General features: G+C 51.3%; 2 protein-coding genes across 5 annotated transcripts; one reads left to right on the plus strand and one right to left on the minus strand.

The window, feature by feature from the left end:
* The first annotated feature begins 48,275 nt into the window (after positions 1–48,275).
* ZNF618 (zinc finger protein 618) lies at positions 48,276–231,724 on the plus strand. Of its 4 annotated transcripts, none has more exons than XM_051842734.2 (15): positions 48,276–48,432; positions 145,275–145,318; positions 162,943–163,202; positions 171,901–171,996; positions 174,273–174,350; positions 174,739–174,777; positions 179,674–179,763; positions 180,626–180,661; positions 180,761–180,838; positions 189,209–189,298; positions 202,055–202,294; positions 205,688–205,771; positions 208,449–208,526; positions 223,060–223,161; positions 224,097–231,724. In XM_051842734.2, the coding sequence occupies exons 1-15, from the start codon at positions 48,400–48,402 to the stop codon at positions 225,611–225,613; spliced, it is 2,865 nt and encodes a 954-aa protein (XP_051698694.2). In that variant the 5' UTR covers positions 48,276–48,399; the 3' UTR covers positions 225,614–231,724. The 4 variants fall into 4 exon arrangements, with proteins under 4 accessions (XP_051698694.2, XP_051698701.2, XP_051698709.2 ...); XM_051842741.2 differs by having other exon boundaries at positions 205,691–205,771; XM_051842749.2 differs by lacking the exon at positions 171,901–171,996.
* A 2,887-nt stretch (positions 231,725–234,611) lies between these two features.
* AMBP (alpha-1-microglobulin/bikunin precursor) lies at positions 234,612–242,627 on the minus strand. The gene is made up of 10 exons (XM_002720486.5): positions 242,411–242,627; positions 241,170–241,312; positions 239,816–239,892; positions 239,020–239,136; positions 238,524–238,625; positions 238,015–238,061; positions 237,046–237,127; positions 235,856–236,023; positions 235,435–235,608; positions 234,612–234,746 (listed from the first exon to the last, which is right to left on the minus strand). The coding sequence occupies exons 1-10, from the start codon at positions 242,528–242,530 to the stop codon at positions 234,718–234,720; spliced, it is 1,059 nt and encodes a 352-aa protein (XP_002720532.3). The 5' UTR covers positions 242,531–242,627; the 3' UTR covers positions 234,612–234,717.
* Between the last annotated feature and the right edge of the window lie 1,166 nt (positions 242,628–243,793).

Raw genomic sequence — 243,793 nt, forward strand, 5'->3', positions numbered from 1 at the left:
GTGCGCCGGCCGCAGCGGCCATTGGAGGGTGAACCAACGGCAAAAAAAAGGAAGACCTTTCTCTCTGTCTCTCTCACCGTCCACTCTGACTGTCAAAAAAAAAAAAAAATTAACAGGGCATCAATGAGCTGCGGGAAAACTTCAAGCAAATGAAACAGGTGTAACTTGAATCCAGGAAAGCGTCAGGACACAGGAATCAAGTTTACATATATAATGGCAGAGAGTTTCCCAAATGAGGTGAAATCAAAAACATGACAAACAGTTAAAATGAAAAGAAAAAGGACTATGCCAAAGCACATACAAACCTAATTGTTTAAAAACAATGATAAAGAGAAATTCTCCAAAGCAAACAGAAAAGAAAGACCCATTATATACAGAACAAAGATAAGAATAATGTCAAAATTCTCATTAAAAATTGTCCAAGCTAGAAGATACTGCAGCCACATCTTTACAGTACCAAAAGAACTTCAAAGAACTTCTCAAAACAGATTTCTGTCTCTAATACAAATACATTTCAAAAACAAGGGCAAAAATATTTCTCAGATAAACAAAGCTGAAACAATTCTCCTGCAGTCTAGTACTATGAGAAGTGTTAAAGGAACACCTGCAAAAAAATAAAAGACAAAATTATATTAGATAAAAGTGTAAATCTACACTAATCTCTTCAAAAGATAAGTAGCTGAAACTAAAATAATGAAATGGATTATAGAAAAAAAAAGATTCCCAAAATTTGGGAATGTAAAAATGGAAGTATATATATTAATGAAGTGTTACAATATCACATGATGGTAGACTTGATGAATTTATGTATATCACAAACTCTAAATTTATCACTTAGGTAAAAGAGCTGTAACTAATAAGCCCACAAAAAGATAAAGTAGAATAATTTTTTAAAAAGAAAGTTTGGTTAATTCAAATGACAGTAGAAATACAGAAAAGATTTTTTTAAAGAAATAAAAAATAGAGCAAATAAAAAGCACATAGAAGGTTGATAGATTTAAACCTAAACATAGAAATAATAGCATTAAATGTAAATGGACAAAGCTTCCCAATTAAAAGTAAGAGACTATAAAATTGGATTGAACAAAAAGAACAAGACCCAACTGTCAGTTGTCTAAAGAAAACCACACTAAATACAAAGGTACAAATACTTTTAAAGTATGGAAAGCAATATACTATGATAATATTAATCAAAAGAATGCTGAAATGCATTAACTGGTATCAGACAAAGCAGTTTTTAAAATAAAGAACATGACTGGGGATAAAGAGGATCAATTCCTAATGATGAAAGGTTCAGTTAAACAGGATGCAACCATCATAAAGGCTCATGTGCCTTAAAAACAGCTGAACTATATGAAGCAAAATTTGATTCAACTAGGAGTCATACACATACAACAACTAAAACAAATCATTCTATCAAATGATAGAAAAATCAATTTTTAAAAAATTACTAAGAATGTAGGAGATCCAAAGGGTGCTATCAACTAAGTTGGCCTGTCATTTACAAACATTCTACCCAACAACAAGAGAACACACATTCTCTTTTATCCATGAAACACTTGCCAAAACAGACCATAGTCTGGGTCATAAAATACATCTCTTACAAGATTAAGTCATGCAAAATACAACTCTCTGATGTACTGTAAATAAATTAGGAACAAGTAACCAAATTTTTTTTAAAACTTCCAAATATTTGGAAGGTAGCCTATTTCTAAATAGCCCATCAGTCAAAAATAAATCCTCCCAAAATTGCAAAATGTTTTGAAATACATGAAAACAAATGCAGAACTAACTCTAAAATATTTAAAACATAATAAAATGTTAGGAGCTCTGCAGAACACAAGATCAATATACAAAAATTAATTGTATGGACTTCACTCTGGAAAGATGGAGTAAACATAGTTTTCTCTCTTCTTCTCATTTAAGAACAACAAAAATCTTGGATATTATAGCTTTTTTCTTTAAAAATAAAAAGGTTCAGAAAGATGCCAGACTGGTATGGAATCTTGGACTCAATGAAGAATACAGAAGTGAGGTCCTTTTTCATTTTGTCTGTTACATCCCAGGTCAAATGCTGGAACAGGTAGCAATATGGAAACACCAATAGACATGTTATTAAAATTTTTTTTTTTTTTGGCCAGCATTGTGGCTCACTTGGCTAATCCTCCTCTTGCAGCACTGGCACCCCGGGTTCTAGTCCCGGCTGGGGCGCCAGGTACTAGTCCCGGTTGCTCCTCTTCCAGTCCAGCTCTCTGTTCTGGCCTGGGAAGTTAGCAGAGGATGGCCCAAGTCCTTAGGTCCCTGCACCCGCATGGGAGACCAGGAAGAAGCACCCAGCTCCTGGCTTCAGATCGGCACAGCGCCGGCTGTAGTGGCCATTAGGGGAGTGAACCAATGGAAGGAAGACTTTTCTCTCTGTCTCTCTCTCACTGTCTGTAACTCTATCTGTCAGATAAAAAAAAATTTTTTTATTATCTGAAAGCCAGAGAGAGAGGCAGATAGAGATCTACCATCTGCTGGTTCAGTCCCCAGATGCCTGCAGAGCTGGGTCAGGCTGAAAGCAGGAGCCAAGAAGCAAATCTGGGTCTCCCAAGTGAGTGGCAAGAGCCCAACAACTTGGGCCAACACCTGCTGCAAGAGGGTGCATTAGCAGGAAGCTGGGATAGGGAGTGGAGCCCAGACTGGAACCCAGACATCCTGAAAGAGGACACAAGTATCCCAGGTGGTCTGTTAACTGCTGTGCCAAATGCCTGCCCTTGCTGGCTAATCTCCCATGTCAGCATCACAGGGCCATGGGATGCCCAGGCTGGCACTCATTATTTCTGTGTGTGCCTATGAAATGTCTTCAAAAGAGGTTAACATTTGTATTGGTGGACGGAGTAAAGCAGATGTCTTTACCCAGTGTGGTCAGGTTTCTGCCCATCTTCTGAGGCTGAATAGAGGAAGACGAAGGAGGAGGAGGGCAGACTTTGTTCTGTGCCTGATGCAGGAGCTGAGACAGTGATCTCCTACCCTGGGTATTTCTGCTTCTCAGGCCTTCAGACCCAGCCTAGAATCCATCATTGGCTCTCCTGGGTCTCCATCTTGCAGAAGATTATGGCATTCCTCAGCCTTTGTAATCCTAGGAGCCAACACCTGCCAATAAATCTCTTCCTACAGACTTCTGGGTTTGTTTGTCTCAGAAGCCTGGCTAATCCATGTGTAAATATTGGTAGTGAGGACTAGAATGTTCTATGCCTGTCCTACCATCTTCTTTTGGAAACATGACCTTGTTTGGCCTCGCAGGCTCATAGTTGAGGAGCAGCTTTGCTTCCAGATGACCCATACTTTAAAGCTCACCCATTTCTGATGTTTCAGTGAGACTTTGAATGCCAGACTTCAGAGTTGATGCTGAGCCAAGGTACAACGTCTGTGTTGCTGGGATGGAATAAACACGTTTGCACACAAGAAAGAATTAATTTTGGGGGGGCTGAGTGCCTCTATCCCTGCAAACTAATGATTTTCCCCCAGTATTGGGAAAAAGACAAGGTTGTTTGCTTCCTTGCCCTTATCCAACATAGTGCTAAAAGGTTTAGCCATTGCAATAAGACAAGAACATAAAATAGAAGGAGTATAGATCAGGACAGAAAAACTAAAACTCTCTGCAGCTGTAGATCCTACAATTGTTTATTTAGAAAATACCAATTAAGTCACAAAAAATTCAGAAACTTAGTGAATTCAGCAAGGTCACAGGATATAAAAGAGACATTTTGAAAATCAATTGTATCTCCATATATTTGCAATAAGACATTACCATCAACATTTACAATTGCTCAAAACAAATGAAAGACTTACATATAAATCTAACAAAAATATACAGAACTTGTGTGCTGAAAACTAAAATGCTGATGAAAGAAACAAAGAAGATCTAAGTAAATGGGAAGATGTGCCATGTTCATGTTTTTAGAAGATGCATCGTGGTAAAGATTCTCCCTAAATTGATATAAAACGCTTAATGCAAATTCTATCAAAATCCCTAAAAGATTTTTTGTAGATATAGATAAGTTTTTTAATGATATGAAAAGGCCAGGAAACTAAAATAATTAAAATAATGATGAAAACAAAAAATTCAGTCTCTTTCATTTTAAGACTAACACGGTTATGGTTAACAAGACCTGTCTCATACCAGGAGCTTGTATCAAGAATATATAATGAACTCTCACAACTAAAAAGGAAAACAATCTCATTTTTAAAATAGGCAAAGATTGAAACAGAGATCATATCATCACAAAATAAGCTATTCAACATGAAAGAAGCAAACATTCTCAGCCGTCAGAAATATAAAATGAAAGCACAATGGGATCCTCCACATATGCAGCTTAAAACACTAACGTCAGCGAGGACGTGAGCCACTGAAACCCCTAAGCTGCTGGTGATGATGCAAACTGTGCAGCCACCATGGAAAAAAGCTTGGTGGTTTCTTATGAAGTTAAAAATACACATACAACAGAGCCCGGAGAAATGAAACCATACATCACCCAAAGCCCGTACACAAATATCTATAGCAGTTTTAAGCATAATAGCTTGGACTGGAAAAAAGTCCAAGTGCCCATCAACAGGTGAGTGTATAAACGTTGTGGTATACCCACACAAAAACGAGGGATGAACTAGTGATAGTATCAGCTGCCCGGATGAATCTCAAAATGGTGTGCCCACCAAAGAAGGAGACACACAGAGCATAGTCTGTGTGAGTTCCTTTATCTGAAATTCTAAAGAGGCAAATATAGTTTATAAAGACAGGAAACAGAGGTGACGCCACCAGGGTTAGTACCAGGGCAAGGTGGTGGTTTGGAAAGTGCACGGAGGCTTTCTGACATGATGGAAATGTACTCCATCTTGATTGTGGCATGGATCACACACGTCAGAACGTCAATTTAAAGTTGGTACATTTACATGTATGTAATATGTACATACATTAATTTTGCTTTAATTAATAATAAAGCAGAGGTGAGAAAAATAATCTCGTTTTTGTTAGACCGAATAAGGAAACAGTGGAATTGAATAATATATTAAATTGTAATAGATGGATGAGAGAGGGAGAAATAAACAGGCTATCCTATGAATATATTATTCTCAGAAGTTCATAGGACTTTTTTTTAAATTAATGATCTCATAAGTTACAAAGAAAAAAATGGAATCCCAAAAAGACCGATTTCATTGACATATTCACACACTGCAATGCAATGAAATAAAGAATAGGCTTCAAAATAATAAATAAAAATTGCTTAGAAAATTAAAAATGCCCTCATAAATAAAGCTTAAGTCAAAAACCAAGTCACACTGCAACTACAGGCTAGAAAATAATTACAATAACACTGCGTATCAAGACGTACAAGACTCTAGGTAATTCTCAGAGGATAATTCATAATTCTAATGTTGTCTATTATGAAACATTGAAGAACCGAAACAAATAAACATCCAAGTAGCAAAAAATGGACAAGAAAATGGCCTTAACTAAAGAAAGAACAAGGAATTCATAAGATCAATGGGTTGAAAAAAATAGAAAATGATAGAATTAATGAATTCTGAGTCTGATTTATTTTTAATATTTTTAATCTGATATTTTAAAAATACCAGCAATAAGTCAAAGTTCTGGTAAAGCTAATCAAGAATGAAAGAGAGAAGGAAAAGGTAAATACACATTTGGTGAATGATGTCAGTGGAAATGGCAGAGATTTCCAAAAATTCTCTCCCCCATGAAAGCAATGAGAACACAGACAAAAACGGTCAGAATCCACGTTTTCAGCACTGTGGACATGAACCCAAGGCCTGTAGCAGTATGGAGAGTGATTATTCAATAAAAAAAAAAGATGAATCCTGGTAGAAACAGCATGCTTCGTGCAGTTTCAGTGGCCTTAATCGAATCTCCCATTCTCCAGTTCTCCAGTAGTCTTGAGAACCAACAGCCAGCATTTGTGGTGTTTAAAAAAAAAAGTGGTAGCTGCCAGTGGGAGCAGAGTAGGGCTATGGATCCCTCAGAGCCTTGCTTTCAGTGAGTCTTCATGATCTGACCTGTCTGGTGAGGCCCTGGAAGATTCCACGCTCAAGGCTATGTGCCACAGTGCTTGCCCAGTGCACAAAAGCCTTTTCCCCCAGGGCGCTGGTCAGGAACAGTTCCAGGCAATTGTCTGGCTTTTCGGCTTCCCCAGTGGTGCTTTATGGTGGGACTACACAGTAGATAACACAGAAAGTCTAACAGGGGAGCTGGAATATGAAATGTGCCTAGAGGCTCTGAAAATCTGTGATACAGCACTAACAATTCCAACTGCCTTTTCTTTCTATTTCTTCTTTTCCAGAAATTGGCTGGCTTATTAAAAAATTCACGTGGCAATTGATGAGACTAAAAATTTCCAAAACAAGCTAAAGAAAAAGAAAGTTGAAGAACTCACGCTTACCAATTTCAACACTTTGTTTACAAACTATAGTCAAGACAACGTGGAAGCCACGTAAGAAAAGACTTATAGATCAGTGGTAGAGGAGTGAGAGTCCAGGAATAAAGCCCTCCATCTGTGGTCAGTTGATTTTTTAAAAATATTTATTTTTATTCATTTGAAAGACATAGAGAGAGGCAGAGGCAGAGAGAGAGAGAGAGAGAGAGCTTCCATCTGCTGGTTCACTCTCCAAATGGCTGCAGCAGCGGGAGCTGTGCTGATCTGAAGTCAGAAGCTAGGAGCTTCTTCTGGGTCTCCCAGGTTCTTGCAGGGGTCCAAGGACTTGGGCCATCTTCTACTGCTTTCCCAGACCACTGCAGAGAGCTGGATCGGGAGAGGAGCAGCCAGGACTAGAACTGGTGCTCAAATGGGATGCCAGCACCTCAGGCTGGGGCTTTAACCCGCTGCCATACAGCACCAACCGCTCAATTGATGTTTAGTAAAGGTGCCAAGAAAATTCAATGGAGGACAAATCATCTTTTCAACAAATGGTGCAGGAATAACTGGCTATCCATGTGCAAAAAATGAAGCTGAATCCCTACCTCACACTCTGTACAAAAATTACTCAAAATGAATTCAAGAAAAATATAAAAACTAAAATTACAAAACTTTTAGAAGAAAACATATGTAAATCTTTGTCATGTTCAATTAAGCAATAGTTTTTTTTTTGTTTTTGTTTTTTTTTTTTTTTTGACAGGCAGAGTGGACAGTGAGAGAGAGAGAGACAGAGAGAAAGGTCTTCCTTTGCCATTGGTTCACCCTCCAATGGCCGCCGTGGCTGGCGCGCTACGGCCGGCGCACCGCGCTGATCCGATGGCAGGAGCCAGGTGCTTATCCTGGTCTCCCATGGGGTGCAGGGCCCAAGCACTTGGGCCATCCTCCACTGCACTCCCTGGCCACAGCAGAGAGCTGGCCTGGAAGAGGGGCAACCGGGACAGAATCCGGTGCTCCGACCAGGACTAGAACCTGGTGTGCAGGCACCGCAAGGCGGAGGATTAGCCCAGTGAGCCACGGCGCCGGCAAGCAATAGTTTCTTAAATATAGCACCTAACATTCAAGCAAGCAAAGAAAAAATTAGATAAATGGGATTGCATCAAAATTTTCAATATTTTTTGCTTCAAAAGGCACTATCAAGAAATTAAGAAGACAATTCACAGAATGTGAGAAAATATGTTTCAATTCATATGTTTATATGATACTTGTATATCAGATAAGCTATTTATACACAGAATATATATAGCATTGTTGCAAATCAGCAATAAAAGGATACATAACCCAATTTGGAACAAGCCAATGTGTGTAGGCATTCTCCAAAGATATACAAATTATGACTATGCATATAAAAGATACTCAACATTATTAGTCTTTCAAGCAATACAAATGAATACCACAATGAGATATTACTGCAGGCTCATTAGAGGACAGTGATAATTTAAAATATAGATAATAAAAAGTACTAGCAAGGAAGCAGAAACATCGGAACCTTCATATACTGCTGAAAGGAATGTACAATGGTGTAGCCACTTTGGAAAACAGTTTACTGGTTCTTCAGAAGATTAAACACCTAAACATAGACTGACAACGTGATGCGGCACAATCACGTCTAAGTACATGAGTTTACTTCAAGAAGTTCATGGAAAATGGAATTAAAAGATGTCTATTTTAGTGCAAAAAATTTCTGAATTCCATGCAAAATTTTTTTTGACAGGCAGAGTTAAACAGTGGGAGAGAGAGAGGCAGAGAGAAAGGTCTTCCTTCCATTGGGTCACTCCCCAAATGGCTGCTATGGCCGGCGTGCTGCACTGATCCGAAGCCAGTAGCCAGGTGCTTCCTCCTGGTCTCCCATGCGGGTACAGGGCCCAAGCACTTGGGCCATCCTCCACTGCCTTCCCGGGCCACAGCAGAGAGCTGGCCTGGAAGAGGGGCAACCGGGAAAGAATCCGGCGCCCCAACAGGGACTAGAACCCGGTGTGCCGGCGCCACAGGCAGAGGATTAGCCTAGTGAGCCGCGGCACCAGCCCCATGCATAGCTTTTAATCATGCAGTTTTCATGAACTTTTTGAAACTCATTTTATGCATGAATTTCAAATTTTTTTTGCACCAAAATAAACTTACCTTTTATTTCAATTTTTCTGAAAATATTTTGAGATATCCTTGAATATTAAAGAGAGTTGAAAATGTGTTCACACAAAAAACTTGTACATGAATGGTCAGCAGTGTTCCAAAAAAGTATCACTGTGCTCCTAAATCTGTATGTAGGAGATACACAAAATTTGTTCACCTTATATAAATTTTAAAAATTGTAAAATAGGAACTGGTGCTGTGGCATAGCTCACTAAGCTTCCTCCTGAGGTGCCAGCATCCCACATGGGCGCCGGTTCATGTTCCAGCTGCTCCTCTTCTGATCCAGCTCCCTGCTAATGGCCTGGGAAAGCAGTAGAAGATGGTCCAAGTCCTTGGGCCCCTGTACCCTTGTGGGAAACCTGGAAGAAGCTCGTGGCTCCAGATCGGTCCAGTTCCGGGGTGTTGTAGCCCTTTGGAGAGTGAACCATCAGATGGAAGACCTTTCTCTGTCTCTGCCTCTCTCTGTTTATAACTGTACCTCTCAAATAAAAAATAAAAATATTTTTTAAAAAATTATAAAATAAATAAATATTACAATAATATTTTTAAAAAATTAAGAGGGAACCACCCAAATGTTCGTTGAGGTTGAACAGCTAGAGAAGAATGTGGTATTTGTAGGCAGTGGAATATTACTGAGGCATCAAAACTGACTGAAGCGTTGCCACAGCTAAGTGAAGGAAGTCAGATACATAGGCCTTCTACTGGGTGATGTACCTTATATGCAGAATAAGCAAATCCAGAGAGACAGAGAGTGTATCTGTAGTTATGGAGGGCTGGAGGGTAGGGGGAAAATGAGGTGTGGCCGAGTAATGGGTACTAGATTTCCTTTAGGAATGATGAAAAGATTCTGTAATGAAATAGTGGTGATAGTTGGAAAACCTGTGAATATATCAAAAACCAGTGTGTTACACTCTTTAAAGAGTGAGTTTGATGGTGATGTGACTTAATCTCATTAAAAAAAAAAGTACACTCTTTATATTGATAAAGGAGTTTTAACCAAAGATTTAGAGAAAACTTATTTGTGAGTACATATTACATGGAAATGACAAAAATACTATGCTCAAAAATGGGAAATTCTCATGAACCAGATTGTTTTATAAGAACCTAACTCTGTAAGCTGGACTCAAAAAGAAATAGGAGCTGGGGGAAAAATAAAGACACATGTGATAGAAAGCAGCAATAAATAAATACATGGGATAAAAGGATTTGAACATCGCACCATGAACACATCACATGGTGCTCCCCAGATTTGTCTCACTTTCATGTATCAAAAACAGTATTAAAATTTGTTTTAAAACTTGATTTAGTTCAATGGATTCATTTCCTTGAAAACAGCAAAGAAAACCTGCAGAGACTAAAAACCATAGCTGAATTTGAAACATTTGTTAAAGAATCGTAGCTGGAAAAGGCATTGAGTCCATATTATTTCATCAGTGGATTTTTTAAACCCAAGTCTTATAACATTTATAGACATACATAGACAGGAATCTAGTAACCAGTGGTGCTTTGGGTTATGGCTATAAAATTCTTTAAAAAAAAATAGAAGGATGATTGAATGCAGCTGCACATTAGAAAATAATCCAGCTCCACCAAATAGAGCTCATTATGAGAATAGAAGGTCAATTCAATATTAAAAATCCACTATTACAGTTAACCACATTAATATGTCAAAGATGGAAACCCTGTTACACTCTTCATATACCAGAGATAATACTTGTGCAATTTGATTTTTTTAATTACACCAAATCAAATGTCAGCATTATACTTAATGGCAAAGCACTAAAAACACTATAATTAAATTCAGGAAGAAGAAAACAAAGCCCCCACCATCAGTGCTACTTAACGTCATCATATCAGTGCCTGCCCGTACAATTACGTGAGAACTGGAGTGAAAGCATGGGTGACATCCAAAATATTTATCCAGGAGTTCGGTAATATAAACCAATACAGACATTAAAAATACTAGAATTCCGTGCCTTTTACTCGCTAAGGGAACAAGGCTCTATGCATCACAGAATCACTTACCAATTAATAAAGCTTTTAGTTAAATTATTCTAATAATTTCCAAATGACTCGGTGATTTTTAAGAAGTGTTGATTCGGGATGAGCATCTGGCTGGGACGTTGGGACACCTGTGTCCCGTACGGGAGGGCTTGGCTTGGAGTCCCTGCTCTGCTCTCTCTTCTGGTTTCCTGCTAATGCCGACCTGGGGAGGCACCAGGTAATGGGTCCCTGCCACCCACATGGGAAACTCTGGTTAAATTTCTGGCCCCAGCTTCATCTCTGGCCTGAGACAACAGTGGACATTTGGGGTGCGTACCAGGAGACGGGAGTCTTCTCTGTCTCCACCTCTCTCTTTTCCCCTCTCTCAACTAAATTAAAAAAAAAATGTTAGAGACTGTTGATGCAATGTTTTGCAATTATCACTAAGTGATGGCTGTAATGTGACGCATTAAACCATGTCAGATTCTTACAGCTTATCATTAATTGGTAGCGGGTGACTTCGTCCATATGTGTCCTGTACGGTCAACAATACTGATGAACGTTCTGCCTCATTCTTCAGTCTCCAGTGGACTTAGAGCAACTAACCTAAAATTTTTCTGGACTTCAAAATACTCAAGTTTTTTTGTGTTTTTTAATCTCTATTGTCAAATAATCCACCAAATTGCTTACTATAATATTGCATTTAGTTATAAAAATTATTTCTTAATCTTAGAGCACCAAAGAATGACCAAAGCAATATTTATAAATGAAAGATAATTTGATTGGGAAGAATAAATTAAAATAAAAAATTTGCAATTCCTTTACTTTGTTATTAAAGCATAAATACATTTCAGATAATTTATCAATTGTATATAATTTCTTTTGGAATCATTATCTTATTTAAGAGGTTGTATTATACTTCTTCATCTATAAAATTCCCACTTTCCTTAACTTTATATGTTCAAACACTTTTATATCTTGTTGCATTAATCTTTTCACTATAATCAGCAAAACTTTCTATTAAGCTAAAGATGTTACTGGTGCTTTAATTTCAAAATTAACCTAAAGTGAAATCTCTTTTTACTCTAAGGGGTAATTTCCTAAATATTTTCAATTACAAGATTTTTGTTAAATAGATAAAATTGTTAGATTATTAAAAAGGATTTTGAAGCAATTTTAAAACTACTTTTGCAGTTCCAGCATTATAAGCTGCTCATAAATGCCCAAGTATAATATTCAAATTTTCATTGTTTTCCTTCCCAAGTCTTGAGATAAATGATTAAATTTTTCCTGATGCTGTGTGATGCATGATGATAAATAAGAAGCTCATTGAGAAAACAGTCATACTTACTTGCTTGCCTTCTCTATTTTATTGCATCATTCAGGGATAATTGAATTCAGTGTCTTAAATAGTGCCAAATTAAAACATCCCAAAATTTTCCTAAAATTTTGGCTGAAACTGAAGACTCTCTTGCTAGCTTTTCACAGGCACCGCTTAAACAAAATCTAATAAGCCTTCAAGGAAATATTTCTCATTGAAACCATTTTTCTCATGCGTCAACAATAAATTTTGATAAATTATTTCAGATGTTGCTCCTTCCTGCTTCATGAGATCAACAAAAGCCATTAAATTATCTTCAAAGCCTTGAATTTCACATTTTAAATAAATTATTAAAACTATTTTATATGAAACAGTTGCGACTTCATCAATAATGATTGAAATTTTACTGCCTTGATTTATACATTTTCCAAAAATTTGTTTTCTCATATCAGTAGATAAATATTTTTGCAACAAGCAAGTCCATAAATTTAGATTGCTATGGGAAGCCCATATTAATACTGCTCCTTTTTTTGAAGTTTATTAAATATTTTATGTCTGAGAAGGCTGTTATTTTTAAACATGCAGATGGTATATTCTAGGTGCTTTTCATTTGCTTTATCAATATCCTGATACATTTTTGAGAAGCTTTGATTCTTGCCAATACTTTTTATATAAAACTGACATCATTTTTCTATAATTTTTCTCATTGCTGAAAGACATTTTTCTGTATGTAAAGCATGATTTTTTAACAGGACATAATTGTCATTCTGGCAAAATGTGGGGACCTAGCACTTTCAACTTTTAATTATACAAGTTTTGAGCCTCTTTGATCATCTGAACAACGTTTACATACTAGTGAAACAAAGTCACTCTTCGTACTTTTATTGAAACAACCAAATTGTTTCTCATTCCATTTCTACAAATGACTTGTTTTATTTTGCACCACTTCTTCCATAGTTTCAAAAGACGTGCCAGGTTCTGTAGTCTGTACAATATCAGAAACTATTCCCAGCAGGATTCATTATTAATATCATTTCTTCTTTGTTCTTCCACAGTCACAAGATTCATGTTTATAATATTTAAAAAGAACATTAAGAAACTTATCCAAACTCTGCTACATCTTCAATCTGGGTTTTATTTTTAATATTTTATTATGAAGTCTTGAATTTATAAACATCAAAAACACTGCACAATTAACTACTTACACAAAGCAGTACAGCACAGCAACAATGAAACCAAAGCACAAGCTAACTACGGAGAAGCAGGAGCAGTCCCACAACGTGGGCATCGCACAGAGCTGTGGCTTCTCCTGTAGCTGTGGCCCTCAAACCTTTTGGACTCAGAACCCTTTCACAGTGTCAAAATTATTCAAGACATTTTCAGAGCTTTGTGGGTGTGTGAATTATAGCTGTCAACATTTACCATGTTAGAAACGAAAAAAAGGACGTCAACATTTTTTATTAAAAATAACAAGTTAGGGGTGAGTGTTTGACATACCAGTGAAGATGTGAGAGAACGTGCCCCGTCCCACATTGGAGGGCCGGGGTTCAATTCCCGGCTCCAGCTCCTGACTCCAGCTTCCTGTCAGTGCAGGCTAAGGAAGGCAACAGTGAAACTCAAGTAATTGGGTTCTTGCCACTCTGGGAAGCCTGGATTGTATTCACGGCATCCAGCTTTAGCCTGGCACCAGTGTGGCCTGGCTATTGCAAACATTTGAGGAGTGAATCCGTAGATAGGAATGCTATCTCTTTCTGACAGTTTCTCTTTCTCTTTGTCTTTCTGCCTCTCAAAAAAAAAAAAAAAAAAATCTATCTTTAAAAGAAACTGTAATAACAATAATAAACATTTTCATCAGAGTGACTATTTCTCTAAAATGAAAAAGAGTGGTGAGAAAAGTATATTGCACTTTTGCAAATCTCTTTCAAGTCTGACTTAATAGAAGTCAGCTGGATTCTCAGCTCTGCTTCTGATTCGATCTATCGTGAGAGTCCACGTCATGTGGCCTCTAGAAAGCTCCATGTGCACTCACGAGAGAATAAGGACAGACAGGCCACTCTGAGTGGGGGTCTTGGTGCTAGTGTAAACGTAGTTCTGTCCTTACACACCCCTGAAAGGGGTCAAACTGGCAGAGAAGATTCCCAAAGCTGCTCAGATGTCACGGTGATGGGAGGCCATTTTTCAGCAGTTGTCACAGCCATTAGCTGGCACTAGCAAATCTCCATTAGAATGCATATCATTAGCTGATTTTTCTGTCCATTGTTGTCACTGGTACACTATTTACCGCCCGGTACAAAAGTATTTCAAAATTTAAAGACTGGTAAGATAATATAGGTAAGCAGCACGGACTATATCAACCCTGCCAAGAATTATAAATATTTGAAAAGCAGAGTTAGAATTGTTCTTTGCAGGTGATATATTGACATAATGAAAGCTGAGAAGATCAAATAAAAAAATGTTCAAAGTTATCAGGGCATTTAGTAAGAAAATCTATTGCAAAAAATGTGTCTGTGTGTGTCTGTGTGTCTATGTGTGAACACCTATATCAACATGCACATCTATAGCTTTTCTATATAGCAAGGGCAATTTAAACTTAATAAAAATATGCATGACATCTATGAAGAACAGAACTTGACTGGGGGACATAAAAGAAGACATACTATGATCCTAAATGGGAGAGTTCAATAGTATAATCTCCCTGTTAATCTATATGTTCACACCATCTCCATCAAAATAATGTTATTTTATCTTCCTCTTTTTCTCAAATAAAACAATAGTAATAAATTTTTGCTTTTAATCTTGCTTAAGCTGTCACCAATTAAGTTTGGTCCTTAATACCCGAGATGCGTGCTTGTCAGCTCCTTGTCGGGGGAAGGGAGGTAGCTGGTCTCAGAAGGACAAGCTCAGGGCTCCCACAAAGTGATGCTGTGGCCAAGACAAAGGCATGAATGCCCCTGAGAGAAGGCTGCCACGCTAGCCGGGTGTCTGGGGAGCTGGAGCCCAGGTGATCCTCCTCAGGCAGGAGGGAAAGCGCCCTTGGAAGCTCAGGCTCCTAGACGGTGAGGGAATGTTCTGTGTGTTCAGTTGTCCCACCTCCCATGCCTGTAGCTTCTGGTCCCTGCGACCAGAGGATCAGATGCCAGTCCCTAGAGAGTGTGGGCTCCACCCAGCCCGGTGAGCCCTCTGATTCTGGCATTCTCATTTCCTGTGATGAGCACCGTTCCAAACACCGCTCTCCTTTAGAGCCAACCACATCACCAAGAAGACTGGCTGCACCTGTGCGCAACTCAAGCGTGAAATCTCGACCCCACCAAGCCCCTTGTCCAAAACACAAGGAGTGTACCCCCGCACTATCACCTGCTCATGGGCTGTGTCTTTCAGCGGGATTTTAAAAAGGATTTATTAGGCCGGCGCTGTGGCTCACTAGGCTAATCCTCCACCTGTGGCACCGGCACCCCAGGTTCTAGTCCTGGTCGGGGCACCGGATTCTGTCCCGGTTGCTCCTCTTCCAGTCCAGCTCTCTGCTGTGGCCCGGGAGTGCAGTGGAGGATGGCCCAGGTCCTTGGGCCCTGCACCCGCATGGGAGATCAGGAGGAAGCACCTGGCTTCTGGCTTCGGATCAGCGTGGTGTGCCGGTCGCAGTGCGCCGGCTGCAGCGGCCATTGGGGGGGTGAACCAATGGAAAAAAGGAAGACCTTTCTCTCTGTCTCTGTCTCTCTCTCTCTCACTGCCCACTCTGCCTGTAAAAAAAAAAAAAAAAAAAAAAAGGATCTATTGATTTGTTTGAAAGGCAGAATGAGAGAGAGAGAAAGAGAGGATAAACTAACACCCACTGGTTCACTCCCCAAATGCCCACAACATCCAGGGCAGGGTCAGGCTGAAGCCAGGAGCCCGAAATTCCATCCAGGTCTCCCACATGACAGGCAGGTGTCCAAGCACTTGGGCCACTTTCCCCTGCTTACTCAGGTGCATCGGCAGGGAGCTGGATCAGAAGTGGAACACCTGGGACTCAAACCTGTGCTCAGGTGCAAAGCCTCATCACAGTCAATGGCTTAATCCACTGTGCCACAGCGCCAGCCCCTCTTCTATTAGATTTCGCTTCCCCTAGCTCGGGCACTCATTCAGCTTGTACCTGAGGTCTTGGCATTCAGGCAGCTGTAGTAAAGTTGTCAAAAATCCTCAGAAGTTTGGGATGAGATTTCATTTTGCTCACTGTTCTGTAATACCATTCATTCATTCATTCATTCGAGCAAGCGTTCATCGAGGAACAGCTGTGTTTAACACATACCCACTTTTCTGCCTAAACCGTGCCCACCAGCAGCTGGCAAAGGCCTCTTCAGCGACTAGCGACAAGGCCAGCGTGAGGGGGTTTTGGCATGGGCTGAGAGACAGTTGGCTGCCTGCCTCCGGCTCCTTCCACTTGGCTCCCTTGACGAGAAGGAAGAGCCAAGCATTTGGACAGAGACTTCCGAAAGCACGGTGTTTGGGAATCAAATGACTGCTCAGCCACTTTAGAAGCTGTGAGACCGTTGGCAACTGACTTCACCTCTCTGAGCCCATTTCTTCTCCCATGAACTCGGGGTTCAGAATAGCACATACCAAAGGGACTAGTTGGGATGAGCATGTTTATAAGGCTTAGAGACTCAGGCTCAATAAGCAATGCTGGAACTCTTGCTGTCATTTTCCTTGTGATTATGATTTTTACGGGGCACCCAACCCCTGCTGGCCACTTTCTTGGACTCAGGTCATGGTGAAGACCTGGGTCCTAGAGGAGGAGACGTGACTTGCCCACGGTCACCCAGCAAGCCTGTTGTCATTGTCATCAAGATCCAGGTCATCCGCCTCCCAGACCAGTGCCTTCCACCAAGCAGCAGGTTTCCACGGGGGAAGAGTTGAGCTTTTACAAAAAACAGCGGAAGTTCCAGCAGGCAGAAGGGGATTGCCCCATCCTTGGGTGTGGACTTGAGTCTCCCTGTCTCTGTCTTGGCACCCTGGGCGGGTGGCAAAGGCAGCCTGGTGTTTTGTGACATAGGATCGGCATTCGCTAATTCCATGACAGCTGCCACTGCACAGGGCGACACCCTGGATGGGCTCACTAAGAAGATCTGGCAACGCTGAGCGTCCCTTCCTCTCGGGATAACGATGCCCCAGGGCTGCAAGGCCACCCTCCCCTAGTATGGCTCAGGAGCCCAGAGCATGGCCCGCTGGGATATCAAAATGGCCAGAGTGTGCTCCCCACAAAACCACACCACCAGCTTGTGAGGGTCAGTGCACTTCCCGTCCCCTGGAGGTTGCCAGTGCAGTACCCTCCCCAGCCTGTGGGATGGAGAGTATGAGAAGTGGTGTCGACCACCTGCCCTCGTGGAGGTGCCCTTTGCAAACTGGCCTCATGAGACCCCTTGAAAGGGCCCGGGACAGGCTCTGTCATCTCATAGTTCCCAAATATTTGATCACGAAATACATCTCACACCCGAAGGGTAATGGTTCACATGGTTGTTTCCCTTGCTTCTCACGGGTCTCTGCTGAGTTGCCACCTCTTCCAAGACGGCCTCCCTGGCCCCCTGGGTAAAGGCAGCACTCTCAGCTCCTTGCCTCCTCACCCTTCCCTGCACTTCTTCATGGCCCCTAACGGGCGACACATCGCTCGCCTCCTTCCGTTTTATGGGTCTTTCTCTCTCTCTCACTCTCTCTCTCTCTCTCTCTCTCTCTCTCTCTCTCTCTCTCTCTCGGGCGTCAGTCAGCTCCATGGTAGGAAGTTCTGACTTCGTCACCGCTCTACATCCGGTCGCCGGTACACAGCAGGTGCTAAACAGATGCTGTTGAACAAATGAGAAAGAATTCAGCAGCGTGGGCGTCAGTTGCCTCACCTGGTGTGACTTTAACTTAATTGCACATAGGTTCGCATGAACTCGGTGAGATGGGAAATTAATGCCGGCTGACAGCATTTAGTAGGAAGAATCAAAGCTGTGTGAAAAATTCAAACAGAAATGCAGAGAACTACCTAAAATAACCCACGACTCCATTCCTCCCATTTTTCAAGCCCTACTCTGCAGCAGATGCTGCCATTGGACATATATTATCTCATTTAATCATCACAGCTAGTTTGTGGAGAATGGATCCTTGTGACCATTTTGCAAATGAGAGAAAAGGTTAAAAGGGTTTAAAGCAAAGCCCCCCCCCCCAAAAAAAAGAGAGTGTATTTATACCCCACTCTGGGGAGAATCACTATGTTGGCAATACTGAGTTTTCCAATCAATACATGCAGGAAGTCTCTCAGTTTCTTTAGATCTTTAAGCTCCCTCAACAATGTTTTGAGGTTGTTAGTACGTGTGTTTAGTGGCTCTTCTGTTAAGTTCAGCTGTTTGGTTCTTATTTAATTGTGAGTGGAATCACTTAATCGGATTGCTTGTGGTTAGTGTTTGGAAATACAATTCATTCTTGTATGTTCATCTCGCATCCTGTGACTTTAAAATTTCTTTGTCATTTTCATATTTATTTTTGTATTATTTATGATGCATATATTACTTTTACATTTTACTTATTTTAGAGGCAGATACACACACACACACACACACACATATATACGAGAGAGGGAGAGGCAGAGAAAGAAAAGAGAGAAAGAGGGAAACCATCAACAGTTTCATTTCCCAAATGCTCATGATAGTTGGGGCTGGGCCAGGGCTGAAGCCAGGAGCTTGGGACCGAATCACTTAAGCCAGGACCACTGCCTCATGAGGTCTGCCTTGGCAGGAATCTGGAGCCAGGAGCTGGGACCAAGAATCAAATCTGCTATGGGACAGGATCATCTCAACCTCTAAGCTAAAGGCTGCTCCTGCGGCCTTCCTATATGTGTTCATAGTTCTAGTTCTTTTGTGGATTCCTTAGGGGATTTTGTACACTCACATCATCTTTGACTAAGGATAATTTTACTTCTTGCTTTAATGTGTGTGCCTTTCTTTTGTTTGTTTGGCTTGTTTTTTGACTGACTGCACTGGTGGAATTTTCCTGAACAACGATGACTTAAAGTACTGAAAGGAGACATCCTACGCTTTTCCTGATCTTAATGGTATAGCATTCGGATTTCCATATTAATTATGATGGTAGCTGCAGCTATTTTGTAGATATTTCTCTCTTCCCCTGTTTCTCTGGGTTTTATCCACAACTCTAGTTTTAGGTTTTGTCCAGTGCCTTTTCTGACGTGGGGTTTTCCCTTTTATTGTGCTAACATGGTGTGTGCCATAATTTGAAATTTGCATGCTGAACCAATCTTGCACTCCTGGAATAAAATTCTCTTGGTCATGGCATAAAATCTTTTTAATATGCGGGATCCACTTTGCTAGCACCTTGTTAATTGTTGTATCTTCATTCATAAGGGAGAGCAGGCTGAACTAGCCTTTCTCTGTGATGTCTTTGTGTTTGGTTTCAGGGTAGTTAAGAAGTGTTCTCTTCTCTATTTGAATGAGTTTAGGGAGGATTGGTATTTTTTTATTATACACTATGAGTTTTCCTTTATGGGAAGAATTTTAATTTCTAATCAGATTTCTTTACTTTTGCCTATTCTGATTTTCTATTTCTTCTAGAGTCAGTTTTGACAATCTGGGTCTTTCTAGAAATTTTACCCATTTCACCTAACAATAAATGTATTATTTCAAATGTTCATAACATTCCTTTATAATCTTTCTCACTTTTGTAAAGTCTTCCTCTTTCATTCTTGATTTCAATAAATTGTGCCTTCTCTTGTTTGTTCTTGGGCATTGTAATTAAAGATTGTCAATTGCATCCATCTTTTTAAAGAATCAACTTTCAGCTTCATTTCTGTATTTTTCTGTATGTTTTATGATTTTTCCTCCATGGATTTTTGTCTTCTGATTTTGTTAGTCTCTGTTTTGTTTACTCTTACTTCTCTGGTTTCTCAGGGTCAACGTTTAGGTTATTGATGTAGTCACAAGACAAAGCCTCATGAGTACACTCTGGCCCCTTCAAATCCTGTATCTGACAGAAGGCATTTAAAGCTGTAAACTTCCCTCTAAGCGCTTCTTCGGCTGCTTCCCATAAATCTTGGGGTGTTCTGCTTTCATTTTCAATAAAGTAAAGAAATTTTCTAACCTCTCGTCATTTATTCTTTAACCAATCTGTTGTTTAAGAGTGTTGTTTGATTCCCTAATATTTGTTAAATTCCGCAAGTTTCTTCCATGTTGGACTCTAATTTAATTCCATTGTGATTGGAGGATATATTTTGTGTTATTTCAATGCTTCTAGTTTATTGAGATTCACCATATATCCTAACAAACTGTCTACTTTGGAAAATGCTCCATGTTTGCTCAGAAAGAGTATGACTTATGCTGTTGGTAGAACATTCTACGAATGTTAGTTATAAAATCTTTTTTTCTTAAGATTTATTTTATTTATTTGAAAGACAGAATTACAGAGAGAGGTAGAGCCAGTGAGAGAGAGAGTGAGAGAGGTCTTCCATCCAGCGTTCACTCCCCAGATGACCGCTATGGCTGGAGCTGAGCCGATCCAAAGTCAGGAGCCAGGAGTTTCTTCCAGGTCTCCCATGTGGTATAAGGGCCCAAGGACTTAGGCCATCTTCCACTGCCTTCCCAGGCTACAGCAGAGAGCTGGATCAGAAGTGGAGCAGTCAGGACTCGAACTGGTGCCCACATGGAATGCTGGTGCTGCAGGCTGGGGCCTTAACCTGCTGCACCACAGCACTGGCCCCCTTGGCATGTCTTTTTCCATCTTTTATCTTTTAATTTATCTGTCTCTTGGAATCTAAAATTTGTCTTTATAGAGATCATGCAGTTGGCTATGCTCTTTTATTGAGTCTTGAAAACTGTGTTAGACCCTCGGAGTGAGGATGCTAACACGTCGAGAGGCACACCCCAGAGACTCAGACTCCAGACCAGCTGATGCAAAAGCAAGAGGATTTATTCGGCGTCTGCACAGACAGGCCTCCTGAACTCGGGAGTCCGGAGAGCGCCCCCAGTACAAGCCACACGGTTTATATACCTGCAGCGACCAATCAAAAGCACTATAGAGTCCATGCACACAGCAGTCCAATCCGCGAGTTGTTCATGTGAAGGGCATGCGTCTTCTATCCAATCAGCTACGGGATCACATGGGAGGCATGCACCTCGTCGCCATTTTGTTGTTTACTTCTTTAGTAGTTCCTTTCCCTGCCAGCACCATCTTGTTCACCCTGAGGGGGGACGACGTCTCGCTCCCTTTGTTCCCCTGGTGGGAGAGCGGCATCCCGCTTCCCACGCTGTTATTTGAGTATTAGGAGGCATACAAACTGGGTTAGGTCTTAGCACAGCCAGGCACAAGTGTCGCAGCTAGCTAAACATAGGGTCCCTTATTTTATAGCTGCACCTAATTTTAGCTTTGGGGGGGAAAGTTTAGGGCTGTAATTTTAAACTTTAATTTTTATTTGGGGCAAAGGTGACTTCTTGTTTTTAATGGTATTGGCTTAGGTCACTCCATCTTGGTTTGATTTTTAAGGTTCTTCAACTGTTCTTTTTGATCGAAGTGATTAAATCATTCAGTTTTGATGCAATTATTGGTAGGTTGGATTTGCATTTGCCAACTTTTCCTATATATCTCATTCTATCTCTTCTTCTTCATTTTGTATTAAAATTATTTGTTTTTTAGTTCTCTTCTTATTGGTTGCTCTAGGAGTATAGTAGGCATGCTAACTCATCACTTTATACTTCAAATTAATACACACTTAATTCTGGTAAAATACAGAAACTTTGCTCCCCTCTTTCCTTTCTGTTACTCTATAAGCCTGAAGATACAATATTAGCATTATCACAGAATCCTTTATCTGTTTAAAAAGTTAAGAGAATTAAACAGAAAATAGAGAGAGCATGACTCTCTTACAATAATATATTTATTTGCTGTTGCTGGTGGTTTCCATTCTAGTAGATTCAGACTATCATCTGGTATCAATTCTTTTTGGTCCAAATGACTTTTGTAGTGTCTTTTTTTTTTTTTTTTTTTTTTTTTTGACAGGCAGAGTGGACAGTGAGAGAGAGACAGAGAGAAAGGTCTTCCTTTGCTGTTGGTTCACCCTCCAATGGCCGCCTCGGCCAGCGTGCTGCGGCCAGCGCACCGCGCTGATCCGAAGGCAGGAGCCAGGTGCTTCTCCTGGTCTCCCATGGGGTGCAGGGCCCAAGGACTTGGGCCATCCTCCACTGCCTTCCCTGGCCACAGCAGAGAGCTGACCTGGAAGAGAGGCAACCGGGACAGAATCTGGCGCCCCGAACGGGACTAGAACCCGGTGTGCTGGCGCAGCTAGGCGGAGGATTAGCCTAGTGAGCCGCGGCACTGGCCTGTAGTGTCTTCTAAGACAAGCCATCTAGTCGTGAATTCTGTAAGCCTTTGTATTTATTTATTTATTTTTATTCTTTATCTGGGGATGTCTCTATTTAGCGTCCATTTGAGGGATAGCTTCTGCTTCACATAGAATTTTTTGTGGACAAGTTTCCCTTCTCCAGTACTTGTGATATGCCCTTCTGATCCCAATTATTTTATATGAAAAATCAGGAAATAAAGATATTGTTATTTCTTATATATTCTGACTAATTTTTCTCTTGCTATTTTTAAAATTTTTCTCTTCCTCTGGATTTCAATAGTTAGGTGTGGATCTTTTGGTATTTATTCTTCTTTGGGCTGGTCAACTCTCTGGGATATCTAAGTTTTTTTTGCCCAAATTTGGGTTTTTCTAACATTGTTTCTTCAGAAAATTTTCTTCTCTCATTCTTAGGTTACCATTGAATGTGTGTTGGCATGCCTGGTGTTTTCCCACAGGTCTCTGAGGCTCTGTTCCTTATTCTCCCCCTTTTTTTCTGTGTCCTTCAAAAAGGATGATTTCTATTGATCTGTCTTTAAGTTTGTTTATTCTCTCTGCTGACATCCTGATTCTTCTGCTAATATCCTGTAGGTAAATTTCTATTTCAGTTATTATACTTTCTATTGCAGAATTTCTAGTTGATTCTTTTCAATAATTCCGATCTTGTTATTGGTATCTTTATTCATTGATTCATTGCTGTCATACTTTCCTTGAATTTCTGAACATGATTTGTTTTTAGGTCTTTGAACATATTTAAATAGCTGACTTGAAATCTCTGTCTGCCAAGCAGGGATAGGAGGCACTCAGAGGATGTTGCTATTGTTCAGGCTTCTTCCTGAGTGTAGATCACACACTTCTTTCCCTCTGCAGGTGGAAATTGTGTTGCTACTTTTGATGAGGTAGTCTCTATGACTTGGCTACAGTTTGCTTGTGCTCCCCAGAGGCCTTGTGTTGAAAGCTTGATCCTCAGTGTGGCAGTGGTAAGAAGTGGTGGGGCTTTTGAGAGGTGGGGTCCAGGGGGAAGTGCTTGGTGTCGCTGGGGGCGCCGCCATCAGAAGCAGTTGACCTGGCTCTCCTGGGACCCTGGTGAGTCCTCAAGACAGCTATAAGAAAGCGAGGCTGGCCCCTTCTCTTTGCTTTCCTGCCTCACCATGCCATCTCTTCCTTTCCCATGTGTTTGTGCCATGACATCACTCACCAGACGGCCACCATGCGTTAGGTCCTCCCCAGAGCACAACTCATACCAGCACCACGCCTTTGGACCTCCAGAATTTTAAGCTAGAGAAGTCTCTTTTCTTTATAAAGCTCAGACTTGGGTATTTTGTTATGGTAACAGAAAATGGAATAATACAGTATTGAAGCAATTCTGATTTCTGTATTTTCCCCCAAAGGTGTTTGTTGTTTTTTATTTATATATTTGTTTTTTGTTTGTTTGTTTAAGTACCCACCTGACCCAAATTTGTCCCCTCAGTGGGATACAGCTGCTGCTAGCTCTGCCCAGAGTTTTAAAAACTCTGGCTTTTCGGCCGGTGCCATGGCTCACTAGGCTAATCCTCCGCCTTGCGGCGCCGGCACACTGGGTCTAGTCCCGGTCGGGGCACTGGATTCTGTCCCGGTTGCCTCTCTTCCAGGCCAGCTCTCTGCTGTGGCCAGGGAGTGCAGTGGAGGATGGCCCAAGTCCTTGGGCCCTGCACCCCATGGGAGACCAGGATGAGTACCTGGCTCCTGCCATTGGATCAGCGCGGTACACCGGCTGCAGCGCGCTGGCCACTGCGGCCATTGGAGGGTGAACCAACAGCAAAGGAAGACCTTTCTCTCTGTCTCTCTCTCTTACTGTCCACTCTGCCTGTAAAAAAAAAAAAAAAAAAAAAAACAAAAAAACAAAAAAACAAAAAAACAACTCTGGCTTTTCTTTTTAAAACTGACATCAACGGGGCTGGCGCTGTGGCACAGTGGGTTAACGCCCTGGCCTGAGGCGCCGGCATTCCATGTGGGCACCGGTTCGAGACCCGGCTGCTCCACTTCCAATCCTGCTCTCTGTTGTGGCCTGGGAAAGCAGTGGAAGATGGCCCAAGTCCTTGGGCCCCTGCACCCACGTGAGAGACCCGGGGCAGGATCCTGGCTCCTGGCTTCAGATCTGCATAGCTCCAGCCGTTGCAGCCAATTAGGGAGTGAACTATCAAATGGAAGACCTCTCTCTCTGTCTCTCTGTCTCTCTCTCTCTTTCTCTCTGCCTCTCCTCTCTCTGTGTAACTCTGACTTTCAAATAAATAAATAAATCTTAAAAAAAAAAAAAGTCACCAACGATTAGACAGAGTTGTGCAGAAGCACCTCAAGCGAGCCCGGCTTCCAGCCTCTGCAGAAATTCGTGTGTCTATAAGGGAGCATCTTCAAAGTGCAGACCATTTTAAGTCTCTTCTGGCATTTCACTTTCCAAGAGGCCTTTCAGACTCCCATGCCCATGTATGCAGCCTCTGGTCAGCGGCAGTCATGTGACAACTTATGCCCTCTCTGGTCGCCACTACTTATCCAGGCAGCCTTGGCCGGGAATGCGTTTGCCCCAAACCAAAACACTTGTCTAAGACAGCCTTTGGCCCTGCCTGTGCGCCTCCTGCCAAGACAATCACTTTCACCAGTGCTGCTGGACATGAGAACCTATTGCTCCCAATCGAGTAGGTGCCCTTTGCTTTCAGCAGCCCAGCTGTCCTTATGCCTCCCGCCACGTCCTGGCAGAATCTCTGCACCCCCTAAGCAGAAGGGGAGGTGAGGATTAGAAGCAGCCTCCAGACAAGGACATCCCCCTGCCATTGTTCTAATCTAAGATCCAGTAGTTTCCCAAACACAAATGCTTCTCAGATTGTTATACGCCTTTCGTTGATTTCCAGCGGATTTAAGTGCTATTTTGTCCATTCTGGCCATCTGTAGAGTTGCTCTTCAAGGAGAATAATTGCTGGTCTCCTTATTTGACCAGAACCAGAAGTTTGAAATCTCACCCTGCAGTTTTAAACTCGGGATAGCAGAGCCTGAGCATGTGATCTTTTTTTTTTTAATTAAAAAAATTTTTTTATTTGACAGGTAGAATTATAGACAGTGAGAGAGAGAGAGAGAGACAGAGAGAAAGGTCTTCCTTCCATTGGTTCACTCCCCAGATGGCAGCTGCAACCAGCACTGTGCCGATCCAAAGCCAGCAGTCAGGTGCTTCTTCCTGGTCTCCCATGCGGGTGCAGGGCCCAAGCACTTGGGCCATCCTCCACTGTCCTCCTGGGCCACAGCAGAGAGCTGGCCTGGAAGAGGGGCAACCGGGACAGAACCTGGTGCCCATATGGGATGCTGGTGCCGCAGGTGGAAGATTAACCAAGTGAGCCACGGCGCCGGCCCCATGCGATCTTTTATGTGTTCTCCCCTAAGTTGCCTTAGCATCTGACAATATACAAAGTTTGTTTTTGTCCACAAATATTACTTTGTTTAGTGCTCAGGACAATCCTATAGAAATTTTGTAGGGGCCAGCACTGTGGCACAGTAGGCTAAGCCTCCACCTGCAGTGCCGGCTCCCATATGGGCACTGGTTTGTGTCCCAGGTGCTCCTCTTCCAATCCAGCTCCCTGCTAATGGGCTGGGAAAGCAGTGGAAGATGGCCCAAGTGCTGGGGCCCCTGCACCTGTGTAGGGGACCCAGAACAAGCTCCTGGTTCTTGGCTTCGGATCGTCCCAGCTCCAGCTGTGTGGCCATTTGGAGAATGAACTAGCGAATGGAAGACCCTTCTCTCTGTCTTCCCTTCTCTCTGTCTGTAACTCTGCCTCCCAAATAAACAAATTAAACCTTTAAAAAATAAATGTTGCATTTTTATCATTCTACTTTTTTAGGTGGGACCATTGAAATAAAAAAGGTACTAGAGTTGAATTTTAACAAATGAGAAAGCTGGAGTTCAAGGAGAACTGAGCCATTGACTGCCAGAACTGGAACCTGGTTTTCCATTTCCCAGCAGAGAGTCCACGTGTGCCACCCACCTGCTTTCTCTATGGGGAGGACTGTGGACAAGAGTGCCCCTCCACCCTACCACCATCTGTGTCTCACAGGTAGGGGCTGGCATTGTGGTGCAGTGGGTTACAGTACCGGTTAGTGCCCCCAGCTGCTCCACTTGTAATCTGACTGCCTGATGAGGTGCCTGAGAAGGAGTGCACGATGTCTTAAGTACCTGGGCCTCTGCCATTCACGTGGGAGACCCAGATAGAGTTGTGGGCTTCTGGCTTCAGCCTGGCCCAGCCCCGGCTGTTGTGGGCATTGGTGAAGAGAAATGATGGGTGGAAGCCCTCTTTCTCTCTGTGTGTCTCTGTCTCTCTGTCTCGCCCACTTTCTGTCCTTCTAACTTTCAAATAAATAAGTATATCTTAAGGGAAAAAAGCAAACAAGTGCAGAAGGGCAATAGATCATTGGTGTTCCCCATTCCCAGAGGGCGCTGTTCTTCCCACACTGTGAACACAGTTTGCCTGGAGAAGGTGATCAGGCTGATAACGCATTTTAGATTATGGTAATTGCAAACATTCTTTCAATCTAATTATAGCAGGATTGATCTGTTTTTAATAGATGGCTATTAATAATTTATACTATTATCTTAATATAATTCTGTTTAAAATGCCCATTTGCATTGCTTCTTCTCAGGGACAGCCCCTAAATTTGGGGTTTTAGTTGGAGCTTGTCGCAACCTGCTAAAACATCCATGAGTGAGGATTTAATCAGGAGACTTTTAGCGAAATAAAGATCAGTTTGCAAAGGAAGGAGATGCAAAACCACTGCGGTGTTAAAATAAGTGGGTATCTGTGCATCGCATCACAAATGAAACCTAGGGCTCTCTCTGCACTGCCCTGACAGCCTCTGGCCTCATGAAGGCAGGTTTCTACTCTGTTTTGCTGTGGCTCACATTGGCTGTGAAGCCTAATCCTTGTGTTTCAACACAAATGTCAAGTTCAATACGGAAAGTGTAGTTGGCACTTCCTGGCTGCCCCTCTAGATTCTTCACCCTTCTCTACCTTGCTCTGTGCCCAAAGAGGTTGAGCTTTAAGGAGTGCACCCATGAGCTCCCTCATCCTCTGGCTTCTGGTTGATCTGCCCAGTTTGAGCTAGCAGTAGGTAAACCGTGCAAAAGGGACCAGTGCTGTAGCACAGATAGCTAAGCCACTCATGTCAGACTGCTGGGTCAAGTCTTGGCTGCCCTGCTCTCAATCCAGCTTCCTGCTAACGTGCCTGGGAAGATGATAGAAGATGGTGCAAGAGCCTGGCCCAGCCCTAGCTGTGGTGGCTATTTGGGAAGTGAACCAGCTGATGGAAGTTCATTCTCTCTCTCTCTCTCTCTCTCTCTCTCCCCCCCCCTTCCCTTCCCCTTCCCCTCCCCTTCTCCCTCTCCCTCTCTCCCCCTGCCTTTCAAACAAACAACTCTTTCAAAAAGGAAGAAAACCGTGCAAGAGAAGAGAGAGGCCAGCGCATTTGCTTACCCAGCTCTCTCTTTGCTTGGGGAGGCTTGGCAATGGCCGTGTTCCCCTACTTCAGACACAGCTCCCCATTGGTGGGTTTCTCTTATAGCCCCCAGTCCCAAAGGGAGCTTTCCCTGCACTCCTTCAGGTCTGGGGCTGGAATGGCTCTGCCCTGATGCCAGTCCCTGGGTTTCCCCAGCCTGCCCTCGTTCCTGTAAAGACACACTGGGCGGGCTTTCCTCTCCTTGAGGGCTGGCACCTGCTAGGACTCTGACGAATGGAGAAAGCCAACATTGGTAAAGAAAAGGCAGCCAGTTAGGAGGGCCTGAGTCTAGTCTTGGTCCCAGCTCAGGTTCTATTTTGGCATTAAATCAGATTAAACGAATCCATTTTCTATTGCCATAATGAAGTATGTGAGGCTGAGGACTTTGTATGGGAAGGAGGTTTATTCTGCTCTCAGCTCTGGAGGTTCAAGGGTTCGGGGTCAGCTTCTGCTGGGCTCTGGTGAATGCCTCCTCGTGGATGGTGTCACAGCGGTGACAGCGAATGGGATGGGGAGGGTCCGCACGGCTACTCAGCGTGAGACAGGGAGTCAGTGCAACGCTCAGGGTGTCAGCCTTGCTTTTTCATAACAATCCCCTTACAAGAACTAACGGACTCCCAAGAGAACTGCAGAGGGCAGCGCTCCCATGACCTCACCAGCTCACCTTGGGCTCTTCTTCTTACAGGTTCAACACCGCCCCTGGCACCAACCCTTCAAGACACCAACACTTGGAGGAGGACAAACCGCAAGCAGACCGTAGCACTAGATGAGCTTGAGTAAATCCTTTCCAGTGTCTGAATTTCAAAAAAACAGTGGCTGGACGAAATCAGCGGCTTTGGTGTGGATTTGCTTACGTACCTGTGAAAGAATCCTGAAAAACTACACGATCGCATATTTAAAAATTTTCATCATGGTTTTAAATAGCTATAAAGATTGTAATATCCTGTCTATTATAAATATTAATATTTTAAAATATAACTGTTACATCACTCCTTTACATGTGCCCAGTGAAATTCAAATATCATGGTGATTTAATACCCACTATCACCCACTTAAAAAATAGATGAACAAACTTTTCTTTAACAGTCAGAACTTTTACAATGTTCTCCTTTCTCCTTTCAATCATTTTTTTCCATTTCACTTCCCCCCACAGAATTTTATAGGAATGTAATATATTTTACTGCTGTTACGTCTCACGCGGACCATCTTGCCATAGTATCTAAATCAAAAATATGTTTATGGATGGAAATGTAAAATTTTTGTATCCCTGGGATTCTAAGGCTCTAACAGTTACGCGATTTGCAGAATTGAGTCATCACCGTCATTAATTTTTTGGGTATAGTTGATCCAAATGTTGATACATTTTAAACAGAAAAATGGAATCTATAGAAATGCCTCTCGTAATGAGATTGAACGGTGTGGTGTTTCTGCTCCCCAAGTGTGAATCCACCCCCTGGTGGCCTCGCCCCTGCCCCTAACTCTCGGGTTTTGCTCCCGCAGTAGGATGGGGGATAGGTGAGGGCTACACCTGTATTGTGTCACTTGGAGAAGGGCAGTTAAGAAGGGAACGCAGGCTCACATCTACGTGTGGGAGTTCTCAGTAAGGTCAGTTTCAGGAAATCGTACACGTGGAAGCTGAGGGGCTAGAAACCGATTCCCTTAAAACGCTCGGTGTTGACTGCTCCTTGGAAGTTCTCTCCGCGTTTGAAGCCTCCTGGGTCTGGTGGTGCCCCGAGGGAGATTCCACCGAGTCCTCTCTAAGAGCACCGGTTCTGGAGACAGGCTAATGTGCTGTGTGAGCTGAGTGACTTCCTCCCCTGAGCTTCAGGCCTCAGCTTCCTCAACTGTAAAGTGGGGTGTTTCCAGCTCTACTTCCCCGGGGGTTCTTTAAGAAGGAATTCGGGAAATGTGTCTGATACGCTCAGCATATGGCAAATGCTCAAACAGAATTCAGAAGATTCTCCCAGCCGCTCCCAGCTGCACCACTCTGAGCAGGGCCCCCAGGCAGGACCTTCCCCACCCAGGAACCTGCTGGTCGTTAGCTGTTCCCCCACTGTAAGGCAATGAGCTGCTGGTGTGCATAGCCGATGTCCCTGAGACGGAAGCCAGAGTGTCTCTGGCTCTTTCGCTCATTTTCTTGCGTTTTCTTTGAGTTTTTGGTTTTCATAAATTGTATTGTCTTCTGAGGCTTTTCCAGTTTTTCAAGCAAAAAGCATGCATCAATATTTATCTGCTGACCTTGGCCTTGAACACCTAGGTGTGGGCATTGCCAGCGGCTGTCATGGTGGAAGACTTGGACCATGGATCTGTAGTTAGGGCAACCAGTTGGCTGCCTCCGGGGCCTCCCCCTCCCTCTTTCTCTAGGAAGGAATTACAGTCAGGCATGTGCAGGGGATGCGAGCCCAGACAATGACAGTGCCTGCTTTCTAGGAAAGGGAATGGAGTGTATATTCACTTATACCCTCCTGGAAACACTGGGGTTGCCTAGGGGCCAATTTTGAATCAGGCAATCCAATATCTGAGCCTTCTGCTGGAGAAACAAAATGAGACATTGATATGCTAAGAAGTTGCTAACTGAGTCAGTTTTGCTGTCTGCCTGCCTGATGTGACTTTTGTGCTAACATTTATTGCCCGCACAACGCCTATCCCGCTGGCTGCTGCTTCGCTCCCACATCCCGGGCCTCCCTGGCACGTCAGCAGGCTAAGTTCTGAGTTGTCAGTTTATTTCCTACAGACATGGAGGAGAGCTGTTCTTTTCCTCTTAGAAAGAAACCACTTGGGCTCAAACTCACTTGCTTGGCTTCCTTCTCTTCCATCTCTCAGAACAGTTTTAACTTACGGACATTTGGGAAGCTTTGTCTAAATTAATTTTTGATTTTGAAATTGAACTCTGCCTGCCAATTTTTTTTAAGATTTATTTATTTATTTGAAAGTCAGAGTTACACAGAGAGAAGGAGAGGCGGGGGTGGGAGAGGTTTTCCATCCGCTGGTTCACTCTCCAACTGGCCACAACAGCGAGAGCTGAGTCGATCCCAAGTCAGGAGCCAGGAGCTTCTTCTGGGTCTCCCATGTGGATGCAGGGGCCCAAGGACTTGGGGCATCTTCCACTACTTTCCCAGGCCATAGCAGAGAGCTGGATAGGAAGTAGAGCAGCCAGGACTCGAACTGGCTCCCATATGGGCTGCTGGCACTGCAGGTAGCAGCTTTACCTGTTATGCCACTGTGCCAGCCCCTCAGCCTGCCATTTTTTGGGAAAATGAAAATTGATGACAAGTGCTGCATCTTCCCGTTACCTGTAGAGTCTCCACCCAGTCTGACTCGGATCCAATTACGTGACTTGTGGTGGCCACTGGGTGCAAGCAGATGAGATTCAAAGGGAGGTTTAAAAATGCTTCCAGCTGAGCTAACCTGGTGCTTTCTCACCACTGCCAGGTAGATGTGCCCAGGCGAGTCTGCTAGAGGGTGAGACGCATGGACCAGAACCTAGTGGCTCTAATTGTCCCAGGCCACATAAATCAGCTAAAAGCCAGCCAACTCCAGATATATGAGCAAGTCCAGCCAAGACCGGAAGCACCTTGAACCTGACCTGTAGACTCAGTTGAATTCATGGTTATTCTTTGAAGTCTCTGAAGTTTGGGGTTGTTTGTTCTGTAGCATTGTCATGGTAATAGACAGTGGGTAGAGTAGGTGAGGGGGCAAACCCCCCTTCCAGGAATAGGACCCAAGGGAACACTGAGCCCCATGCAACACCTCCCAAAGACCCTGGCCAGACTGATAATTAGAGGAAGGAAAGAACCTTGCTAGGGCGATGCCAGTGCTTCCACCATGTTGGCAGGGGATCGTCATCAGTGAGATTCAGCAAAGTGAATACAAACACAGGCTCTAAAGTTGGACTCCTCGGTCCAAAACATAGACCTATTCTTGAGCCCTGTGTCCTTGGGCAAGCTGTCTTACTTCTCTGTGCCTCGGTTTCCTGACTGGTAGAACAAGGAGGGTAAGACGCGGCACCTACCTCATGAAGCTGTTGTGCGGGGTGATAGCTTTTAAAGTCCGTAACCTTTTGATACATTGACAAATAAAAGGTGCATATGTTGATGGCATACAACATGCTGTTTTGTAATACGTAGGCACCGTGGAATGAACAGATCAAGTTAATTAACGTAGAACACCTCACATACTTTTTTTGTGTGTTGAGAACACTTAAAATTATTCCCTTGGCACTTTCAAGTACAGAACATACCATCACTAACAAGACCAGCATTTTGTATTCTTTCACCAACATCTCTCCAGTTCCACCCCCGACAACCACCACCCCACTTTCCTCTACCGTGTGTTCTGTATTTTTTTCAGACTTCCCATGACTGAGATCCTGCAGTCTGTCACCTGTGCCTGTCTTATTTAACACCATCATGTCACCCATGTTTTTTTTGTTTTTTTTTGGTTTTTTTTTTTTTTTTTTTGACAGGCAGAGTGGACAGTGAGAGAGAGACAGAGAGAAAGGTCTTCCTTTTTGTCGTTGGTTCACCCTTCCAATGGCCGCTGGCACACCACACTGATCCAAAGGCAAGAGCCAGGTGCTTCTCCAGGTCTCCCATGCAGGTGCAGGCCCAAGCACTTGGGCCATCCTCCACTGCACTCCTGGGCCACAGCAGAGAGCTGGCCTGGAAGAGGGGCAACCAGGACAGAATCCAGTGCCCCGACCGGGACTAGAACCTGGTGTGTCGGCGCCGCAAGGCGGAGGATTAACCTAGTGAGCCACGGTGCCGGCCACCACCCATGTTGTCACAAAGGACAGGAGTGCCCCTTTGTAAGACTGAATAGCGTTTCATTGCATATCTACAGAACATTTTCTTTATCCACTCATCTATTGATGGACACTTCGGTTGATTCCACACTATGGCTATTGTGAGTAATACTAGAATGAACATGAGAGTACAGAGATGTCTTTGGCATATTGATTTCACTTCCTTTCCTTTGTTTCTATGAGTAAACCTGGTAGTGGGGTTACTGGGTAATTCTATTTCTAATCTTTGGAGGAACCTCCTTACCGTTCTCCATAGTGGCCACAGTAACGTACATCCCCGTTTAACAGGTACCTGAGTTCTCTCTCCTCTACCTTCTTGCCAATGCTTGTTATAGCTCATCTTTCTGACAAAAGCCAACTTAACAGGAATGAGCTCAGTGATGTGCGCTTTGTCAGATTCCTGTTGGCCATTTGTGTGTCTTGTATGTCTTCTTTTTTTAAAGATTTACTTATTTATTTGTGAGGCAGTTACACACACAGAGAGAAAGATTGTAAGGCAGTTACGGAAAGAGAGAATGAGAGAGAGAGAGAGAAGGAGAAAGAGAGAGAGAGAGAGATCATCCATTTGGCGGTTCAAGTGGTCACAGCAACTGAGACAGGGCCAGGCTGCAGCCAGGACTGGGAACTCTATCTAGGTATCCCACATGACTGAAAGAGAGCTAAGTGCTTGGGCCATCTTCCTCTGCCTTCCTAGGTGCATTTGCAGGGAGCTGGATTGGAAGCTGAGCCTGAACCAGCACTGTGATATGGTATGCTGGCACTGCAGGTGGCAGCTTAACCCACTGTTGGACAATGCCAGCCCCTATATGTCTTCCTTTACGATATGTCTGCTCAGGTCCTTTGCCCATTTTAAAATTAAGCTATTTGTTTTCTTGCTATTGAATTGCTTGAGCTACTGACTTTGGCGCTAACTTTTTATCAGAGGGACGGTTTATAAATATTGTAGGTTGTCTCTTCCCTCCGTGGATTGTTTGCTGTGCAGAAGCGTTTCAGTTTGGTGCAATCTCATTTGTCTATTTTTGCTTTTGCTGCCTGTGTTTCAGTGTTACATGCCCCAAAAGCACAGCCCAGGCCAGTGCCATGGAGCTTCCCCCACCCTGTGTTTTCTTCTAGTAGTTTTACAGTGTCAAGCCTACATTTAAGTGCTTAGTCCATTTTGGATTGATGTTTGTACATGGTGTAGGATAAGCATCCAATTTTACTTTTCCCAGCATCACCGAGTGAAGCCCTTTTTCATTCCCCACAATATGTCCTTGACATCTTTGTCAAAATTAATTGGCCTTGGTGCACTTGGCATATCTCATTGCAAGCCCCAGGTAAATATTTGTTAAATAAATAAATAAAGTGTGATCTCATTTCTACCCACAGGCTGGTGAGGTCTGGAGATATCTGGATTACATTTGTCTTTTGGTAGGAAGGGCAGATTTGCATCATGGAAGGACTGTTTCTCATTTCATAAAAGTCAAACATTGACTTCTGAAGAACTGAGTGCCTCCTCCACAGCTCTCGGAAACCTAGGGGGAAAAGATGTTTTCCCTTTGAAAAGTCACTCTATTGTGTGGATGTTCTGGGCTCAGTTAACTCATCTAAATAGGTTTGGGGTTATCTATTGTTTAAGAGTCGGGGCGGGTACATAGCATTTTAAAAACATTTCCATCCCAAATTTCTGAAATAAAAGTTTCAGTGCTTAGAGAAGGAATCCTCAACGACTTGAAAAACTTAGCTGAGGATGTTTCTTTCTCAGAATGGCTCTTCAAAACCTTGGCTTCTCTGTGTTAGTCTTGTAGTCATAGATGCGGGGCAAAATCGCGTGGTCCCGCTACAGTTGGGATGGCACAAGCAGGGCGTGTGTGTGTGAGTGCGGGTGTGCATGTGTGCATGCGGGTGCGTCGTGGGTGTGTGCATGTGTATGGGCACACACGTGTGCACACGTGTGTGCATGCAAGTGCACGAGCATGCTTGTGCAGAACGGTCTATTGCCCTGAATAAGAATCTCTCCTCTCCCAGGGAGAAAAATGAGAGTGTCGGGTTTGGGCAAGAGCTTTGCTTCATTCCCTCGATGAGCGCTCCAGTCACCCCCTCTCTTCCCTCCTGTCCTCACTCCTTCTCCTCTGCACACATAATCCTTAGCCGGAGCCCTTCAAGAACACAGAGAAGTCAGACGTGGACTGTGTCAAACAAAAGAAAGAACAAAAGCACCCCATCCACCAGCGATGGGCAGGGGGTGCCCCAACCCAACCAGGTCCTTAGAAGCGATCACAGCAAGGCTTTGCTTAGAGCTCTGTCCCGCAGTGGACTTGCCCGTGGGTGAAGAACTAGGGCAAGGCCACCCCCTTGGCTCAGGGGTTGAGAAGAGGTCAGTGGAAACTGTCCCCGGTGGGTGGCCTTCAGGCAGCGATGTTAGCAACAGGAGGCTGACGTCCACCATAGGTCACAGAAAATCATACGCACTGGCCTTAACCATCGGGATCCTCTGCGCCGCTCTTTATGACTAGGATAGGTTTTAACGGCCTAAGATGTAGTGGCTTTAAACAGCAATCATTTTATTATGCATCTGGGTTCTGTGGTCAAGGAATTTGGACGGGGCGAGGAAGAGATGCTTGTCTCTGCCCTACCGCAGCAGGGACCAGCCAGGCAGCACGAAAGGCTGGGAGCTGAGGCAGAAGCTGGGGGCTAGAAAGGTCTGGATGCTCTTCACTTGCTCGGCTGATTCCTGAGCAGCGACACTCACAGACTAGGAGTGTGCATTGGTCACCCACTCACCCACTGCCGAGCCGCGCACTCGCTGGTTGGAGACAACGCGTGCGTCTGGTCTCACAATTTCTGTGGGTTGGTAGCTGGTCCTGATGTTGAGTGCAAAGGGCTGGTGTTTCACCTGAGGCTCAGTTGGGGAGGGACTTGCTCTGGAAGCTCATTTACCTGACCCGATGGGGGTTGATTCCTTTTGTGGGTTCCCTGCTGGCTGTTGGCCAGAGGCTGAGCTCAGGCCCTCGCCAAGTGGAATTCCCCTACATGGCCATGTGCTTCATGGGAGGTGGCGAGGCAGATTCCGCTAGACAGACAGGGGTTCCAATCTCACGTGACACCATCACAGGAGGCCCGTCCATCACCTTTGCAGGAATCCACATGAGAACCGAGTCGTGGTCTCGCCCTCACTTCAGAGCACAGACACTGGGAGCAGGGGATGAGTTGGGCTCATGTTCTAGTCCATCTGGCACACGCTGCTTCCCAGAGTGGCGATGCGTGCCCCGTTCAGCTTCCTTACAACCCGGTGGCCTCAGGGAAGCTGGGCTTTTTGCAGGGTGCAAACCTCACTCGCCAAGAATGAACACTCTAATGAATAAAGGAGAAGCTTTGCTATCTTTTAGGTCTCTGTCTAGGAAGTCAGCCCACGTCACGTCCACCGTGGTCCATCGGTTTCTGCGATCACAGCCCACCCAAATTGGAGGGGAGAAGAACTCCAGCACCCAGCTTTCGAGGAAGAGAGCCAAGGTCACATCGCAGCAGAACCTGTGCGATGGGAGCTGCTCTTGCTGCCATCTTTGGACTCCACCACACCTGCTATGTGGTCAGATGCTCCAATCACCCAACCCTTCAGTAGAGTCGGAAGCTACTCTTCAGTTTGATGGTGGAGGGAGTTGTAAATAAAGGCGTGCTGAATAAAAGGAAGTGTGGTCTTCTAAGAGTGAGCATGCTCTTTATTATCCAAGCACTGACACTGTTGGCAGTGACAGGGAGTGCTGTTAGTAAGGACGCTGGCTCCTCCAGACTCAACCTATATCTCTTAGCAATCTCAGCGGAAAGGAAAACTTCACAGTGAATGTCGTTGGATCTGCATGTCGTTGGTTTGGCCTGTCACATGACCCTCCCTGAACCAATGTGTGGCCATAGGAATGCGATGCACTGATGGGCTAGGCCTGGGATCGTCTGCTGACGGGACTCAGGGAGACGTCAACTACATCCGGAGCACACAGACTGAGAACCAGGGGGGCTGCTCTCTAAGAAGCTGAGATGCTATCGCCAGAACAGGGGCAGTGAACAGATGCCCTCTATCGCCTTCTTTCCCAATCAACTAAAGGAGGGCACAGAGAAACTGGCCTTCAGGTTACAACTGTCAGATGCTAGACCCGGCCAGTGCTGCCCTTTCCCTCCCGTGACAGCTCTCTGAAGTCGGTGACACTGGTTGTCTCTCCAGCAGCTGTAGCAGCCTGGCAGAGAAGGAGGTAGACCATCTGTCATCTGTTGCTCCAATATTGCTGTGTAACGAGTGACCCCCAAACACAGCCAGGTGAAACAACACGCATTGATTTAGCTCATGAGTCTGTGGGTTGGGCATTGAATCTGAATGGATCTTCCAGGCATTTCGGTCCCCCGCTCCTTCCGAGGGTGACTGGCTGTAGGTCATTGGCTCACACACCTGGTGGCCTGCTGGTGGGACTGAGCTCTGTTTCACCTTTCTCTCCACCCAGCAGACTACCTTGTGGGCATCGTCATGATCAAGCCCAAGTGTAAGAGCAAGTGCAAGTTGGGTTGCACACAAGACCTTTCGAAGCCTCTGCTTACGTGAACTTGCTAACACTCCATTCGGCAAAGCAAATCACATGGCTAAACTCAGACTCGAGTAAGAGAATGGACTCCATCTAGTTAGAAAAAGAACTACAAAGTCACATGATAAAGAAGAAGAGATTCAAGGAAGTATATAGAATGAGATCAGCTTCCCACGGAACAAAAAGGGAAGTGTGACTTCCCATAATCCTTTGAGGTTGCTAAAAAGAGATGTATAGATTTTGTTTCTCAGTACATGTAGGATAAATGTCACAAAGGATCAATCATCTTTCTACCTTCGTTATAGCAACTTTCAAAAAATAAATTCTTGGGGTGTGTGTTTAGCTTAGCTGATAAGATACCTGTGTTCCATATTGGCCAGCTTCTTGCCTAAGTGCACCCTGGGAGGCAGCAGGTTCCTGCCACTCATGTGGGAGACCTCAATGGAATTCCTGACTCCTGGCTTTGACCTGGCCCAGCTATGGCTACTGCAGGCATTTGGGGAGTGAACCAGTGGACAGGAGCTCTCTCTATATATATCTGCCTCTCAGATAACTCAACATTTTTTTAAGGTTTCTAATTCAACTGCTGTAGAAACATATGGTGATTCCCCAAAAAATTAAAAATAAGGTTCCCAAATGATCCAATCATTTCACTTTTGGGTGTATACCCCAAAGAATTGAAAGCAAGCAGATAAACAGCTAACAGTATATGGCTATTTATAGCAGCTTATTCACAATAGCTAAAAGGTGGAAACAACCCAAATGTCCATCATTGGATGAGTTGGTAAACAACATGTGGTATAACCACATAACAGAATGTTATTCAGCCTTCCAAGGACTGACATTCTGACAAATGCTACAACATGGATGAATCTTGAGGACCTGATGCTAAATGAAATGAGTCAGATATAAAAGGACAACTGTGGTGTGATTCCACGATAGGAAGCACCCAGCATCGTCAAATCCATACAGACAGGAAGTAGAACAGCCGTTACTAGGGGCTGGCAGGCGGCACTGGGGAGCTAGTGTTTAATAGGTACTGAGTTTCAACTCGGTTGATGAAAACTTCTGAAGGTGAATAGTGTAATGGCTGCACAGCATTTTGAAGGCTCTTCATGTCATCGAACTATACATTTAAAGTGTATTTTAATTATATTTTACCATACATTTTTGTTGTTAAAGGTCTTCTTCTTGACACTGATATTCAAAGTTTTAGTTGAGCCAACAGTCAGTCAACCAGTATTTTCCCACCGTCTCACTTACCATATATAATGGGTTGTACTGGCTAATACTTTTAATTAGCTTGGTCCCTCTCCTCCAAGACTTGATGGTTAAGTTAGGGAAATATTATGCTAAAATGGCAAAGACCGGAAATCTTGGAGCATTTAAGATAACTGATAACAACACCAGTGAGGGGCCAGTGGCTGACCAACACTTGAAAGGCCCAGTGTTTGCTAAAAATGCAGACACCCAGGCCCCCCGGACAGATTCCTGGGAACGGGTAGAAGCTGGGAAACTCACACTTCTTAAAAGCTCTCAGCCATTTGGGTGCCCAGTCAGAAAAATCCCCTTAATTTACACACAACAAGATTTATTTTAGGGGCTGGTGCTGTGGCACAGCGGGTTAACACCCTGGCCTGAATGCCGGCATCCCATATGGGCATTGGTTCGAGACCCGGCTGCTCCTCTTCCCATCCAGCTCTCTGCTGTGGCCTGGGAAAGCAGTAGAAGATGGCCCAAGTCCTTGGACCCCTGCACCCGCATGGGAAACCTGGAAGAAACTCCTGGCTCCTGGCTTCGGATCAGTGCAGCTCCGGCAGTTGAGGTCAATTGGGGAGTGAACCAGCAGATGGAAGACCTCTCTCTCTCTCTCCTCTCCCTGTGTAACTCTAACTTTCAAATAAATAAATATTTTTTTAAAAAATTTTATTTCAGAGGGAGAAAATCTGCTTAAAGAATGACATTTTACTGGTAACATAGAAAATTAGAAAAAGTGAAAAAAATTTACTTGGTTGATATAAGTGACAGAAAATAAAACTGACAAAGACTAACACTACACACAGTCAATGTTGCTGATTTAAAACTGATGGAAGACCCAAAATCTTCATGGCAAAATTAAGATCACAAAAATTGCCTCAAAAAATTGGACTTGGTACAAAGAATAGCCACAAAGGATAATTCATGTTGTGAGAAAAAAATAATCAGCCGATAAATCCGTGATCAGTGAATCTGATTTTTTTCATTCTGATGAACACAATTTCAAGATAGGCTTCTAGATTTTTTTATGTTTCTGATAGTTATATTTCTTAACTTTACACTTAAAAAATAATTTCAAAATTATAAAAAAGTTACAAGAATATTATAAAGAAGTCACACATACTCAGTTAATATGCATTGGTGTGTGTTTTTTTTAAAGATTTATTTATTTGAAAGGCAGAGTTACAGAGAGGCAGAGGCAGAGAGAGAGAGAGAGAGAGAGAGAGGTCTTCCATCTGCTGGTTCACTTCCCAAATGACCTCAATGGCCGGAGCTGCACTGATCCGAAGCCAGGAGCCAGGTGCTTCTTCCAGGTCTCCCACATAGGTGCAGGGGCCCAAGCTCTTGGGCCATTTTCCATTGCTTTCCTGGGCTGTAGCAGAGAGCTGGATCAAGAAGAGGAGCAGCCGAATCTTGCACTGGTGCCCATATGGGATGCCGGCACTGCAGGCTACAGCTTTACTTGCTACACCACAGTGCCGGCCCCCATGTATTGTTTTACCTTATTTATAAGATATGTGGGCCGGCGCCATGGCTCAATAGGCTAATCCTCCGCCTAGCGGCGCCGGCACACCGGGTTCTAGTCCCGGTCGGGGCGCCGGATTCTGTCCCGGTTGCCCCTCTTCCAAGCCAGCTCTCTGCTGTGGCCCAGGAGTGCAGTGGAGGATGGCCCAGGTGCTTGGGCCCTGCACCCCATGGGAGACCAGGATAAGCACCTGGCTCCTGGCTCCTGCCATCGGATCAGCGCGGTGCGCTGGCCGCAGCGTGCCGCGGCCATTGGAGGGTGAACCAACGGCAAAAGGAAGACCTTTCTCTCTGTCTCTCTCTCTCACTGTCCACTCTGCCTGTCAAAAAAAAAAAAAAAAAAAAAAGATATGTGTAAATGGTGATACTTAAGTTTCTTTTCTTGCAAAATATTTTGAAACCAATGCATATGAGGGCATGTTCAAAAAGTTCATGAAAAACACATATTTATGAATACATCTGCTAATGGATTTCCATTTTTTGTTCCAAAAATAAATATATATTTTACTTTCATTACCATGAACTTTTCGAAGTATCTCTGTATATATAGGGGTGTATATATATATAAAATATTTTTTCTAAAAGATTTATTTATTTATTTGAAAGTCAGAGTTACAGAGAGGCAGAGGCAGAGGCAGAGAGAGGGGTCTTCCATCCGCTGGTTCACTCCCCAGATGGCCGCAATGACTGGAGCTAGGCCAATCTGAAGCCAGGAGCCAGGAGCTTCTTCCAGGTCCCTCGCCCGGGTGCAGGGGCCCAAGGACTTGGGCCATCTTCTACTGTTTTCCCAGGCCATAGCAGAGAGCTGGATCAGACGTGGTGCGGCTGCGACTCAAACTGGCACCCATATGGGACGCCAGCACTGCAGGCGGAGGCTTTACCAGCTACACCACAGTGTTGGCCATATATATATATATATATATATATATATATATGTAATCTTTACAACCACAAAACCAAGATCAATTCAGAAACCTAACAAAAATGAATAAAATTACCTAATGTGCTATCATATTCAAATTTTAACAATTGTCCCCAAAATGTCCTTTGTAGCCATTTATTTCTATTCTGATTCAGGATCCCCAAAAAGTGACCAGAATCACTTCCTGTGTTTAGTGGTCATTTACTTCTTTCATCTTTAACTTGAAACAGCGCTTCAGCCTCTCTTTGTCTCTCCTGACATGGACCTCTCTGAAGAATACAGAGCAGTTTTGTGTGTGTGTGTGTGTGTGTGTGGTTTTTTGTTTTTTGTTTTTTTTTTTTTGGCCAGGCAGAGTTAGACAGTGAGAGAGAGAGACAGAGAGAAAGGTCTTCCTTCCGTTGGTTCACCCCCCAAATGACTACCACGGCCGGCGCGCTGCGCCGATCCAAAGCCAGGAGCCAGGTGCTTCCTCCTGGTCTCCCATGGGGTGCAGGGCCCAAGCACTTGGGCCATCCTCCACTGCACTCCTGGGCCACAGCAGAGAGCTGGACTGGAAGAGGAGCAACTGGGACAGAATCCGGAGCCCCAACTGGGACTAGAACCCAGGGTGCCAGCGCCGCACGTGGAGGATTAGCCTAGTGAGCTGCGGTGCTGGCCAGAGCAGTTGTTTTGAGGTGGTCTCTCCATCTGGGGTTGTCTGATATTTCCTCGTAATTAGGTTTGGGTTATGCAGCTTTGGCAGGAATTCGGGCTAAGTGCCCATCGGGAGGCACCTATTGCCAGGTTGTCCAGTTCCTGGAAAAGGAAACTTTCCGAAACCTGGCCTTGGAGTGCCTTACTCTCCTCATCTGGTTCTGGAGATACTAGATGCGGGGGTCATGACAGAACAGCTTCCCTCCTGGGGCTGTCCCTGGGGACATTTTCACCCCCTGGGCAGTTTTGCGGAGAGAAGTCGTTGAGATCCTGGTCTCGATTAGAATCATCACCTCTAGTTCCTAAGTGCTCACATTCATTGTTTATCCCAACCTTCATATAAAACATGCAGCTTAGTATAAGTCATGATCCCCGTTTAGCAGTTAGGGAAACTGAGGCTCAGAGACAGCGACATAAAGCACTCAGGCTCGCACAAGCTGGAACAGGACGAGCTGGGACGGGAGCCCAGTCGGGTCTATGCCACGCCTCACTCTCAACTCATCCAACTCATGAGGCTACTTCATGCAGAAAGATGGACGGAAGCAAGGCCTCCCCAGAGCTGATGGGCCAGCGTCTGCCCTGCCTGGGCCCATCTCCATTCTGAAGCCCAGCAGAACTAAAAGCAGGTGTACTGCCCCAGAGGGCACAGCCGGCTGCACTTGGGGTGAAGACGTGCCCTTGACGCTGGTTTTGCCCCCTTTGCAAACGAGGTGACTTCGCTGTGGCCCCACCCCAGGACCACCTGAGCTTCCTCCTTTCCTATCTGTGAAAGTGGAAATGGCCTGGGGTTAGTGATCATAACTACCAGGTGCTGAGTGCAAACATGAGTCAAGCCTTTAAATAATCCCAGGATGGGCACCTTATTTTGTCCATTTTACCGATGAGGAATCCGAGGGTTGTACAGTGGCTAATGCCACAATCTAAGGCGCACGGGATGGGGGACTGTGACACAGGTCTAACTGCAGAGACTGGATGAACGCTTGACCATGATCTCCACTTTCTCCAGGCCCAGTGGGGTGGCAGCTTAACAGACTAGGCGGAGGAGATGTGCTGGACACAGCAGGCGCAGCAGAGGCACCTGCTGTTGAACCCGGGGACAGGCTGCTGAGCTTTGGCCTCCATTCTGATTCCCTACCTGGGCCACCAGCTTGACCTCTCTGCTTCTGTTTGTCGGTCCCGGGGCTGGGTTCTCTTTGGTTGAGGGATGGTTAAGGCCTCGGCTACTTGCGTCTCTGGTGGCTTCCCCACAAGATGCAAGGACTCGCTTGGTGCTGGTTGATCCCACCGCCTTCCTGGTTTCTCCCTGGTGGGGGCTGGGGAAGGAGATGATGGAAAGAAGAAAATTTCCGACCAAAAGTGTGATGACTTCAACAATCTGTGGGTTTTGATTCTAATCACCGGCAGTAGGGCATTGTGGGAAGAGCTGCACGTGAGAGCCGGCCTTGGCTGCCACTTGCTGGCTTGCTTGAGGAACTTGAACCTCAAATGCCTGACCCTTGAAGTGGGGTGCCTGGACCTCCTTTGCCCCTCTCAGGAGTTGATCACATGGGGACATGCTGTCTGCCTGCGGTGCACGATGCTAAGGAATGTCATAGATGGGATTGTGTGGTTCTTTCCACTGGGTAGTAACTCAGGCTGCTCACGTCTCCCTGGCTGGCTTGCTACGAAAGAGCTCTTCATTTTTTTTTTAAAGATTTATTTATTTATTTGAAAGGCAGAGGAGCTGGGCTGGTCCAGAACTAGGAGCTTCATCCGGGTCTCCCATGTGGGTGCAGGGGCCCAAGGACTTGGGCCATCTTTTGCTGCTTTCCCAGGCCATAGTAGAGAGCTGGATTTGAAGTGGAGCAGCAGGACTTGAACCGTCGCCCACATGGGATGCTGGCACTGCAGGCACTGGCTTTACCTGCTATGCCACAGCGTTGGCCATGAAGAACTCTTCATTTTTTAGGTTGAAGAGAAAGAAATCCAACTTGAGGAAAAGGCTTCATTCAGCCAAGTTCCTGCCTTCTTCCTGTGCAGGTGACAGACTAGTGTTTACCTTAAAGGGATCTTCTCCACCAAGCGCACCTGCCAGATTTTAGCCATGCCCCTAGTTTCTAGGTGGGCTTTTCTGGGGCATCCACAGTCTCCCAACCTCACCTGCCTGTGACACGAGCTTGACTCATGTACCCATTACTTCAGCATCCTTAACTCCTGGTTTCCCCAAATGTCACCAGACCATAGCAAGGGAAAACGGAGCTTTTATTGTTGTTTTAAATTTTTATTTTTAACTTCAAAGGTAAGCAGACAGAGAGCCTCCATACATTGGTTCACTCCCCAGATGCCCAGAACAGCTGGGATCAGGGCCAGCATCCAGAAATTCAATCCAGGTCACTCGCTTGGGTGGCAGGGACCCAAGGACTTGAGCCATCACTGCTGCCTCCCAGGGTGTGCATTGGCAGGAAGCTGGAGTCAGGATCTGGGTTAGGATTCCAAGTGAGGCACTCCCAGATGGGACACAGGTATGGTAAGCAGGGTCTTTACCACTAGGCCAAACGCCAGACTCAAGTGGATCTTTGGAGTGTGTTTCTCTACCAGGCCCTGGCTGAGGCACCATCACAGCCCTGGTCTCAGTAAACTGACACAGCCCACTGGGAGGAGCAACATTTGAGGGATGTGCCCAGGCTCCGCCCAGCAGCCCCTTTGGTTACAGATGATTGGCTCTGGGTGGCAGCTGAGCCAAGTTTGGCCAATCACATTCTCTGTCTTGAGACTTTGGATCAGAGCACAGAGACACCTGTGGACACTGGGAGAACTGCAGGGCCACCAACTTGACCATGCGTCCAGAGGAATGGAGACTCCAGGCTGGAGAGAAAGGGGTAGTGGGGGGGAGGAGGACCAATGAGGTGGAGACCTCAAGAGACCTGGGGTCCAGAGTGATGGGGGAACTTTTCTGGTCCCTGGCTCCAAATCCCTTGAGATTTCACTGCATTTCCTGCCCTTGGGAGCTGTGATCCACGCCCTAATTTAATATGTATTTTTTTAAATTTAGTGTGATGTCAATTCTGTTTATTACAATAAAAAGGGTATGGATAAGACTGGTAGGTCTTCCAGAGACAGAGCTAAGGCTCAGAGATTATGCCATGAGGTGGGGAATCACACGGCTAGCAAGGCCGGGGGCAGGCGTCCTGGCTCTCTGTGGCTCCTCGCGCTGACGTGCATGGAGGGCTCTCTCTGTAGCAGGCACTCCCTAAAGACTCGACGTGTGTTTCCTCATTTACTCCTAGGAGCACCCTGGGCGGCAGGTGGTATCACCAGGGCCAGTTTACAGATGAGGACATGGAGGCAAGGAGAAATGGGTCACCTGTCGGAGAGCTCAGGGAGCGAGGGACAGCCAAAGCCAGGGCCCAACCTGGGACTGGACTTCATGGTCTGAGATCTTGATAAGGATGCTCCTTAGCTTTCCTGGGGGGCAGTGGGCCGGGCACAGGAAGGCCACACGTTCTCAGAATTTTATAAAGCTGAGTAGGTCAAGTTGAACCGGAGACCCTACTGAATGCCATGACCACAAGGAGAGCTGCTGTTCACCTGCAGCTCTGACCCTGGCCCTTCGGCCAATGCTGTACTATGGAGTTGGTTGCATCACGGAGCAGGCCTGAGCTTGCCCCCTGGGCTCTCAGAGAATCCCAAGCCTCCTCTGCCTCTCCTCTTCATCTTGCATCCCCTCAACCACGCTGGTCTCAGCATCCTTCACTCTGCAAATGAGAGGCTTGGATAAGTACACAGTGCACCCGATGGGACCAGATCCCCCTCACTCCTGGGCAGGTTCTCAGGACACCCTAAAATTTGGCAAGTCCCCTGCGTCCTGAGTCTATACTCAGTGAACCCCCCTGGAACAGGGATGAACCAGCTCACACAGTGAGCTCCCACTAGGGTCTGAGAAATGTGTGAGTTCTTTTCCAAAGTAGATTTTGCCAGCAGCACATCAGCTCAGCCAATGTCCCCTTAGCATAGCCTCTGCCTCAGCTGGGACAGAGTGAAGACAGGCCACCCGCCAGGTCTGGGAACCCTGGGCAGCAGACGTTGCCCTTGGTGGTGTTGCGTTTTCTCGGGGCTCCTGTTTGGAGGTGCTGAGGGTGCTGACAAGACCAATCCCCGCTGGCCTGCAGGCAGTGAGGAAACAGAAGGGCTGCCAGCGACTCCAGAAAGACAAGACTAAGAAGGATGGGGAGATGTGTACGGGCCGGACAAGCCTACAGGCATTCCAGGCTGGGGTCACCGGCTTTTTTGGAACAATTGGTGAAAGCCAGAGATTTCTCTCCTCTTAAATGCACACACAGACATAATTTGCTTAAGGGAACTTATATAAGGACCACATCTTGGAATTTCTGCTCTAGTGAGACCCCGTTCTTTGATCAAGATCCAATGGGTCTTCAAGCCGGATCTTCCTAGGATCTTTCTCCTGCACCTGAGGCTCACTTTGCTGCTGGCATCATTTTGCAATGGTTTTTTAAAAAGGTGGATCTTTAGACCAGCAATGGAGTTTCTTGGAAATGCAAATTTTTCACTCTTCACAAAGACTAAATGAATTAGAAACTCCAGGGTGGGACCCAGTATTGGCACAAGCCCTCCCAGTGGCCATGGGATCACTTGAGTTTGAGAAGGGCTGTTGTAAGCCACTGTCCTTGTGCTGTGTCTGCCCTCATAGACACCATGCGGATGGCACACGGTAAGGGCTCACTGTCACTAGCGATGGCAGCAAGTTTCCCTGATTCCCCGGGTCAGTGTTTGCGAGACTCGGTTACTGAGACTCCATGGTACAAGTATCTTGAGGCTGGTTTCTACCTACACCAGGGCCTGAGATGAGGCTTAGCTCTGCTAGGCAGAGGAGAGGGCCTGGTCTTGAGACAAGTGTCCAGAAACCTTCAAACAGAGAGGGAGCCGGAGAAACATCAAACCTGGGGCACCTGTCCAGGCAACAAGGCCCTGGCCACATGGTGCATGAGAGACAGGTGGTAGGGAGTAGCGTGGCCAGCATGGATGCCCAGGGCTCGCAGAAGCCCACTTCCACCAGGCTCTGCAGGCTGCCCGCTCCTCTCTTTGCCTGATCCTCACCAGCCCTGGCAGAGTCTGTGGAAGCCTACCAGAGACTTCCTTGCTGGGCTGTTAGGGGAGAGGAACGGCCACTTTTAATTTTTAATGATTCTCCAACTTTTGGGAGGTTGGAAGAAGTTAGTTAGATTACTTCTTGTGTGTTGGGTGTTTGTGGCGGCGGCGGCGGCGGCGGTGGTGGTGGTGGGGAGATTTAATTCCATGCCACTCACCGAAGCCAAATTCCCACAGATTCACTCCTGAGGCACAGGAAGCATTAAAAAAAAAATAGTAATTATTTGGAAGGTTGCAGGGGGAGATTTTTCTGTAATTCCTCCTGTCTCATATTGATCAGTTTCTTAAACATTTAAACAAATTTGATTTTTTAAGGTGGGACAGAAAAGAGACACCTGTTTCATGCTTTTTTTTTTTTTTTTTTTTTTTTTTTTTTTTTTTTAAGTACCTGCTTTGTTTTCTGTTGGAGAGTGATGATGATCGCCATGCACCTTGCATCTGCTACAGGAGCAAGTTTTCAGGTTTTTCTTCCAAACCTCAGCCAGCCTGGGGGAATACAGAAACACCCAGTATCTCTCTTGTCATCATCCAGGGCAGGTCCTTCACACTTTTAATTTAAACTTTTTTGGGGGGGAATGTGAGAAAAAAGAAAAAACAAAAAACCCTTCCAAACTTTCTCAAGTCACAAGGAGGCAGCTTTCCAAATTTAAAAAAAAAATCTGATTTTTCAGGATATTGGAAAGAAGTATTCTCATTCACCTCTTGTTTCCACATAGAGGCAACTTTCTCAAGCAACTCTTTCAAAGTCAACTTGACTGGGGGATATAGGGGAACCACGTTAACCTTTGACCTGCTCTGGTTCTACAACAGGGCCAGTTTCTCAAACTTTTATTTTAAAAAACATACCTGATTTTTTTTTTTTTAATTGGGCAGGGGTAGTGCGAAAGAGTATGCATTTCTCCTAAAAGCAGATCCTCAAATCCGTGTTTTTAAAAATCGGTCTGGATGGGGGGCAAGGAAGGGTCCCCTTCACCCCTGCCGTCTGATACGGGGGCGGGTTCCCCAAACTTTGATCCCCTTGGGTGAGAGGTGGCAGGGCCAACAGCCACACTCCCGGTCCGCCTGCCAGGCTTCCACGAGGCCAGCTCTGCAGAACTTTTATGTAAAAATCCATCTCATTTTTGGGGGGGGTGTGGGAGGGGGTGCAGAGTTCCTATTAACCCCTTGCGCTCCGCCAGGAGCCGGCTCCCCAAACTTTTCTCCCACCGTGCACATGACATTTGCGAAGGGCTGGAGGCCGCGGGGCGCCGCGGGGCGGGCGTGGGGGGCGCGCACAGGGCAGGGCGCGGCGCGGGAAAGTTTGGGGGGCGGGCGTGCGGCGGCCCGGGGGGCTGGCGGACGGGCGCGCCCCGGGGCCGGCCGGCTTTGTGTGCGGCGCGGAGGCCGGCGGCGCCGAGGCCGAGGCCGAGGCCCGGAGCTCGCGGGCCGCGCGGCGAGGCCGGCCCGGGGGCGGGCAGGGCGGCGGGGGGCGGCGGCGGCCCCGCGAGGGGCGGCTCGGCGGCGGCGGCAGCGGCGGCGGCGCGGCCGGAGCGGGCCGGGGGTGGGGGCGAGGGCCGGCGCCCCCCCCGCGCGCCCCCCGCGCCCCCGCCCCCCCGGCCTGAGCGGGGCGGGCGGAGGAGGGAGCGGCGGCGGCGGCGGCGGCAGCGGCGGCGGCGGCGGCGGCGGCGGCGGCATTGTGCGCGCACCAGCAGCCCGGCCCGGGAGGAGCAGGACGCGCCGGGGCCGCCTCCTCCCGCACGGACCCATGAACCAGCCGGGCGGCGCGGCGGCTCCGCAGGTACGACGGGGGGCCGGGGGGCATGCACCGCGCGGGGGCCTCGGGGGGCCGGGGCCCGGGGCGCTGCGCCACTTCATTGCAAGATTTGCAGAATGCAAAGTGCCTGGGCGCGTTTGCGGGCTTTTTGTGGGCGCCAGCGCGGGGCTCGGGGTCCGGGGAGCACCCCCCCGGGGCGCTGCGGGCTGCGACGGGGGGCGGGGGTGGCGAGGGGGGCCGCGGCGGGCCCCCAGCCGGCGCCCCCGCCAGCCCCGGGCTCGGACCGGAGCCCAGAAAACAAAGCGACGAGAGGACAGAGCAGCCATTTCAGTTTGGACAATTCACATTTTGCAAAAATGCAGCCCCTTCCAGCTCTCCCCCCTCCCCCTCAAATTGGCAATTTCCCCCGACCCTGTCCGCGCTCGGGGTCCCCGACGACCCCCCAGGAGGGTTTTCCTTCGGGCCTCCCCCCGTCTTTGCTACAATCTTATTTTTTTTAAGGCCATATTTCCCTTTCTCAATTTTTTTTTCTAATTTTTCTTCAAACGGTAGTTTTTTCCCATTAAAACGACGCCACCTAGAGGATACTATTTTGTAAATAAAAAAAGAAATTAAAATTGAAAAGAAATATTTTTTATTTCTTATTTTTTCGAAAGTTTGCCCTGCAAAGCAGTGGAGGGCGAAGGGATTCTTTTTTTTTTCCTTTTTGGGGGGTGAAAATTTCCCCTTTGATCTTTCCAGGAACGCGGGGACAATTTTTATTTCTGAAGCCAAATCCAGATAATATGTAAATGAAAATTAAGCTGGAATTTGAATGAATTCAGTTCTTGAAGGGGAAAAAGGGAAAAACCTCCTAAAAGCAAAGTCAGCTGGACTGCCCAAGTCATTTTAGTTTGAGAAAAAAACTAATTGGAATGAGGAAAGGAGGGAGATCATTGAGTTTAGGGAAAACTGGGGGAATTGGCTTTATGAAGCAATTAGAAATTGTACTTCATTGTAATTTGGAACTTAGGTAGCTCAGCGGGCAAAAAAGACTAATTTCACCATTTGACAATATTTAAAGTTTTTCTATTCCCAAGAAGGAGGGATTTCAAAGAGAAAATAGACCCTAAAATGTTGCCATTGGACACACCCAAAAATTGTAGTTTTTTTTTTTAATTTTGCATTTACATTTTGCTGCCTTTAAATCTCAAGATTCTAAAGAAAAACAGAAACTGGAAAAGTTCGAGTGAAATTCTGCCTTTCTTTTTTCTGCATTTACTGGGTTTTGTGTGTGTGTGTATGTGTGTGTGTGTCTGTGTGTTTTGTTTTGATGGAATAATTAAGATTGTTTTCTGATTTTGTTTCCTGAAAGGTGTAGGCATTTCTTTCTTGTTGTTTTATCCAGAAAATGCCAGGAGCCCTTTTTTGAACAATATTCAGTGGAAAAAATGTAAATTCATCCAGTATACCAATTGAGTAGCCCACAGATTTGTAGGAGAGACCGCCATTAAAATAAGATATGCATAATTAACATTATTATGAAAAAACTAACAGTGGATTCACAGAAGCTCATTTTTTATGACGTGAACCGAATCAGTTGATGAAGACAAGGGTTGAGGAGTCCTTGGTGGGGAGGAAATTCTTCCTTCTCTGTCTTGTTCACTCTTCCAATTTGAAAAATTTGTTATTTTTTTTTTTAAATCCAGATTGGTTCCAGGCCTCTTTGATTGTGATGTGGAGGAGTTGGTAGTTCATTAACACTGAGTATTTGTAACAAATTTGATGACTTTGAAAGGGGGCAAAAATCCATTGGCCTACATCATTTTTTTTTTTTTTGGGGGGGGGAGGATTTTGTGATCACACACACATACAAAAAAACCAACAAATTTTACTGACTTAACAAGAAAGAAAGATAGAAGGGGGCAAGGCACAGAGAGAGATTCTCAATCGGAGCCCTCTTTCCTGGTGAAACATTTTGCTGAAGGAATGGGGTAAAACTCCCACTCAGCTGATTTTAGCAGCAAAATTTATTTTTTTAAGGGGAAAAAAAACCACTACAAACAAAAGCCAAAGGCAAGGGTACCTGTGTTTAGAATATGAAAGCATCTGTGACAGCAGGATTTGATGTGGAATTCTTGACTGTAAAATGAATCAAATGAAGGTAAAACAACAACAAGAAAAAAAATTTTTTTTCAGAAGGCCAATATTGACTGGGTTGAAATTTGACAGGTGAGAAAAAGGTGCTCACTGGAAGGTGAAGGGTTATTTGGGATAAATTAGTATCTGGTTGAACTTGCTGGAGATTTTGGGCCAAAAAAAAAAAAGTTGCAATTTTTCCGGCTCAGAAGGAGTCTATGGGTAATACATGCAGGGTGGGCTCCTATGGGTGGGAGGGTTCCCTTAGGCAAGGATACAAAACCCTGTGCTGTCTCAGAAGAATCAGTGGCCCCAGGTCATAGGTTCCTAACCCTGTTTTGCGGAAATTGGGAATTCTAAGGGGACAGGAACGCGATGACTCACATTCGACGGTGGCCAAGGTTCGACATTTCTCATCATCGCCATTGCATTTGGGGGGTTTTATTTTATTTTATTTTATTTTTAAGTAATGAAATCTTGCGGGGCTGACTGGCCACATTCTGACATATTTGGAATGAGCTTGCTTTTTTTTTTAAATAGCATAATTAAAAAAATTGTTTTTCTGTTGAATTATTTAGGCCGATTCCTAGGACGGTCAAGGAATTTCTAATTTCCAAGGGGCTCTGGAGACCTCCTGAGGTGGGAGGCCTGGCCAGGGCCGGGTGGCTCGAGGTAGGGGCCACTGAGCACAACTCAGGGTTGCAGATAACAGGTTATTTCTGGTGCCAGGAATAAAAATAATTGCAGCATATCCCTTTGTGTGGCCTGGATCTCCTGACACACAACTCAAGAGTCTTTCTCATCCATTTTGCAGAAATTTTGTTTTCTCGTCTGTGGTTTCTAGGGAACCCATGGGTAGAAATTGAAAAATCATTTCTGTTTTTCTAGATGTGCTTTTTTGTTTTTTAAATTGGTTATTCTGGTCATGTTTGTTGTAAAGGAAGCAGAGGTGCATGCTGGTCCGGCGGGGGCGGGGCCAGTCTCCTTTTGTTTCTATGGGTGTCCCCCTCTGGATGGAGGTCTGCCTGGGCCCCCTGTCTCGCACCTCCTGTTTGAGATGCCGGTGTGACCAGAACTGGGGACAGGAGCTAATTTTGATTTGTGTGTGTGCTCGCCACCCTCTCACAATATTGGGGGGAAGATGTGGCAAATTGGACTCGAGGGGTGGTAATTTGATGATGGGCTGAGTTAGTTTGGTGAAGGGTCATTTATATTTAGTTTCACAGTGGAGACTCTTATTACTTAATGTTTTGCTTTTCTGCCTAAGGAGTTTTTTTTTTTTTTTTTTTTTTCCCTTCTAATAAGGTTTGAAATTTCAAGGGCCTGCTTTATAGCTTGACGTGGGCCCAAGCTAGGATAAAGGGTTTGCTTCTATGTTCAGCCCTGCATGGAGGTGAACTTGAACAAGGGTTCTTGCTGGTGTAGAAGGGAAGCCACGGAAGATGGCTGGTCAGTGTGAGGCTGACCTCAGTCTGGTCCTCGAAAGTAAACAGCCAATGGCAGCTCTGACGCTGCTCCGGAGTCACGTACAGTTCTCACTTTGACTCAGCCCTTGGCACGCCGCCGTCTCTCAGCCCAGACTCCTTCCCTCTGGTTGGTGGGTTTGGGGAAGAACTTCCTGGCCGTGTTCCGCTGTGGTGTGCAAGCTGACTTGGCGTGGCCGTGAGCTCGGATGTTTCACGTCACTCGTGTCTCCTCCCTGGTGATGATGGGCAGAAGTGGCTGCGCGTGGGTCCTCCGGAGCCCCAGCTCACCCAGGGTCTTGCTGGGTGACCTTGGGCCAATCACTTTTTCCCTCGAAGCCTCCAGGGGTGCTGCTTTTAGGAAATGATCGCTTTGTAACCAGTGGGTTTCATTTGTGATTCATTTGTGGTTCATTTGTAGCTGCCCCCATCCCTGTGTTGAGAAGGACTCCGAGGCCACATCTGGACTCCCATAGGCTGGAGAGAGGGGTGCCATGGTCAGATAGCAGAGTGAATGTGATTGGGGCGTGTACCTCTTAATTACCATCCCCCAGCTAGACCTCAAATTACAGCCCATTAGTGGGTTGTGAAATCAACTTAGTGAGCCACAGTCAGCGTTTTTTTTTTTTTTTTTTTTTTTAAGAATAGAAGATAGAAGAACAAAAATAGCAGAGTTAGAGCACCGGGCGCAGGTAGGGATTGTCTCAGGGAACTTGTTTGTTTATATCTGCAGATGTGGGATGCAAGGACTCCTGCCAGGTGCGCCGCCCTGGTGGACCGCTGGGGGACTGCATTGTGTGTCGCAGAGACTTTATTTTCTCCTTCATTTCGCTGGTGAGGCAGGGATCTTGTGCCATGTGTTTGGTCCTCTGGTTGAGCTTGGCTCAGAGGCTGCCCTGGAAGAAGACTCCGTTGCATGGGTGCTTGGGCCCCACCCCCAGCCTGTGGGGCTCGGCTTAGGCTGGAAGGGCAGGTGCTGGTTGGAAGGCAGTGTTTTTGCTGCGTCTGTGTTACCTGGAGATTGGGAAGGTGCTGCGGCATCCCTGTTCCCATGACTTCTAGTCCCCACCTTGAGTTGAAATTGCTGGAGAGACTTTTCTGGACTTAGAGAGCTCCTCTCTGGGCTGAGTTTTCATCAGATTCTCTGTGTGTGTCTGCAGTTTTGTGTGCATACCTTTCCTTCAGAATTCCAAAATTGCCCTTTTTTTTAAAAAAAGAAAAATTATTTATTTGAAAGGCAGAGTTATAGAGAGGTGGGGACAGAAAGACATCTTCCACTGGTTCACTCCCCAGATGGCGGCAACAGCCAGGGCTGAGCCAGTTTGAAGCCAGGTGCATTAGCAGGGAGCCGGATTGGAATAGAATAGTCGGGACTTGAACCAGCACCCACATGGGACGCCTGCACCACAGACAGTGGCTACACTGCACCACAACGCCGGCCCCCAAATTGCTCTTAGTTCCCTCATGGTTTAAATGTATCAGGCCAGCACTATCCCACAGAAACAGAATTCAAGTGGCATAACACAAGCCATGTATGTAATTTTAAATTTCCTAGTAGTATATTAAAAAATGAAACAGGTGACATTGATTTTAATAATAGAGTTTATTTAATGCAGTGTGTCCACAATACTGACATTTCCACGTGCCATCCGTATGAAAAATTATTAATGTGGCATTTTGCATTCTTTTTGAGGGAGGGGTGAAGTCTAGTGATCTGATGTGTGTTTTCCTCCTCCAGCATATCTGAGTTCTGAGTGGCCACGGCTCCTGTGCTCAGGAGCCACGCGTGGCCGGTGGCTGCCGTCTCAGATGGTATCATGCCAGACCGATGTTCCGTCTGGTCCTTGTTACTGGTTAGCCTCCAGAGGTTCTCGGTGCCTCTTGGGTCTTTTGGTTTTGCTGGCGCGACTTCCTACCTGCGTCCCAACTGCTGCGAGGCATCTCAGCCTGCAGTGGTGGTAGGTTCCACCCACTCAGCTCCCCTTGGCTCCTGGGGTCCACCCCTCCCTCTTCACTTTCCCAAAGGGAATCTCCTGCCAGGACACCGTAGTTGACATTGCCAAACAATGGCCAGAAACTCCGAAAGGACACGGGGCAGCTTGTGTGCTGGTGAAGTGTGCGGCTGAGAGGAGGCTGCAGATTTCAGAGGGCAGAAGTTGCTAGGACGAGGATCAGGGTCCCAGGGAAAGGAGGGCCTCAGACGGGAAAAGTTCCATTTCGGAAGTGAAAACTTAGAAATCCTGGGAAATCTCCCCAGACACACAGGAATGGCCAAAGTCGTCCCCAGTTGGCAAAAGGGAAAGCTGAATTTGAGGTCAGCCAGGCCAGAGTTGGAAATCCAACCTCATGGCATGGTCAGCCTTGGGTTGCTTTGGGAAAGTCACTTCTGGCTTTTGGAACCGCAGCTTCTGCATCTGGAAAGAGGAGGGTAATGATCTTGACCTTGAAAGGTTGTCTGAGGACTGAATGAAGTGCAAGCACCCAGCCTGGCAGAGGTTTTTAGAAGAGGGCAGCATGTGCCACTGGGTGTGCATTTGGGGCGATTGGAGTCCTGCAGACAACACCTGATGGCAAGTGTTCACTTTTTTTGGTTGTTTTAAAACAGACTCAGGACGCAACTTTCTTGTCAAAGTGTTCTCCAGGCTTTCGTTCCAGGGTGCTCCAGCTCCTTTGAATATTTCTGGATTTGTTTCTGAGCCTATGGCAGAGTCTTTAAAAGGCATAAACCTTAATCACGGTGAACCGTGTACCTTTCAGCTGCTGCACACGCTGGGCGCCCCCCCACCTGTCTGCCCTCTCTGTCATTCATCTCTGCTCCACGAGGCCGTCCTTAGGATGAGTTGCACCTCCTCTTCTGTGAGCCCCTTCCCACCTCCCCGGGTGGGGTTAATCCCCCTGTGTCTGTTCCTGGTACTCCCCAAACTCTGTGGCTACCCAGAGAGTTGCTGGTCTGTGTCTCTGTTTCTCTGGCCAATTTGTGAATTCCCTGAAGGTGGAGATCATGGCTTCTTCATTTTAGGGTCTGGCACAGAGCGGCAGCTCAATGCATATTTGATGACTTAATTTGATTTTTGGAAATTGCTCAGATCAGTCGAATTTGAGTGACTCATTTGGGTTTGACCATTTGGCCAAAAGCAGCGTCTTGTTAAGGCCCCATGGTACCTTACCTTACCTTTTCTTTTCTTTTGAATGTTTATTTATTTATTTGAAAGGCAGAGTTACAGAGAGAGAGAGAGAGAGAGAGGTCCTCCATCCACTGGTTCACTCCCTAAATGGCTACAACGGCCAGAGCTGGGCTGATCCAAAGCCAGGAGCTTCTTCTAAGCCTCCCTTGCGGGTGTAGGGGCCCAAGGACTTGGACCGTCTTCTGCTGCTTTTCCAGGCCATCAGCAGAGAGCTGGATCGGAAGTGGAGCAGCTAGGACTAGAATTGGCACCCATATGGGATGCCGGCACTGCAGGAGGTGGCTTTACCTGCTATGCCACAGTGCGGCCCTGGCACCTTTTCTTTTCTTTTCTTTTCTTTTCTTTTCTTTTCTTTTCTTTTCTTTTCTTTTCTTTTCTTTTCTTTTCTTTTCTTTTCTTTTCTTTTCTTTCTAGATTTACTTATTTATTTGAAAGTCAGAGTTACACAGAGAGAGAAGGAGAGGCAGAGAGAGAGAAGTCTTCCATCTGCTGGTTTACTCTCCAGATGGCTGCAACGGCCGGAGCTGTGCTGATCCAAAGCCAGGAGCCAGGAGCTTCTTCTGGGTCTCCCATGCAGGTGCAAGGGTCCAAGGACTTGGGCCATCTTCTACTGCTTTCCCAGGCCACAGCAGAGAGCTGGTTTGGAAGGGAGCAGCCAGGGCTCGAACTGGTGCCCATATGGGATGCCGGCACTGCAGGAGGTGGCTTTACCTGCTATGCCACAGCTCCGGCCCCGGCACCTTTTCTTAACAGCTGGCTCTGAGGTCCGTGGCTCCTTGAAATGGTACATGCGCAGGGGTCCTCAGGCGGGAAGATGCTCCTTGACTTGATGTGTCTTGAGGAAGTTTTCATAAGTTCCTCTCACCACTTTGACCCCATCCTCCTCATCCATTAATGTAAAGTTTGTCTTTCTGATGATGGGGGTGGCATCTGGGGTCATCATTCCGATGGCTGATTGGCAGGGGTTGTGAGGCCGGCACTGCCTTCCTGGGGCTGGAGAAGGGCTCCCGCGGTGTCCAGGATTTGTGGGAGGGGCTGGTCCTCCTAGCCAAGTGCCCAGAAGTGGACATAGGGGCTCCTTGCAGAACCTTGGGCACACAGATATGATAACCTGAAGTGGCTGGGTGTGTGATTTGATGCTGCATCAGACCTCCTCTTTGGTTGGATTCTTGTTTGTAAGATGCCAAAGGCTCAAGGAAAATTTATGGCAGAAAACTCAGACCATTCTGTGTATCTGCTGAGTGGGTTTGTGTGTGTGTGTGTGTGTGTGTGTGTGAGTTTCCTACAACACCAGACTTTTTAACACTGCATGGCCTCACTCAACAGGTGAGCACAGAATTCCAGTGGAAGGTAGACCAGGTGTCCTCAGTGTTCATGTCCCCAAACGTCCATGTTTCTGAATTGTGGATGTGCCTGGTGGTAGATGGATTCCTTTAGGGAACTATTTCCCCTGCTTGTTATTAACAGATAACTGTCACAAACTTGCTGGTGCATCGCCCAGCCTCAGACATTGTGGTGTTGCGGGAGTGGGGTGTCGTTTGTGCTGGTGTTGTGGAGTGCCAGGGAATGCCAGACTCTGCTTTTTTTAAAAATTTATTTATTTATGTATTTATCTGACAGAGTTAGACAGAGAGAGACAGAAAGGTCTTCCTTCCATTGGTTCACCCCTCAAATGGCTGCTACGGCCAGCGCTAGGCTGATCCGAAGCCAGGAGCAAGGTGCTCCCTCCTGGTCTCCCATGTGGGTGCAGGGGCCCAAGCACCTGGCCATCCTCCACTGCCCTCCTGGGCCACAGCAGAGAGCTGGACTGGAAGAGGAGCAACCAGGACTAGAACCCGGAGCCCATATGGGATGCCAGCGCCGCAGGCGGAGGATTAGCCAAGTGAGCCATGGCACCAGCCCCAGACTCTGCTTTTTTTTTTTACCTCCCTTATCCGGGGGCTTGGCTTCTCTTCCTGTGCAGCGAGGGTGTGGCTTCACCCGGGGAAGACACCTGCAGCTCCTACCTAACGCCTCTTTCCAGGGCGGCTTTGTTGCGCTATGTGATTTTGCAGAGGGTGTCTCCTCTGAAAGGCGTAAGGAGCCAGTGGGAGGGAAGAGGGGGCCTGTGAATGGGTGGTCCCTCTGTACAGCCACCCGAGGGGCTCTCGCCAATGGCAGGAGCCCACTGTGACATTCCAAGGGCAGAGAGAACAGATCAAAGTTGGAGGGGCAACTCTCCTGCACCCCTTGACCATTTTGTGCTGTTTGGCAAAGTGTTTCATTTCCCTGCACCTTATTTCCATACCCGTGAAGTAGGGATGATCCTGCTAATAATGGTGACAATGATAATGCCACACAGGGTTTGGAGGGTTAGGAGCCTTGGGAGAAGAAAGCTTAGTCAAGCGCCAGGGCCTTCCACCTGCAGCATGTCATTTGTACAGCTAGTCCAGGGATGGTAAACACATAACATACAGACTGCCACCCCCCTTTTTGAACCTGTGGCAGACATGACTAATCGATCATGGCAGTCTTTGCTACCAGGTCTGGCCAATGAATGGCTTTGGAGTGTATAGTATACTGCTGTCAGTCAGGTGGGATGTGAAGCCAACTTATCCTCACTGACCCAGTCATTCTCCTCCTTCCCTCACGTGCATATAAGCACGTGTGCACACAATGCGCGTACACACATACACACTGAGAAACTGAGGCTAGGCAGGAAGGTGGAGTGACATGCCAAAACTTCAGTGAACAGGCAGAGATCAGACTGAAAGCCTTAGATTTCTTAATTCCTCAACCACTGCTTTAGCTGTATGCACATACACTGTCAGAAGGAATTAAAATTAATTTGGTCTTGAGAAATAGCGAGAGAATCCTGGCTCCTCCCTTCCTTGTTATAATTAGATACCCTTGGGGCTGTCATCAAAGCCGGGGCTGGATGACCTGCTTCTCTGCCTGATCCTGGAGTGATCAGGTTTCAAAGGGGAGATGCTGGTGGCTGGGCGTGGGCGAGGGTACAGCCCACGGGCACATGAGCTAGCCAGGCCCTGGGCTTCCTGGATGGTGACGCTGCTGATTGGCCCTGAAGCCCATGGCGAGTTCCTTGGTCCTTCTGCGTCTTCATCTCTGTGTGCGAAATGGGCTGGCCGTCATCTTTCGCAGAAACGAAAGGAGATCACAGGTTTGGGGAAGGTTTTTGAACTCTGGAGCCCCGCAGGTGCGGTGATTTTGTAATGTGTGTAATTTTTACAGCTGTATGAATGTATCTCTGATGGTTAATGCCATGTTGAGTCATTTGTGGGCACCTTGGGGGAGACTGAGACGCACAGACTGGTTCGCCCAGAAGATGAATTGACTCCTTAGCTTGTTGAATTTTTATCTTGTTGCCATCGTAGAGTTTAGAAATATTCCAAAGATTCCGTGGCCTCTCCCTCGGTCCGAACTCTCCAGTTTGGTTTAGCCCCCTGGCCTCCTCCCTTGTTCGCAGCTGGTGCAGCCCTGGCAGGCCCTGGGAACCCCTGGCCCAGCCTCTGTTTGTTCATCTGTGAAGTGGGAGGGCAGTCCATGCTTAGACCCCCACCAAGCTTCTTGCAAGAGCACCCCACGCGTGAACTGACCCCACCATCAGAGAGCTGGAGACACGCATTGGTGACAACGCCTTTTCTGAAAAAGGAAAGGAGAGAGGCCGAGGTGAGGACAGTATTGAGTCGACAGAAAAATGATATAAATATTTTGGCTGACAAAGCAGAACGAGGCTTCATCTATAAGCTCAAGAGAATGAACGGAGTCAGGTGACACCATGGCTTCGCAGTCTACCATAGAAAACACAGTAAAAACTGCTTTCTGCTGAAGCCAGCCCCGTGGCGGGGCCGGACCTGGGGTCCCCAAAGGCCAGTCCCTATCATCGGTGGGTGGGGGAGCCCCAGGGAGGAACAAAGCCCAGCAGCTCCCTCGTGGGTGCAAATGACTCGTGCCGAGGGAGAGAGCTTCCCGCAGGCCCTCGGCTCGCTCCAGGCTCGTGGTTTGCTGGAGAAGTTCAAAGTCAGAAGCTGTTTTGCCTTGCTGGGCAAATGGGTTATTGTCTAGGACAGCACGCCAGAGGAGTTAGCCGTTCTACCTCCGGGCTGTCCATCCTGCCGGACCGATTCCCATCTGCCCAGCATTTTTGTGGAACATCAGTGGAGTAAGGGTGGAAACCTCTGGTCCAGTGAAATGTTGCTGGGAGTTTGGATTTTTGCTGTGCTTCGGGCGCAGAGTTCTACAAGCCAGGTGGACAACCTCAGGGCCTTGGGAGTGCCCCAAGAGAATAGACAAAAGCCTATTTTTGGATGCTGGGGAAATTTGCTTTTCTTTCTTTCTTTCTTTCTTTCTTTCTTTCTTTCTTTCTTTCTTTCTTTCTTTCTTTCTTTCTTTCTTTCTTCTTCTTCTTCTTCTTCTTCTTCTTCTTCTTCTTCTTCTTCTTCTTCTTCTTCTTCTTTTTGAATTTCATCAGCTGGGAAAAATAACTGTAAAATGTTTTTCAGTGTGTTTACATGGGTGTTTCTTATAGTGTATGCTGGGAAAGCAGAAAGTGAAAGTGATCTGAAATAAAACTGAAACTGGCCTGAAAGGAGGCAGCAGGGAAGGGAAGCAGGCCCCCCCCCCACCCCCACCCCGCGTGGTGCTGGGCAAGCTGTAGGTGGAATTTACAAGGGGCTGCTCCTCTTATCTGAGAAGTCAGAGAGCTGGACAGGATCTAATCCCCGGCCAGCCATTACACGCTGGTAACCTCCAGCCACAGGTGGCTTTTGAGCCATTGAAATGTGGCCAGTCCATCCGCACAGCCTTTTAAAGGCTGTAAGAGATCACAGAAGCAATCGCTTTATTGAAATGACGATATTTTTTATATTGGTTAAATAAGATGTATTCTTTAAATGAATTTCATGATTTCTTTTCACTTTCTTTCTTTTTAAACAATGTAGCCATGAGAGAATTCGAGAGAGCGCCTGTAGGGCTAATGCGCGCTTCTGTTGGCCTCCTGTGTGCTGATCTGAGCTAACCTGCTCCCTCTACAGTCAAGGAGATGGAACTCCAGAGAGGGGCGGGAGCTTGCTCAGGGTTGCACAGCGGCTCAGCAGGGCCCTGGACGGAGGGCGCGGGACAGAGGATGATGAGGTGGTATAGGCATAGGCACAACCAAGGGGTTAGAGTGTAGGGAATTGTGGGCGTTTGTGAGGGGTGGGGAGGGAGGGAGGGCACACACACACACACAGTGAGATGAGATATTCAGGCGAAAAATCTGATCATTTCCCTCTTGCTTGTTAGACATTTTGGAAGGCAGCAAATCCATCGAGAGGGGCCAAAGCAGATCTAAAAGATAGCCCCTGGCAGCCCTTCTGCCTGCCGTGAGACTGCAAATCGGGTCGGCCTTTGAGTTTGGACTGGGGCCTTTTGGAACCAAAGGCTGCTTTGGGCATAGACAGCCAGGTCACATCCGGGGCTGTGAATCCGGGGACCCGGGCATTTGGAAGCTGTCGTTCTGCCGAGCGAGTCTGCTCTCTGTCACGAATTGAGTGGCGTGGCTTCCGGACGGCCACACAGGGCATACACCCCCGCGGGCATAGCCAGCAGGGCAGGAGGTCGTCCAGCTCCTTCACTTTCAGCCTGGATCAGAGAGGTGCACTTGGGCCCCTGCCCTGGTGGGAACAGCAGCGTCTCTAACTTTCCAGGGCTTTATCCTGCCCCTGGTGTTTTGAAAGGAGTTTGAGCCACGTGTTGGAAACTCAGCTTCACAAGGTTTTGTTTTTAATCAGAAACTCTTTTTATCAAAAGGCTGCAGTTTTGCATTCTTATTTATTCTGCTTTATTTTTGCAGGATACATGTTTTTGCCCTTGAGGTAGAATCACTGCCCGTTTGTTGAGTGCTTATTATATGCCCAGCACTTGGCTGTAAGCAGTTCACTGCTGTTAGCTCATTTAGCACAGTCACCCTAAAAAGTAGGGGCCCTTTTTTTTTTTTTTTTAATAGGAGGGAGTTGAGGGTCAGAAGTCAAAGAAGTCCAGGGTTGGGTTGAAATGCAAGTGGACTCTCCCAACAGCTCTTCGCAGGTGTAGACACTGGTCATCCCATCTTAGAGTTGATGAAGGTGCCATGCCTTCCCCAGGATGTAGATTGGCGACTGGGCTGGGGCTCAAAGCCAGGTCTTCAAATCCTGCTGCCGATGGCCTCGGCCTGGCTCTGGTGGGTCCTGGCTCTGGTGGGTCCGTCTGATCCGTGCTGTCCTGGGCGGCTGCTCTCCCAACGCCGCGGCTGGGGCCCAGGATCCTGAGATCCTGAGATCCCTGGCTCTTCAGGAGCCTCTGTGGCCAGCGGGTTGTGTGTTCCTGCACACAAAGCCTTTAATACGGCGTTTGAAAACAGTTGCAGAAGGTTTGCTGTAATTAATTACATTTGACATACTTGGAATCGGGGCCTCCCGGATTCCAAATGCAAATTTATGCCCAGACAGATGTAAGGTACGCTTGGAGCCAAGAGCTCTGGCATGTCCCAGCCAGGGCCCGCAGCCTCACTGGCTGCCCTGACAGCATGCCTCCAGGGCTGAACTCTTGGGATACTGGGAGCCCACAGGCTGTTGAAGGAGGGACAGCCCTGGGCTCAGGGCAAGAACCCTGCTCTGCAGTCCGGAGTGAGTTCCTTTTCTCTTTGGGTCTCAGTGTCCTCCACGCAATAAGGGGTGGGCCAGGAGGTGTCTGAGAAGGCACGAGCTGTGAGTGTGTTCACAGTCAGGTTCACGGGCAGGAGGGCAGTGAATCAGAGTTCGGGGCTTGGAGGACTGGCTCTTGGAGTCAGACAACCAAAGTGAGAGAGGCTTGGACCAGCTGGGTGAGCAGGAGGCCATGGGAACAGACGAGAGGTGTGCAGAGCACACGGGGTACATGACCTAGCCTAGGAGGGTGCTGGTTTTGGGGGCTGCCTGTGTAGGAGTCGTCCAGTCTGTGGCAGTCCACCCACCTGCATGTGGTCACCTCACAGTGTCAAATGCCTGACACCAAAACCTAGTGGCTGAAAACAAAAGTCCTTTGTGGTTTCTCGTGGTTTCTATAGGTCGGGAACTTCGGAGTGGCTCAGTTGGTAGCTTCTGGCTCAGGGTCTGTCTGTGGTTGGGGTCATATGGTGGCTGGAGATGGAGTCATCTTGAAGGCTTCTCCCCTGTCACGTTTGGGGACAGGGTTTTGAAGACTCAAATAGCTGTGGCTGCTCAGGCATCTCCTCCTACTCCCCACGTGGTGATATTTCTAACATGGAAGTGTCATACATGTGCCATACATGGCCAGACTTTCAAAAAATTTTTTATTTATTTATTGAGAGAGAGAGGACAAACATGAGAAAACATCTGTTGATTCACTTCCCGATGTCTGCAGTAGGGCCAGGGCTGCGCCCTACCTTGGAGCTAGGAGCTCAAGCCATGTCTTCCTTGTGAGTGACAGAAGCTCAGTTACTTGAACCACAATCATCTGCTGCAGAGTCTGCATTAGCAGGAAGCTGGATTCAGGAGCCAGAGCTGGGAATTGAACTCGGGTGTTCCAGAGTGGAGTGTGGGTCTCTTAACCGCTGGGCTAAATGCCTGCTCCGTGGCCAGACTTGGTACATGGCATCTGGAGGCTCTATGGGTGCTTGTACTGGGTGGGGAGGCGGCCAGGCAGGTGCAGCATCCTCTCTGAGGACTTTGCCTCCAAAGCCATGCAGCTTAGCTTCAGCTCACTCTATTGAGTGAGGCAGTTACAAAGGTGTGCCCCAGGTCAAAGGAAGGGACAACAACTCCATCTGTCTCTTCCAGGAGTGTCAGCATTACATTGAGCACAGAGAATGGGATATACATTGGTGTGGCCATTTTCACAAAATAACGACTGCCATTACTGTCTATCTGTCAGTCTATATAGCTACTCACTCATCCGTCCATCCATCCATCCATTCCCATACCTACCCACCCATTCTGGCATTACCTCTTCCTCTGTGTCTTCCATGTGACTGTTCATCCATTGTCTCATTGCCTTACCCAATATGTTCTGAGCATCTAATAGGTACTAGGTCCACTGGGGACTTTGAATAATGAGTTCAGAGTGGGAGAGAGACTGGTATTTATCGAAAACCTGCTCAGTGTTAGTCTCTTCATCCTCGAAACAACCGCATGATACAGAGTTATTATCTCTTCTGTTTTATAGGGAGGAAATGAAGGGCACGAAGAAGCTAAATAACTTCCCCAAGGTCAAACAGCAAATTAGCATTAGGGCCAGGACTTGAACTCAGACTCCTAACCACTGCCCAGGGCTGCATTCTGGCTTTTGAGTGTGAAATCACTCTCCAAGAGTTGATTCCCCATTTGTGTTTTTTTTTTTTCCCAAGTGAAAATAGTTTTTTTTCATCTATACAAATAACATGTTCATTACAAAAACATTCAAGCAAGACAGAAAAATAGGAGGATTATTCTTAAAAAAATCCTCTGAATTCCTGAGATAACCACTGTTCACATTTTGGTGAACATTATTCAAGCCATTTCTACATATTTAAGTATATATGATTACAGTTTTACACAAATGGGATTATATTCTACATGCTGTTCTGTAGCTGGCCTTTTTTCCTTCTAGACTCAAAGATGACTTTCATCATCACTGAACACAGATCTTTGTTATTACTTTGCTGACTACACTGCATTTCCACTGTATATCTCTCCCCAAATTTTATGTTCTCTTGAATTTTGGTGGTTTGCAGTGTATCCTTATTGTAAACCACCCTGTGAGAAGCACCTTTGTACCGTCGGTGTTTCTCATCTGTATGGTAATTTTCTGAGCATCACTGTGGAAGGCTGGTTGTGGGGCCCCAGGAGAGTCCCGTCAGATGCCCCCAGAATGGGAGTTTCTGGTAACATTTCTAATAGGAGGTGGTGAGTGCTCATTTGACACATCTTGGCTTTCCTGGCATTGCCAGTATTTTTAATCTTTGATAACTCAATAGGCAAATTAATGAGGTGGAGGATGGAGTGTCTGTTTTGTTTTTATTAGCCATTTGCATGTTGTCTTCTATGAATTACCTGTTACTGTTTTGCCCATTTTTCTCTTTAGTTGTCTGTGTCTTTCTTTATGTTCTTGTTTTAAAAGCACTTTGGATTTTAGAGCTATTGACTGTGGTTTAGATCCCAGTTTTTGTTTTTTAGACACTTAAAAATAATCTAGGTAAAGTGATTTAGTGACATCATGGGTGGTTGAGTAAAGTATTTACCTTTAAATATATTTATAGCTCTGTGTTTTAGATTCCTGTGTGTGTGTGTGTGTGTGTGTGTGTATCAGGTTTCAAAAGACTTGCCCACATTCCGAATTGATATTGAAAAGGCAGCATACAAAATGGTGGAGATATTTGCAGATCAGATACATATGATAAAGGATTAACATCTGGACTGCATGAAAGAGCTCCTACAGATCAGTAACTAAAATGCCAAATAAGTTTACTGAAAAATGGGCGACAGACTTGAACAGGCGTTTCTCAAAGAAGAAGTAGAAATGGACAAGATATGAAAAGATGCTCAATGTCACCAATTATTAGAGAAATGTAATGCAGAACCATGTTATCACCTCACATCCATTTGTGTGGCTATTGTTAAAAAAATAAGTGTTGGTGAGGATGTGGAAAAATTGGAGCTCAACTGTTGGTGCACCTTCAGTGGAGAACAGTATGGTGGGTCCTCAAAAAATTAAACCTAGAATCAGCATATGACCCAGTAGTCCCACTTCTGGTATTCAGCTGAAAGAATTCAAAGCACAATCTCAGAGATTTGTACACCATTGCTAAGCAGCATTCATAATAGCCAAAAGGTAGAAGTAACTCGGTTGTCTATAGACAGAAGAATGGATAAACAAAATATGGTACATGTTTAAAATATCATATATATAAAATTTACTATTATTCAATCTTTGTTAAAAGATTTGTTTTATTTATTTGAAAGACAGAGTTTGAGAGAGAGAGACAGAGAGATTTCCATCTGCTGGTTCACTTCCTAAATGGCTGCAAATGGCTGGATCTGGGCCAGTCCAAAGCCAGGAGCCAGGAGCTGCTTCTGGTCTCCCACAGGGGTGCAGGGCCTTGAACACTTGGGCCATCTTCTGCTGCTTTCCCAGGTGCATTAGCAGGGAGCTGGACCAGAAGTGGAGCAACTGGGACTCGAACTGGTGGCCATATGGGATGCCATTGTCACAGGCAGTGGCTTATACCTGCTACGTCACAACACCAACCCCTATTATTCAGTCTTAAAAAGTAAGGGAGGCTGGCGCTGTGGCTCACTTGGCTAATCTTCCACCTGCGGTGCCAGCACCTGGGGTTCTAGTCCCAGTTGGGGCGCCAGATTCTATCCTGGTTGCTCCCCTTCTAGTCTAGCTCTCTGCTGTGGCCCGGGAAGGCAGTGGAGGATGGCCCAAGTGCTTGGGCCCTGCACCCGCATGGGAGACCAGGAGGAAGCACCTGGCTCCCGGCTTCGGATCGGTGCAGTGCACCAGCCATGGTGGCCATTTGGGGGGTGAACCAATGGAAAGAAGACCTTTCTGTCTCTCTCTCTCACTGTCCAACTCTGCCTGTCCAAAAAAAAAAAAAAAGTAAGGGAATCCTATCATATGCTACCACGTGAATGAACTCGTGGGTGCTCTACTAAGTGAAAGAAAGAAGTTTCAGAATGACATGGGCTAGATGACTGTCCTCATGAGATACCTAAGAAACAGAAAGCAGACGGGTGGCTGCCAGGGCTAGGGGAAAAGGGAATGAGAAGTCGTGCACTGGGTAGACTTCAGTAGAAAGGTTTTGCAAGATGGAAGTGTCCTAGAGACCTGTGCAGTGACATAGCTGTACTTAGCACTAGCACACTGTACGCTTAAAAATGGGTAAGATGGTGAAAGATGAAAGTTAAACATTTACATTACCTCACAAGTCAATTTTTCTCCCAGGAATGTGCATACCATAAATACTTACTGTGCCTGAATACCAGGCAGTATGTGCATGAGTGCTCACATCACAGTAGAATTGCTTGTAATATGAAATACCTGGCAACAGAGTCAGAATTGGTAAAAATATCCACCCCTATTTCAGCTATTATTTCTATTATTTCCAGGAGCCAGGAACTTCATCTGGGGGCTCCCACATGGGTAGCAGGTGCCCAAACACTTGGGCCATCTTCCACGCCTCTCCCAGGCACATTAGCAGGGAGCTGGATCAGAAGTGGAACAGCTGGGACATGAACCGGTGCCCATGTGGGATGCTGGCATCGCAGGTGGCAGCTTTATCTGCTGCACCATAACGCTGGCCCCAGATTTTGTTTTCTTATATGAGGTTTTAGATGATTTGTCCTGTCTGGAGTATGTTTGGCTTAAAGGAGGGATATTAAAATCAAGCTCTATATTTTTCCAAATGGTGAGCTACTTGCTATATAACACTAATAATAGAAGGTTCCATCTTTTGTCTCCTGATTTCAAATGCCAGCCTTTATCTTATATTACATTTCTGTCTGCTTGTGCTATTTCTGGACTCTTTGTTATGTTCCCTTGATGGACACGTATCACACTGTTTTAATTTGATCACTTTAAAATAAATGTGAACACTAGAATCATGTCCTAAGAGCAGCCTTAGGAAATCAGACAGATTGCCACCTGTGCTGGTGAGCTGGGGCCCCTTCCTGGCACATAGACGGAGTCGGGCCAGTTGTATAAGATATGGCCACTGAGGGTCTGTGAGATGAGCTGCCTTGCTGTAGGAAGTAGCAGAGTGGCAAGTAGAGCCTGGCTCTGTCCAACCCCAGGGCCTGTGGAATTCTATGAGCAATGCACCAAGTCTCATGGATGCATAGTTGTCTTCCCAAGGGACGGTATGGAGCTTGGCCTAGTGTGCTGCTAGTACTTGCTTATTGAACTAAATGAGTGGTGGCCACAGCTTTTCTGAAACAGTTCCCCAGCTGCAAGCAAGTATATGCTAATATTTGTTTTAGTAAGCTAATTTTTTAGGAAAGAATTTTATTTATTTGAAAGCCAAAGTTGAGAGAGTGAGTGAGAGAGAGAGAGAGAGAGAGAGAGATCTTTCATCTGTTGGTTCACTCCCCAAGTGGCTGCAATGGCTGGGGCTGGACCAGGCCAAAGCCAGGAGCTTCATCAGGGTCTTACACACTGGTGCAGGGGCCCAAGCATTTGGCCTATCTTCTGCTCCCTTCCCAGGTGCACCAGCAGGGAGCTGGATCATAAGTGGAGTAGCCAAGATTGGAATCTGTGCCCACATGGGATGCCAGCATTGCAGATGGCAGCCTAACCCGTTATGCCACAATGCTGGCCCTAAGCTAATTTGTAAATGAGTCATTTAATGCTATTATGTGAAATCAGAAAGTAGAAAAATAAAAAGCTTACCCTAAATAAATTTACAGCCTCTTACAGTCACTGTTAAAATTTTGGTGCACTTCCTTCTAGTTATTCTGTAAGCACATCTTGATTATTTAAATCATAATATATTAGACTTTAGCTCCTGCCTTTTCCTCCCTCCATTTTTTTTTTCATTTAGCTAAATGAAGCTGCTTTGTCTTTTTAGTAGTCATTTTTTAAGACCACATAATATTCATAAGAGAGTTTATGTAGGCCATACTCTGTTGCACATTTAGGTTGGTTCTGATTTTTCATTTGTTTTTAAAGGTTTATTTATTTATTTGAAAGTCAGAGTTGCACAGAGAGAGAGAGAGAGCAAGAGAGAGAGGTATCTTTTATCTGCTGGTTCACTTCCCAGATGGTCGCAGGGGTCCAAACATTTGGGCCATCTTCCTCTGCTTTTCCCAGTCCACTATCAGGGAGCTGGATTGAAAATGGAGCAGCTGGGACGTGAACCAACGCCCATAAGAGATGCTGGCGGCTTTACCCGCTATGCTGCAACGCTGGCCCCCTAACTTTTCATTTTTTATAGAATTACACTGTAATGAGTGTATTCCATGTGTAAAATACTGTGATATTTAAAAACCATCTCTTGCTCAATTTCTAAAGAGAGATGGGTCAAAGGTAGATAAAGTCGTTTCAACACATTTCCTCACATCCTGCTGCTGCCTCTCTGGTGTTTGTTGGCATCAGGCTTTGGGAATATTGATTTGGAAAAGAAGTATGATAAATTCTTTAGGAAAATGTTTTATTGACTGTTCATTTGAGACCCTTCATATGCATGGATTTCAAACCTTTTTTTTCTGACAAAATAAGCTTATTTTGAAATTCCATTCTTCCACAACCTTTTTGAAGTACACTTGTATGTGCAAAAAAAAAAAAAAATACCATTCGATTCCACAGCTCTCCAAGGTGATCTCTGTTAATTTCATGTCTATCTTTGCATTATTTATATGAATACAAAATTTTTCAGTAAATTACATTTAATCATATTTTATTAGCCAAAAAGCTCTAATAAGTAGTTCTCCTGCACTTATGCTGAGAGTTCATTTTTGGATGATGGCCCTTTGTCTTTCAAGATCTGAAACATCAAATGGATTTATCCATCCACATGACCATCTAATAGTCCGTATTTGTGCTGGCTGTGGGTGACAACCCTAGATAAGTGTCTGTCTATAGTGTGTTGTAGACAATTTCAGCGCCCAAAGACTGCTTGCCGGGGGTTGTGGAGGGAGAAATGAATTCTGGGAAGGAGAATCCAGGGCAGCTTCCTGGGGGAGTGGCGTTTGAGGTTAACCTTGTATTTGTGATTGTCGTCGCATGAAGTTTGTAGGTTGACAGACTAGGAAGGGCGTTCTCACAGCCCTGTGTTTTTCTGCCTAGTAACACGATCTGTCTCATTCATTCATGTTTCTGTACTCGACGCACACTAAAGTTTTGTAGTTTCCCACATATACCTTGGGCATTTATTTTTAATGTATTCCCAGATAGCTGGTATTTTTGATGGCAATTGTGAGTGGAATCATTTCCCTTGTATATTTTGCCTGCTTAATGTGGGTACATAGAAAAGCTGTTGATTTTTATGCGGTTGTTTTTTAGTGGATAACTTGTGTTACCTGCTTAATTCCAGTGGTTTCTTGTGGTTCTTAGGTGGGAGAAATACCATATGCAAATAATATTCATCTGCCTCTTTTGCAAAATTGTCTCATTTCCCCCTTATATTATGCATCAACTAGGCCTTCTAGAACAATTTGAATAATAGCAGGGATAACAAGTATTGTTGTATTGTCTTATTTCTTACTTTAATGGGACAGATTCTGTGGTTTTGTAATCAAGTGTGATGTTTTGTTTTGGTGTCAGAAATCCATTCTTTTTCCCTGAGTGAGCACCCCTTCGGGTTGCTCATGGAGTCCTTGGGAACATTTTATCAAGATGGAGGCGAGTGGTGTGACAGGGAGTGTTGTGTCCTTTTCTGTGTCCGAATTTTTCTTTCGAGGTAGAGTTTGAATCGCTCCCCTCTCCCACCCCCACAGTAAAGCCAGTTCGTAATAAAAGGGGGGAGAGACCGATGAATTTTTAACAAATGCCTTTTCATTACGTAGCCAGATGGCCATATGGTTGCCTTCCTTTGATCTGCTGATGTGATGAATTATATTAATAGAATTTCGAATATTAAACTGTCCTGGAAGGAACCCATTTTGTTCATGGTGGTTTAGTCTTTCCATGTATCATGGGTCCATTTTGCAGTGTTTGTGTTCTGTGTGTGTTCATTAGTGAGAGTGCCCTGGGGTTCTGCTCTGAGTGTGCTCTCTGTCACTCTTCAATGAGGGTTGTGCTGGGGGGTGGCTTAGACGTTATTTTCGGCGACGTGGAACGTGGAAGCATCAGACATTTGGAATTGCGGACTAGCTGGTGGTGGCTGCTGAGACGGCTGTGTTGAGCAGGATTCTGAGGCCTCGTCACCTGTAAATCGTGTAGTGCCTTGTCAGAGCGAAGGACATGAGAGTTGAAGGGTGTATGCCAGATGTTTATCTGTCGTCCCTGTCTGGGACTATTTACAGTGCACAGGAATGATCTCTTTTGAAAGTCTAAAATAACTCGTGGCTAAAACTCTCTATCTTGTTGGTTTTTTGGAGATAATTATTTTCCGGTTTAATCCTTCCTTCCATAATTTTTTCTTTTTGGCTTTTGCTCTTCACAAGACAGTTTTGCTCATTTATAGTCTCTTAGAAATTTATTCATTTCATGAAGAAGTTGAGCCATAGTTGCATAGAACATAATATGATGTTGTTTTTTGAAAATTTTATTTATTTATTTATTTATTGTTTTGACAGGCAGAGTTAGACAGTGAGAGAGAGAGAGACAGAGGGAAAGGTCTTCCTTCTGTTGGTTCACCCCCCAAATGGCCGCTACGGCTGGCGCTGCACCGATCCAAAGCCAGGGGCCAGGTACTTCTCCTGGTCTCCCATGCGGGTGCAGGGCCCAAGCACTTGGGCCATCCTCCACTGCACTCCCTGGCCACAGCAGAGAGCTGGACTGGAAGAGGAGCAACTGGGACAGAACCGGCCCCAACCGGGACTAGAACCTGGTGTGCTGGCACCGCAGGCGGAGGATTAGCCAAGTGAGCCGCGGCGCCGGCCATGATGTTGTTTTTTTAAAATGTTATCTGTATGGTTTTCTTTCCTAATCAGATTTTTAATAGTCTTTTTTTTCTCTTTATTTCTTGGCTAAATGACTAGTATCTAGTACTGTTTTATTGTTTTTTTCATATTCCTCCTAAATTTTTAATTTATTTATTAATTCTAATGATAGAAAAAGTTTCTGAACTTTACTTTTATATTAAATAAATCTACCCTTTTTTATTTTTAATTGAATGCATAGTTACTTATTATTTTTTCTGTTAAATAACAAGAGAGCTTGATGAATGAATTTTCCTCTGCGCACATGTTTGGTCATCCCACGGACCTTACTGTGAAGTATTATTAATCCTCTGAATATTCCACAGTTTTAGTTTTGATATTTTCTTTAGCTTAAACATTATTTAAAAGTATAACTTACATTCCTATTTAAATACTTTTTTATATCAGTGTTTATTTTTGTTGTTTTAGTTTATTTTTAGAAACTTTTCAGTAATAGTTTTGCTTTTTATAATTTATTGAAATTTTTTGATTCCTTTTTAAATGTTAATTTGTGTAAATGTTTCATTTGCTTGCAAAATAAGTTATTTCTGTTTTTAAGGTTTATTGTTTTCCTTTGTACACATATACCTCGTTTTATATGTTGTTAACTTTATTAATTATGTTTTTCAGGTTCTCTATAGGGACCTGATTTTGTTACGATGTTTTCCTCCCTATAATTTCAAGAAATTGAGTTTATTCTGTTACTGTCATTCAATTCTACAAAATTTCTTTTGATTTTTTACCTTTTGCCTTAAATATTTTACATGCTATATTTCATTGCCAGATTACTTCATAGAAATGTACTTGTCTGATAACATTTTATCATGGGTTGTACCCTTAATCTGTAAAAATAGGCCCTTGGCCTATTCTGTTTCTACTTTCCACTGTGGCTTTTCTGATTTTTATAATTCATTTCCTGTTTTCAACTTTAATTTTTTTTGAGAGTAGATTTTTTTTTAATTGACACATAAAAACTGTCCATGTTTGTGGGGTAACTTTCATCTTTAGTTCTAAGGAGTTTTAAGCACTTCTTGCTTTGTGTTGTTGGAATTAACCAGTTATAGTTTTACATACTTGTTTTACTTTTTCTTTCTATACCCTTTAAAAAAGAACTATATTTATTTTGGATAACACTTAGTTTTTTTTTAAGTTGTATTTACTTATGTGAAAGGCAGTGACAGAGAAGGAGAGACAGAGAGATCTCCCATCTGCTGGTCTACTCTGTAGATGCTGACAATAGCCAGGGCTGGGCCAGACTGAAGCCAGGAGCCAGGAATTCATCCAGGTGACAGGAACGCAAGCACTTGGGCCATTGTCAGCTGCCTGTCAGGTGCATCAGCAGGAAGCTGGATCTGAAGCTGAGCAGCCGGGACTTGAACCTGCACTCCAGTGTGGGATGTTGGCATCCGAACCCACTGCCCTGCAGCACCTGCCATGGGACAACATGTATTGTTTCTTAAATATATATTTAAAAGCTCAGAGTTTGAAAGTCTGTGTGTTTTTTTTTAATATGGAACTTACCGTATTTATATTTATTCTAACAGTTTTTTAAATTAATTACAGTTTTCCCCCTAGGTATTTGTTTAACTAAGAAGATGTTTTTGATTCCTTCTCATGTGAACGGCACCTTGGATGAGCACAGCACTTTGGGGTTGTCAGTTTCATCCCTTGCTGCTCTGTAGTCTTGTGGTGTTGGTATCGTGGGAGGTAACTCAGAGGCCACGTGAGATTTTAACTTTTGTAAACCACCTGTCCCCGCCTTCCCGAATGTCCGTGTTACTGTTTTTTCACCTTTAAAATGGAAAGGTTATTCCAGGCCGTCTCTGTGTGCTGGTGTCTTTTCAATAGTTTGCGAGGTGCCTGGAATGCACTTCCAGCGGGCAGGTGTAGCTCTTAGTAAGAGGGACATTGTCGTTCCCCCTGCTCGGCCGGACTCGCAGTATCCGCGCGCATAAATACATGTAAATCCTTAGAACCCTGCTGCTGCTTTCCACAGTGACTTCCCCTTTCGATTACTTTCGTCTCTTATTTCTGCCCTATGTATTTTTGTATGTATTTTGTAAGCGTGACGCAGGCTTCTCCTTTGCATCGCTTGTTTGCTTTTCTGCACTAATAGCTCTGCTATTTACCGTTTCTGACCCTGGTTTGAATTCTGCCGCGGCGTTCGTTGATTCATTGCACGCTTCGTACTCCTTGAGCTCCCCTTCCTACTTCACTCTCTTCTCACCGTTAATTTTATTGAGCGTGCAGAGGAAGAGTGTGTCTAAAATTTATTTCAGTTCCTCTAGTAAAACTGCACTCGCGTGTTCCTTCTCTGGATCTTGAATAGAATTCGTTTTGTCCTGCCTCTTTAAACCGCATTCTGCTGCCTTTGCTCCCTGCGTGTGCTTGGTCTGCGTTATGTCCCGAGAGGGGCTGGCTGGCGACTTTCTGGAAGCGTCTCGCGGGGCCAGCAGCGAGGTGGTCCCCACCTGACATCTGCCAGAAGGGAGATTCCGCAGAAGGTGGTGGCTCGTGCGTGCGTGACTCCTGGATTTTAAAACCTTTTTTTTTTTTCAGCTTTTAATTTTGGTCCAGTGCCCATTATGACGTTTACTGCTGTAACCCTTCTCCAGTGTGACGTGCGTTCTTGGTGTTGGGCTCCCAGCCTGCAGAGCGCTGTGCATCTTGCAGAACAAACTCCGTACCCACGGGGTAACTTCCCGGGCCTGCACCTGCCAGCCCCTGGCGGCCGCCACTCTGCTCCCACGTCTGCCCGGCATTGATTGCCTGCGGTACCTCGTGCATGTGGAGCTGTGCAGTGTTTGGCTTTTCATGGCTCCCCTTAGGCGTCAGCCATGCCTAGCCCAGCCCCCTCGTTTCCGGGGGCTGGCCGGTGCGCCCTCGTACGGATGTGCCGCACTGGCTTAGCCGTCCGTCGTCGATGGACACCGCACTTGCCTCTCCCCTCCTGCTGTCGTGCAGCAGTCTCTCTGAACCCCGGGTGGCTCTCCCTTCAACACCCTGCATTCAGTTCTTTGGGGCGTACACCTAGGCATGCAGTCGGGGCTGCTGGGCTCATGACGTGTTGACAAATGGTCGTTTTTAAATGCATGCACGGTAGTAACCTCATCATTACTTTGGGCGGGCTCCCAGGTGAGACACAGGGAGGCAGAGTGACTTCTCCAGGGCCAGAACCCAGGCTCCTGTCCCTGGCACCACCTCTTGCCTCCATTCACGGGGGCAGCTTTGTCTCCAGGTTCCCTTTCCTTGAAGCTCCTGGTCTTTCTTTCCTCCCCACTCTCTGCCATCCTTCTGGCAGGCCTTGGGTTCTTTCGTGTCTCTCAGCCTCAGTTTCTGCATCTTTAAAATGGGTGTCTCCTCTCCTGCGCCCCCGGCTGGGCAGCTGTTGCTCCAGCCTTTCCCTCTCCGAGCTTGGCCGGTGCTGCTCTCCCAGACGCTCGCCGGGAACGGATCTTACGGCTGAGCTAGCGTCTGCTTCCCCATCTGGTCCCAACTTTTTCTTAATTACCCACTGAATTGGCTCTAACAGAACGCTGACAACTTGAATGAGACATTAGCTGATACATCAGTGCCCGTGCCAGGGCCTCACGGGCTTTTCTGGGACACGGCGAGCCAGGACCCAGCGAAACCCCGGATTCCCTGGCGCGGGTCCTCGTTTTAGCCGCGTGGTTGGTGCCAGCCAGGGTGCAGCGTCATCACAGGGTCCTGGAGCTCACAGAGGCCACCTCCCGGTGGCTGCCCTCTGGCCCGAGGCTGTGAGCTCACAGACCTGGAAGCAGGCTTTGTCCTCGGTCCTGCCTCTCTCTCAGGTCCTCATCCTCCGTGTCTTGGGTTCCAAGTCACTGTTCTCAGATGAATCTGTCCTGTTTTATTTCTTCTCCGCGTTCCTAACAGGTCTGGAAGCTGTGGGAGTGAGGGTGCCGTAGAGGGAGGGAGGGACACGGGCCTGGATGGCGCGGGCCTCTTGGTGCCTCCTGAATGCCTGGTTGGCACCCGTGTAAAAGGGCTCGATGCTGGCTAATGAAGGCTCTCCTGACCCCTGTGACTCCTGCAGAAGGGGGGGTGGGGGGCTCTGTTTTCTCGCCGTCGGCAGGTAAGTAGAGCCAGCCGGCCTGCAGTCACGGCTTCTGCTGCAGCTTCTTCCTGTGTGACCCCGGGGGAGTTGCTGAAGCTCTCTGTGCCTCAGTTTCCTCTCTGTAAATGAGGGGTTTGGCAGCCCTGTTAGAGAGATAGTCATGAAGATTAGCTGAGTTATAGGAGGACACATAAAGGACCAGCACAATGTTACCCTTTTTAGCTTATGCGCAGCCGATTAAGCCAATTACGGGTTTAGGGTTCATGGCCACATTTGATTCCCGTGCCATGTGCTGTCCTTTCTTGCCTTGCTTAGTGTTTTTTTTTTTTTTTTTTTTTTGACTGGCAGAGTGGACAGTGAGAGAGAGAGAGAGAGACAGAGAGAAAGGTCTTCCTTTGCTGTTGGTTCACCCCACAATGGCCGCTGCAGCCGGCACACCACGCTGATCCGAAGCCAGGAGCCAGGTGCTTCTCCTGGTCTCCCATGCAGGTGCAGGGCTCAAGGACTTGGGCCATCCTCCACTGCACTCCCGGGCCACAGCAGAGAGCTGGCCTGGAAGAGGGGCAACCGGGACAGAATCCAGCGCCCCGACCGCGACTAGAACCCAGGGTACTGGTGCCTCAGGCGGAGGATTAGCCTAGTCAGCCACGGTGCCGGCCGCCTTGGTTTTGAGCCTCATTTTCTCTGCCTGCTCTGCCCCTTCCCCCCATCGCCAAGCCCTTCATGCCAGAGCCTTTCCCGCGCATTTTCTGATTTATTCGTGTTCTTAGAAGTGTATACTGTGGGGTAGTGTTTAGATCTTGTTGTTTCTGTTGTTCGAGATCATACATGTGACCACCTGCTGGGTGAAGCCGCCACCACATTTCAGCCACTCACAGCCATATTTCATCTGTCTACCTCTGAGCATTTTCATCTGTGCCTGGCATTCCAGGATCAGGATCTACAAATTTGTCATTGGATTTTTGGATTGGGCTGCTCAACTGATGAAGTAGAAATAGATAAAACACGGCCAGCACCGCGGCTCAGTAGGCTAATCCTCCACCTTGCGGCGCCGGCACACTGGGTTCTAGTCCTGGTCGGGGCGCCGGATTCTGTCCCAGTTGTCCCTCTTCCAGGCCAGCTCTCTGCTGTGGCCCGGGAGTGCAGTGGAGGATGGCCCAGGTGCTTGGGCCCTGCACCCCATGAGAGACCAGGAGGAGCGCCTGGCTCCTGCCATCGGATCGGCGCAGTGCGCCAGCCGCGGTGCGCCGGCCATTGTGGGGTGAACCAATGGCAAAGGAAGACCTTTCTCTCTCTCTCTCTCTCTCACTGTCCACTCTGCCTGTCAAAAAAAAAAAAAAAAAAAAAGATAAAACATAATAAAAAAATAAAAAACTCTAAAATCTGAATCACTTTTGGCCCCAAGCATTCTGGGTAAAGAGTACACCACCTGTCCCATAGCTTATGGAGGCAGTCCCCTTCTGATGGGTATTGTGGAGGTTCCTGTTTTTCTGACTGCTGTGAGCAGAGAACCAACAGTTCTTGCTTGTGTTGATCCACGGGGTGATGAATTCTTTTAGACTTCGTATTTCTTTATCTTGCCTTTAGAGTTCAGTTCTAGGCCCACCGTTGTTCCCTCTCAGTCCTTTGGAGACGCTGCTCCACTGTCTTTTGACTTCATTGCCTGTGACAAGAAGTTGGCTGTAATTCGTATCTCTGTGTCTCTGTAATGACTTTAACATTTTTTCTGACTGCCTTTAAGATTTTTCTCTTCATCTCTCATTGTAAGCAACCTGACGATGACGGGCCTGAGGTAGTTTTGTGTGTGTTTACTTGGGATTTATTGAGCTTCTGGGTTCTCTGGGTTCATACTTGGTACCAAATTGAAAAGCTTGTGGATGTTATTTTTTCAAATGTCTTTTCTTTGCTTGTACCGTCCCCTTCTGTTTTCAAGGACTCCAGCTGCATGGCTATTAGGCCTTTGAATCTATTCTGCAGGGGGCCAGCACTGTGGTATAGTGGGTTAACACCCTGGCCTGAAGTGCCGGCATCCCATATGGGCGCTGGTTCGAGTCCCGGCTGCTCCACTTCCAACCCAGCTCTCTGCTGTGGTCTGGGAATGCAGTAGAGGATGGCCCAAGTCCTTGGACCCCTGCACCCGTGTGGGAGTCCCAGAAGAAGCTCTTGGGTCCTGGCTTTGGATCAGTGCAGCTCCAGCTGTTGTGGCCAATTGGGGAGTAAACCATCCGATGGAAGACCTCTCTCTCTCTCCTCTCTCTGTGTAACTCTGACTTTCAAATAAAATAAACAAATCTTTAAAAAAAATAATCTATTCTGCAGCTCATGGATGGTATGTTTAGTGTTTCCATTTTTTGTTTCTGTGTCTCATTGTTTATTGATAGCTCCTGTTGTTGTGTCTTCAAGTTCATCAATCTTTTCTTCATTAGAATCTAATGCGTTCTTAACACTACCTGGTGTACTTTTTTTATACCAAACATCATATATTTTAATGTCTAGAAGTTTGATTGGGGTCTTTTTTTAAAAAAAAAAAAGATTTATTTATTTGAAAGACAGAGTTGCAGAGACACAGTGGCAGAGAGAGAGAGAGAGAGAGAGAGAGAGAGATTGGTCAGTCTTCTATCTACTAGTTTACTTCCCAAATGGCCACAACAGCTGGAGCTGGACCAATCCAAAGCCAGGAGCCAGAGGCTTCTTCCAGGTCTCCCACATGGGCATAGGGGCCCAAGGACTTGGGCCATCTTCTACTGCTTTCCCAGGGCATAGCATAGCAAAGAGCTGGATTGGGGAGCAGCTGGGTCTTGAACAGGCACCCATATGGGATGCTGGCGTTGCAGGTGGTGGCTTTACCTGTACACCACAGTGCCAGCCCCTGGGTCTCTTTTTTAATTTCTGTTGTCTCTGTAACTCTTTCTTTTGTCTTCGTGAGCACATGGAGGGTATCTGTGAGAGCCGAAAGTTTATCCCGGATGTTACTTTTGGATTTCCTCCTAGTGATTAGTTTTGCTGTGTCTTTCATTCACAATGGTTTTTGATTGATACATTATGAATTTTATTTTGTTTACCATTGGGTGTTTTGGTGTTTCTTTCAGTATTTTGGTGCTTTGTTCTGTTCTTCGTGTTGGAGTTGAGTTCTTGGTTTGTTTCCTGTGGTGGATTTCCACAAACTCAGATGTGACATGATTGTCGCTAGATGAAAACCACAGTGTTGGCAGGGCTTTGGGAAGCCCTTGGGGAGAATCTGTTTCCTCTCCCAGCTGCCCACACTCCTTGGCCAGTGGCTCCGTCCCTTCGTCTCCTCGCAGCCAGCAGTACTGGGCAGAAGGCCTCTCATGCTGCCCACCGCTGTCTTCCGCCTCTGACTTCCGCCTGGAGGGACCCGTGCATGGGGCCCACCTGGACGGTCTGGGCTGAGCTGTCCATCTCAAGGTCATATGATGGGCCAGCTTAGGCGCCTCTGCACTTGTCCTGACACAGTCCCGGTTTGGGGATTAGGACTTGAGCGGGCATATCCTGCCCATCACAGGGGTGCCATCCCTTGGAGACAGTTTGATCTTTGGAAGGCTGCACAGAGCAGGGTCTGTAATCTGGAGCCTGCAGGGCTCATTGGAGTGCTGTCCGCAGTGTTGTTTCCAACCCACAACCCCTGATACACTTGTTTGGTGACCCATGACAGCTGACCCTTGGCCCTGTGGTTGACGCGCTACCTTGCTGAGTCCCCAGCCCATTGCCCCAGCGTTGTGAAGTTCCTCCCCTCGGGCGGTTGGGAATGTGGGCTGAGCTCGGTCCCGTGGGAGCTCTGAAGCGCCTTCCCCTTGACTCTCTGTAGTCTCACTTGTTTTCGTTCTGCACCTGTGGGACACGTGCTCAGCCGAAGCAGGGCGGAACCGGAACTTGCGCCTGTGCAGTGCTCTCGTCCGGGAGTCCCTGCCCTGCACACCCTACCTTCCTCGCCCTCCCTGAGTTCCTAACTCTGGGAGGCCCCCGGGCCCTGCGGCTGGAGGTGCCGCAGGCTGGGAGCAGGTGTGCCTTCTTTGCCTTTCCTCTCTCAGGTGTTGCTGCCCTACGTTACCTGTTGCCCAGGTAACGCATTGTTTCAGAGACCTCGTGCAGTGTCAATTGTTTAAGGCGAGTGGTAGATCCAGCCCCTCTTGCTGCTGTGACTAGACGTTTCTGGTGTGGCTTACGTCAGGATTGTTTTGCACTTATGAGGGTATTTTGGGGTCTTGACTTCACTGGAAGAGGCCTGTGGGATCGCAGACTGCATTTTAATTGCCTTACTAAATTGGCCCCCGTGAAGGCTGTGCTGTTTCAAACTTTGGAGGGTCTCACTCGCATAGCGGGGGCCATGGGGGCAGGGGGTGGACACGGAGCTGCCGTGAGCTCTCCGAGTGCTGCGAACAAGCCAGGGGTTCTGGCTGTAGAGAAGGGGTCCCTGAGGGCTGCATTGCTGTGCCAAGCCTTCCTCGGGGCTGTGCGGCCATTACAGCCTCCGTAGTCCTGAAGGGCGGCTGTGTTTCGAGGGTTGCGTTCTTAGCAGATGGGCTGCTGTTTTCTTTGCTGACGTCTGCTGAGAACCTACAAATGCTGGATAGCGTCCTGGGCTCCCCGTAGTCGTGAGCTAATTTGTTCCTCAACTGCAGCCCCAAGGGAGAGGCGACGGGGCTTGGCCAAGGGCACACAGCTACTTCCCGGCAAAGTGAGTATTCTTTCGGCCTTAAAGCGAGCCTGTCAGCTTGTGCAGCAGAACACCCCGTTTCGTCAGAACCTCCTAGGTTGTGAGTGAAGCTCCTCTCACAGGTGCCTCTCAGAGAAGGGACCTGTATTGGCTCACTGCTAAAAAGTCCAGGGCGAGCTAGCTGTGGGCATGGCTGGCCTGCACGCACAGAGGATGTCAGCGGGAGGCTGTTGCTGTCAGTCTCCCAGCCCTTGTTGCCTGTGTTGACTTCACTCTGCAGTCCCGCCCTCCTGCAGTGCTGGCCGAAATTGCTGTAGCAGCGTCAGGTGCCTTTCTCGCTCCAGTGGAGTAGTCTTAACACAAAGAGTGCGCTCCTTCCCCCGGGGTTTCAGCAGGTCCCAGGGAAGGCTCTCATTGGCCTGGCTTGGGTCAGGGCTCATCCGTAAACCAATCACAGTGCCAGGATGGTATGTAGTTCTGATTGGACAGCTAGGTGGTTCCTGCAAGGATGAGAGGGTTCTGTCTTGGGAGAAGGGATACTGAGTAGGCAGACACAGCCCAGCGTCCGCCGCACTGCTCTGGCCCTGGGAGCAGGGCTGGCCGCTCTGGTCCTCGGTGCTTTATGGTTTCTGGTGCTCACAGGGCTGCTAGAGAGCTGCTTCCGTCTTGTGGCCTTAGTTTGTTGGTGGCATTCTGCCCCCTCGGGTTCTGGTGTCAGCGGTTCTCTCTCGCGACCCTGGGCAGGTGAGGGGTCCCGGCTGTGTCGGCATTGAGCAGATCAGGGCAGTGTCCCGGGCTGGAGCCCGTGCCCTTCAGCTCCAGGGTGGGGGTGAGCTGCCAAGGAGTCATGTGGCGGGTGGGGAGGGTGTTGTGTGTCCACAGAGAAGCCCGCTGTGTCTGGAAGGCACTGGAGCAACAGGAGGTGGAACCCATGGCCCGTCGCGGGCACCAGGAGACCAGGGCGCGGGCCGTTTCATCCTTGGTGGGTGAGCACATTTCAGCACCTGCTCCAGGGCCTCCTGTGGGGGAGCCCCTGGGAGCACCTTCTTTCAGGAGCAGCCTCCTCCATCCTCAGGCGTGGCGCTCTGGGTCTCGGGAAGTGCTGTGGAGAGGCAGTGCGTGCCACGCCCCCATGCCATGCTTCCTCACCCCCATGGCTGGGGTGCCTGTCGAGGACCCCCTTCTTCTGATGGGACTGCGTGGGCAGTTTATCCAGCTTCAGGGCGCCCCCTCTTGGCTGTTGCAGCCACTCCTTTGAGACTAAGGGAGGGGGTCGCTGTTTGGGGGAGCAGGTCCCAAGTGTGGGGGCCCCTGTCTGGAGAGGTTTGCATTATTCTTTTCCATCCAGAACTTTTCTACGGAAATGCATCGGAACTGTGATAAGGCACGTGTGCCCACATCTGTTACTGGGAAGCACCAGCACCTGAAGCCAGGACACATCAGGCCCGGCCACTGGAGCTGGGAGTCCAGACCGTGAAAGCAGTCCCGTGTCTCCAGCCCTCGGCTTGGGAAAGCTCCGGGGCTTATGGGGCACCACACCTCTCCCGTTCCTGAGCTAGGGCCTAACACTCCAGAGAGGAACACTTTCACCCACCGTGAGATTTTGAAAACCTTTTTTATCCAGAGCCCTTTTGTCAATGACATGTTAACCCAGTAGATGTAGATAAAAGTGATTTTTTTTTTAAAACTGTGGGACGTAGGCACTTTTCCTAGGCTCTTTAAAAAAATATGTATATATATATTTTGTGATTGCATTCGTGTAAAGCTGAAAATGCAAATATTATACTGTTAAACATTCTCTTTGACCTGGAAATTCAGTTCCCTGTGTTTTTCAGAAGAAATGACGCACGTGGGCCCCAGGCACGGCACCTGCCCTGCCTGTGGGGAAGTTGGCTCTCTGGGTCCCTATAGCATGGTGGATGGAGCGGGACCTGGTTTGAAGACTCCCTGAGCGACTCCTCACTGGCACCCTGGCAGGCAGTGCTTCCGCTTCCCTGGAGAGTGTTTGGCGATCAGACTCCTCGGGTAGTCAGAGTCACAGAGGTCGCTCGCACGCCTGTCCCCACACTGAGTTCCGCAGTTGCTTCGGCAGCTTTCCTGCGAGCTGCTCGCCTCTCTCCAGCCTCTGCTTGAACCTCTTCTGGGGACAGAGAGCTGATGACTCCGGTTTGGTGCTCCTGTCTGGTCCCATTCTCTCGGATGTCTTGGCATCCAGCGAGTTCCTGGGTCCCTTACCATGTGGTCCATTTTCAGTTGCAATAACAGAATTCCTGAGACTCGGTCATATCTGAAGGAAAGGGCTTTAATTAGCTCAGGCTCTAAGAGCATGACACCTGCTAGAGGTCAGGGTGGAAGGTGGAAGGGCCCCTGGGCACATGGGAGAGAGACAAAGCCAGGGGGTGGCCTTTCTCCTTTTCTATTCTTTTTTTTAAGATTTTATTTATTTATTTGAAAGTCAGAGCTACACATAGAGAGAAGGCAGAGAGATAGAGAGAGAGAGGTCTTCCATCCACTGGTTCACTCCCCAATTGGCCACAACAGCTGGAGCTACGCCGATCCAAAGCCAGGAGCCAGGAGCCTTCCCTGGGTCTCCCACACGGGTGCCGGGGCCCAAGGACCTGGGCCATCCTCCACTGGATGATGGCCATAGCAGAGAGTTGGATCGGAAGTGGAGCAGTTGGGACTCGAACCAGTGTCCATATGGGATGTCGGCACTGCAAGTGGCAGCCCCACCCGCTACACCACAGTGCCGGACCTCTGGCCTTGCTTTCTAAGTCTGCTTTTGGGAGAACGAATCCACTCCCTCGAGAAAGGCATAATCACCTCTCGAAGGCCTCACCTCCCAACAGCACCAGGATGGCTGGCACATTTCAACCTGAATTCTGGGGGACAAACCATCTTTAAACCACAGCAGACCCCCAAGCCAGTGAATCCAGTGATGTCCTCGCGCTGCCGAGCTGGGCCGGGGCAGTCGGACGTCTGGGGTTGCCCCGCGGCTGCTGGGTGACCAGAGGCTCCGTTCTGCAGGAGCCTCGTGTGGGAAAGGAGTGGGTAGGAGCTGATGGTCCTCTCGGCCCTCTCAGTTGTGTGATGGCTTACGGGAGAGCAAGGCGACAGGTGGCGCCTGCAGCCCACGTCACGTGGTTCTGGGTCTCAGAGGGCTCATTGGCTCTCGCTTGGAGGTCGGAGGCCCTGTGCATCCCTGCCCACCCCGGGTCTGAGTGGAGCCCTGTTGCTGGGGCCACAACAGGTGGAGAGGAAGGGGAAAGACCAGGGACTCAAGATGACGGCGGCTGCGTGTCTTGTCCCCTACAGGGCTGCTGATCGACTTCCCCTGAGGTCTGTTTGGGAACACTGGGCCCACCCAGGGCCCGTAGGCCACCGCCCAGGGCCCTCCGGTGCCACCTGCTTGCCATCGGGTTGGAGCCTGGGCTTGCAGAGGGGAGGACGGTGGCTCAGCAGAGTGGAGGCGGCCTGCTCCCCCTCCCCTGCCCCAGCCTCTGCTGGCCCTGCTGCTTGCATAAGGGCTGATCCTGTCCCATGCCCTGACCCCTGGCACTCGTGCCTGAGGTCATTTTCATCACCTCCCTCTCCCCGTGCTGTTCTAACGGCTGCTCTGGGTACACCTGTGATTTCCGCCGCCACGCTCTGTCACGTTGTCCTCCCTGCTGGGGTCGTTGGTGTGATGGCTTCCCATGGAGAGGGGGTGCAGCGTGAGCCCCATCTTGGCCTCTCAGCGGGGAAGCCTCCTGGCCAGCCAGCTTCTAATCCCAGGTCCGGTGTGTGTGTTCACCTGGCTCACCTGGCTCCCGCTCTCTGCTTCCTGGTGATGAATTCCTGCCGAGGCCGCTCTTCCCAGGAGCCCACTGGGCTGGAGCTGCAGCCCAGTGGCCGTTTCAGGGCCTTCAAAGCTCCTGGAAACAGTGACTTATTACCAACCCTATAATGAGCAGGGCCGCGGCAGCCAGGTGTGTGCAGGTGTGTGTGTGCTGGATGCCCTCATAGGCACGGCATGGATTTTCCCTTTGTTCGGGTCTGGCTCCCACGGGTTTGCTCTCTCATCGTTACTGTTTATTTTGATAATCCATCCAGTAGGAGGGGACTTCAGAAAGTTTTCTGGGGGCCGGCGCCATGGCTCACTTGTTTAATCCTCCTCCTGCGGTGCCGGCATCCCATGTGGGTGCCTGGTTCTAGTCCTGGCTGCTCCTTTTCCAGTCCAGCTCTCTGCTGTGGCCCGGGAAGGCAGTGGAGGATGGCCCAAGTGCTTGGGCCCTGCACCTGCATGGGAGACCAGGAGGAAGCACCTGGCTCCTGGCTTCGGATCGGTGTAGTGCACTGGCCGTAGCAGCCATTTGGGGGGTGAATCAACGGAGGGAAGACCTTTCTCTCTCTCTCTCTCTCTCTCTCTCTCTCTGTGTATAACTCTACCTGTAAAATTAAAAAAAAAAGTTTTCTGAACATGGAATTCAAAGATGAGTTTGTTGAAGTGCAGAAATTTTGTAATCCGGGCATATGCTACATCTCCAAAAAGCTAAGGGACATAGGTATTACTTGAAAAACTGCATGGATTTTGAAATCGTTTTGTAACAAAGTAAACTTTTTTTTGCATTTTTTCCATAAACTTGTTGAAGTGCCCTCATGGGGACGGTTGAAAAGACAGGTTTGTAGAGTGGTTTGTGTGAAGCCGTGTCCCTGCCTCCGTCCATCCCCTCCTTCCCCTCTCTGTGCTCAGGGCCTCCTCTGGCCCAGCAGCACAGGTGAGTCCTGTCCTGGTGACAGGGAGGGAAGAAGCCCCAAGCTGAGTGCATTCCATCGGGTTCACGCAGGGCTGTCAGCTCCGAGCTGCGCCAGCACAGAATCTTGGTTTGTGTGAAGCACAATGAAGCCACGTGCTTTTTGTCATTCAAGGAAGTGGCAAGTGCTCTTTATGGAAAAAGTTGGAAAACACAGAAAAGGAGGAGCAAAGAAGGAAATCACGGACAGATCTCTGCCCAGGAGCTAGCGTTTTCCTTCCAAGCAGCGTTTTGTTTGTTTGTTTGTTTGTTTTTTAATCAGTAAGAATGAGGGACACAGTTCTTGCTAATTTAAAGAAAAAACAAAGCCCAGTGTTGTGGGATCGTTCGTGTAAACCCTGCCGTTCTGAGTGCAGATGTTCAGAGCGGTGGCTGCACCCTCGTTTGCCCAGCAGTGCCCTGTTGGGAGACCACTGTGCCATTTCCACTCTTCCCGCTTAGAAATACAGCAGTGGGCAGTATCGTGGGAGTGGACTGGTTTTCATGGATCAGACATTTTCTTGGGCTTTTAATCCCGAAGAACCTTTGTGGTCCCCCAGACCACTCCTCCAACTTCAGCTTGTCCTGGAACCCCCGGAGGGCTTGTGCCAATGTCCCAGAGATGCTGGGACCCTGAGTGTGAGTGTGTATGGGGGGGGGGCCTGGGAGTCTGCATTGCTGCAGCCCCTTCTTGGGGGGCAGTGAGACTATGGAGGTGGGAGCGTGGATGGGCATGGCTCTCATCCGGGCCAGGAGCGGCTCCCACGCTGGGCACTCGCTCCCCGCCTCTGCTGCCCTCTCACCTGGGGAACCTGCAGGAGGAGATGTAGACATCGCCTCCATCTGAGTGGCACCCGATGGGAGCTCAGCTCCTCAGGCCTGGCAGACCTGTGTTTAGCACCGCGATGCCCGTGGGGCCAGCGGGGAGGGCTGGAGACTTCGAGGATTGTCTGAAGTGACAGTGAGTGACAGCCTTTTTAGGATGCAAGGGGTTAAACAGGCGGCTGGCACAGCCTCCCCGGAGCCAAAGGGGGAACTCAGGAGTAAGTCGTGACTGCCTAATTAATTCAATTAAACTACTTTAGCAGCTCTGCTGGTGTCAGTAAATTGTTCAAGTCTATTAAAAAATCAGTGGAACGTGATGAGGGGTTGGGGACGCCTCGTCTTCCTCCCCCAGAGTGGGATGCACGGGAAGAGGGATGGACCAGTGGCGGTAGCCCTCCCCGACCGCTGTGTGTTCTGAGACAGACCCCGCCTACCTTGGGCCTCAGTTTCCCTGTGTGAGCAGTTCAGTGATAGATTGGCACTTGAACGCCCCTTCAGCAACTCTTATTAGCATTGGATAAACTGTCTCATAGCAAGATGATGCCTGAGCTTCCTAGAATGGGGTCTTTTTTCTTTTTAAGATATATTTTTTGGAGGGCTGGTGGTGTTGTGGCACAGTGGGTTAAGCCACTGCCTGCGCTGGCTTCCCGTTTGGGTACAAGTTCAAGTCCTGGCTGCCCCACTTCCAGATTAGTTCCCTGCTAACGGCCTGGGAAAGCAGTAAAAGATGGCTCAAGTGCTTGGGTCCCTGCACTCGTGTGGGAGACCCAGATGAAGCTCCTGGCTTCAGCCTGGCCCAGCCCTGGCCGTTACAGCCACTTGGGGAGTGAACCAGCAGATGGAAGATCTCTCTCTCTCTCTCTCTCTCTGACACTCTGCCTTTCAAATAATAAATAAATCTAATTATTTGAAAGGCAGAGTGACTGATACAGAGGAGAGGGGGAGAGAGAGAGAGAGAGACAAAGAGTTGGGTCTTCCACCCTCTGGTTCACTCCTCCAGTGCCTATAACAGCTGGTCCTGGGCCTGACCAAAGCCAGGAACGATGAGTTTCATCCAGGTCTCCCACATGGCTGCAGGGGCCCAAGCACTTGGACCATCCTCTGCTGCTTTCCCAGGCGCATCAGTAGGAAGCTGGAATGGAAGTGGAGCAGCCTGGACTCAAATCAGCTCCCATATGGGATAATTGGTGTAGCAGGCAGTGGCTTAACCCGACTCTGTCTGGGGGTCTGCTTGTGAGCATTTACTGTTTTGAGGAACTTCCCCTCCCTGCGGTACAGCCTGGGACGGAGGAGCCCACGGTTAGGGTGTGGACCTGGCCTCTGTGTGGACTACAAAAGCCCGGGTGTTTGGAGCGGCCCAGGTCGGGTTTTGTGAACTGCAGCCGACCCTGGCCAAAGACTTGCTGGGCAAACGCTGGTGTAAACAAGGCCTTCAGGGGAAGTGCTCCGAGGTGTGTGAGGAACCCGTTTATTTTTAAGCCTTTTGAAAGCTCCCATTGGAATATAAACACCATGCTAATTATAAAACCATCTTTTCTGTTCACAGCTGGAGTAAACCAGAAAGGAGGCTGGGTGGGGGGGAGGCAGGGGCTGGAGGCGGGACATCCGCAGCCCGCTGTCATCAAGGCTGTGCTGTACTTGTACAGGTCCCGTTGCCCACTGGTTTTGCCCATCCGGACACCGTGGTAATGGCGGTCGGTGTCCCCTGGCCATGGTCAGCAAGAGCAAGTGGGCGTGGCCTCTGCGTCCGGATGCTGGAAATAAACATGTCTGCCTTTCCAAGTTTCTTTCTTTCTTTTTTCTTTTCTTTTCTTTTTTTTTTTTTTTTTTTTTTAAAGATTTATGTATTTGTTTGGGAATCTGAGTTAGGGATCTTACATCGGGTGGTTCACTACCCAAATGGTTATAACATTTGGAACTGAACCAGTCCAAAGCCAGGAGCCAGGAGCTTCTTCCAGGTCTCCCTTGTGGGTGCAGGGGCCCAAGCACTTGGACCATCTTCTGCTGCTTTCCCAGGCATGTTAGCTGGGAGCTGGAATGGTAGAGAAGCAGCTGGGACTCAAACTGGTGCCCGTGTGGGATGCTGGAACTGAGGTGGACGCTTAACCTGTTCCACTACAATGCTAGCCGCTAAGTTTCCTCAATGCTACAAGAGCACTGTTGGCTTAAAATCATTCATTTCCTCTTCATTTAACCACAGAGGAAATCTTCTACCCTTAGTTAGTGAAATTTGCCATGCTAAAACTTCAACAGCAGCCAACCACTGTTTATTGAACACCTACTACACCCAGGCCTTGTGTAAGACTCTGGGAATCAGTGCCGAGGAAGTGTGCCGTGTGCAGCCTGCCATGGCGCAGGTGCCTCTGAGGATGCTGTTCAGCCACCAGCGAGGTGTCCCCCGGGGCCCCTGGCCTGCCTGTCCTGTGCTGGACTCGGGCAGGGGCTTCTGAGAGTCAGGGGGAAGTGGGCTTTGCCTTGGATAGCCGCGTGGTCAGGGTCGAGGCGGGCCCCCAGAAATCAGGCTGTTGGCTCCCTGGGAACTTTGGGGATGCTGAGGTCAAAGGGAGAATGGGCGGGGACTTGAGGAGGGCAGGGGCGCCTGCCCAGGGAGGGATGCGACCTTGTAGGTGGTGAACATGGAGCCGGGCAGAGGGGAAGGAAGAGGCCATCCGGGCGCTCAGGAAGGGGTGGAAAGATTATAATTAGCTGAGGCTTTCTATGCAAATGGCGTTTGAGAATGCTTAAAAATATCCGAGGGAGGCTTAAAATAGCAGGTGGTCTGCTGGTGCAGAGTATTTCAGGAGCTGGGGAATGCACAGGATGCCTCTGGGGGTGTGGGGACAGGGAGGGCGGACAGACAGACGACGGTAGGTGTCCTGGGCAGGGTCCTCTAAACTGGGTGGAGATTTTTGCTTACCACGGAAATGAACAGCACCAGGCCTCGGCCCCACAGGGCACAGTCCCCGTCTGTTTGTGTCTTTAGTTCCCAGCCAGGGCCGGACATAGTAGATGCTTATGAAATGTTTGTGGAGTGAATGAATGAAGGCTCTTTGTGTGTATACCATTTATATTTGTGGCAGTCTTCTCAGGTGTTATTAGCCCCTGGTTCTGATGAATATGGGCCGTCCTGTGGTGTGTGTGTGTGTGTGTGTGTGTGTGTATGTATGTGTGTGCGCGTTGTTGGGGAGAGGCGCAAGGACTCCAGAAAGCTTTTTTTTTTTTTTTTGCAACAGCACTGTGAAATATTGATCAATTTGATTCCATTGTATGACCCTGGGACAATTTTACTAGCAGAAAATATGACCGTGTTATATGACTGCAATAAAAAATCACAGCCGTGAGCGCAGGCCCAGAGAACGCAGCCAGCCCGTGGCAGAGGCTGGCCCTGGGACTTGCTGTGTCTCTGTGCTCGCGGTACTGTGCCGTTTGGTCCTCCGTGGTACCCAGGGTGAGTTCCATTGCACACGGAGGTGGCAAGTCCCAGAAGAAAATTTCGGGAAGAAAAGCCCCCCGTGGAATTCGATTTGACCCCTCGTCAGTTCCCCTTGCAGTTGGGAAACGTAGCCGTGAGCGCACTGGGCTGGCTGGGAGACCATCCGGGGCATGTGACACACACGGTACTGTGGCATCTCAGCCGACGGGGAGCGTGACTGGGAGACACCTGCTGTTCTCCTGGTCTGGCCTGGCTGGCTGGGCCTCGGTTTTTCTTTAACCTGACCCACCATGCTCACCAGCATCCTCATCACTGGCTGAAGACTGGGCAAGTCTGGCCCGTTGCAGTCCTGGAGGGCAGATTGGCGGTCACGTTGCTGGAAGAATGAGGGGTCTCCAGCACAGGGACTCCCCAGGAGGTGGTTCAAGGGGGAGTTTAAACTGGAGGTACCGGCTTTCAAACTTATTCTCGCCATAGATGCGTCTCCTCCTTGCCTTTGGGTGGCTGCTTGGCAGCTTGTTGAGGGGGCACAGAGCTGTGGAGAGGGTGGAGTGGGGCAGCCAGCTCCCGAGCACCGAAAGACTGCCTAGCTCAACGTGACCACTTTGCTTTCACACTGGGCGCAGCAACCCCAGGGCCTTTGCACTTGCGCTTTATCTGCTGAGAAAGCTCTCCTCTGGTTCTTTTCTTAGCTTTATCCCTTCCTCCATGGTTTCTTCTCTAAGTATAGCTGTACCCTCCTGCCACCCCATCCCTTTGTTTTGAACTTCATTTTTCTCCATAGTATATTACCTATAACAGTATATGTTTTACCTTTTAAAACAAATGTATGGTTCCTAAGAAAGTAAACTTTGTAAGGCCAGGACTTCTGTTTTGATTGTTGTTATTATTAAATTGAAAGGACTTAAACATTTTCCAAGAATTTCAGGCTTATAAAAATTCACAATCAGGCCAGCATTGTGGCACAGCAAGCTAAGTGCCAGCATCCCATATCAGAGTGTCAGTTCAAGTCCCTGCTGCTCCACTTCCTATCTAGCTTCCTGCTAATGTGCGTGGGGAAGCAGCAGAGGATGGCCCAAGGAATTGTGCTCCTGCCACCCACAGATGACACCAAGGTGGAGTTCTGGGCTCCTGGCTCCAGCCTGGCCCAATCCCATCTACTCTGGCCATTTGGGGAGTGAACCACTGGATGGAAGATGCCTCTTTCTGTCTCTCTCACTGTCCCTCTCCCCTTCAAATAAGTAAGTGATTCAACTATGCTGGACACACACATTACTGGTCAGTTTCCTTATTAAAAAGACAACCAGGGTCGGCGCTGTGTTGTAGTAGGTTAATCCTCCACCTGCGGCACCAGCATCCCATATGGGCTACTCTCTTCTGCTCCAGCTCCCTGCTGATGGCCTGGGAAAGTAGTTGAAGATGGCCCAAGTGCTTGCGTGCTGCACCCACATAGGAGACCCAGAAGAAGCTCCTGGCTCCTGACTTCGGGTCAGCCCAGTTCTGGCCATTGCAGCCATTTGGGGAATGAACCGGCAGATGGAAGATCTCTCTCTTTTTCTCCCTCTCTCTGTGTAACTCTGCTTCTCAAATAAATAAATAAATCTTTTTAAACAAAAAACCCACTAAAATAATACCTAGAGTTTCCATACCCCTTCTTTGAGTTCCCCCAGTGTTAACGCCTTATATGCCCCACAGTATAGTGCTCAGCTTATGCTGTGGAATGAACGGTAGGACGGACAGTGGTTGCTATGGTACCAGGAAGTCACCTGCGCACCGACTCCCACTGCACCTTTGGCTGCACTGGGGGCCTTGTTCCAGCCCAGGGTCCCAGGCTGCGTTGTGTCCTCAGCCTGCAGCAAGCAGCCTGGGATGGATCCGTGGCCTCTCCTTGAGCTCTATGCCCTTGACCCTTTGAGAGCCCCCCCCCCCCCCCGCGCGCGCTGGGATTTTATGGAGCACCCCTCCTGGGTCTGCCAGGCATTCGGGAGGTGCCTGAGAGTGAGTATTTCTGGCACACGTCCCCTTCTCAGGGCCAGGCGGCCAGCGTGGGGATGTGGCTTGGCCTCCTTCCTCCTGGTGTGGACTGGGGACAGTTGGTCTCAGTGGTGCCTGCCAGATCTCTCATGTGAAAAGTCCCTTTGTGGGGCCGGTGCTGTGGCGTAGTGGGTAAAGCCGCCACCTGCAGTGCCGGCATCCCATATGGGTGCCGGTTTGAATCCCAGCAGCTGTACTTCTGATCCAGCTCTCTGCTATGGCCTGGGAAGGCGGTAGAGAATGGCCCGAGTCCTTGGGCCCCTGCACCCATGTGGGAGACCCAGAAGAAGCTCCTGGCTCCTGGCTTCTGATTGGCGCAGCTCCGGCCGTTGTGGCCAATTAGGGAGTGAACCAGCGGATGGAAGACCTCTCTCTCTGTCTCTCTGCCTCTCCTTCTCTCTCTGTGTAACTCTGACTTTCAAATAAATAAATAAATCTTAAAAAAAAAAAATCCCTTCGTTCGCCCTTTGTATGAATAGGTATTCCACCGGTGATGTTCTGAGTCTACACGAACCCCTGCTGCTCGCCACACCTTTCAGTCCTGAGTTGAGCGGCTGTCGCGGACTTGGGCACAGCGATGCTCACGGTGGCGTCTGCCGAAAGCGGTGCTATTTCCCCTGCCCCTCCTGCGCTTATCAGCTGGGATTCTACCGTGGGAAGAGCTCTCCTTCCTCCCTCTTGTATCCAATGGCCTCACTTATTTTTTCGCATTCCAGGATGTTTGTTTTATGCATTATAATCTGTTTCTATCATCCTTTGCTCTGTTGCTAAAATTATTCCGCTCATGGCCCACAGCAGTGCCTCTGTGCTTTGGATAAGCCCTGACGTTCGGGTCTGCCAGGCACTGCAGGAAGACCCCGTGAAGGAGCGCAGGGGTCTCTGCCGTGTGGCCTGCTGATGCGATCCTAGGCCACAGGGAACATTTTTTTTTTTAACATCTAGTTATTTATTTGAAAGGCAGAGTTATAGAGAGGCAGAGGCAGAGGCAGAGAGAGAGAGAGAGAGAGAGAGATCTGGTCTTCCATCTGCTCGTTCACTCCCTAATTGGCTGCAACAGCTGGAGCTGTGCCGATCTGAAGCCAGGAGCCAGGAGCTTCTTCTGGGTCTCCCACATGGGTGCAGGGGCCCAAGGACTTGTGCCATCCTCCACTGCTTTCTCAGGTGCACCAGCAGGGAGCTGGATTGGAAGTGGAGCAGCTGGAACTCGAGCAGGCACCCATATGGGATGTCAGCACCTTGGGCGGCGGCTTTTCCTGCTACGCCACAGCGCCAGCCCAGGGAACATGGTTGCATGAATCCAGATGAATCCAGATGCAGCAGGCAGCTTACAGAGGCTGTAATTCCTTTTCTTTCTGGCCCCCTTGGTTAGCGTGGATTAGCAGTTAACAAGGGGATGTGGGGACAGGGGGCTTTTTCTTGTTGCCCCACGTTTGTCCCTTTCTGCTCACTCTCAGGGCTGCAGAGTCTGAAACAGAGGCCAGGGCATCCCCAGTCATGTTGAGCAGAGCGCCAGGAGTGTGGAGAGCAGCCAAGAGGACCAGGTTGGCAGGAAAGCTACACGGGGCTGGCAGCGCACGGGCCTGCTTGCTGCTAATGACTCGGTGGTGCGGCAGCCACGGCAGAGCAAGATGCTCCAGCGGTTGATGGCAGAGGGCCTAGGGTCCCATTCGTGTGCCCGGCCTCTGAGAGCCACTTGTAGCCTCGCTGGAATATCAGATGAGTTTTTCTTTATAAAAGATTAAAACACAGGCCCATTGGCTTTGGAAAAGCCCGCGGTAATCAGATTTTTATTTATGAGCTGAATTGTGTGTGAATGAGTCCCTGCAGAGGGGAACTGGCTGGCAGGCTCTCTCGCCATCCGGGCGGGCGGGCGGGCTCCGATGCCAGCAGCAGACTTGGCGAGTTGTGCAGCCCTTCCGTCCTCAGGGAAGGCCTGCCTGGCCCCTGGGCCGTAGCTGGTGTCCTCTGAGAACGGAGCTGGCCCCCTGCCAAGCGGAGCCTCCTCCAGGGGTGACAGCTGTGGTTCAGCAGTTCATGCGTTTGTGGAGAGAACCTCTGGCTTCCTGCCGATGCTGAGCAGTCATCCTGGGAAGGGGACTTGCCAAGGAGGCTTGTCCTCAGGTTGCGGATGGGGAAAGTGAGGCCCAGAAACAGGGCAGGCACCGGCTCTGCAGGGTGCCCAGGGCTCTGAAAGTCAGGACGATTGCCAGAATGTCAGAGTCACCAGTGCAGACGTGGCCCGGAGCCTTCCCCATTCTTACCTTGAGCCTTGTGGGCGGAGAGGCTGCAGCCTGGGCTGTGTAGCCTGATGCCTGCTCGGAGCTGGGGAGCCAGGAGAACCCTGGGCTGGAGTACAGCATGGGTGGTCGCTATTGGAAGGGGTCCAGGCACCCCTGGGCTCATGTGCCCTCAGGCTTTGTATCCCTGCGTTCTTGATAAACCTGGCTCAGCCTTGCCCTGGCGATGCAGAACTCGCTCATGCGGTCTTGAGAAGACTTCTGTCTAGAGGAGCTGTGTGCACGTCCCTGGGTGCCAGGAGCTCCTGCACTGTGACTTAAGGTGAGGGGGAGCTTGCAGGGCACAGCCCTCGCCGCTTGCAGCAGGGCTGGGGAGCAGGCACTGGGAGAGAAGTTGAGCTAGAACAGTCACCCATTTCCAGAGCCTTGATTTGCCCATCTGTGAAATGGGGCTGTATGAGCCTCTGTCACAGGGCAATTGTGGGGACTAACTGAATTAACGGATGTGAATGCTGGGCACAGTGCCAGGCCCTCAGCGAGAGCCCCAGTAGGGACGGTTTGTGGTTGTGCTCTTAGCCTGCAGCATGGGTGCTTTCTGCAGGGTGCTGGGGCTCGCTGGGGCTCTGCTGGGCAGTATGTTGGCATCCCCAACTGAGGGCACAGCCCATTTCAGCAGCAAAGTCAGGTTTAGGAGCTGGGTGATGTATTGCCTGTGCCACGGGCTCACTCTGCCAGGCCCGGGACAGGGGGTCCACCTCCCGCGTCTCTGAGACATGGCACAGATCAGATGCCCAGTACCTTTGCCGGGTGGATGTTGTCATTTTGCATGAAGCTCTGGCATCTGAAGTCCAAGGATGGAATCCAGGGTCTCATTTCTTCCAAACATGGCTGGGTGACTGGACACAATTCACTTTGCCTTTCTGGTCTGCAGAATCAGGCCTGTGTTATGCGCTGGATTCTACTCTGAGCTCCACCCATCAGGCCAGGGCTGTACTCTCTCCATCCAGGCTCTTTGCTGGTGATGGCTCAGCAGAGAATCCAGTCTGCTCTTCCTGAGTCACAAAGCCCTGGCACCTGAAGGAGACATCAAGAGGCTGGCGAGGTCAGGAGTCACTGAGCTTGGAATGACAGCTGGGAGTGTGCTGTGATCTCCCCTGTGCAGTGGAGAAGGAGCCGGCACCTGGCCCCAGAGGATGCGGGATGACTTCCGTTCTTATCCAGAGAGATGGGACTCTGTGAACCTCACACCAGCCCCCAAAATGCCCACAAATCACATCCTTTTGTGGACTGCTGGCTACATAAAAGATTTCTGTGACAAAGCTTTTCACAAAGCAAAAGATGTGTCTGCAAAGCGAATCATCACTCCTGATGTTGCCTTTGTGTAAACCCAGCCTTTCTTATTTTGTGTTTTCTTGCCTTTTGGGCTTATCTTATTATGTTTATTATCCAAAGCAATGCATGTTCACTGTTGAACAGCAAGGAAGTTCAGATGAGCAACAAGGAATAAAAAGATCAAGCATTCATAACTTTCCCACCCAGAGAAAACTCTTGTGTATTGATATTTGATGTATGGGTATGTTCATGCGTGTACTCAATACACATATGACAAGTGCATACATACCTTAAAAGTTTATTTGTGGGACGGTAGTTTCCCCCCTGACTCTTCCCTGAGATTGCACTCTCTCCACTTTTTTTTTTTTTTCAACTATCTCCCCCTAGACTAGAGCTGTAAGCTCCCTCCTTCCCTATTTTGCCATCTTGGAATCTCACACCAGTAGTATTTAAATGAAAAAAAAAAAAATAAAACCTAAAAATCAAAGAGTTATTGGGAAAGACCCCAGAGACACAGGCAATCAAAACCAAATTTTACAAATGGGATTATATGAAATAGAGAAGCTTCTGTACTGCAAAAGAAACACTCAGAAAAGTGAAGAGGCAGCTGACAGAATGGGAGAAATTATTTGCAAACTATGCAACTGATAATGGATTAATATCCAGAATATCTAAAGAGCTCAAGAAACTCAACAACAATAACAAAAAAACAACCCAGTGATGAAATGGGCAAAGGACTTAAACAGGCCTTTTTCAAAAGAGGAAATCCAAATGGCCAACAGACACATGAAAAAATGCTCAGGATCACTAGCCATCAGGGAAATGCAAATCAAAACCACAATGAAGTTTCACCTCATCCCCGTTAGAATAGCTTTCATACAAAAATCAACGAACAACAAATGCTGGTGAGGATGTGGGGGAAAAGGTACCCTAATCCACTGTTCTGAGGAATGTAAACTGGTATAGCCACTGTGGAAGACAGTATGGAGATATCTCAGAAATCTGACTGTAGACCTACCATATGACCCAGCCATTCCACTCCTAGAATTTACCAAAGGAAATGAAATCAGCATATGAAAGAGTTATCTGTAACCCCATGTTTATTGCAGCTCAATTCATAATACCTAAGACATGGAATCAACACAAATGTCCACCCACTGAAGACTGCATAAAGAAATTATAGGATGTATGCCATGGAATACAACACTGTGGTTAAAAAAGTGGAAATCCTGTAATTTGCAACAAAATGGAGGCAACTGAAACATACTTGTTGAAATCAGCCAGTATCAAAAGGACAAATACCATATGTTGTCCCTGATCTGTGGTAACTAATAGAGCACCTGAAAGGTAGTCTATAGAAGTGAAATTGACACTTTGAGATGTGATGATTTTGAACAGCCCTTGTCTTGACGGTTGAGGAACAGTATTTTTCTTTTCATACTTGAACTCTTTGCTTAGTATAGGACTGGTTAATTGTATGCATATAAAGTTAATTGAAAATAGATCTTAGTAAAAAATAAGCATGGGAATAAGAGAGGGAGGAAGAAGAAGGGTGGAAGGGTGGGTAGGGTGGGAAGAATCACTATGTTCCTAAATTTGTATTTATGAGGTGCATGAAGTTTGTATACCTTAAAAGGTTTCTGGGGAAAAAATAAGTACACCATTTACTGTCTGAAAACACAAGCTTATTCATTCAGGAAATGTTTAGTGAGTGTCTACTGTGTGCATGGTGCTGGGGAAAAATCAGGGACTAGAAGATAAACACAGTTCCTTTGGGAAACAGTTTATGTAGACAAAAGGAAAGGAAGGAATCAGAACAGAAATGGGGCTGAGGAAAGCTTGGAGATTCATGGTGAGTGTTGCCATGGTTGCTGAGAGTTTGGATCTCACTTGGAAGTGGTTGGGCATGAAATAGGGGTTCTGCTGGGGCAGAGAGAAAGGAAGTCGGCAGCTACCCACAGGGCCAGCTTACTAAACTCTCCAAAGAAAGTGATTGTGCTTGCTGTTTGCTGACAGTCAGGGGCAGGCAAGTGGACGTGCAGTTGTCCAGCATCATTTGTTGGAAAGATTGTCCTTTCTTCATTGAACTGCCCTTGATCCGCTGTCAAAGACCAGTTGACCTTGTGTGCGTGGGTCTGTTCTTTCCAACTGATTCACTTTCTTCTTTTGCCAGTATTGCAGCCTTTGTTTTCTTCAGGTTTTATAATCCGTTTTGAAGTTGGTTGGTGTCAGTCCTCCAACTTTGTTGTTCTTCAGTGTTGTGCTAGGTATTCTGGGTTTCTTGCTTTATCATGAAAAGTTTAGGATCAGTTTGTCAGTATCTACAACATAACTTTCAAGGCTTCTCATTGGGATTGTGTTGAATCTGTAGATAATCAGGTTGAAAGAACTGACGTCTTAACCACATGGAGTCTTCCCTCCATGAACATGGGATATCCCTTCATTGTTTAGATCGTCTGATTTCTTTCATCAGGATTTTGTAGTTTTCCTCTTCTATCCTGTACCTGTTTGTTAGATATGTATACCCAAGTTTTTTGTGTGTTTTTGTTTTTGTTGCTGATACAAGGGGTCTTCAAAAAGTTCATGGAAATTTTGTGCCATGGAAAGAATGCATGGATTGAAACATTTTTTGCAACAAAGTAAATTTTTTTGTACTTTTATTTTCTATGAACTTTTTAAAGTGCTCTCCTAAATTATACTGTTTTAATTTCAAATTCCAATTACTCATTGCTAATATATTTAAATCAATTAACTTATATTCTAATCTTGTATCCTGCAACTTTCCTATAATTGCTTTGTAGTTCTAGTTTTTTATTGATTGGGATTTTCAACATAGATACTTATATAATCAGTGAATAAAGAGAGTTTTATATCTTCATTGGGAATCTTTAATTTTTTTTTCTTGTCTTATTGCATAAGCTAGGACTTCTAGTACACAGTCGAGTAGGAGTGGTAAGAAAAGACATCCTTACCTTGTTCCTGATCTTGGAAATGGGAAGGTCTTTAGTTTCTCACCATTATAATGTTAGCTGTAGGCTTTTGTAGATGTTTTCTATCAAGTTGAAGAAATGTCAATCTTTCTAGTTTTTTGAGAGCTTTTATTATAAATGAGTGTCAGATCTCATCAAGTGCACATCTAAATTTGGTTTTTCCTTCTGTAGTATATTGCTGTGGAGGACTACATTATTGATTTTCAAATGTTGAACCAACTGCACACACCTGGAATAAATACCATTTGGTTGGGGTGTGTACTACGTTTTGTACACGTTCAGATTCAATTTTCTAATGCTTTGTTGATGATTTATGTGCTTATGTTTAGAAGAGACACTGAGCTGTTGTTTTGCTTTCTTGTGAAGCCTGTCTGGTTTTAGAGTAATGCAGATCTCATGGATTCAGTTAGCAAGTGTTCTCTCTGCTTCCATTTCCTGGATGACATTGTAGAGAATGGATAACATTTTGTCTGTAAGTATTTGATAGAATTTACCATTGGGTCTAGTTATTTCTTTTTTGGAGGGTTATTAATTATGAATTCAAAGTCTTGTATAGACTTTGGCATATTTAGATGATTTGTTTCTTCCTGTGAGTTTTGGTAGGTTTCTTCAAAGAATTGGTCCAGTTCCTCTAAGTTATCAAATTTGTGGATTAAGAGCTATTCCTAGTCCTCCTTTATTATCCTTTTAATGTCCATGGGACCAGCAGTGATGGCCTCTCTTCCATGTCTGATGTTAGTGATTTGTATCTTCTGTTTTTTTCATCTTGGTTAGTCTTGGTAGACGTTTATAAATTTTAATGATGTTTTCAAAGAACCAGTCTTTGGTTTCATTAATTTTCTCTATTCATTTCCTGTTTCCAATTTTGTTGATTTCTGCTCTGTTTTTAATGGTTTCTTCTGCTTGCCTTAGGTTTCTATTACTCTTTTTTTGGGTCTAGTTTCTCTTAGTTTCCTAAGGTAGATGCTTAGCTTGTTAATTTTAGATTTTGCTGTTTTCTAATATTTGCATTCAGTGCTATAAATTCCCTCTGCCCGCTGTCAGTGCTGCTTTCTATGCATTTAAATTGCATTTCCATTTTCATTTAGCTCAAAATGGTTATTAATTCTGCTTGAGATTTCTGCTTTGACCCATGTATTATTTAGAAGTTTGTTTAATTTCCAAATGTTTTTGACTTTTCTATCAGTCTTTCTGTTAATGATTTCTTTTTTAATTCCATTTTGATCTGAGAGCATATTTTGTGTGTTTCCTGTTCTTCTAAGCTTATTAAGGTGTTTTATGGCTTAAAATGAGGTCTGTCGTGGTGAATGCTGCACGTGAGAATGAGAAGAATGTGTGGTCTCCAGTCATTGGGTGAGGTTCTCTATGCATTTCAGTTAGATCCAGTTGATCAAAGTCCTGTTCTTTTTAACTATCTCCTTACTGATTTTTCTGCTTGCCGAATCTGTCTGTTCTCCTTGCAGTTCTGTTTTTTTTTTTTTAAGATTTATTTTTATTTATTTGAAAGGCAGAGTTACAGGGAGGTAGACACACACACATACACACACACACACACACACACACACCACACACAGAGATAGAGAAAGAGGGAGAGAGGGAGAGTGGGAGAGAGGGAGAGTCTTCTATCCACTGGTTCATTCCCCAGGTTGCAGCAACACCTAGAGCCGGGCTGATCTGAAGCCAGGGGCCTGGGGCTTCTTCCAGGTCTCCCACCTTGGGCCATCTTCTCCTGATTTCCCAGGCCACAGCAGAGAGCCGGATCAGAAGTACAGCTGCTGGGATTCAAACCGGCACCCATATGGGATGCCAGCACTGCAGACGGCGGCTTTACCCAATATGCCATGGCGCCAGCCCCGGTTCTGTCTATTTTTGCCTCACACATTTTGATAGTGTTGTTAGGTGCGTGCACATTGAAGATTGTTATGTCTCAATTAATGTTAGCATGGTCCATCTTTCTCTATACCTTTGCTTTTGATCCAAACATATCTGTATCTTTGAATTTGAATGGTTTCTTAAGGCCAGCACACACTTGGGTCTTTTCTGCTTTTTATTCCACTCTGAGAGGCTTGTCTTTTGTGTTTTCAGACAGTTCACGGTTACGGTAATTATTGCTGTACTTGTGTTAATCTCTCGTGTTTGTCTCTGTTTTCTGTTTGTTGCCCTTCTTTTTTTGTCTTCCACTCTGTTTCCCCCTGTGGCTTTGATCATGATTCCATTCTCTCCCCTCTCTTAGCATTTCCGTTAAAAAAACGTAGAGTGTGTGATGACCGTTTACGACGGAGGCTGCTTTCATATAGAACCCCGCCGCTTCATGTGTAATGAATACTAGGTTGCCTGCAACACAGCCGGTTTCATTCCTCCCTTGTCTTAAAATGCTGCTGTCATTCATGTCCCTTACCCTCAGCTACAGTCAATCATCTAATATATTGTTTTACTTTTAAAAGAAAGATTTTATTTGTTTCAAAGGCAGAGTTAGAGAGAGGGAGAGAGATCCATCTTCTGTCTCCTGATTCATTCCCCAAATGGTCACAGTGGCTGGAGCTGGGCCAAGCCAAGGCCAGGAGCCAGGAGCTTCATCCAAGTCTCCCATGTGGGTGGCAGGGGCCCAAGGACTTGGGTCGTCTTCTGCTTCCTTCCCGGGAGCTGAATGAGAAGTGGAGCAGCCAGGACTCACATCTGTGCTCATACGGGATGCCAGTGTTGCAAGCAACGGCTTAAACTGCTGTGCTGCAGGCTAGACCCATCTAATCTATTGTTGTCATTTGAAACAGTTCTGTTAGATCAAATAAGAACCCCTCTAAGATTTTCTTTTTCTTCCACTTATTTCTTCTCTAACACTATATGTGCCTGCCGTTATGTATATCTCAATTTCTTTTCTTTTTTATTCAAGAAACACAAAGAGAACTCCCACCCACTGGTTCATTTAAATGTCTGCTCCATCTGGGGTTGGGCTGGGCTGGGGCTGGCACCAGGAGCCAGGAACTCAACCAAGGTCTCCCACATGGATGTTAGGGACACAGCTACTTGACCCATGACCTACTGAATTCCAGAGTCTGCACTGAAAAAAGGCTAGAATTGGGAGCAGGAAGTGTGGTAAATTTCCTCATTCCTCCACCCAAGAGATGGATTCAGACTTAGGAAGTGCAGGGAAAGTGAGACTTTATTATTGGTCTTGCAAGATGGGGTGTCTGATGAGCAGGCACACCCGGAACAGTTACCGCAAGCAATTTATATCCTATAAGGCAGGTCCCTGCCGGGCTTCCTCATTGGCTGAGTACTGTGGGATGCACAATCTTCTAAGTTACAAAGTTCCTTTTCTCCTTCCTTCTCTGCACTTTAATTTCTTCCTGTGAGTTGGTTTCCTTCACAGTGTCCTGTTTGCCTGGTGAGTTTTGCTATATCTGCAAGTCAGCAAAGCGTAATTTTCTGTTCTGCGCTGAAGATGGACCACCAGAGGTGGGTATGGAACCCAGGTACTCGGATATGGGATGCCAGTATCTTGGCCGACATCTTAACAGCTAGACCCAATGCCTACTTGTATCTAAAGAAGTTTTAATATTCCTTGCAAGGCAGATCTGGCAACAAATTCCCTCAAATTTGTCCTTATTTTGGCCTTATTCTGGAGGATAGGATGGTAGGGTTTTTCTTTTAATACTTTGTATGGTGCACTTGACCGTCTTCTTGCTTGTATAGTCTCTAGAAAGAAGTCTGATGTAATTCTTACCCTCGTTCCTCTCATAGATAGGGTATTACCCCCTCCTCTGGCTTTTTTCACTGATTTTCACGTTGTCTTTAATTTCCTGCAATTTAGAAATGTTTCACTGAGGTGCATATTTTTGGATTTTACTCTTCTTGCTGTACTCTGAACTTGCTGGGCCTGTGGTCTGATTTCTGTGATTAGTCTAGAAAAGTTCTCAGCCGTTGCTACTCCAGATATTCCTCTGTTCCTCTTTCTCTCTCTTTTCCTTCTGGCACCCCCATTAGGTGTGTAGGATGCCTTTTGTGCTTGTCCCACAGTTCTTGACAATCCTTCCTCCTGCTTTCACATTTCTTCCTTCTCTTCAGTGTGGGTGGTTTCTGTCTAGCATTTCCTTTTGGTTCTTAGACTGTGCATTTCTCTGCTTACTTTGTCATCTGTTCTTGCATGTTGGACATCTTCTCTGTTAGAACCTTTAGCATATTCATCACAGTCATTTCAGATTCCTAAATCTGTCTCATATATGAGTCTGCTTCTGCATTTTGCCTTTTAGTGTTCCTTGTAATTTTTTGTTGAAAGTTGGACATAAGTAATGGATACTGCAGTAGTCAGTGTTTCAGTGTGAGGTTGAAAGCCACCCAGGATGTATCAGGTAAAAGGAATTGAGGTAGATAGACCTTCTTTTTTCTTTTCTTTTTTTAAAAAAATTTTATATTGATTGAGAGGCAGAGTTACAGAGAGAGAGAGAGAGAGAGAGAGATCTTCCATCCGCTGGTTCACTCCCCAGGTGGCCTCAGTGGCCAGGGTGCAGGGGCCCAAACACTTGAGCCGTCCTCTGCTGCTCTCCCAGGTGCGTTAGCAAGGAGCTGGGTCCGAGGTGGAGGATGCCACATACTGTTGGAAGCGGAGGATACTCACGATAAGCTCTGCTTCTCGGTGGTTAGCAGCTGTGATCTCAATTCTTAGGTGGATCCAAGAGAAGTTGTTTCCAGTTTTTCGTGTGAAGCATGAGTGAGGCCTTCCGAGCTCTTCATGTGTTGAAGAGGCAGCTGGCAGTGGCCATCTCACTTTTTTAATCGCTGTGCACGGAGTATGGGTAGTTTCTGTTGAGCTGTCTTCCAGCTCGGTGATTGTTTCTTCCTCTGCCGTAGTCCGATCTGAGGAGCCCGGCAGAATCATCCTTCATTTCTGTTGCTGTGCATTTTGATTTTTGAGTTTCATCTCTTGCTTATGTTAACCACCTGTTCTTGCCTGTCATCTGTTTTTCTACTAGGGCCTGTAACACATTAATTGTAGATATTTAAAGTTGCCCGACAGTTCCAAAAATCTGTGTCCTAACAGCCTGATTCTCGTGTCTCCTGTGTGTCATGAGACTATTTTCAGTTTTTTCCCAGTGCCTTTTAGGATGCCATGTAATTTTTTGTTGAAATCCAGACCTGATGTCCCTAAGCATAAATAGGGACTGAGATCTTGAGGAATGTGGTCTGAAGTTTTGTGTCTGTGTGGCAAGGAAGGAGGCTGTGCTTAATGTTTTTGCAAGCTGCAGGTGCCAGAAGCTTCCATTTTAGTTTGTTGTTGTTGCTGTTTTCCTATTGTTTTTCTCTCCTTTTCCCTGTTGTCTGCATTTCCCTAAAAGCTCCTTCTTAAATAGAATCTGTGTCTTGTGATTCTCTCATTTGTACTCTGTGGGGAGCAATCCGGACTGGACTATACTGTTACTGGAATTAAGACTTATTCTATGCATCTGCTCTCCCACAATATGGCGCTGGGAGAGGAGAAAACAGCTTCTGCACAGCTGCCTCCAGTTCAGCTAATAAACTGTAGGACTTGCTCCTGATTGGAGGAGAGCAGCGTACTCGGCGTGTGGGCAGCCGAGTTAGGATTGGCGGAGGAGGACTATAAAGGAGGAGAGAGACGGCATGCACCGGGAACATCTAAGGGGAACATCTAAGGGAACACCTGTGCAGCCCCCGAGAGAGCCGGCCGGCGGTGTGCCGCTCCCCTGCGGAAGTGGGGAAAGTGGCCAGGGGGAACTGCCCTTCCACGGAGGTGGAAGGGACAGTAGCCAACCCGGGAAGAACCAGCAGCAAACCCGGGGAGGGCCGAGCAGACGAAAGAACAGTGCAGGGTCCTGTGTCATTCCTCCACGAAGAGGGGGAGCGACAGTACTCTTCTGTTATAACGGACTCATCTTAATTTTTTTTTTTTTTTTATTTTGGAGAGGCAGAGTTACTGGGGGAGGGGGACACAAAGAGAGAGGGAAATCGTCCATTTGCTAGTTTACTCCCCAGATGGCTGCAACAGCCAGGGCTGGGCCAGGAGCTGGGAGCTTCCTCCGGGTCTCCCACATGGTTCAGGGGCCCAAGGACTTGGGCCATTCTCCGCTGCTTTCCCAGGAGAAAGCTCCACTTTGATCAGAAGTGGAGCAGCCAGGCCTTGAACCGGCCCACATATGATTTAAGCATGTAGGTTTAACCCATTAGGCCACAATGCCGGCCCTTATACTGGAGTCTCTTAAGGCCCTTGGGAGAGGAGGAGGTCTGTACGCCCATGACTAAGTGAAGTTAATTTAGATAGGGGTTGAGTCCTGGGCTGTGACTTTCAGAGGTGTTTCTTTTTCTTTTTCTTCTTTTCTGTGCTGGTGTGCAGGAAGGCTGGTGGGTCTGGAATTGTCTTCTGTGTGCCACGCTCCCCCCATCAGATGCGTCTATGATGAAGTCGTGTCTCCTGTGGGCAGACCTGTGTTCTGAGAGCAGACGAACACTCTGTGCTGTCTCCCACCCGCACCGGGAGTTAAAACACAGGGCAGTGTGGTGGCTCCCCCGGGACTGGGTGCTGGGAGGCCTCAGTTCTCAAGCAAGTGCACCCTCAGCTCCTCACAGGCAGTCCCAGCCGCTCCCCAGCTCCAGCTGCTCCCCGTCCTGGTCAGCTGTTTTGCTCCGCACGTGTCTGTCCTCTGTTTCTTCGGCGTGGTGGTTTGCTCCCGTGACCTCAGTTGATCCAGGAAACAGTTGTTGAATTTTAGTTGTTTGAGTTTTTTTTCATGCTGTGAGTTTGAGAGTCATGACTTCTGAGTTCTTAGCAAGTGGGTTTTGATGTTGTCTCACTTCACGGAGGACTCGCTGTCCTTAAAGTGGCCGGGGCCCAGAGCAGCAGCCAGGGCCTTTGTGTGACGTGGTGCCTGCTGCCTTCCCATTCCCCTCTTGGTGCCGCTTGGCCTGGCCAGAGAGCTCTCCAGTCTGTGGTTTGGTTAGTTTAGCAGGCCTGCCTGTCATGGAGGACAGGTGATGGGTGACCTGGCTGGGCAGGCTGTGTTCAGGTGGGAACGTGCTACGTTCTCAGGGATCAGTTTTCCCAGCCCTGCGGTTGAGATGGGCCTGAAGCCCCTCCCACGCTCTGAGCTGTTAGGGGAGCAGCACAGCCCTCGCTGATGCCTCACTGGACAGCAGGAAATGATTGTGTGCTGAAGTTGAGTTTTGTGGAAGTGTTTCCAAATGCCAGCCTTGTCTTTGCTTTGCCTTTCAATAATGAGGTGACTTCCTAATGGAACTCAGGGGAGGGTGGTCATGGGGCAGTGCGTGAGTGCCCGGGCACTCCGAGCGTGCTCCTTGTAGCCTTTTCCTCCCGTGCTGAGTGCGCCTGGACAAAGCGTTTCCTCTGCTAAGAGCCTGGCCTGTGGGGCTTCCGTGCGTCCTGGAGGAGAGGGGCCCGGGTAGTGCAGACCTGGGGCTTCCATGCGTTCATCCTGGAGTCTCCCAGTGCCCGTAGGTTCTGAAGCAAAGCTTGGGGCCCTCTGCCTTCCTTCTGGAGAGCTGAGATTTTGAGAGTTATGGAGGTAGATATCGGGGTTATCCTTTGCTCATTTCTTTTTAGATGGGAGCTCACTGAAGTCACTAGGGAAGGGCAGGAGAAGCCCTGCACTTGCCGCGTTTGCAGAAGTCTCGTGTTAGTCCCATACACGGACAGCTACAGTTATTTAAGCCCTAATCTCAATTCTATTTGAATTCCTTTGAGAAATTACAAAATTTTAGATTTGCATCAAACTTCAAGATCGTGAACTTTGTAGGTTCTGGGTTCCTGCTTGTTGAAAAGACAAGAAATTCTTGCCATTTAACAGAGGTAATTTTGTCTGTTGTGACAGTACCCCAGCATGCGGCATGATACCCTACGGGGACCCTGCACTGGGGAAGTGCCCGCCAGTGTTTGCTGGGTGACTTGGTGAGGCCAGCAGCAGGCGCCCGTTTCTGTCCAGCATGCTTGACCAGAAGCTTCCCCCAGGCGAAGGGGGCCCTGGCTGTCTGCCTTCTTGCTTCGGCCTGATCCTTTCCTTTGTGACCGTGGTGGTGCGCCCGTGGGCAGGCGTCACGGCTTCTGCTGTGCCGGTACACACATCTGTGTATGGTTATGCACTTAAATGTCCTCTTCCCCGTAGAATCACGGGAAAACCATGGAAATTGTATGGACTTCTACTTTCTCGATGGACTTCTACTTTCTCGGGTGGACATTGTGGAGGATGGTTTGATTTGGAAGAAGCGGAGAGTGAGGAGAGAATGCACCATATTCCGTTTATGGGGCTGGTGAGTGAGCAGGGGGTGGGGCCAAGCAGTGTCAGGAGCAGGAGTGCTGAGCGGGTGATGGCTGGCCTGAATGGGAGGAGGATCCCCCCCCTTTTTTTTTGACAGGCAGAGTGGACAGTGAGAGGGAGAGACAGAGAGAAAGGTCTTCCTTTTCCGTTGGTTCACCCTCCAATGGCCGCCACGGCTGGCGCACCGCGTTGATCCAAAGCCAGGAGCCAGGTACTTCTCCTGGTCTTCCATGCGGGTGCAGGGCCCAAGCACCTGGGCCATCCTCCACTGCACTCCCGGGCCACAGCAGAGAGCTGGCCTGGAAGAGGGGCAACCGGGGCAGAATCCGGCGCCCCGACCGGAACTAGAACGCTGTGTGCCGGCGCCGCAGGCGGAGGATTAGCCTAGTGAGCCTTGGCGCCGGCCAAGGGAGGGGGCTCCCTTTAAGCAACAGGTTAGCCATAAGCACAGCAGAGCAAGGTGGTCCCACACTCCCCTGGGGGAGCCGGGCAGTTTGGGAGCCCAGGGGGAGGGGTGTTGAGGATTGAGTAGGAGGGCTTTGTATGAACAGGGCCCAGAGCCTTGGAGGTGGAAAGGGACAGCATGTGCCAGGGCTCAGAGGCAGGGAGAGGGTGGCGCGAAGATTCGAAGCGTGCTTGGTGCAGGGATTGTGTGGAGTGGGCTGGTTCTCTACTGCCGGAGGACCTGGGGCTTTATACTGAGAGTGGAGAGCTGTAGGAAAAGGCTTCCGTGCGGGAGGGACCAGGGCAGGTTCATGTTCAGATACATGCTGATGGGATAGCCAGTAGCTGCCTGTGGCCCTTGAACTCCTGAAACACGGCTCGTCCAGCATGAGATGTGCTGAGTACGAGACACTTGTACACACCAGGTTCCAAAGACTTGGTACCGAAGAGTATAAAACAGGACTCAATAATTCCTTCAGTGTTGACCCTGTTGAAATCACGTTTTGGGTACCTCAGGTTATGTACAAATACTTGACTAACGTTAATTTCACTGTCGCTCTTTACTTTTTAAAATGGTGGCCATAAGCTTGAACGTTGCGTACTTGGCCCCCATTGCTTTGCTGTGTGACAGTGTTCGTCTCTCCTGTCCGGACTGGTGGGAGGATTTAGTGGAGTGATTCGTTCATTTGTGAATTCATTTATTTAACAGTTATTTATAGCTGCCAGCTGGGGGCCAGGGACTGTTGTGGGCATCGCAAACACAGCAGTGCATGACCAGGACTTCTGCCCTCAAAGGCTGAGCAACCTGCTGGGTGATGGAATTCAGTTAACGTTAAGAGAAATGAAGTGGGGTTGAGATTTACTGAGGGAATGGGGCGGAGGGATCGTTGAGACTGGGAGCTGGAAAGACTACCCCGTACTTGAAAGAAAAGGCAGCGGAGTTTGTGACTGCCAGGGGAACCGTCCCGTGTAAAGGGACAGAGAATGCAAAGGCCCTGAGGTAGGGATGGGCTTGGTGTGTGGGAGGAACCGCAAGAGGGCTGCTGTGGCCAGAGAGAGAAAGGGTGCCGGGCGGCGGGGTGGGTGGACCTCAGAGGGCCTGGGCAGGGCACTGGAGGCGATGGAGGACTGCACGAGGCATTGAGCAGGGGTGTTGGCGGGATCTGCTTGGCTGCTGGGAGGGGAGGGATGGAAGGGAGAGGACTGGTGAGAGGTGACGCTGGTTTGAAGCGGGGAGGGTGAGGAGACATCAGATGCGGGATGAAGTTGATGCTGGGGCCAACAGAACTCTGTGGGGAGGATGTGGTGTGTGAAGGAAAAAGGAATCGAGGCAGACTCCAGCCTGGGTGATTTGAGCACCCACAAGGGGGGCACTGTTGCTATGTGGGCTGAGCCACGGAGGAGCAGGGATGGATGGGATGGGGTGAGAACTGGGAACCTTTGGACTCAAAACTCTGAGATGCCCAGGGGCTGATGTCAGGTGAGCAGGTGGATGTGAGCCTGGAGCTCGGGCAAGTGCTGCTCAGGGCGGAACCGGAGCATCAGCAGCAGGAAGGGAGTGTTGGTGGAGAGCAGCCTCTGGCTGTGGAAGAGGAGGAGGAGGAGGGAGCAGAAGGGACCCAGGAGTGGCCGGGGAGGTGGGGAGAAAGCCAGGCGTGAGGGGTCCTCCACACCAGAGAGAGAGTGAAGGAGCAGGGTGAGGTTGGGGGATGGAGAAGTGGCCATTGTGTTCGGCTACGCTGGGCACTGGGGGCCTCGGGCAGAGTGGACGTGATGGAGTGGTTAAAGGTGGTACAGGGCCCCTGAAGAGTGGAATCAAAAGACTGGCCGTGGAGGAGCTGGAGCCGGTGAGCATGGTTGCAGAATGAGGCTCAGGGGGACGTGGGCAGGGTCACTGGGGTTACAGTGTGTTTCTGTGCCGTGGAGGGCGGCTGGGAGAGAAGGGAGGACCCAGGCTGCAGGGGAGAGGGTGGGGGAGTGTGGTGCAGTGGCCTTGGGTTGGTGGAGTGAGATGAGCGCCAACACCCGCCCTGGGCAGGGGGCCGATCAGCCAGGGCGATGAGCTGGAAGGAGGCCCGCTTGGGCCACACGGAGGTGGAGGGTGGGATTTGGTGGTGGGAAGAGGAGCGGTTCGCTTCTGATGGCTTTTGTTTGCTTTAGGAGACACACATCTGCGGGGAGCAGGTGGTTTGAGGTTAGAGGAGAAAGGCAAGTCGCAAGTGCTCATCTCGGAGCCTGGCGGAGGAGGGAAATTGTTGGGTTGTCCTAAATGCCCACCGGAGATTTGTGGTCACAGATTTAAAATGGGGCTATCGTGTGGTTGTGTGTGTTCTTCTTGTGCCAGGAAGGCAGGGCGTGGACTTGGGTGGACGGGTGGGCGTTGCCGGGGAGTGAGAGTATTGATACAGAGCCTAGAACCGGGGAGTGAGAGTATCGATACAGAGCCTAGAACCGGGGAGTGAGAGTATCGATACAGAGCCTAGAACCGAACAAATCGGGGGGGAGGGAGGGGATGGATAGTGATGGGCTTGGCTTTAGCTGGGAGTGATAGCAGTGGGAGAGGGGAGAGGTGATGGGGGGTTAGAGGTCGCAGTGGGGCCAGGATTCCTGGAAGAGTCTGGGCATCTGGGGACAGGGTGTTTGGAATGTAGGTTGTGGTGTGGTGTGTCCCTAGTGAGGGCCAGGGCCACGGTGTTATTCTGGAGTAGAGGTTGAGCTGACAGGAGAGTCAGGGCCAGGCAGGATGGATCCAAGAATGGTTTAGTGGGGGCCGGAGCTGTGGCGCAGCGAGTTAACGCCCTGGCCTGCAGGGCCAGCATCCCATATGGGTGCTGGTCCGAAACCCGGCTACTCCACTTCCCATCCAGCTCCCTGCTGTGGCCTGGGAAAGCAGTAGAAGATGGCCCAAGTCCTTGGGCCCCTGCACCCACCCACGTGGGAGACCTGGAAGAAGCTCCTTGCTCCTGGCTTCAGAGGTGCAGCTCTGACTGTTGTAGTCATTTGGGGAGTGAACCAGTGGATGGAAGACCTTTCTCTCTCTGTAACTCTTTCAAATAAATACAATAAATCTTAAAAAAAAAAAAAAAGAAAAGAAAAGAAAAAGAATGGATTGGCCAGGGGCTGGTGCTGTGGCATAGCAGGTTAAGCTGCCGTCTGCAATGCCAGCATCCCATGTAGGCACTGGTTTGAGTCCCGGCTGCTCCACTTCTGATCCAGCTCTTTGCTAATGGCCTGGAAAAGCAGCAGAAGATGGCCCAAGTGCTTGGGCCCTGGCACCCATGTGGGAGATCCAGAAGAAGCTCTTGGTTCCTGACTTCAGGTCGGCCCAGCCTTGGGCATTGTGGCCATTTGGAGAGTGAACCAGTGGATGGAAGACCTCTGTCCTTGTCTCTCCCTCTCTGTTTCTCTCTTTAATTCTTTCAAACAAATAAATAAATCCTAAAAACAAAACAGAAAAAGGATCAGCCAGAGCATCCCATGAATTGCTCAGGTTGCTCAAAGGGAAGGTAGAAGTAGAGGTGGCAGGAGAGGCAGTGAGCAGTGGTGAAACTCATGGGCCCTGGGATTGCCAAGGAAGCCACCATGGTGATTGCCAAGGAAGCCATGGCATGTACAACAGGCCTGGTGGGAGGCCTCACCTGGTGGCAGGTGTGCTGGGCCCTGTCTTCAGCGCTTTTGAAAGAGGTTTGAGGACTGGTGCTGTGGGGAGAGCAGGAGCCCCTGTGGGACCTGTCCCTTGGCTGGTTGACCTTGCACAGGTGACTCCCTGCAAAGCCAGGGTCACTGTTACACCAGGCTCGTCCGTAGTTATGAGGATTAAGCAGACAGGCACGCGGGCAAGCCTGGGGCTTGGATTCTGCAAACTCATAGCTCTTTTCACCATAGCAGCACTAGCCTTAAAGGACAAAGATGTTTCCAGAAAGGGATTTGCACATGTGCTCCCCGAAACAGGATTGTCGGCGGGAGAACACAGCTTCCGGGGCACAGCGACTGGCCCCTTTAGTTGTTTGCAGTCAGGCCTGTGGCTTCGGCATAGGACCTTAGGCACTTTGTGAACAAGCAGACAATGTACAAACTGGATTAGCCGAATTCCTGAGCAGGAGGATGCACTTGGCCGTGACCCGGACATGCAGAGGCTAGGGGCTGCTGGGGTGGCCTATCTGTTCAGCTCTTTCTACTTCTTAGATAAGCTTATTAGCTGTGGCAGTTCCAAGAGGGAGCCGTGGCAGGAGGAACTGGAGAACGGGACTCAAAATCCAGGAGTCAACACTTGAGGTGCCCCCCACGCCCAGCACAGACCTGAGTGGCCTCAGACCCACAGCCTGGTTTTATGAAAGCCCATTGGGTGGTGAGTGGAGGGTGACTGTGGGCGGAGGCCCCCTGTGCCTGACGGGAAGCTGCTTTGAGGCCTGGGTCCTGGGGCAGGCAGGCTCCCGAGGCTGTGCTGAGTGGCTTGACTCCTGAGGTCTCTCAAGCGAGTAGGAGCAGGTGGACGTTTCTCCCCAGATTGTACCATGCACAAGTGCGGCAGTTACTCAGGGGAGCACCTCGCCAAGGGTAAGGGATCATTTTAGGAACAGGGACAGGTCCAGGAGAGGGCACCGTCAGTGCCTCTGGCCAGCGTCCCACAAAGCCATATTGGGATAAGAGCCGTTCACGGCGGGCCGAAGCACCCCCCTGTGCGCGGACAGGGAGCCTGCCTGGTCCTGGAGGTGAAAACCTGAACTTCGAGTCTCTCACCTCTTCCTTCTCACTCCGGCTCTGGTCAGTCCTAAGTGCTGCCTTCCTTAACTGAAGTGGCTGTAGGCTCTTTGAGGATGGGGTGAAGGCTCCCTCAGGCCCAGCTGGGTCCCCAGGACCAGACACATAATAGTGGCTCAACAAATGCTTGTTGCATGAATAGCATCCTGTCTCTCGTGACTCAGAGGAAGCTTGGTGGCTCAGAGGGGCTTGTTCCAAGGCCTATGGGCCAGGGAGTCTGTGACCTCCTCCGATGGGTGGTTAGAACAGGCTCAGAGGCAGGCAGACCAGCTCTGCTGAGCCATTGCGTGCCCTTGGGCAGCTCACACCCAGAACCTGAGTCTCTTATCCCAGCTGCAAGATGGGAAGAGAAATACCTGCCTTGTGGTGGTGGTGTGAGGTTGACGTGCCCACTGTGGTGCCAATAAAAGAGGTAATGTATTTGAGGAGTAATAAATAGTCGATGAAAGAGTCAAGGGAATCTTCTAGAATCTGGCTGCTCCTGGATTGTCTTCCCTGTGCGGAATTGTGGGAGACTGGCGCCTTCCGCCGTGAGCAGTGCAGAAGCATGGGAACTGAGGGCAGGTGTTTGGCCTTGCAGGTTAGATGTTGGCGGCTGTCTCACGTTGGCGTATCCAGGTTTGGTGGCTGACTCTGGCTCCCGATTCCAGCTTCCTGCAGACCCTGGGAGGCAACCGTGATGGCTCAAGTCATTGGGTTCTTGGCTCCCGACTTCTGCCTGGCCCAGCAGAACTGCACTTGCGCGTGGTGCAGTCTGGCGGGTTTTGGGGGAGTGGGCCACCTGGCGTCTTGTCCGTCACTCCCCATATCTGTCTGTCTCTGCCTGTCACATTAATTAATTAATGAAGCCCAAATCAAGGAGGCTGAGCATTGGTCCAGAATTTGGAGCCTGGTTCTCTCGGGGCCTCCCCTCCGTCCTGAGCTGGGCCACAGGGGCTACTGCGTGCAGTGCTCACCACAGCACCTGGTGTGTGGTTGAATCCTCTTCCTTCTCTTGTCACTGTTCAACTTTCTAGTTTCTGAAGATGCTTAGAAATACCTCTTCATTCCAGTATTAGTTTTTGGAAATCTCCCATATTAGTATTTTTTTTTCAGCGTCTTTCCCCCTTTGTTGAGCTGTTCCATCCATCTGGATTTTATTTGCGTGTATTATTTCCAGGTGTCTTGCTTTTATCTCTTCATGTCTAAACTGTATTTGTTTTTATCATATCTGATTTTATTTAATAAAACTTGATGGTGAGGGTTCAAACCTCCGTCCCCAGCGTCATTGCCCCTCGCTCCCTAGAGGCAGCAGCCAGTTAGAATTTGGTATTCACAATTCCCAGATATGTTTTCTAATAACGCTAACTATGGGTGAAGCTGTAACTATCCCAGAGGGCCTTGTAACTTATATGTTCTTGTGTTAAAAATGTGTCCGACAGCACTTCGGGCTTATAGAACAGTTGGAAGCATCTTGGAAGAATTGGAACAAAGCATCCCGGTGTACTGAGTTGGATCTATCACACTGTTCCCTCTCCTCTCCCCCTTCCCTAAAATGCTCTTTTTCAGTCATCTGAGACAAAATTGCAGGCCCGACACCCTTTAGGACTTGAGGACACAGTTCCTAAAGATGAGAACATCCACCCGTATGGCTGCATACAAGCGATGAAAAGCAGGAAATGAACGCTCCTAGAATACTCGGAGTCCAGCATGGACCTCACTGCTGCCTCGCGCCAGCTGGGCCACCGCCCTCCACAGGAACAGGCACCCCCAATCACGGCTTGCATTCAGATGGCCTGCCTCCCTGTCTCTCTCTTTGGAACTAGAAGAGTTCCTCTGTCTTTTGTTGCCGTTCAGGACCTTGGCACTTGCAGGAGTCCAGGCCAGCGATTTTACAGTCTGGCCATCCGTTTGGGTCTGTCTGAAGTTTCCTTGGAATTCGATCCAGGTTAAAAAGCGTTTTGTTGCTGGAACACCTCGAAGTGACGTTGGGGCTGTTGCCACACAGCCTCTCCAAATTCCTCTTGTTGAATCAATCGTCTGGCCTTGGCCTTGGAGAGGACACCTTGAGATTTCCTATAAACGTGAATCTGCTTCTGCAGTCCGCTCTTTTAAATCGATCGGCGTACCCAGTTCTGCACTGTTCATTCAACTACTTTGGTTACTACACCTTCCTAGTGTAGCATCCTAAGTCAGTCTCTTCAAAGTGCATGGAGTCTGTACTGGAGACTCCTAAAAAATCGTACTTCTCCGTGAGCTTTGTATCCGCTCCACAAGGTCTCCTAGAGGTGCTGGTGGGGTTTCGACTGGAATCACGTTGAATTTAGAGATTAATTTTAAGAGCACTGACATATTTACGATCTGAAATCTTCCTATGCAGGAATATGGCTCGTTATCCTGTAGGCCTTTGATGATGTTTAGGAAAGATTCACAGTCATCTTACGGGTCATGTACATTTCTTGGTAGGTCTGTTTCTCGGTGTTTTATAGCATGTGTTACTCCTAGGAATGGGGCTCTTCCCGCTAGTAGAGTGCCTGATTGGGTTTTGTTGGTATGTAGGAAAGCCGCTGACTTAACGAAGATTTACCCTGTATCTGCTTACATTGCTAAATTCGCTTTTGTTTTGAACAAAGTTTTTCAGTTGATTCTTTTGGGATTTTTTGTTTTAATTCAAGGGATACAGAGAGAGTTCCCACTCACGGGTTCACCCCCCAAATCCCTGCAATGGTGGGAGCTGGGCTGGGGCTGGAACCAGGAGCCCGGTGACTTGAACTGTCACTGCTGCCTTCCAGGGTCTGCCTTGGCAGGAAGCTGGAGTTGGGAGTGGACTTGGGCATTTGGTTGTGGGGTTGAGTGCTTTCACTGCTGGGCGGAACACCTACTTCCATCTTAGATTTCTTTTTATGGAGACAGTTCTATCTGCAAACATTGGCATATTTGTCTTTTCCAATATTTATATATAGTCTCTCTTTTTCCCAACCATTTCATATTGGCTGGGATCTACAGAATAACCCTTATGAACGAATTGATTTTTTTCTCTTAGCACAGACTATCCTTGAAGACTTAGGCTGGTGTTTTTTGACGTTGTATTATGTTTGTAATTGGATGCTGAATTTTATTTGCTAAAATTTATGTAGGAATTTTGAGTATGTATTTCTCTGTAAGATTTTTCCATAGTTTTCTATCTTTCAAGTTGTCCTTTTTATCTGAGAATTATGTTTGAACATGAGAATTACGTGAGCTTTGTAGAACAAAGTGACTCCTTCCTGTCTCCCCGGCAATTTACGAAGCCTGTTTATAGAGGATTTGGTACAAGCTGGCAGTAAAATGATTTGGATATTCCTAGTAATTTTTTAATTCAAAAATTTCCTGCAATTATTGGTGTGTTTTAAATTTTCTGTTTCCTTTTGAGTCATTTTGGCTAGTTTTTATATTGAGAAAATGATATACTTCATATACATTTTAAAATTTATTAACATAAAGCCTCTTTGCTTCTTCTCTCTCTCCCTAGGTTTCTCATTATTATTCTGTAGTTGCAGCCCCTTTTTTGTTTCATATTTTTAGCTTACTTTTCGTTTTCAGGGCCAGATACACGGGGGCGGCGGAGTTGGCCGTTTTATTGGTAGTTTCAAAGAAACTGCCCTTCTCTCATCATCAAGGCTTCTGTTCCGTCTTCTGTTTCTCTAACTTCTGTGTAGTTTTACTCATTTTCTACTTTCTGTTAGTTTGTTTGGATTTTTCCTTCTTAGTTCATTTCTTTTTTGAGTGACAGCTTTGGAGACATCCCATGGGTTTTGCTGTATAGTACTTTCATTGTTCGTCTTTAAATAGTCCGCACTTTGTTTAAATTTCTTTAAAAAAAAAAATGCTCCTCTAAATAAACTTCAGGTTGCATTTACAAGTGGTTAAACTTTTTGTGGCTCTCTTTTTGTTGAATTTCTAGTTTTATTGCTTTGTGGTCGGAGAATATGGCCTGTATAATTTCTAATTTAAAAAAAAAAAATTGAGGTTTCTCTGTGGCCTGTCATGTGATCAGCGTGTAATTGTTCCACAGGTTTTTGAAAACATGTGTATTGTCTTAAAAGGACATATAAAAATATATCCAACTGGTTAATTGTGTTTTTTGAGTTCTTTATTGCCTTTTTTTTTTTAATTCTCATAATCTGTCCACTTCTGGGAAGTATGCTGCGGTCTCCAATTAAAATAGATTTTTTTTCCATGTCTTCTATTTTCCACAATTTCTGCTCTGTATTTTATGGATATGTTAGAGTTCATTATCGTATAGCCTTTGGGGGATTGAATTTTATATCAAAAATCTTTTTGTCCTTTGTAATCTTTTTTCCATTTTGTCTTGGCGTCTGTCGTCCTTTCTACATTTTATTGGCATGTATGGTATAATTAAAAATTCTTTTTTTTTTTTTTTTTACTTTTTATTTGAAAAGAAGACTCCCAAGAATTGCAGATGCCATTGGGTTCCCATGCAGCCCGCACCCAGCACTCCTCCTACATCCTGGTAGTCCCTTCTGTCTGTAGCTGTCCCAGGTCTTTGTATCTTAGCTCAGGCCCTCCTTGTGCCCCTCAGTCTGTGATATCCTGTCCCTTCATGGAGAAATTCATATGCTGTCCCTATCGGTGGTGATTGCTTGAGTCTCAGCTTCTTGCTGCCAGCTTATTATTTTTTGATAAGTATTTATTTGAGACAGAGAGCAAGCTTCCATGTGCCACCCACACTTCCCAAGTGCCTACAATGGCCAGGACTGAGCTAAAGGCAGGAGCTGGAACCCAGTCGAGGTCTCCCATCTGGGTGGCAGGGACCCACATTCTTGAGCCATCACTGCTGCCTCCCAGGGCCAGCATTTGCAGGAAGCCGGGTCGGGAACCAGAGCCAGGCATGGAACCCCGGTCCTCTGTATGGGATGTAGACAGACACCTGCCCCTGCTGCCTGACTTGGGTTTGGTTTTCCGTGATTTTTTTTTTAATGCGTGTTGAATTGCCTATTTCTTTCTTCTACTCTTTCCTTTATTTCTCTTTTTTTTCCCTTCCTCCCCTTGCTGCTCACCCACTCTCTCTTGGCTCTTGTTGATTTAGAAGTTGTAATCCACATTATGCTTAAATTTTTAATAAATCTATTTCAACTTGGATGTGAATGTCACCAACTGCCCTGGGGGAGTGTCCCGCCCACAACTGTTTGACCTTCAGATGCCCTTCCACAGTCTTCCTCCCCTGGCTCTAAGCTGTTCTGAATGGAACTTGCAGCTTTATTTCCAGCAGAAGAGGAAATTCTGCATAAACGTTTGTGGGACTTGTGCACGCGCGGCTTCGAGCTTCGCAGCCATGGTTGCAGTCTCTGTTTAGACTGTTGTTGGCTTGCTTTCTCTTTTAAGGTTCTGATACCTTCTTTCTTGGATTCCTGTTCCTGAATTTTTTTTCCCCCAGAAAATCTGTTGGGGTGGCACCGGTGTCAGTGTATCTGAAGAGGTCATTATTCCCACCACCCTTGAGTGGTGATGGCTTGGTTTGCAGTTGGGTGCTGGGTTCAAAGTCCTTTTCCGAAAACCTTGTGGCTGCCATACTCCTGTCTGGCCCTGGGTGTTGGCACTAGCCAGCCTGACTGAGTCTTGTTACTCTACAGGGAGGTTTTTTTCCCCCTTTATGAAAACATTTAGAATTTTCTATTTGTTCGTGGAGTTGGGAAAAAAAGTCTTCTTAAATAAATCTAAATTTTCTAAAATAATAATGTACACTAATTTGGAAGGCACAGAGTCTTCCATCCACTGGGTCACTTCCCAAACAAATGCCCTCAATAGCTCAGGCTGGGCCAGGCCAAAGCCAGGAGCCAGGCGCTCCTGTGGATCTCCCATGGGAGTGGCAGAGACCAAAGCACTTGCGCCACCACCTGCTGTCTCCCAAGCTGGAGTCAGTGGTGGAGTCCGAGCTCGAACCCGGGCGTCTCAACCGCTAACTATCAAGCACCAGCTGGGGAGGCGGGAGATTCTACCAGACGTGTCTTGATGTTTCCTTCTCGCTCCCCAGCACCTGGGTCTTTTGCTGTGCAAACTCCAGGCTTCTTTCCTGTTCCTGTGCTCCTCTGCAGAGACGTGAAGGGACATGGAAGTCATTCTGGGAGGGAAATCAGTGAGGCCCTGGCAGCCAGAGTGCCCAGTGTGTGCGGACAGCTGGTCGACCCTCTTCAAGACTCACTGTCCTCGTGTGGGGAGGACGGGTGAGAACAGTTGCCACCACTCCGAGTTGCTGGAGGATGAAGCGGGGCATGGTTGGTGAACAGGGCTGTGTGTGGCGTGGATTCTGTGGGCCCAGAGCAGAGCTCTTCTCCCTGTGATTGCTGGGGGTATCAGAGATGGAAGAAGGAGTGGGCCTAGGGCTCAACGTTGCGTGGTGGACGAGAACACAACGCTGAACCTCAGACTCCCTGCCGGAAATGGTGAGCTTGCTGGGTCTTTAGGTAATAGTTCGTGCTCACTATTGACGTTTCACCCAGAGGAATGGCTTGAAGGGAGGTAATTGCTCACTCCTAAATCTTAGGTCTCCTGTCTCTCCCCTGCTCTCCTTCCATTGTATTTGGTCTTTCTGGCTAATCCAACTTTGTGGAAGGCAGGTTCCAGGTACAGAGAGAGCTGCAGGATTGCCTCCTGGAGCCTACTTGGATAAAAATCCCTAAAAGTTAGGTGTCGCTGGGCGTGGTCTGCGTATGGCCCGCCCTCCGGCATGGTCTGTGTGCCACATCCCCAGAGCTGTATACGGTAGGTGCTAAGGACATGCTTTCAGGCAGGTGAATGAATGCTTCCCTTTTCCTACTTGGCGAAGTGATCACCTCCCTGGGCAGGTCTCCTTTGCATTTCTTGTTTCATAAAAGATTTTATTTGTGGTTGGATGACAGTCAGTTCTTTCAAGAAAACGAGAAGAACAGGTTTAGAGCCATTGTGAAACTCCACTTTAATAGCAGCAGGACCTGGCTCTGGCAACTTCAAAAAAGGCCATCAAGAAATTCTTGTTTGCTTGACAGAAAGAGCTGTCGCGTTGGTTCCGGAAGTCCAGAGTCACCCCAAACTCCGTCTGATTTCCAGCTTCTCGTGGGTTGTTTTTCAGCCTCTCAGGCGATGGGTTGGAAGTGTCCTTTGCTTCCCGGGGCGTTGTATGTTGGTTTTGCTAAGTTGGTGACTGGCCTGGGTGCATCTGGATACATCACCAGGAAGAGAAGCTGGGACACGATGTAGGGGTGCTGTCCCAGATGCCACCCCCCACCCCCACTCTGGTCACATGGGTCACAAAGCAGAACTCTGCCTGGCGCTGGTGAGAGATGGGCTTGGTGACGTCCTTGTCTGCACATGGCCGCGGGCATGCACGGGAATGAATCCAGGCAGTCCCGCGTGCTGTGAGTGGACCCTGCCCCTCACCCCATCGTGGGGGCTGAGGGTGGGGGTTGGGGAAGCTGGTGTGTGGCAGAACAGTGTTGAGGGAGGTGGAGCCCGCCCTCAGGAGAGGGAAAGGTGCTCTGGGCAGCAGGTGCCGGACACCTGGCAGCTCCACAACTTGACTCCAGCCCCGTCTCCGGGGGACGGACAGCTGCCACTCAGCCTGCGTGGATTAGTCCCATGTGGCCACACCTCCTGCTTGTCTCTCTCTCTCTTTCCTCTCTCTGGAAGAGAAGCTGTCCATGTGGAATTTTACATGAAACTAACAGCCAACATTTCAGATCATGCACTACTTCTCCCCAAAATCGTATGAAACCAAAACCCCGTTAGGTGGTGGAAAGAAGCAAGGATGGCGAGGGCCAGGCACCCTGGTCCGCCAGCCTCCCCTTGGCCAGCGTGGGGAAGCAGGCGAGCCATCACAGAGTTTTGTTTTGTTTGTGACTCAGGGAGTGGAGTCTCTGTGCTCCCCCTGCCTGGGGAGTGTGGTGGGAGACAGCGGAGGCTGGCGGCTTCCCAGACCCCGCGTGGATTCTCCTCCCCTCTCCTGCTTCATTGAAGAACGGGGAACAGGGCTGGAGAAATACACTCTCAGGCCCACGCCAGCCCTTGCTGTGGGCTTTGCTGTCCCTTTCGGAGCCGAGGAGCCCCCCACCCCGCGTGCTCCTTAAAACTTGTTTTCAGCTACCTAACACAGAGCTGTTCAATAGCAGTGGGATGTGAGCCACGTGTCTGAGTTTCCTAGCAGCCACGTTATAAGAAGGAAAAAGTAACAGGTGCAATTGATTTGAATAATATTTTACTTCACTGAGTGTCTCCACAGTGATTTCACTTCAACATGGAATCCTTATAAAGGCATCGTCCAGGTTTAATTTTGTCTGAAGTCTTCCAAGTTGGTCCCGATTGGACCAAGTGGGTCCAAGTTGATCCCGATCTGGATCCGCCCCACTGCATGTGCTCCGTGGCCAGGTGTGGCTTGTGGCAACCATGTGACATGACAGCTACACCTGTGAAAGTGATTTCACAGATGCCAGACAAAAAGCCCACATTCCACTGGCTGCCTGGGAAGCTGCTGTTTAGGAGAAAGAGAGATCTTCCATCTGCTGGTTCGCTCCCCAAATGGCTGCAAGGGTCCAGGCTGGTGCAGGCTGAAACTAGGAGCCGGGACCTCCAACCGGGTCTCCCATGTGGGTGGCAGGGGACTGTGGTCACTGATGCTCCCCTCCTCCTGTTAGAGCCATGCTCAGCCACCTCTGTTCTCAGGATGCAGCCCCTCCGGCTCTGTCCCATCTCGCCTCCCCTCCCTCTGCCCTTCCTCGGACAAGCCCAGAGACCTTCCAGCCCTTGCGTTCTCCCACGTGCTGTGCCCACTGTGTGGATTATGCCCCCACTCCAGCCCTCTCGTCGTCTGGTTGAAACGGAACTGGTTTTCAGGGAAGCCTTTTCTCAACTCCCTGCCTTTGGCTCCAGACTCGATGATGTTTCCTTGTTTGATGCCGTCCTTGGTGGGAAGGAAGGGGACCTGGGCCACTACCACGATGACGACCATCTAGGTGTCGGTGAGGTTGCTGGTTAGCGTTCCTCTGCCCCATTAGCTTGTGTGACCCAAGAAGCTCACTTGTTGTGGGCACAGCAGCTCATGTAGGCGCTGTGGAAAGTAGGTGATCAGTAAACAGGGGATGAACGGTGCAGCACTGAGACTCATTCTCGCAGTGTTTCCCTGGCCCAGGGGACCCCGGAGGACCCAGACCCCTCATGGCGAGGCCAGGGGCTTTGTCCTGTGCACAGCTGGCCTCTCCTGGTCCCTCTCTGGACTGGCTTTCGGTTGCCTGTAAATTATATTTTTGGTGGCTGTTAATAAAAATATAGGGCTGGGGAGGAAAAAAAAAAGACTTCTCCTAATAGAATTTTATTAAATGGCACTAGTTTAAAAATGTCTCGTAAAAAGTTAATTAATTTGGGATTTGGGGATGAAAGGCGTGATATAAATGTCAGTTATTATTATTACAATTTCAGCCTCACGCTTATGCTCTTGATCCAGCCCCTGATCTGGAGTCTCTCCTACTCCCGGGGACCGGCGGCTGCACTGAAATGCCTGAGGCAGATCTGAGCTTTGGGGGTCCCTCGGGGACAAGCGGGGGCCTCGCCGAGTTAGGCTGACCTGCCTGTTCGTCTAGGATAACGCAAGGCCTTGAAAGCGTGCGCTGCCGTCGGGGCTGCGAGCTGTTCAGAGCAGGATGGTCTTGGCGCTCTGGGGAGCTCCCAGCTAAACAGGCAGGCAGGAACATCAAGGTCACGGGCGTGTCCCCGTCACGGAATCCTGGGATGCTCCAGCTGATGAGGTTTTGAGAGATGATAGCCCCTGCTCTCTTTTTACAGGGAGGGAAACTGAGTTCGAAGAGGCTTGTCTAACCCAAGGTCACATCGCAAGTTAATTAAATTTATGGAGAAAAAGGCAGTGAACGCAATTAGTCAAGTGGGGAAGCCTTAACCAAAAAAAAAAAAAGGTTCAGACAGTTGATTGGCGACAGATCTGGAAAATGGGGAGGCCTGGGACTTCCCGAGAGTTCACACACAGCCCTTCAAGACGCTGCACCTGCCTTCCCCTGGTGGCAGACCCCATGCCTAGAGGGAGGGACCCCGCCCTGACCTAGTGTGTAATTACTCTGAGTCGGGGGGCCAGCCGGCAGGTTCAGCAGCAGCCGCCGTGGTCCTGCGAGCTGCAGGTTCTTGGGCTCTGAGAAGGGGTGTGAAGATGCCCCTGGCTGGGTGGGAGCAGGGGATGGGGGAGCGGGGTTTGGTGCTGCAAGAGGCAGCGAGTGAACTGTGCATTACAGGGCTTGGTTATTCCAAGAGCTCATGCGGGATGCCCACCCCTGGAGGGTGCATGTTGGTTTCCTGGACTGCCTGATGTGTCCCTGTAGCCCATTCTGTTCTGGGTGTTTCCAGAAAGATCTGGAACTGGTGGCTGTGCTACTGTCTTTGGTTCTTAAATCCTTGTTCCGTGTTGAGGATAGAGTCAGAGGGGAGACCCCACCACTCAGTGGTGTCAGGGTCTGGTTGGAACAGCTTGGGAGGGCTTGCAGAAGCACGCGTGGCTCTCTGTACAGAGTCTGGCCTGGGGCCCTTGGGTAGATCTTTCTCCGCTGGTTGGTTGGGATGTGCAGGAGATTTCGGGTTTGAACCCGAGTCCTTCTTTGAAGCAAGATCCTTACTCTGAGTAATCCTGTTTCCTTATGGACAGTGGGGATAGGAAATAGACCCTACTGCACAGCGTCCCCATAAAGCCACAAGGAGGCGGCGTGTCTGAGGAACGTAGCACACTGCTGCCCGCAGGGTGAGCACTCCACGTCAGTGGTTCCGTTCAGGACGTGGGATACCGTCTTGGCTCTGCTGAAGGACAAGCTCCTTGAAATGTCCATCTTACTGTCACTTCCGTCCCTGGAGTCCAGCCCAGAGCTGGGCACACAGGAACCACCCAGAACCTTCCAGTCCCCGCAGCCACATGCCCCCTTGATTGCTTGCTGAATGCCTGTTGAGCTGAGCTGAACTGAACTGAGAGTTCTGGAGTTGGGCCCTGGGAGACCCCTTGGGCAGGCCGTCCACGTGTCCCTGAGGCTGGAACAGCCCTGATGTGGGTGCAGCTCCTGTGCAGGGCCAGGTCTCCCAGCCCGGAAAGTGCAGCAAGAGCCCCTGATTGCCTCTGCTAGAAACCCCGGGGCTGCAACTCTATTGTTAGTGACATTATAAACACAATTCCCACTCACTCTACCCCTTCCCGGCCTCCCTACCCCACAAGGAAACCCTGGCTGCTAAAGACTCCCAAGTCCTTTGCACAGACGGTCTGGCAGGAAGGGAGCAGGAGGGAGGCGCAGGAGGTGATTCTGGTCACCATCTCGCCGCTCTTGTCAAGCGTCGGTGCGGCAGCCTGCTTGTCGCTGGGTCAGCAGCAGAGTGGGGCAGGCGGAGGAAGGAGGGCCGCCTCCCCCGCCCGCGTCTTTATTGGATTTCAATGCTCGGGTCACATATGCAGAGCAACCTCCTAAATGGAGTGGTGGAATTTTCGCTGTCTTTGTGCTGAGGGCCTCGAGCGCACTCCATTGCCATTGTCACCCTGAATGGGGAAAATGCAGAAAACCCAGCAGAACCGATGCCCCCAGGCGGCCCAGGGGCTTGGAGTCAGAAGCAGGCTGGGAAGGGAAGCAGCCCAGCCTCTGCCAGCGTGGACACCCAGGCCCTTGCCCTGTGTGAGAGAGGGGTGCTGGGGCCCTGCACCTCACAGCTCTGCAGTGGTGGGCTCAGAGGAGAGAGCATGGCAAGCATGTGGCTGTGGGAGTTAGAAGCTTCAAGAAGGATTCTGGAAGGCCTCTCCCTGATCCTGACTGTGGTGTTTAGACCAAAATGGGATGGATCAAAGGGTCTTGTGTCATCTCCCAGGCCCACCTGGTAGTTGCCAGCTAGGAGCCCATCCTGGGGGCTGGCTTTGTGCCATGGTGGGTAAAGCTGGCACCTGCAGCACCAGTATCCCATATCAATGCCAGTTCAAGTTCCGAATGCTCCCCTTCCTATCCAACTCCTTGCTGGTGGCCTGGGAAAGGCAGCAGAGGATGGCCCAAGTGTTTTGGCCCCTGCCACTCAACATGGGAGACTTGGAGGAAGCTCCTTGCTCCTGGCTTCAGCCTGACCCAGGCGTGGCCATGGCGGTCCCTTGGATAGTGAGCCAGTGCATGGAAGATCTCCCTCTCTGTGACTCTGACTTTCAAATAAAGAAATCTTAAAAAAAAAAAAAAAAAAAAAAAAAGCAAGTGCATTCTGTGCCACTTATCTACCCACTTATTTTTTATCTACTTGAGAGGTAGAGGGAGATAGCACTCTTCTATCTGCTGGTTCACTTCCTGAATGGCTGCAACAGCCAGAGCTGAGCCAGGCCAAAGCCTGGAGCCCAGAATTCTGCCTGGATCACCCACAAGAGTGGCAGAAGTGCCATTGTCTGCTACTTCCAGGGTGTGCATTAGCAGGAAACTGGATCAAAAGTGGAGTAGCCGGAACCCAAGCCAGTGCAGGTGTCCCAAGTGGCGGCTTAACCTGCTGCTCCACAATGCCTGGCCCACTCAAGTATTTTTTTTAAAGATTTATTTATTTATTTGAAAGAGTTAGAGAGAGAGAGAGAGAGAGGTCTTTCATCTGCTGATACAGTCCCCAAATGGCCACAATGGCCGGAGCTGCGCTGATCTGAAGCCAGGATCCAGGAGCTTCTTCTAGGTCTCCCATGCGGGTGCAGGGGCCCAAAGACTTGGACCATCTTCCACTGCTTTCCCAGGCCATAGCAGAGAGTTGGGTAGGAAGTGGAGCAGCTGGGACTTGAACCGGCACTGACATGGGATGCCGGCACTGCAGGTGGTGGCTTTTCCTGCTATGCCACAGCGCTGGCCCCTCACTTACATAATTTTGAGTGCTCACTGTGTGCCAGCCATTGTTTTAGGAACCAGCTGTGCTGGGGTGGGCGCTGGAAGCCTCTGATGCCCACTGTGGACGAGGTGGGAACCAGGGCCAGCTCTGCCCACTGGGTGTCTGCACTCACAGGCTTGGTAAGGAAGTTGCCTGCTTTTCTGCACCGTGGATTTGGGAGTTTCTCTGTTCCCCCCATTTGGGGCAGTTGATCTTTGGCTGTTTTCTCAGCCTCCGAGTGACAGAGGCTGACCGTGGGCTTCCCGGATGCCGTGATTGGATTAAATGGGCTCCTGGCACAGAGCGAGGCCGGCGAGGTGGTGGCTGGCTGCCCGGGAGAGGGCCTTGGCTTGGCTCTGTGCTGGAGCTTCGCGTCTGCAGCGCAGGCAGCCACTGGTTGCTGAGGCGGCCACGTGCATTTGGAAAGGGAGAATCAGAGAAGGAACTTTTCCGCCAGTTCCTTCTCCAGGGTGGGTCTGCTCCGTGCACCGCCTGCAACTGCAGATGGATGATGGGCCGGTCTTTCCTGGGAAGAGACCCGCCCCCAGCCCTTCCCTCCCTCTGGAAACAGGTCCCTCAAAGGCACTTGGACCTCCTCCTGGGCGGTTCCTCTGCCTGCCCATCACAGTGTCATCCGACTTGCATGCCTCCATTGCCCAAGCGCTCACTACCCGCCGGGAAGCCAGTGTGCCTCCTCACCCAGAGCCACCTCCCCCCGACTTCTGTCCCAGGGGTGGGGGGTGAGCTGTGATCCCTCCTCTCCTCCCGCAGTGCAGGGCGGGTCTCTGGCCCCCCCTGGCCCCAGCTGTCAGCCACCACCATGCCCATTCCACCTGCAAAGATCCTGCCCGCCACCGCAGTCTAAGTGTGTCACTGCTGATAATAGTGCGAAGGCTCCAAATGCGAGGGCCTTTCTAGGATCGTGCCCGATTAATTAGGTCAGCATCTCCAGAATCAATCTCCAGTGGAGTGGCCGCCTGGTAGTGCTGTCCCTGCCCAGCCGGGCAAGCGAGCCGGCCCGGGAGGCAGCTCCCTGGCTGCTGGCGCCGTCCAGGCCTTGTCTGTACCTGGGAAGAAAGTCACGTGACACAGGTCTTCCGTGATTACCCCGACTTTTTATTTTAACCGCTCCCCCCCCCATCCTCCATTAAACCCCCGTAGATCCTGCTTCTAACAGGCAATTAGACTAACAACGTAATTATATCCCTCCATGCTAATTGTAACTGGTTTAGGGGGAAAACAAAGCCGAAGCACCTTCGGGATCTCTGGGAGCGAGGCACCGCCGTTGTAATTTTCAGGTATCTCTCCTGCTTGTATGTTTGAGAGCCCCGTGGCTGCCCCGGGCTGGGTCTCTAAGTCTCTCCCCAGTGCCTACCTTAGGCCCCGCGCCATCAGGACAACCTTGGGCCTGTGTCCCCTCTCCTGAGCATGCGCGTCTGGGCACTGCCTGTCCCTGCCCTTGCATTCTGTCCTGTCTCTTTCAGCTCTGCCCCTGCTGGCTCTGTCCCTCTCCGTCTGTCTCTCCACCAGTGTCACCCTCGGAGGGCCTCAGAAGAAAGAATGAGCGGGCGAGGTCAGAAGTGTTGGCGGAAATGCCGTCTCTTCCTGCTGGGGCTGGCGCACCGTCATACCCGTGGCCCTGGCTTCAGGATCCGTGGGAGTCTCCCTCAAGGAGTCTGGGGGAGGCTGGGGAAGCCGGGCAGAGCTGGACCCGGCTGCAGGGTCTGAGCTCAGCATTATGTGACAAGAGTGCCACAGGGAGACCCCTCCTGCCTCCCCTGGGCACATCGGCAGCCTTTCCCAAGTGCCTTCTTCTTGCCACGCCTGTGCACAGCGATCAAGGCCTGGTCCCTCCTCTGGGGAAGGAAGCAGGCCTGCAGGTAGCTGAGCAGGGGGGCCATTGTGCGGAGTGTGCATTAGCGGGGGATCTGTCCCTGCCACCCTGCCTCCCGTCTAGGCGGAGTCTGGAGAAGCCGGAGGAGAGGGAGCAGGGCGGCAGCAAGGGAGCAGGTGCAGGAGCATCAGGTGTGGCCGCAGCGTCAGGTGTGCGCTTGGCCCTGGGGGAGCAGAGGCCGGAGAAGAGCACAGGAGGAAGAATGTGGTTTCCATCCGGGTGGGAATGGGGAGTCGTGTGTGACCAGATCAGGTTTAGGTCTTAGCAAGACCAAATGGGCTGGCATTGTGGCGTGGTGAGTTAAGCCAGTGCCTGTGACACCAGCATCCATATCAGAACAAGTACAAGTTCCGTCCGCACCACTTCTGATTAGCTCCCCTAATACTCCTGGGAAAGGAGCCGGAAGATGGCCCAAGTACTTGGGCCCCGCCACCCATGGGGGAGACCCGGATGAAGCTCTTGGTTTCAGTCTGGCCATTGTGGCCATTTGGGGAGTGAACCAGAAGATGGAAGATTCTCTCTCACTTTCTTTCTCTTTCGCTCGCTAACTCTGCCATTCTCATAAATATGTAAATCTTTGAAAAAAAATCCTCAGTGCTTTTCCTATTAAAAAATAAGTAAAGAAAGACCACACACATAGGCTACACGTGGAGGGCACTGTCAGGAGAGAGCTTGAATGGAAACTGGCCGTCCAGGTGACCTGCCGTGAGTGACCCCGCAGCTTGCTGGACTAGCTGTGTGGCTTTGGGTGGACAGTTAACCTCTCTGAGCCCTGCTCTCCTCACCAGTCTAAAGCAAGGATATTTGTATTTACCATTCCGTGTCATAAGGGCAAATCAGAAATAAGGCCGGTCAAGGGGCTGTAGCTCGGCGTTTGACAGAGTGGACGTCAGAGCATTGGTTCTGGACAGGGTGCGTGGCCTGGGATGCTTGTTCCCGAAACATAAGTCACCTTCTTGTGTGTGTGGCGATTGGTCCAAGATCCCTACCCTCTGGATACGAAGACCATAGATGCTCAAGTCCTTTACCTCAGATGGCATAGTATTCAGGTATAATCTACACAATCTCCCCAGATGCTGTAAATCATCGCGGGATTATAAATAATAATACCAGTAATACCTTCAAATGATTCTGCACAGCACTTAGAACCCAGCAAATCTGCATTTTGCTGTTTGGAATGTTCTGGAATTTCTTTTAATGTGTTTGATCCACAGTTGGTTGAATTGGCAGAAGTGGCACCCATGGATTGGTGCATAGTGCTCACCATCATCACCGGCACTGGCAGACGATGGGACTCAGCACTAACATGCTGTGGGGTTCTTGGTGTGTGGTGGCTTTTCAGGGGCATGATTTCTGTCTTCGTGGCCTCTTGCCATGGGGGAACAGGTGTGGTTTGGTGCCATTTTCCTTCGAGGATGATCAGGTCTGCGGAGAGACTGCTTGCTTGGGTAGATGTAGTTTGTGCTGCCACTGTGAAGTGTGGGGAGGAGGCGGTGGCCTCGTTCAGACACCAGCTTGCTTGCAAGCCCACTTCCTTTCTGTAACTGTCTTCAAGCTTTGGTGGCACCCAGATTGGGCCATTCAGTGCCAGGTGTCCTGGTCCTGGGTTTGCCATCAGTTATGTGGATGGGTTGTTTCATTAAAATTTCCATTAACTGTTTTTTTTTCTTTTTTCAAGCCAGTGAGCAATTTATAGATTCATTAACTTTTTACTACACTTGTGAAGCTAGGAAGAGGGGAATAAAGGAAATGAAATATTTGGTTCCTAGCATTACACTAAAAGATGGTGGCCCTTAAATATGAAAGACAAAGGTTGGATAATGAAAGCTGGCCTGAAGAAGCATTCGAAGGGGCTAGAATCTTCCAGAAGGATCCAGAACTGGCATATTCCTGCCAAGAAACTCCACCTCTTTCACCACCCCTTTAACTACCCATACACCATGTAGCTTATCCATTCTTTTGTTGAAAAACGCTTTTTAAAAAAATATTTTTAGAAGATTTATTTGAAAGAACATCAGAGAGAAAGGGAGGGAAAGAGAGAGTGAGATCTTTTCTTCTACTGGTTCACTCCCCAAATGCCCACAAAGGCCAGCTCTGGGCCAATCTAAAGCCAGGAGCCAGGAAAACTCCTACCTGGGTCTCCCACATGCGTGGCAGGAACCAAAGTACGTGGGCCATACACTGTCTTCCCAGGCACATTAGCAGGAAGCTGGATTGGAAGTGGAGCAACTGGAACTCAGATCAGCACTCTGATATGGGATGCTGGCATCACAAGTGGTGGAGTAGGTTGTTCAACCCACTGCCCCGCAGTACCAGTCCTGATTTTTTTTTTTTAAACTGAGTGGCTGTCCACCTCTGATGATAACCTCCCAGTGACTGCGTAGCACTTCTGGGCTGACGCTGCCCGTGACTCAGCATATTTCCTTACGTTGAAAGTACCTGATTCCTAGTAACTCTCATTTCGTTTCCTCTTGGGGGAGTTAGGGATGGCTTTGCACGGGGTTCAGGTACTGGCTTTGTTTTTTATTGGCTGTGTGATTTTGGATAAGTAACTTCACCTCTCTGAGCTTCGGTTTTGTTTACATATGAACTCATGATAGTACCAGGAACTCTGAAAGTCCCAGAAAAGCAATAATAATATTCTTTGCCACACAGTTAAGTGAGGATAAAGTGAAATGGTTTGTGAAAGATGCCCAACCACATCCATGTTCCAGACTGCACCATGCAGTGGGACTGTTCTGTGAATGTTCTCAGCTGAACTGAGTTTCCTAAAAGGGTGAGACAGGTCCCTGGCCACCGCCTCAGTTTCCCCAGTTGTGAATTGGATGAAAATATCTCTGGCTAATGAGGAGGTGGGCAGGATCATACGCATTTAGAGAGCCTGGTAGAGGCACTAGCATGTAGTGGTATCTCAGTACACATCAGCTGTCAAGAAGTAGGGGGCACGACACTGTGGCGTAGTAAGTGAAGCTACTGCCTGCAGAGCCGGCATCCCATATGGGCGCTGGTTCAAGTCCCAGCTGCTCCACTTCTGATCCAGCTCTCTGCTATGGCCTAGGAAAGCAGTAGAAGATGGCCCAAGTGCTTGGGCCCCTGCACCTGTGTGGGAGACCCAGAAGAAGCTCTTGGCTCCTGGCTCGAGATCGGCTCAGCTCTGGCATTGTGGCTGTCTGGGAAGTGAACCAGTGGATAGAAGACACCTCTCTCTCTACCTCTGTCTCTGTAATTTTGCCTTTCCAATAAATAAATAAATCTTCAAATTAAAAAAAAAGGAGAAGGGACCGGGCTTTCTCCCCCGGAGCCCCTTAGAAAGAGCGCATCAGTGCATGACGGTTCTGGCGAGGCCATGGTGCTCACCGCCCGGTGGCGCCTGCGTGCCCTGTGCTTCCCAGTGGATGCTGTGTTCCTGTGCCCGTCCTCAGCGTGGATGGCAGGTGCAGGCCTTGGTGGAGTTGTCAGTGTGGAGTAGGATGGGACCAGGAAATCACTAAGGCCCACAACCTGCCTCTATAAATGTACACTGTGTATATTTTACAGTGTAGTGAGTTTTCCTGTGAAATAAAATAACAAAGCTAAACATGAAGGAGGGAAAAAAGGCATCTGTTTTTGAGCCATGCAGGCCAAGTGTTTTTCGAGATACCGCATACATGTGCAGGTAGTGCTGGTTTGGGGGAACTTTGCCTGAAGTTGTATGTCTAGAGTTGGGGTCCTGTCGTGCGTACTTGAGTTTAGTATGTGTTTTGCATTCAGCTCTGTACGTTCGTGGCTGTCCACTCCACTGGCTTGGAAGTTGGTATTTGCTTACACCGTTGGATACATTGCGAATTCTGTATTATGAATAAGGCAGGGGAGATCTCTGGGCAGGAAACCTTTTCTTTTGTACAGTAATCATAGGGTTTGCTCCCTAAAATGAAATTCCTGAGTCAAGGAAGATGACAGTGAGTAAGGCTGTTGTACTGGGTTGAAACTAGCGTAAGGGGTCAGGGGATGTGACAGCTGAGGGCACACAGCTGCTTTTGAGATTCTCGTAGAACCTTAGTGGGAAAGTTGGCACGTCCGTCTAGCCCCCACTGCGTCCTCATCCCATGTCTTAGTTGGGGTTGATAGCTGTTGACTCATTTTATTTGAAGACTTTGAAGCAAGCTGTGAGTGGGTGGCTGGAATATTAATTTTTGCACGCCAGATTGAAAGCACAAACCCGGAGCCCGTGGTTGCAGAGTACACACTGGGCCCGGCAGAGGAGGGATAAGACCAGCACCCAGCAAAGGGACTCGCGAGTTCCATTTAAACACATGTGACCTTGTGCCTTGTTACCAGTATTTTCCATACCTGCAGCAGGCCTGCTGGCTTACAGGGCCTCAGTGAGAAAGTACTGTATTTTGTATTTGAAAGGCGCTCACCCGTGAAGACAGTCAGGATGGGATGAAGCCTCGTGTTGAAAGTGTTGATGGTTACCCGTTGCAAGACAGGTCGATGCGGGCCGGCGCCGTGGCTCACTAGGCTAATCCTCCGCCTTGCGGCGCCAGCACACCGGGTTCTAGTCCTGGTCGGGGCGCCGGATTCTGTCCCGGTTGCCCCTCTTCCAGGCCAGCTCTCTGCTGTGGCCAGGGAGTGCAGTGGAGGAGGGCCCAAGTGCTTGAGCCCTGCACCCCATGGGAGACCAGGATAAGTACCTGGCTCCTGCCTTCGGATCAACGCGGTGCGCTGGCCGCAGCATGCCGGCCGCGGCGGCCATTGGAGGGTGAACCAACGGCAAAGGAAGACCTTTCTCTCTCTCTCTCTCTCTCTCACTGTCCACTCTGCCTGTCAAAAAGAAAAAAAAAAAGCTCGATGCTTTTAGTAGGCTTCTGAGGGTCACCCCGCATCTCCCCCTGTCTCCCCTAGACTGTTAAGTCACAAGGCTTTCTACCGTCTCCCGGTGTGAGTTCAGTGTGGGCATTTTCCACGGTCTGCTGCTCTGGCCGTGGAGTTTGCCAACTGTTGATGTTCTGATGGCTTGGCTTTTCGCAATGAGTTCAGTGGCGATGGAGAAATACACAGGATGCTGACAACGAGGACAATGGCAGGCGTTCTTTCCATGGCACTCCGTCCGCGCCAAGCCCCTGTCCTAAGTGCTGAGCGCTTGTGAACTCTTGTCACCTAATGATTTCATTAAAACAACTCATTTCACGAAAGAGAAACAAGACATGGGATCGTGGAAAGGGAAGGAGCTTGGTATTTGTCTTGGAAGAAGCCATGGGTTTGAATCTCCGCCCTGCCAGTAACTGTGACTTTGGACAAAGTCACCCAGCCTCCACTGAAATGGAAATCCTGACTCGGGCCTCGCGGAGAATTGAATGAAGTAATGGACGTGGAAGTTCCGTCAGTCTCTAAACAAACGTATGCGGGGCGTTGATAGTCTGTGTTATTCCTACCTCACTCCAGACCCAGGCTTCCAGGAACCTGAGTCATCTTCCCCTTAAAGGATGTTGTGTAGACACTCGGTGTGTGCGGGGCTGGCTGGTGGGCACTGGGGAATCCAGAGGCAGGGCCTCTGGCCCTGGAAGATGGATGGTCCAGTGAGGACGACAGGTCGTAAAAAGATGACTGAGCACACCAGCTGGCTAATCAATACTGTTTGAGTGACCCAGGCAGTAAGTGCTTGGAGAAAACCGGAGAGAGAGATGGCCCCCGTGGCCAGGGGGCGGTGGGAATGGAGCCTTCAAGAAAGCGCAGGGCCCTCTCTTTCCTTCGCTTGTTCTCCGCAGAGTGCAGCTAAATCAAGCCTTCAGCAGGAGTCAGGAAGGAGAGGTTCACGGGGTTGAGTCCTGGCCTGCGTGGGGTAGGAACGCTTCCGACTTCCGGGACACTGCCCCTGAAACAATGGCGTGTGTTGCAGTGGCTTTGTAGGTGGAAAGTTCTGGGGCCAAAGAGTGGCTCCCCAGAACTCCCAGCCCGGCTGGTGTCAGACTGGGGTCCTTCACAGCCTTTGGGTCAGGAGTTCTAGGTCTGGTCCAGGGATGCATCTGCAGGACCTGCTGGGGGCCACGGGTTGCAGGCAGCCAGTCATGTGGGTGATGAGCTTGTTGGCAGTAGCAGGTTCTCAGCGAATGCTGGAAGTGAAACTCCACCACGGGGCCATCCAAGTGCCTGCCATGTCCAGAGGCTGGGACTGCCTGGCCAGACCTTGAGATGCCTTTGAACTCCAGGCTGTGATTGTATTGGGTGGTGCAGAAGAGGGTGCAGTTCCAGACAGGGCCGTCCTAGCCTGCGAAGAGGGCAGAGAGCAGCCAGGGAAGCTGGACACAGGAGGACTTCTTGGTGAGCTGGGTGGGACACTGTCACCAGGTGCCTTCCGTCCTCCTGGAGTGGCCCAGCTAAGCCGATGAGCTGCCCGGTCGACCTTGGCTCCATCGCTCCCTTTTCCCTGTTCTGCTCTGTATTGCAAGGAACTACATTTCCCAGGTGCCCTTGCTCTCTGGTCTTCGGCTAGTTTAGACTGGACTTTTCGTGATTTCTGGGTCACTGCAGCCCTCTGTTTGTGGTCCGCTGCCCTTGCCATACCTGTTCTCTTGCTGGTGACACCATCTCTTGGCTTTCTGTCTCCCGGCTCAGATGTGTTAGCAGCTCCCTTAGGTGCTAATGCCTGGCTGCCTCTCTGTCCCCTTAGCTCGCTCAGCTCCTGTGTACCCAGATCCCTGTATTAAATTACCTCCATTCACAAGACCTAGAGTGACTTCCATTTCTCTGGCCTGGACCCTGAAGGACATGCCCAAATCAGACCCTGTGGCGTGTTTGGTTTCCCCACTGGATAATCGTAAGGAAGCTATTGCAAGTTCATGGCTGCTCTAATGAATTCAGAGCACCAGATTTATTTTTTTTCCTGTTGCAAAGAAAACAGAATTGTAGAATAATTTCAAAATAGTCTAGCTGTCTAGGTTTCTCAGCAGGAGCCTGTTGGGATGTGTAGAATTACAGTCTTTTTTTTTTTTTTTTTACTTCCTGGGCCTCTCCTTTTGTAGGAAAGTGGGTGACTGCTTTCGTTCCAACTCTGAGCAGAACTATTTTGATTTTGAAAAAATACATGCGGCTGTTCTCCCCTCCCCCTATTTGCCCGGGCTGTTGATCTTGTGATATATTTATAGGGATTGTGGTTGGCTGACCAAGAGTTATTTTGCAATAGGAATTCGTAGGATTTCTACTTGGAGCTTGTGTTCCAGACTTTTCTTAAAAAAAAAAAAAAAAAAAAAAAAAGTCTGACTTAGAACATCTACTTTGCCCTCTCATTATTTCTGTCTCGCAGCAGAAGTGAGCACTGTGCTTTATTTATGCATCTTCGCCCTGTGTGTATTTATTTTGTTTCTCTCTCTTCTTTCTTGATCTCTTTACTCCACATTTTAAAAGATCACAGCTCCTGCTCTATGCCGGGGGTGTTTTTGCTAATCAGAATGTGTGGTGATGGGGAAAGGGGTGCTTTGGGGGTCAGAAGTCCTCTGTTTCTCTCTCTGTCAAAGGAGGGTTCTGTCCTAGATTAGAGGGGCCAAATACGCTGGCATCCCCGACTCTGCTGTGCCCACGGCAGACATGAGAAATCGATCACAGCACCTTCTGCAGCTGAGCTCAGCTGTGGCCCTAGAATCTTGCTCAACACATTGTCCTGCACCGTTACTGCTGATTTGTTAGAATTCACACTGAAAATCCTTTTGCCCTTCTTGGCCTAGGTGCTGCTATAGGGTCTGTTCACCATCATGCTCTCCACTATTGGCGGTGCCAGTCCTGTATGTCTGAGACCAATTCACTGATCTTTCTGAAGCCCCTTATGTATGTGCAGAGCCCAGCCCTGGGTGCTGTGGAGCCTTAGAGAAGCTCAAAAAGCTACCACCTGCGTGGAAACTCCAGTGTGGTTGGGAGCAAGGTTGCAAAATGCTAATGTTCCCAGTTGCACGTGACAAGGTCGTGAGGCTCCAGGCTGTGCTTACTGCAGTCAGGGAAGGCTTCCTGGAGGCAGTCCCGAGTGGACTGTACCCAGGGCAGTGAGACGGCATGAGCAGAGCTGGCCATCACAGAATCGTCAAGTTTCAGAGCCGCGGGTGTCCTCGGAGACCTCTCCCAATTTATAGCTAGGGAAACTGAGGCTCAGCGGCCAAGGGAGGCTTGTGTGACTTTTAATAGATGGCGATTTTATTGCTAAAGTTCACAGCTACTTAGTAACTTCAGTAAGAGGTATGTTTTACATATGCCCGCCTGTGTTTGGAGAACTGTATTAATGGATTTAGTCCTCTGTACCCTTGCGAGGTGGGTGCCGACGGGAAGAAGGTGAGTGTTGGGGGTCAGTGACTCACGCAGCGGGGCGGTGGGGTCGGCTCTCCCTCCTCGGGAGGCTGTGCCGGAACCCCGCGCCCAGGAGACCTGCTGGAGCGGCACGGTGTCTCTCCTCGGCTCGAACCATCGGGTCATCATCTTGCCGTCTCCAGCTCCGTGGCTCCTGTGGTACCGTGACACACGTGGCATCGTCTCACCCATCCAGCAGCCTGGAAGGGGGGGAGGTGTGTGTGGATTTTATCTCCATCTTCATCAGATGGAGCCAAGGCACAAAGACATGGAACCTGCACAAGGTCACAGCTACTTTGCGGCCCAGGTGGGGTTTGAACCCAGGTCTGTCTGACGGACCCTGGATGTCAGAACTGAAAGGTTCCTGAGAGGTCATCAGTGCAGCAGCCCCACTGGACAGATGTGCAAGCTGCAGGCCAGGGCTTGCCTCTCCCAGCAGGTCTAGGGGAGGTGGGAACTGCACGCGCCCACTGCAGCGTGCAGCCCTAGCCCACCATGCCGCTGCCTCACCAGCATTGCCTGGGCGGGGAGCCTCTGACCTGGGGTCCCCTTGAAGAGCTCTGAGGACAGCCTCTCCCTGTCCTGCCTTTCTCAGAAGATACCTGACTCCCCCGCCCCTCCCGGGGTCCACCTGATTCGGAGTTTGTTGCAATCCTTTATTTAAACAGTTCCCCCGCCCCCCAGGAAGCAAAGCCCTTTTCTTTTTTTTCCATCGCGCCTCGCTTCCTGCTGATCTGAAGTGCATATTTATCACATATTTAATGAGTAATCTGAGTCTTGGCTTGGTGAGACTGTACCGGGACATGGTTTATGGCTGATCTGGTTTTAACTCGCTCCAGGCGGTTTTCCCTGGAGTTTTCTGTAAAATCATAAACCTGGAGAGAGAATTTTTGTGGAATCCAGTCACGTGACCCGCTCTTTTGTAAATTGAGAGATTAACTGTGTGACTGTAAGGAACTGCGATGCGCACGCCTCTCTAGAAATCAGACAGCAGCATTTATGCGCCCAGAGGAGCGTGTCCACTCCGAAACACAGGAAAGTCACTCTCCAAGGTCGCCTGCGGGCCCTGGACGCAGGATGGCACAGGGTTGGAAAACATGGACTAGGACTTGGGGAGTTTGGGCTGGAGGCCCAGCTGAGCCTTCCCCAGCTGGTCTGTGCACCCGGCTTCTCTCTGAATCCTCACTTGGATGTTGGGGCTGGTGATGCCCCTCCCGCCAAGGGCACTCAAGGACAGTAAATGAGATGCTGTGTGGCCCGCCCCGAGCCAGGCAGGCACCCAGGAAGTGCTCAGTGGGTGCTGGCTGCTCTTGGGTTGCATTCTGCTCGTGTGAGGCCCCTGATGCTGAATTAATGATCCCAGCTGACAGGGTGTAGGCGCATCGGCCCAGCTCATTCAGTCCACACCCCGGCCCCGGGGTCGGCCCTTTGTCACAGAGGAAGGCACGGAGAGGTCACGACAGCCGGAGGTGGGGATTGTGCCAGGGCTGACTCCTGGTGACCTCTGTGCCGCACGGCTGCCATCATCCTGTTCCCAGCCTTGTGGGCTCTGTGACAAGACCAGGCCTCAGCTGGCCTTTGCTCTGCCCTCCCGGGACTTGGGCATCTGCTGCTAACAGGTCCAGGTGCCTCTCTTTGCACCCCCACCCGTGCCCCCTTGGAAGACAGAATTCAGGCCGGGTACTCCCCAGTCTGACACTGCTCCTGGGGGTGAAGGATGTCTAGGGGCTTCTTGCCTCAGAAACCCTTCTCTAAACATAAAATGCTTCCACTATAAAAAGCTTTTAAAGGGGCTGGTATTGTGGCGTAGCGGGTAAAGCCACCCCCTGCAATGCCAGCATCCCATATGGGCTCTGGTTCAAGTGCTGGCTGCTCCGCTTCCAATCCAGCTCCGTGCTAATGCGCCTGGGAAACCAGCAGAGGATGGCACAAGTGCTTGGACCCCTGCACCCATGTGGGAGACCTGGAGGCTCCTGGCTTCAGATCGGCTTAGCTCCAGCCATTGTGGCCATTTGGGGAGTGAACCAGCGGATGGAAGACCTCTCTCACCTCTCTCTCTAACTCTGTCTTTCAAATAAACATTGTTTAAAAAAAAAAAAAAAGCTTTTAAAACCCAGGAGAAACACTGTGCCTTTGGAAGCAGCCTTAAGAACCTTTGTGACCCGGCCTTACCGGGGAGGAGAGGTAGACACACACCCAGCAGCCAGGAGCTGTCCCAGCCTTGTGTGGGGATTTGTGTGTGGACAGCAGGGCTGGAGGAGTGGCAGCTGGCGGCCGGGGTGGTTCAGTCCCACCTGGGGGCACGAGGGAGGCTACTGCCCCTCCTACCTGAGGCCAGGACCCCCCCCCCCCCAGCACCCAGGTTTTGAATTCTGTTACTTCCATCCCAGGTGCCCAGGGAGGAGACCAGGCCTCTGCATGTAGCCTAAGACTAACAAGATTTTCCCTTGGCCGCCGCCGCGGCTCACTAGGCTAATCCTCCGCCTGTGGCGCTGGCACACGGGGTTTTAGTAACGGTCGGGGTGCCGGGTTCTGTCCCGGTTGCCCCTCTTCCAGGCCAGCTCTCTGCTGTGGCCCAGGAGTGTAGTGGAGGAGGGCCCAAGTGCTTGGGCCCTGCACCCCATGGGAGACCAGGAGGAGCACCTGGCTCCTGCCTTCAGATCAGCGCGGTACGCCGGCCACGGCAGCCATTGGAGGGTGAGCCAACCGCAAAGGAAGACCTTTCTCCCTGTCTCTCTCTCTCTCACTGTCCACTCTGCCTGTAAAAAAAAAAAAAAAACAACTTCCCTATTAACTCTATTTTTTTTTTTTTTTAAGATTTATTTGAGAGAGGGAGAGACAGATCTTCCATCCATTGGTTCACTCCCCCAGGCCAAAGCCAGGAGCCAAGAGCTTCTTCTGGGTCTCCCATGTGGGTGCAGGGGCCCAAGCACTTGGGCCATCTTCTACTGCTTTTCCAGGTGCATTATCAGGGAGCTGGATTGGAAGTGGAGCAACGGGGACAAGAACTGGCGCCCGTTTGGCATGCTGGCACTGCAGGTGGCAGCTTTACCTGCCACACCCTGACATCAACCCCTAGTGATTTATTTTTTATAAACAAACGAAAACAAACCAAAAAAGCCAGCACCGCCGCCCCCCGACCCTGGCGTTCACTGAGCACTTACTATGTGCCAGCTGTGCCCTGGCTGCCCTCTTCGTAGTAGCCCAGTTGATCCCTGCTGCTCCCTGCAGCTCGCAGTCCTGGGGCTCTCTCCTCTACCTTCCCCAGGCAGCTTTCATCTCTTCCCTGGAAGATGACCGTGGCCTCTGTGCTGGGCCTCCGGTCTCCACTGCAGCCGGCAGGTGCTTTGGCAGTGCACATGCCTTCCTCAGCTGCCCGTGGGCCTCAGGCTTGTCGGGCTGGTCTGTAGGTGCATCCTGTTGATGGTGATGGTGAAGACGGTGATGATGATGGAGGTCTGGATCCAGCCTGCAAGGCTGCCTACCAGGGAGAGGAGACCCAGCCTGTACCTGGAAACTCAGGGGAAACACACAGTCCTTTGTTGATTGCTTGCTTGCTTTTTTTTTTTTTTTTAAAGATTTTATTTATTTATTTGAGAGGTAGAGTTACAGAGAGAGGTGGAGAGAGAGAAAGGTCTTCCATCCGCTGGTTCACTCCCAAGTGGCTGCTACTGCTGGAGCTGGGGCGATCCGAAGCCAGGACCCAGGAGCTTCTTCCGGGTCTCCCACGTGGGTGCAGGGGCCCAAGGACTTGGGCCATCTTCTTCTGCTTTCCCAGGCCATAGCAGAGAGCTGGATCCGAAGAAGAGCAGCTGGGACTAGAACCGGAGCCCACATGGGATGCCGGCACCGCAGGTGGAGGATTAACCTACAGCGCTACAGCGCCAGCCCCTGATTGCCTTCTTGATGCTTGACCTTGGAGAGCAAGGGCCTGGGGAGAGGCAAAAGGGCATCGTATCCAGGAGAAATGAAGACGCTGGACGTTTCTCGTGGGTTAGCCTTGGAGTTGCCGATGCCCCTGGCTCATCAGTAGCAGACCTGGCCTGGGGACGGTTCACATTGCTGTTCTCTGGAGCGCTGTGGCCACTCCACAGCAAATGAAAGGGGGACAGATCGGATCATTGTTCCTTCGTCCTCAGAACTGGAAGCTGCCAAGTCCGCGTGGAGGCCTGGGGTCTGGCCTGGGGGTCTGGTCAGGAGTCCCCTATGGGAGCCTTTGCTTCTGCAGAGGCGACGGCCATCAGAGAAAGCCATGGCCTCCAGTGGCTCAGTATGCAGGCTTCCCAGCTGGCCGCGATGGTGCCTTCTCTGCCTGGCACGCGGTGGGTGCTGCTGCCTGGCGCCCGGCCTGTGTGAGCTCCATTCACATCCGGGTTTTCTGTTGGCCCCGCTGAGTCTGAGCTCCGTGCTCGCTGCTCAAGCATCCCTCCCTCTCGAAGCCCTTCCTGGCCCTGCTGTCTCAGAGTCGCTCATGGAAGCCAGCCATTCCTCTGTGGAATGTGCATGCCGCGTGACCGTTACAGGTGGATATCCTAAGCCATGACGTCATCAGTGTGGCTCCCCCGCTGTTCTCTCTGCCTGTGTCCCCAGTGACTGTCCTGGTGCTCAGCACATAGTGGCCACTTATATAATAAATTCGTTGTTGTTACTGTAACCAGATATCTGAGACAGGCTAATTTTATGAAGAAAAGAGTTCACAGTTTGGGAGTTTAAAGTGCAAGATTGGATGAGGCCACTGGTGTGGTCTCTGGTGAGGGCCACGCGTGGGAGGAAGAGGCCGTGTGTGGAAACAGGAAGCCGGCGAGCGAGTCAGGGCTGCCTCTTAGAACCACTCATTCCAGGGAGGGTGCAGGGTGCTGGGAGAGCTGCCTCCCTCCCTCCCAAGGGCAGTGTCCTGCAGTGCTTCATGCCTGGCCAGTAGGCCCCACCTTTCCTCAAGCCTCCAACACATAACCCTTGGGGGAACCAGTCCAGCCAGAGCAAGGCATCCAGCATTGGCGAATGAGTGAGGCCCCATGTCTGGTTCATCTCAGGACCTGCCCTGCTCCCCCAGCGCCTGGTTCAGAACCACTTCTAGGGTGAACTCTAGAAATAGCTACAGAAAAGTGGCGCCCACCCGTGCGGGCTCCAGGTCTGTTCCCCCTGGATCTTCCCCCGGCAGCCTCCACCTACCTCTCAGGCATGGAAGCTGGGGTCGCCAGTGGCTTTGAGCAGAAACATGTTCAGTCTAGAAAGGAAATGCAAGATTAGAACTCAAGCCCCACGTGTTAAGAACCCATCGCTGAGAGCATTTAGAGGATGTTTTGTTTCCAAGGAGTGGGATCTTCTCTGTCACTTGCAAAGCTATTGTTCAGTATTGGCACAGTTCCTCCTAACAGGTGTTTTCCAGGAACACCTGGTGAATGAGGGCGGGACTCCCTGTGCCTGCGTTGAGTCCTAAGGGTTAAATAGGAGCCCAGTCCATCCACGTTGTTTGGGACCAGGTTAGGTGCACTGACTATAGGGATGGAAGGGCCAAGTGTGTAGAGGAATGGCCATGGACTTGGGCTGAGAAGGCGTGTTGTGTCCCGGCCAATTCCCTGGAACCACTGTGGGACCTTGGGCAAGTCAGTTGGCCCCTCTGGTGCTTGGTTAATTTACGGTCAGAGGGGCATGGTTAAATTGCAGGGTTGTTGGGAAAACAAGAGCCCGTCCAGTGCCTGGGCATCATGTTCTCATGGGCCAGAGATGCACTTCCATTCCTCGTGGTGCTGTGGCCCAAGAGTCTTTGGAATTTATTAGAGCTAACGTACTTACATATGAAATACCCATGTATTGGTGAATACAACCTTCATGTGAATTGATCACAACTTGGTGAGCTACAAGAATTCAGAGGCATCTAAAAAACTTCTCACTTCTCTCTGGGTTCCCCTTCATGCTTCCTGGCCCCCCGGGGTGCAGAGATGCCTGAGAAGTGCTGACCCCTGGGGATTCGGAATTGTCTTTGACACATAGTAGGTTTGCAAGAAAGACCCGCTGAGTAACTGAGTGATTGATTCTTAAGATCCATTGAGAGATTTCCTCCAGGTGGAATCGCCAGTGTGGGTCATCATTCATGAAACAACGTCATTGTCAGGGTTTCCTGGGAAGTCCTCAGAATGACCAGATTCCCCCGCCCTGTTTGCTGCCTGTTTGCCCTGTGCCAGGCCTGAGCTGGGTGCTGGAGACACGGCCGCGCCAGAGAGGCAGAGGAGGCCCAGGAGCAGCCGCGCCCCTCCTGGGGGATGGCAGGTGCTCCGGTGGCCCCAGACCCCTAGAGGAGTTGGTGGAAGGCACCAATGGCCGTGCCTTCCAGTGTTGGGAGAACAATGAACAGGGACAAATTAAATCACGTGGGGGAGGGGACGTCATTGAATTCTCCAGAGAGGAAGTGATTTTCATTGTGGTGGGGGAGGGAAAAGGCAAGATCCTAATGATGATACCTCTAGGAAAATGGGCGGCGAGGTCCAACCGGTGCGTGACCGGCCGAGGCGCCATCTTGGCCGTGGACGCTGTGTCCGCACAGGGCTGGGGGGCGCTGCAGCAGTGGCACCCCAGCCTCCCGGGCTGCCTTATCATAGAAAGGCATTTCATTCTTCGAGACCAGGCAGCCAGGACCCACGGAGCTGTTTTTCCTCCATTGTGCAAGCATGACAAATCATTAATTTTTGATTGATTTGCTTAGAATTATGGGCGCCCTAGCATTCTTTCCGCCGCCGAACAGCTGTATAACAAATGAATACATCAGTGTGCACAAAAGATTGGAGATCTAAGAGAAGCAATTACAGTGGCCACCCTCCCCCCACCCTCACCCCTTCCCGGGCAGGGGAGGGGGGAAATTTTTACCAGAAATTCCTCAAGTGGCTTTAAAAAAAAAAAAAAAGCCTTTTTATAATTGAATTAAATCTTTATCTCTCCATCTTGAGCTGCAGATTTCCAAACATATACCAGTTCCCCACACACGTGGGTTCCAGCCATCTAGGAGGAACCTTTAATCATGAAATTTCAACTTGTGAATTAAAACCAAAAGAAAAAAAATAGAAAAAAAAATTCTGCCCCTCCTTTTTTGCTTTTTCAAATTTTTTTTTTATTTTGGTCACTGCTATTCCTTTAAGATTTTGGAACCGTACCAGTGCACTAAATGTGACCTCCATAACTTTTAAATTAAGAATTTATGCTGGCTTGAAATTTATGAAATATTTCAGCATGAAAGAAAGCCTTTTTCCCTCAGGAAAATTGAGCAATAAATCACAGCACTGTGGATTTACTGCCCGAGAGCCAGCGAGAGATAGGATTTTTTTTTTTTTGCTTCATTCTGAAAAAAAAAAAAAAATGTAATCATATAAGACAGCTTAGCTGCTATCCTCCCACTCTCTAGAATTTTTAATTTCAGCTGTTTCTGCTTGGATTTATTTCCAATATTCCTGCTCGGCTTTTCAATTTCCTCAGTTATTAAATTTTAATTCAGTGCATTAGCATTTAAATTAAAAAAGGGTTTATTTTATCGAAATCGTTGGCCAGCCCCCATCCCGTAGCACACGAATTGCCTGTTTCTGCCATTTGCACAAAATGTGAAATGCAGCTAATGTCTTACAACTTACATTTGCACAAATTTAGAAATAAAATTTCTGGGTTTGGAATAATATTTTCTTTCCAAGAAAACCCTTAATAAGAGAATGGAAAAGAACAACTTAACATTCATTTGGGAGGGAAGAGGAGGGCTGAATGGAGCCAAAAATAGCCTTGCCCAGGTCCCAGAGAGAAGCTGGTGAGTAAGCAATGGGTGGGCTGGGTGCCGGTATGGGTGCTGGAGGCCTTGGGTGCCTGAACCCCAGCCACGTCAGAGGCAGAAGGAGGGCTCCCCGTGGGCCCTCCCCCCAACCACATTTCACTTGCCACAGCAGGGTCTGGTTAAGGTTGGTTCGGCCAAACGTAGAATGACACAGGTGACCGGAGCAGGGGCTGGGGGCGTGACCTGATTTAACCCTCTGCCCCCGCCTTTTAGCTGAGGTTCAAAGTGAGACTGAGACAGAGCAGGGCAAGAAGCTCCGTTCTCTAGGAACTCATCGTGCGGGGATGAAGATGCTGGCCCTGCAGCAGCCGTGGAGGCCGCCTGCCCCTGGCCTGTGCCTCGTGCTTCCCCTGCGTCCTGGTGTTCAGTGTTGGTCTGACGGAACCACTGCGGGTGGTCTGGGGGACCCGCTGGGTGCCCCCTTGCAGCCTAGGATCCTGAGCACTCAGGGAAGACCCATCATCCGGTCCCGCTGCCCCTGCGCGACTCGTTCAGCTGCCATGGACTCTTGTACCCGCCACTCTGTTTTTCTGTGCCTCAGTTTCTCTGCTGCAGTAAATGGCGGTTTTGACAGCTGTGTCTGGAGTCGTCAGAATCGCTGCATCCCAGCCCACACTCATTTAAGTTACCTTAACTAAGTCCCTCGCAGCCTTGTGAGCTAGGTTCTGGGATGAGTGTCTGGCCATTTTGCAGATGAGAAAACTGAGGGCTGGAAACTACAAGTGACTTCGTGATGATCACACAGTTAGAAAATGACGAAACCAGGACTGAACTCAGACCGTTGGACTCAGCCTGTGCCCTAAAACTTCAGTTCCCATTGAGAACCCATCAGATCACACTGGGTAAAGGTAAGTTTGTGGATGAGGTTGAGTCACTTGGACATTGCTAGTATTAGACGAGTTTGGCCCAAGAAAATGGCCGCATCGTCGTTGAATTGAACTCAGGAAGGATCGCTTCATGTTTCTGAGGACACGAAGCCAGCCTGTGTTGTGGGGGTCTCTACCTCGAGGATGGGCGCGCTCAGCTCTGTGAGCTTTGGCGACAGCTGGGGGAGCTGTTCTGTAATGTTCCGATTATGGTGGGACTGAAACAGAGGTGCCAACCACAGCCTGCCCAGGTGTGCACCTTCCTCCAAAGGCTGCAGTACCAAGTGTCACTACCACCTTCATCTCTCCCTCCAGTGCCTGCAGTACCCAACGCGACTACCACCTTTATCTCTTCCCCTAGTGGCTCCAGTACCAAGCACCACCTCCTCTCTGCTGAAAGATTTGTCTTGATAACTCTCTGAATATTTTTTCTTTATTTCTTAAATATGGTGGAAAAACTATCAGTGTTACTCTCCCAGTGAGGCAGAAGTATGGTCAACTCAGTAAAAAGAAACAAGGCGGCGGTTATTAGGAGTGCCTGAAACAGACTCTGCTGGCCTCCCGTGGCGTGTGCACTGCACTTGAGCTGGTCATCTTGGTGAATCTGGGAAGGAAAAGGACAAAAAAGATCACTTTAAAAAATGTGTAGGAACCCTTGGAATACACGCCCAGAGTTCAGTCCAGGAGGCGAAAGATCCTTTGGGAGTTCGTGATTTTGCAAGGCTCGCCGGCAGGACTTCCACCCGCTTCCCCTTCTGCCTCTGAAAGAACCTCAGCAGCTCCTGCCCTTAGCCCTGCAGTCAGGTGCTGAGGGTGCAAGAGAGAGGCTGCGGCTGATCCCATTCCTTTGCTCCCAGTGCGGTCACACCCAGACCGCCCCCTGCCTTCTGTCTCTTCCACTGCGGGAGGACAGGGGCGTCCTGTTTCTCCCTCCCTGCCTGCCTGCCCCTCACCTTTCCATCCCTGCCACGTGGGAAGGGGGCTCTCTGGTGCCACCCCTGGCACCCAGCAGGCTCTCCTGAATGTGGGCAGGGGATAAAGTACCCCTGAGCAGAGGGAGGGGCCTTCGGGGGTGACCCCGACCAGGGCTCGTAGCAACGCGACTCTCTTGATAAATGACTTAAGTTCTTTGATCTCATGCATCTTTACCTGTGAAATGGGGTATGTGTGTGTGTGTGTGTGTGCGCGCGCGCACCAGTGTGTCTGCGTGCATGTGTGTGTCTGTGTGCATGTGTGTGTGGTATTCTGTTGTGAAGGTGAAATGTCCACCCAGCAGTGCCTTGTGGGAAGTAGCCGGTACCCAGCAGAGTGCATGGCGTTGCCCACAGCGGGCCAGGCGGGACTAGGTATAGGCCAAGAGGGTGGAATGGGAGAACCAGGGCTGTCAGTTCTAGCTGCTGTCACTGTGTAGCACTGGGTGTCACTGGATTATCCCATTCTCTTAAAGAGTTGGAGATCTGACTTTTTTTTTTTTTGAGTGAAATACTTTTAGTTTTACATATTGCCACTTGGCTGGAATCAAAGTCTACTATCTGGTTTTGTCAGGTTGCAACTTTTTTTTTTTTTTTTAAGATATATTTATTTGTGTGAAACAGTTAACAGAAAGAAAGGGAGAGATGGAGATCTTCCATCCATTGGTTCACTCCCAAGATGGCTGCAAGAGGGCTGGGCCAGGCTGAAGCCAGGAGCCAGGAGCTTCAAGGTCTCGCATGTGGGTGCAGGGGCCCAAGCACTTGAGCCATCTCCCACTGTTTTTCTCAGGCCATTAGCAAGGAACAGGGTCGAAAGTGGAGCAGCCGGTACTTGAACTGGCGCCTTTATGGGATGCTGGTGTCGCAGGCGATGGCTTAACCTGCTGCCCTCAACCCTGGCCCTAGTTTGCAACTTCTTACAAGCACCCATCCAAAGGGAGTGCTGTTTTTATTTTGGGTCCTCTGTCCTTTATCCATAATCCTCAAATTCAAAAGGCTTGAAAACAACAAGATTTTGGTGCCCGGTGAAGCCGTGGAACGTGAGCCTGGGGAGATGTCCTGCCAGGGTTGCCTGTGCCTATGTATCACCACAGAAATATCGGGGTGCTTGATTACTGGGGGCTCCTCGGGCCCTTCTGGAGTTGTTTGAGCATGTAGGACATGCGTAGTGTTCTCTCCAGGGCTGGAAAAATTCTGAATTTGGACAGGAAACACGTGCCTGCGGTTTCAGACCTGCCGTGTTCTGACTGTGCCTCCGGGGAGTGCACACTGGCGCAGGAGCAGGCCCTGGGCGTTTTCCAATCTGCAGTCTCCTTTGGCTGTGGCATCCAGGGCCCCTTGAGCCCTGGCCCATGAGCCAGGTCCCCAGCAGTGGGGCATTTGGTCCGCAGGAGACTTGCGGCCACTCCTGCTGCACCCCGGGCTTCGGCCTCTGCATCTGGACCAGGATTTTATCATTTCTGAAAATTTCATGTGGCCAGCCTCATCAAACCCCATCCCCCACCCCAAATAAAAGAGATTAAGAGCCGGCACTCTCGGGCCTTCGCCTGTTCGTAGGGTGGGGGGGACAGAATATTTTAACATAATAGGATTTTCCCCCTCCGGTTGGTAGGAATAAATCTGCAGCTACTGTTTTATTGGAAATCCCAACTGAAAATAAAAATGGTGCAGTTCAGTCTCAGACTTAACTGGTTACTTCCTTCCCCCGGCCCGGTCCCTAGGGCTGTGCGGTTGCTGGGTTTGTGTGGCTAGCCGGTGCTCAGCTGGATTGGAAGGGCCAAGGAAATGGGGGTGAGGGGAGGTACCGCGACGACTCCTTCCTGCTGGGGGCAGGTTTTCCGAGGCTGGCAGCAGCGTTCCGAATCTGGTGCCCGCGGGAGCTTGGTGGGGTGGCTGTGGGTAGAAGTGTGTGTCGTTCCCTTGGCTGATGTGTTCGGGTTTCCTTTGCAGGCTGACGGAGCCAGTGCGGCCGGAAGGAAAAGTACCGCGAGCAGGTACAGTCCCCTCCCGTCCCCTCCCCCGCCCCCCACCTGCACCTGCTCCCCAACCCCTTCTCCCTGGGGAAAGGAGGGACAGGGCAGGCCAGCTGTTTGCTGAGGAGTCACCACACCCAGAGGATGTGAGGCCTTAGACAGCACCTGTGACAGCGATCCAAGGATGAGGACCAGGTCCTGAGCAGGCCATGGGCCACTCATGTCGGAGAGCACTCAGAGGTGAAGCGCAACTCCTGGGCTTGCGGCCCAGCCCAGCTGTTGGGCTCTGGACCCCAGCCAGCTCCATCCCACTGTGGAATTGGTTGGCCCATGCACTTTAGTTGAGTGTTCATCCCTGTGAACCAGTCACTCCCCAGGCAAGGAGGATGGAGCACCCTGATGAGCCAGACCCTGAGTTTGTCCTCGCCTTTGAAACCAGCAGGCGATGTGGGGAGGGGAGGTCCCGGAAGGCGAGCTGAGCTATTTCTACAAAGAAGGAAGAGCACTCTCAGGCAGGCCCAGGCTGTGGGGGCATGAGGGTCACCCCAGGTGGCACAGGTAGGTGCTTGGTGAACATTGGCACCCATGCTGCCACGGTTCTGTTGGATAGAGCAGGGCTGGGGTGGCCACAGGACATTTGTTTGGGGCACTGGATGCAGGAGGAAGGCAGGAGACAGACAGACTGTGGACCAGGCTTTAGGGTCACCTCCTGGAGGTGAGGGTCGGAGTGTGAAGCCAAGCAGAAGGACCTGCCCTTTTGCCTGTGGAACTCTGGTCCTTAAAAATGTTGATTTTTTTTTTTTTTGGTGGGAAAAAGGTGTTCTTTGCGTAGCCAAATAAATTCAGAAGACAGCAAGTTAAGCCAAGTCAAAGAGGTGTCTTTGCTGTGGCACTTTTCAGAGCCTTTCACGTATTAGTGTGCAAGCTAGGGAGCCCCTCGGGGTCAGGGCCGGGGGCGGGGGGAATGCTCTGTTTCTTGCACTCACTTGGCCAGGGGACCCTTGTGTGGAAGTGAGTCCACTGAGCACGTGTGCCTGCGAAACCCTGGAGAGCTGCTGCAGTTTGTGAGCGGAGCAGCGGTTCAGGAACATCGCCTGGCACCTGCTAGTGGGGTGGATTGGAAGTGGGTAAAAGGGCCGGGAGACCAGGCTGGAGGTCCCAGCCCTGCCCTCGGCTCAGCATAGCCTGGCAAATGCTCTTTTTTTTTTTTTTTTTTTTTTTAAAATTTATTTGACAGATAGAGTTAGTGAGAGAGAGAGACAGAGAGAAAGGTCTTCCTTTTCCATTGGTTCACCCCACAAATGGCTGCTACCGATCCGAAGCCAGGAGCCAGGTGCTTCCTCCTGGTCTCCCATGCAGGTGTAGGGCCCAAGCACTTGGGCCATCCTCCAATGCCTTCCCAGGCCACAGCAGAGAGCTGGACTGGAAGAGGAGCAACCGGGACTAGAATCTGGTGCCCACATGGGATGCTGGTGCCACAGGAGGAAGATTAACCAAGTGAGCCACGGTGCCGGCCCTGTGGCAAATGCTCTTGCCACGAGCCGAGTCCTCCTCCGTCTCTCTCGTCTCCATTCAGCCTTCTACTCAGAGCAGCACTCCCCGATCTCCCTGTCCAAAGTCCCCAGTGCCCTGGCCTGTGGCCTCTGTAGCCTGTCTACACCCGCAGTTGTCCCATTCATTTGTGTACCCTTTTTCTGTCCCTCCTCCAGTGCCAGCTCCATGGGGCAGGGACTGCACCTGTCATGGGGGGTGCATTGCTGGGGACCCGAGCCCACGTGAGCCCCTGATCACCATTTACAGGGTGGTAGTTCCACATGAGAAGGGGGAAGGTGTGGCCACACTGGAGGGTCAGAACCCAGACTGGTGATGCCTGGAAAGGCTTCTTGGATCAGAAAGTGGGAACCGGAGGGGCCTGGTGTTTGTCTAGCCCACCCTCTCGTTATACCCAGCGGGTGACTGGGGGCTGTGGGAGGAAAGGCCTGCTCACAGTCTTGTGTTGCGTGAGTGACCTTGAACCTGCCAGAGCCCGGCTTCCTCTGCTCAGCCCCACTGTGCTCAAGCTAGGGTCCAGCCAGCCTCTGCTGGGTCCCTGCCGCGTGTGTTGAGCACCTGTGGTGGTAGACCCAGCACTGAACGGAGACAAACCTCACCCACCCCTCATCCTTCTCAGGGGGTTGTGGTCCTGCCTGCTCTGATGCAGGCCTCTCTCCCACACCAGGGTCCCTGGTGATCATAGCCAGAGCGCCGCAGTGTTAGTTCCCATAGCTCTGAGTTGTGCATTATCAGCCCCAGGCTGCAGTTGGTGAGAGAAGAGTGCTGAGATTGATTAGAGATGCCTGCCCGGTCAGGGGAGGAAGAGAATGGCATGTGTGCATTTACAGTCAGTCTTTAGAAGGTTCATGGAAAATGTGGATCATGAAAAAAACTGCATGCTTTTTGAAATTCTTTGCAGCAAGATAACCATACTGTTTAATCCCATTTCCCGTGAACTTGTATCTGGTCCCCTTGACTAGCCTTTCGCTGTGTCACATATGCTCAGTGGCGGGGCCCCCTGTTGTCACCGTGGCATCAGATCAGACACCCACATGCCCACACATCAGATCACATGCCTGCAAGGGCCAGCCCACACCTTGGAGCCGTGTGAGACGTGTGGTGTAAAGACAAGATTTCAAGTAACACTGACTACTGAGTGAGTGATTTACAGCTATTAATTTATTAATACAGCTATTAATTTATTATTTACAGCTATTAATTAATTAGTTCCATGGACTCACAATGGCAAAGGCACTCATTATTCCCACTTTACAGATGAAGAAGCTGAGATACACAGAGGTTTGTGGGCCTGGGGCTGCCTGAGTGGAAGGAAGAGTGGAGCCCGAGGCCCACCCAAGCCTTCACTGACTTACAGGAGCCTGTGAGGTGTCCCCGGGCTGTGTGGGCTGGGGCCTGTCACGAAGCAGGTAGGAGCTCCGAGGAGCTCATGGGTGGGTGTCTGTGGGTTCTGGGATAAAAGCTAATAGCATCCTCGGAAAATCCACACACACCACGAAGGCACTCCAAAACGTGGTGGAAATGGACTTAAAAGTTAGGTTTAGTCTGGTGTAAGAGAATTTGGAAATCTGTGCAGAGCTTTTTCATAATAAGCATTTTTTCATTAAGTTTTTGAAACTTGCCTGCTTGGATTTCAATTTTTTGCACCAAAATAAACTTTAAAATCTTTCTTTCCCTGAATGGCCCCAGGCCAGACCCGGACCAAAGCTGGGAACTCAGCCCACCCCATGTGGGAGACAGGAACCCGATTCCTTGAGCCGTCACCACAGCCTTCCAGGGTCTGCATTAGCAGCAAGCCGGAGCTGGGAGCCGGAGCTGGAACTCAAACTCTTAAAACTTACCTTGTAATTCCGTTTGTCCTGGAACTTTTCAAGTGCCCTCACGTACACCGTAGTGTGATGGCTTGATGTTCAGCTCGAGAGGTGGCTGATGTGTCCCACGCCAGGAGCACCGTTGTGGTGGGTGGCCTTGGCTGACCAGTGAACCTGACCCTGGCCAGGGGGTTTCTGACAGTCAGACACATTGTGGATTCGCAGAGCTCCCTCCGTCTCGGTTTCAGGTGGAGAAGGAAAACTCCTAACACTCTCCAAGGTCAGAATTAGCCTGGACAGGCTCGGGTGGGAATGACCTTGAAGGACCTCCAGCCCTCGCACACAGGCCGCTGCTCCCAGCGGTTGCACCGCCAGCGCTCTTATTACACCAGGGTCTGCTTTCATCCCAGCGCCTTCCTCTTGGCCTGGAACGCACAGTTTCGTTATTTCTCCAGAGGGCCTCTGGCTAAACCCCAAAACCAACAGCACAGGCTGCTGAGGAATTAGTGTTCAATTGAGGGGGACGAGGAGAGCTGGTGTTGCTGAACCTAAGAAACACCCGAATGTGGTTTGGTTTACTTCCCTGTAACCCAACCTGGGTCGATTTAACAAGACCAGTGATCCCGGCACTCAAGGTTAACGCGGCCCTGGCGTGCAGGTCGCAAATCACAGACATGACCGCAGCCAAGCCTCGCTCGCGCTGACGGGCGTGGGGCTGCGGGGCCTTCGCTGTGGAAAATTCTAAAGGAAATGCAGCCTTTATCATAATCAAGTAAGTGCCGTCACGGGCCTGTGGCAGTGAAGAGTTGTGCTTTTTCTCCTTGGTCAGCTGGGAGTTTGTGCAGAGCTGGAAGGATTCTGTAGATAACCTGGTCCAACCCGTTGATGGTGCCGATAAGGAAGCTGGGAATAGAAGCAGTTCAGGAACTCGTTTGTCTGTGGCCTGAGAGGGAACAGGATCTTGTAGATGGAGAGAAAGAGAAGAAAGCCAAGTCTCGTTCATTCATTCCACAAATACTTACTGAGTGCCGACTATGCGTCAGGCACTGTGTCAGGTGCTGGAGCAGCACCAGGGAGCAGAACACCACCACGGCCTGCTGATAGTCTGGTAAGAATGGAGCAGATGTAATCAACACACAAAGTCTGTGCTTGTCCCATGGCTAACAAGCGCCAGTGGGTGGGGGTGGGGGGACTAGAGAGACGAGGAGCACTGGAGAGGGCTTTGCAATTTGGGTGGTCACGAAAGGCATTGCTAGGAAGGTGACCCTAGGAGAAGCACCCAACGGTGGTGAGGGTCTGAGCCAAGCAGTCATTTGGGGGGAGGGTGTTTGAGGCGAGAGAACAGCAGGTGCAAGGGTCCTGAGGCCAGAGCATGTCCATTGCATTGGAGCAGCAGCAAGGAGAGCCCTCAAAGACAGCCCTCAGGACTTCCTGACCCATGCGAGATCAGGAAGTGGCACATCAGAGTAGTGGCACAATGTGATTTGGTTTTAAAAGGATCATTCTGGCAGCCAGCAGACTAGGCAGCAGGGCAAGACGTTACTGTGGTGTGGCGAGGGCTCAGGACGGTGGGATCTTGTAAACAGCCTTCGAGGTAGGTTTCTGCAGAGCTGACGACTCCCTTTCAGCAAGGGATTGCATGCAACCTGCATCCAAATCACGCAGCCTCCCGCTGGTCCTAGGACAGACAGCCACCCCTCCCCCCCGGGCCCTCGTTCCCTGATCTGCCCTTCTGCCCTTGCCCTGCGTGCTGGCCTTCTCCCTGGCCTTGCCCAGGGTCCAGCAGCTTAGCCCCAGAGCAGGAGCACCCAGGCAGCTGGGTTCAGATCCATTGCCTGGCATCCTGACATGGGGCTAGTTTCCCGACCCATCTTTGTTTCCTCGTCTGCACAGTGGGAATATTAGCACGTCTGTAGTGTTGTCCTTGAGGATCAAGTGTGATAATACATAGTCCCACAGCAGGTGTTCGATAAGCATTTCTTTTTATCCCCACGGTGTTGGGTTCCAGTTCCCAGGAGCAGGTAACAGAGCCTGGGCGTTGGAAAGAGGGCGGGAGGTGGAGGATGGAGCCTGTGTTTGGTGGGCGCCTACCCCGATGCCCTGGCTGTGTCACCCATACCTTGTGGATCGTCTCAGCGGGCCTCTGAGTGAGTGGCTGGTTTCCCTCTTTTTTGGTGGGAACTAAGGAGAGGACTCGGCCAAGGCTACTCGAGTAGTAAAATGGCTTTGGGTCCAGCTGAGTCGTCACCTCATGGTTTGTCACCAGTGGACCATTTAATCTGGTGGCCGCAGTGGGCAGCCCCATAATTATCCTCTAAGTAGCATCTTCTAGGTTAACATTGCAGTTTTCAGTATGAGAACAAGAACAGCCCTAAGCCCATGAATTTCATTGACATCAAGTTCATGGGTTGGTCAGAGCTGGTCAGTGCATGGCATGAATTACTGGGGATCAGGAGACCCCTCCCAAGCTTAGCGTTGTGTCCACGAGTGGAGCTCAGACACGATTCCTAGAGTTGTGTGTCTTCACCCTGCCAAGCCCTGGGTCCACAGAAGTCATCCTGGTTTGGGTGGACAGCGTTCACTCGGCGCTTGTTGTCCACCTGACCCTGTACATAGAGCAGATTGTGCACGGTTCACCCCCAGGCTTTGCCGTGCCCCCTGGACACCGCTGCACAAATGCAAACCACAGCTCACATCCGTCACAGTCTGGGGGTCACTTTTGGCAGAGGGCGCTAGAGTTTGGGGTGGTCATGGGGGTCTTCCAGGGAAGCTCTGCTCCTCTTGCCCAGCGGGAGTGTCCCACGTGTGCTCCTAGAGCAAAGCCATGCCGATGCACCTGTGGTCATTGGTCCAGAGCACTCCCAGTCATCTGGCCCCGTCCCAGAGGCGCTGGCCTGGGGCTTCACTGGGAGGCGCTTCATGGCCCCTGGTTGGAGAAGCCCGAGGACTTCCCACGACCTCAGCACCCTGGTCAGTGAAGCGAAACTGCTCACCCCTGGCTGAGCTCCCTCCTCCAAGTCCACCTTCCTGGTCACTGCCGCCTGTCCCTCGTGTAGGGGCCTGGCAGCCCCGTCCCCCGTCCTCCCTCCCCCGCCGCACCCACCCCTGCTGCTGCGTTCCTAGGCCTGATCAGTCATCTTCTGCTTTTGTTCATGGTTTTCCATGAATGGCCTGGAAGTGGATCTTCCTCATAGCTTGACCCGATGTCACGTTTTCTCTGGCGAGTGCCCCATTGGGATGAGAGAAGGGAGGGGACATTTATGGAGTCCTTGCCACGTGCAGGTGGAGCAGTCCCTAGCCCAGAAATCTGAACGGCTCCAAATCGGAAACTTTATTGTACCAACGTAACACCATGAGTGGCAAATTCCACGCCGTGAAATTTTGTTTCATGCATAAAATTAGTAAAAATAGTGTAAAAAATTACCTGTGGCTGTGTATATAGATGCATATGAATTTCGTTCTGTAGACATGGGTCCCCATTCCCAAAATGTCTCATTGTGTATATGTAGTTATTCCAAAATCTGAAGAAGAAAAAAACCTGAAACCTGACAGCCTTCTGGTCCCAGACGTTTCCAAAAGGGCTGCTCACCCTGTGTGTGGCCCCTGCTGGGCGCTTACAGACCTCTGAGCACAGGGAGGTGCAGGCAGAGCTGGGAGCCTCCAGTTGTCCTCCCCAAATGCCTTGTGAGAACTGGACCATGTGGTTAGCAGAGTCGGGTTCTTGTGTGCCACCAGCAGTGAGCCAGAGGGCTGGGTGTTCCCCGCAGAGTGCTGTGGACACAGCTGGCTGGGCACAGGCCCCCGTCTGTCACCTGCTAGTCTTAAGGGCTGGTGGCTGGAGGGTGCAGGGAGGCCGCCACGGCAGGAGGGGGAATGAGACCTTAGCAGGGGCTGGGCCATCAGCTGCTGGTGATGGAGGAAGTGGCCAGAGGGCAGGGCCATCAGACAGTGAGGGAAGGGGGTGGCTGGTGCGTCACAGCCTGCACAGGCAATGAGCGAGGTGGACAGGAGCAGTGTTTACCCATGTGTATGTGTCCAGCATGGGAGTGTAGGGATGGCCTCACCCCTCCTTGGACCAGCTGCCTGCCCTCCGGAGGGTAGAGTAGGCGTGGGCCCTTTGCTGCCCTCTTGTTCCCACCTGCCCGTTGAGGCGACACTGCCTGGATGAGGCGTCCTGGGTTGGGGGGTGGGGGTAGTTCCTGAGCTGTGGGAGCACCTGTCTCTACCAGTCCCAAATGACGCCACAGCCAGACTCATTGGAAAATGGCAGTAGCGTGTTTTGAAAATGCTGTTGACAGTAATTCTTTTTAATGACCCAGTCCAGCCTCCCACGTGCCCTGACACCTGCAAGAGAAGGTTCCAGCTCCCGGCGGAAAGCCTCTGCCTGCGAGACGTAGCTGTTGGAGTTTGTGGCCGGTTGGGGTTGCCCTAGGCTCTTGCTCTCCCCCTCCCCACTTTAGGTGTCAGTGAACCAGGAATTGGCCCTCAGCTTTCCCATCTTAACTCTGCCCCCGCTGAGGTGCAGTGTTACGCAGCGTTGTGGCTGGCACCATACATTGGAAAAGAAAAAACTAAGTGCCTATAAGTTTATCTCAAACTAATCATATATGTATGCATTGCATGTTATCTTGGATTTCTAGACTGTTAAGAGTTGTTTAATAGGTTAATAGTTTTCATCTATTAATCTCATTCTTTTCAATTTGACTGTTTATTAAAATATTTCAGGGATACATGACACAAATGGAAGTGCAGAGAATTTGGAGGGTTATTAAGGAACAGGTGGTGCAGTGAGGGTTTGAAAGCCCTGGAGATGCAGGAAGCGCAGGCAGGTGTCGATCCTGGCTTCTCCCTCTCCCTTGGCCTTCCCAGCCGCTGGGGAAGCTGTGACCGTTCCCCCATTGTGGTTGCTGTTCTTGTCCCTGGAAACAGGACGCTGTACTTCAAAGGACGCATCTGAACACTGCATCTGCCATTGAGGCCACGCCAGGAAGATTTCGAGGTCAATTGGAGGGAGCACTTCTTTGGGGAGAGACGGAGCCCCCCGTCTTAGGTTTCGTGGCTGTGTCGTGTTACGCATTCAGCATATGCCCAGGTCTGTCTGGATCCAACAGGAGAGCAGGGAGTGCTTCTCCATTGCTCCGAGCTGCTGGCCGGCCGCTCAGTCCTTTATTTGCTCATTCAACAGGTGTATTTATTGTTCTCTCTTCGCTGGAGAAGGGAGAAGACACATTTCCATATGGTAAAAGCCCAGACTGCGGGGTCGCACACATCTGGTGGAATCCCTCTTCTGTCACAGGAAGCTGTGAGACCAGGAGAAAGTTGCTCTGTGCCTCTGACCCTTGATCTGGTTTGTGTAAACCCCAATGCCTCCTGTAGAAGGTATTGTGTGTAGCATTGAGACGGTGCGCACCGGGCAAGTCGTGAGCACTGGGTACATCGCAGCCACGCGAGTCTTCGCTCTCCTTGTCCTTGGTGCCGTTCTCATCATTGTTGTGTCACTTTCAGCATCACCTCCAGTCTGCGTGCCAGTGTACGTGGGCCTGGTTGTCTTCCATGGGTGTCCTTCAGCAGGCCCAGGGTCCAGCAGTGAGTGCAAGCCCTTGCTCCTGGGTGCCTCCTAGAAGCCCCTGGAATCCGTCAGAGGGCAGATTGGGAGTGTGGGCAGCGTGCCTGGAACAAGCAGAGGGGATCATATCCAGAACCACGGGCTGAGAATACAGGCTCCCCGACGCTAGAGGGGAAAGCCACCTGTGCGCTGAGGGCCCGAGTCTATGCTGATGCTAAGCACGAAGACTGTGTCCTCAAGAGAAGATTGCCAGGGGTGGCGTGACAGTCAACCTCTCGTCGCTATAATAAGACACCAGAGGCAGCCTGACTTTCCAAAGCAAGGAGCTGTTTTTGGCACGTGGTTCTAGAGATGCAGGTCGAGTCGCCTCATTTGGTGTGGGCTCCCTGCTGGCAGAGTCCCGAGGCGCCACAGAGCATCGCACGGCACTGAGACAGGGAGCGCGCGTGTGCCTCTCCTGACAGCCAGCGGGGTTGGATCGTGGCGGCACCATCCTGATGACCTAATGTGATTGATATCTTCTAAGCACCATCATTGGAGATGTCGCCTCCCTCTTAGACCCATTTTCTTAAGTCTTTGGGAACTAAACTGCACGAGTTCAGGGGCCAAGTCATCAGCTGGGGCACCAGGTGCCCCCATCCCATGTTGGCATTTCAGAAAGCAAGGAGAGTGTGTTAGGACTTAGGAAGTCTTGGAGGGAAAGGTTGAAGGTGAGGCACTTCGCTCATACAACCCGTGCCGGGCCGAGGCCCCCGTGAACCAGACAGGACTCTGTTGGGTTCTGAATATTCACTGGAGTAGGGAGGCCCTTGACAGTGATGGTGATGGATTGAGTGGAGAAGACTCCCCAGAATCAGAGCTGCAGGTGCCTCAGGCCGGGCTGGCATTGACCTCTGGGCTCATCCCAGACTCTCCGGGATCATGGGCCACTCGTCAGCCCGCTGCTCCGAGAGCAGGGAGCCGGGAGACCAAGTCCCATCCCCTGGGCAGCTCACATTCTAATTAAAGAAACAGACCAGCAAGTGGACCTAAAAAAAGGAGAACAGGGTACAAGGGGGCGTAAAAACTTAAAAGATAAGTTTATTTTTGTGCAGACGTTTTTCAGAGAGCACATCTAGTTTTTTCCTGATGCACGTTTTCCATGAATTTTTGAAGACTGTTCTTCCTGTGTTCGCTGAGTAAATACTGAAGACCCATAAATGAGTTTTTGAGCAAAGGGGTGCCATGATTTGGCTTAGAGTAACAGGCCTGCTCTGGCTGCCACGTCAAATTCAGATCTTGGGGCAGTGGATAAGAGTGGAAGGGGGCCTGTTTGTGAGATGCTGATGATGAGCAGGGGAAAGGTGGCCTGAACAGGTGGCCATGGAGTGGGGAGGCGTGGTCAGTTCTGGATGCGTGCTGCAGCTGGAGTTGATGGGACAGTGTTTCACTGGTAGGGAGTGAAGGAGACGGAGGACTTGGGGATGGTTCTGGACTGGGTGTGAGGAGCTGGAATTGCTAATGCAGAAGGAGAAGTCTGGGTTAGAGCTGTGTGAAGACCATAGTGATTCGTGGGACGAGTGCTGGGCCAGCAGGCAGAATGGCTTCCTGTGCTGAGGGAAGGCACCTGTTGGGCATCGGGGTGCAGGTGACAAGCAGGGGAGTGGCTGTTCCGGTCTGGAGCTCCGGGGGGAGACCCGAGGATTCACCGTCATAGAATTCACAGTTAAAAACACACGTCCGTAGGGAGTGATTGTGGGCCGAGATGCAAGAGCTTCTAGAAGTGATGCTTGGGGCTGTGTCCGCCCAGAAGGAGTAAGGAGATAAAGAAGACAGCAAACGACATGGGAGTGACCCAAAGGTTGGGAGACCTTCGTGCAAGCTCAGCGCCAAGCGAGGAAGGGATTGGGTGGAGGGAGCTGCCCAGAGAGGCCAGGTCAGGTGGGGACTGACGCAGGACCTTGCAGGTGGCCTCGGGGAGGGCAGCTCTGGTGGAGGAGTGGAGGCGGCGGTATTGCAGCTCCTGCAAGGGGCCTGTGGCCGACAGCAAGGAGATGACAGTCATTGTCAGCCCGGTCGTCAGTGGGTGGGCTCTGCGCTGGAGTTGGACTCGGTCAGCTGTCGGCCTGTGCAGTGAGCCGGCGGCCGCTGAAGTTGTGCCTGGAGGTGCGTCCGCCTGCCAAACATCCCACACATTCATGGCGTGTCAAGCCTCATTCCTAAGAAATGGAGTCTTCTAATGCAGCTTTGGTCTAAGGGACTTAAATGCGTCCGTATAGACACACCGCGACTGGAGGTTTGCTCCCCATCCTCACCGTCGTTTCTGGTGGTGGTGGTGGCAGGGGGAGGCACCAGAGTAAATGGCACCCTCTGGAGGAGGTGCCCTGAATCTCAGGCTGGCTCTCGGGGCATCAATGGATGCACTGCTCCCCGGCTGTGCACACAGACACGACACCACCCCCCTCTTACACCCCTCACCACGGCTGGGGAAAGCTTTGGCTTCTGCAAGGGCCTGTGTCTCAGACTGCGGCTTCGCTCATTGTACAGGTGGAGAAACTGAGGCCCAAGGAGAATGGCAAATACCTTGCCTCTGAATAAGGTCATGGTCACAGATTCTAGGGGTGGGGCTGTGGGCATATCTTTGGGGAACCGCCATTTCCCCCCACGATTGGCCAAAAGAAGCCCGGATGTCTATATGTCAGGTGCAGAGCAAACCTGTGCTGATTGGTGCTGCAGGGAGCTGGGGTCTTAGAGCCCTACCCACGAGCATCCTCCTCGTCTGGCCTTGAGCAGATCTGAGCCCACTGCTCAGGAACCCCCATCCCTTAAAGGAACACACTTTGAGAACCACTACCTTTGAGAGAGGTGAGGGCCCTTGGGGACCTCCTGGCTGGGTCCCACTCGGGCTGCTGTCCTAGTGCAGAAAATAACCAGTGACCACAGATAGCAAGTACTTAGGGAAAAATATCCTTTTAGTGCCCGACTTTGGATTTTATGTTGAAGTGTGACTTGGGTTAAATATAAAATTCATAGCATATCTTGAGCAACTATTTTGTCGTTATCTATATATAAATCTATTTTACAGCGACACAAATAGAATAGATTATGAAGTGTCAGCGTAGAGATAGATTCCGAGTGCTTTTTCACTAATATACCTAATGATTCGTGCTGAGAATATCCAAGGGCTCCACTGTACATTTAAATGGATATAATTAAAATAATGAGCTCTATTTTAAAAAATGATATATGAAAAAAATTTTAAGGAAGTTAGAAGGAGCTGCACCACTAATTCAAAGTGATATAAGTACTTCTGTGATTCCATTGTTATTAGGACACCTAATTAAATGCAGAGCATTCGAGAAGAGCAACATTTGGGCTTGTAAATCTAGAGTGCCAAAGTCGGGGCGGTGCAGGGGTGGGAGGAAGAAGTCACCCACGTCCTTGGTGCAGTGAGGATGTGGGGGGTGGTGTGCTGTCATGCCCATGGGCGGGAGAGTGTGGCTCCTGTGGCGCCCATTTTCAGTGACTAAGTCAGGAGTCTGGCTGGTCACACAGCTGCAGCTGTATCTGCAGGCTCAGGGCCCTTTTTTTTTTTTTTAAAGATACATTTATTTATTTGAAAGAGTTACACAGAGAGAGAATGAGAGGCAGAGAGAGAGGTCTTTTTGATCTGCTGGTTCACTCCCCAGGTGGCTGCAACGTCTGGAGCTATGCCAATCCGAAGCCAGGAGCCAGGAGCTTCTTCCTGGTCTCCCATGTGGGTGCAGGGGCCCAAGGACTTGGGCCATCTTCTACTGCTTTCCCAGGCACATAAGCAGGGAGCTGGATCAGAAGTGGAGCAGCCGGGGCTCGAACCGGCGCCCATATGGGATGCCAGCACTGAAGGCAGCGGCTTTACCCACTATGCTACAGCACCGGCCCCAAGGGGCCCCTGGTTTGTTTGGGATGGAGGGGAAGAGCAGCTGCCTTCCTGTGGGAGAAGTCATTCCTCTGCTCTCCAGCTCCAGGAATAGGAGGCCCTCCAGGTGACCCGGGCTGGTCATTCAAGGAAGAGGGACAATGGATTAGGGAGTTGAGAGATGTGAGTTCAAGTCCTGACTTTGCTGCAAGCCTGGTGCCTGTGGAGAGGGCCTCTGACAGTTTGGTGAGTCGTAAATGGAGAAGACGTTTGCAGATAGCAGCCAGGACTTTGAAGGAAATAAAGCAGTGAGCTAGAAGCTGGAGTGGGAGGTCAGGGAGGTGACCGGAAAGCCCCGCCCTGGTGGACTCATTAGCATGCAGTGGGAGGGCAGCTGGGAGAGTCACCTGTGCGAGGTCAGTGTGGCAGTCAGTGTGGCAGTCAGGTGGCTGGCTCTGACTCCAGCAGTCAGGGAAGGCTTCCCAGAGGTGAGGATGGCATCGTGGGCCATTGTCCTCCCCATGGCAGGTGCTCTCTGCAGTGCACTCTGTGCCAGCTCCTGGCTGGGCTCCTTACGGGTGTTCTTGCAGCAGGCAGGACTACTGAAGCGGGTTGGGGGGGGGGGGAGTCTGTTGCCCATGGTTGTGTGGTGTGCCATGGGCAGGTGATGGAATGCCAAGCCTGACTGTAGCCTCCCGCCCCCACCAGGATGTCATGGTGCTGGTGCACACCCTGAGAGCAGGAAGGGACTTGGCCACGGTTCAGGTGGACTGGTTGCATACCCTCCAGGGCTCAGGCACGTGTCAGGACGTTGGCAGTCGCTGGATGGGGTTTCCCCCAAGTCTGCATCGGCACGATCTCTGCTCCGCTCTACAAGTAGCTTCTTCATGGGCCTGCGCGCTGCCAGCCGACCGCTGCGGGGCTGGGGTTTGTTTTTTGTATTTTTATTTATTTTTTACAGGCAGAGTTAGACAGTGAGAGAGAGAGACAGAGAGAAAGTTCTTCCTTCCGTTGGTTCACCCCCCAAATGGCTGCCACGGTCAGCACGCTGCGCCGATCCAAAGCCAGGAGCCAGGTGCTTCTCCTGGTCTCGCATGCGGGTGCAGGGCCCAAGCACCTGGGCCATCCTCCACTGCACTCCCAGGCCACAACAGAGCTGGACTGGAAGAGGAGCACCCGGGACAGAATCCGGCACCCCGACCGGGACTAGAACCTGGGGTGCCAGCACCACAGGCAGAGGATTAGCCTAGTGAGCCGCGGCGCCAGGCTGGGGCTGGGTTTGAACTCCTGTCCATCTAAGTCATGGAAGACCCATCCCCTGCACGCTCGCCTCCCTGTCCCTGTCAAAGTTGTCACCGCTGATAGCCACTGGTCAAGGTCCTTTGCAGATGTGTCCTTCATTCTGCTTCACAACACTGTGGCATAGGGACTGTGCGGGTTTTTAAAAAAGATTTATTTAGGGGCCAGTGCTGTGGTGTGGTGGGTAAAGCCACTGCCTGCAGTGCCAGCATTCATATGGGTAATTCATGTCCTGGCTTCTCCACTTCCGATCCAGCTCTCTGCTATGGCCTGGGAAAGGAGCAGAAGATGGCCCAAGTCCTTGGGCCCCTGCACCTGCGTGGGAGACTTGGAGGAAGCTCCTGACTCCTGGCTTCAAATCAGTGCAGCTCTGACCATTGTGGCTGATTAGGGAGTGAACCAGCGGATAGAAGACCTCTCTCTCTCTCTCTCCCTGCCTCTCTCTCTCTCCCTCTCTCTCTATCTGCCTCTCCTTTTCTGTGTAACTCTGACTTTCAAATAGATAAATAAATCTTTAAAAAATAAATTTAAAATGATCTCTTTATTTATTTATTTGAAAGGCAGAGTGATAGAGAAGTAGAGAGATGGAGAGAGAAAGATGTGGAGAAATAGAGAGAGATTCTGCAACCATTGGTTCATTCCCCAAATGGCCGCAATGGCAGAGCCAGGCTGAATCCAGGAGCCTGGAACTCCATCCAGGTCCCTCTCATGGGCGGCAGGGGCCCCAGCACGTGTGCCTTCTTCCACTGCTTTCTCAGGCACGATAGCAGGGAGCCGGATCAGAAGCAGAGCAGCTGGAACTTGAACTGGCACTCTAATATGGGGTGCCACATGTTTGAGGCAGAAGCTTAACTTACTGCGTCACAATGCCAGCCCCATAGGGACTGCTCGGCCTCTCTGTTTGGATGTGAATACCGAGGCTCAAGGGGTGAAATCCCTTATGTAGGAACCTATGATCTGGGGGGATCCCGCTTCCAAACCCGGTACTCTTCCGTCTCACTTGGTGGCATCGCCAGCCTCCCCTCCTCCAGTGCCCCCAGTGAGGGGTGGGCTGCGGTCGGGGGCAGTTCCCCACCCGCACATCCCCTCTGTTGCCGGCAGGAGGAGCGTCGCCCCTCTCTGAAGCACAGCTGGCCCCTTGTGACTCCTGACTGGCCATTCCTGGCTTCCCATGGGCTGCACTGCCCTGAAGGCTTCTCTACCCCATGTTGAGCCTGCAGCCTTCTTCCCGGGGGCTGTAGCTCATGCCCTGTTGAGGCAGTAGCAGCCAGAAGGGCTGCAGGACTTCCCAGCTTCCTGCTCACCTGTGAGCACCTTGGTTTTGATTCTGGTCTGGGTGCTGCGGGTCAAGAGTGGTGACAAGGCCGGCGCTGCGGCTCGCTAGGCTAATCCTCCGCCTGCGGCGCCGGCACCCCGGGTTCTAGTCCCGGTCAGGATGCCAGATTCTGTCCCTGTTGCCCCTCTTCCAGGCCAGCTCTCTGCTGTGGCCCGGGAGTGCAGTGGAGGATGGCCCAAGTGCTTGGGCCCTGCACCCCATGGGAGACCAGGAGGAAGCACCTGGTTCCTGGCTTTGGATCAGCGCGGTGCGCCGGCTGCAGCGGCCATTGGAGGGTGAACCAACGGCAAAGGAAGACCTTTCTCTCTGTCTCTCTCTCTCACTGTCCACTCTGCCTGTCAAAAAAAAAAAAAAAAAAAAAATGGTGACAAGGGCCGGCGCTGTGGTGTAGCAGTTAAAACTGCTGCCTGCAGTGATGGCATCCCATATGGGCACCAGTTCAGACCAAAGTCAAGCTTGGAACTCAGTGCAGGTCTCCAGTGTGGGTGGCAGAAACTCAGTTGCTTGAGCATCTGCATTTCTGCGTTAGCAGAAACCTGGAATCAGGAGCCAGAGCTGGAACTTGAACCCAGGCACTCCGGGAAGGAACATGGGCATCTTCACCGCCTAGACCAAGCTTCTGCCCAAAGTGTTTCTTAAATAAACAAAGGCAGTGATTTCTGCCGCTGTCAGTCATCGGTTTGAGGTTTCCTGCTGCAAACATGGACAGATGCTCCCATGGTGTCTGGCGGCCCTGATGTAGCGGACACACAAGGGGGCGCTGTCACTAGGCTCCGGGTACAGAAGCCACTCTAACAGCATGTCCTTGGTACCAACAGTGATGGCGTGATCGTAGGCCAGGCACTGTGCTAAGTGCTTTCTGTGTGTTAGTTGATCAACACCTGTGTGACAAACGTGACGTTGGGGAAACCGAGGCTCAGAAGTGAGGTGGCTGGTGCAGGTCGCACAGGGAGTAAGTGGCTGATGCCAGAGGCGCCAGCATGGTTCGGTTCTGGTGAGGGCCACACCCTTGTGCCCTCCTATGCCAGGATCCCAGAACTCCATCCGGGTCTCTCACGTGGGTGGCAGGGCCCCCGGTGCTTGGGTCATCATCCACTGCCTTCCCAGTACCTGAGCAGGCAGCTGGATCAGAAGTGGAGCAGCTGGCGCTCTGATAGAGGATGCTGGCGTCACAGGTGGTGGCTTCCCCTGCTGCGCCACAGCGCTCAGCCCCTCAGGCACGTGCGCCCGGCTCCCTGCAGTAAAGACCTCGTCACCTTGGGCGTGTTTTCTCCTGCGCACTGTCCAAGCGCTGGCTTCGTGACGGCTCCGTCGGGAGCCTTTTGGATTCTCACTTCCCCATCTGTGAAACAGCAGCAGGGAAGAGCTTGGATGCGCTGTGCAGCCCTTCTGCCAAGGAACTAAGGGAGCAGCACGAGCTACTTGGCGCCCTTGCTGCTCATAGTGGGAAGGGAAACCAGCGGCATTAGCCTTCCCTGGGGACTTGCAGCATCTCGGGCCCCACCCCCACCAGCTGAGTGACCCCGAATCTGCTTATTTGCAAGAGCCCAGCCAGTTTGGTTTTTTTAAAAAAATTTATTTATTTGAAAGGCAGAGTGACCGAGAGATATCTTACCCATGTGCTAATTCACTCCCCGAATGGCCGGGGCTGGGCCAGAGTGATGCCAGGAACCTGCATCACCAACTAGGCCTCCCACGTGGTTACAGGGGCCCAAGCACTTGACCTTCTTCCGCTGCCTTCCCAGGCGCATTAGCAGGGAGCTGTATCGGAAGCCAAGCAGCCGGCACTCCAACCCGTGCCCTGAGAAGGGAGACCAGCGGCACAAGCTGGTTTAACCCACCGTGCCGCCATCTGGCCCGTCCCCAGCCAATTTTATTTGCACATGGAAGTTGCACATGGAGGTAGCCTTTTGCAAAGGTTTCTGGCCCCTGCAGTTGAGATGAGGATGAATGAGCAGCAGGTGCAGGGGCTGGGCCCATGGGTGCCTCCTGAGACCTCAGCCTCTCCCTCTATAGGAGCCGGGTTGCAGCTGTGCTAACCCAGTGGTTTGCAAACTGCCCAGGATTCTTTTTAGCAAGGGAAGCTGAGCAGGTGGGCTTGGGGGCTGCTGCTCACCGTACCCAGCCTAGCATGTGTCTGTGGGCCGGGGAGCTGGTAGGCTCCCAGGTCGGGGTCCACCCTGAGCAGAGTCTCTTCTTCCCCAGGGAGCGCTTGAAGCGCAGTCAGAAGAGCAGCAAGGTGGAGGGCCCCGAGCCCGCGGCGGCCGAGGCCTCGCTCAGCGCCGAGCAGGGAACGATGACGGAGGTGAAGGTGAAGACGGAGCTGCCCGACGACTACATCCAGGAGGTGATCTGGCAGGGCGAGGCCAAGGAGGAGAAGAAGGCAGTCAGCAAGGACGGCACTGGCGACGTGCCCGCCGAGATCTGCGTGGTCATCGGCGGCGTCCGCAACCAGCAGACCCTGGGTGAGTGGCCGTGCGTGACCGACCCGCGGGGCCCGGGTCCTGGGGAGAGAACCTTCAGTGGCTCCCCTCTGCTCTCGGGGAAAGAGCTAGGACTTGGCTCCGCTTCTCCAGTTCTCGTCTGCAGGGCTCCTCTTTCTGCCTGATGTGGCGAAACCCTACCCATCCGTCAAAGCCTTGTTGAAGACAGGTGCCTGGAGGCTTCTGCAGGCCCAGTGCATCCCTAACGCCTGGGGCTCCCGGGGCTCCAGTTGGATTAGCACAGTCCATAGGGCTGGGTGTCCCAATGCCCATCTACCCGGCTTTTCTCCCTCCCTGGCTCAGGGAGCTACTGGGACAGCTCCCAATGTAGGTCCCGCTCAGAAAAAATGCCCGGCCAGGATGGGACCAGGGACTGGCGCCTTCCTATGGCTCAGCCTCTGTGGACAGCAACTTCTTAGAGATTTCTCTCCTTGGGTTTTGGCGTGAGCCTGGGATGCCCCCACACAACAGACTCCAGCGCCCCCAGGACCAGGAGTGTGTGTATGGAGCATCTGTCGAGATGAACCGACGGCACGGGTGCTGGGGCCGTGTCTGGGTGGGGCACCTGGGCCTGTGCGACTGCCAGTGCAGATCCGGGCTCAGGCTTGCCAGGTGCCTGCACCCTCCAGAAACCAGAAACGAGCATTTTGATGGGCATTCTTTTGAGACCCCCCCCCCGCCTGGGCTGCCTGTGGCTCACGATTGAATCTGTGCCCTCTGGAGGGGTTGCCACCTCCCTGCTTTGTGCCGCCCCTCCGGGGCCAGCTCAGGCTCGCCTGCTCCTGACTTGCGAGCACCTCCCTCGTCCTGGCACACGTGCTGTGTGCAGCAGGCAGGCCCTCCGGGGGAGGCTCCCCGTGTCTGTCCCTGCAGATTTAGGGTCCAGCCCCATTGCCTTCTCTTCCTGGCCTCTGGGAATCGGCCTGTGCTGTCATCCCCTGGCGATCGAGAGCTGTCATCAGCCCCACCCGCATGACAGCAGCGTCCTGCTCACAGCCATGTTTCTGCAACTCCTGCCCACTGGTATCTGCCCCCTGCTCTCACTGCCGGTACACCATGGCCAAAACAAAACACTGACCATGTCCCTCCCCACCTTGCAAGCTTCGGGACACCCTCTAGGGGCAGGGTCTGCCACCAGGACCTTCCGTGACCCGAGCCTTCTGACCCCCTTTCTTCTGATCACCGTGGACCCTTCACTCTGGTGCAGTCTGCAACCCCTGTATTTTGTTCACACTGTTTCCTCTCACAGGAATGCTTTTGTCCAAATCTGTCCCATCCTTCAAGGCCAATAGCAGTGTCACCTCCTCCTGGGAGCCTTCCTGACTCTCCTGTGGTCAGAGCAGTCTGTTCCTGCCCTGCCCCTCGCTTGGCCATGTCCCCACTGTCACTTTAGATTAGAGGGGCGCTACCTGTGCCTGCCAGGGGATCGGGAGCCCAGGATCTGCCTGATTGGTCTCCTGCTCCCCACTGCCTCCCTACGGTACCCAGCAAGGGGAGTGAACCATCAGGCCGGGGCTAGGTCATGCTACAGGAACAGAGTTTGGCATCCACGCTCGGTAACTGGCCAGAGCTAGTCACAGGGCCCGGCCAATCTTAAGGAGGCCAGAAGTGGCCACCCTCCCAGGGGGCAGAATGGGGAGAAGGGGACGTGTAACAGGTGCATGCGTGCTGTGCCCCCATCCTGGGTAACACAAGGAGCCTTTCCAGAGCCTTGCACGGCCTCCCTCCTCTAGCATTTGGTCCCTACGCAAGGACTGGGCTGGCCACCATGGACACATCCTGGCTCCCTTTCGTGTGTGTGTGAACACTCGGTAGACCCAGGAGCGCTCATGTCCATCATCAGGAGATGCCCAGCGCATGGTGGGGAGCCAGCAGCCTGGATTTGGTGGGAAAGCCTGGAGCAGCCAGGCCAGGGGAATGCTGGGAGTCTTCCTGGGCCACTGCCTGTGCCAGCCACCAGGGCCAGTTTTCTGCTCTGCTGTTGTTCCATGGGTCGGGTCCCGGGCTTTGCTGTGGCCAGGTGTCCTTGTTTGTGAAGTGAGGTCAGTCCCTGTTTCAGCCACCTCACAGTCTCAGGAGGCAATGCTGGGGTGGAAGGGACTTTGTCACAGGAGGCAGATGAACTTGACTTCCAGGATGGAGGGTGAATTCAGGCTGTCTGCCTTCACAGTTGTGCTGCCTGGGACCAGTTACTGGCCCTGTCTGGACCTCTGTGCTCACGTCACAGATCCCAGGGGTTACTTGCGGATTCAGTAAGGTGATGTGTGCAAAGTGCCCAGCACTGTGCTCCGTGAGCGAGGCGCTGTTACTGGCAGTAGTAGTGGCACCTGTGGTGTGAGGTCCTCCCGAGGGCAGGGAGCAGTCGGGCTGTCTGGTTTTCGCCCAGTCCAGCAAGCCGGTGTGCCAGAGATGAAAAGTGGATCAGGGGAGAAAGTCGAGAAACGGAAAGGTCCCAAGACGCGGGTCCTAATCGGGCCTCAGTCTTATCATCTGAGAACTGGACAGGGAGACCCGTCCCTGGGGTTTCTTTAGGCACTGTCTCCCCAGAACCTGGGCACTTTAAGGGTCTGGGGAGACATTCTAACAGCCTGCTCTCTGCATGCACGCCCTGGAGGGAAAGGGTTTCGACAGCCCAGCGACACAGGGAGCTGCCCTCTTGGAGTTTACACACAACACGAGGCCAGGGCGCACCCTGCTGCCTTTGTGGGGGCTCCCCCGGCACCCCCAGGGGCGGGCCCTCCTGTTTCCGGCTGTGGTTTCTGCTGAAGTTCAGGCTCAGAGGAAGTCGGCTTGGCCCCAGCACCACTGGGAAGGAAAGGCATGAAAAACAAATCAACGTGAGAATGGAAGCCGTTTGAACCCACCCCTTCCCGAAGTGGCAGGTGAATTGTCTCTCGTAGGCCAGAGCCAGGCAGCTGGTAGCAGCTGCTGGGAGTTCCATGCAAAGGACTCGAAAGTGGCGTGATTGATTGGTGATGTCTGCCTGGTGCAGCAGTGGCAATGGGGCCACACACACTGTCAGTTTGACAGTGCTGACTGCCTGAATTTACAGAGGGACAGACAGAGGAAGAGCTGGCTTCTGAAGGCAGAGCAGGGAGGGTGAGTGCCCCAGGGACCTGCTGGAGGTGGGATGCGGGTTGGAGCTGTGCCTTCCCTGCCGTGGTGAGCATCCTCCGGCCTGGTGGCCGGGCCTGGGGCACCGGGCCAGGGGCTGGGGAGCTGGGGGCCTCCTGCATGCTTAGCTCACCCAGGCCTGTGCGAGGTCGAGGGGCAGCCCTGTTGCTGAAAAGACTCACTCACGTTCTCCCTCGGGGCCCCGCCATGAGGGTGCCTCCTGGGCCTTTGACAGCCCCCGGACCAGCAGTGCTCCCAGTGACGCCAGCATTGCCTAAGGCGCTCCATGTCGAGCGGCCCGGCTCGTGGCCATGCGGACGGCATTGGCATCGCCTGGGAGTGGGAGAGCCAGCAGGGGCCGCAGTGCCCGGGAGGCTGGCCGCCATGTCCCTGCTGCCCACAGGAGGCCGTGCGCTCTTACAAGTAACCGCACTGCGATGGAAGCTGGCGCGGGCTGGGACCGGACCCTGAGCTGCCCCTGAGCAGGCGCAGAGGTGATTCTGAACCTGCCAGCCTGGTTGGATAAAAACAAAGAGAAAGGAAGCAAGAGAAGCCTGTACCCCCGGGACCAGGTCCATTCATGGTTCTAACAGCAGCCGCAAGGAGGGGCAGAAGCAAGAGCTCCCTGGTGAGGGGTGACAGCAGGGCACGGCCGTAGCTACTCTCCAGTCATGCTGATGGCCAGCCTTGCTAGCTGTCTCCAACAGTGCCCCTCAGAATCCTTCTCAACACAGAGTATGCATAAGTCACCGTCAGCTGCAATTGAAAAACTGGAAGTAGAAACCTGCGGACTCACCTTGTCCTAGGTGGCAGTGGGGCAAGCTGAGCCGGTTCCTGGTTCCAAGACGTGAGGACAGCCAGAACCCTTCCTGGTGCATAAAAGGAACTGGCATGCCATTGGCGCCTTTCTCTGTGTTGTGAAGCCATTGGTCCTTAACACAGAGATGACAGGTGCAGGTGTGTGGAGACCTGAGTGGTCCCGAGCTTCCTGGGAGCTGCGTGGGAGCCCCGGCCTCAGCTCGGCTCGCCTTCAGATGGGGGGGCCTGGGACCACCGGGCCATTTCCCAGCATGCAGCTCACTGTGGGGAGGAGCGGTGTGGAAGAGCTAAGGGCTGTGTGTCCAGCGGAAGAGGAGATGGGGTGAGGGGGAGCGCAGCTGCGGGGAGCCGGTGATGGAAGCTGAATATTCTCACCTTACGGCGGCGTTGTGCGGGGGGAGACAGAGCCCATGCGTTCCAGGTAGCCCGAGCTCAAAGGGAGAAGTCGCCGGGGCGGTGATTTTGGCTCAGCAGATCAGGAGGGGCTTGGCGATGGTGGGGACTGGATATAGGCTTGTGAGGGGCACGTGCCCCGGCCTGGATGTGAGTGAGCGGGGGGTGGGGGGTGCCCTGGCCAGGAAGACAAGGATCGGGTACGAGAATGGATTCTGCGTGGGGGTTTCTGGGCAGGGAGGAAGCTGGGAGGCAGTGGCCGGGCCGCGGCTCTGGCAGGAGCAGCAGAGGAACGAGCCAGCCATTCAGACGCAGCCGCGTGGGTTTCGGCCTGTGACAAACCCAGGCAGCACGGGTGCCAGGCCCTGCTCCACGGTGCCAGCTGAGAGTGAGTTTCCTGTTTCAATCGGTTCCTGGCAGGGCCGCACACACGAGCCTGCCAGAGCCAGCGCCTCGCTCCGGGCTGCAGCCAGTTGGAAAGCAGGCCTTCTGGCGCGTCCTGCCCCTGCATCCGGCAGTCCTGGCTGGAGGGTCCCCATGTGGGGAAGGGCCCGCCGCTGAACATGGAAACTTAGGGTCGGCCCAGCTGTGGGACCCCAGTAGGCTCTTGGGACCCTTTTGGCGCCACCGCGGCTTGAGTGGTCCGTGGGCGCCTCACAAGCGGCCCATCTTCGCCGTGGCATTGCTGGGATGGAGTGCGGACCAGATCTGAAAGCATTTTCACACAGGGGACAGACGTGCACAACAGAGACCCCTGGGCTCAGCTGAAGCCTCGGCATGTTGGTGACTCTGGGGTTGCCGCTGGAGTGACAGGAGCCCCGAGGCCAGAGATTCCAAGCACCTTGTTTTTGTTCAGTCCCTCTGTGGTTTCGGTTTTTGTTACTATAACAAGCTGCACGAGGCTATTTTAAAAAGAAGCTTATTTTTGGCTCATGGTTCTGGAAGTCCCCGGGGTGGGGGTGAGGGTAGTGCTGGTGTGTGGGAGCCTTCTTGTTGGCAAAGTCTCAAGATGCTGGCACAAGGCACACAGACCTGGGGTGGGGAGTGTCTAGCCCGTGGGCTGTTATATTAGGCCCGCGGGATCCTTTGGTCTGGCCCTGCCACGGTAACTGCAGGTGGGACCCAAGATTCAGCAAACCTGTCGCAGGCTGATGCTTCAGTTGATCATTTTACGTGGCCGGCGAGTGAGGTTATAAATGCCCAAGTGGCACTTGGCAGAGTAAAGGTTCCCCACCCCTGACAGCCATCACACGGCTGGGGGCAAGGGGCTCCCAGGTGTGTGCCCCTGACCTTTCTCTCTTATGAAGCCACCGTGTTCAGTCCTGGAGGCTCCGTGCCACGCCTCTGCCATTGAGCTTCCGCCCTGTGGGACCTCACGAGGCGGGTGAGCAGGCATCTTTGGGGCACCCACGCAAACCTTGGCCCAGCCAGGGTTTTTGAAAAGCCATACCTTCTCCCCATTTCTGAGTCTGACAGCGAACATTTCTCTCCAGCATTTAAGTCACCGCGAAGCATATCATTTCCAGAATGCTGTGTTTTTTAAAAAGAAAGTGGCATTTTGGAACTAAAGCTGTGAACCCTTCCTCAATGAATCCAAGGGAATGCAAACACGGCTGCCGTCATCGCTTAGCGGCCGCCGTCGCTTAGCATATGCACGGGCTCATCCAGCAGTCAGAAATTTGACGTCTTTCCTTTTTCTCCTTGAGCCGCCTTTCCACGCCCCTCCCCCCACCGGGTCTTATCCTAATGCAATATATTTTTTCCGCTCGAAAGTCTTTTATTGATCACTGTTTCACACACATCTGCCGCAACAAGACGTACATGAATTGAAGTGAGAAATTTCTGAAAAATGTTTTCTGGGATCCTAAAGTGCTCTCTTTCGGAACCTTTTTTTTTTTTTTTTTTTTTTAATCCAGATTGGGTTGTTATTAGCATCCAGTTCGTCACAAATTCAGGTGAATAGTGAACGTAGAAGCCAAACAAGACTGAAGTCGCCGCTGTTAATGCCGGAATGAGGCAGGAGTCAGCCCTCGTGGGGTGCCCAGTGTTTGGGGTTTTTTGGTTTTCGGGGTGTGGGAGGTGCCAGCGCCTACAAGCTAGGAGCTGGTGAGAGAGTTTTTTTTCCCCGCAGTTTCGCTCCGTTCCTTGAACTGCTTCCGGGTTGCTTGCCAAGGCCTCGCGCGGGGGTTGTCTTCAGGCAGTGTTCCATTGGCCTCTTCGCTGACGGCTCCGTTACATCCATCTCCCGTGTTGCTGAAGGCAGAGGATTGACAGTCACCCTGTTGGGAAAACGAGTTGTGGGCACTCACTTTGAGAGCCCAGTGTTGACGTTGTTGATATTCAGATCTTCGCTTCGCTGGGCGCTCCGAGGTTTTGTCCCCTCCCAAGGAAGGCAGCGTGGTGGGATGAGGGGTGGGCGGAGCAGATTGGGAGATGGGTGATGGGAGAACCAGCACGGTGCCTCCCGCCTGTCCCATTACCTGGCCCATTGATTTGGGAGAAGGAACACATTTGGAAATTGGCGACAGGGGGATTGAACCTGCTGAAACCGCTGTGGCTCGCAGAACCCTTGGACAGCCCCCATGTGGAACCCCGGGGAGTTTGCGCCCCACTCGGCAACCCTGCTCCAGAGACCTCAGGAAGCCCGCCTGGCCCCGGCTTCCTTCTCCAAGTCCCCTTTCCTCTGGCAGGTGCTGGGACCAGCTCTGTGGTTGCCTGCCGGGGAGGATCTGTGAGCGGTGGCTCCCGGGCAGGACTCCTGTCCCTGTCCTCACCCTTGCGTTTTCCTGCTGCCATTTGCTGCCTGCTTGGATTTCTGTCTTCTTGAGCTCTGTGTGCCCTGAGAGGCGTCCAAGCATCTCTGGAGCTGGCCGCATGCAGGCTGGGAGAATTGACGGGGGCTGCCCCAGGTCCTTCGTCCTCAGGACCCTGCCTTCCTCCTGGACCTCTGTCCTCGTGGCCTCAGGAACCAGACCCACCTGGCCTCACCTGGAGCTAAGCTTAGGTCTCTGCCAGGTGCTTACAGAATATGCTGGACAGGTGCTGTGAGCTGATAGGGCGGGGTGGGGACTGTGGATTCCGGCTGCGCCACCAGCGGCAGCAAGAACATGGGCCCCTGAGCCCTGCCAGCTGTCCCTGGCTGTCATCCTGGGGCTCTCGACAGGGGACTCTTGGGAGTCCTGGGGAGGTTCCAGACATAGCAGGGGGTGGGGGCCCTCGTGCCCCTCGGAGATAGGGAAGCCCCATGATGGGAGGGGCACACAGCTCACTGGACAATCTCGCAGGTGGTGCTGGAGCCCTGGAGGCCAGCATAGAGCTCAGTCCCTGCCCAGCCCTGGACACCCTGGCTTCCAGAAAGAACTTCATGCTCAATTTTGATCTGAGGGTTGGGTTAGGAGGATTTAGGGGAAAGGTGGCAGATGGAAGTGAGGCCTGGATATGGCTCATTGTCAGCACTCACAATACCGGCCTTTCGTGGAGCTTTTTGAGGGTCTGATTGTGTGGCTGCTGCACCCCAAGCCATGGAGCAAGGCAGACCTAAGCAGGCTCCAGCTCCATGCATCTCCCTGTTGGTCCTTGGTCTCCCCATTTGTAAAAATGGGGTAATAATCCCATCATTGGCTGAGCTGATCGGGTGTAAGAAGCCCCTTCATCCGGACCCCACCCCTACTAACTAGTTGGCTGCGGGGCTGGCCAAGCCATAGCACACACCTGCCACAGCCTTCCTCACCTGTGCAGGGGGTCAGAGGCCAGCTGGGCAGAGATGTTGCAGGTGACATAAGCTACAGTGCCTGGTACCTTGCAGTCAGGGCGCCTGCCGTGGCTTTTAGCTGGGGGGACCTTGCAGACGAGCAAGTGTGCGGGGTGGGGAGATGGACACAGGGGCCAGGGACTGTCCAAGCTGAGAGTCCCCGAGAAAGCCCTCCAGGGGCCTGCTTCACTAACCCAGGGCCCGTGGTGGCCATAGGCCAAGGGGACATGGGCCACAGTGCCTGAGGGGCACATCTTCCTGGAGAGTCGCTTGTTGGGAGGTTCCGGGGGAGAACGTTGAGGTGATGACCATGTGCCGAGTCTGCAGGCAGAGCAGCCGCTGCCCTGTGGTGGAGTGGAGTGTGTCGCGGCTGCTTTCTGCCATGCCCGGCCCCCCTGGCCAGCACACATGCCTGAGCAAGGAGGCACGGGGCGTACTCCCACCCGCTCTCCTCCACAAACGGCTGGGGAGGCCGAGGCCGTGAAAGCACGGGTGACCAGCCAGGCCCTCCTCGCAGCCCCTCCCCTGGCGCCCCGCCCCCTCCCCACATGCCCAGACATTCTGCAACTTCAAGGGCTCTTTCTGATCTCTTACGTGATTCAGATGGAAAAGCGCCCGAAGGCAGCCCCCACGGCGGATCTGTGCGAAGCCGGTATTCAGGGACCTGGATTTTTGACCAAGCATTGAGATATGCATCGGGTACGTGATGGCCGACGGGGCAGGGCCTCATGCAGGCCAGCATGATGGGGGGGCACGGCTGGACCGAGCCAGAGCCACTGGCTACAGACCCCCACATTCACAGACCCTGCCAGCATCTCCAGGCCTCATGGGGCCGCCCTCCGCACCACCCCAAGCCCCGGGGCTGCTGGGTGGATGGGCAGAGGACTTGGACAGCCAGGAGTCCAGAACATCCAGACCGCTCTGACATCACTTCCTGTGGGCCCCAAGGGGGCAGGAGGTGACTGGGAGACCCGGCTTCAGCAGCGGTGGTGCTGAGGCTGCGGGACTTCTCAGAGCCATCGGCAGCTCCTGTGTCTTGGACAGGGCTGGGCCAGAGGTCGTCCTCCCGCTCGCTCGGCCACGGGCCTCTTTCTCCTGGGATGTGTTCAGGAAGTTGGGTCCTTGAGAAAATGCTGACCATCAGGGAAGCGTGTGGTGGCTTCCCCGATGGGAAGGCCGAGAGCTGGGTTGGAACCCAGGATTGTGGCGCTGCACGGCGCTAGCACCCTGTGCCATCCCCTGTCCCTGGTGGCCTGCATGCTGCCCGTTTGACAGAGGGCTGGTATGGTATCTTGCTCACTGCAGAGGTCTCAGTGCCAGGCCCGTTGCAGAAGCTCCTGGAATCCGTAGTTGAAGAGGGATTGGCAGAGAACGTGGCAGAGTGGGCAGAGCAGCAGGAAGGGAGCCGGGGTCATGAGTACTGGGTGGCAGGTGCTTCTAGCAGCAAGATACCCCGGCTGTATCAAGGCCCGCGCTGTGCCGGTCACGGGGCTCAGTACAGAGAAAGAAGCACCCGCAGTTCATCCTCTGCGTGTTCATGTTTTTCCCTGAGTGACCAGGATCCTACACAGACCACTAAATAGCAGTGCCCTGCTGGGGTCAGAGGGCACAGTCCCCCGGAGGGACCTCACAGGAGCGCCAGTGGCACTGGTGACTGCCTCTGAATGCCTCCCCCGTGCCAGCTGCACCCTTCTTGATCCTGAACCCAGTCCTGGGACGCTGAGTCCTGTCTGCAGGTGCAGAGACAGGCTAGTGGGTCAGTGGGCGTGGCTGCAGGGGGAGGGCCGAGCTGACACGAAGACTCCGAAGCCAGCGCCGCTCTGGCTTCATCCGACACCTTGAGCACAGTCCTAGGCCGTGGGCCTCTGCATCCAGGCGAGCCCAGGGAGAGTGGAAGCCCCCGATCGCCACCACGCATGGAGGGTCTGGCGCTGGCTACACTCAGCAGTCTTCACGAGAGCTCTCCTGTGTTATCCGTGTTTTCTCGATGGGCAGGCAGTGGCCAAGCCGAGACTCCACCCTGGGTCTCCCCTCATCTGGCAGTTCCTGAACCTGCCTGCCGGGAGCCAGAGTCCCCGAGGACCTCCTGGGAAAAGGCACATTCCTGGGTCCCCACCCTGGGGCCAGAGCCTCTGTGTTTGGCTAGGCTCTCTGGCCGTGCTATTGGGCCCAACCTGCACATGGGCTCTGGCAAATGGGAGCTGCTCAGGCCTGTGCTCCCGGGGCCCTGCCAGGCTGGGTCCAACAGTGGGGTCCTACCACGGTCCTTTGTCCCCTGCTCTGCACGAGTGGACTCCTGCTGTGCCTGGCAGGGGGCTGGGGTCAGTGTTTACGTCACATTGGTCTGTGTGTGTCTGAGGAAGTGAGACAGCTCCTCAGTGGGTTGGGGACAGGGGGTCCTGTCCTTGTCCAGTATGTCTGCAGTGGGACCAGACACTTCCTAGGGGGAATGTGAGGCCACCCCTTAAGGCTGGTACTTCTGGCCCCATTCTGCAGATGAGCAGACTGAGGCATAGTGTGCCTAAGGAAATGACGCAGCGCAGGCTGCTGGTAAGTGGCAGCGTGGGGACATCCAGTTTGAAGTCTGTCCTTGACCTCAATCCCGTCCTGGCAAAGAGACAGGGCGGCTGGGGGTCATCGCCTGTCGCAGGACAGCCGTCCTTGGGTGGGTGCTGTCCATTCCTTCAGAACACTCACATTCATCTTTTGCCTCTAAGGAGTGAGGAGGGTTAGCGGCGGAGGGGACCTCTTCCATCCTCCGTATGTGGACACCGAGGCCCAGAGACGGGGTCGCAGGCCCAGGGCCACTCGGGGAGAGTCGGAGGCAGATCTGGACCGCACGAAGCCAGGTCGCGTTAGCCTGGGACGTGCTCGTCGACGCCAGGCCTCCCGGCTCCTAGGGCAGTGCTCCCTGGGGCCTGTGGTTCTGGGCGCAAGGTGCAGGCTGACCAGTCCTTTACTCTGCTGTCTTCCAGGGTCCTACGAGTGTGGAATCTGTGGCAAAAAGTACAAGTACTACAACTGCTTCCAGACCCACGTCCGGGCACACCGAGGTGAGTGCCGGGCAGAGCCGGCGGGCCCGTCTGAGAGCTCCAGTCTGCGCCCCCTGTGTGCCAGAGAAGGGGCACCAGGGCCAAGAGGAGAGGCCTGGGCTGGGGGAGCCAGCAGGAAAGGCGGCCAGGCCTTGGCCCTGGGGGTCCCCTGCCCGCTCCACATGGGCCCCCTTCCTCCCAGGAGGGGGCAGCATTGGGCACCTGCTCCTGTGACGACTCGGGAGTGTGCCTGCCCACCCCTGCCACTTCCCATCCTGGAGATGAGGAAGCCGAGGGCACGGGCAGGACGGCGCCTGCTCCTCCGTGAGCCTGGCGGGCGGGGCGAAGGGCAGGGGTCAGGGCGAGCTGACATCAGGCCCCCGTGGCTCACGCCCTCCCTTTCTTGCAGATACTGAAGCCACCTCGGGGGAGGGCGCCTCCCAGAGCAGTGAGTACCATTCTCTCCTCTTGGGCTGGGAGCCGAGGTGGGGTTGGGAGGAAGTGGGGGGTCCCTTCCCTCCCCGACATGGTACCAGGTGGCCCAGGAGAGACCACCCCAGGCTGCACCATCCTTCTAGAAACCAAACACGGTAGCCTAGGGCAGCCCTTCCCAAAGTGGGTTCCGTGGCATGTTTGTCCTGGGGAAGTTGATAGGCTTTCTGCCCATCAGGGTTCTCTGATCGGGTGACTTTGGGAAACCTTGAGTGACACTCAGATGAGCAGGTATTTGCCATGGACTTCTCAGCTGTTCGGTGGCAGGAGCCCAGTGTTCGCAGTTTCCTGCCCCCTCTCTCTCTGACTCACACGTGGGTCTTGGGTTCCGTGGCTGGGGTTTGAGAAATGCTGCCTCAGAGCACCATCTCATGGGCACCCGAGCTGTGGGCTGAACGGCACATGGGGGCTTTGCCCTGGGGCACTGTTCCCCAGAGCCCAGGTGACACGAGGCCTTGTCACCTGAGGACAGCGCTGTGCTGCTCTCAGGCCCACCTGCCTTCCCTTCCATCCTGCCCCCCCCAGCCGGGGGCGGGGGCTGCAGGGTATGATGGAGCCTCTTCCCAACACTGAGCCCCAGAAGCCAGCAGGCCCAGCCCAGCCAGGCATCTCACAGAAACAGGTGCGCACGTCTGCCCCAAGGTGCAAACTGGAGTGTTCTTCGTGTTCTGTTCCTAGCCCCTCCAAACCAGCAGCCCCCCGAGTGCCAGGCACTGGTTGCATGGATAAAAAATGCATATTCGCCTGTATGACTGCCGTGCGGTCGGCAAAGTGAAGGGCATCGGGCTGCACATGGCACTGCAGTCCCAGGCACCGACCCACCACTGAGCAGGTGCAGCCACACACAGGCACCTGCCCCTGCCCGCTGAGCATCCATGGAGAGCCCAGACCCGGGCGGCACCGACTGCTGCAGGTGGCAGTCAGAGGAGTGGGTGCCCTTGGGATGGGCTTCCATGTTCGGCTTCCCAAGCTGGGTGCTGGGGACACAGCTGTCTGCGGTTGGTGAATGCCAGGGTGAGGGATGGTTTTCTGCAGAGGGCCAGGTGGTGAGAATTTTAGTCCAGGCCTACAGCTCCATCATCCCTCGGGCCTCCCCTGGTGTAGGGACACAGCCGAGGCCATATGTCAACTCATGCCTCACCAGAGCAGATGGTGGGCAGGATCCGGCCCACGGATGTAGTGTGCCAGCCGCTGTTCTGTGGTTGTTACACCACCATGAACATTTTTGTAAGATAATAAATCCACATTAAACAAACCCAGGGCTGGTGTTGTGACATAGTGTGTTAAACCACCTCATAATACCACCAGAATCACCTATCAGAGTGCCAGTTCAAGTCCCGGTTGCTCTGATTCCAATCTAGCTTCCTGCTAATGCACCTGGGAAAGCAGTGGAAGGAAGATGGCCCAAATACTCAGGCCCCTGTACCCACGTGGGAGACCCGGATGGAGCTCTCAGCTCCTGGCTTCCTTATGACCATTTAGAGAGTGAACCAGCAGATAGAAAATCTCTCTCTCTCTCTCTCTCTCTGTCTCTCTCTCTCTGTCATTCTGCCCTTCAAATAAGTAAAATAAATCTTTACAAACAAAACAAAGCAGGCTGGGAGGTGGCCATGGCTGCAGAAGGGCCTTGGCTGGGCCACATCTTCCTAGCCCTTTCCCATCCCCTCTCCATCTGGCTCTTAGCCCACAAGAGAGGCGAGCAGGGCTGAGGTCCTACCAGGTCCCGAGGGGTGTCGACCCTCAGCTTGGCAGGACACCTGCCACAGGACCCCTGGCTGGGCTGGAGGGAGGTGGGCCTCTGCCACCCCTGGCCTGCCCCAGCCTGGCCCTGGACTCCTTCTCCCTCAGTAGCTTCCTCTTCTCTGGCTGCTGTGGTCTGCCTGTGGTCAGCCACACATTGAAAGAACTTCCTCTCTCTCTCTCTCCTTCCTCACTGTTCTGGGGCTGGGCCACTCTGCACCCTCCCTGCTCCGTCAGCTTCCGCCACACTTCCGCCACGGGTGGGCTCGCTGCTCACGGAGGGCTCTGTGGCCAGGGATTTTTTTTTTTTTTTTTTTTGACAGGCAGAGTGGACAGTGAGAGAGAGAGACAGAGAGAAAGGTCTTCCTTTGCCGTTGGTTCACCCTCCAATGGCCGCCACTGCAGCCGGCGCACCGCGCTGATCCGATGGCAGGAGCCAGGAGCCAGGTGCTTTTCCTGGTCTCCCATGGGGTGCAGGGCCCAAGCACCTGGGCCATCCTCCACTGCACTCCCTGGCCATAGCAGAGAGCTGGCCTGGAAGAGGGGCAACCGGGACAGAATCCGGCGCCCCGACCGGGACTAGAACCCGGGGTGCCGGCGCCGCAAGGTGGAGGATTAGCCTATTGAGCCACGGCGCTGGCAGCCAGGGATATTTTTAGTCTTGCTCATGCTCATCCGTGTCTCCTCGTGGAGCTTGCCCCACCCGGATGCTGTGTGCGGCTCGGTGCCGGCACTGCGTGGGGCTCCTGTCCTCCGGCTCCAGGGGCCCAGGCATGGAGCCTGGGAGCTGGAAAGGTCTGGTGGAGAGGATGAGGACAGCTCCCCAGTTTGCAGATGAGAACAGCAAGTCGCAGAGAGAACTCACGCAGTTCATGAGTCGTGAGACCTGGTCTTGTGTCTTCTGGTCCAGGCACTTCTCATTGGTTTATTAGGAAAATAGTGCAGTCAGGCAGAGAGGCATAGAGAGGCCTGCTCACCCACGTCTCACTTAAGAAAATGAAGGCTCAGCCCCACATCCAGGTCTCGGGGAACTGTCATGTTGGTTCTCTTCGGGAAACAACACTAGGTAACATTTACCAAGTATTCATTAGATCACTTACTCTCTGTTCCCTTTCATTATTATTTGCATAGCCCTTGTATTCTTTATTACAACTCCAGGGCATGGAGGAACTATCTTTGTTCCCAGTTTGCAGATGAGAAAACTGAAGTGCAGAGTTTCGGGCACATCCCAAGCCCCATCACTCTTGGGGTGGGAGAGTTGAGTTTGTGCTCAGGCAGCCAGACTCCAGCATGGGTGCCTGGAGACTCTGAGCATCCCTGGGGTTCTGCAAACCCGGCCTCACGAACAGAAGCATCACCTGCCCTCCTGCTCTGGCAATACCTCTTGCCCTATCGCGCGCCTGCCTTCGGGATTGGGAACGTGGTCCCCAGCCACCCCGAGGGGATATCGTGGTGTGCGATTCAGCGGAACAGGGCAGCGCTTCTCCGTGGCAGAAAGCCAGGAGTTCATTTTGTTGGAGGTGGTGGGCATGGCCCTGTGGTGAGAGGCAGGGACAAGTGGACAGACAGCTGCCCGTGGTGACCAGAACTGGGCAGCAGAGTAGGGAAGGTTTCAGGGGCAGGGCCTTGTCTGTATCTGGACCCCAGGAGGCCAGCTTCGCCTGCCTGTGCCCAGGGGTTGGGCAGTGAGGGAGGCAGGGTGGGGGCGTGGCTGGGGATCATGATCTGATTGGGACAGGGTGGGAGGGCTGTTGTCCAAGCCTGGGAGAGCATGGAAGCCTGAACCAGGCTGGAGACCCTGAAACCCCCAGCCTGGGCGAGGCCCCAGGAATCAGCCCTTCTACAGCCCACTCTGCACGTTAAAGGAGAAGAATTCGGAAGCAGGACCTGACCTCTCAGGCCCCATGCCCCACCAGTCCTGCCTTGGGTGATTCGGGTCCCCAGCAGCCTCAGAGTGACCACAGGTGCCGGAGCTGCAGGTGTCAGGCTCAGGGCTCCTGTCTGTGTGCCTGGGATCCCCAGGGATGTGAGGGGGATGGGCCAGTGTGGATGGTGGAGAGTGTTGCTGGTATGAGAGGGGCTCTGGGGGTCACCTAGACTCAGGCCTCCATTGCCGTGCAGCAAGTGTGCCCCAAGCCCCATGCCTGAGAGCAACAAACCTGGACTGTCCCTGATGCAGCACTGCTGGGTTCCTGGCTCTGGGTTTCACGGACTGTGCTTAGGCTGTTTGCGAGGGCCGTGTCTCGTCTCAAGTTCATGTGCGTGGATGTTGGCAGGTTTCAGTCCGTCTGAGCTGTCAGGGTCACAGCCCCTTCCTGGCTGTTCACTGGAGGCTGCTGTCAGCTCCTTGCTTCCTGCCCCTCTGCAGGGAGCAGTTGGCAAGGTGGCGGCCGGCGACAGTGCAAGGGAGAGAGGCTGTGCACAAGACCAAAGTCCTGCTCTTCCGTGTTCTGACCTCACTTTGGCGGTGCTCTGTTCCTTAGTCAGGCCCAGACTCGCAGGGAAGGGTCACTGGGCGCCGTCTCGGAAGCTGGTCACTCGCCCACCTGCAGGCTGTAGGGCCTGGCAGGCTCCTCCTGCCCTCAGTTGCTCCTGCGTACAATGGGAGACTGCCTCTTCCCCGTGTTACAGGAGTGAGGAATTGCGGGGGAAGGCCGTGGCCTGGCACGTGGTCACTCCTGGCATGTGGCTATCATGGGGTTGTCACCCTTGCCAGGTAACCTTGGCGGAAGGGAAAGGAACCTGATAGGAAGTAGGCCCTTTGGTGGGGTCACTTCAAGGCCCCCTGGTCACAGTGTGGTCTGGGGCTCCACAGAGGAGCCCTCACACCTCCACCCAAAGCCTGTGGACCCAGGAAGTGATCAGAGCTGGTCTGGAATGGGAGTTGGGACCGGGCCAAGGCCGGATCTGTCCATCCCCCCACCCTAGGGCACGTGGGGAAGGTGTGCTGGGCCCGGAGGAGCCAGGGCCTGGACTTTCCTCCATGGGGCCCTGCAGCTGGGACAGATGGGACTAGTCCCAGCCTTGATTCCTGAGGCTGATGAGCTGGCCAGAAAACTCCCATCCCGGATGATGGAAGCCCTGGTAACCCCGTGTGTCTTCTCCCTCGCAGACAATTTCAGGTACACGTGTGACATCTGCGGCAAGAAATACAAATACTACAGCTGTTTCCAGGAGCACCGGGACCTGCACGCGGTGGATGGTGAGTCAGGCCCCGCACTCCCTGAGTCTCGCCCAGGGGCCCTCGCCCGGCTTCCCCAGCCCCCAGCCCGTCCACCTGCCTGCCTCCTGCCAGAGAAAGATCAGGCAGCAGCCAGAACCGTGAGGGGAGAGCGCTGCCCTGGAGGATTCTGGGGGAGGGGATTTCCCCGTCATGCTCCATGTACACGCCTGTTTGAGTCTGCTGTTTTTATAGGTCAAAGTAGAATTGCATACCGTGTCATTTTACGGTTTTTATAGAGCATTTGCACGCCCTGCTGAAATTAAACCAATTTTTAAAAATGAAGGATGGCACTTTTAGCATTTTAGATTACAGAGTTGGAAATTAGAACAATAAATTTATGTAAGACATTTGTAGAGTCTTAGGAATCCTAGAAAGAGAGTCTTGGACCCAGACAGGACATTGGGGTTCCTGCTGTGTCTGGCCCCACACCCCAGCTCGCCTCGAGCTGTGACGAGCAGGCTCACACCTGTGGCCGCCGGCCTGCCTTTCCTCTCACTTCCTCTCTTCCTCTCCTCCCAGCCTCTTCCTCCTTTCTCCTGCCCTGGCCTCTCCAGTGCATGCTGGGAATGCAGAGCCAGGCCCAGACCAAGAGCACCTGCTTGCCTTGGCGTGGGCACCTGCCTCTCTAAGGGTGCTGCAGTGAGGCACCGGCTGTGGCCCCTCGTGTGGCCCCTGTTTTCCTGGGGCTTCCACACTGGCCTGGGTAGCCCTCCTGGGCTGCAGAGGCAAACCCGCTGGACAGAGGCTGGGAGCGGCGGGCAGAGGCCACGGTGGGCAGGGACTAACAGGGCTCCTGTTTGCTTCTTTCCTTCTGCGGCTGCCGCCTCCCGCCTGGGCGCAGTGTTTAGCGTGGAAGGGGCCCCCGAGAATCGGGCAGGTAAGTCCGCAGCCGCTGCACACCTCTCCTGTCCCCAGCTGGGCTCCTGAGACCGGGCATGGCCAGGGTGCTGAGCGCCTTGTGTGTCTTCTCCTACAGACCCCTTTGACCAAGGTGTCGTGGCCACGGACGAGGTGAAGGAGGAGCCCCCGGAGCCATTCCAGAAAATCGGGCCAAGTATGCGGGACTCTGGGGCTGGGTGAAGACTGACAGGGAGGCAGGGCTGAGTCCCCCCCACCCTGCTGGAAAGGGCGTGGCCTCACTCAGCCCACAGCAAGGGTGCCTGTCTGTGAGTTGGGCCCGTCAGGCTAGGACTTTGGCTCTCAAGGAGCCGCAGACAGCATAGGGTCAGGGTCAGGGTCAGGGCAGTGAATGCTGCCACGGGCTGGGGCGGAGCCTCAGCTCTGCTCCTTCCATGTGCAGTGCCCACCGAGGCTGTCTGCCATCCTGGCCCTCAGCCCCCTGTGGACTGGGGGTGACACTCCTACGGGGTTCTTGGATTAAATGAGGTCATGGCTGTGAACCACTTGTTAGCACAGTGCCTGGTACATAGTCAGTGCTTGGAAGATGACTGTCATTACAGTCCCCAAAGGGGCTTAGCAGCCAGGGAACCCACCCAGGGCAGCCACTGCAGGCCCTCTGTCCCTGCCCCGAGAAACCCTTTGAGGGTGGGACACACACTGACTTGCCTGCTTTTGGCCAACTTACAATGATTGCTGTGGGGACAGGGCGCTGAGCAGGTCCAATGTGGCTCTGCCCTTGGCTGAATGACACAGCGGTGACAACAGATAAGTGAGCAGAGAGTTACAGCACAGAAGTGCAGGGAGCACCCAGGGAGTGCCTAGGGCTGGGTAAGGCCAGGGAATCAGCTCCTGTACCCCAGGCAAAGACAGGAGAGCAGCACTGGTTCTGAGAATCCATGTAGGGTTCAGATCGTAAGACCCCCAGATGCCAGAAGGTGTACCTCAACTTCACCCTGAGAGCAGTGGGTGGGAGAGGGGACTCAATGGGGAAGAGATGAGCAGTGTGGGCTGCAGGGGAGAGATGACCAAGGAGGAGGCAGGTGCAGGGGGACCGCCGGTGAGGAGTGAGATTCACGAGTTGCAGCCCCTCGGGGTTTCCCACGCCTCGCTCGCTGGCCAGTCGGGAGAGAATCTCCGGTCTGCATCGTTACAAGGAGCTAAGGCAATTTGCATAAAGCTATGAGAACTGGAACAAGTGGCTGAGGAATTCCGAGGGAAGAGAAGTCAGAGGAGCCGAGACACTGACGTCCCTGGTGGTCCTTGCGGGCCCGGGCCCCCGTGAAGGCTTCTCCTTCTTCCACCTTTGTCTGCCATTGAGGGGCTGCTCTGTGGGAACAGTTACCTGGGCAGAAGGTCCTGTGGAGGAGAGGGTGGGCCCAGTGCTTGTCACGTGCAGGGTGGACAGCAGCAGCAACATCAAAGCGGCCTTGGAGAGGAAATGGTGATGCCGTACTGCACACGGACACTGCCGCGAGCGAGACTCTGCAGCTGTGAAACAGACAGGAGCCCAGCAGTCGGAGGCTTCGTCGTCTGTGGGGGAGACGGAGCCCCGCAGACAGATCCAGACGGGGCTGGAGGGAGCGTGGTCTTCCGCCTCTGCGCGCTGTCTCTCAGCAGCCGCAGCGAAGCTCAGCCCTCCGCCCCGGGCGCTGTCGCTACGCAGATGGGCTTTGGAATCCGAGCGGCCTGGAGGTGAACGCCGGCACCCCCAGGTGACAGCCACCCCCGTGTCCCTCTTCTGTGAGGCAGGAACAAGAGCAGGGCACCTGGAGGAATTACACACACAGGGTCGAGGCCAGGCCTTTTTTTTTTTTTTTTTTTTTTTTTTGACAGACAGTGAGAGAGACAGGCAGAGAGAAAGGTCTTCCTTCCGTTGGTTCACCCCCCCAAATGGCCGCTACGGCCAGCGCGCTGCGCTGATCTGCAGCCAGGAGCCAGCTGCTTCTCCTGGTCTCCCATGGGGTGCAGGGCCCAAGCACTTGGGCCATCCTCCACTGCACTCCCAGGCCACAGCAGAGAGCTGGACTGGAAGAGGAGCAACCGGGACATAACCGGTGCCCCGACCAGGACCAGGACCTGGAGTACCAGTGCCGCAGGCGGAAGATTAGCCTAGTGAGCCGCGGCGCCGGAGGCCAGCTCTTGACTCAAATTCAAGGTGTAGTAAGTGGGAGATGTTCCTGAGAAGCAGTCAAGGGCCAGGGTTTTAAAGAGTTATCTTTTTTATTTTTAAGATTTATTTATTTATTTGAAAGATAGAGTTATAGAGAGGCAGAGGCAGAGAGAGGGAGAGAGATCTTCCTTTTTTTTCCCCCTAAGATTTATTTATTTATTATCTGCTAGTTTACTCCCCAAATGGCCACAACAGCAAGGGCCAGGCCCAGGCCAGGAGCCCAGAACTCCATCCGGGTCTCTCCTGTGGGTGGCAGGGACCCAAGCACTTGGGCCATCCTCCACTGCTTTCCCAGGTACATTAACAGGGAGCTGGATCGGAAGTGGAGCAGCCGGGACTTGAACCTGTGCTCAAACAGGAAGCCAACATCACAGGCAGTGTCTTCCCCACTGCGCCATGATGCCAGGCCCGGGGCACCAGTTCTCGAGGCAGCTCAGACGCGTGTCAGCTCTGCACGTCATGGCTGCAGGATGTCCTACGAGTTTTCTCATCGGCCTCCTGCACGGTTTCTTCACCTAAAATGGGTGGCGACAGTAAGGCTCACCTGCCAGGCTTGTCCTGGGGGATCCAGTGAGATGCCACATGTAAGGGGATTGGCGAAGGACTTTCCAGAGGCCTGGCAAGTATCGAGGAGGTGACAGCTGTTAATTACAGAAGCAGCAGAGCCAGGGGACGTTTGCTCTGTCTGTAATGAAGTCTGACAGGCAGCCCACGTCGGGCCCGCGAGCTGCTCACAGATTCCGAGGAGCGTGGAGCCGTACTTAGAAAGCCACGCTGGATCTGGCCGCCGGCGTGCTCCCAGCCGGCCCTCGTGGGGCTGAGCACATTGCTAGCGCTCAGAACGCTGCTTCCTGGGCTCCTGCCACTTCTCGTAAGCAGGCAAGCAGCCACGGGCCAAGGGGAGCCAGCAGAGGCGCTGTGGATGGGGGAGGGGAGCTGCTTGTCTTGCGTGACGCCCCCTGGGTGAAGGGGACAGGAGCTCTCCCATGGCAAGTGTGCCTTCCACATTGGCATCGCTCAGCCAGAGAGAGGGAGGCACCGGAGCACAGGACTCCAGCTCCGAGGAGAATGGTGGCCCATGGAGCCTTGCGTGCGGCGCGGGCTTGTTCTTCAGCTGCAGGCCTGGGCCCTCCGCGGGAGGAGGCTAGGGGCAATTTCTGCATGTGGTCTGTTGAAATGGGAGAGCTGGCTTTGTTTCTGCATTACTGGGTAGGGGATGGTAAATTGCAAAGGAAACAAGCAATCGTGGGAAGAATTGAGGAGACTCAAAGGAAGAACATCACTCTGAAAGTGATCTACTGTGAAATCTGCAAGAACAGAATGTATGAATATGTGACCAGTCTTAGCCCACTTGGACGCTGTAACAGAAGACCATGAACCTGGCTTCTCACAGTTCTGGAGGTTGGAAGTCCACACTCTGCGTGGCCTGGCTGGTAGATGGCTGCCTGCTCATCGTGGTCTCCCCTGGCAAGGAGAGAGAAGCTTCCTGGATCTCTTCTTAAAAGGCCACAAGTGCCATGCTGCCGTCATAACCTAGCAGGTAGTCACCGCCTGTGACCCCAGCATCCTATATGGGCGTCGGTTCCAGCTCCCTGCTACTGCACTTAGGAAAGCAGCAGAGGAGGGCCCAAGTGCTTGGACCCTTGTACCCACAAGGGAGACCCGGATGAGATCCTGGCTCCTGGCTTTGGCCTGGTGCAGCCCTGGCCATTTTGGCCATTTGAGGAGTAACCCAACGATGGAAGATCTCTCTCCCTCTGTGTCTCTCCTCCTCTCTGTAACTCTGCCTTTCAGATAAATAAATAAATCTTAAAAAAAAAAAAAAAGCTACTAATCCCATTGTGAGGGCCCCACCCTCATGGCCTAAACCTGGTCAACTCCCCAAGGCCCCGGCCCACAAGCGGCTAAGACGTCAGTGAATAAAAATCAGAGGGACACGGTTCAGTCCATTGCATGAGGCCTGTGGCAGAGGAGCCAGAAGCTGGCGAAAGAGCAACAGGAAAAAATACAAAGGTGGAGAGGTGATTCAGGACAACCTGATGGCCAGCAGCAGGCGCCCTTCCAGATCGCTGGTGTTACAGTACCAGTGGGAGGGAAGATGGGCTCGAAGAAAACTTTGCTACGGGAAGATCTGTTCATGCCGACTGAAAGGGCTCATCACGTCATCAGCTGGAGTCGAAATCGAGACCCTTACCTAGATGGGGTTTCCTGATTCTGAAACTGTGGGCGCTAGGCGCCTGCACAGATACTCGGGGTGCACACGTGTCATCTCGGGCTTCTCCATGGCTAGCACTCACTGCCAACTGGGCGCCTTGTGATGGGGACAGATTTTAATCTAGAAATTTGTTATCTAGACAAACTATGTAATACAGAAAACAGGGAAAGCTCCAAAACATGCTGTCTCTCCCATGTACCCATTTCCCAAAGCCGTTTGGAGGTAGGCAGCCGTGAGCTGAGTGGAGGGGCTCACCGGAGGCCTGCATGTGAGACCGTGCCAGGGGCCTCGTACACACTAAAGGCAGGTGCGCTGTGCCCGTCTGCGCCTCATCGCACAGCTGAAGGCCCCCGACCAGGATTGTTCTAAAATGTTAGCAAAGAGCTTTTAAAAAGTGAGAAGCTAGGGAGTGCAGTGGAGGATGGCCCAGGTGCTTGGGCCCTGCACCCCATGGGAGACCAGGAAAAGCACCTGGATCCTGGCTCCTGCCATCGGATCAGCGCGGTGCGCCGGCTGCAGCGGCGGCCATTGGAGGGTGAACCAACGGCAAAGGAAGACCTTCCTCTCTCTGTCTCTCTCTCTCACTGTCTACTCTGCCTGTCAAAAAAAAAAAAAAAAAAAAAAGTGAGAAGGAAGGAACTGGTGAGGGTACGGTGGAGTAGACCAAACCCGTCCCAGGCTTTGTGATTCGAGAGCAGCTTAGCCTGGAAGCGTGGTGGAAACGTCAGGTCCCGGGGCGGGCACTGGGTCCAGTGGTTAAGAACCCACCTGGGACGCCCACATCCCAGGTCCTGGCTCCCCTGCTTCTGGCCCAGCTGCCTGCTCACCCTGGGAGGCAGCAGGTAATGGCTCAAGTACTTGGGCCTCTGCCACCCACATAGGAGACGTAGGTTGACTTCCATGCACCAGGTCTTTTGGGGGCATTTGAGGAGTGAATCTTCCTGCCAATGGAAGATTGATTAGTTGATTGACTTCTATCTCTGCTTTCAAATAAAATGAGAAGACAAATAAAAAATTTTAAAAAGGAAATGTAGATTCCTGGGCCCCAGCCCGTACGTCTGGGATCAGGTTGACTAGCCTGTGAGATCACAGTCATTCTAGGTCCTTGGACGTGCTAAGGTTTGAGGAGCTCCGGGTTAAACTACCTTTCTTAATGGTGCCAGACTTAGAAATGCCTCCCACTTGACTCCTAACTATTAGAAAAATGTCTGCCATCTAACGTAATGGGAACCAATGGAATATTGCACGTAACAGAAAAGCAAAGCAAAGAGTACTTACATCTAAAACTGAAAACCGAGGCAACAAACCAGAAGAGGTAGAGCATAAGAAAAGGAATAAAGATTAAAAAAGAAGAAAAGTAGTACAGGTTGAGCATTCCTTATCCAAAACACCTGAGACCAGACGTGTTTTTGGATTTTGGAATATTTGTGTATAATGAGATCCCTTGAGGATGGGACCCAAATCTCTAAACAGGAAGTTCTGTTCCGTATACACGTAAAGATAATTAGATACTGTATGTGTAATAGTTCGGTGCATGAAGTCTGGTTCCGTGGTGTGGAATTTTCCACGCATGACTCTATTTCAGTACCTGAGAAACTGGATTTTGGAGGATGTGGGGTTTTTGGAGTAGGGATACTCGGTCTGTGTAAGCGAATCAGTTACAGCAATAAACACGGGTAGGAAAAATGTGCTTTATTAGAAGGCAGAGATCATCAGGTTAGCTTACAATGCCCAGCCATTAACGATTTATTAAGAGACACTAGTGTCTCTGAACTTGAACTTCTCAGGCGCTCTTTGCCGCTTCCTTAACTCGATGAAAGCCCCTGTCATGGGTTTTCACAGCCTGGGGTCCATTTTCTGGAGAGCACCTGTCCTGATTGCGGCTTCACATTGGCAGGTGTGATTCTTTGCTCTTCTGTCTCCCTTTCTAGACGAGAAACTCCTTGAAGACAGGAGCCGTGACTGTGTGTGCTCCGCACAGTGTGCCAGCACGGAGCACGGCCCTGGTTAGTGAATGAGAGTAGTCAGGGCCGCGTCTTTAGGCACAGGCAACAGAGAGAAAGCAGCTTCTGCCTGATTACCAGGAAATGAACGATAGCGATGCCAGATGAGACAGTTTAATGAAATGCTGGGGTCCAGGGTCTTGGTTTTCCCCGGGCATCAGCAGAGGGCTGTTCAAACACAAATTGCCGGACCTCGCCGCGTGCATCCTGAGAAGGGGCGTTTCTCGGGTTCCCAGGTTGTAACAGAAGCTCCTGCCCCAGAAACTCACCCTGACAAGTGTTAGAGAATCTCTTCATGTGAGTAAAGCAAGCGAAGATTCTGGCCCCATGAGCTCTTGGGTATCTAGAGGTGCAAAGCAAATCTGGGAGAACAAGATGGATGGATTTATCGCAGCACTTCATCCTGGGGAGCCAGTGCACCTGGTCATAGGAGTTGGTTAATATAATTAATCCAGTTGACAGAACAACTCTGAAACCCACGAACAGCAAATAATATTTGTATCCTTCTCATTGCTCCTGAATCAGTTGAAAAATCACTGAACCCCCAATTCTAAAACATCTGCAGGCATGTGCCATGGAGCCACGTTTTAGTCTGCGCCCGACACAGGTGCAGTGGTGGTCACATAAGATTGTGGTGCCCAGTGGCACAGAGGCCGTCATGGCTGTGTGACTGTGCACTCTGATGTTGGCACAATGACAGAATCACCTGACGGTGCATGTGTCAAGACTGTTGGTAAACAGTACACAAGTGTATTAGAAACCATACGGACTCAGAGACCAATTTGAAAAAATATTCAAAACATGTGCTTACTAAAATGTTGCTATCTTCGGTCGACATAGAGCTAAGTGATTTTCAGAAAGGTAAAAGCACCTGTAGAAACACTGGCTGTAAACAAAAGCAGAGTCTCAAAACTGGTTAATGAAATCCGAACAATAACTGCTTCCCTTAGAAACCTGGGAGGTAGCAGCAGCCGTGTGCTGTCGCTGCCCCCAGCGGAGAGGCCGTGTTCTGGAGGATGGCGTCCTGAGAGAGAACAGTGCGAAGAGTCCGTGCAGTCATCTGTATTTGGCAATAGCGTGCACAACTAGTGAGCAGATCTGCAGAGCTACTTGCAGGGATGTGGATTGCAGCTTTTTTTTTTTTTTTTTTTTTTTTTTTAATAAGAGGAAAGAATGTGAAACAATCCAAGTGTCCGTCTGTGTAGGGGACCAGCTAGTGAATTCCCGAGCCCGGTGGGAGCCGTGGAGCCAATCAGTGCGTGGAGATCCATCTGTATTGATTGGGCAGGATGTCCCACACCGTCTTGTCGATTGGATACACCAGGTTACCAAGAGGCTATTGATCAGGGCTGCCTGATTCAAGGCCGCAGGAGACGGACAAAGGCTCTGAGCGAGGAAGGCGTGCCCTGGGTAGGATGGGAGCGAAGGTGGGCCCTGGGGGAGACAGCAAGGTGCACCCTCTGCCGCACGGCCGTAGATGCTGCTCTGTTTGGGGGTTACAGGTGACTGAAGTTTGTGTTTTCTTTTTAAATATTGCACTTGTATTTATCAGAATTTTATAATTTTCCCCAGACATTTTTAAGAAGAAAGAAGTTAGGCAGTGCCAAAAGAGAGGTAAAGACATAGTTTGCTGGGACCTGAGAGGAGGAAGTGACTCCTGCTACCAAAGGTGGGGGGTCCCCAGGGACATGGATGGTCTCTGGCTGTGGCCTTGCAGCGGGCAGCGTTTGCAAAGGGATTGATGGAGGTTGGCGTTGGAGGTCAGCTTGGGTCACCGCACATTTCCCTAGTGCCAGGGCCAAGGGTGGAGCTACTGGAGAGACTGGCATGTGCCAGGTACTGTTCTGACTTGATATAGCAATTTAATCTTCACAGCTATCCTGTAAGGTGGTCCTAGTGTTGTGTATGCTTTACAGGTAGGGAAACTGAGGCACAGAGAGGTTATGAGACTAACTTGAGGCCACACAGCCCCAAGTGGCCAAGCCAGGGGATGCACTGAGGCTGTCTAGCCCCAGAGTCAGGGTCAACTCCACTTGGTGGTCCCAGAACGAGGAGGAGTTTGGGGGGGTGGACATGTATGGAAGCTTCTGGGTGGGGGTCAGCTCTCACTTCTTATGTCATCTTCCTCTTGCACAGAAACTGGGAACTACACCTGTGAATTCTGCGGGAAGCAGTACAAGTACTACACACCCTACCAGGAGCACGTGGCCTTGCACGCCCCCATCAGTGAGTGCCTTTCCCAGCCAGGGCAGAGTGGGGGACATGGGGGGCAGCCATTGACCAGGGGTCAGGGGTCAGTCTCCAAGTATGTGGGACTAACCTGGGGCTACCAGGGGTAGTCTGGAAGGCCCACTCTTGAGCCAGTGGGTCAGAATCTTCCCTTCATGGACTCAGAGGCCTGGTTTGGGGTTGGGGGGGGTGGGCATCCCTTGTCCAAGTCCTTCAGTGACCCTGTCTCCACCTCCTCTAAGCCCCTCTGGCTCAGTCCCAGCCCACCCACACCCACACGCCGTGTGCAGCTTCAGTCTCTGCCCCGGCCATGGGCGTGGGGAGCTCCCACGTGCCCCCTTTGTCCATGTTGCTGGAAAACTCAGCGGGAGACGGAGCACAGAGCTGGCAGTCAGAAGCCCTGGGTGTCAGTCCCAGCTGGGTCACAGACTTGCTGGTGACTTGGGCGGGACCCATCCCGTGTCTGGGCCACAGTCTATTTTTCTTCTTCCTAAGATGTATTTTATTTATTTGAAATTCAGAGTTAGACAGAGAGACTGGGGAGAGAGGATCTTCCATATGCTGGTTCACTCCCCAAGTGGCTGCAACAGCCAGTGCTGGATCAGGCCACAGCCAAGAGCCAGGAGCTTCTTCCAGGTCTCCACGTGGGTGCAGGGGCCCAAGGACTCAGGCCATCTTCTGCTGCTTTTCCCAGGTGCATTAGCAGGGATCTGGATGAGAAGTGGAGCAGCTAGGACTTGAACTGGCGCCCATGTGTGATGCTGGCGTTGCAGGCTGTGACTAAACCCGCTACGCCACACCGCCAGCCCCTGGCCCCACAGTCTTTTACTCCTCCCCTGCAGGGAAGGGAAGCGGCTCCGAGCGCCTCCCCCAGGGACACCTTGGCTTTCCCTTGTGATAATGCCGGTGCCTGCCTGCTGATGCCCCTCCTGTCAGGGGGGCTCCATCCTTATGTCCCCAGGCAGCAGAGCAAGGAGGCCCTCTTGCTCCGCCTCTTCTTGCCCAGATGGAGGGAGCAGAGTCTCGGGGCAGGGGGGTGGGGGATTGAGGAGCCCATCGGGGAGTTTCGCTGACTTGCTTCTCCCAGCAGAGCTGTGGGGATCCCCCTCCCCGTTCTCTGGATGAACAGATTCAGCTCGGGGAGGGTTACGCTAGGTCCGGGTTAGCCATCACCCTCTGGATCCCTGACAGCAGCCACACTGGCAGGTGTGCCCCCAACTCCCCAGGGTACCCTGGAGGGAAGAGGGTGTCCAGGGCACGGAGGGTGGTGTGGGCAGCTTCTCCAGGAAGCCCTGTCTTCTAGGCAGAGGGGCAGGGATCGAGCGATCTCCCTGTGAGCTGGTGCTCTAGGTCTGCAGGCAGCATTGGCCTGCAATTCTCGTCCTGATTTGGCCCCCGATTGCTATGGGACCTTGTTCTGTTGCTCCCCCCTTCTCTGGACACAAGCTCTCCAGGTCTTTCCAGCCAGGACCTTGATTCCAGGCACCTGTGACACAAGGCAGCCCTCAGGCAGGCCCCTGCTGGGGCCCAACAGGAAGAACATATTCCACCATCCGGGCTGGGATGTATGGGCCATCCAGTACACACCCTGTAGCCAAATCCCATGTGGGGAGAGGGTGGGTGCTGACCTATCCATTTGACTCACTCATGGCACCAGGGCCCCAGCATCAGGGCTGTGGCTGGACTTGAACTCCTGGCCCCCGTGTCCACAGGGAATGCAGTTTTCCATGGGCAGGGATGCGGCACCTGCCCACCTGTGCTTTCCAGGAAGCAGTGGCTGCTTGCCACCCGGTGCCCAGAGAGGTTGCTGCCCAGAGCACCCTTCCGGCTGGGTGTTAGTTAGAAGGCCAGCCTGCAACCTTGGCTCAGCCTCTGCAGAGATCTTCAGTTGCTGCTTCTGTTCTTCCTGGAACGAGTTAGGTGAGGCCATGGAGTTCGTAAGAGGAGGGAGCTTGGCTTTGAACCCTGGCAGGCAGGCAGGCTCCAGGCCCACACGCAACCGTGAAACTATCCCACATCCCCTGTCCAGGGAAGCAGCAGGAAGGGGTGTGTCCACCCTGATTTCTTCCCCAACATCTGGTGCTTCTCTCCTGAAGCACTGTCTGCTCTCTCTCTGTTCCTTACTATTTTGTTTCTCTGCTGTGGCCTCTGTCTTCCTGCACCTATTGGACGGAATCTCTCAGTTACTCCCTGATGTCCAGAGACTCCAGGGTCATCTGTGATTAACATACAGCATGAGAGACTTAGACTAGACTCAGTGGAGGATCAGTTCTCTGAGGCTGAGCCTGGGATTCTGGATCGAGAGACTTGTGTGCTGGTGGGTTCTCACAGTGGCAGGGCTCGTCTCCATCACGTGGTAGCCAGGACCAGGGCTGGAGACCCTCATCTGGCGAGAGTATCCAGAGGGACACAGGTTGACCGTGGAGGAGGTTCTTAGGAACAGGGTCATGTGGTAGGCATTCTTGGTGCCTGCTGAGTGCTGTTGTATGCATCAGCTCCTTCTTTCCTACTGCGAAGCAATATTGCAGGGTATGGAGAGACCACCGTTTGTGTAGCCGTTTGCCTATTCATTTGGGTTGCGTCCAGCGTTACTATTGCAAGTGAAGCTGCCATGAAAACGCCTGCAGGAGGCTCGCTGTGAGCCTGTGTGTTCGTTGCTTTTGGATGCTTTCCGAGGAGTAGGATCATGGGGCCGGGAGGGACGGTATGTTCAGCTTTTGTAAGAATTGGTAAACCATTGGCCAGAATGGCGGTGGGTCTGGGAGTTCCACATTCTCAATGTTCTTGGCAATGTTTGGTGACATTGGGCCACTTAATTCTGGTTGTTCTAGTGAGTGGGTAGTGGTATCTCATTATGGTGTTAATTTGTATTTGCCTGGTGAGTAATGATATTGGACATCTGTGCATTTGCTTGTTGGCCACTTGTGTATATTACAAGGGAAACTATTGAAGATTTTTGACCTTTTTTTTTTTTTTTTTTTTTTTTTTTTTTGGTTGAGTTGTCTTGTCTTTAAGTTGTAGACCTTTATGTAATTCCAGTAGATCCCAGTCCTTTGTCAGACTTACATACCGTGGGTATTCTCTCCCAGTCTCTGGAATTTCTGTTGCTTTTCACACCATACCATCTGATAAGCAGATGTCTTTTCCTTTTGATGAAGTCCATCTTTTTTTTTCCTGTGGTTATTGCCTACTGGGTCCTTCCTCAAGGACATCCTTACCTGTGTTAAGATGAAGGTAGCCATTTTTATTGCCTTTTAGAAACTTTCTAGGTTTCACATTTATGTCTGTAATCCCTTTTGAGTTAATTTCACTGAGTAAAGTGGGGTATGAGTTGAGATTCATTTCATTCCATACAGATATCTGAGTTGAAAAGATCTTATTTTTCTGTGCATTGCATTGGCACTTTGTTGAAAATCAGTTGAATACATAAGTCTGAACTTAGTTCTCTTTGCTCTGTTTATCTGCCTATGCCAATTCCACATGGTCTTATTTACTGGAACTTTTTGATGAGTTTTAAATATGTACTCTTAATTTTTTCAACTGTGTTCTTTTTAAAGAATGCATAATAATTCTAGAAACTTTATTTTCCTATACAGAGGTTAGAATCTTTTTGCCAGTTTCTACCAAAAGAAAATGAACTGGGATTTTGTTTGGGGCTACATTGAATCTGTAGACCAATCTGGCAAGAATGTACATTGCAATAGTGTTGAGTCTTTCAGTCCATGAACATGGTATATATCTTTGCAGATATTTTTGGTTCATTTAAGTTTCCCTCAACAATTGTTTGTGCTTTTCACAGTAAGGGTCTTGCACATATCTCCTTAGAGTATCCCTAAATAATTTACTTTTTAGTGCTACTATGATTTTTAAAGTTCATTTTCCGATTATTTATTTTTATTATACATAAGCAATTGATACTGTGTATTGAATTTGTATCTGGGAAATTTACTTATTCCAATAGATGTTTTGTAGATTTAGGATACTCTTTGTATGTGTTGATGTTATCTTCTAGGAAAAGTAGCTTTCCTTTACTTTCTAATGTTTTCTTTTCAGTATTTTTTCCCTTTGTGGTCCTGGTCAGGACTCTGCAGTACAGTGTGAATAGAACAAAGTGAGCAGGTATTTCTGCCGTGTTCTCAACCATCGGGTTCAGTTTCCCAGCATTAGCACGCATCTTTTTCATCATTCAGTGTTCTGTTAGCTGAAAGAGGTCCGTAGATGTTCTTCATCTCTGAGGGAGTTATCTTCTGTTCCTAGTCTACTGAGAACTTTGACTGTAAACTGGTGTTTGTGGTTTTCCTCTACATTGACTAGGGTGATTTTATGAGCTCTTATATTTTATGCTGTTAGTTTGTCTGTTACATTGGTTTATTTTAAAAAAAAAAGTCCTGGTGCCTATACTTTTTTCAAATATGAATATCAGTCAAAACATGAGCTAAAGTTACAACATTGAAACGTTTCTTCTTGGCCATAAACATGACTTTCTTCTTTGAAGCTTCTTTTTATGTATGTGAATACTGTGATGAAGGTACTTCAAAAAGTTCCTGGGAAAATGGAATTGAAAGATACATTTATTTTTTTTTAAAGATTTATTTTATTTATTTGAAAGAGTTACAAGAGGGAGGTAGAGATGAGTGAGAGATTTTCCATCCACTGATTCACTCCCCAGATGGCCACAATGGCTGGAGCTGCACCGATCCAAAGCCAGAAGCCAGGAGCTTCTTCTGGGTCTCCCACGTGGGTGGAGGGGCCCAAGGACTTGGGCCATCTTCTACTGCTTTTCCAGACCATAGCAGAGAGCTGGGTCGGAAGAGGAGCAGCTGGGACTAGAACCGGCACCCATAATGGGATGCCAGCGCTTCAGGCCAGGGCTTTAACCTGCTGCGCCACAGCACCGGCCCCCAAATACATTTATTTTGATGCAAAAAATTTTGAACCCTGTGCAGAGTTTTTTCATAATACATATTTTCCTGAACTTTTTGAAGTACTTGTGTGTATTTAAGGTGATGATTAATTTACATATATGGTATGAAACAGTTCCCACATCAAGTTCTCGCACATGCATCTAAGTTACTGGAAGAGCCAGAGTAGGTTATACAGTTAACTTGCTTTCAGGAGCATGTTTCCTGCTCACTTATATCTAAAATTCCCTAAGCTTTCCCTGCTGTTGGTCCCTTCTTCCCCAAGCTGGCCCTCGGTCAAGAGCAGCGACCTACAGCCCTAAGACTAGAGTGCCCACAGTCAGTCAGTGGTGTGTTGAAGATAGTCATAATCGAGGAAATAAGCATTTCTGGTAAAAGTTTTAAAATCGTTACTGAGCTGTATTGTCATGCAATGAGTGCCCATTATTTATTTATTATTATTATTTTTTTAATTTTTGACAGGCAGAGTGGACAGTGAGAGAGAGACAGAGAGAAAGGTCTTCCTTTGCCGTTGGTTCACCCTCCAATGGCCGCCGCTGCCGGCGTGCTGCGGCTGGCGCAACGCGCTGATCCGATGGCAGGAGCCAGGAGCCAGGTGCTTTTCCTGGTCTCCCATGGGGTGCAGGGCCCAAGTACCTGGTCCATCCTCCACTGCACTCCCGGGCCACAGCAGAGAGCTGGCCTGGAAGAGGGGCAACCGGGACAGAATCCGGCACCCCGACCGGGACTAGAACCCGGTGTGCCAGTGCCGCAAGGCGGAGGATTAGCCTAGTAAGCCGCGGCGCCGGCCAAGTGCCCATTATTTAAAGTGTGCAGTTTGTCCATTTTGACCTACTTTTGCACCTGTGGAACTAGCACCGGAGTTAAGATAATTAACAACCGTTTCTCGTGCCCTTTGTAATCCCTCACTCCCTACTTCCCCATCCTCGAACACTGCTCTGCTTCCTGTTACTGTAGACTAGTTTGCATTCCCCGGGATTCTACACAAGGGACATCTTACAGTGTATGCTTTACTCCCAGCCTGTCTTCTTTCACTCAGTGTAATGTTTTGAGTTTCATCTGTCTTTGCACGTATCAGTAGGTCATGCCTCTTACTTGCTGAATACAGTTAGGGGTCACTCTGCAGTGGGGATGTGTTCTGAGAAATGTGTCACTGGGTGATGTCGGCATCGTGCAAACGTCAGTGTGTTCTTACACAAGCAAGACAGCCACTGTGTCACTAGGTCATATAATCTTAGGGGGCCACCGTTGTATACTGAGTGTCACTGAGCCAAACATTGTTATGTAAGTGCATGACTCTGGTGGTCTTCCATTGTCAGAAGAACATAAAATTTCTCTGTCTGTTCACATATGGATGGACGTTCGGGTGGTTTATAGTTTGGAACTAAGGTAGTCAAAGCTGCTGTGACAAGTATGCGCTAGTTTTGGAATGGGCAAATGCTTTCATTTCTCTTGGCTTAACACCTGGTAACAGAATTGCTGGGTCATCTGGTAGGTGTATGTTTAACTCTTAAGAACAACCAGACTGTTTTCCAAAGTAGTTCCTCCATTTTCCACTCCAGTGGGGGGTATACTTTTCTTGTAATGCCATTCTCTGTGCTGGGTATCAGGGTGACGCTGGCCTCCTAGAATGGATTGGGAAGAGCATTCCCTCTTCTTTGCTTTTGCAAGAGTTTGTGTGCAGGTGTGATCTTACGTAAATGCTCTGTAGAACGCAACAGTGAAGCCATCCAGCCTGGAATTCTTTTGGTAGGAAGGATTATTTTAAAATATATTCGATTCCCAAATATTCCAAAATTATCCAGATTTTTTCAGTTACTGATTTCTAAATTAATTGCACTGTAGTTAGAGGATATATTCTCACTCTTTTAGATTTATATCTTATTATATGGTTTATTGCTACATATTCCATGTCCACTTGACGTAAAAAAATGTATCTTGGAATCTTGGCATGTCATTTTAATTTGGTTGATAATGTCCAAACCTCTGTACCCTTTCCTGCTTTAAAAATTCGTTTTTCCTAGCGGCGCCGGCACACCGGGTTCTATTCCCGGTCGGGGCGCCGGATTCTGTCCCGGTTGCCCCTCTTCCAGGCCAGCCCTCTGCTGTGGCCAGGGAGTGCAGTGGAGGATGGACCAGGTGCTTGGGCCCTGCACCCCATGGGAGACCAGGAAAAGCACCTGGCTCCTGGCTCCTGCCATCGGATCAGCACGGTGCGCCAGCCGCAGTGCGCCGGCCGCGGCGGCCATTGGAGGGTGAACCAACGGCAAAGGAAGACCTTTCTCTCTGTCTCTCTCTCTCACTGTCCACTCTGCCTGTCAAAAAAAAAAAAAAAATCGTTTTTATCCTATCGTATACTGAGAAAGAAGTGTCAGTATCCTCCGCTAACATTTGTGGATTCAGCCGTTTCCCCTTTTTGTTCTATTAATTACTGTTCATCTAGTTGGAAATTCTGTTACACTCAGGTCTGACGAATGGACCCCTGTTTCAATTGTCCAGTGTTCTGGTAATACCTGGCAACATCTGTTCTTGAAACCTACTTTACCTGATTTTATAACCATTATTGCATTTTAGGAGTAGTGTCTGCCTGGTGTATCTTTTTTCATCCTTTTCTTTTAGTCTATTTGTATCTTTATGTTTGGGTGCGTACATATGGTTGGTTCTTGCTCCTTGGTCCAGACAGTCTTTGCCTTCAACCGAAGAGTTTAATCGTTTATGTTGAATAGAACTTATGGATACAATTTGATTTCAGTTTACCATTTTGTATTTTTTACTGGTCCCATTTGTTCTGATTGTTCATTCCTCTGTTTCTACCTTCCTTGATAATATTCATGTTTTTTTTTTAATTTTCTCTGTTAGCTTTCTAGTTGTAGTTCTTTTTCTTTTTCAGTTTTCTATAATTTACAGTTCACATCCTCAGTGGGTCATGAAAGTGCGTTGTGCGTTTACTCCCCTCCTCCCTGTGCTGTTCTTACTGTGCCCGCATGTTATAAACACAACAGGTGCTCTCAGCTTTAAACTGTCTGGCCTTTGTCAAAGTAGCTAAGAAGAGAGAAAATGCCTTTTGTTACCTACACATCCCGTCTCCTGGGCTGTGCTTTGCTTTGTGTAAATCTGAATTCTAGCCATTATCACTTTGTGTTATTGTTGAAGAACTGTTCCTTACATCGTAGGCCTGTTGAGGAAAGATTCTCACAACCTAGAGATGTTTTATTTCACCTGTCTCTTGAAGGGTATTTTCTCTGGACATGAATTCTAGGTTGAGAAACTTTTTTCTTTTGGTTCTTTTAAAATTGCCATTCCTTTTTCTTCCAGCTTACATTGTTTCTGATGAGACATCAGAGCTCATTATGCTTGTGATACTTCTATTTTTAGTGTGTCTTCTTTCTCTAGATGCTTTTAAATGTGTTGCTGATTTTCCACTAGTTGACTGTCATGTGTTTCTTTGTGTTTGTCCGTTTGAGGTACACTGAGTTTCCTGAATCCAAAGGTTCATATTTTTCATCCAATTTGGAAAATTTCAGCCACTATTTCTTCAAACATTTTAGTTCCCTAATCTGTGTGTCCTCTCCTGTTGAGGCGTTAGCTACGTGTGTTTTAGATGTTTGATTAAGTTTACAGATCAGCTAAAACCCTGCTCCTGTGTCCAGCCTTGTTCCCTCTGGGCTTCAGTTTGGATAGATTCTATTGCCCTGTCTTCAAGTTTATGTATCTTTTCTTCTGCAGTGTCTAATTTGTGCAGTCATATTTTCCATCTGCGAAAGTTCCATCCCGTTCCTTTGTGCAGCTTTCGTTTTTCTCTTCATTGCGTTCATGTTCTCCTTTAAGTCTTCAAGCATCTTTGTAATGTTTTACTGTCAGTGTCTCCTAGTTCCATCATCCCTGTCATTTCTCTGTGTTCCTGAATCTTTTCCTCTTGATGATCACTGGTCACATGTTCCTGCTTCACCTGAGTGTTGAGTCTGTGCTGCATCTGGTGGAAGTCGTGTTGTTCCTTTGATGAGTGTTGAGTTTGTTTTACTTCCAGGTCAGTGTGACACTTTTCTGAGCCATGTTAAGTTCTGAGTCCAGGGTTAGCGTAGCTCCTCTAACACATGGCCCTTGCGGATCTCAGCCGAGTGCCTGAAGTCCTCCGCACGCCGTCTCCTGCAGTAGGCGGGAGCTCAGCGCTTGTGCCCCTGCGTCTACACTCCGCTGGAAAAGCTCCCCAGGCGCTCTTTCCCTGAAGCTTTGCAGGGGCTCCTCCGTGCAGCTGCGGTTTGCTGCTCAGCCAGAGCCTTCAGCTCTGCACATTTCCGAGTTCTTTGCACGGTTCTCTGTTATTCTTCCCTGAAAAGCCCTGAATGCCGACAGTCACCATCTCCTCACCCCAGTCGGGTGCGGGTCTTCTGTGGTCTCCACGTCCCTGTGCCCTGGTGCCGGGGGTCTCCCCAGGCCGAGAGCTGCACGGACCGTGGGATTCCCATCCTGCCTTCTCGCGTGAACTGCACTCTGCACTGCCCTTTGGGCAAGCTCTACAAACTGTTGTTTCACATACATTGTGCAGCTTTACGGTTGACTGTGGCAAGAGAGCTGATCCTGTACCTGTTGTCCCATCAGGGCCAGGAGTGCAAGTTCCCCAGTTCGCTTTTTAAGGTGAAAATCCACGAGGCAGGATTCCCAGGTCAGCTCCGCTGGCATCACATCTGCCGTCCCTCCCACCTCCAGGCCTTGAGCACAGTGCCGTTGGCCTTGAGTGCGTGTCCAGCCCCTGCCTTGTGGAGGTTCCAGGAAGACACCCCGCCCCCACCCGTCCCTCACTGGGTTCCTGTTCTCGACCCTGTGTCCACTGGCTCTTTTGTCCCAGTGTAGTTTCCAGCTCTTCTGCAAGGATAGTGCTCCGTGACTTTTTAGATACCACTCAGTATAAACATCTCCGGTGCACTTCTTCCCAAGGAAGTCAGCCAGTCTGTGTGCGACTCATTGATCCTCAGTGAGGCCGCAGGTAGGAATCCAGCAATGTCCCGTGTGAGATCGAAGGCCAGAGCGAACGTGAGTGAGCTGAGTCATGAGCCGTGCAAATCTGTCCCAGCTCAGCCCCAGCCCACCCTGTGCCTTGGGCGGTGGGGAGGATGACGTGTCAGATGGCTCCATAGCATTAGATCCAAGGTGCCCTCCTTACGCTGTCCTCACTGTCACTCTTCTGGCCAGCCATGCCCTGATCCACGGATCCCGTGACATCTCCATCTCAGGGAGTCGGCCGGACACTCAGGGCATGGGTGAGCCCGACAGAACCGACAGAGCTACCACTTCAGGGAGCATGCAGGCTAATAGGAACAGAGACATTGATCAGAGGTCACACTGTGTGTCACTGTCAAGGGCAGTCGGTTCTTGGAAGAGGGGAGGGGACAGCAGATACATGGCCAGGTGGGGTGATGGCAGGGGGATCCAACTATGCATTGATGTTTAACGGTAGTGTATGGGACCAGCAGTCAAAACTAAGGGAGGGGCCAGCGCTGTGGCATAGCAGGTTAAGCCACTGTCTGCAGTGCCAAGCATCCCATATGGGCACCAGTTCAAGTCCCTGCTGCCCCACTTCCAATCCAGCTCCCTGCTAATGCACCTGGGAGGGCAACAGAAGATGGCTCGAGGGCTTGGGCCCCTGCACTCATACAGGAGACCAGGAAGCTGCTCCTGGCTCCAGCCACTGCAGCCTTTTGGGGGAGTGAACAGGCGGATGGAAGATCTCTCTCTGTCCCTTTCTCCTTCTCCCTCTCTCTCTGTAACTCTGTGTTTCAAATAAATCTTCTAAAATATCAAACTTCAAGGGAAGAACATTCTAGGCAGAAGGAATGGCACCTGCAAAGGCCACGAGCTTGGGTGAGCAAGATGAGATTGTGGGGTGAGAAGGGAGGGAGCTGGGGAGCTGAGCGAGTCTTGGGCAGGTGGGTTGAAGCAGGCGGGGGACAGCCCTGAGTTTATGACACTCTGTGCCTTGTGGGTGTCCCTCCGCTCCCTGCCACAGGGAAGGAGGCAGCCGGCTCCCACACAGGGCCATCAGGGGTCACAGACTGTGAGAGCCTCATCCAGAGGACCTGGAGGAAGCCCTTCTGCAGGGCTGGAGACGGAGGCCAGGGAGGAAGCAGCTTGCTCAGGCGGGTGCTTGGGAACTCCATCGGCCTTGTGCCCAGGGACGTGGGGGACCGGGCAAGGGGTCGTCAGCCTTGTGCAAGGGCGTCCTCCAGGAGCCAGCGTCCCCTCCAGCACTGACTTTCTATGTGGCCATGACAACGTAGTCGTGCAGAGGTGGCCACCCCCCAGCCCTCCCTGCCCCATGAACGGTGGCAGTGAGGTGGCGAAACCAGGGGCGAGAAAGAGGAGGTTCAGAGACCGAGCTGGTGGAGGCCAGAGGTCACCATGCTGGCATCCAGAGAGGCATCTGCCTCACCCCAAACTCAGTGCTGGGCCCGTGACAGTGAGCCTCCAGCAGTGGTCGCCAAGCTGTGCCCTGCACGGGGCAGGGGAGTCCAGGGTGGAAGGTGTGGGCTGAGTCTGTGGCTCACAAGAGAATGTGGGAACTGAGACGAGCCCCACCGCTTCCTGGTGGCCCCCGGAGTCCCTGAGGTCAGAGTGGGCAGGTGGCAGAGGGGGAGGGAAAGCCTGGACATGACCTTCGCCACCACACCCTCGACTTCCTGATCCACGAGGTGGGAATCCTCGGTGTGGGGGTCCAGGAGGCGAGAGACAACCATGTCTCTGTAGGCAGGCCTGGGCGGTTCCTTCTGGGGCTGGGTAGGCAGTTGGGGGTGTGTTCCAGGAGCCATGACCAAGGGATGCCCCAGCGCCTGGCATCTGGCCTCCACACCAGTGGAGGGGTAGGTGACCACACCCCCACCGGGAGCAAGGGGGCAGCCCGAGACCTCTAAGCTCAGCTGGATGTCCCAGTGTAGTGGGCAAAGGACCCCTGAGTGGTTCCCTGTTTCTGGGGCCCCTGCTTCCCTCCTGCCCCTGCCAGGTGGACTTCAAGGGGCTGCTTTCCAGTCGTGACTACTTCCTGTGGGTCCCAGAAGCCTCTCCCCTTGCCGTCTGGTCCCTTCCCACCCCTGGCGAGGGAGTTGTAGATTTTGCCCCCTCTTTGAGCAAGGAGGCCACTGCCCTCCGCTCTGTGTTTGATCCGAGTGCGCGGCCAGCATCAGGGGTTGCCAGCACTGGGGAAGGCTGGGGCGGTGCTGTCCGCTCCGCACTGCCAGGGACAGAGGCCCCGTGAGCACCAGCCCCTGGCGCTCAGGGCTCCAGCTTGTGCACGGAGCGCTCTGAGTACCGGGGAGGCGGGCGCCTGCCGAGCGGTGACACAAGCTCCCTAGACAGCAAGGGACTGTGGCGCATGCTTCCTGCAAAACTTCCAGCATTGCGTCCCCCCGTCCCTGCTGTCTTAAGGCAACATCAGGCCATCCTGCCTTCGTCCATCCCCCCACCCAGTGGACCCCCAAGTGCCCCTGCTTACCTGCTTTCTGTCCTTACCTGCAAGGAAGGAGCAGGGACTGCAGAGCCAGTGTGGGTGACCATGATGGGTTAACTCCTCCCTGGGCCCTCGGCACTTGGAGGCTGGGCTGCCCCTGGCGATGGGTGACCTACACGGAGTGGGAGTTGGGGCTGCTCAGTGGCTCCAGGTAACTGAGTGTGGGCTGGCGGGCAGGTGCCCTCCAGGACAACTCAGGAAGTTCCAGAGTCTTTCTCGGGCTCTGGGTGGGCATGAGAGTCCTTGCTTCCCTGGGCAGCGACAAACGGCTGGGCAGACAGACTCCTGCCCTGAGGGCCTCGGGGACTGAACACTTGCCCCTACCTCTGCCAGGTACCGCCCCCGGGTGGGAGCCTCCCGACGATCCGGACACGGGCTCTGAGTGCTCGCATCCAGAGGTCTCCCCGTCTCCTCGCTTCGTGGCTGCCAAGACCCAGACGAACCAGCCGGGGAAGAAAGCTCCGGCCTCGGTGGTCCGCTGTGCCACGCTCTTACACCGCACCCCTCCAGCCACGCAGACCCAGACATTCCGCACTCCTAACTCGGGATCTCCAGCAAGCAAGGCGACCGCAGGTACCGATGGCCTACGTCCCCCCACGCCTCCTCTACTCCCCGCCTCCTCTCTGCCTGCCACCGCTATGCCTCAGGGCAAATCCAGGTCCTGCTTCTGCCCCTGGCTGGCTCTAACCACAGCAGGAACCCAACCTGCCAGAGCCTGGTTCTTTTGCCCCAAGTCAGGGTTTTATGGTGATTTGCAAACAGGTGTGTATGTGTGTTTTTAAAGTAGTAGATTGTCTTTGCCCCAAATCCTGGCCAAAAGGACCTATTTTATTTGGCCTTCACAGTATTTTTAAAAATGTTAATTAATTGCCAACAGTTGAACATTTGGAGGTTTCTTGTAAAGCTTTGGACTTCTACTGAGCTAGGAAAGTCAGACCTGGCGGTCCTGGGCACACTGTGCTGCAGGACGGCCTGGGCTGCCTCCTTCACGGGGGCATGTGCCCGCCACAGTCCCCACCACTCCCTCCCTACTGCAGCCCCAACACCGTGGCCACGTGACCGGTGTTCCCTCACCGTGCACACATTGTTGTCTACATCCAGCCCAGGTCGTCCTCTACTGTCGCCTGCCTGGACCATGTTGCCCTGAGCTGGCATCCCCCACCCTTCAGAAAACTCACTTCCATAGGAGCTGCCCGCCGCGCACAACCTGCCCTGCCTCCGGCACCTCTGCCTGCAAACCTGTTGGGGCGGGGTGGGGGGGGAGGTTTTCCCAGCTGGGCAGGTAAGAAGGCCCCAGGCAGGGAGCAGGAGGCTGCCGGGGGTGCTGGGAGATGGGACTTGGTAGAGGTAGGAGTTGTCCCCATCCTCATGACTGGAAGAAGTGGCTCTTCCTGTGTGTCTGAGCAGGCTGGTGTGGGGGACTGCACCTGCGGGACCACATGCACACGCACACACACGCACACACTGCGGGACCGCACACACACACACACACACACACACACACTGCGGGACCACACACACACACGCACACACTGCGGGACCACACACACACACACACACACACACACACACACTGCGGGACCACACACACATGTGGGGAGCAACTGGGAGCAACTCGGACTAGACTAAGTTACTGGAATTAAGACTTATTCTATGCATCTGCTCTCCCACAATATGGCGCTGAGAAGGGAGAAACAGCTTCTATGCAGCTGCCTCCAGTTCAACCAATAAACTGTAGGACCTGCTCCTGATTGGAAGAGAGCAGCGTACTCGGCGTGTGGGCAGCCGAGTTGGGATTGGTGGAAGAGGACTATAAAGGAGGAGAGAGACGGCATGCACCAGGAACATCTAAGGGGAACACCTGTGCAGGCCCCGAGAGAGCCGGCCGGCAGTATGCCGCTCCCCCGCGGAAGTGGGGAATGTGGCAGGGGGAACCGCCCTTCCACGGAGGTGGAAGGGACGGTAGCCAACCCGGGAAGGACCAGCAGCAAACCCGGGAAGAACCAGCAGCAAACCCGGGGAGGGCCGAGCAGACGAAAGAACAGCGCAGGGTCCTGTGTCGTTCCTCCACGAAGATGGGGAGCGACAACACACACACACACACTGCGGGACCACACACACATACACACACACTGCAGGACCGCACACATACACACACACACACACTGTGGGACCATGCACACACACATGCGTATACACACACACGCACACACACTGCGGGACCACACACACACACACACTGGTTTGCAGCCGGAGGTGCCAGAGACAGGGCAGGTTGTGCGCAGTAGGAAACCACTGCTGCCCGGAGGAGTCGGTGGCCTCAGCAGCGCTAAGTCCTGCGCATGCGTTGGTCAGTACACAAAGCCCCCCTCAAAGGGTGTCATTTGCTCCGTGTAGCCCAGGTCTCCACCCTGGACCTTGAGCAAAAGGCAGCGCCTGCCCCAGGAATGAAGGCGTTAGCACACATCCAGCCCAGGAACTGGACACTGTCCCTCCTGTTTCTCCACCTGCAGGGTGGGAGTGACAGTGCAGCCCCTCCTCGGGCTACTGGGAAGATACAGAGGGAGGCCGGGGGACGGAGTGTCTGAGCCAGCGTGACCGCCCCTCCCCTCTCCCGAGACAGAGCGTGGAGGCGGATGGCGTCTTTGCCGTCTGGCGGGTGCCCTCCTGAGGCTGAGCCCAGGCATCTTGGCAGCACGTGGGAAGCCCGGGCCCGCCCTGTGAGGGGGTGAGCAGCCCCTGCAGGAAGGAGGCTGCTCCAGGAGGCCTTGCGGGGGGAGGGGCCGGGGATTGAGCAGGGCCTGTAGCAGCCACCTCTGGCTTCCTCTCCCATCCATCTCTCCTGTGGTCATCCGGAACCACAGCCTGAGTTTACTCCCTTCCCGTGTAGAGTGGGCTGGGAGAAAAATTGCATTTCCCGAAGTGGGTTCCCAGGCTCCCTGTTTCTGCGGAAGCCCCCAGTACGCTTGAGGAAGGCTGGATTAAGTAGAGCGAATGGGTCTCAGGCGGTGACACTTCTCCAGCGAGCCTGTGACATCCCCTGCGCGAGTTCTTCCTGCTCAGGAAAGGAACCGCGTCCCCTGCACGTGCCAGGGGGACTTGTCCTCGGGAGGCCTGTCCCCTGAGTCATCCAGCAGCCCCAGGGTGCCCAGGGCACCTTGAGAAAGCTGGGTTACCCCCTGCTCAGTTACCTCCCTGCAGGTGCACAGCGCGTCTGTGGTTTGCACCTGGAAGACCCTGTCTCTGCATTGTGGAGTTTGCAGGGAGCACCTGGGAGAGGCTGGGCCACTCAGGGGGGCGCCAGCCTGCGAGCAGAGATGCCTGGGAAGTTGCTCCAGGCGGGCGAGCCAGGCCCTAGCCCTGGGTGAACGCCGACCCACCTCACCTGGTCTCTGACCTCCAGGGAGGCGGGGTTGCCCCAGCTCACCCATCAGGCCCGCTATGCCGGGATGCCCTCCCTGCCACCCCAGGGCCCCCCAGCTGGTGGAGCTGGGATCAGAGGCCTCCCAGCTTCCTCCAGGAAGCAGGCTTCGTTCTCCTCTGCTCCTTTACTGCACTGTGGCAGCAGAATTCGATGGAGGCAGTGGCGGGTGACAGATCCCAGTGGCTTGGTGTGGCAGACGGGGCTCCCCAGGAGCGAAGATGGGAGACGCAGAGCCAGCTCCGTAGCTGGGTCTCATCCGTGTGCTCCCAGGCCACTCACCCCCCATGTAAGGACCTGGAGGGCACTGCACTGCCAGAGGGGTCTCTTGGGGCTCTGCCAAGGTACCTGCAACTCAGGTCCAGAGGAACTTGGAGGCGTGGTTGGGGTCCCAGAGCCCCTCCCTGCACTGGTTCCCCAGCGCCCGACCAGCCCAGGGCCGCCTCCCACGTGGTTTCCTCTTGAGACCCCATGCTGACAGTCACCGACCTCTCTCTCTCTCTCTCTCTCTCTCTCTCTTTCTCTCCCCCCGGTCCCTCACCCAGCAGAAAGCGCTTTCAGTCGCAGGGTAGAAGGCAAAGCACAAAACCACTTTGAAGAGACCAACAGCAGTTCCCAGAACTCGAGCGGTGAGTGCTGAGTGCGAGGTGGTGCGGCCCTTCCCGGCCTCGCATGGCGGGTGCTGTGGGGGCGGAGTCTGCCCCACATGCAGTGGATTGCCTTGGGAGGAGGCTGGGAGAGGGGGATGGAGGGAGGCAGGGCCAGGCAGGAGCAGGAGGGGCCTTTTCTCCCAGGGGTGTCCCTCTTTGCCTCTTCCCTGCAGAGAGAGGAACTCCCATCCCCTACTCCTGAGCTCTCCACCCAGCCTGCCCCCGTGGGTGGGCCAGAGAGGGCCAGTGCTGTGTTTCTAAGGTAAGCATCACAGCCAGTTTCTTTCCGGGAGAGGCAAAGGGGTGCAGCCGAGAGAGCTGTGCATCTAAGAGCCAGAGGCCCCAAGTTCTGGTCTCACCTTGAACCCGGGACCATCCCTACCACAGTTCCCTTCGCAGCCTTTTCCAGCCCAAGGCAGCTCGCGTGAGGTTCCAGTGGTGTTTGGCGCCCCCTGGTGGCCGACCTTCTGGAACAGCAGCAAAGGGCCCGCCCTCCCCAGCAGGTGCAGGATCAGCTGGGCCTGCAAGGAAGGAGTGGCCACAGGCAGGTCTTCATGGTGAGGGCCGGGCAGGAGGGGAAAGGCGTCTGACAATGTGGGGCTCCCACTCTTCCTGCGCAGTCCAGGTTGAACTGGGCACATGTCGGAGGTCCGACTGTGCCAGGCAGCGGGCTGCACACTGCCTGGAGGTAGGCAGGTGGGCCGGATGTGGTCGACTGCTGAGAACTTTATGAAGTTGTGGCTGGGAGCCTGGACGTCAGTGAGGAGGCTTCTGCATCGTCACAGAGGCTCCAGCCCGGGTCTCTAGCCCAGGGGTGAGCCCAGGGCCACCATGTCCTGGCTGTGTGCCTGGGCCAGCCTCTTACCCTGGCCTCAGCTGGAGGGAAGCCCGAGGTGGTTGTGAGCATCCAGCGAGTGCGGGCACAGGTTGCACACTCACCAGTGGCTGTTTTCTTTTGCTGGGCTTTACTTTTTGGTGATTTTTGCTTTGTTTTGCAGTAAGCCCGAGTGGTTTGATGAAAGCTCTGGGGAACAGCGTAGGGTTTTGAGCTGTCTGATCCGCATAACCTCTCCAAGAGGCGGGCCTCAAAGCGATGTCGAGGGCCACACGGGGATAACTAGCAGCGCTGGGACTGGGACTGCAGTCTCCTGTGCTTTCGGCCAAGCTGTGCTGCTCCCCTGGGCCCCTCCTGCACCCAGAACTGACATTCACAACCAGGAATGACGGCATCAAGTGCTGCCACAGCTTCTGCGGGCAGCCACTATTTATTGAGTGCCTACTGCATGCATGGCATGTGTTGAGAGTTTTACATGTCTTACGTGTCTTCGTGCTCACCACGACTCTGTGGGTGTCAGTGTCACTGCTTTTCTGGGAAGAAGAGGGGGGCTCAGGAGAGGTCAGTGGTGGAGCCAGGAGTCCCCAGCTGACCTGGCAGTGCCAGGCAGTGGGGGCGGGGAAGTCGCCAACAGGCACAGCCCCTGCCTGCTCGCGGCTGACCGTCCCCGTCCTGCAGCCAGAACTTGGGGACAGCTCCCAGCTCCCTGTTGTGAGGTGTGCAGTGGCCACGCAGAGCTGTTTTCTCACTAGCACTCCAGGGGCCTTGCTCCTTCTGAGTCCAGAGTATCCTGGGGGATGGCCCTGCCCGGCGGCCCCAGCCCACTGGGTTCTCAGAAGGGCGTGGCCTCCGTGCCAGCTTCCACCTCCCTTCCCCCTCCCCCGAGAGCCTCCTCTGGCATGGGTGATTCAGAGGCAGCATCCTGGGGGTCCTCACGGAGCAGACTGCAAAAGACATAGCTAAACGGCGTCTCGTTGGCAGACACTGCAAGTCCCCTGCTTTCAGGACTTTGCCTGTCCTGCAGAGTAAGGGCTGGTCCCATGGTGGGGGAGCCAGGGCAGGGAGTGGACTCTGCCGACCTCCCAGGGCATCCGACCTGGGCGGCGTGAGCCAGACAGGCCACAGGCCACCCTCCCGGGCAGCCCCAGCTGTGGGTGGAGGAATTGGGACCGTGGTGGGACGGAGCCCTGACTCCAGGAGCTGGCCCCGCCTCCCATCCTTGGACCCCTCTCCGAGCGCCTCGCAGCTGTGCTCCGGCCTTTCTTTGCCCTACTCCCTGTACTCCGTCTCTCGTTCTCCTGCATTCCTCTCCATCCTCCTGTCCTCCGCCAGGCGCTGACATAGTCCCAGGAATGCGCGGCTGGACATGAGAGGCCCGGCTGCACCTGCAATGCCGGGGCCTTTTCTACCCCTTCCTGTCCCCCATACTCTCACTCCCTACACTTTCCTGTGTTCATGACCTTGGCCAGCAGCAGTCACTGAGACGCCATCCCTGCCTGCAGAGAGCTCCTTATCCCCTCGTGGCCCATGCAGGTCCCTTCCAAGCATCCAGCGCAGTGCCTGGCATGCAGTAAACGCTCAATAAATACCCGCTGCATTGAGTCAGACAGGTCTGTGCGTGTTGTCCCCTCTCTGTCACTCCTCCTTCTCCCCCCGGCCTCTCCCTCACTGGTGGGGTGACGGGAGGCAGATAGGCTGGGCCAGGAGCCCTGAACACACAGGTTCGCCTGGTTGTGTGTTTGCATTTCCGCCCAAAGCTGCCTGGCTGTCTGCGGCCGTTCTCCCCCCACCGACCACCGACCACCGCCTTTCTCCCTGCAGAGCCATACACATGCGGCGCCTGTGGGATCCAGTTCCAGTTCTACAACAACCTGTTGGAACACATGCAGTCCCATGCAGGTAAGGCCCAGAGCCAGCTGTCACTTCCCACAGGGGTGGAGTGTGGGAGGCGTCCCGCAGGCTGTGGCTCTGGGTGGAGCCTTTCGGACCGGGACAGGACTGGGAGGTGGAGACTGAGGCAGGCAGGAGGTAGGCGGACGAAGCGTGCAGCCCAAGGCGGAGGGGGCGGCTCTGAGTGGAGCCCCCGTTCCTGGAGCGCCAGGTGCTGGGGGGCCGAGGGTGGAGTTACCGGGGAGCCTTTCAGGCGCCACCCATTTCCGACTCTGCAGCCTAGGGTGGGGCCGGGCTGCCGGGCCAGGGACCTCGCTCGGAGAGCCACAGGCTGCCTGCTCAGGCTGTGTGGCCGCAGTCCTGCCCTCCAGCCTCCTCACCAGCACCTGGGACTGCAGGCTTCTCACGGCATCACCATGAGAGGCACCACCTCGGGTCCGGTTTCTCTCAGTAGGGAGACGCTGTTTGCTGTGGCAGATAAACGATTCCAGATTCTATACACGAGCAGCGTTTGTTTCTCACTCACACTCCGGCCGAACGCAGGTGGCCTGGGTGGCGGCTGCCACACGGTGACCCGAGGATCCGGGCATCGTCTTCCCCGGGTCCCTGGGCTCCTGGCTCTTGGACCATGGACAGGGCACATGCTTCTTTACCACCCTGGGCCAGAGGTGACGCCCAGCTGCTCACACGCCACTGGCAGGAATTAGTCTCGTGAGCAGTGGAACCACTGGCGGAAGTGGGCCCAGAGCCACTGTCCAGGGACACCCAAACACCTGCAAAAGGAAACAGGCGTGTGGGGGAGGCTGCGAGCTGCCCCTCCCTCAGGGTAGTCTAGAGGCTCTGGGAGTCGGGGTGGGCAGTGCCTGGGGCAGCATGCTGGCACCACAGTCGGTAGCCACAGGTACCTCTGTTGTTAGGAGTATCCTTGTAGGGTCTGCACATCTTTCACAGACTCCAGGGCTGGTCTGACTGGCACAACCGGGACTAGAACCCCTTAGGCAAGGCTCTGCTCTGTTAGCGTGACTTCCCTTGGTCTATCCATCCATCCTTCCATCCCTGCCTCCATCTGTCCATCCATCCCTCCCTCCCTCCACCTATCTGTCCATGCCTCGTCCATCCATCCATTTCTTTATGCCTCCATCCCTCCCTCCTACCTCCCCCCATCCGTCTGTGCATCCCTCCCTCCCTGTCTCTGCCTTCCTCCCTGTCTGTCCCACCATCCCCTCCCTCGCTCCCTGCCTCCCTCCTTCCCTCCGTTCACCCCTTCCTCCCTCCCATCATCCATCCCCTCCTCCCTCCCTGCATCCATCCTTCATCCACCCCTCCCTCCATTTACCCCTGCAGCATGTTTTTCGAGTACCTGCTGTACACCAGGCCTGTGTTCGCGTGACCTTTGGGGCGGGGTGGGGTATTGTTTGTCTCTGATAAACTCTTTAAAATCAGGACAGAGCTCTAAGAGGCTGCCAAGACACTTTGCTCCAACTGCCCTGCCCCAGTGCTGTGTGACCTACAGCAGCCACGGTCTCCATCTCACGCTGGGACCCCAAAGCCCAGGTCGCCAGCCTCCCTCCTCATTGCCAGTCTTCCCGTGTCTCCTTCCTTCTGTGTGGCTGGGTCATCACCCGCCATCCTTCACCAGGGAGGGCCTGGCATGCCAGCTTAGGACGGTGACCCTTGACCCCACGGGGACCAGGAGCCTAGGGACAGCAGCGGGCAGTCCACTTGGGGACCACTGCGTGAACTTAGTTCCAAGATTTCTGCAGGCCAGGCCTCTGTGTTCTGCCTCCTCCACCTTACACTCACTCTCTCCCTCTCTCCTCTCTCCCTCTCTCCCTCTCTCCCTCTCTCCCTCTGTCCCTTTCCACCTGGGCCCTGCCAGCTTCTAGAAGCTGAGCAGTGATTGAGGGAGAATCTGGGTGCCCCTGCTTCCCCATCCCTGGGGCAGCCCAAGGGCCAAGGGCGGAGGCCATTAACATGTAAATCAAGGCTGAGTCCGGAGGGAGCCCCAGCACCTGACAGGGTTTCCACCTGGAGGTGGGAGGTGGGAGGTGCCGGCTGCGCTGCTTTGTTCTGGTCCAGCGCTGCAGGAGAATGCCTGGCCGGCAATCCAGTGTAAAGCCAGGCTGAATCCCGGCCAGGCTGAATCGGGATTAAGGGATTGGCTCCACCGGGAGAAGCGAAGCGTCGTGAGCTGCGCCGTTCTCCGCGCACTGATAAGGGGGATCAGCCCGAGTAACACCAATCTCATTAAGAGGCTGCTGAACGGCACAGGGTAATTCGCACTAATCAACTTCCTGTCGTGCTGCAGGAAAGCCCACCCCGCCCGCTGACAGCCAGGGAGCATGCTTGGGCAGTCAGTAGCAAAGACAGCCAAGGGGCAGGGAGTGCGGACTTGGTGGCCACTGTGGTGCTTAGCTTTTTGGAGATTGTGTCTTCAGATGTCTGTGCACAAGCCTGGTAGTTCTAACATCTTCATCCCCATCGTACAGGTGAAAATGCTGAGGCTCAGAGAACAGAGCCACTGGCCCAGACGGGCACAGCTCAGTATAGGCCCTAGCATGACTTGAACTTGAACTTGGTGCCAGGCCTTGTTCTATTCTCAGGATGACTTTCTTAAGTGCCACACGAGCCCTGCTTTCCAGAAAAGGAAACTGAGGCACTAGGTGGCTGAGCAGCTGGTCCAGCACACGCAGTCCCTAGTGGCAAAGCAAGATCTTCATCCTGAAAGTGCGCTTGCTTGGCAGCCCCTGTGGGACCGCAGGTGGAGCCAGGTGGAAGGTGGGTGGAGACACCCCCCAGGTGGTATTCACTTCCGGCCCCTTAGTGACGCCCAGCAGCAGGGGCCTGGAGACTTTGCAAGTCCACAGACACGTTGGTGACTCGTGATTTTAGGTTTCAGCAGGTGGCCACACATGGGTTCTGGTCCTTGTGGGCAATTTTGCCTCCTTGGGCTTCTATTTCCTCCTCTGAAATGGGCTTATCGGTGCATTCGCTAGGCTGGCTGAGGGTGTCAGAGGGGAGGTATGAAAAGTACTGGGGGGCTGTGGTCAAGCTGAGACCTAGCAGCGGGTGCCTCTTCTTCCATCTCCTGCCAGAACACAAGTTGAAGACCCCTTAGCTGAAACGCTTGGGACCGGAAGTGTTCAGATATTTCAGATTCTGGGCTGCTTGCATATTCCTAGTGAGATGTCTAAGGGGGTGGGGCCCAGATCTACACAGCATTCACGTGTGTCTCGTAGCTTGCACACATGGCCTGAAGGAGATCTTAGACATGGCTGTGACCGTGACACAACACTTGGGATCAGCTGTACAGTCATCAGCTTGCGGCATCAGGGCAGAGCTCAGACGGTTTTGCATTTGCGAGTATTTTGGATTTCGAGTTAGTCATCTTCAAGCTGTAGCCGCTGTCCATCTCCCAGCTTTCATGTGTGCCCGTGGGAGGTGAGGGTGCAGAGCCTTGGCCACGCAGATCAGCCTGATTCTCAGCTCCAGCTACATTCAAGCTTTGCACAGAGCTCTGGCCGGCCACCTCCCTGTATCAGGAGCAGTGTCAGAGAAAGGGAGACGAAAAAGTTCCCACTCCACAAATAGTAGACGTGACTGATAGTAGGTTGAGTCATCTCAATTCTGAGTCCTGTGGCAGGCAGAGAGTAAGAGAATGGCCCTGCAGCTTGCCCGGTCCCCAGCGTCTGGGATGGAAAAAGGGAAACTGAGGCTCAGAATTGAAAAACCTTAACCCCGTGTCACAGCCCCCAGCCTTGGCAGAGTCTGACTGGGGGCCAGAGCTCCAGTAGAAACCCCACCTGCCTGGTTTCCTTGTAACATTGAGGTCCCCCCAGTAAAGGAAATGGGTTCTCTCTGTAGTGGGAAAAGGCACAGCAGTTAGAAAAGGAAGCAGTAGCTGTTCGCTCCTGCCAGATTAACGGGTTCCCTTAGTGTCTGTGTTAAAACCAGGTTTAATGAGTTACAATTTAAATATTTCAAGTTGCCAGTTTTAAGAGCATGCTTTGATGGGTGTTGACAATACCTACAATTGTGGAACCACCATCCCCATCAGAACATGGAACATTGCCACTACCCCGGACGTCGCCATCCACAGCTCCCTCTGGCTGTGGCTTTGCCTGTGCTGGGATTTTCTGTCTGTGGAGGTCTGCGGTATTTAGCCTCTATGTCTGGCTTCCTTCACTTCAACATTCGAGATTCATCCAATGCTCTGGGTAATCATAACGCCTTTGGATTGCCCCTATCCCCTTGTTGATCAGTTTCACTATTTATTCGCCAGCGGATAGGCGTCTGGGCCATTACAAATAAATCTGCTATGAATATTCATGTTGCAATCCTTGTGCGGATGTCTGTTCTTAGCTCTCTTGGGTGTGCACCTCCATGTGGAGATGCCGATTCATCGAGTATCAGCTGTTTAAAGAATTGCCGCCCTGTTGCCCTAAAGTCCCTGGCCCTACTTTCTTGTACGTACGTATGTATGACAGTTCCAGTTTCTCCACAGTCTTTCCCACTCGTTTTCTTTGTGATTATAGCCATGCCAGTCCCCGGGCAATGGTGTCTCACTGTGCTTTGTTTCGCATTTTTCCGACAGCCAATGATACCAAGCATCTTTATGTGCTTATCGGCCCCTTGTGTATCTTCTTTGGAGAAAAGTCTATTCAGATCCTTGGCCCATTTTTAATTTCTTTTTAATCTGTTCATTCTTGTTGTAAGAGTTCTCTCAATATCCTATATATATACAAACCCCTGCAGATGCATGATTTGCAGATAGGCGTCCCTGTCTGTGAGTTATCTTTTCGCTTTCTTGATGCCATCCTTAGAAGTGCAAAAGTTGATCCTCTTGGTGGGTCGTCTGTTGTTTCCTTTCATCATTGATGTGTTTGATGTCATTTGGTGTCAAGCTGGGAAGACACCACCCCCAGATTTAATGACCTCCTGTGTTGTCCTTTAAGAGTTCTATCATTTTGGCTTACATTTAGGTCTTTATTCCATTTTGACTTAAATTTTGTGTATGGAGTGAGATAGGGGTCTGGCTTTATTCTTTGACATGTGGATTTTTCAGTTGTCCCAGCACCAGTTGTTGAAAAGACCATTCTTTCACTATGGAATTGTTAAAAATCGAGGGACCATAAATGTGAATGTGTATTGCTGTATTCTTAATTGCGTTCCATTAGTCTGTGTGTTTGTACTTGGGCCAGTACTCTGTGGCCCTGATCACTGTAGCTATGTAGTAGTTTTGAAATCAGGATATGTGAGCCTTCCAACTCTGTTCCTTTCAATATTGTTTTGGCTTTACTGTATCCCTTGCATTTCCATATGAGTTTGATGATCAGCTTATCAGTTTCTGGAAAAAAAACAGGGATTTTGGTAACGATTATGTTGAATCTAGAACTCTTTTGGAAGTGTTGCCATTTTAACAATATTAAGTCTTCCAATCCATGAACATAGGATGTCTTTCCATTTATTTCATTCTTTGAGTTCTTTCAAGTAATGTTTTCAGTTTTCATTATATGAGCTTTGCATGTCTTTTATGAATTTAATCCTAAGTATTTTGTTGTTTTGGGAACTCTTATAAATGGAATTATTTTCTTAGTCTAATTTTTGGAGTGTTTACTGCTAGTGCTAGTATAGAAAAATGCAGGGTTTTTTAAAATAGTTATCTAGTGTTCTAGTGTCCTACAACCTTGCTGAATGTATTTATTAGTCTGAATAGTTTTGTGTGTGTGTGTGTGTATTCCTTGGCTTTCTGAAATAAATCCCAGTTGGTCATGGTGTAGAATCCGATTTATATGTCACTAGGCTTATCTGCTGTGTTTAACTAAGAATGTTTGTATCTGTGTTCTTTTTTTAAGATTTATTTATTTGAGAGCTGGTGCTGTGGCTCAATAGACTAATCCTCCACCTAGCAGCACCGGCACAGCGGGTTCTAGTCCCGGTCGGGGCGCTGGATTCTATCCCAGTTGCCCCTCTTCCAGGCCAGCTCTCTGCTGTGGCCAGGGAGTGCAGTGGAGGATGGCCCAAGTGCTTGGGCCCTGCACCCCATGGGAGACCAGGAGAAGCACCTGGCTCCTGCCTTCAGATCAGCGCTGTGCGCTGACCACAGCGCGCCAGCCATGGCGGCCATTGGAGGGTGAACCAACGGCAAAGGAAGATCTTCTCTCTGTCTCTCTCTCTCTCACTTTCCATTCTGCCTGTCAAAAAAAAAAAAAAAAAAAGATTTCTTTATTTGAAAGAATTACAAAGAGGAGGGAGGGAGAGAGAGAGAAAAAAATATATCTTCCATCCACTGGTGCACTCCCCAAATTGCCACAGTGGCCAGAGCTGGGCCGGGCTAGGCCTTGCTGAAGCCAGGATCCAGGAGCTTCATCTGAGTCTCCCACGTGGGTGCAGGGGCCCAAGGACTTGGGCTGTCTTCCACCACTTTACCAGGCACTTTAGCAGGGAGCTGGATCAGAAGTGGAAGAGCTGGGACTTGAACCAGAACCCATATGGGATGCCAGCATTGCAGGCAGCAGCTTTACCCACTACACCCAACACCAGCCCTGTATCTGTGTTTTAAGAGTTGTTAGTTGTAGCTTTGCTTTGCTTTGCTTATGTGTGTGTGTGTGTGTGAGTGTGTATGTGTGTCTGACTTTGGAATCAGAGTAGCATTGACCATAAAATGAAGAGTGAAGTGTTTCCCCCTCTTGTGTTTTCTTGGAAGATTTTGTGAAGAGTTCCCTTTAACATATTATAGAATTCACTCAATAGGGAAGCTGCCTTGGCCTGGGCCCTGGGGTACAGGGTGTGGTACAGGGAGTTCATTACCTGTTAAGGCTTTTTCTCTAAGTCTGTCTAGATTTTCTATTTCCTGAATACCTGTTCTTGTTTGTATTTGTAGGAATTAGTCTGTTTCATCTTGGTTATCTAATTTGGTAGAATATTATTGCTATAGGAATTTTTGTAATCCTTTTTATTTCTGTAAGGTCAATAAGCCTAAGAGGTGTTTTAGATTCCCTTCATCAGGTTGAGGAAGTTTTAGGCTGAGAGTTTGTCATGATGCACATTGAATTTTGTCATATTTTAATGTCTGTTAGTACCTTTAAAGATGATTTTCCTTTTTTCTCTCAATATTGGAATTATAAGAGTTAAGTTTTCAGCGGTTAACACCGATCTGAATTTCTAGGGTAAACTCCATTTGCTCTGATACAGGTTCTCAGTTTTTGTTTTCAATGTGTTACTGCCTACCTCGCTGACCTTATGTTAACGTTTCTGCGTGTATATTTCTGAGGGATATCGGCCCTAGTTTGTTACTTAATGATTTTCTCTAGTTTTGAATCAGCAAGATGCCAGCCTTGTAAAATGGCTGGGGATGTCCTTGCCTCTTCTGTGTGATTTCTTTCTTGACTGTGATCACGTTCGTCGGTGACCCTCTGGGCCTGCACCGGTGCCCTCAGTCTCGGGCACTCTGCGACCGTGTTAGGTTCTGTCTCTTCCAGACAGAACTTTGTTTCCAGGTGACTTCCGGGTTGTCTCACTTAAGTTTTGAAGTCCTCCGCGAGGACCTGTCCATCATCGTTTTGGCTGCTTTAGCGCCTGTCGTTTCTGTACCAATGCCTGTTACTGTTGATTTGGGTCTTTCTCTTCCTGTAATCTTTCCGGCTAGAAGCTTATCACTTTTGAGGATTTTTTGAAAAGAATCACCACCCTTTGGCTTCATTGATTTTTTTTCTCTATTCTGTTTGGCAATTTCTATTTCATTCATTTCTGCTTTTACCCACATCATATCCCTCCTTCTGCTTACTTTATAAACGTATTCTTCCTAGACCTCTTAATATGGGATCCTGTACAGCTGGTTTTCAATCTTGTTTTCTAATGTAATTATTTTTAAAAGTTATGTAGTTTTTAAAATTTTTTAAGGTGCACGAACTTCATACATACAGATTTGGGAACATAGTGATATTTCACACCCAACTTGTCCTCCCACCCACACTCCTACCCTTCCTCCTCATTCCTCTCTTATTCCCTCTTAATTTTACAATGATCTACTTTCAGTGTACTTTATACTCATAGATTAACCCTACAGTAAGAGTTCAACAAATAGTAAGAAGAAAAAAAACCTCAACAGTGGAGACAAGGGCTGTAAGCAGTCATTGAATTTCAAAATGTCAGTTTCACTCCTATATGTAAACATTTCTGTTAGTTACCACAGATCAAGGAAAACATATGGTATTTGTCTTCTGGGGACTGGCTTATTTCACTAAGTATACTGGTTTCCAGTTGGGTACATTGTATTGCAAAAGACAAGATTTCATTCTTTTTCACAGCTGAGTAGTATTCTTTGGTAAACTTACCACATTTTCTTTACGCAGTCATCATTTGATGGGCATTGGGGTTGATTCCGTATCTTGGCTATTGTGAATTGAGCTGCAATAAACACGGGATACAGATGATTCTTTCATATGCTTATTTCATTTTGTTTGAGTAAATCTCCAGGAGTGGGATTGCTGGGTCATACGGTAGGTCTGTTTTCAGCTTTCTGAGGAATCTCCATACTGTCTTCCACAATGGCTGTACTAGTTTACTTCCCACCAACAGTGGATTAGGGAACCTTTTTCCCCACATCCTCGCCAGCATTTGTTGTTTGTTGATTTCTGTATGAGAGCTTTTCTAACTGGGGTGAAATGGAACCTCATTGTGGTATTGATTTGTATTTCCCTGATGGCTAGTGATCCTGAGCATTTTTTCATGTGTCTGTTGGCCATTTAAATTTCCTCCTTTGAAAAGTGCCTGTTCAAGTTCTTTGTTGTTTTGTTGTTGTTGAGTTTCTTGAGCTATTTATGGATTCTGGATATTGATCCTTTATCAGTTTAATAGTTTGCAAATATTTTCTCCCGTTCTGTCAGTTGCCTCTTCACTTTGCTGAGTGTTTTCCTTTGCAATGCAGAAGCGTCTTAGTTTGATGTAACCCCTTTTGTCTATGTTTGCTTTGATTGCCTGTGCTTTTGGGGTCTTTTTCAAAAAGAAGTCTTTGCCTATGCCAATATCCTGTAGGGTTTCCCCAGTGTTCTCCTCTAGTAATTTGATGGTATCAGGTCATAGATTTAGATACTTGATCCATTTTGGAATTGATTTTTGTATAATGTGTAAGGTAGGGGTCTTGTTTCTTACTTCTGCATGCAGAGATCCAGTTTTCCCAGCATTGTTTGTTCAAGAGACTGTCCTTTCTCCAGGGACTGATTTTTAACTCCTTTGTCAAAGAGTAATTGGTTGTGGATTCATGGATTGATTCCTGGGGATTCTATTCTGTTCCACTGGTCTCCATATCTATTTTTGTGCCAGTACCAGGCTGTTTTGATTATAACTGCCCTGCAGTATGTATTGAAATCTGATACTGTGATTCCTCCATCTTCATTGTTGTTGGTAAAGATTGCTTTAGCTATTTGTAGTCTCTTATGTGTCCATATGAATTTTAGCATTATTTTTTCTAGATCTGAGAAGAATGTTCATTCTAACATAATTATTTAATGCTGTATGTAAGCCCTGCTGTAGCTACATCCTGAAAATTCTGAAATGTTATGTTTTTGTTTATATATTTCAAAACATTTTATAATTTCACATATTTAAAAAGTTTCATATTCAATAAGTTGTAACTTTTCTAAGATATATTTTTTGTTCTTATAGTTTAATTCTTGTATAGTCATAGATTATAGTTAATATGATTTTGAGATTTTCTTGCTTTACCTAACTTTTTTTCTGGAAGCCAGTTACGTGTGTATTAGAATATGTGATATTGTCCACTCTATTTTTAGTCCTTTTTTTACTCTTAGTAACAATTACTGGGAGAAGCAGGTTGAAATCTCCAATTATATTTGTGGATTTGTCTGTTTCTTAATCTGTTTCTCCCCATTTTTGCTTCGTGTATTTTGAAGCTGTGTTCTCAGCTTTAAATCTTAAATGTTGGCATGTTGGATTGTTACATATGCTTGATAATTTGACCTTTGCATCACTATGCAGGATCTCTTGTTATCCTGGTAATATTTATCATTATTAAGTGAAGTGGGGATTTTTTTAGATTTATTTTTGTATTTGAAAGGCAGAGCAGTAGAGAGGTGGGTAGTGAGAGAGAGACATCATCATTCCCCAAATGGTCTCGACGTTCAGGGCTGTACAAGGCCCAGCCAGGTTGAAGCCAGGAGCCAGGAACTCCATCTGGGAGAACTTGAGTCATTATCTACTGCTTCCCGGGCACATGAGGCAGGAGCTGGATCAGAGTGGAGTAATCAGGACTCAAACTGGCTCTCTGATAGAGGAGGCAGGCATCACAAGCAGTGGTTTAACCACAGTGCACAATGCCAGCCCCTAGCTTTTGTATAATAGTATCAGGTGCATTTCCTTCTTTCTTTCTTTCTTTCTTTCTTTCTTTCTTTCTTTCTTTCTTTCTTTCTTTCTTTTTTTTTTTTTTTTTTTTTTTTTTTTTTTTTTTGACAGGCAGAGTGGACAGTGAGAGAGAGAGAGACAGCAAGAAAGGTCTTCCTTTGCCATTGGTTCACCCTCCAATGGCCGCCGCGGCCGGCGCACCGCGCTGATCCGAAGGCAGGAGCCAGGTGCTTCTCCTGGTCTCCCATGGGGTGCAGGGCCCAAGGACTTGGGCCATCCTCCACTGCACTCCCTAGCCACAGCAGAGAGCTGGCCTGGAAGAAGGGCAACCGGGACAGAATCCGGCGCCCCAACCAGGATTAGAACCCGGTGTGCCGGCGCCGCAAGGTGGAGGATTAGCCTAGTGAGCCGCGGCGCCGGCTTCCTTCTTTCTTTATATTAATAGTTTGCATGATATATCTTTATTCATCCTTTCACTTTTAACCTACCTCTTTCTATTTAAATAGATTTCTCATAGATAGTATATTGTTAGGTCTTGCTTTTTAATTAAGTATGACATTCTCTTTGGGATATTGAAAGAATTTGCATTTTAAAAATTTTGAGATTGTAGAAAATAAATCTACTGTCTTTCTATTTGTTTGCCATTAATCTCCTTTGTTTTTTATATTCTTTCTCATTTTCCTACATTATTTTAGACTCGGAATTGTTATGATTCCATTTTTTCCACAATTGACTTATTAGATATGTATTTTATTTTTGTGGTTTCTTTGGGTTTTAAGCTGTATTTATTTTACTTATGTATTTATATATTTGAGAGAGAGAGAGAGCGCGCTCCCATCCTCTGGTTTACTCCCCGGATGCCTACAAGGGCTGGAGCTGGGCTGGGGCTGGGATGGAGTGAAAGCCAGAAGCCAGAAACTCCATCCAGGTCTCCCACATCTGTGGCAATATCTCAGCCACTTGAGCCATCCTGCTGCCTCCCAGGGTCTGCATTAGTGGGAAGCTGGAGCCAGAAATGGAACTCCAGTGTGCAATGTGGGCATCTTAATTGCTAGGCGAAGCACCTACCCCTAAACTATGTATTTTTAATATATTACAGTTTGCCTTCAAAGAATTGTGCATAATTTTCCCTATCGTGCAAGAACCTTTCAGTAATATCTTCTGTTTCCCAATCCTGGTCTTTGGGTTGTTGTCATACAGTTTACTTTTACATATAATTGCCACAATTTATATTCTTACTATTTCTCCAGTGAGCAGTTACCTTTTTTTAGAGGAATTAAAGAGAAATAGATCTCATACTCATGCAGCGCAGTCCTCAGCACTCTTCATTTGTTTCTATAGATCCAGGTTCTTATTTGATATCATTTTTCTTAGACCAGAAGAATTCCCTTTAAAAATGCCTCTATTATAGGTCTAACTCTTTTTAGTGTGTGTTTAAAGTCCGTGTTTCACCTTTATTTGTGTAAGATGCTATCACTGAGTTTACAGTTCTAGGCTGATGTTTTCTTTATTCCATATCTTCTTGGTGGCATAATCCCTGATGAAAAGTCTGTTGTCATTCTTTTCTTACTTTGGGCATAATTTTCCCCTACCTGTCTACTTTTTTTTTTTTTTTTTTTTTTTTTTTTTTTTTTTTTTGCTGGGCAGAGTTAGACAGTGAGAGAGAGACAGAGAGAAAGGTCTTCCTTCTGTTGGTTCAACCCCCAAATGGCTGCCGCGGCCGGCGCACCGCACTGATCCAATGGCAGGAGCCAGGTGCTTCCTCCTGGTCTCCCATGCGGGTGTAGGGCCCAAGCACTTGGGCCATCCTCCACTGCCTTCCCGGGCCATAGCAGAGAGCTAGACTGGAAGAGGAGCAACTGGGACAGAATCCAGCACCCCAACCAGGACTAGAACCCAGGGTGCCAGTGCCATAGGTGGAGGATTAGCCTAGTGAGCCGCGGTGCCAGCCTACCTGTCTACTTTTAAGATATTTTTTATTGATGTTCCACAATTTGGATGTGATGTTATGTCTTAGTGGTGATTTCTTTTCTTTTACTTATTTCTTTTTTGAAAGTCAAAGTTACAGAAAGAGGGAAAGACACAGAGAGAGATCTTTCATCCGTTGATTCTTTCCCCAAATGGATGCCCTGGCTGGAGCCAGGAGCTTCTTACAAGTTTTCCATGTGGGTCCAGGGGCCCACGTACTTGGGCCATCTTCCACTGCTTTCCCAGGTGCATTAGCAGGGAGCTGGATCAGAAGTGGAGCAGCCAGGACTAGAACTCTGGTGCCCGTATTGGATGCCGGTGTCATAGCTGGTGGCTTAAACTGCTACACCGCAATACCAGCCCCAGGGCTGCTTTCTTTATTCTGCTTGGGCTGTGTTAAGCATCTGAAGTGTAGATGTGTAGTTTTTGACCAATCTGAAAAAAATTTTGCCATTTTTCAAGTAATTTTTTACCTCCTATTTTCTGCAGCTTCATTGTGTTCCTGTGTGTGTGTGTGTGTGTGTGTGTGTGTGTGTGTGTTAAACTGCTGGATATTGTCCAAACTCTGTTCAGTTTTCCCTACCTGTTAGCCTCTCTGATTTTCATGTTTAATGGTTTATCCTGTCCCTGTGTTCGGTTGTCCTTACCCATGCCCCAACTTGGAAATTGCCTGCAGGTGATCAGCTGAGCCCACCAGGGTGCTTCTCTCTCTCTCTCTCTCTCTCTCTCTCTCTCTCTCTCTCTCTCTCACCACAGCCTGCGTGCCTGTCCCAGAGCAGCTCTGTCATGCTTTGTGGTTATCTGCATCAGGAGGGGAAATCCCACTGCAGGTCATCCTTAACATTCAGTAGTGAAAATCTCTCTCTCCAGTAGTGTTGTATTTGACGGGCAAATCTAAGATACGAAGATAGGATTGGGATTCTGTCTTGCTTTTCATTGGCTTCCTTCTTTTCCTATGTTAGTGGAGGCTACAGCACTGCCTTCCCAGTGGTTGAAAAACCTTCCTTCAAGTTCTTATTCCAGAATTGCTTAACTTGTCCTGCAGGATCTAGCAGGAGAGGCCAGGACAGTCTTGTTTCTGGGTATGGGAAATGTGGCCTCAGCCTCTCTGGCCTGACACCTGGGACTTGGAGTGTGTGGGGGCAGGCTGTGTGTGTCCCATGATAGAATCCACATGGCTGTTTGTTGAACACGTGTGTGACTGAGATTCTTCCTGGTCAGAAATGATTGTGGCCGGCGCCATGGCTCAACAGACTAATCCTCCGCCTTGCAGCGCCAGCACACCGGGTTCTAGTCCCGGTCGGGGCGCCAGATTCTGTCCCGGTTGCCCCTCTTCCAGGCCAGATCTCTGCAGTGGCCCGAGAGTGCAGTGGAGGATGGCCCAAGTCCTTGGGCCCTGCACCCGCATGGGAGACCAGGAGAAGCACCTGGCTCCCTGTGCAGGGAGGAGAATGAGCTAGGCCCCTTCTTTATAACTGGATGCCATCACCTAGATGCAAGTTAACAGGAGCTGCAGGGACAGTCGGTGAGGCATCCAGGAATGGGGGACTTGGGAAGTTGTCCCAGCCCTGCTGTGTTCTCGGCCTCATTAGTGTCCCCGTGTTCACACGGAGAGCTGTGATGATACAGTACTTTGTGTTATATACAACTTTGTCTTCCTTTTTCATTCACTGAATAAGACTTCTGTTCAAGGAGCCTACTTCACCAGGTTCAAGGGGAAATGGAAATCCAAGACAAGTTTGTTTTGGTGCAGCAAAATGTTGGAATTTTGTGGTTTTCCTGTAATGCATATTTGCCATGAATCCTTTGAAGTCCCCGTGTATGCATAGATTATAAAATCGGAAGCACCCTTGGATGTGGAAAAGACAAAAGTGCTTGCTTTAAAGAAATGTGAGTGTGGCCCCTTGGCCACGGGGGGTATAACTGACTCCCCTCCCTCCTGTTGCCAGGTTTAGGGTCTGTGATTCCTGTTCACTGAATTCACCCTGTCCCAGGTGCTCTGCTCAGCTCTCCCTGTGTCGTGCAGTTCCCATGTGATTGTCTTCATTTTCCCAAATGGTGACCATGACACTTTCTTTGCAAGCATAGGTGGTTGTTTAAGGAGGAGCTGGTACCTCAACGCAGGTCTTGGTCCCGAAGCCCATGCTTTGGCTTTGCTCCCCATACACTTTGTACCCTGCAAGGTGACCCACTATCCCCATTGTGCCCACAGCTGACAATGAAAACAACATTGCCTCCAACCAGTCCCGGTCACCACCTGCTGTTGTGGAAGAGAAGTGGAAACCCCAGGCTCAGAGGAACAGTGCCAATAACAGTAGGTGTCCCAACTGGGGCTGGGGCACAGAGCACGTGCAGGGGGCTCCTGCTGCACCCATTCTGATTGCTCCCCTCTGTCCCCCATTTGCATCACCTGTGCCTCCCGTGACAATGCAAGGTGACACATAACCGTTGCTTAAGCACTTTTCTCATTTTATTTATTTGTTTGAAAGCCAGACAGACAGATCTCCCATCCCATTGGTTCACTTCCCAGATGCCTGCAACAGAGCCCAGCCAATGCCAGAAGCCAAGAAACTTAGCCTGGGTTCCCAAAGTGGGTAGCAAGGCCATCACCTGCTGCCACCCAGGGTGTGCATTAGCAGGAATATGGAGTTGGGAGCAGGGCTGGGACACAAACCCAAACCTCCACTATGGGATGTGTGCGTCCCAGCTAGCATCTTAACCATGAGGCCAAACGCTTATCCCTGCAGAAATTCTTAACTCACAGGCTGGACATAGGTGGGCCTAGGGTAAGGTGATGGATTTTTGGTGTGTGTAGACAGAGGGCGACAATTAGTGACCAAATCAAAGCCAGAACCCACTTCTCCCATCTCTATTGGCTGCTCTTCCCTGCCACCATGGCCCCATATATTTCACTCACTACCTATACTACCTCCTATATTTGGAGGCAATTCCTATCCTGAGGGAGAGGTTGGACTGGGCTGGTTGACTTCCAAGGCCCAGGTGAATGTCACTCAAAAAACACCAGTGTTGCACACAGCTCACTGTAGTCTAACCCCATGTCCGTGGCAGGCATTACTAGCCAATCACAGAACTTTCTCCCAGTGAGAAAGCAGCCAGCACCACCAGTTCGTATACCAGATGACAGATCTGTTCATCCTCTCTAATACGCTTAGAGTGTAGGCTGCTGTGTCGAACCGAGCAGCCTCGAATGCCTGCTTTAATCACATCTCTCTCTGTGTCCCCTGCCAGCCACGACTGGTGGCTTAACACCCAACAGCATGATCCCCGAGAAGGAGCGGCAGAACATCGCGGAGCGGCTGCTGCGGGTCATGTGCGCCGACCTGGGGGCGCTGAGCGTCGTCAGCGGGAAGGAGTTCCTGAAGTTGGCCCAGACCTTGGTGGACAGCGGCGCCCGCTATGGCGCCTTCTCGGTCACCGAGATCCTGGGCAACTTCAACACGCTAGCGCTGAAGCACCTGCCGCGCATGTACAACCAGGTGAAGGTGAAAGTGACGTGCGCCCTGGGCAGCAACGCCTGCCTGGGCATCGGCGTCACCTGCCACTCACAGAGCGTCGGCCCCGACTCCTGCTACATCCTCACCGCCTACCAGGCCGAGGGCAACCACATCAAGAGCTACGTGCTGGGAGTGAAGGGCGCGGACATCCGTGACAGCGGCGACCTGGTGCACCACTGGGTGCAGAACGTGCTGTCGGAGTTTGTGATGTCGGAGATCCGGACAGTGTACGTGACGGACTGCCGGGTGAGCGCGTCCGCCTTCTCCAAGGCCGGCATGTGCCTTCGCTGCTCAGCCTGTGCCTTGAACTCGGTGGTGCAGAGCGTGCTGAGCAAGCGGACGCTGCAGGCCCGTAGCATGCACGAGGTCATCGAGCTGCTGAATGTGTGCGAGGACCTGGCGGGCTCCACGGGCCTGGCCAAGGAGACCTTCGGGTCGCTGGAGGAGACCCCGCCGCCGCCCTGCTGGAACTCCGTGACGGACTCGCTGCTGCTGGTGCACGAGCGCTACGAGCAGATCTGCGAGTTCTACAGCCGCGCCAAGAAGATGAACCTCATCCAAAGCCTCAACAAGCACCTGCTCAGCAACCTGGCCGCCATCCTGACGCCCGTCAAGCAGGCGGTCATCGAGCTGAGCAACGAGAGCCAGCCCACCCTGCAGCTGGTGCTGCCCACCTACGTGAGGCTGGAGAAGCTCTTCACGGCCAAGGCCAACGACGCGGGCACCGTCAGCAAGCTCTGCCACCTCTTCCTGGAGGCGCTCAAGGAGAACTTCAAGGTGCACCCCGCCCACAAGGTGGCCATGATCCTGGACCCGCAGCAGAAGCTGCGGCCCGTGCCGCCCTACCAGCACGAGGAGATCATCGGCAAGGTGTGCGAGCTCATCAGCGAGGTCAAGGAGTCGTGGACCGAGGAGGCTGACTTCGAGCCCGCCGCCAAGAAGCCCCGCTCCGCCGCGGCCGAGAGCCCCGCCGCGCAGGAGGACGACCGGCTGGGCAAGAACGAGGTGTACGACTACCTGCAGGAGCCCCTCTTCCAGGCCACCCCCGATCTCTTCCAGTACTGGTCGTGCGTGACCCAAAAGCACACGAAACTGGCCAAGCTCGCCTTCTGGCTCCTGGCGGTTCCGGCCGTGGGGGCACGAAGCGGGTGTGTAAATATGTGTGAACAAGCACTTCTAATCAAAAGGAGGCGGCTGCTCAGTCCGGAAGATATGAACAAACTCATGTTTCTGAAATCCAACATGCTTTAAGATGTTAACTTTGGGGAAAAAAAATAAGAAAACAGCAGAGAACATTAGAAAACACACACACACACACACACAAAACACTGTCACAAACAAAGAAAAGGAATTTAAGTTTTAAACACTGTGGACCTCATTCTAACTGCCCCCTGGAAACTTAAGTGCTTTTTTTCCGGTGTGTGTGTATGCATGTGTGTACACACCCACACCCAGGGGTGCGTGTCCGAACACGTGTGCCGTGGCAGTAGGGGCATGGAGGCCTCTGCGCCCGTCTCCATGGCCAGAGCAGCCTCGCACACGCGTGTACACACATACCACCCTGGTGCATGCCCACGTGTCTGCTTGCAGGCGCGTGCGCATTGAGCTGGGTGTGTCAGGAAGCTGGGGGAGGGGGAGAGAGGAGGGCTGGCCGTTGCCCTCCCCCTCTTGGGAAGGGAGCTCTTAGAAGACTCGGTGTTCAGGTGTGCAGATGGTGGGAAGCTGAGGTTGTGAAACGTTCAGGCAGCTGAGACCTGGAGTGACTTGACGCCCGCTCTCCTCCTCCCCAGCCCCACCCCCTCCCTGGCTCCGCCTCCCCGCCCCCTGCTGCTCTGCCACGGAGTCTCCCGCCGCCGGCACCAGACGGACAGTGTGTGCACTGGACTTGGCTTCTCGTTCACCTTCAGGGCATTGAGCTGCCGCCCCCCCGTGCCGCCTCTCTGGTGCGCGGGGGCAGCCGCCTTAGAAACACATCTATCTATCTCCCCAAATCAGGAAAGGAGACTTTTCAGACTACAAAGCTGACGTTTTTGCTTTTTAATATAAGAGAGAGGAAGGAAGAAAAAAAAAGAGACATTTTTCAGAGAAGTATAGATACCGTCTCCACTCCTTAATGGGTTTTTTTCTCCTAACATGATAGCAAGTTCCACCGTTTTTGGGGGTCCGTTCTGTTTTGTCAGATTCGATGTAGACTCTGCTAGGAGGCACTGAATGTCTGTAACTTATGTTTGGGAGTTTCGTTTGCCGTTTCTGTTCGAGTCACACTGTAAACTAGCTCATCTCAGTGGTATAGTCGGTACCCTAAGATTTCACTAACCTTTGCTGTACAGTAAGGTTTTCATGTATCTCAGCGGCCAAGGTCACGTACTTGGCTGTGCTGTCTGGGAGACCAAGGCTGAGGGAGGAGGGGCGGGTTCCACGGATGTCGGTCCAGTGGACGCCATAGCAGTGGGGGTGGGGCGGGGTGGGGTGGGCGTGTGGCTTGAGGGGTCCTCCCCCACGCAGGTGGAGGAGCCTCCCTCCTGCTCCGCGTGTCTGGTCCCACAAATGTCTGAGCGCGTGCCCAGAGTCCATGACACTGCTCACCCGCTTCCAGCCCCTTCCAGCTCAGCAGGGGCTCCCGAGATGATCCTCGTGACCCTCACCATACCCAGGCCCACAGCCCCTTTTTCCTTTCCGGGGGTTCCAGGGTTCCCATGGGTCCACTACCCGCCGCCCTCCAGGGGTCCTCATGGGCCCCCAGCCACCTCCCCGTGGGCCAGGCAGCCGTTGCAAGGGTGCAGGGCATCCGGCCACGTTCAACTTGATGCTGTGAAAGACGCCTTCAGGCTTTCCTTCCCCATCCCCCCACCGCAAGCACCGAGGGTCCACGCCCCCAGCCCACGTGCTGGAAGTGGCTGCCCCTGACCTCCACCCCGCCCACCTCTCCATGAATAAGGCACTGGGGTCCCATAGCCCCCTGCCCCCGTGACCACAGGGCTCCTTCAGGCTCAGAGTGACCCCCCCCATTGTGGGAGGCTGTGGGCAGAGGTGCCTTCTCCCATCTTGGGGGTGGGCCGAGTGCACCCCTTCCCCTCGAAAAGCATTACTCAACTGTGAGATACCTCGACTACAAAAAGCACTGTACTGCAGCCCTCCCCGGCTCCCGGGCAGGAGCGGGAGCAGAACCGGCAAACGAACTCGCGGCTTAGGATTGTGCATCCAGAACACTGGCCTTGGGGGCTGAACCCGCGCACCTCGCCCGCCTCGAGAGCACTGACCCTGCCCTTCCTCCGGAGTCTGGGACTTTCTGAGATGAATCACAGCAGGCTGTCGCCACCCTCACCCCAGCAAGCCGTGGGACCCTCCCCCTGCACTGGAGCGGGAGCCGGAGAGATCCGGGCGCGAACTGAACGTCACTTCCCAGGGAGAGTGGAGGCATCGGCACATGTTTGGGTTGGACCCTTGGGGACGGTCACAAGCTGGTCTCAGGGTTGCTGCTGAGTGTCAGATGCCTACTGCAAAACGTTCCTGCAGCCTTCCATGCCTTCCAGGGGAAGGGCCCCAGCCTGGCACAGAGGATAGGAGCCGCCCACTTGGTGCGTCAGCGAGGGCAGAGTTGGGAGCGCACCGTTTGTCTCCCTGGGGCGGAGCTGCGCTGTAGGCCCTGTCACGGAGCCGTTGAGCTAGCAGAGACGCTTCACCCTCCTGCAAAGCCATCAGCAACCAGGCCTACGCGTGCCTGTTGAGCCCTTGGCATCCTCGTGGGAGACGGTCTGCCCTTCGGAAGGGAAGTTGGAGTAAGGCCAGTTAAACTCTACATGTCTGGACATAAGTGTCACCTCCTGTCCTAGCCTTTTCCTCCTGGCTTGCTCTGCGGGTTTGAAGTGGATTGCCACCATGTCCTCAGAAAGCTGTGTCCTGGGGCCGCCTCTCCTCCAGGTGGACAGCAAGGTGGCGGGCAATCTTTTCACTGTTGCCACCTCTTGTTCCCCGGAAACCGGCATCGCCAGCAGGCAAGGCTGTGTCCCAGTGTCCTCTGGGTCCCGCAGGTCGTTCCCACAGTGCACATCCTGCTGCGGCATGTAGCTTAGCAAAACCCAAAGATCTCCACAGATCCAGCCACCGGCCCGCTGCTTCCAGCAATACCGACCTCACCAAATTCTAGTTCAGCCAAAGGATTGAGACAGGCTCTTGCAGCTCATCTCCTGGCACCCCACCTGCCCTTGACTTTGGGAAGGATTTTTCTCATCTGCCTCCCAGCTCTGCGATGGCTCTAGATCTTTCCACCACAGGCCTGGGGCGGCCTGGGAGGCTGAGGGGGGGCAAGAAGTTGGGCCATTTTTGTCATTTTCAGTAGTTCAAGGTGCTTGCCTGCTGACCTGGATACAGCTTGCCTATTTCCTCAGACAGACACAGCGTTTGTTCTGATGCACATGGACGCAGGAGCTGGGGTGGAGAGCACACGCCTCCACTTAGAAGGTGTTTCCCCCCAGCTGAGGTCAGTCTGCTTCACCACCAAAGCCCAAGCCAGGAACCCCAGCCTTGTGGGTGGTCCCTCGGATTGTAGCCGTCCAGGAGGGACAGGGCCATTCCAGTCGTAGATGGATGCACTTGGCTCGGCACGGTTCTTCTCCCCGAAGCCCGGACCAACCAGCCAGACCTCCCTGCCGTGGCGTTTAGAAACCAGGAAGCAACACCGGCACCACCTCTCCAAAACTGCACTGTCTCCAGGCATTGGCGGCACAGAACATGGGCCAGCATTGCCACTGCCCTACTTGGGAGCTTCCTGCTGGGCACTGGGGACTTGGCAGCTCTTGGCTGGTGCGAGGACACTAAGGTTTCCTGGCGAGCAAGGGGCAGTCAGGGATTGTAGGAAAATTTGGTTTGGTTTGGTTTTTTAAAGCATGTAGGCTGCCAAGGGCCCTCTCTTTCAATTTGACCCTTTGTCTCCCGCACTTTGAAGAAGCACTTGAGAAAATTCTGCAAGGCGCGTTTTCCACTGTGAAGCCGAACCCCTGCCTTTCGGAGTCTCCTGTTCTTGAGCAAGGCCACCGACTTTCCCTGCGCTGGGGACGGGGCTCCGTGAAACACGAGCACCTGGAGAGAGAGGTCCGCCGGGAAGGTTTAACATGAAGCTGGGCTGTAGATGGAGAAGGGAGGCCCTGTGAGATGGCCCAGGAGGGAGCTCCGCCCACATCCTCGCCATCGGGGCAATGGTGCCCGAAGAGGAGGCTGCTCCTGCCCTGCCCTGCCCAGTTTTCCCAAGTTCATAGCTTTGCCCTCTCCCTGGGAGCCGTGGCAACGCCTCTCTGTCTCTGGGTTGTCTCCGCAGGACGGCTCCTGGGAAGACCCAGTGGCCAAGCAAAGCTCAGGCCTGGCCCTGCCAGCCCCGCCCCAGCCCCTGTGTCCAGCTGGGCCAGTGGGGAACTGGGCAGGAGGCCGCCGTGCCCTTCACTGTGGCTCACGATTGCTAGGCCAGTTATGGTGAACCAATGATGCCGTGTTTTCCCTCTTAGGTTTCCTGCCCGGGGTTGCCCGGTCCAGGGTTTTCTGGGGGTCTTGTCACTGTTCTTTGTCCTCCTCTGTCATCTGGGCTTGAGGACCGTGCTCTGGCGAGCCCTGGCTTTCACAGAAGGAGCCCTGTGGTTTGTGTGCAGAGAGGCCCTGCTCCCGCCTGGAGGAGGGCAAAGATGTTCAGGTGGTTGACTGACATGCTCACGCCCCGCCCCCACCCCACCCCTCCATGGGTTCAAGTCCTGTCCAGAGAGATGGATTTCCCAGGGTCGCAGTCGGGCGGCAGCATCAGCACCCACGAGGGTCCTTCCCACTCCAGCGTCCCGCTGGGCACCTTGAGTCTTCGAACCAAAGTTCCTTACGGGGCACAGCCCAGCCTTGTCCGAAACCTCAGGGGCCTGGGATTCCCGTGGCACTTGCTCAAATCCCGGTTGGCACAGGCCGTGGGGGGTCTGACTCCAGCCGGAAGAAGGGGCTCCTCCTGTAACCCCGGCGCCAGCCGGTCTCTGCCCAGGACCCGCCCACCAGCCCACCCACCCAGCCGCCAGGCCACCCCGGGGTGGGTGGCTTCCCCAGGTGTGGGGGAGGGGGGCCTCCCCGGCCAGGAGAGAGCGCCAGTCACTCCGCGGCGCCGTTCCGATCCCAAGCATCAGGAAATCATTTTGTACAACCACCCGATGCAGAGATATTTTTTAAAAAGCGTAAATTATTTTTCGTTGTTTTCTGATCCTACCTTTTTCTTCTCCCTGCAACTTCACGTCGGTGATTCGTTCACATCAGGTAAACCTTGAGAAAGCCTTGGTGCCCCTTCCTCCCACCTGGCCACTCAGTAACCACGTGCGTGCACCCTGCATCCTACCTGGTAGTTAACGACGTTCTAGGCAATACCACGGACACACCTGACTGTGTCTCTCTCTTCGAGTGCAAGAAACTAAGTCATCTTAAAAAAAAATACAAAAAAAAAATTTACAAAAAAACAAACACAAAAAAATATCTTTTTTAGGCCAGAGTTTTTCTACAGGTATTAATGAATATTTTTCTTAATCCTTATAAGTTTTATGTGTTTAATATTTCTTAATACCGGTAGCATTAATTTATACTTTTGTAGCAACACAATATTTTTATAAACAGCCAGTGTTTGGCTCAAGTCTTCACGAGGGGTTTATCCAGGGCCGTGTTGGGCTCTGTGTACCATGTACTGTATTTTAAAAAAAATAAAAAGTTACCTAGTGTCACACTTGCTGTGTTAATTAACAAACAATGTTCACGGTCTCCTGTGTGGTCGGTAAGGGACCCAGCGGTTCTCCTGCATTGGAGGGGGTTGAGTTGACGCTTCTTGTGACGTGTGAACCCCCGAGACCAAACTTGAGGGTTTATTTAGGGTTTTCTGTTTTGTCTTTTGGGTTGTTTTGTTTTGTTTTGTTTTCACTTTGTTTTTGGTACCATTTCTCCATTTACAGCCAAAATCAGTTTTATGATGTTTAAAACTTTGACTGATGTCAAATGGAGGAAAGGAACAGAAGAAAAAAAGATTTTTACAAAGTAATAAAATTTAAAACTGAGCTGTTTAAATGTTGCTGTTTTTACCTGTCTGTTCTCGTGCGGAAGTGGAGCGTTCCCACTGAGAAGAGGTAAAGTCCACTTGGTTCCTTAAATCGCCAAAAGCCCCAGCCCAGGAATCAGTACCTCCCCCCGCCCCCTGTCCCCTGAGTTCTTATGACATTATTTCCCAGTTGGTTGATGCCAAGGCAAAAAAATAAAAATAAAAAAAAAATCCTTTTAACGGTTAGAGAGGATCAGTTGCTTAAATGATTTCATGTCAGTGTTGTATTTATGGTTTTACAATAAAACGACCTTTAGGAAGAAGCGGTGTGTAGTGTGTTTCCTTGGGTTTGGGGCTGAACCATGCCAGCCACATAACGGTGCACCTGCAGGGGCCGTGGGGGAGGGGTGGCAGTGGAGATGAACCATAAGGCAGGGTGCCTGGTGACAGTTCGAGTCCGTCCTAGGGGGCTGCTGTGTGAGGCTGGAGCCGCCAACCCTGGATCTGAGCTCCTCTCTAGTCCCAAAGGTTTCATAGACCAGGGAGGGCCATGACCAAGGAAGATAGGAACCCCTGTGGGCTTGCTTGTGGAGCCGTGTGCCCTGGGAGAAGGGCTGGGTTTCATGTTTGGGTACCGCGAGCCCCAGGCCAGAGGCTCACAGCCAAGTGCACCTTAGCCTGTGGTCATCTGTGCAGCTCTCGTGCCCTTTACCCAGCAGCTCGGCCTCCCAGTAACATCATAGCATTAGGACTGCTGTGTGTATCGACCGTTTTCTGGGACAAAGTGTCCATAGCTTTGGCCCAATCCCTGATGGCCCCTGGGACTGTAAACAAGTGTGTGTGGCACGTGGAAACCCTGAACGCTGGGCTAGACTTCCAGAAGGCACCAGTCTGCAGGTGCTTGGCACGGCGATGGAGACACCACGTGGGACACCCGCATCCTGTATCAGCAGTGCCTGGTTGGGGTCTCGGCTCCTCTGGCTTCCGATCCAGATTCCTGCTATGCACACCCTGGGGAGCAGCAGGTCCTGGCTCATGCACTTCAGCCCCTGCCACCCACTTTGGGGCAGACCCAAAATGTATTCCAGACTCCTGGCTTTGGCCTGGCCCAGCCCTAACTGTTGTGGATATTTGGGAAGTGGACCAGCAGATGGAAGATGGACCTCCCTCTGTCTCTCTCTGCCTGTCAAATAAAATGAAGAAATAAAACTATTTAAAAAACAACAACAAAAAAACAGAAAGCTATCGAGTTTTCTCAGTGAATTGTTGACATCCTGTAGCCCGTGGTTGAAGTTTGAGTTTGGATTACCTCTTAGTAGAAATTTCTGGCACGTGTCACGAGAGCAGAGGCCTCCTGGGCCAGGCTGGTGGCAGGCAGGGCTGGACCACACGGTGAGGCGCAGTCTGGAGGGGCCTTCTTGGCTCCGATTCAACCTTTCGCTGGCATCAGATGTGGGTCCAGGGCTGCCCATGCCCGTGCCCAAGCATCGAGTCTTTAAAGAGATTGAGCAACCCAGATTTGGATGGGGAAGCTCAGTTTTTAAACGTTGAATTCAGAATGGTAAAGAAACTGAGCCGAGCATCCCAGCCTCGGCCCATGCACCTGCAGCAGCCCTGTCCTTCAAGTCACTTCAAAGTTTCCCTTTGCAGGCAGTGCCTACCAGCTGCCCTCGATGGCTGGCCCTGGTGTGGGGGCACATATGGGGGACAGTGGGTGGACAGGGGACACAGTGGCCTTGCTTAGTCCCAGGCTAACAGGGCTCGCTGCCTCCTCCGCAGCTGCCTGTCCCTGCTCCTCACCCACCCTCGTCTGCCCAGAGATTGCTCCCGTGACCTCAGAGGCTGTCCCCCAGGATACCTGCAAGTCCCAAGCTCCGGACGTGGGGGAAGACCCAGGAAGGGGTTGTTGTGTCTAGCCAAGGGAGCCACCCAGCTTTCTACACCCAAGCCCTCGCCCTGCCTTCATCCCCTCCTTGCTTCCCCTCTGGGTCTCCTAAGCAGAGGAGCTAAGGCAACGCTTTGGGTTGGCCACTGGCCCATCCTACTGCACACCCCACAGAGAGGCACAGCTTGGGCCCTGCCGGGTTCCAGCGGCAGGGGCCAGGTCTCCCCCACAGAGCACCTGGCTGGGGACTTCCATCCCTCGGCAGCCATGGCTGCAGCCCTCAGCATGATGAATCTGATGTTTGTAGATCCCACATAGACACCCTGGACGTGCCTGGAGATGTGTTCTTGGGCCAGCTTGGTCCACAGGCCACCCTGGACAGCGGGCATCTTCTGTTTCCCAGAGAGGGAGAAGCCAGGCTGCAGGCTCCAGCTGGGGACCCAGCTGCTTAGTCAGGACCCAGTGGAAGGCAGTGAACATTCTGCTTCCAGGGCAAAGGGCCAGCGTGGCACCCCGGGGACGAATGCAGAAATAGCCAGGGTCCCGGGGCTCCTGGCAGCTGGCACTGGGGATGCAGATGGGACCGAGGCAACATGCTGGGGAGTGCCTGGTGCAGCAGGTGATGGGGGAGCCGCTACAGGAGCTCAAGGGGAGAGGGCCCTGATGCCCCGGCTCACCAGGCCCCAGCTACTCCTTCTGACCCCATGGACCACCGATGACTTCCTGTCAGGCCTCTCCAGCTGCCCAGAATTCCTCCTCCTCTCTCTCCTGGCCTGATCAAAACAAGCAAAGCCAATCCCATTTTCCACAAACGTCCTTGGCCTTGTGATTTGCACAACCAATGTCATGTACAGAAGATAGTTCTAAGGGGCCAGCGCTGTGACGTAGTGTGCTAAGCCTCTGCCCATGGTGCCAGCATCCCATATGGGCACCGGTTCCTGTCCTGGCTGCTCCACTTCTGATCCAGCTCTCTGCTGTGGCCTGGGAAGGCAGTAGAAGATGATCCAAGTCCTTGAGCCCCTGCACCCGTGTGGGAGACCCAGAAGCAGCTCCTGGCTCCAGTCCTTGGATCGGCGCAGCTCCGGCCATTGGGGCCATTTGGGGAGTGAATCAGCAGATGAAAGACCTTCCTCTCTGTCTGTAACTCTGCCTCTCAAATAAATAAATAGTACCTCTTTAAGGAAAAAAAAAAGTTCTACCACATTCTACCACCTATGCTCTCCACTTCTGGGCCATGCTGGGTTACTCACACCCCCGCCCCGTGCTTCAGCTTCCCCTCCCTCCACTTTACGCCCCCAATGACAATGAGTTGTCAGAACATGGGGTTTAGAGAGTTTTCAGCATGTTTTTATTTGGACTCGAGTCACTCTGTCCAGCCTGCCGCAGAGCCCTGGGTCAGCCACCAGCCACCCCCGGCTTGCAGACCAGCTGTCAGTTGGAGGGAAGCAGCTCCTCGTCCCCTGTGGACACAGAGAGACTGGGGGAGTGGGTCTGTGGGTGGGGATCCTTGGGGCATGGGGAGGAGCAGCTGAGCCTGTAACAGGTGCTTGCTGAGTGGCGTCTGCCCAGGGTCCTGCCCGGAACCGCCTGATGTTTCACCTCCGTTTCTGACTCGCCCGAGGTGCCATTTCCCAGTGGGAAAAGCAAGTCCCAGAAATCCAATGGCTGCTGCTCCCTGCCACGCAGTTATTGTCATTCCGCACCACGACCGTGAGTAGCAGCAGCTGTAGCTGCTGTTAGCCGAGTCCCAACTCTGCCAGGGACTGTGAAGGCTGAGCAGGGTCTGTACATGGTCCCATTTTACAAGGGAGAACATCAAGGCTCTAGCCGGCACTTGTGCCATGTGGTCAGCTGAAGGTGGCAGCACCGGAACTGTAGCCCAGCTCTGCCCTGCCCCCCGAGCCTGCCCTGCTCACTCTCTGCCGGTGCCTGCCTAGCATCCCCCAGCTGCCCCATTCCAGCTGGGTAAAGCCCCAGGCTTGGCCCCATTTCACAGATGGAAAGCTAAGGCTCCAAGCATGAATGGGCTGCTCACTGAACACAGAGTCAGAACCCAGAGCTGCAGACCCCCGCCTCCTACCAGGGTTCCCCCTGGCCCCAGCTCCTGACACCCCCCCAACCCAGCGCAGCACCCCATGGGCCCCCTACCGTCACCAGGCTTCCCGCAGTACTCCTTGCACTCCTTCTCCGAGTAAAACTTGTTGCCGTTGCCTTGGCAACCGCCATAGTTGAAGAGGACACACTTCCCCTGGACGGCATCAAATGCCCAGAGAGGGAAAATGCCGCGGCATGGGCCGGGGACTATGGGCAGGCTGCAGGCGGCTGTGGGAGGGAGGAGGCACAGAGCGTTAGGGTCATCTTGCCAGCCACTGCTGGCCTGGCATGTGCAGGGGACCCCTGAGCCAGGCCACCCTACCCATCTGCCAGGGACACCTGCCCCCTGCTTTACGCCTTGGAAAACTGAGGCCCACAGAGAGACGTGACCCGGCCAGTTACACCCTGGAAGTCTGCCGTGGGCGTGTGCCGGCTTAGCCTGCAGGTGGCCAGCCGACCTGGTGTGGGGGCTCACCCACGGTCCGGCAGGTCTGCAGACACTCCTTCTCCGACGCAAAGTTGTTGCCATTGCCCAGGCAGCCGCCGTAGTTGAAGGTTTCGCAGGCCATGGACGAGCCGTTGTAGAAATACCTCTCGAAGAGCCCCAGGCAGGGGCCCTCGGAGTAGCCCAGCTGGCAGGAGTCTGGGGAGGCAGAGCTGCACTTACTAAACACACTCTGTGCACTGCCACCAGGTGGGGCGCTTCCGCCTCCTCTCCTGGGGCTGCCGCCCCTATGCCAAGCGCACGGGCTGCCAACTCATCATAGAAGCCGACTCTCAGAGACGTACAGGGGCTTGCCCAGCGTGGCACAGAGCCAAGACGCCAAGTCCCGGATGCTGGACTCTAAAACCAAGGACAGCTGCCAGCAATGCCCCGGCCCACTGCCCCCTGTGCTGTCTTGTCTACACAAAGGCTGCAATACTAGTAGTGGTCCCATGTGCCCCAGCACCCCAACAGCCAACCTGGCCTCTTCACTGAGGTCCCACCCCCATGCCTCCTCTTTCCCTTGAATGCCCTTCCTGCATGAACCCTACCTGGATTCCTGGACACAGCATGAGTTCCCCTTCCTCCAGGAAGCCCTCCTTGATCTCCTTACCTTTCTGTCCCCTGAGCCCCCCAGCCCTTCATCTGGCCCTCCCTTTTGGGCATATCACTTTGTTCCTTGGCTGCCTCCCCTACTGGAGCAGAAGTCCCCGCAGGAAGATGCAGGTGGCCTGTCCTTGTGACCCAGCACAGGGCAGAGTGGGTTCCCTGGTTGCTGACTGGATTGCAAAGCGAGTGGCTCATGAGCACTGGGAGCTAGACAGAGCAAGCCCATGTCCTGCCCCATCTGCTCCTGCCAGCCACGCCCAGCCCAGTGGGCCGTGATCCCATTGTACAGCTGAGGAAACCAAGGCTCGACGGCCACACGGTCGAACATTCAGGGCAGGAACTCGCTTCTTACTGTGGAGCTATCGTAAGCTTAGAACCACACCTTAGGCTGCTGTCTCTCCACGCCCACAGCCCCTGGCTCAGTGCAAGGTGCTTGATGTGCCAAGTCCCTGCCCCGCCGTTGACCCTGGCAGAGAGAGCGTGACTGCGTAGTGCTGAACGTGGCCGGCCCCGGGCCCTCCTCTCCGGAGCCAGGAGCAAGGAGAAGGCGGTGAGAGGCAGGTGCCCGTTACCTTCTTTCTTATTCAACTCCATCACCAGTCTCCCGGTCCCAGATCCTTCCTCTTCCTCGGGGAGCACAGCCCGCCGGGTTCTCTGGGGGCAAGAAGGATACGCGGCGGCTGGAGAGAACTGGCCCCAAGGCTCACCTCCACCTGGCTGCTTTGGGAATCGGGCTGCAGCCACCAGGTGGGTTAATAGACACGTTCCCCAGAGGCACCCCCAGACTGCACATCGCAGGTTTCCAGTAGGAAGTGAAAATCAGACACATCTAATTCCTTTTGCTCTGAGCCTTTTGAAGTTCTCTCTCTCTGTGTGTGTGTGTGTGTGTGTGTGAAGAGAGAGAGAGAGAAAGAGACATGCACACATCAGGAGAATAAATTAGGACCTATCACAAATAACCAGGACAACCGCGAGCGAAAGGCAGAAAATTGGGAGGCAAGAGTAAGGCCACTCAGAAAACCAGAAGGGATCATGGGAAAGGACTTGGTTCGAGGAGCTGCTGGTTCTGTTTGCTTTCCGGCTTGTTTGTTTATCTGAGAGACTGAGATCGATCTCCGGTTCACTCCCCCGGTTGCCCAGAGGCTGAAGCTGGGAGCCAGGACCTCAATCCAGGCCTTGAGCCATTGCTACCGCCTCCCAGGGCCTGGCCTAGTGAGAAGCTGAAACTGGGAGCCCAGCTAGGAACGGAGCTCTGATTCCTGCACAGGACGCGTCGCGGAGTTCTAGCACAACCCAGAAGGTCAGCGTGATCGTGTCATTTCACAGATGAGAAAATTGAGGTCCAGAGCAGGTGGCAACTTAACGGCAGTGGCCGAACCAGGACTGAGCCCAGGTGGAGCTGACTCCATGCCCACCACTCACTGCCTTTGCTCAGCCTCCTGGAAGCCTCTGCCCCGACCACAGCAGGAACTAAGCCAGCTCAGCGGCCAGCTTGGCGGTGCGGTGCCTGGGGGAGGTTGGGCTGGGGCCGCGGTACTCACCAACACGGGGGCAGGCTTTGGTTCCTGCTGCCCGGGCACACATTCCCCTAAGTCAGAGGTCAGGAGAGAGGAGTGAATTAGAGCCTCTGTTGCCTGCAACGTCTCAGCAGCAGCCCCTCAAGGGCTGGCAAGGTGCTGGCGCCCCACCCCCACCCCTGACTGCGTCATCTCGGGGGCTTAGGAGGGAGGGGTTATGACGCCCATTTCACAGATGTGGGCAATGAGGCACTGAGAGGCCGACAAGCCAGCAGCAGGGACACTGAAAACCCAGGTGCTCTGAGTGGGGAGCCTGTGCTCTTAACGCCCACCCTGTTGCCTCCTAAGAGGTGCTCGTGGCTTTGAAACGCCCCCACTGAGACACACGCAGCAGAGAGAGCCCAGAGCGGGTCCCAGTCCCGGCTCTGCCAGGTACATGCTGAGCCTGGAGCACAGCTCTCTGGCTCCCTATTCATCTCAGAGGGTCACAGGAGGGCTGCGGGGGCGGGGCGGGGACCTGGGGTGGGGCTTACCTCTGTCGATCATGGTGAAGATGGAGTTCTCGGGGATCCCCACCCCGAGAGCCACCTCCCTGAACTCCTGCAGGAGGCTCTCCCTCAGCTGCGGCTCCCGCCCTGCGCAGGGGAAGCAGAGGAGTCACCTGGAGCCGCTGGGGCCGGGTGGGCAGGGCCCAGGGGTTTTCAGTTAGGGGGAGGTGGAGCGCCACTGACCTGGGGCGCCACCCTGAAGACAGGTCCCCAGGGAGGAAGAGTGTCCCTTCAGGGTCGCCCCCAGTTTTCCTGTCCCTACCCACCCAGGGCTCTTTTCAGAACCTTGCGTTCCCCGGGTCTGGAATTTGACTAAACCAAAGAAGATTCTATCTCCAGCAGGAGACTGGGCTCCAGCCCCAGGGAGAGGAAGCGCGTGCCCCTCCCTCCTCATTAGTTGCGCTTGCGCACCGGCACCCCACTCCAGCCCTGAGTCGCCGGCCTCCTGCACCCCCCACCCAGCCCCAGCAGGCTGCCATACCATAGAGCTTGGCGGTGATGGTGGGGCCGTGGCGGCGGCTGAATTTCTTGGTGAGAAAAATGGCATACTCATCGTAGTTAGTGTGCACCACGTAGGACTCCATGGTTAAGTTCCATTCTGCGGGAGATGCGGAGCAGCCGCAGGGGGCGTGGTTAGAGGCCCAGCGCCTGTTCACCTGCACACCCCATCTCCAGCCAGCTGTCTGCGCCCAGGCCTGCCACTGTCCATCTTCAGTCTGTCTCTGTCTGCCCTCTTCCTCCATACATTCCTCCTGGCTCTGTCCACCTACCATCTGCCGACATCCATCCGTGAATCCTTCCTGCCTCCCTCTCTAACGCCATCCATGTGGGAATTAGAGGACTGTTGGAGGAGCTCACTCATCTGCCATGCATACATGGAGCCATTCACCAGTCCTTTGGTCATTCACTCATATAATTGTCCATCCACCCAGCTACCCGCACACCCGTCTGTTCACACCGCGCACACTCAGAACACAGCTGCCGAGCTCATGAAGAAGTTCACGGCCAAATCCTCCTGTCACTCCGCACCGTGCACAGGACACAAAGACAGGACACGCCCTATGCTGGGGGCGTGCATGGGAGGGGGGCGGGAGAGGAAGAGGAAGAGGAGGGGAGGGGGGAGGGGCGGGGGAGGAATTTGGAGGAAGAAGGCTCAGCTGAGTAAGGGGCAAGGTTATGGGCAGAGAGAGAGTGGAGGCAGGAAGGGAACGAGGTGGGGCATCAGGGTGCTTCAGAGCGAAGCAGAGAGCGGCAGGTGCACCTCGCGCTGCACTCACTGGCTTTGTGGTACAGGAACTTCCCGTCAGTGTCCGTTTTCTCATAGGCCCCGGAGATCTCCTCACAGACGCCCCTCCTGCAAAGGAGCCAATCCTAAGGGAGGTAACTCCGGCGAGCCCGAGACCCTGCCATCTGGCTGTCCCGTGGGGCTCCTGCCACGGGGCTCCAAGGCCCTTGTTGGTGGTGGTGGTGGTGGTGTTGCTTAGTTTGGAGATTAACAATCACAGGTGTCTTGTTCAAGCCTCCCACCAGCTCTGGGAGGCCCTCATTGAACAAGCCAGGGAACAGAGGACAAGGGGAAAGGGACTCAGCCCCACACCCTCCTGGCCCAGCCGGCGCTCCGAGCACTTTCCCTAACCCAGTCCGCACATACGCCGTGGCACAGGGGAGCCGGAGGACGAACGATGCATCGACTCCTTCCCTCGTCTACGACTCTCCTTCCCCAGGCTCCCCATCTATAAGGTGGGGACAGTGTAGTTTGCCCCCGACATGGCTGTGACAATGTCATGGGTGACACGGAGTTGGCTAAGACTGCGTGTCTGCTAGCTGGGGTTGTGTGAACATGTCGCGGGCAGCCTCCAGGGTACAGAGGAGAGCAAGACCGACCTCACCCCTGCATGCAGCCTCCAGCCACTTGGGGTGTGCTGGCAGGAGGCAGAGCAGCCAGTGTGGCAAGTGCCGTGGACAGGGATCAGCAGGTGCTCCGAGGCCCTGGGACCTGAGCCTGGAGGTCAGGGAGGGCTTCTTGGAGGAAGTGATATGGAACCAAAGTCCCCCAGGACCCCTTCTATTAGCCCAGGGAGTTCTCAATGGAAGGACCATCAGGTGCAAAGGTGCAGAGGGCAGAGAGTTCCAGGAGCTGAAGAGGATCTCTGGGTGAGACACAGAGAGCCGTGAGCGCCGCGGGGCTGGCCGGGGGAGGGGGTTGAACCTCACTCCTGGGGGCAGTGGGGAGCTATGAAAGGGTCTTGGGCGGGTTGAAGGTTCACAATGCCTTTCTGGGTGGAGAGTAGACAGGCTGGGAGGTTCGCGATTACAGGTGGGTGGGGAATGGAGGTTGCTGTAGACGGGCAGGAAGGATGGGGAGGTGGCTTAGGGCAGGGGTGGCAGGTGGGGGGTGGGGAGAAGGGAGCAGGTTGGAGAGAGGAGGGAACGGGCGCAGCAGGGGACAGAGGGGCTCGAAGACGCCCTTGACCCTTGTTGTCCCCCAGGGTTCCCAGGCTGGGCCCCTGAGGGCTGGAGGGGCGCCTGTGGTCTGCCAAGCCCACAGAGAGGGTTGGGGAGGGTGCTGGCAGTGCGGAGCTCTGTATAAGGTGGCCACACAGGGCAGGCCACTTGGGGCCCCACGCTCACCGCCAGTGCGTGCTGGTCATGCTGATCTCCGTCTCGCTCGTCCCCTCTCCCAGCACCAGCGTGCTCACGGCCATCCTGTCCTTGATCCTCTTCAGCCACGGGCAGGTGGACCCCACAGCCAGGTTGTACCATTTCCCGTAGATCTGGGAGGTGACCACAAACGCTGGGGAGGTCAGATCTGCCCCTCCCTCCTCGCATCACTTGTCCCTTCAGGGACAGGGGTCTGTGGCTGTGGGTGGAGGCGCAGTCCCCGCAGCATGCTGGGGAAGGAGTCGGGCAAAGGGGGTCCCCACCCTGCCCTGCAGAAGCCCTCACTCCACCGAGACGCGGGAGCTCCCCATGCTGCCCGCATGGACAGGGTCTACACTGCCCTGCTCCCAGGTCAGCACCACGGCCGCCTGAGAGCCAGAGCCGTGTCTTTCACTCCCGCCGTCACAGGGAGCTCATCACCTTGCAAAGCGCCTCCCAACTGTGTGAGGAAGACGCGGGGCGTGGGGATGTGACAGAGCCCTCAGCTTCCTGAGGCTCCAGCCAGACGCTGCCTCACTGCACCCCCCACCTGCTCCTCCTGCTGCTCTCTGCCTACGACCCTTCCTTGTCCCTCAAAGCAAGGAAGCCCATGGGATGTCACAGCTACCGATGCGGAGCTGGAGCCGCAGGAGCACAAGGGCTGGCTCAAGGTCATCTCAGGGCTCAGGGGCGAGCCCCAGGACACACACGCACGCACACACACACACACAGTGTGCTATCCTTGCCCACCCCAGGCCACGGTGGTCTCTGTGCCCTCAGCCTCCGGATCCCACCAGCCCCTGGCCCATGGCCTGCTTGTCCTCCTCCCAGAATCCCCTGTGCCCTGCTGCAAAGCCAGAAGGCACGTGCCCGCCTGTGCCATGGCCAGACTTGTGAGGGCAGAGGCCCCAGGATGAGCTGGGCTGGACTGGGAGCGTCGGCAGGGAGCTGGGAGGGGACAGCAGCAGATGTTAGGGTCTCACGGGAGCATGGTTGACCCTTGGAGCCAGCGAGCCCAGGAGGGGGGTGATAATCAAGGAAGACAGTCCCAAAGAATGGCGATGGGAAGAGCTGTCGCCTCAAAGTCTCCCAGGAGTCCCAGGAGTCCCTCAGCCCAGGGACCCTGGGACTGAGTCCCAGATGGGGAGGCGGAGGCCCAGAGACGGGCAGGGCTTGCCCAGCAAGGACCAGCAGCCGGGACACCCAGCACAGCACCCAGGAGCCAGCCTTACCCGAGAGAGCTCGAAGTTCTCCTGCACTTGGATGTCGTCCGGCAGGGTGGGCACGGGGTCAGCCCTCACCGGCAGGCAGACCGCCAGCAGCAGCAGCAGCAGGGCCCAGGGAGTCGGCATGGTTCTGGGCTTCGTTGCTTCGGCTGTCTCTGAGAGGCTGGGACGGCAGACGGAGGGGCCGCGACCTCCCTGCCCCGGGGACAGCTGTGATCTGAGGCTAGGGCAGAGGCCAGTGGCTTGTAAGTGGCCTTGGTGTTTGCTCTGCTCAAGCCAGGACCAATCAGGGCCCCAAGGCCGGCTCCAATCGATTCCTGGAGCCGGGTCGGCGCCCATGCCGGCAGCCAGGAGGCCAGAGTGCTTGTCTCAGAAGAGACATTGGCCAACACAAGGGGACCATGGCGCAGCCCAGAGACGCCTCACCGGGGCGGGGGAGAGGAGGGGGAAGGTGGGGGTGCAGGAGACAGGCAGCACCTGGCCTTTCCTTCCGGGTCCTTCCACCTGAACTTCCCACTCCCCCAGAGCCCATGGGTCAAGCCTGAAGGGGCCCATTTTCTAGATGAGAAAACTGAGGCCCCCAGAAAGTATCAGAAACCACAGGGATGCTAGGGCTGAGCTGAGACCTGGGCACCCTGTACCCAGACTGCCTTCCTGCGCACGAAGCTGGGTCCTCGCAGATGACAACGGAAGCATCGCGACAGCTTCCACTCCCTGCCCCTGCTCCACGCTGGCCCGGTCTGTGCCACCCTTTCCCAGGGCAAACGGCGGCGTTCAATCCCCATGCGAGCTCGGGACGCAGCTGGGATTCCTCCCCGTCACAGACAGAGCATTGGAGCCTCCAAGGAGCAGAGTGACTGACCCACAGTTCCAGTTGCTCCACTTCCTATCCAGCTCCCTGCTAATGCACCTGGGAAAGCAGTAGAAGATGGCCAAGTGCCTGGGCCCCTGCACCCATATGGGAGACCCGGAAGAGGCTCTAAGGCTCCTGACTTTGGTCTGGGCCAACCCTGGCCATTGCGGCCATTTGGTGGAGTGAACTGGTGATGGAAAAATCTCTCTGTCTCCCTCTGTCGCTCTGCCTTCAAATAAGTAAAATAAAATACAATTCCCACCCCCGGGGAATCAGCTTATTTGCAGATGTGACCCAGATGAGGCTGTGCTGATGACAGTGAGCCTCTCCCCCCAGCAGAACCGAGAAAGAGGCTCGGAGACACACAGGGAGACGGCCCCGGGGGACTAGGGGCTGCCGCCCAAGGCCAGCAGGCAGCAGGAGGCACGCGGTCCTTCTCCTGAGAGCCTTCGGAGGGAGCCTGGCCGCGGTGACCTCATGACCCTGGGCTTGGGGCCGCCGGCGCTGGGGGAGAGCACGTCGCTGCCGTCCACAAC

Source organism: Oryctolagus cuniculus, chromosome 1 (genome assembly GCF_964237555.1).
Source record: "Oryctolagus cuniculus chromosome 1, mOryCun1.1, whole genome shotgun sequence".
Classification (NCBI taxonomy): domain Eukaryota; kingdom Metazoa; phylum Chordata; class Mammalia; order Lagomorpha; family Leporidae; genus Oryctolagus; species Oryctolagus cuniculus.

What these genes read in the sequence shown, in the direction of transcription:
- AMBP (XM_002720486.5), bottom strand. Translation starts at nt 242,530, where the DNA reads ATGCCGACTCCCTGGGCCCTGCTGCTGCTGCTGCTGGCGGTCTGCCTG. An exon ending in CATCACCGCCAAGCTCTATG is followed by an intron (nt 238,626 to 239,019) that starts GTATGGCAGCCT and finishes TCCCCTGCGCAG; the next exon opens with GGCGGGAGCCGCAGCTGAGG. An exon ending in CTTCACCATGATCGACAGAG is followed by an intron (nt 238,062 to 238,523) that starts GTAAGCCCCACC and finishes CCTCTGACTTAG; the next exon opens with GGGAATGTGTGCCCGGGCAG.
- ZNF618 (XM_051842734.2), top strand. Translation starts at nt 48,400, where the DNA reads ATGAACCAGCCGGGCGGCGCGGCGGCTCCGCAG. An exon ending in GCGGCGCGGCGGCTCCGCAG is followed by an intron (nt 48,433 to 145,274) that starts GTACGACGGGGG and finishes TTTCCTTTGCAG; the next exon opens with GCTGACGGAGCCAGTGCGGC. An exon ending in CCGCAACCAGCAGACCCTGG is followed by an intron (nt 163,203 to 171,900) that starts GTGAGTGGCCGT and finishes TACGTGATTCAG; the next exon opens with ATGGAAAAGCGCCCGAAGGC.